General features: G+C 37.5%; 7 protein-coding genes across 18 annotated transcripts in view; 2 read left to right on the top strand and 5 right to left on the bottom strand.

Annotated features, from left to right (window-relative positions):
* Window positions 1–51,023: 51,023 nt before the first annotated feature.
* Window positions 51,024–60,566, bottom strand: slc23a4 (solute carrier family 23 member 4). Its single transcript, XM_046865354.1, is given in 13 exon segments — window positions 51,024–51,933; window positions 52,094–52,189; window positions 52,430–52,538; window positions 52,625–52,789; window positions 52,914–53,167; window positions 54,522–54,678; window positions 54,783–54,903; window positions 55,488–55,632; window positions 55,635–55,668; window positions 55,767–55,926; window positions 57,420–57,577; window positions 57,720–57,860; window positions 60,329–60,566. Coding segments are annotated over 13 exon segments (1,836 nt in total). The 5' UTR covers window positions 60,371–60,566; the 3' UTR covers window positions 51,024–51,679.
* A 4,157-nt stretch (window positions 60,567–64,723) lies between these two features.
* On the top strand, window positions 64,724–103,844 carry bicd1a (bicaudal D homolog 1a). 2 transcript variants are annotated; one of them, XM_046865256.1, is made up of 9 exons: window positions 64,724–65,029; window positions 86,763–86,975; window positions 90,552–90,704; window positions 91,465–91,938; window positions 96,210–97,319; window positions 97,947–98,098; window positions 98,189–98,396; window positions 101,049–101,124; window positions 101,669–103,844. In XM_046865256.1, the coding sequence occupies exons 1-8, from the start codon at window positions 64,814–64,816 to the stop codon at window positions 101,094–101,096; spliced, it is 2,574 nt and encodes an 857-aa protein (XP_046721212.1). In that variant the 5' UTR covers window positions 64,724–64,813; the 3' UTR covers window positions 101,097–101,124; window positions 101,669–103,844. The 2 variants fall into 2 exon arrangements, with proteins under 2 accessions (XP_046721212.1, XP_046721211.1); XM_046865255.1 differs by having other exon boundaries at window positions 101,039–101,124.
* A 1,029-nt stretch (window positions 103,845–104,873) lies between these two features.
* fgd4a (FYVE, RhoGEF and PH domain containing 4a) lies at window positions 104,874–179,984 on the top strand. 5 transcript variants are annotated; one of them, XM_046864331.1, is made up of 18 exons: window positions 104,874–105,156; window positions 141,819–141,905; window positions 158,642–158,779; window positions 160,189–160,342; window positions 164,514–164,892; window positions 168,775–168,861; window positions 169,493–169,638; window positions 170,790–170,946; window positions 171,102–171,240; window positions 173,343–173,401; window positions 173,606–173,752; window positions 174,589–174,761; window positions 175,298–175,328; window positions 175,416–175,496; window positions 175,590–175,715; window positions 175,826–175,972; window positions 177,165–177,305; window positions 178,881–179,984. In XM_046864331.1, the coding sequence occupies exons 1-18, from the start codon at window positions 105,054–105,056 to the stop codon at window positions 179,136–179,138; spliced, it is 2,553 nt and encodes an 850-aa protein (XP_046720287.1). In that variant the 5' UTR covers window positions 104,874–105,053; the 3' UTR covers window positions 179,139–179,984. The 5 variants fall into 5 exon arrangements, with proteins under 5 accessions (XP_046720287.1, XP_046720289.1, XP_046720288.1 ...); XM_046864333.1 differs by lacking the exon at window positions 104,874–105,156 and adding an exon at window positions 111,401–112,090; XM_046864332.1 differs by lacking the exon at window positions 104,874–105,156 and adding an exon at window positions 137,889–138,004.
* A 6,358-nt stretch (window positions 179,985–186,342) lies between these two features.
* On the bottom strand, window positions 186,343–205,617 carry nup205 (nucleoporin 205). Its single transcript, XM_046864724.1, has 42 exons — window positions 205,511–205,617; window positions 203,218–203,360; window positions 202,660–202,831; window positions 202,338–202,482; window positions 202,082–202,241; window positions 201,710–201,938; window positions 201,415–201,579; window positions 200,783–200,958; window positions 200,569–200,685; window positions 200,346–200,483; window positions 200,106–200,256; window positions 199,427–199,635; window positions 198,976–199,158; window positions 198,781–198,831; window positions 197,737–197,946; window positions 197,409–197,646; window positions 197,078–197,267; window positions 196,419–196,539; window positions 196,146–196,227; window positions 195,493–195,657; window positions 195,259–195,383; window positions 194,970–195,084; window positions 194,737–194,886; window positions 194,081–194,152; window positions 193,836–193,993; window positions 193,650–193,730; window positions 192,605–192,796; window positions 192,300–192,507; window positions 192,076–192,174; window positions 191,820–191,965; window positions 191,109–191,300; window positions 190,893–191,014; window positions 190,607–190,745; window positions 190,391–190,517; window positions 190,229–190,302; window positions 188,634–188,765; window positions 188,446–188,551; window positions 188,186–188,346; window positions 187,966–188,095; window positions 187,471–187,575; window positions 186,803–186,858; window positions 186,343–186,718 (listed from the first exon to the last, which is right to left on the bottom strand). The coding sequence occupies exons 1-42, from the start codon at window positions 205,536–205,538 to the stop codon at window positions 186,566–186,568; spliced, it is 5,916 nt and encodes a 1,971-aa protein (XP_046720680.1). The 5' UTR covers window positions 205,539–205,617; the 3' UTR covers window positions 186,343–186,565.
* A 2,707-nt stretch (window positions 205,618–208,324) lies between these two features.
* On the bottom strand, window positions 208,325–212,976 carry LOC124396014. Its single transcript, XM_046864945.1, has 7 exons — window positions 212,912–212,976; window positions 210,881–211,014; window positions 210,673–210,757; window positions 210,319–210,430; window positions 210,114–210,208; window positions 209,511–209,862; window positions 208,325–209,316 (listed from the first exon to the last, which is right to left on the bottom strand). The coding sequence occupies exons 2-7, from the start codon at window positions 211,000–211,002 to the stop codon at window positions 209,156–209,158; spliced, it is 927 nt and encodes a 308-aa protein (XP_046720901.1). The 5' UTR covers window positions 211,003–211,014; window positions 212,912–212,976; the 3' UTR covers window positions 208,325–209,155.
* A 5,951-nt stretch (window positions 212,977–218,927) lies between these two features.
* fam107b (family with sequence similarity 107 member B) lies at window positions 218,928–245,627 on the bottom strand. 2 transcript variants are annotated; one of them, XM_046864643.1, is made up of 4 exons: window positions 245,445–245,627; window positions 225,263–225,443; window positions 220,601–220,757; window positions 218,928–219,974 (listed from the first exon to the last, which is right to left on the bottom strand). In XM_046864643.1, the coding sequence occupies exons 2-4, from the start codon at window positions 225,388–225,390 to the stop codon at window positions 219,855–219,857; spliced, it is 405 nt and encodes a 134-aa protein (XP_046720599.1). In that variant the 5' UTR covers window positions 225,391–225,443; window positions 245,445–245,627; the 3' UTR covers window positions 218,928–219,854. The 2 variants fall into 2 exon arrangements, with proteins under 2 accessions (XP_046720599.1, XP_046720598.1); XM_046864642.1 differs by lacking the exon at window positions 245,445–245,627 and adding an exon at window positions 226,576–226,729.
* Window positions 245,628–262,993: 17,366 nt separating this feature from the next.
* Window positions 262,994–288,358, bottom strand: part of si:ch211-1e14.1 (UPF0606 protein KIAA1549) — a 53,824-nt gene continuing 28,459 nt past the window's right edge. For 3 of the 6 annotated variants that reach the window (XM_046864457.1, XM_046864459.1, XM_046864458.1), the window contains 16 exons: window positions 287,878–288,067; window positions 287,718–287,777; window positions 286,560–286,705; window positions 284,237–284,414; window positions 282,595–282,776; window positions 276,689–276,900; window positions 275,083–275,192; window positions 273,997–274,011; window positions 273,299–273,507; window positions 271,517–271,746; window positions 271,291–271,429; window positions 270,884–271,210; window positions 267,388–267,440; window positions 266,700–266,842; window positions 265,960–266,084; window positions 262,994–265,808 (listed from right to left, as the gene is read on the bottom strand). In XM_046864457.1, coding sequence (XP_046720413.1) covers window positions 265,569–265,808; window positions 265,960–266,084; window positions 266,700–266,842; window positions 267,388–267,440; window positions 270,884–271,210; window positions 271,291–271,429; window positions 271,517–271,746; window positions 273,299–273,507; window positions 273,997–274,011; window positions 275,083–275,192; window positions 276,689–276,900; window positions 282,595–282,776; window positions 284,237–284,414; window positions 286,560–286,705; window positions 287,718–287,777; window positions 287,878–288,067 — 2,559 coding nt within the window. In that variant the 3' untranslated portion in view covers window positions 262,994–265,568. The remainder of the gene's footprint in view (window positions 265,809–265,959; window positions 266,085–266,699; window positions 266,843–267,387; window positions 267,441–270,883; window positions 271,211–271,290; window positions 271,430–271,516; window positions 271,747–273,298; window positions 273,508–273,996; window positions 274,012–275,082; window positions 275,193–276,688; window positions 276,901–282,594; window positions 282,777–284,236; window positions 284,415–286,559; window positions 286,706–287,717; window positions 287,778–287,877; window positions 288,068–288,358) is intronic. The other 3 variants (XM_046864463.1, XM_046864462.1, XM_046864461.1) reach the window with 3 other exon arrangements.

Raw genomic sequence — 288,358 nt, 5'->3', positions numbered from 1 at the left:
ATTTTGTTAAAACTGTACAGTAACTTGCATAAGTATTTATCCCCCTTGACATTTTCCACATTTTGTAGTGTTGTAGGCTAGAATTGAGATTTATTTAATTGTGAATTTACAAAAAATGCATCAATGTTGAAGATCAATATACTTTGCAAAATTATTTACAAATAAAAATGTTTATATTCTGTGTCTATAAACCATTGAAAGCCACTAAAAGCCATCAGAAATGACTTAATTGGTTGAATATAATTCATGTGTGTGTAAGGTGTCATGTGACCTGTATAAATGTACCTGATAGAGAATGGTACAGAATGAAGTCCACATAAAGCATCTATCCAAGCAAGTCCAAGTTTAGCGGAAAAGTTTATTCAGGGCAAATAGTTTTTTATTTTATTTCACCTTATCTTACAACAGTCTCACTGCATTTCGTGAAATAGTCACTAACTTTATTATATTGATTTGTGTTCATGGACACGAATTTCCCTTTTTTTTTGAGTCACTCAGCACGACTGCGTCCATCTGGCTCTGTCTCCATAGCAACGGAGGCAGAGGATCATGGGTAATGCTGACAGAAATGCCAAAGGTAATCTTTTTCCTCATATTTATCAGAAAATAAAGCAGAAAATATAGGGTTAGGGTTATACTCTAATAAATGTGTGTGTCTTTAATTAACGCTGTTTCCTTAATTAAGCAGGTGAAAAGGAACTACTGTAGATGGTTTATAATAACGAGTAGCTTACCGAATATAAAGCAATAAAAGCAAGGATAAAATCTCTTTAAATGTTGAGTAATAGTGCTTGAAGATTAAAAAGCAGTATCAAAAAAGAAGAAAAAAAACAATACAGCATCTGTGGTATTCAGTGGCAGAAAGAAAACTTTAGAATATTTTCTATTGACATACATTACATAGAAAGTCGTCCTCAGTTACCCGAAAACAGAGGGAAATTTGTGTCCATAGATTCAATGCAATCAATAGATTACATTTCAAGATCACGTAATGCCGTGAGACTGGGCTGCTTCTTAACAGGATTAGTCAACTGGATTTGGATGCATGTAAGTCACGGTCAGAGTCAGGTTTTGTTGCAAAAAAAAATGTCCCAAGATTTGAACAGCTCACTGAGCACTATTTAATCTGATATTAAAACATTGCAGGAAAATTTGACATAAATTTCTGTAACTCCTAAAGCAGGCCATCAAAAAAGTGTTTACTGGGTAAAGCCCAAATGAGGAGGGGTTCCCCTTTTTGAGTCTGGTTCCTCTCAAGGTTTCTTCCTCATAACATCTTGCTCATCAGGGATAAATACACACCATTCACCTTGACTGTTGATTTCTGTAAAGCTGCTTTGAGACAATGTCTGTTGTGAAAAGCGCTATAGAAATAAACTTGACTTCTATAGAGAACTAACTTCTATAGAGAAGCAACCAGAAGCAGGCTGATCAAAACGATTTCATACATCACACGGATTAGCACACAATGTTTTTAATTTGAGCATGCGGATCATGATCCGCTGTGGCGACCCCTAATGGGAGAATCCGAAAGAAAGTTTTTTTACACTAAAAACAGGGATGGTAAGGTCAGTCATGTATCACTTTTACCTGATCTAATCTAAAGTCTTGCTGCAGCCTGTATTTTTAACAATTGTTGATGCATAACTGCCTGTAACCGTAAATTTATAATCAAATGAAACCACTTTACTGTGAATTAAACAAGAATGATCAGCAGACAGAACCACTCCAGAAAGTATCCTTTTGCAGACTTTGAAAACACTTTACTTAGCTCATAAAATTCTATCATGATGTTTTCTTGGGTTTTACTCAACCACTATCCATAATAAAATTACAGTGTATGTTTTTCAGCACTAAGCAATTAGCTCCCTGTTGTATGTCACCAAGTAATGTGCTATGCTTTTCTTATGGCTTTAGTGCTGTATTTTTAACACACTGCTCAGAGGAACACCACTTTGTGCTTATGAATACTGGCTGTATTGTCTTGATAATTTTTTTTTCATCCTATTTTGAACTCAGATCTTCATCCAAGTAGTGAAAGATCACACTTTTTTTTGCATATATGGCCACAAAAATCTGCTCACTGCAAATACTTGTAATTTATACTTTCCAACAATAAAGTCAAAAATAGCTCTCGCCAAATCACACTTGATCCGTGCACCAACCAGCCAAAAACTTTTAAAGCTAAGAAGTGAGAACTCAAAGGCACAGTATTAAACTCCCCACTATCATATGTTTTTTTGTTTTGTTTTTGTTTTATCTTTGGAATATTTTTTAAACTGCATAAAACATAAGTAAAATTTCAAATGTATAACTTGCAGCAAAGCCAAAACAACTCATACACATTTAACAAGTCGATCATCACACATTCACTGACAGTAGGCCCCGGTTTCGACATCAGAGCTCCAAGTCAATGTATACTCACCTGTCGGTCTTTCCTTCAAGGCTCATTATAGATATTATCTTTCTAAAAAATGCCAAATGTTTCACTAACACAGGGTGATGCTGAGCCCCTCGCAGAATCCCTGAGGTATGTCAAGGCAGCTCGTTATTCATCCACATAGCTTCAGTTGAACTCGACTGAGGTCCTGTGGGAACCATTAGAGCAGATGACCCATCCTAGCCAACTACCACATTCATCCATCATGCAAATCTGAAAATCTGCCAAGCAACCAGTGTTACAGCAAACTCCACCATGTGCAATACCATACCAGCATGTCGAAAAGGGTCATAGATTGTTGCTAATAGGTATGGACACTTCGAGGTGGGGAAAAAAGCAAATATGCTAGTCCTAGAAACACAACACCATTGTGTGGCTACACAAGTATGACATGATTTCTATCAAAAAGGATTGTCTTACCTGGTTTTGACACTGGCAGCTTGTCTCAGCAGACCTTGCCCTTAAGAGCCCTTGGTCTGTCAAGACACTGGTGTTATTCAACATCCTGCTGCTTAAAGAGGCCTAATCTGAAAATAGGTTTCAGTCAATCTGTGGCCAATGTACTTGTGAAGCATTTGGCAGTTTTGACATGAACTCTGATGGAATGCAGCTATAGTACCTCCAGTATTTTTCCTCCAGTCAGGTTCTTGCGTTGGTACTGAAGCTGGTGCCAGAGTTTGATCATCATTTGGAAACATGCTTGTTTCTTTAAAATGTACTCATCTAGAACAGAAAACTCGTACTGGCAGTGTGTGAATTTCATGACACCAAAAACAATGCAATGTTCATTTAAGCACAGTCTGGATCTTCTGGGGAATTTCTTACAGACCTTATTATTATTATTATTATTATTATTATTATTATTATTATTATTATTATTATTATTATTAAAAGCTTTAATAGGGTCATTTATTACATTTTTAAACAAATACACTGAAAGTTTTAATTGGGACTTTTGTTTAGGCTTTTTGTGTTTAGGTTTCTGTACATTTTTGAATGCAAATAGAAATCTCAAGTTAAAGTCTTTTGGAAAGTTAGTTTTACAAATTAAGTCTAAAAGTGACCTAAGTGTGTATTACTAGATTGATTGATTACATTGATATAACAGCTTTATACAGTATCAGTTTTCTGAAGAAGAAACGAAAGCTGTGTTGGTAAGTTTCTGGCAATGAACTGAATACAGTGATTGCATACTAACCCTAATGCTATTAACATCTATAAATATACTAAGTACAGACTATGGATGATATAGAGCTTAAATTTATTTTTAAAATGCTTTTTAACTCTTTTATGGAATATAAATCATCCGTTGGGTTTTTCACTTTACAAAAATGTAATAGATTTCTGTTGATGGAATAAAAAGAATATACGTTATAGCTGCATATAAACAACTGATTGTTATGTGGACGTCTTTAATCTTTCTAAATGATCTATTCTTGGGAAACCAATAGACTCTTAGAGTACACATTTCTACATTGTTTTGGTATAAGCAGGGAGTATAATTTCAGTTACAGCAGCAGCATTGTTTCATCAGTGTTCAGGCCAATAAATTCATCATAGGGTTGCCTGACTAGTGCTTAAGATGTGTAGAGCTGAGGAATGCCTGCTAGCTGGCACTGAATAAACAACAAGGTCAAATGAACACGAAGGATTTTTTATTATTTAAAAGTGTCCATCTCCTGTATGTAATCTATACTAATATTTTATATATAGACTTCTGTTTCTTTTTTTTGTTTAATAAACTATCATTTCCTGCTCAAATTCAACATGTCAAAAAAACATGTCAAAGATTAAAATATATATACATACTGTAAATAGCACAGTCTCTTTTAATAAATCCAATTTACAAACATTCCTTGCTCTTATATGCATTTTGATACATTGGATTTAAGGTCTTTATTTGTTTAAAATGATGGATCCAGTTCCATACCGTGATGATTGCTGTTTGCACCGTTATTCTGGGTGCAAAAATACCAAACCCTGTATATGTTGGCAAGTTAAACATTTGCAGATTGGCTGACTTGCACTCAGCATGGACATTTGCTCAGTGTGAAACACTTGTTCTTAAACTTGTTGAGTTTCGGTGGTTGTGGCTTTTTTTTTTTCTTACTTCTTTAGACAGCTGGATCAAAACAGACAGATGAAATTGGCTGTTTGATAACCGCAGAGAGCTGACGTGTTTTATGTTCACAGCTGCATTAAAGAACAAATAAAGTCTGCTTAGGTTCCAGATACTTTTGGGGTTTTGACTGTAGTCCTTGTTTAACCTGCACACCAAAATTCATTCGTATTCACTACACTGTCTCACAGTAAAAGCAGTACAGACACAGCACTGCGTTTTAATCAAGGCATGTGGTCCACTGAAAGATTTACAGATTCAATCTGTTGTTAAGTGTTAAGTTTCAAAACAAGATTTTATGTGTCTAATTTTAATAACTGTAGAGCAGCATGTGATGAATATATATTTATAGGCTTTATTACATAACTATTTCTGTTTACTGTTCCAAAATTTTTTATCTGTATTTAGAACTAGAAGAGCAAAATAAAGTAACCAAAACCAGATTTTTTTAAATGTTAAAGATAAATATTAAATATAAACATTATGACTATGTCTCTTGAAACAATAGTTAAGATATAGAATTGTCAGCACTGTAAGCATGGTCTTTAAATTCTGACTTTGACACTTCCACAAGCTCAGCTACATGTGCTGCACTTTATTTGTAATCCTGCCTGCACAGTTAAAATATTGGTGTGTAACTTCCTGTATTATTATTACTTATGTTACATTATTACTAACGTTTCCTTTAAGTGTATTTTGTTGTTTTATATATATTTATACAGTACAGACCAAAAGTTTATATATATTATATATACAGCACAGACCAAAAGTTTGGACACACCTTCTCATTCAAAGAGTTTTCTTTATTTTCATGACTATGAAAATTGTAGTCACACTGAAGGCATCAAAACTATGAATTAACACGTGTGGAATTATATACATAACAAAAAAGTGAACTGAAAATATGTCATATTGTAGGTTCTTCAAAGTAGCCACCTTTTGCTTAGATTACTGCTTTGCACACTCTTGGCATTCTCTTGATGCCTACTTTGAAGAACCTACAATATGACATATTTTCAGTTCACTTTTTTTTACAATTTTCATAGTCATAAAAATTAAGAGAACTCTTTGAATGAGAAGGTGTGTCCAAACTTTTGGTCTGTACTGTATATATATATATATATATATATATATATATATATATATATATATATATATATATATATATTCATGGAAATTAACACAGTCTTTGTTATGTCTCGGACCCCCCCATTCGTGTGGGGTTTTTTTTGTTCGCAATAGTGATCCATTTAAACATATTTGATCATTATTTTACATTAGGGAAAATGCTGTCGTACTGAATATATCCTTGATTCAGCTGTGATTCAACAGTAAGAAATTACAAATCATGGGCCAAATGTTGCAGTTATTCACAGTGTGCTGAGATTCAATGTAACAGCATGATTACTAATGTGAGGTGACATTGCTTTTATACAACAGCTCTATAAACCAGAAACGAATAATGAGTAACTGACATCTCGGACACAACTGACTTATTTTTACACTGTCAGACAAAAACAGCTCCAATTGAAAACACAGCTGGATCAAGCATTATGTGTTGTCGTGCCAACATACAGACTGACTGACAGCCAATAAGATGTCTAGTAACGGTTTCCGTGGCTGCATCTCATTCAGCTGCCTAGCTCAGTATAGTGTGTCAGGGACACTGGTAAGGACACTGGTTTACTACAATAATGACCCATTTTCCTGTAACACAACACACTTCTAATTTCCTCATCAGACAATGTGAAAACCCAAACATATATTTATGTTTTATATGTCATATAAATTTGTCAGCTCAACCACATGCAATTCTATCATGCCACTGTAGTCCATGCACTACAAGTTTATTATATTGATTTATTTATTGAAATTAAAAAATTGTAAAATTGTAGCTCAGTGGTTAAAGCTTTGGGTTGCTGATTGGAAGGTCTGGGGTTCATGCCCCAGTATCATTAAGCTGTCCCTCTTGGGCCCCTGAGCCTGGCCCCTAATCTATCTATCTATCTATCTATCTATCTATCTATCTATCTATCTATCTATCTATCTATCTATCTATCTATCTATCTATCAAGTGTTCCAATTTACTGTAGCTCCAATTGTTAATGCTCAACGAATCAGGACTGTTTTTGGCAGCAAACAGGGGGCCAACAAAATATTATGCAGGTGGTCATAATGTTGTGCCTAGTCAGTGTAATGTAAAAAAACTAAACAAAACAAACAAAAAAGTGGTAGTCATTTTAGACCCTCTACATTGAAACCAGCAGCTTATATTTGCCTTTTTTTCGAGCTTAGACGCTAAAGAAAAGATTCGCTTTTAATAGTAAAATTGTATTTGCTTTTCACAATGCATTGTGGGATTGTCTAGCACAACGTTGTACACTGTGCACCGGAGCAAACTTTCCTGTAATCTCCCTTACTGGAGAGATGATTAAGACTTATCCAATGTAGTAAACTATTAGTTTGAATTGTACATTTTATGTAAAGAAAAAAGAAAAGCAGAGTGACAAACACTTTTGTAGTAAACATTAACACTGTTTGAGTGTCGCATGTTTGAGAAAATCTGTGGACTGAAACTAATCGCATAATGTCTTGTCATTCCAAACCAATGTATTGCAATTACTTTAGTTCCTAAAAATGACAAAAAAGACATTGCACATTTAAATAGGTGCTCCTAATTTAGTGTAACATAAGGTACACATTAACACAATTAGAGTTTTTTTGGCCACAACTGCGACACCTGAAAGGAAGTATTAAACAAGCATGAAAGGCGAGTTTGATCTTTTTACATCAAAAGGCTCTGCTTTGTGTGAAGTCAAAAAAGGTCAAAGCGGGACAATTTCATCTTTTACTTAAAGAGCTCTTTTACCAGCATCAACAATACAAATGCTTTGTTGAGTAGCTTTAATGTCTAAATATTCTATTCAACTTGGTTTGAATAGGTATTTTATCTACAGACATTGATGCTAAATAGATGTACAGAAATCAGGAAGTGAATTTAGATCCCAGAGCTCACAGACACAAGGAATTACTCGAGGAAGAAACCTCAAGGAATAAGACTCAAAAGGGAACCTTTACTTCTTAAGGTTTCAGGGTCTAATGCTTATGTGTCAAAGGGGCAGTTATTTATTTACATCTATACAGATATCCAGAGTAAATAACAGTTATTTCATTTACATAATTGAGCAGTTGAGGATTAAGGGCCTTGTTCAGGGCCCAGCAGTGGCAGCGCTGGGATTTGAACTCACCCTTTCGATTAAAAGTCCTACATCTTAACCACTGAGTTATCACTTCCCACTATTTACGATTATTTACTATTTACGATCTCTTGCACTTGTGTTGTATAGAAAATCAGTCAATGAAGGATGGATCTTTTTTAAATAATTGACAAGCCAGAACATCCAGATACCCAAACAGCTTAGAACAGTGTTAATTATCTGTTGGGAGTTTCTGTATGTCAGTGTAGATGCAAAAAAAAAAATCCCCTCAATCCTGTACACTTTCATCACAACCTTTCAGAGTACTGACACCTCTGTAGTGGAATAAACATCCTCTGGCTGTCTCTGTCTGAAGATCTACCTCATAAATAAATATTAAAGCTTTAAAAAATAGTGGTTTGTTTTTCTTGTTCTACTACCTTTTTCTCAAATATGATTTTCGTACAATAGTATTCTTGCACCCTGGCCTATTTGTAGCAGCATGAGAAAATGATGCATTCTACAAAACTATGAATGAATGTGGTGAATATTTAAAATAGAAACATGGCCTTACAATAAATCATGGCTCGAATGTGAGTTAAAACATTTGCAATGAACCATGAGGAGGACATCTGCCCTTTCCCTATTAACCCACAAAGGCTGAGGCTTACATGTGTGAGACACCTTGCTTATTCAGCAGTGTAAACACACTCCAACATGTGTGTACCATTTGTCTCGAACAATAGCCAAACACACAGCGGCCAGAAGTCCTGTAATATGTATTCATCCATGTGCATGGTTTCCAAAAACACATTTTCATGGTCTCTGAAACAATACAGGTTTATTTAATGAGTCACCTTTTGCATGACTAATTATTTCTATATATATATATATATATATATATATATATATATATATATATATATATATATATATATATATATATATATATATATATATATAGGTTTTAGCATGAAACTCCAAATGATTAATTCACAGCTGGTGGTCAGAGGAAGTCATAAACCAACCAGCGGGATTCAACTGGAAACTGTGTGCTTTTAATTGAGGCACTGAGAATAGAGTTGTGCTGTTATTTGGATGCATGAAGAAATAGACATGATGTTTGCTGATGATGCTTGCTGTGTTCTGCAATTAAAAAATTATTGGAGCCATTTGTCAAGTCTTTTGTATGTGACATATGACCTTTAATTTTTTTTTCTTACTTAAATAGTTATTTATTTATTTCTCACAGAAGATTAAATGCAATGATTATTTGTTTATTAATCCTGCAAGATGTTTGCTAGTCATGATTGTACAAGTGGTTTGTATGTGATGGTTATTTGTTTATTTGCTGATTAAGATGTTTGTATGTTATTATTTATTTGTTCATCTGTAAGACATTTGGAAACAATATATTATTTAAATTTTTGGCATTGGTGAGCAATGATTTTTTTTTTGTTTATTTGTTTCCTGAAATGGTTTCATTCAATGTTTATTGGTTTATTTAATGTATAACGCATATGTAAGGATTTTTTTTTTTACAATTTTACAATATAAGATGCTTCCATGTGATGATTTTCAAACCTAATAGCTATTCAGGACTCTTATATGTAAACTTTATTTTCCATATTATGTCCTAATGTACTAACAGACTAACCAGACATTACTATAATAATGGCCTTGCTCTGTGGACTTCTTTAAGTGTGAGCGTGAGAAAATAAACCGAAGGCATGGCGCGTACACAATGTTGAGTCTTGTTCTCAGAAATCATCTCGTCACTACTTACTTCCTTCCATATCTGGACAGATCATTTCACGAGTCATAATTCCTTGGTTTATAAAGATGTGGGAAGACTGTGGATGCTTGCTGAAACAAAGGTTCTTTTAGCATAGTCTCAGCACAGCTGCAAGGATACAAAGCTCCCAAAACGAGTGTTTGAAAATGAATGCAGCTTATCTTTAAAAATCTCAAGTAGCAGAGGACTACTGTGGTTTTTATAACACTGAGTACGAAAAATTCTGTTGGCTGTGAAAGACATTTGTCAATAACCATTAGGAACAGCCATATCTAACAAGAACCACATGCTCATACACCATTTTTCCTATGTTAAAGATACTAGCAAATCAGTAAAAAAAAAAAAAAAAAAAATGTATTTGTATACTATTCATATAATACAGTTAACAAATACAATGTTAAAACTTTTGTGAGTAAATATGTTTAAGATCCATGTAAACTTTTAAAAGTAAATAAATGCAGTGCTTTTAGGAAAAAATCAACATGATGATGTAATCAATTCTTATATGCAGCAATTATATTTCTTTTACCACGGCATTCTATGACCACGAACACTTCAAAATTTATTAGAAAACATTTGTAACTATTTAATATGAATGTTGTGGAACATCAGCAATTCAAGCTAGTTATCATGCTTTCTTTATGCTGCAACAGCTTTAAACATTCGTTCTTTCACCACCATTATTTTACCGACCACATTTTGAAATGAATACAACAAAAAACTAGTTTTTTTACTAAGAAGTTTAAGTTAATGAAAATGTTAGCATTTACAATGTTTAATTTCTTACATAATTCCAATGCATTGCCTTTCTACAGCATGGTGGTAGTATTATAAGAGTAAACATAGCTTTAGAATGGATAAGAGATTTAATCATATACGACTAAGGTCCTTTGTGTTTAAATAAACCACTGAATTCAAGTATGAATAAATTGGGCCTCATTTATCTAACCAAACACGAAAGATGTATTTGTAAATATTTGTATGAATATTCTGGTATTTAAGAAAATCATGTCATTTTGGGGGAAAAAAGCTTTTATATCCTACTTGTGCTCAGAAGAGTGTGTGCATTTGCACATAAAAAAAAATAAAAAATGTGAAGTTCTGATTGGCATTAAAGGTTATCACATACATGGATTGCTGCACTTTTATATACGGCTGTCTTACAAATTTAAGATTCCGGATTTGATTCTAAACTCAGGTTATGCTAATGTTGTTATATTAGATAAGATTAGTCTTAATTTTATTGCAATTAAGCAAAGAACAAGAGCAAACCAAGCGAAATGCAATAGGCATCCAACCATGATTGCAAAACAGCGAGGCATTGCGTGTAAAATGGGCAGGATGGAAGTAATGTGCAAGTGACACATTTAAAATTGTTTCCGTTCTCCAGTTTCCTTCAATTGTCCAAAACCATGTAGGTAGGTGAATTGGCTACTGTTACAAACCAGCTGATGGTTAGGCTACACAGCATAACTAAAGCATGGGATTATGCATGTAGGACAGATTAAATGAGTATATAGTGCAGGAATGGGACATAAGAGTAGCTCAGTCTAAAATATTCATACTGGAAAGCAGATTGGTAAATGTTTGTAAGTCTGCATGGGTGGCTAAAGTCTAGGAAAATGTCAATGTCATATATTAAAGTGCATGTTGTCCAAAATAAGCTGAATCAAGACCTTTTTCGTGTGTTTAGCTTTCCAAAACTCTAAGCCTAACTAGCCCTGGTGGACTTTAGTAATGTGAAGTATTACAATGTTTAAAGCTATGCAGTTACTTGCTGTGGTTGATATTGTGCAGAAGGCATTACATGTCAAGTCTGGGTAAAGCTTTCATACAGTTTGACTGATTTAAAGCTTCTTTTCAGTTCTGAAATATTCTACTTGCAGCATGGTTGGGTTATTTTTCCTTAATGCTTTGCAAAACTTGGTGATTGAATGATGAGTTAAATTAGGAAAGTTTGAATCATCAAACTAGACCCTAGTTAGCCAGAATGCCAGTTGCTGGAAGTCTAATGTTTCTGTTACATTTTTATAACTTTTGGTTATAATTGTTATGCAGTCAGAAAGCCATAAAAAATGCTTATCTGCTAAATGGTGTATAGCAATACCATGGCAGGTTGTTCTTCAACCTCCAATTATTTCATAATGACTCTGTCTGGCATATTTCTCATAGTCCAAGACAATGTCTAAAAATGAAAATGTTCATATTCCGTATTAGTAATTCATTTTTAAGCATGACATATTTTCTTAATAAGATTTTATGTCAATATTATGCCAATCATTTTTAATGTAGCTGATCATCTTGGTGATGGATTTCAAGAGCTAGCATGACTGTAATAACTAGGATACATTAGGTACATTTTAAATTAAGTTATAAAAAGTTTTCTTTCTTGAAAGAAAAAAAGCATAACAGCAGGTTTCAGTCTGTGTCTTCTAAAATGATAGAGCATGACTGCTGGACCACAGGAATAGGGGTGTCTGTTCAAAGTGTACAATACAATACATACAAACTAAAGTACGTCATTTATCCTATCAGTTATTTTTCACAACTTATAAATAGTCTGTTTATCCATCAAAAAACATTTTGAAATATTGAAAATAATAATTTGAACCACTTCATCATATATATTGCATATTTCAGTGGACATTGTAGCATGTTGCAATACACCTCAGTCACTGCAAATCATTTTTCTTATCCAAAAAGTATAAACAAAAAAATAAATTGGTTAAATGTTGAGGGTTGAGAAGGTTGAGAAGAGCCTGGAGAGGTGGAGATATGCACTAGAGAGAAGGGAAATAAAAGTCAGTAGGAGTAAACAGAGTACATGTGTGTGAATGAGAGGGAGGGCAGTGGAGTGGTGCGGTTGCAGGAAGAAGAGGTGGAGAAGGTAGAGGAGTTTAGGTACCTGGGATCAACAGTGCATAGTAATGGAGAGTGTGTTAGTGAAGAAAAGTGAAGTGAAGAAAAGTGAAGAAAAGAGTGCAGGCAGGGTGGAGTGGGTGAAGAAGAGTGGCAGGAGTGATTTGTAATAGAAGCGTAATTGCGAGAGTGAAAGGGAAAGTTTATAGGACTGTCTTGAGACCTGAGATGTTGTATGGTTTAGAGACAGTGGCATTGATTAAAAGACAGGAGGTGGAGCTGGAGGTAGCAGAGCTGAAGATGTTAAGGTTTTCGTTGGGAGTGACGAGGATGGACAAGATTAGAAATGAGTTTATTAGAGGGACAGTGCATGTAGGACGTTTTGGAGACAAGGTGAGGAAGGCAAGATTGAGATGGTTTGGACATGTGCAGGGAAGGGACATGGGGTATATCGGTAGGAAAATGATGACGATGGAGCAGCCAGGAAGGAGAAAAAGAGGAAGACCAAAGAGGAGATTTATGGATGTGGTGGGGGAAGACATGCAGGTGGTTGGGGTGAAAGAAGCAGATGTACAGGACAGGGGGGCATGGAGAAGGATGGTCCACTGTGGCGACCCCAAATGGGAGCAGCCGAAAGAAAAAGAAGAAGAGAAATATTAGGAAAAGTAATTTACATTTACATTTACATTTACCTACCTAATTCTAGCATAAATGTTTTTTTTTTATTATATTTATGTCTGTGCAGTTATTTATTTCTAATAATTAAAATTATTTATAATAATTAAAATTTTTTATAAAATATATGCTAGGTTTTTACCTACTATTCTACATTATTTTTTAGGAAGGGACATTTTTATATTTTATTAGAATAATGCTGTAATAGTAAATTACAATATGAGTTTTAATATAAGTAAATCTTTACATTCTTTACAATTATTTTTTTAAAGTGTTTTCTAATAGAAATGATATGAAATGCACTTATTTCCTTGTGCTTGACTGGCACTGATACTGTATATTTATTTCCAGTTTCTTTTAATATTCTTTTATGTTGTGCATTGTAAAGCAAACAAAATATAAAATGCCATATACATTTTGCAATAAGCACTCAAATGTGCATTTGCACTTGTTAATGTGCTAAATGTATTATACCTTCTCAACAGTGTTACCTCAGGCTGGAATTTCCAGGATAATAGCGTGACTATTTTATTAGTTGTTAGAATTTGAATTGAATGTATAACAAACCCAACAAGACCTTGCTCTAAGTATGGCAGATTAAAGAAATTACATTATTGTTGTTGCTTTCGTGTCCTTGTTCCAGGTGCCAATTCCCAAGCTGTGACAAATAGATAAACGTGACATGAAGGACACTCCATTTTGGGTCCACAGTTTAGAAAGGGTTAGGAAAACAAAACAGATACCCTACAGGGCAAATGACAAAAATAGCACCAATGCACTGGAAAAAGCACTGTAACATCCTCTCAAATGCCTTTAAACACCATGACAATGAACGTTTGTGTTAGTGCTTTTTGCTTCTAGAGCCGCTTTACAAATAAAGTACAAATAAATCACAGTTAATGATATAATTTTGTGAATTCTGTCTCACTGTATCTCACTGTTTACCCTGGATGTCCTTTAGATAGTTCTGGGACAATGAGGAGTACAGGAGCATCAGCCTCGGACTCAATGCTGCCATGACATGACATGTATGTCACATCAGCTTCACCACTGCCAATCCAGGACCCCTGCCTCAACATTCTACTGTGTTCTATACTACTGTTCATACATTATATCATTACCTACCTACCTACCTACCTACCAACCTACCTACCTAACCACCAACCCACCCAGTGCCACCCACCCACCCACCTACCTACCTACCTACCTACCTACCTGCCTACCTACCTACGTAACCAGCCACCCACCCACCCACCTACCAACCAACCTGCCTGCCTGCCTACCTACCTGCCTGCCTACCTACCTACCTACATAACCAGCCAACGACCCACCCACCCACCTACCTACCTACCTACCTACCTACGTACGTAACCATCCACCCACCCACCTGCCTACCAACCTGCCTAAACAAAGCCCCACCTATCTATCTATCTATCTATCTATCTATCTATCTATCTATCTATCTATCTATCTATCTATCTATCTATCTATCTATCTATCTATCTATCTATCGAGAAGTGGTTGGAGCTTAGTGATTAAAGCTCTTATCAGAAGGTTGGCCGTTCAAGCTCCGGTTTTGTTTGGGGGGCCTGTAAGGAAGGCCCTTAACTTTATTTATTTTATGTGCTGCTTGCAGTCACTTTTTCCGAATCTTCATATCTGTGATTACACTTCAGACTTCTGGTTAAATAGTTGTCTTGATGAAAATTCTTCATCATTTAAATTGCTGCTACAGGTTCTTAATTTTTAAACCATCACGTTTCTGCTCACTGACAGATTCCATTTACCCTGGCCTTGCACAACATGAAGCACTTAAAAGTTTCATTCCCTGGTGATAAATCATTATTCACTGAACCATAATGATGTTTGTAAAAGTAGCTGCTTCAACAGTGGTCATACAGTCAAGCTGAGACAGATATACTGTATATGTTGTGATTGGCCTTACCAGCATGCAGAACGAATGGCTACTCAGTTCAACCTTGGACTAAATCCATTTTGTTCTAGATGTTGCTTTTGTTTTTTCACTTTCAGGCTGTAAACTATGCACATTAGCTCAGCACATTAAATGCCAATTATAACAAACCTCATATATGCTTGCAACATGATTCATAGATGCTCCATACCTGGTTGCCAAGTCCAGCAATGGGTCAAATCTTCCGTTCACTCTTTATCACTTTGCTAACTAGATCTGGGATTTTTTTTTTTTTTGTCTTTTTTTCTTTGGCCCAAGAATGTGTTGGTTTTGGATGCCCTTGGTTAACGTATCCTTTGATAAATTCACGGATGCTGGATGTTTGTTTAAGTCTCGTGGCACATTTAGTGTGGTCATTACAAAGAAATTCCAAATTGACCACTGTAAATGTTAAGAATCACTTATGTGAGTTTCAAAAGCCTTCTTAGCATGCTGGAAAGTTAGTATTTACCTCCAAGCCATTTTCCTGCTTAGCTTGCACATCTGGATGCAGTGCCAGTAGTCATGTTCTACTGGTTATAGTGCATGCTCTATTGGATATAACATAATGTAAAGCATGTTACGTGCTAGTACCCTTAACACACTGCCTTTTTAAATATTATTTAGCATTTAATGAATACAATTCTCTTGAGGTTTGGTTTATAATTAAAAATAGTACCTTAGTTATAAGTAATTTCAAAGAACCTAATTGTACCTACCCTATGGGTGATTAACAAGGACACAATTTTAATGACATCACTATTTTCTGAGAAAAAAAAAAGCTCTACTATGATAAATTAACGGTAAGGACAGTTGTCAGGGCAGTCAATAAACTCTTAAGTTAAACATTTAAACAAAGGTCACATACACAGTTAAATCATTTGTTTTCTTCCGAAACAAGTGGAGGCTGTGTTTTAGAGTGTTGGGATTCATAAAACATTCAAATAGTGCACCTTGTCAGCAGAAATTACTCCTGAATAGTGCAAATATTATACTTTATTGTAACTTCGAATCCCTTGAGTGTTAAAATACACCACCAGTATCAAAATGAAGGGTTGTGTGGTTATGTTAAAAGTAAGCATACAAATGCTGCCGATTGCACGTGGTTATGAGGAAATGTGTGAGGAAAACATGAATTTGTTAGAGTTCAAGAAAACTACATAAGAAAAACGTAACATTCTCTTGTATATGTATAAGCTTAAGATATGGGTTGAATGTATATGTTCAGACACAAACTAAATTGACAAAAAAAAAAATAGATACATCCTTCAATGTAAATTGTATCTTCATCACCAACTTTTCTAAATTCTTTAGTCATACCACAAGACAAAATGAGGTAACACATAGTATTGACTAAAAGTGTACTAATATTTATACAATATATATACAAAGATTTATGTTTTTTGATCAAACTGCATGTTTGTAATTGTTTGATACTTATTTGGTATTGTTTGAAATATTAAAAAAAAAAGGTCAACACGTTAAACAGTATAAAGCCATTTTTACAGCCTTGTTTGTTAATATTTATGAAGAGGGTCAATATCAGTGTAGGATACTGTAGAGTAGTGTAGATGTACGCAGTACTGTTTGAAAACCTGAAAACAGCAGACATGTTGCATATTGTTTTCTTCACAGTTCTGTGTTCTGCACTGTTGCTGGTGTGAAGTACAGTGTGCAGCATGTTTATTCATTAAACTCAGGACCCCATGACCAGCCCTATGAATTCATTTCCTTCCTCAGAACGCTTCAGTGCCTTCTCCTCCCAGACATTGTCGTGGTCAGTAGATAGGTCAGAGGTCAGGAGGCATGTCAGAGACCAGTACTCAATGTGCTAAATAATTCCTAGATTCAGTTAAAGAACTAGAGCATATTTTGTTCATATTTTAGTTCCTAACAATTACATGAACCTATCCGAAAGCATAATATACAAATGTCTTTTCATTTGAATGAAATAATATCTAATTATCTTTCATGTACTGTTTATACTTACTTTCCCAACTGTATTTTACCTACTGACAAAATCCTGACCAAAATTACTTTGGGTTTGCTATTTCAATGAGTCAGATTTAGATTTCTTTTATGGAAATAAACACAACTCACTTCCCATTTATACTGGAAGCAAAAATAAAGAAAAGTACTTGTAAGGCCAGTCAGCTTTCTTAGAGACTTATGGTTTTCCAGTTGCTGTATCCTTACTGTGTGGCCTTTCTTTAAGAATGCTGCAGATATACTGACATCATTTCAACAAAGAAATCATTGTGTTCACGCCATATTAATGCTACTCTATACTACCGATTCATTATTTAATGCTCAGAACGTTCTGACTTGACCTCTGATGTTTTAGACAGCCTTACATAGATCCTCAAAAGATCTGCAATTTTCCAAAATCAGTTCATGACTTGATCTTAGCCCTGATCTACCTGAATACTGAACCACTGTGGTGATTGTAAAAACTGTCCTTTGCTCATCTCAGCATTACTATTCAAATATATTGAACATCATTTCAACAAACTAAAATCGCTTTGACTCTTCTTATACTATATTCTTATACACCTTTGCTCTGTAATGTCTTATAATCCCACTAACCAGTGTCACTCAAAAGAGGATGTCATCTCTGGTTTGGTCTTTAGGAATCTAATTTACAGGTAATAATAAATCTAAGGAAAAAGCAAACAACAAACAAACGAATAAATACATGGTTGTACAAAAAGTGTTGGCTAAAAGTGATTTGGAGTTAATCCATTTGCAAGCATGTGACTTTTAATAACAAAACTAATTAAACTATTATGTACACTTTCTATGTTTCACTTTCCCCCTCGTTCTATGAATTTACTTTAGATTAACTCTTAGATTTATTTTGAGTTCTGACTTTTTGATTTCTGATCCATTCTTTTGTTACTATTACTCAAATGCCTGCAAATGAATCCATCGTTATCTTTATCTTTATACTTTTTGTCATGAGTGTGTATTTGTTGTTTGCACACTTATTACATGTTTGTTACTTTATTTTTGTTTGTTTATTTCACTTCTTTCCCTATTTCTTACTACCTGTAGCTGAGTCACCATGTTCAACTACAGGTAGTAAGATTTAAACTACCAGGATAAACCACCAAGATAAGCAATAGATTTAAACCACACGGTTTAACTAAATCTGTCTTACTGACTGAAAGATGTATGCTCATGCTCATTTTTACTTTTTATTCTGAACATACTCATATGCTTTAGGTTTTGGTAAGGTGATGCTGTGGGATTCATACTTTTCTCAATGTCAGCAGCACAGGTCCAGATGCCTCTGGTAAATCTAGTCTTTGCACTGTTCAGTCTCACAAAGTTCACAATACAGCTGCTTAGTTTTAAAATCTCTCAGTGTGGTTTCAGGGGTTTTTTGACAGTGAAGACAGGACTTTCAACAATCTTTTCATCATATTAAAAGCTATAAACCAAAGGCTCATCCAGCACCAACAACTGAGCTGATCAAAGATTTGCCCGAATATAGACGATGGAAGAGTCATGGAGCAAATGATGAATAGATGTCTGATAAAACACAGCAAGGGATATATGGAGTATCTGCGAATATAATAGACATTCTCCTACTCACATCTGTCAACAGGAATTTTAGAGGCATTCTCACCCCCCAGAAATCTGGAGAAATCTGCAGGTTCTACTTATACCTGGAGCAACACATGTCTGAGGCCTGTGTTTCCTCTATGAAAATCTTTTTCTTCTTGGCTGACTTATGATCTGAGCTCCTTCTGTTTGCCAACTCAAATTTATAACCTAATACTCTGGCTTAAATTCTCCCTTATAGGCTAGATCTCTATCCATCCGCTAAAGTAACACTAAGCATTTTTTCTTTAATAAAGTGTTTGTAAAGCATCTTACACTGGCAATTGATTAATGCTCATACAGTAGTAGCCCCTTTTATCTTCATTGTACAGGAGATCTGCTAGAAGACAGACAAAAGGTCTGCTTTGACAGAGCAGACACACAGAACTAAACAAAAAGTCATTTGTGTGATTCATATAAAATGTAACACTGGGTAGCTGTTATTCGGAAAAAAGGTGGAGGCATGCACTGATGACATCCGGTGACCGATTCTTTAAAAAGAAATCTGTTCCAGTAAAAACAAATGGATGTTTTTTTTGGAATCATGCTCTACTTTATAAACACAGATAAAAGAGCTTAGATGAGGTGGATAGAAGATAGAAGAGGTTTCACTCTTTTAAAGTCTACTAAAATATTACTATAGTTGTACATGACAAAATGTGTCATGCGGCTGTTAAGTGCAGAACAGGATCAAGACTTGTAAAATCATACCTTTTTTTGGTTTGTAGCCGAATGAAAGAGCTTTAAACTGTATGGTGCTTTTCCATAACGTCAAAAACAACGAATTATTTCATTTTTAAGCAGGAGAGCAGAAAAGATGAAAATGTTTACAAATCTAATTCAATAAAAAACAGTCTCTGCCTTGGCCAGTGCTCTATACAGAAAACTCTTTGTAATAAATAGTGAAAGACAGCAATTTCAGATGAATTTGTTGTAAAAAATTAAAATCTATGTACTGTATATTACATTTAGATAAAATCCACTGGCATGTCATCTAAACACAATAGAAAAGATTAGACAGCCCCAGAAATCCTGAATTTGCAGAATAAATATTCAACTTTACTCAATATTATAACTTTACTGATTAATAATTTAATTGAATAAATTATACATCAACAAAGTATATAATACAATATATATAACAAAGTGTCTGTAAATAGCTTTTTACCTAAAACATAAAATGGTCTCATATTTATACATTATATTGGTATAAATAAAACATAATAATAACAATAATAATAACAATAAGTATTGTTTTTATAATAATAATAAAAAATTATAAATATTATTATTATTATTATTATTATTATTATTATTATTATTATTATTATTATTGGACTTAAATACCTCATTTTATAAGATGTACACATATAACCCAATTCCTATGCGGCAAGAAAAAAAAACTCAGTAATTGTGGTTACACTACATTAGCCACAGTATTTCATGTCGCTTAAATAAAGCCACATGTTTAAACATTTTAAGTTATTTTATTTAACTTTTTTTTTATCCTGTAACATGAGCCAAATTTCCAGAATCTGACAGAGTTAGTAATCCTTATACACCTTAGCATTTATTTCAAGCTTCATAGACCTTTGAACTATTTTCATATAAAAGAATTTCAATAAATATTTGTAAGTGTGGGTTTATAATTTTGAATTTTTTATTTGAATACATTTTCATAACATTTAGAATTAGAGTAAGGGTCTATTTAAATAAAATAAACATTTGTTGACAAGAATTCTGTGTACTACATATAGTGAGTATTATATATAGCACACCTTTTTGGTTTCCATAATAATGTTGGTAGTTGCATCCACAGAAATCTGGGCAGTACAGTACAGTAGGCCCAGACAAACACAGAAGTTCAGTGAATTTTGACCATCTGGGGACCAAGGGGACCATAAGAAAGATTCAGCTACATGCTAGGAACTTATAGACACAAAGCCAAATGCTCAGAGTGTTAAACTCAATCTTGAAGCATTGCCACTTCAAGGTAGTCTGGCCAGCGTCAACTAAGCCCATAAATTGTCAATGATTTCTCCTAAAGCATATTATCCTGTAACAGCTATGAATTATTTAGTAACTGCAGTGAATTTAACAGGAAAGGTATGTAGTTACAAGAATGAAGAATGCAAGACTCAGAGGTCTGACAGTTTCTAGGAATTTATGGGTTAATTAAAGCCATTCACCCCACATATGTCATCAGCACTCAAAAAAAACTGAGTTTATTTAGTTAAAACTGTGCAGTTCTACAATTATAGTAGAGACGTAACCAAATGCAGATCTGTTATTCCTAAACAGACACGAATACAGAAATGAATAGTAAGTGCAAAATTTTGGGGTATTATTTTAGAAAGCTTGCCCAGAAAAAAATGCCGGACTGCAATATTCAGGGACAGAAGTATTAAAAGATTGTACCTTTTTGCAGGCATGAGACTATAAAAATCAGGTTTAAATTCATATACAGATATGAAGCACTAAATGGAGCACTAAACATACTGTATACAGATTTGGTGCTACTTTGTAGGACTCCTAAAACATGGCCAAATAAAACAGAAGGACTAAATTAAAGTGTTTTGCTGGAGTACTTTAATACACACGACTAGCTGTGTAAGTATATTTAAAAGACTGTGAAGTAGTGTAAAATAAAATTGTTTTTTTTCCTCCATCAATGGCAGCCAGTGCGAGGAACTAAAAAACAGAGACACTTTCCATCAAACCAGAATCTTCCTCAGTGTTCCAGCTGCCCTCACTGGGTGTTTGAAACGGATTACAACTTACTGTGCATAGCTAAATCCTTTGGAAAACATTAGCGTGTTGGTTAGGGCAGTAGCAGAGGTACCAGTGAATAAAGTAATGCAGCACTGGCAGGCTTCAGAGAAAGGAAATAGGAAACAGCTGTGGCAATAATCTGGAGGGAGGACATGTTTGCATGACTGGCACATGGGAGCCAATGCTACAGGTGATTTTAGTCATGAAATCATGATATGATTATGCTTCATAGCAACAAGACGCTTAAACCAAAGAACTGTTAACATGTTGTTTAATGGAAATGTATTTCTGTTATTTTTCAGTGAACAAGAATTTATATTACTGAGATGTAATGTGGTTTTAAAAGACTAGGAATGTAACCAAATACCAGTTTTTAGAATTGAACTGTTAATGTGTTCTAAACAGACAAATAGGAGGTGCAATATTTATTGCAAAGACCTGAGGGACAGGGATACCACAGATTCTTACTTTTATTTGTGGGCATTTAGTTATGATACTCAGGAGGATTAATAAAGACTGCATTTACAGGATTCATGCTTAGTAACTGTCTGTGTCTTGTAGTTTGAATTTATTTGGGGAAGTAAATTAAATATAACCTTCTGGTTTAATGCACAACTTTGGGTTTAAATATGAATACATATTTGGCAGAAACCCTTATCCAGAGTGACTTACAACTGAGCAGGGGAGGGTTTTAGGGTTTTTGCACAAGGGCCCAGCAGTGGTAGCTTGGTGGTGATGGGATTTGAACCTGTGATCTTCTGATCCAAAGCCCAATGCCTTAACCACTGAGCTACCACCTCCCAGGGAGCTGTTGAACCAAGATGTAAAAAAGTAAGTCCATTTATTTGCTGGCAGGTTTTTTTTGGACTGGTTGTATAATGGCCTGTAGTTGCCAATATTTCGTTTTAAAGCAAATAATCAAAAAACATTGGTTATGATAAACAAATGCTGAATTACAGTACGTGTGTTGTAAAAATATTTTGCAAAGATTAACAGAAATGTATAAAGTGAACAAAGGCCCGCAATGTGATTAAAATACCTTCAGATTGTGGAAAGAACCATAATAAACTTTTCACTTACGAAAGACTGGAAACATTTTTCTTACTGTTATTTGTGTGGCTAGATTTTGGTTGTTTTTCACAGTTTTTTGACATGCACCTGTTTTGAAAATTGTGCTGAGACCTGGCAACCCTGATACAGATATAAATATTAAGATCACTAAATAAATACAGATTCAGATGTCACTGTGTTACACGCCAATGCAGATAAATGGTGTTTTTGCTTCACACCTCTACTAAAATTTCTTTAGAATTACATGTACAGTAGAATGGTTTAATGTACACACATCAAAGCATTCAGCACATTTTCTATACATCAACAGATCCTCTGAGTATAGAAACGTGTGGGATTCAGGTCTGGACCACCATGGCTCAATGAAAGTAGGTGAAGCAAACTTTCTTGCTGTCATATTCGCCTCATTATTCATCCTAATGGTCTGAGCTGACATATCCCACTCATTTTACAATTGTGCGCTATTTCTGGAGCTCAACTCCCAGGATATCCTGTGCAAAGCTTCCCGTGAGAGTTAAAACCTCTTTCACAGGAAGAAGTGGCAGATATATACTCTACCACGCCACATGAATTTTAACTTGCATGAAAGTTTTAATGGCATTCTTTGATGTCTGGACAGCATAGAAGAAATGGGAAACAAGTTGTGAGAAGGGTTGTTTTTTTTGCCTTGTAAAACTGCTCCTTGGTGGGTTGCCCTAAAAGCAGTTGCAAGCCTACCATGCCAATGTACAGAGGACTGGTTCTCTTACTACTTTAGCATATTGAGGATGAAAGAACAGAAAGTGGCAGACAAGTGTGAGGAAAATAAATGTAAAACACAGGGCACTTCCTGCAGACAAAGAAAAGATTTTTTTATCCCACACAATCTATATTTATTTCAGAGTGGATACAACTAATAACAATTCAAACGATGAACAGACATTTTTCATACTTTTTCTCAACTTCTACCTTTCTTAGGGCTAATGTAAATTGTCCCATACTTCGAGCATAATTACACAGATCAATAACCCACCATTACCTGTTGTTTAGCCATTGCTTCCTTTTCATATCATGTGCTGAACTTTACATGGTTGAATCCCAATGAAAACAGTCCAGCAAAAAATAAAATCTGCGTTTCATAAAGATAATTTGATCCAGCCGTCTCAATTAAAGTGGAAAAGGAAAAGAGGAAGTTCCATCCACATTTATGGTCCCTCTCAAACCCCAGAACATGCCGGCTACATCATTGATCTCATATGGCCAGGGTGACCATAAAGCCGCTGAACACTGCACATGCAATCGTAACTGTTTAGTGCTGACATTGCACAGTGCACATCAGACTCAAATGATACCTCTAAACATAAAGCAGTCTAAAGCAATGTAAAATAATAAACCCTGAAGGTATTGTTCTGGTAGTGTTTAATAATTGTTGTCTACTGCATAAGTAAATCCATACAACAGCGTCAGCATTGTGCAAAATATTTAGTAACCAAGTGATTCCTGATTTTTGTCTTCATCCTTGTACTATTACAGTTTTGCTGATGCCTTGAATGCATCTTTCCTGCTATATCATTATAAGTTAGCCAGCTACATGTATTCATTAATTCATTCTTGTTCAGTAACCACGCTATCCTGATCAAGACCTGGTGTATTCAAAATTCACTTAAACAGTGGGCACAAGCCATTAATACACCCTGAAAAATATGTTAGAGCGCAGCACACACACACACACACACACACACACACACGGTCATACCTAAGGACAATTTAGAGTAGATAATCCACCAGAACTGTGGACATGAGGAGAAGCCAGCTGTGATTTGAGCAGAATATTTTCTGCAGTTCTGCAACATATAATTTCCATCAGTTTTCATCAATCAAATTTTATTATTCAGGCAGTATTTTAATGAGTGATTATGTGGGTGGCAACTGTCATAGATAATGTAGTAGTTCTCTTGCTAAGCTTATTAACAAGCTACAGTACTCCTGAACATGGACCTTTACTTCGACAATGAGCTAAACTATTCTATGCATCACAATGCAGAGGCATTTAAACATTACCTGAAGTCAAAATGGAAGTGAGAGCTCAGTGGATAAGATGTTTGGATCAAAAGGTTGTGAATTAGCACTGCTGGGTCCTTGAATCCTTTAATGCTCATTTGTATAAATATATCCACCTGGAACATTGACCCTGGTGAATTGGAGAAACCAAAGTTTGCATGTGATGACTCTAAATGAGTGCCACCCAGATGTGCTCTAACAAACAGAAACTTGAATATGATCAAGCCTACTCATTAAAGGAATGTGATCTTTAAGCTGAAAGTCAAGCCCAATACAAGATCTTTGCACCTGGTGGCTATGTGCTAACATGTCTAGCATTGGTAATGAAAACACCAGACAACTGGTTGCAGCATGAGAATGGAAGATACCAGCAGAACTGTTTCCCAGTTGACATTTCCTGACTGAAACCTCAGACAAGACCTTGTGCTGTAGAGCTTACATTGCACTAGGAAGATGCCATGGATGAGAACAATGAGTGCAAGAGGATTCCACAGATGCTGAACAATAATGAAGGCTCAAGATCCAATCACTAGGGTAGGCTGTAGAAGATCTGTAATTTTTGAAGGTTTCTAAAATAGTTCATTGCTCATTGGCAAGCCATTAAAGCCACTACCCCCTGCCCCCCAAAGTCTCCAAAGCCAGGGGCTCTGAACAAAAAGGAAGGACCCCCCCCCCCTGGGCCCAGGTATAAAAAAAAACACAAATTTGAGATTTAAGGTTTTACTAGTGAATGATTTGGAGATGTAGTGGGCTCATCAAGTGAAACACTAATAGTGGAGTGTGCCTAATTGATAAACAAGGCTTGTTAAGTTGTAAGTATACATGCTTATGGATTATTGGTCCACTCTATGTGATTATGTTTTATTAAAGCCAGATTTAATAAGTACTATATTGTAGAATCATAGCACTATTACTATTTCATCTCCTGCATTCTATTAGCTACTGCAAATATAGGGCATCCTTTATACCACAGTGCTTTCATGTTGCACAGCTCGACATGTTCTCAAAGACGCTTTTTTACTAACAGACTCTACCTTCATAGTAGGCATCGGTCTGAACCAATCAATCACATTCCTGCTAACTATATTATGTGTTCTTCATGAGCCATATGAGGAGTACATTCAAGGAGAAGGCCTACAAAGAACTAACATCAAGAATACTAAATTGGCTCCAGAATAGAGTCATATGGCTAAAGGCTATTCATTAATTTAGTGTTTCCAAATGTTTCAGCTACAAATACAACACAGACCTGAAGTGCTCAATGCAGCTCACAAGAAAATGTGCCAGTGTTGTATATTTATCAGAGTAGGTTATTCGCCGTTCTCTGTGCTTTTTTTTTTACATCACATGTTGTAAATCTGCAATCGAAACATATTAGAAGCAGATTTCAGGGCAACACAGTAGGCCATGTGGAAAAGACATGCCACGTTTCCACGTCTCCGATTTATCACGCCTAAGCTATCTGTCAGCTACCTTGTCATGAAAACAGTGCGTTTCAGACATGCCCGATTCCCACGCAAGGTTGATATTTGACAAATTTACATATGCTTTAATTCAGAAGAAGTGCTTTGAACTTCAAATTTAAAGCAGCATTTTGGTGCCAGCTATTTCTATTTCGTTGTAGAACTGCTCTCCTTAGCGGGAAGCTCAGCCATGCACAAGCTTCTCATCGTATGGCTACTCTGCACAAGATACAGACACCACATTAACCCAGAACATATGGGCTGGGTTTGCTTTTATTTTACATCAAACAGTGAGTTATACAGTTCTGGATAAATCAGTGTAATATACAAATATAGAAGAGAATAATTAAATATACACAAACATAATTACTACTACTACAAGTACTACTTCTACTACTACTACTACTACTACTACTACTAATAATAATAAGAAGAAGAAGAAGAAGAAAAGAAGAAGAAGAAGAAGAAGAAAAGAAATGATACAGTTTACAGTATAATAATCAATCCGTTTTATAATACTCAAGACCAAATGTCAGAGAAACCCGAGAAACAGAGAAACTTTAGGACTTTAGTACAAATAAAATTAATATAAACATATTCCACAGTCATAACATATTTCTGCTGTTTTTCTGTAGATTTGTATTATGATCTCTAAAAACCCAGAATCTGTAAACAATATACAGTAAATCCAGATGTTATTGGGTGGCTGGGGTTGTCATTTGGAAATCATTTTTTAATTGTAAAAACATCTTTTACAGAACCATGGAAATATTTGACTTTTATAGGGAAAGTTTGCACCTTCTATTGTCACTGTATACATAATTTTACTGAAACCATTTAGAAAAATGTTATGCATTACCAGAACTGACATAATGCAATAAATGTCCTGTCTTTCTACTGTCTTGGTCAGATTGAATTTTGCATTAACATGCTACTTCAGTATACGGTTGACATAATGTTGATAAATAAACATACTCTGTGATTTTTTTTGCATGTTGTATCAAGGCAACAACTGCACAGCCCACTAATAAATCTTGTTAGATATGGTACCTGTCACAACAAATGTTAATATGACACATTTAAGTTAGAATAGATAGGATGGTATAGATGTTGATCTGAAGGCCACTTTGATTATACATTAAGTTACATATAGTATTTTACATAAAAGTCAAAGGCAACATTTGAAGATTAAACTGGATGAATGTTTGCTCAAGTAAAAATGTCCAATTCAAGAAATTCAGCATTATTATAGTGGTAACCATTTTGCTGCATACATAGTGTGATGTGTGCCATATGGTATGAGCACTGACAAGTGGACCTTCTGCTTCTGCATCCTCTTCTGCATCCTCTAAACTTTAGAAAACAGACACGCGAGTGCTGCCAGCATTGCTTTAGAGTCTAAAGCAATGCTGGCAGCACACGCGTGTCTGTTTTTTGAAGCCAGCTTCAGCACCTGATGCACAGCATGAGGACTAAACTTTTTTGATCAACCCTTGTGAGGTCTTTTCAGAGCGGAAACTGTCTTGGAAAACCTCTGTATGACCCTGGCCACTAAACAGTTACTCAGATTCAGGGTGTTATTGATCTTCTAATAACCTAGGCCATCATTGTGGAGAGCAACAATTTAAATTTTCAGAAAATCCTCAGAAAGTTTTTTGCTATGAGGTGCCATGTTGAACATCCAGTGGTCAGAATGAGAGAATTGTACTCAAAGTACCGAGTTTGAACGGCTCTAATACAAGATGCACAAATTTGTATGGTCCTGTCAAGCAGACAAACACATGAACATGATGAATAGGACATGTGGCTTTGCATGGTTACATGACGTACAGCTGTTATCACTTATGGTTTACTCACTTTTGTTTTTTAGCTATTGTGACAATAATGACTGTATGTTGAGCCATTCTTAGAAGGCACTGTTAAAAATGCTGCACATTGACTACTCTAAAATATATCCAAATTTCATTTCTGTAGTATTGCCCCTTTAGAAGAAATACTAAAATGGTTGCTGACATTTGAAGTGTGTACTAACTTTTTTAAGATACTGTATATGCATGCATGTACATGACACAAGTTCCCTCTCATGCAGCATCACAAAGGGCATGTTTCTACCCCTTACAAAACAATACCCTGTCTCCTTGTGTTCAGGAGTGTGTGTTTACACCTAGAATAATAAAATTGAAGATATATAGAATATGTGAGCTCAAAATTTTTGTATATTTACATATTTTATGCTCAGTGGATTTTTTTAAAATACATGCAGTCAAATCTGACCAAATGGCCCTTGATACTATACATTATATGTCTAACTTTGTTCTGCTTTCAACCCAGCAAAAAGTGAAAAAGAAAGTGAGTTTATGGGTTTTCTCAATGCAATTATTTTCATTTATGTTTATGGCATTTGGCAGACGTCCAATTATATTATAGCAACTTAGCAGTTATTTCATTTTATTCAACTAAGCAGTTGAGGGTTAAGGATTTTGCTTAAGGGCCCAGCAATGGCATCTTTGTGGTACTGGGATTTCACGGCCCATGAATTTTCAATCAGAAGTCCAACATCTTAAACAATTGAGCTGCCATTCCCTCCCTTATGCAAAAAAAAAAAGTATTCTGGGGTAAAAAAATACAGGCAGTGGTTTAAAACTACATATTAGAAAATACATAGTTTATGAATATAGTATAGAAAATTTGATAACAGATTTATTAATATTACACCACAAGGCTGTTGAAGAGTCAAAGATTTAGATTTTTATAAGAACTGTTCTGACAGTCTTAGTGCAGCTGTTAGGTATATATTAATACCCTTTTTCTAATACATGATTATTTCTGCGGTAACTCCTTGCACAGGGGCATATCATGTATATTCCAATTAAAAGAAATGTGTATAAGGCTGATAAGTTAAAGGTTTCTGAGAAAAGGTGTGTTTAGCATACTAGCAGTGTGTTATTAACATCAGGGGGCTGGGGCTAAGACTGGTGAGAGAACTGTTATAATGGATAATCTTAAAAAAAAAGAATAGGTTTCAACAGAATTATTTTCAGCCCTGCTGATTATGATGTGTTATATTATATTATATACTACCATTCTGCTCTTAAAGTTTTAAACCTTGATTGTTTGAATCTTGCTCTTGTGGGGTGGGAAGTGTTCCACACTTACTATGTCAAGAAACAGTACCAGGATGACCATGTGATTAGAGTCATAAAAAGAGAAGCCAACATTTCCCACTTTTAGGCCTGTTGAATAAAAAAGTCATCTGTTACATTTATCGCATCAGCCTTGGCTTACCCTGGACAACTCACCCTAGACAACCCTGGGCATTACTGCACAGTGATTTAAATTACTGCAAAGGATTTAAAAGACAGAGCTCCTTAAGTTTGTGTGAAGCCTCAGAGACAGAAACATGCTCAGTAATGAAAATCTCAGCACTATTCAGTGACAAAATTATAATATCCAGCCACATGACAATTAAATTTAGCTAAGACAAACAAATACACACAGTACTCGATTGGATAATCTGAATGTGTAACCTGAGGATAGCAATTGTGAAGATTAAAGTGTTTTTTGTTATTTTATTGTGTCTTTTTGACTATTATTTTAACTGTGACTTGATTATCATCAATCACATTAAATTTTCTTGTGATGGTGCTTTTCGATATTATAGTGATGGTGCTTTTGATGGTGGTTTTTAGGGTTTTCTTTTCCTCATTCATTGATAATAATAAAACCAACTGAAAATATTTTTCTTTTTGTAATTTTATTTCGTATTGAATTTAGCTTTGCTAAGTTTTTTCAAATCACACTGTGCCCAGATGCTCACAAGCCTGTGTGAGTTTCTGTAGATAGACAAAAACACAGCAGGAAGATTTAATAGGACTATAACTAAAGTTGTTTGCAACACTATCACTGTAAATTTCTCATCTGGCGTAAACACCAACTTTTATTTATTCTCTTTAAACTCCCAGCAGCAATCAACATGCTGGTATAAAAATCTATGTATTTCTATGTATTGTCAGAAATCACAAAAAAAAGTAAAAAAACTTTAATGTAATGATGTAATTACATACATTAGTAACTATTAATAAGTAACTTCAACAAATATTTTTTCAATAAACCTGCCACTTTCACAAACCACAAACTTTGTTACATATATGTCCAAGCCCTTTATAGTGAAAGAACATCCCATAATTTTCTCTCTGGTTAATCCAATCCATGTTTAGACTACAAGGCTTTCATTAAAAAGTTATATATTTACAATGTTTACTCTCTTTTTGCTTGTCTTCTTGTGGTTTTTGGTGAAATTTCATGGCATTTTTTTCCACTTGTCCCTCTAAAGCTATAATTTTGCAAGCTTAACTCTGTCCTCGTACAACAGAATGAAGAATCCCCAATGGTAGGTTTGCTTGCACCAGATGTTCATCCCTTTCACGGCTGGATGCTCGCCTTCTCTCCCACAGAGAAACTTTGAGAAAACAACGACAAAATGTTGAGTGAAGACTAGGGTATAAATCAGAGATCTCGTTTAGCAGGTGTTTAAATAAAATATAATATGAAACTTGAGCAAGCGAAAAATGTTTTACTAAGATTTTATATTTCCCCAAGAGTCAACTCTTGTGAACTGAAGGAAAGGTTCAGTCTGTCCTAATTGTTAGCTGTATGGGACACCAGAAATGTGATGAAATCCCACATAAAACATAACACAGTTAAGCACATTTTCAATAATTTATTAATCTCATTAAAACAATTATGAAATTGCACTGAACTCTAGTCATATTCTAAGCTGAGTGAAGTGAAACAAGGTGAGAAATTCAAACAGATATCACAAAATGTTGAACTTAGAAAAAACTTTATGTAGATATTTATTAGACCTTATGTAGATTTAGTGCTTATTAGCTGTTCCTAACACAAATCTGTGCAAAAAATGATGATGTACCGGAGCAAACGCTATTTTATAGGCTGCAAAATGATGACAATGTTTAATGGGATGATATACATTGATTAAAGCGTTAATTACAACAATGTATTAAGCAAAATATACTATAAATACTACTGATTCCTGAAAGATTTATTTTAATGCTTGCCATCATGTTGTATATTTTATTTAATATGCACTTTTTCTTTGTTTCTTTTTATTTGTTGTATTGTATTACATTTTAAACCAAAGAGAAAACAGACTGTTTCTGTAGACTTTATTGTCTATTCCCATTTATGTCAAAGTAGGTACTTGTGTTTATAGAATATTTATAGGAAAACCTTTTCTTACCTCTTCTCAAAAAGAAAAAATGTTTTACCATATACACACCAAGCCACAAGAGTGTTTCTTCTCACATATTTCAGAAAATGTTCATATTTCACACTTGCACTATAACAAAAGTGTGTAAAATTAAAGTTTGTATTTAATTTTAAGTTATTTAAGACCAATTGCCTACAGTAAATTTGCATTCATTTTTATTTATCATTACTAAAAAAAATGCAAGACAATAAGGCTCTCCTATAGAGAGAAAATTAATTCAGATTTTTTATTTAGAAAAATGATATGCCTAATCAGTACTCATTATAGAAACTGATTTTTTTTTTTATCTGAAAGGCACTGCAGGCATGCAAATATTTGGATTGGTTTTGTGGATAGGTTGAGAGAAACATTGAGAGTGAGATAAAATCACAGCCAGCATGTGAGGACGTAAGGATTTTAGCAGATGGAGCGATGCTTCATTTCACATCTCACCTGCTGAGTTAATATCACTTAACTAAGTTTAAAGAACCCCCTACCTTGGAAATGTCAATTGAAGGACAAGAGCCATCCTCACATCTACACATTTTTCCAGTTTGCTGCGCGTTTGCAACCTGATGATGGATTTATTCGGAAAAACATCTCAGTGGAAGTGTGAATCATTTAAAGAAAGCCAGGATTAGGCATTTTTCAGCTTAAAGAAAATGTGCAGTAGTTCTTTATTCAAAACAGAACCCATGCTCAGCTGAAAGATCGGTGAAGCTTTGAAATACTTACAAGCTGTTTAATCGTTGACTTGTTCATATATATTTTAGTATTTTATGAAAAAATTATGTAAAAAAAGTGAAAAGATTAGTAAAAAGATTGTGGGTGTTACTGAATAATGTCTAAAATTGTTGTTGACTTTTTCAGAACACATTATAATAATTACTTTAATCTCCAACCTTTTAAGACTAAAATTAACATCTCTCTCTCACACACACACACATACAAAACAACACACAAAACACAACACCACAAAGTAACAGAGTAGCAAAAGTTAAATGGAATGACCTGTGCATGGTTGTAATGTCTAATGCTCTTGTAATTATTTTAATAATTATAATTTTCCCATCATGGCCATTATATTGCAATATAAAAATTTTAGCCAGTCTATGTTCCACTTTTTTCTTCATTTTACAGCATTAAAATTTCGGACCTTCCTCAGATGTCAGCAAATGATTGTTGTGGGTTAGTAATGAAACGTTCATGCCGGCTGACGGGATATTTATTACAAGGTTTAGTTCTCATCAATCCAGGGCATATGTATAAGCAAGAGAATAATGCTAAATGATTCATTTTTGAAGGGTAAATTTAGTCCGTTTGTTTTAAAAGAGAAAGAAAAACATCTTGTGCACTTAAAATCTTGGAACATTCTTTCTTCCTTTCTTTTTTTTTGCCTCGATGCAATTAGCCTGGGAAAACTCAGACCTGGGATCAGTCATCCATGTTTCCATTAAACTCTGTAGACCTTACAATAAACTTATGAAATGCTCTAGGGTCTAGATTTTACAGATGACGGAAGTCTGATTTAGCGAGCAACGGAGTGGCTATGGTTTTCAGGCAAATTAAGATGCCATCTTCCTATAGCTTATCTGAATTATTTCTTTTTTAAGAAAATGCATACTACAGTATGTATATGCTACAAAAACCCTAATTATTCTCATGTTCAGTTTTTTCCTATAGAGTCAATTGTATGCATCAATAACACTAATATGAAGCATCTGTTACGATGATTCCATCATTTCTAAGATACAGTGAGTCTGTGTGAGATCACTTTTCACCACCGAATAACATTTTAAAGAGGACCACTCTGGCTCTGTAATCTGCAATTATGAGCCTTTAATCCTCAAATATGTGTTGCTCACCACACTGTTGATATGCGAGGCCGCAGAGCTCAAGTCATCTCTGCTGTGGTGAATGCTTTTGTTTTTGCTCTAAGCAGAAGGCTTCCATTATATAATAATCTATAGTACTATCATCTCCCGACAGCTGTGCTGACAATGGAAAAAGCTATTTTGTTGGTTTTTGAGAATGTGTAAATGTCACCCCTATAAAGTAGTGGGATGGTCTGGCTTTAATAATGCAGCACTGTTACTGTAACTCTGAGTAGTGCTTTTTTCAAGGTTTATCTTTGGGTTTGGGTTTAGGTTGAAAACAGTAAAGGCACACTCGACATATGCACATGCAAAACCAAATCTATTTCATAACATTTCAGTGTTTTGTATATTTATCTCTATCTGTTTATAGTATAGGATGTGGAACATCGAAATGGAATGAGTTAGCTTCTGTAACAGTTCTGTTGTCTTTTGTCTTGACGTAATATGAAAAATAGCACAGCTTCTAATGTCAGGTCCTAATGTGAGGATTTTCTTCAGGGGTAAAAGTGATATCTGTCGCTCCTCTCAGAAGTACCATTGATGATGCATTTTTTTTTTATAAAAACCTGACATTTCCTGTTAAATATTATGTGTATTGTTACAATCCCCCATCGAATTTAATGTGAATTTGTTTTCACGGTGGAAATGATCAAAGTGTAGAGCGATTGTATTGATATCGTCCTGTGAAGTGCATCACTACCAGAGCTGCTATTAATTAACAAAACATTATTCAACACCCTTTTTTAAAAATCAGATATGAGAATTAAGCAGCTCATTGGCTGTAATCTGAAAATATTTAATAATAATTATTTGTCAGGTCCCTGAAAATACTTAGTAAACCTAAACCGGCATTGCAGCATTTACTATTTCACATAAACTTTCTTTTGGCTTCTACCGTTAGGGGTCACCACAGAGGATCCTCCGCATGTTTGATTTGGCACATGTTTTTTTAAGCTGGATGCCCTTCCTAACACAACCCTCCCCATTTACCCAGGCACTGAAAGTGGCTGGGGTCGGTTCCCTGACCGGGGATCAAACCCGGGCCGCATCGGTGAAAGCACCACATCCTAACCACTAGACCACCAGGGAACCCCGTACAGAAATCACAATGATTACTTTATCTTGCTTGTTGGGACAATTTTTTAAATTTTAAAATGTTTTATGCACTTTAATGTTGAAATTAATTATTAAAACACAACTAAATATTTTATAAATGAAAAATGGCCAAACTCCTTAAACTCATTGTTCAGCCAGATAATTATTCAGTTATATAATTTAAATAACTATTTTTCCTATTTCATAGTCTCACATACATTTTTAGTTATTTACTTAGGTGTTAGAATATACACCTGTTATATTGGAAGATGGGGGGTGTTCTTTTAAATAGTGTTGAATGCTTACAGATTTTCATAATGAATGACTGTGCCAAGTCTATTCACAGCCAAAGAAAGTGAAGGACTACCTAGACATTGTCTCTGAAATGCCTATTCACCCAAATATCTGTATAATTATCTAGTTTAGACCTCTCATGGAAGATTCAAAGTTTGCATTTACTTAGAGTTTTTTTTTATATTGCTTGTTTAATTTGACAAACAAAATCATGCACGTCTGATGAGAGCCACTGGGTTTGGAATTCAAAGGAATGAAGTCGAAATCCAAGCTTGTATCTTTTCATTCAGTTTGAGTTACAGGACTTGTTAGGAACTGTAAGACCTTGTTGGCATGACGACAGGACAGTTTTTCACATGTAATATTCCTCAAATGACATTACAGTTCCCATTCACAAGCTCCACTGAAACGTTCAGTGTTGCAATGAAGTATATGGGGCAAAGAAAAGATGAATGCACATTTTCAAGCTAAGATCAATCAGCCAAGCTGCAGCTCGTTCCAAGTTTCCCATCCAACCCTTCGCTTTTTTTTCTCTTTGAGGTACGAATCATTTGGCAGTGAAGGTTTCTGGCAGGAGCATGTCTGGCTACAATCCCAGCGCTGGTGTTCTGCTCTCTGCCACAGTCCCCGCTGGGTGGGCAACACTGCAAGATGTGGCTTACATGATTTATTTCCCTTCTTTCCTACTGAGTCAGCAGGTCAGACCACAGTGTGACCTATATCAGCCATAAACCTAAATCAATCCTAAACTGTTGATAGAAATATAAGCAGGCCCAGAGTGAATGAGTCCACTCATCTTGACTCACAACACAAATTATTTTTGTTTTTTGTCAGTAACTCTTGAGACAGTGCTGTGCCTTGCACTATAAATAAACAGAAATATAATCATCGAATCACATATTACACATCCAATGTGCTTATGCAATCAAAATATTAAGTTTCCATAGCAAGAATTCTTTGGTGATGCTGTTCCTTTCCATACCACCCATTCTTTTTTGACTGTTTTGCCACAAAGTCAAAATTTTAATTCACATAACCACAAAATGTAGGACATTTCTAAAAAGGATAAAAATAGTAAAAAAAAAAAAAAAAAATGCCGTGTCCATGCTCTTACCATAGCCATAATCGCTCTCGTTAAGGTCATAATCCTGAACATGGCATGGTTGTTTTGTGCTTTTTACAAAGTCAAGGTTTGGCCAGCTTTACTAAGTCCAGCTTAAAGACTGTGGTCTACAATAAGACACCCACTTCCCTTAGAGGAAAAGCAGTGACTCAACTAGTGAGCAAGATTTTCCAAACTAATCACCCACCACTTTCATTCTCAGTACAGTGCCTGCATTATCTCCTCATCACACCTGCCCAGACTGCTCTCCAAATCATTTTGCTCTTCAGAATCATTCATAAATTATGTAGTCCCTTGGTGCTTTGTGCTCCTCTTCTTGTTACATGATTAAAATGAATTGTCATTTTAAATGCAGTATGATTGTGAACATGGGTCTGTATCTCATAACAGTAATTGCTTAGCTTTTTTGTGTGAAATTTGAGTAGTCTTCCAGTGCTGATTACAGCCTCATTTAATTATGCGCACTCAAGTGTTTTTCTCTCTAATCTAACATTAAGGAAACAATCTATGCATCAATCATCATTAGCAGCAAAAGCAAAAGTTTCTTTTAAATGGTAATTGTACAGAAACACAAAAAAAACACAATCATGATCAAGTGTTACTACAGATTTATAGATTTATACCTTTATAGATTTATATATTTTTTTGATCCTCATGACAGTGTAGTTCTATTTTTGGAGAAGTTTACCTGCAGGTTCTCTGGTTACTTCCTATTTCCCAAAATTATACCAGTAAATGGATTCCCTACTCTAACTTGCCCCATAGAAGCGAATTATTGTATGAGTGTGTGTGGCCATGATGTCCTGCATCCCATCCAGGACACCTGGGTCACAAACACTCACACAGTAATTCACTTCTATGGCTTCTCTTGGGCAATTTAAAGTAGGCAAACCATTTACTGGTATATTTTCTGGGAGAAAACCAGTGCTCCTAGGCTTTGGATTTACCACAACAAAGATACATGGTTACCAAACATAAAGCTACTCAGTTTGCTGAATGCACAGAATTAAAATAATAAATAAAAATAGTTTACCATTTTCTTCATGCAACTTTTCTGAATTGAGATTCTAGCATTTTCCCTCTTTCGTTTTTCCGCAAAATTTTACCTTAAATTGGTCACCTGCAAATTCCCTCCCACCAGCCAGCTCTCTCCTGTCACCTAATGGGAAGGGGCTCCTCTAAAACACATGAAGCCTGCTAACCATATTTAATGCACTGCTGCTTATGTTGCATTAGATGAGAGCACAACACACTAAAAAGATTAGCTGTTGACCCTTTTCTAAATACATGAGCTTACACGTGCCAATGATTGGCTAATGTAGCTGTCACCCAGAGCACATGGTAAATTGTGTTCCTTTGGCTCCTATTTTACAGCATTTTTATTGTGGATACTGAAAGTCTTTTCAGTATAGTACACTTCCTTTTCATCTACCTGTACTGCTCAATTCAAGCAACTGCAAATTCATCAAACTATTCTAATAATATTCTAAATGTTCTGATTTTGGTTCAAAACTGCATTGGTTCAAATTCCAGCATAACCAAGCTGCCACTGCTGGGGACTTAAACAAAGCCCTTAGCCCTTACCTGCTCAGTTGTAGGTCACTCCAGGGAATGTTGCCAAAAAGTTGTCTGCCAAATGGCATAAATGTAAATGTAAATTCTATATTCATTATCTATTGTATTACTTTAACATATTTTGTGTTCTGCTAATAAAATTTGAGAAAAGTATCTGATAGTCTATGTATTTAGTTATTTTCCAAGTAGCTTACAAGGCTTGGGGAGTCAGTGATTGTACTGCTGTAATTTGAAGTAGTTAGCTAATTTTTAATACATAATATTCATTATATAAGTCAATCAAGAGGACACATTGTTGGTCACTTCAGCCTCATCTGTCTGTTTAATATGAATTTCTAGCGGTTTGCTTTCTTTTTTAGATATCACAGTTCTAAATAGCTTTATTGTCCGCTTATACTCATCATCCTCTGACATCTTTTCTGAAAAACACTAAGGAGAAGGACACAACAATTATAAACATTTCTTTCTATTTTGTGTAGCAACAAGCAGCATGTTATACTTTGAACTGTGCAGTTACACTGCGCTATTACAAACGAACACCTCTAAACATATGGTCTTGTTCACTCATTTTATATCATTAGTGACTAATTACTGTTTTAGTATCTTACAACTGGAACAGTACTGAAGTCATTTTCTACACTAATCCTCCGTTTCTACATGAAATTGAAAATAGTTAGCAATAATCAAAATGTTGCTATTTGTTCCTGCTCATTGAATTTTATTTTACAAACTATTTGCAAGAATAGTAGTTAATTATCTCATATCATAATGGCAAAATACTACTATTAAATAAATAGTAGTATTATTAACATTATTTATGTTATTACATTAAAATTAAATCACAACCTTAATTACAGACATGGTACTACATACAGGCAAATACTTTATTTTCTTAATCTCTCTAGAAAACATATTTCATTTTAAATATTTTGCCTCGTTCAGCTTACATCAGAAGCAGTCTGGGATACATCAAGATGCATTTCCAAACACACTACAAATGACGTGATTGTAGTATGTAGTTTGAGTGATCCGGTCACTATGCATTTTCAAGGCTCATTTGTCTCGTGTTCACACCTACAGTATATTTAGCACTGATCACTTAATTTGATCACATAGCATGTAAACTAAAGCCAGGTGTGAACAGGACCTATGTTTTTTGAATGCTATACCATTCATGTTCAAATATCTGGGAAAAAACACATGAATGTAGTGGTCAGAGTCTGTACACAAAATGCTTTGGACGTATAGTACATTTTGGCCATATAGCACACTAACAGTGTTCTGCAATTAACTAATAAATAAGAGAACAGCATAGTCAGTTAGTTATTAATAAATGTTTTCTGTTGTCACATTATATTGTCACTTCGTTCCTTTTTTTTAAAACTTTTTTCACTAAAAAGTATAGATATTTCAGAAAATAAGTATTTTTGGACCACTAGGTGTTCGAATATTTATGTGTTGCAGCTGTGTATCTAGAGTTGAACCAGATAACAAATGAAGCTGATAAGCCTCCGTGAGTGGCGTTAACAAAGCAAAGATAGAGCCACTGAGAAATCTTTTTTCCACAATATACTCTGAAAAGGAAGCAATACTTTTTGAACCATTATTATTATTAATTCATCATTTCAATTAATCTACATGCTTTGTCTTGGTCACAAACGTTTGACCAAAAACAAATGTTTGTGGGAGGTGGGTAGAAAACAAAGAAATTTGAGTTGACTCCGTTAACCCAAGATCAGGATTCAATCATTTACTGTATAGCTATGAGGCTTCTGCATTTCCCTGGTGCACCACTACGAACTATGTAGCCCTTGAAATGATGCATCATCATGATCATAGAACATTATTAAAGCAGCATAAATAAACTCTTTGCTTATATTACTTCTTTCATTTCTTTCAAAAATTTTAGATAGACTGTGACTTTCTTGAAATTGCAGCCAATGATCTGAGCTGTTGATATAAAGCAAAACAATAAATGAATAACCTCAGAAACAAAAATAAGAGCCAAATTCAGAGATAACAATGCTCTAGATAAGAAAACCAGGTTATATGTCACATGGAATATTCCAAAATCTTTGATCTGTACATGTACACATGGTGCATATAAAGGTTCTGTAACTCTTCACTCTTATCTCATGTTGTCCACGCTACTTTTCTTCTTTAGAGTGGTCTAGGATATATTCTCGGAAATGTTCAAGCTATGATAGATTGTACAAACTCCCTCGCATCATTGCACATGTTCCTCTGTTCATTAATTCTGTGAACATGTGAGCATTTGTTTAAGTTCAGGAATTTTGATCTTTGCTGTATAATCTTCATGCAAAAGTCATCTATACTATATTACAAACTATAAATACAGCAGCAATAATATTAATATAGGTTTCAGTACTTTAAATATATGTGTTGGAGCTACTTGAAGAAAAAAAAACATGAACACTGAAGACCTCTCCGGAAGAAGCTATTAGGTCAATTAATACAAATTATTACATATATGTATATACATATTTTTTGTGCCTGATTTGTTGAGTGTGTCTGTGTTATTATGCTAATGTTAAATATGGATTTTTCTTTTAGGTCTGTGCAGCTGCAAAACATGTAATTGAAACATAAGTAATAGTTTTGAAAGAAATTAAGCCACAGTGACTTCAGTGGTCACTTTAAAGTGAAGGCCAAAGTTTCACAACCGCAAAAAAAACGTCTCAGTATTGGGGCTTTAAATGTTGTACTATTAGAGAAGAATAGAATGAAGCCAGAGAAATGGCTAATGGAGCTCGATGCGAATGTAAAAATTGAGAAAAGGTATAATGTGGATACATGATAATGATTTTATCATTGTACTACTCATAAATGTTACCATTACCATGTTCTTAACCTTGTAGGTTTCATGACAACCCTTTATTTTCATTGGAGGGGAGAGCCAGCACAATTGTTTTATTCATTTTCTTTTACAACAGCTTTTAAAACTTTTGTCCACTCTGGCTGGAGATATTTGTGAAAAATCGATTTTGTCCTAGTTAATAAAAAAAAAGTTTTTATTATTGTTTCTTACTAGCTCAACTGTGTAGTTGTGTACACCAATCAGATTTTGTGGATGCTACTTCAAATTGATGTAGCACATCTCATCTCTCACTTTTTATAACAGAATAATGGTTAAACTACTTAAATAGTATTTATATAGGCCGTACCGTAGTAATCACATTTACTATGATATGAACAAACACAAAAAAAAAAGTCGTACAAAGGACTTCAAATAATGTGGCTTTCAAATATGGACCATACCTACATAGTGCAGAGTTGGAATGTGTCTTAAATGTGGAAATGTGGATTGTTTAAATTTTACTGTTAGTAAAATAGTAGCACAAAAACATCTGTCTCAAAAACCAAATATTTCTTATATTACTTTTTTTTAATAAAGTACACTGAGATTTTTCTTCAAAAGAAAAAGATCAAACAGGGATGTGAGTCCTGCTCAAAGACATAACACACACTGTAAGATTTTTAAAGATTAATATTTCCTGAGGTACATATCAAGGTTACGAGACTTTCAAGTATTGTTGCATGCAAGGTTCTCTCTGATGAGCAAACATATACAGTTTCTATCAATGGGAGTGGGACGTATATAATCTGCTATATAAATTATTTATTAAGTCATTTAGCTCAAATGGAACATATCACTCCTTTTACTATACTATGAATCACTCCCCCTTACTTGTGTATAATCACTCAGATGTACAACCGGAAACTACTTCATTCCTTTTGTGCCATTGACCTCTTCCTCTGTGTGGACAGATCCCTAAGCAGTGGACAAAAACAGTTATATAGAGATAAGAGGATTATAAGCCAACATCACTGTCTCGTCCATTAGAAGCATCCTGCAGCTGGCTCATCGAACACTCTGGAAAGAGGCGTTAGACACTGGAACAAGAAGACCAGGATGTGTAACAGATCTTATTCGAGACATTGTCTCCAGAGCATTCGGAAAGCAGAAGAGAAGAAAGTACTGTATGTATACGCTGGATTTGCCATGGCCTTTTCTGTGAAATGTCATATTTGTTTCCATGGAGTGGAAAGTGAAGAGGAAACTATATAATGTAGTTACTGCATGAACGTTTGATGACGTGAACTGGTTATACTCATGGTTTGAACATCAGATGGTTTGGCTTCATCCCCATCAGTCTGTGCAGCATCAGTAATTTAGCTGTCTTAAGGATGACAGATGGATGATAGCAGGAGGCTGGTGATGACAAACTAAAATCTTTACTCTAGCATGTTCTCTTTAGCCTTCCATGTACTGAACTTTGATTGATAGATAATCAATAAAGAAATACATGCATACATACATACATACATACATGCATACATACATACATACATACATACAAAAAAGTGTTTTACAGTTCTGTCAAAAAGAACATGTGTTTGTAATTTACATGTACCTTTAACCTAGCAATTGTAGTTTGTACACAACAAATAAAAAAAAAATTTGTATCAGAAGCATCATCATCATCACCACCCTCTTCATCTTACATGAACTAATCATCATTTTCTAAATTTAAAATCTGCACACATAATTCATTGTGAGATTTATGCCACTTAAACACTATTTTAAGTTTTTTAAGTTGAACTTCACTCCATAGTATCTTTGTTAGTATCTTCATAGTATCTTCGTTTTTATTTCATCAGTTTTTATTTTACTACATTTCAGAAGAACATGCCATTCCTGGCTACTTTGAAGTAAATACATACATTGTGTTAAATGAAACCCTGTCGTGAGACCACAAGCATAACCCCACTCTTCTGGTAAGAGTTTAATGTGGAGTACGTGTGCTCTCAGTGTGTCTAATAAAACATTTACTTAAAAAGTTTTGATGCCAAGGAGAATGTAAAGTATTGTATTAAATAAACAATGAAAGAATTAAATTATGAAAGTTTTTTTTTTTAATCAATCAGTAGTTGTATTTTTTTAATACTTAAGAATATTCACGGGCAAGAAAGTTTGCACTTTTGTTCAAGTCGAAATGTAAAAGTGAAACTTTTACATTTTTAAAAAGGGGTTTTGTTTTTCTACTCAGATACAGGAATTGTGTACTAGTATCAACTGCTAATATCTATCTAAAATACATAAAATACCTCTATCATTCATTTTCATTTAGCTGATATAATACCAAGATGGACTTCATATATAGAGTATCTACATTATTTCCTGTTGGTCCATTGACAACACACACACACACACACACACACACACACACACACACACACGCTATATATATATATATATATATATATATATATATATATATATATATATATATATATATATATATATATATCATATTTTCATATAGTTCTAGTTCATATAGTTGTTGTTTTTTCCTTTTAGATTTAGTATAGAAAACAGGTCATGTTTCAAAATATTTGTTGACGGTGTAGTATACAAACTTTCCTATAGCTGGACACAAAAATTCACAGTGTATTTTCTTCACGATTTTCCTTTCCTGGTTTGATGTGAGTGATTACAGTGATCAGTTACTGTATGAAAAACAGATGGATGATAGTTTTGTAGTTATCTGGCAACACGTAATGGCCTATAGGGGGAAAAAGAGCTCTCCAGTAAGATTCAACGAATCTTGTCAAGTGATTTAAGTATAGGGGGAATTCAGAATGAGGTTTGACGAAAGAGAGATACTGTAACTGTGGATGGCCTCCAAGATTGCTGTCTTCTGCGGAAACTGATATGCGGATGCCAAAGGTTGTGCACTAATCAGAAGGAGGTATAATGGAAAAAAGCAGCATTTAGGTCAGATCGTCTGTTTAGAATTTGTTCCCCATATTTCCTATGTAAAACTCAATAGCGGTAATGCTGGAATTTATGTGAAATCATGTATCAAAATCTATCTATCTATCTATCTATCTATCTATCTATCTATCTATCTATCTATCTATCTATCTATCTATCTATCTATCTATCTATCTATCTATCTATCTATCTATCTATCTATCTATCTATCTCAGTAAAGGGCCATGCATTTCACACTTCCGCTTTCAGTGATGTCTGGCCTAAATCAATCCACATCATAATGCTCTCATTATGACACCATGGCTATAGAACTCATCAATATTATACGCATTATAACAGAGCTGCATCACAGAGAGGTATCACATGCATGCACCACTGTCATCACTGAAGGCCTAGGTATATTTACTGACACTGAATAAAACATCATGACATTATAACAGTTTGACAGGTAAAGTGCATAACAATGATTATCTCTTCTTCATAGCTGTTAGTGTGTGGGATATATTAGGCAGTGCGTAAACAGTTTGTCCTCAAAACTGTTGTGTTAGCAGCAGGACAACTGGGCAAGCAATAAATAAAATAAAATTAAATTAAATTAAATTAAATTAAATTAAATTAAATTAAATTAAATTAAATTAAATTAAATTAAATTAAATTAAATTAAATTAAATAAAAATTTAATATTTTATTTTTATTTTTTTCCCCCATATTCTGCATGGCAAAATCAAAAGGTCACTGTGAATAAAATTCGGCCCTTGGACCATAGTTTGGCCCTAGATATGAATATGGTGTTTTAAAAATGCTGTAAATTTGCAAAAACTTTTATACTTTCCTCATGCTCTTGATTGTGTATGTCTACAATGTAAATGCTTTTGCATAAGTACACTCCATATTTTCCTTTTAGTTTTAGATGTATATAAATATAAAATGGATTAAAAATTATTTCATGATGTTTTTAAATTATTTAAGGAAAAAAAACATTTTTGATGTCTATGAGTATATTGTAAGAAATATTTTTTCCCCTTTTCTTCAGGGAGAATGCGGGATGCTGAAATTAAGATTTTACACTGAAAAGATTTGTGTTAAATGTGAATAATAAATCATGGTATTTAAAATCCCCGCTATGTCTGCTGGCTGCTGAGTGTAATACGGCATACACAGCATCTGATCTTTGTAATGTATTATACGGAGAGCACTTAGCTTCTGCATATCAGAAATAATGACTGAAAACATCTTTAATGTTTCCAAATGTTATTGGATAACACTTAAAAGCAATCAATTCTAAGATGTGAGAAATGAGGTGAGAGATGTCAGGAAAATTGTTATTTATGATTCCTTTACTTACTAATAAACCAATTTGCACAAATGACATTCATACAATTTTTCATCTTTTTAACATTGTAAATTATTATTAAACATCTTATGAGGATTAAAATTAATTTCATGTAAATGAACTTAAAAGCAGAAACAATGCAATTAAATTCTTCATTATAATAAAAGTACCATTTGTTAAGTCCAGTATTTCTTACTATAAATATTCTCACTAGAATTCTTTTACTATAAAGTGTGAGGATTAGTAAGGAATACATTTCTGTATTTATATGTAATGTACATATTAACTGTGCATATTTATATTCTAAAATAACAGTAGTGTGTGCAATATTGTTTAGATATTTCTTTCTGTAGAACATCTGGAATACCACAAAATTCTTTATTTTTTACCATTTATGGATGCATTGCTATATGTCCTGTATAATGTCATCTATTCGTTTACTAGGCAAATTGGGAATTTTCATGCACTTGAATATAAATCAAGGATGTAATATGTTAAGCACACTGAGGAGACCTACCACAGTTTTTCCCCTTTTTCGGCTCTTTTTTTTCTTCCAGCTGTACACACTCCTCTATACATGTTTCATAGTCTATTTTTACTTCCACGTGGGATGAACACTTCTACAAGGAATGCCCACAGGAACGCACAATAGCCTCTGATGAAATAACCGGTCAAGTTCGAACCAATTTATCTATCCAGCTGGTGTTATAAGCCTTTCCATCAACTTTGCACCTTAGAGACATTCCAGGACAATAATGTTTATCAGAAATGTAACAGGTGCACTGTGATGTGTTCGCCTCTAAGTGTTCTGGCTTTCTGCAGGTGTTTTAGGGACTTAGAGACCATGCTCTTTCTCCTTTTTTTTTCAGTCACAAAATTTTACTCTCAAAGATGTTCTGAATATTACTAGGTTTCAAGACCAAATGCAATTTTCCCTGAACTCCGGATTTTCTGTAGTTAACTAGAGACACCTAGTGGTACAATTGCAAACATGTTAAGCCTAAATTTACCTCACAGACACAAGTCTCTTTACACCTTGCTCACTCTCGAACCAGTGGTGACCAAAGCTGGATATAAATAGTATCACTAAGTTGCCACACTTGAGCCCTTGATCAAGGCCCTCAACCTCTGTGCTCCAGGGGCGCTGTATCATGGCTGACCCTGCACCCTGACCCCAGCTTCTTAACATCTCTGAGTTATGTAAAGAAAGAAATTCACTGTACATGTGACAAGTAAAAAGCACTTTTACCTTTACCAAACCTTTTTTCTATGAAGGGCCAAAATTCGACCAGATGACATACCGGTAAAAGCATGAAGATGTTTAGGTGAGATGGCAGTGGAGTTTTAACCAGATTGTTTAACAAAATTCTGGAAGGTGAGAAGATACCTGAGGAATGGAGAAGGAGTGTGCTGGTACTGATCTTTAAGAATAAGGGAGATGTGCAGACCTGCAGTAACTACAGGGGAATAAAGTTGATCAGTCACACCATGAAGTTATGGGAAAGAGTAGTGGAAGCCAGGCTGAGAGAAGAGGTGACCATCTGTGAGCAACAGTATGGTTTCATGATGAAAAAGAGCACCACAGATGCAATATTTGCTTTGAGAATGTTGAAAGAAGTATAGAGAAGGTCAGAAGGAGCTGCATTGTGTGTTTGTGGATTTAGAGAAAGTGTACGACAGGGTGCTGAGAGAGGTGTTGTGGTACTGTATGAGGAAGTCAGGTGTGTCAGAGAAGTATTTGAGGGTGGTGCATTAAAGTTTGGTTGGTTTAGAGTGGCAGGAGTGATTTGTGATTGAAGAGTATCTGTAAGAGTGAAAGGGAAAGTTTACAGGACTGTGGTGAGACCTGCGATGTTGTATGGATTAAAGGCAGTGGCATTGAGTAAAAGACAGAAAGTGGAGCTGGAGGTAGCAGAGCTGAAATTCTAATTGGGAGTGACGACGATGGACAGGAGTTTATTAGAGGGAAAGCGCATGTAGGACGTTTTTGGGGACAAAGGATGAGAGCTGATAGATTGAGAATTATGCTGAACTTTCACCTATGGTTTCTTTTCCTAAAGTACAATTAAAGAACAGTAAAAATATCTATTCCGGTGCCTCCAAAATGTAATGGGTACAGTTGATCAGTACATTCTCAATAAATCCCGAAAAACATTTATCCTGGATTATCAACAAAAAAGATATTTATAATTCTGAGCCAATCTGCAGTAAAACTAAATAATCACAGTAAATTAAAGAAATGTTCAATTGTACTTCTGAACTTTGAACCCAAAAAAAATAAAAAACAATAATTCCCCTATGAATATCTCCTTATGTCTATTGTAAACCACAATTTCTCTGTCTGTATCCCTCCCTGCTGTAGGGTCATCCCTGAAGAAAAACCGGGAAGAGTTGTGGGCGATCGCAACTCCATTGGCACACAAGAGTCAACCAGTTAACACCTGGCTGAAGGGAAACAAATTGAGACGGTATACGTTATCCCCGTGCTGACTGAATTTAATCCGAATGTCTCCAGATATTACTAGTTCCTAGCACCCCCATTTATTTCCCTGCGCTTCCTCTCCCTTTTTTTTCCCGCGTTCCCCCAATTAAGTCCACCTCCGAAACCTGATTGGACAAACAGTATGTCCCTCATACAGGGAGAAAATCCTCATTGGCTATTTTTTGATTCCAAATCAAGATACAATATATTCTTACAGTATAACAATAAAACCATTTTTCATTAAATGGGTTGAAAAATAAAATGCACACAATGAAATATCATATACATTATCCTAAATCCCTAGTATGTTCCATATATAAGATATTAACTATTTCAAATGTGGAAAGTAAGCAGTTTAAAACTAAGAATTGGACATTATAATGATTACTACTATAGACTAAGAAATAGTTCAATATGGTTTCATGTATAGATCCCCAAAATGGTTAGAACCTCAAGAAACCTTAGAATCAGAATCAAAAATAGCTTTATTACCAAGTATGTTTACACACACAAGGAATGTGACTTGGCGACAGCAGGAAGAAGAATTGCTGAGCTCAGAGCCGTGGCTGCCATTCGCGGCGCCATCATTATGAATCTCTGTTCATTACGAACCTCTTTTTATTTTAGATATACTATAAATTCTGGACTTCGCCATTGTTTTATTTTTGCTCAGTGTGATAAGTATAGATTTAAAAGTTCACAATTTAATGTAATGGGACTAAAATCTAGGCTTCAATTCTGGTGCTGACATGTTTTCTAATCTAGTTGTTACTGTGGTCTGTTTTGTGGTTTTTATATTAGAAAGAAAGAAAGAAAGAAAGAAAGAAAGAAAGAAAGAAAGAAAGAAAGAAAGAAAGAAAGAAAGAAAGAAAGAAAGAAAGAAAGAGAAAAGAAAGGAAAAAAAAGAAGGAATACATTTAATCTGAAAATCATTACAAATCTTTGTAGTTAATAACATTTTAAGCTTAATCATTGCTGATGACAGCTTCAAATTGACAGAAACACAGAGCAGCACAGGAAAACTAATTATTTTACATTTACAATCGTACCATGGAAAAACAACCCACTTGCAAACACACACACACACACACACACACACACACACACACACACACACACACACACACACACACACACAGGAAGAGAAAGAGAGGATCAGAGCAAGCAGTCTGTCTTGAAAAGTCATCATTTACTCTCTGTTTTATTCCTTGTGCGCAGCTCATCACAGGCATAAAGGTAATTAATATCACTTTAAGATCAGATTACTTTGTTGTATTCTAAATATTGCTTCGTGTGTACTCTTTAAAAACATTTACATGAAAGGAATAGAGAGTATAATCCCTGAAATAGCATTGATGTGTCGTCGCCAAAACTACAAATCCTGACAAATCAGACTGCAGTACAATGCTAGATCAAATCCTCATAATATAACAAACAAATCAACAGCTTCATAGCCGCCATTACTATAGTAATATAATATTTGAATAATAATTCTGACTTATATAGCTTAAGCAAGCATAAGTGCTAAAACATTTTTTGTAAAGCCTCAGTAGACAGATAGTGTTTACAGTGTTTGGCTGCATGAATTTGGACTCAGTCAGGAAGCATTAAACTGTCTACAGCTGTTAATATTGAAAGAGAAAGTAAGCCAGTACAATTGCAGGACTGAGTATCTATCAAGGATGAAAAGGATATATTTATTTAGAATAGGATTTAGGATCAAGGATAATGAAGGTATTTTGGTTTAATAAATAAGCAAGAATGAAACAAATACATTCCTGAGACACTCCTGTTTCACCGTTTTCTTAATGTTGCTGCAGTGAACTGATTGGGGAAAAGCGAACAACAAGAGAATTCTTTTATAAATGGTTTTTGTATACAAGGCTTGACTACTTACAGAAATAAACAGGAAAAAAAGCTAAGCCATACTAAGATGTTTCATCTATTTTTTATTAATTCTTGCTAATGTACTGACCAATGAGTTGCTAACTATTTAAAAGTTTTCATTTTATTTTGCATTTTAGGCTTGGTTCATTTTGTTATGCCCAGGAATGTATTTAGACACCTATTCACACCTCTTGTTAATTGAATGTAATCTGCCTACCTGCATTTTTTTTGGACTGTGCAAGAAAAAGAGTGAAATTTAGGTCTACCAGGGAAGCAGGAGCTGTAAGGAGGCAACGCTACCCACTCCACCATTGTGCCAGGTGAATGACTTTACTGTCACACTGGTTCTTATCATAAAATCACGAGGCATGTCTGGTAACACATTTAACAATGCTGAGGCACACCAATAAGAGACAATTCACCCCATCACCACCAGAGGGCCTCTCTGTCAAATTCTAATTGTTTTTGACATTATTTGTATATTGGATTGCAGACCCTTATTCAGACCCTTACATTTTCTCATGTCCTGTCATTACATTAGTTACAGTCGTCTGACCTGCTTCATTCTCTCTGAAGTTATATACAGCGTATTTACTTTAATTTTCCATGTTCATATCTAACAGGATATGTTGGATATGTACCGGAGGCGGTCGCTTAGTGGTTAAGGCATTGGACTTTGGCCATTTGAACAAGGTCATGTAAAGTAGACAAAGTAGATTTAGTGATTCATTACAGGTGTGTTTATAATAATTTGTGCATTGTGGAGCCAATGAAGAGACTGCCACTAACCTGCAAAGAGCTGTCAGAAAGTATTCATTGAATGGGAAGAATAGCCAAAAAGTGCTTCTTCAATAATAAGATAATGAAAACTTAAGGAGGATTGAGCAGCTTTAGATAGCTCAACATGTTGCTATTACATAGCAAAATTTTGCAATGTGATCGCTGTATCTCGAATATAAGATACGATCATAAGAGATTAACGAATGTAATTCTGGACCTTTTCATCTCCACGGGTTTATCCAGTTACACTTTGGATGCCCTCCAGAGGATACTATAATATGTGACTCACATTGTAATTTATTTTATATAGACCAGACAGCACCTGTAGTGCACCAGGCCTGCATGTGTTTCAGTACTTTAAAATGCCGCAAATCTTTTCCTTTAAAAGATTAGGATCAGTCAGTGGGTCAAAATGTAGGGTTACACATCCTAAAGGATAGAGACACAAGGCGTTCAGTAGACAAGACATATCTTTGAATGGCATGTATGGTATCAAAGACCTAATGTGACAATGCTTTTAATCTTTGGTTTAAAAAACTGCTTAATGCAAGTTTGTGGAATTTCATCCTCTGTGATAGAAAAATGTTAGTATAAGATATTTATGGAAGGTTGTACTCTGCCTTATCCACACTTATTATTCGCTGTGGTTCAGATCTAGATAAATAACATATAACAATTTGTATGTACTTATGTAATGTCTACTATACTGGTCTTTTTGCAAGTCTTTACCCTTCTTCATTCAGGGTGAAGGGGGGCGTGGCACCATTGGTGAATCCTGTATTTCAAAAGTCTGTAAATGATGTCAATTTGCCGTTTGAGGTGAGGAGAAAGCATACAATGTGTTACTATTGTACACGTTTGTTTATGTTTCTGCAAAAAGATGCAGCAATTGGGATTAAAGTAACTAAAAGATTATCAAAAACGCCATTATAAATTGATTGTAAAAGCAGTAAGCTGACTTCTCATTCCGACTTGTTAGATTCTGCTGGACGGACTGGAGTTTGATAATTAAGAAGGCCAGTTTTCAGTACATGACAAAGAATTAGCAACACTTCGTAAGATGCAAAAGCTAGAAGTCATCTGTGAGGACATATTCCCAAATCGGTGCCAGAAGTTTGCCCATGACCCAAGACGTGGGTGTTCTTAGGAGGGAAGACTTTGAGCGCACAGTGCTGAGTTTGGTGTACACAACCAAGAAAATAGCTCAGGCCAGTGAGCAACATCAACAAACTGAGTGTTTATCAGCTTCTACAAAGCCATAAAACATGACTTAACCATCAACTAGATTATCAATCATTTCTCACATGTAAGCTCGGCATTTTTTTTCAATGACAAGCAATCCATTTTGTGCTGAAAATAGGCATGGGTAGGGATTTGAAGGGTTTATATGTTGATATTTCTAAAAGCATTATACATTTTAATGAAATCACACAAGCAAACACACAAGCACACATACATACAACACTCATATATACCGTATGTAAAACTTGTATAGCATTAGAACCATTTAATTCTAAATCTTAATTTAATTCAGGTTTTATGGTTAGTTTTGAAATTTCATTCTTAATTATGAACAAATACATTTAGAAAAATGCAAAATGCCTCATTTTGAACAGAAAAAAGGGTTTCTGTGTTCAGTTGCTTAATGTGAATCAACCGATAGATTGAATGCTTCATAATTTTCTACATAATTAATATACTTAATACTTTTTAATTTACATTCAGATTTTAGAAATACTATTTCAGTTCAAAATTCAGATTCATGTCATACAATTTTTAAATAATAACATTCAAATTAAAATCTTTGCAAATAATTACAATTTAACATCACATAATTCTAAGACTGTAGTTTACAAGAAAAGGTCTGTACTATTTTGGTTTATTGAAGCACAAACTAATGCAAAACCACAGTTCTTCAGAGCAATGCTACATTCAAAATATCATAAAATATAATATGGTTACAATATAACATTCAAGATCATCTGGAAAATTGGTTCAGATATAAAATAAATACATCCAAATCATAAACAGCTGCCTCAGCTCACCTAAGTTCTGAACATATAACATTTTACAGTGACTTTAACTTTCACAGTTTAAATCCACACTGGGATATTAAAACATTATTTAACAAAAAATGTGGTGGTCCTTCTAAACAATTTTTCATTAAGAGTCGCTATTACAGTGCAACTGCTACTATGATATGCGAGTCATCATTGCACTTTTTTGAGAGAACAGAGCTATTGGATGAGTCATTACGTGGTCTGGCTTTATGTGAGGGGCAAAAAGGTATATATCTAACCCAGGAGTAGGAGGCAAAGTAAGAACTGATGTTACAGGGAAGGTTGTAGACCTCCTCACTTTCTGCAGTGTTCTCAGACTCTTCTTCATTCACCTTGTTCCACACAGTCATGCCTCGCTCATGTTTTGTTCCTACAGGAGCAATAAAAAAAATGCTCGGACAAGATCACTATAGTTTAGTCAATTAATTACGTTTATTTTAGGCTTATTACTGAAACTATTAATTCTGAGGTTTAGTGTAAATGAATTTCAGCCAGGCTTAAGGAAATGCTGTGTGCTGTATGCAACTCACCTGGGATTGTGTTATCTAGAATAAATCCAAAAAATCCTCCAACAAACATGCTGGTTGTTAAAAGAACCTGGAAAACTTGATCCAGTTCCACAATTCCTGAAGCATAGACATTAGCATATAAATACATTAGTCTGAGACTGTGAAATTTGTGACATTTGTATATATATATATATATATATATATATATATATATATATATATATATATATATATATATATATATATATGTGTGAAAAATATATATCCTTTATCTGCTTTTATCATCAGCAAATGTGAAATAATGTGATGTCGTCTTTTATCATTTTTATTGTGCAGTTGCAACACCAATAAACACACCTGTGTTTAAGGCATCAGGATTTTTTATTATCCAGTTTGGAATGACAAGCCCCGTAAACATCGAGAAGCCGAAGATAAAGATGTTACGAGAAGAGTTCATATCTGCATACTATAAAGAGATTAGCACAGAGTTTAATTTTGGTTATTTGGTTATTACAATACGTCATCATTCTCAACTGAAAATAATCATCCCACCTGTAGATTTTGCACCCCGACTGCAGTTATGATGCCAAACATAACTAAAAGCATCCCTCCAATGACTGGTGTCGGGATCGTACTAAACATGGCTCCGATTTTTCCAAACAACCCCATAATGATCATGATGACACCACTGGCAACAATCACAATGCGGCTACCAACCTGCACAGGAAAAGTAAAAAATAACATTTTACAAAGTTTTCATCTATTTTATAACATTACTCAAATCCTGTGGTGGTGTATCTTAAATTATGGAGTGGTCTGAAAGAACTTAACAGCCTCTCACCTTAGTGATGCCCAGTGCACCTACATTCTCACTATAGGAAGTGGTACCATTTCCCGTCCCCCATGCTCCAGCCAACAGGCAGCCAAGGCCTTCAATCCCAATCCCCCTGTTGATTGCATGTCTGGGTGGAGGTGGAGCACCACTTAACTTGGCACAAGCATAATAGTCACCTATTGACTCAATCATAGAGGATATAACTCCTGCCAGGATTCCTAACACCCCTGCCAGGCTCACAGTGGGCAAACCCCACTGACCTACAATTTCAAAGGCAACGAATTCAGAAAAAAAACTGCCAGCTAAAACCATTTCAGTGAACAATTTACATAATATGCACAGTATACTGTAGATTAATTCAGTTTGACTCCATTTAATAACTTATATCTGCTTCAGGAATGTGCATTATATGTATATAGACATTATATGCTCTCTTTTTTATATGTTCTCTTTAAAAAAAATTCACTTTGTTTAGTAAATGTGAGCAGCATTGAATTTATTGTGATGTCAGTAGTGGTTAGTGGCTCAAATTTAGGTAGATTTGCTTTAAGAATAAGTAGATTTTATCTAACCTACTATCTTTAAATTTGATATTAATGTGTATAAAGTGTTTGCATGTATTCAGTGCTTTTCCATCAAAAAAGCATTGTGGTACTGTTGGTTTTATTTCTATATTTCTTAGTATTATTTCTTAGTATTTAATTTTATTCATTGTGGCGAAGTGTGCCCTTTCACTTTGCCCTGCTTACCAGCCAAACACAGAGTCACAAAACTCTAGACACAGAAACACACAGTGTAATAGCCTATAATAGATATGCAACAATAAAACCTTTACTATTTAATTTTCTAACCAATGTATTGTACGATATTGTTAAAAGCCTTTACTAACTTATTTTAACCTAATTAGATTCTTCCTGTTAACATCACTATCTTTTATCAATTATGTTTTTTATTTGAAACCTTGTGCAACACTGTTATTCATGTATAATAAAAATTCCATGCTGTTATGAATATAACATGATCTGGTCTCTTCTACATACAGGACCTGAGCTTACAGAAACCTATGACTAGCTAATGTTACTGTATCTTTATGGCTAAAGAAACTGTGCTATACCTTACTTTCTTTAAGCATTGCCAAGATTCCTATTGATAATTTTGGGATTTAAAATTAAAGAAAAAAAATCTAATCTTGCCAAGATATAAGAGTAATTTTTATGACATTAAGTGGTTATTACTTTGTCACTTCCTGCCATGTGATAGTCAGCAGTTGAATAACTAATTTTAATTTTTTTAATGAATTTTTATCTCTTAAAAATGTGGAAGTGACGGAATACACATAAACATCAGATCTTATTTTTTCTGATTATTTTTTCTGGCACACTTTGTAACACCGACACACCATGTATGTGCTTTAGCAGTGTTAGTAGTTTTTAGCATCAACACAAGTTTATTGCCCCAGTGAAATTCCAGGTAACTCATTATCATACATGGCACAAAATAGAGCAGCAAAATAGAGTTTTGTTGTTTTTGTTGCTTTTGTAATAGAATTCAATTGTAGTTCGAGAGATACATGACTTATAAGTAAATACTGATTTAAATACAGATTTTAAATACCTGGATATGGGAACCTGAACCAAGGTGCATTTACCATTACATCTTTTTTAATGTCTGTGCGAGCAAGATACCCATAACGCTTCGGATCAGATGGGAGGACATTATAGAGAGTCAGAAGGTAACAGATCAACCATGAAACAGTAATGCCCAGGAGGACCTGTGGAGAAACAAGTTCAAAGAGGAATGCACAAGATTTCATTTAAACACCCCACGATGTTCAGGTTAAAAGCATTTTCTTTTTTTTCTTTTTTTTTTGCTTACCGGAAGAATCTGAAAGATGTTTATCTTGCGGATGTGAAACTTTTTGGTCTTGCTGTATGCAGGGAAAGGAATGGCAATGTGATGGAGATACTGGGAAAACATCACAATTAAACATGTTGTCCTGTGGAAAGAAAGTTAATGTTATGTCGCTTTGATATTTTACTTTTTACACCTTTTATACCTGTCCATTACACCCATATTTGCTTCTTCTCCCAGCTGGTGCCACAAACATACAAGTACACAACTGTGTGTCCTAAAGGGAACGATGGGGTTCAGACCTGTTCCAGCCTGTAACAGCCTGTTGTGTCATGTAAGGACCAGTTAAAGAACCAAAGTGGCATGCACAGAGCCTTGACCTCACCCCACTAAACTACTGTGAGATGAATTTGAATGCTGACTCCACCACACGTCTGTTCACCCAACATCAATGCCTATTCTCACTTATTATGCTCAATGAATACAAATCCATACTGTCACTTTTAAAAAACTGAACAGTGGAAGGTCAGCAAAGGGAGACTTTATCTAGAATGAGATGTTCAAAAAGCAGACATGGGTATGATAGTCAGGTTCACAAAACTGTCACAAAACTTTAATCATTTACTGTATAATTCACAATCATGTGTCTATATAATGATACGACTAAAATTGACATTGTACTTATGCCACTCTCAGTAAAAGTGAATAGTTGCACTTATTTGCACCCACATGGCTGAGATTCCCCAGTGGTTTCCTGCATTCATTCCAGTAGAATCAAACAAAGAAAGGCCTATAAGTGAGATGGTGGGTGCAATTGTCAGGGGACCAATGAATCGCATAAACAGACCAATTAGACCAGAGAATCCCACCAGACCTGGAACAGGGAGCCCACCATGATGGATCCCTGAATCTGTTAAAACAATATAAAAAAAAAATAGCAGTTGTTCCAAATACTTTAGCACAGTTTCCAATTTTAACTAAGCTCTTAAGTTCAACTGTAACACTCACCACCTGTATGCGACTTTGCCAGACCTGGATGAACTCAGGGGAGGATGTGTTGACCAGGGTGGCATTCTGGGTCCAGGCAGGACATACCCAATCTGGCATGGACAGCAAGGATGTTGTGGGTGCTAGAAGAGTAAACGTCCCACCTTGAAGAATAGGCAACCTATCATTAAGACGAGAGTTCAACAAAACATTTTACATTTAAGGTCATAAGAATGAGACATACCACATCTACATTTATTGCATTTGGCAGACACCCTCATTCAGAGCACTTACAACTAAGCAGGGGAGTTTTGGTGGGATTTGAACTTGTGACCTTCTGATCCAAAGTCCAATGCCTTAACCACTGTGCTACCAACTCCCATCTAAAGTAAACTTGATACTGTATGATTGAAAACTCATGATTCATTCTAGAATAGTTACCATCAGAAGTAAAAAAAGACATTTAAGTGGTGCTTGAAAGATTCTCAAAAGCCTTTTCTTCTCCGACTCGTTCTACAGTATACACAACAGAGCACTTATTTTGTCGATCTCTTTACGGTCATGGCATCCCATAAAAAATTCCAGTTAAGTCCTCAAGACTCTGATCCCCATTCCTCTGATATAGAGTTCCAGCATAAACAAACCAGTGGAATGTGGATTTAAAGTGTGTTGAACTCAGACATACAATTCTAAATTCTTATGTAAACCTATTAAAGTCTTCAGTTCCTGAGCTAATCAGTGTTCCACCACACACATATATATTTAGTGTTCAGATTTACTGTGCAATTTAAGAGAACTGTCTAATGGTCTAAACCTTAATTCAGAATAAAGAGAATAAAGCAATGTCACATATTTCTAGATTAAAAATGCTTAATCATAAAGGTTTTTTCATTATTTTAATAAACAGTTTTCCACATTGCTTCAGTACATTTTAAATGAGCTTTGGCCCAGAGAGGATGACAGCATTTTTAATCATGTTCACGTATGCCTTCTTCGTTGCATGATAGAGATTTAACCAGTGCTTGTGGATGAAATGGCAAACTGTGTAAACGGACAATGATTTCTGAAGTGTTATTGAACTCATGCTGTGATTTCCATTAAAGAATCATGACTGTTTTAAATGTAGTACCTGAAGTTCATAGGCTCATTGTGCACAGAGATTTCTCCAGATTCTTTTGAACTTTGAATGATAATTTTTACTGTAAATAATATTGAAGTGTTTTGCAATTTTATGTTGAGGAACATTATTCAGAAATTGTTCCACAATTTGTAGAAACAGTCTTTCACAGATTGATGAAGCTCTGGCCATCTTTACTTCTGGGAGACATGAGCAAACACTAAGATACTATATTAATACCCAATCAACTTACTGACCTGTCAATTAAACAAATTACTTGCAAAAAGTTTCTCCAGCTCTATCATTTTAATAACACAAGTTTTATAGACTTTTGTCACTCCGTCCCTATTCTTTTGAGACATGGTGCAATGTTTGATTAGTTTTCCTTTAAAATGGTACATTTTCTCAGTTTAAGCATTTGATATGTTTTCTAAGTTTTATTGTGAATAAAATATGGGTTTATTAGATTTGCAATTAAATGACTTCATGCCCATGATTTTCCCAGATGTCAAAAATTCCCACATTCCTCAAAGAGTGCTTTTAAAGACGATGACTACCTGATACCCAAGGTGACCTGCAATAAGGTGCATATTCCTGAAACAAAGAACATGGTGCTAATCAGGTGGCTCTGAGTGAGTCCATCATGTTGCAGACACAGACTCTGAGACAGGATAAGCGGGATGGCGAGGATTCCTCCAAACGCAGTAAGAAAGTGCTGAGAATAACAAAATGAAATGATTTATTGATTTTGTTTAAAGTTTAATATGTTTCATCAGTTACTCTAAAGGCTTTGTTTATTTTTAGGGTGAAGGAAATTAAATGGCAGAAAATTGCTTGAGAACAGGACATGAACTGACCTGAATTCCCAGGATGATGCACAGGTACCATGGTGGTACATCAGTTACACTGTAAGCTAGTTTGTTTCTATTGTCGTCTTCTGACAAGTCTGCATTCTGCCCCTCTGTCAAGCCACAGAAATTATTTATAATGCCATCAGCCTGGAAAGCAAAGATCAGCAGAATTATCCAGAGAGAGAGAGAGAGAGAGAGAGAGAGAGAGAGAGAGAGAGAGAGAGAGAGAAATATTATAAATGGGGAGTTCAAATATTTTTAAGTGCAGGATGCGTTTTATAAATGCATAATACATCATTTTTGGTAGACTATTGCAGCAGTAACGTAGCTTGATGTTTACAAAGACTGGTCCAGTTTATGCATTTCTTTATTTTGGATCCTACTGTATGTTAACTCCTAATGTGTTACGATGCATGAAGTTAAGCATAATGACAAAAAAGGTACACATACAGTACAGCAATGAAAAGGAAAGAGAACAAAACACAAAATACAAAAATAAACAAGAAAACTAGTAATTTTTTATTCAATTTTTTAAGTGAAATGATCTAGCAGCATGTGTCTGGGTAATGAGATCAGGCTGGGAAAGTTGAACACTGATTTTAAAACCAATTAGCTTTTTTTTTATTATATATGTTTATCCAAAATATAATTCAGTGTTCTAAAATACTTTCTATTTTATTCAAGGCAAATATTTGAATGCTTGACAAGTGTTTGTTTAATTATGACGTACTTTTTAAGGTTTTCAATTGGTTTACCCTCATGGACACAATCCTGTCACGTGAATGCTACTAATTTTGGCAAAATTCATTACTAGGTACTATACTTACGAATAAGTTTTATAACCATATCTGACCAAACAAAGACTTAAACAAAGTGTATTTTTCTATTAGGACCGTCTGGTATCAAAAGTAAATGTAAACAAACGTATACATAAGTATAATTAATCTGTACTTGATGTATACATAGAGTGTTTTTTACTTGCAGGTATGCTAGACATTAATTGCACCTCTCTAAGACCTTTTTAGACAAAGCATATCAAAGTGAAACTGCAAATATTACTGACACTTTCATTCTTTGTCTATAGCTTCAAAAATCTAAAGAAACTTGTAAATAATGTATACTGGACACCAGGAATACTTCCTTCAAAAGCATATTTAAAATTAGCTGGCAATATGCTAGCAGCAGGCTTCAACTAAATCAACCTTCTGGCTCTCCTTTTTAGTTGTGCTGTCATATCTATTATTGCTAAAGTCCTTACTTATACTCTGATCATCCTGCACAGTGTCCAAACCCATATGTAACAATAAGTATACAGTACCTATTTATGCATGTTCTCTCTCTCTCTCTCTCTCTCTCTCTCTCTCTATCTATCTATCTATCTATTAATGTTTTCTCTCCCTGTTTACCACCCCTCACCCCTTTGAGTTAAACATGATCCATAGATACCAGTCCAGTCCCTTTCTTTGTTCCGGACCTGCCTGATTCATCCTGATGCATTACCTCTCGATAGAATGTTTTTTAATTGGAGACTACTCACAGCTGAAGATGGTTGCACTTGATCAGTCTAAAGATCCTTTAAGCTACTGAGCAGGGCTTAATTTAAGAACCATGATATTGGATGTGGACTGTGACTAATATAAACAGCCTGCTACAATATCTTAGGACTAAAGTTGATACAAACTGTTTTCATCAGAGTACACTTCCTCATACCATTGCAAGAAGGTTTTCCTTGTCACTGCGGACAGTGGCTTGTTCATTATGGATAAACTTTTAAGGGATACACTTAGAAATGTAATTTATACAATTAAAGGTTATATTCTTAATACATTTAATTATATAAAAAAGGGGACAAGGTCTATTGTTAAAAGCTCTAAAAAGTGAATTATTACCAAATGTTAAATATAGGTATACTCCAGCACATTAGTATAAAAATATTTAAAAGTTAAACTTGTTATTATATTATTACTTGTTACATTATTATTATCATTATTATTAGTTATTATTTTATTATTGCATGTCCAAAACCCCTTCAGTTGTTGTTTTTAACACCTGTAGTAGATTCTATGACAGATTCTGTTCTCATTAACTAACTTAAGCATGAGCAACACAACAACGCTTAACAGGATTCCTAACATAGGAATGACTTGCACCAATAACACTGTTTATACTGAATAAGCAATAGGCCATAAATTCTAAGCAATAATAAATATATAAAAAAAATCTGATCTCTATCTGATAGCAACTAGTTCTGACCCAACCCTAGTATTTCAAAATTTGATAAAGAGAAATAAGCCACAATAGCTGATATCCAATAGATTTGAAAGAATGGAATTGAAATACATTTGCTACTGGTTGGGAGCAATGATGTTAATAAAAGCTTTTCAAATTTATTAGCACTAAATTACAGTTATAATCAAGTTTCTGCAAAGACAAATGGCTTGATAAAATCATAACCATAAACAGTATACTTGTATAGTGTAGTGAAGTGAAGTGTAGCGTATACTTGTGTAGTGTAGTGAAGTGTATTACAAAACACTTCAGGTACATTCTTTTGGTATACACCATACAGCAATTACTTTTGTTCTCAATAACCAGAATATATGAAGTATACTTACATCAAATGAATGGTTGCCCCTGCTTTCCTTTTTTGGAGCCATTGGTCTAGAATCCCAAAAGGTTTTCGAAATTTGTAAAAAGAAAAAAAAAAAAAAAAGGCGATCAAAAATTATTGAAGAGTAAAAGCAAAAATGGGGAGCAGGAAGAAACTGCTCAGACTGATTAAAATGAGAACTATCAGCTAATCATGTGAGCTTGATTGACCAGGGCTAAAAAAGCAGCTGACTAGAAAACTCATGCCAAAAATGTAGAAGGCTGTCCCTCCCTCTCTCGCTCTCTCTCTCTCTCTCTCTCACACACACACACACACACACACAAATGTGTGTGCAAATCAAACCAAATAATAAAATACAGATCACACAATAAACATTAAGATCCTAAAGTATATGATATCCTGAATTCAAGAGACCGAAAGCAACCAGGTGTGTACTGTTACTAGATAACTACAAGGATAAGCTAGTTTATTGCTATAAGCTTTGGGGTTGCTCAAATAGATAGTTAGTAAAGGATTGATATATCTGATTGATCAAATCAGACCAGTATAGATTTTTGTAAATCTCTATACTAAGCTCAATAATGTTATTGTAGCATGTAGCATTCAGATTAAAAGCTCTGAGTGAAGTACATATACTCATCAAAACAAGCTAGCAAGCTTTTTTTTTCCCAGGCATCTAGTATTCAGTAACTGTAACAGTCATGCTGATATACTCTCGCAATAAAGTTTTCTATTTCAGCAACACTGATAATACTGAGGAGATGATGATAATTTTTATCAGATAATTTCATCCTTTGATAATTTTTAAATTTTCTAATCTGCACAAAGAACGCATGGTGCCATTACTATTGAGTATGTAGAGAAGGTTCTGGAAAACTGCCTTGACTTCTTTAAAATGTGTATTGATTTTCTGGTCCATTTGATTTATCACCACAGCACCAACCATGTTACCAAAATGTTCAATTAGTGCATTTGGCAGATGCCTTTATCTACAGTGACATACAGTTATCTCAGTTATAAAAGCATAAATTGAGCCTAAGGCCCTTGCTCAAGGGCTCAGCAGTGGCAGCTTAGTGGTGCTGGGAATAAAATCCATGAACTTCCGATTGGAATTCTTACATCTTATCCACTGAGCTACTTCCTCCCAACCCAAAATTATATATTCAAACACAAGTATCTTCAAGAAATATACAATACTGATCTCATCTCCAAGTCTTTAAATCATTTCAAAGCTTTCAATAATTAAAATAATATTTCAATGATCTATGTCTGCTTTTATTTAAGGGATTAAAGCAAATTAATTCCTAACATCATTGAGTAGAGGTTTTCCAGGAGGATTTATAAGAAGATATACTGTAACATGAAATGCCGCTGCTTTTTATTCATGCATCTGAATGAAGAATCTCTTGGCTTGCTCTGAGTTAATTATACTGTAAGTTCACTGGAAAGCGGACCTCAGCACCACATGATTGCCATCCAGCAACCCAAACTTAAATCTAATCATCCAGTTGTGTGCTACTTTTAGATTGTGTACATTCTGCTCTCCATCTCTATCTGTCCACATTAGCCACACAGATCATGTGCCTAAGAAGGAATTCATGTTGATTTAACATAAATATGTTTTTTTTGTTATTTTGCTCTGTTTTGTTTTTTTACGCTCCGTGCTCTTTTACGAATGGAAAGGTGTAGGATAAGAGTGTCACAAGTGTGTGTTTATTAAAATTAGTTGTGTATTTAGTAACTGCCTGGCCAGGGTTGATTTAAATCAGACCGCTAGTCTAAAAATAGAGCAAAGATATATATACACAAAAAATAAATAAATAAATAAATAATAATAATAATAATAAAACAATAACAAGAAGAAGAAAAATGGATGAGAGTCTTCTTTTATTTTGAGGACTTTTCAAAGCTAAAATTCACGTGTGTGACAAACCTGTGTTTGTTTGTTTTTTCTTAATCCTGCATGTGCAACTGCAAAATACTGCAGTACTTGCAACAAGGGGCAGTTGGGGGTGGGAGGTGCGAATGTGGAGAGGTCAGATCAGAAGAAGGTTGTATTTTATGTGTATTATGTAAAATGTTACTTGTGGATTTTTGGAAGGTCACATGGTAAAGTTTGGATGTACGTACTGTAATGTTTGTGTATGTACCAAACCATATCTGATTGTTTGGTGTTTCCTGTGTTATACTAGGGAGGCTAATATTTAATTTAAAGCACTGTCTACTTCAGGATATATTCTGAATACATTTAAGGATATTTCGAGCTGTAAACAGATGCATATAATTGTGTAGTTTCCCCTTTGACTCTTTGTCACATCAACTTCAGATTTGTCCACCTAAAACTTCAATTCCCATTAGCTTCATGATTTATAACAGATCACATGACCTTGTCTCATGCGCTCTTGATGAATCTCAGTTATTTTGGGTTTCCACTTGATCAGTGACCCTATCTAATTTCTGAAGTTTCTTTGTTTGGTAGCAAAGCTTCAGTTGGCTGTAGCCCGTTGTGTGCTTAATGCCATATCTTCCTAACACTGGTTTCTCTTTACTTTTTCTTTACTTGATTCTTCGTTTGACTTTATATTGTTTGTCTTAAATTTAATTAAAAAAAAGCTTGCAAGTACACCTTTTCTTGACACTTTTTTAATGAACCTTCACTTATTGGCCACGTATTTGTTTATTCATTCATTTTGCAGAATTCCTATTATTCAGTAATGTCAGTGGAACTTTGGGGTATAATATAGTTATTAGAGAGAGGAAACTGAGTTTGGGAATTCTAATGCAAATTGTTCCTGCTTGAATCAGACCCCCAAACACAGCGTAGTAGTTGATTTACTGACACATTCTAATTCAAATAGGTATAACAAGTAGCACAGCAGTTTTTAATGAGTCATTTGGAGTAATATGTGCTATATAATTTACAATTTGGATTTATTCTAATAATTGGGGTAAATTTGTCTGTAGATATACTCTGAGGGGGAAAAGGGGTTACACAAGACCACAATTTTACACTTGGAAAGGTAGGAGATATATAGGAGATAATATAGGAGATTTTCTTTTTTAAAATAATTAAGGTACTGGTTTTGATTTCCTTTCAATTAAAACTTACAATATAGATTATATGCACTTTCCTGGTGCAAAGTTGTGCACGTGAGGGTACCGTCCACGTGACAAGGAAAGTTACAGTAAAGCATCCTGTTTAATGAAAGTGCATTATTCCCAGGACCACCACTAGATGGACACCAACACCAGCTTTAACATCTCATTTATTAATAATAGGTGTAGAAGCTGACTTCGAAGAACAGATGCTTGAGTGCTGTCAGGATTGCCGCATCCCAGCAACAACCTGTGCAGCTCTGGTGAATTTCATGCCCAGAAAGATTAAGGCAGTGCTAGATAACAATGGTGCTCACACAAAATGAAGACACTCTGGACACAATTTAGACATGTTTACTTAGGGTGTACTTTCTTTTGTTGGCAGTCATTTAGACAATAATAGCTGTATGTTTAGTTATTTTAGAGGACAATAAGTCTATACTTCTGTACGAACCACATTGACTACTTTAAAGTATATCAAATTTCCATTTCTTTTGTACTGTCCTTTGAGAAATATAATAAAATGGTTGCTGAATTGGGAGGGGTCTTCTAACTATTGTCAGATACTGTATATATTTAGAGAGAGAGAGAGAGAGAGAGAGAGAGAGAGAGAGAGAGAGAGAGAGAAGAGAAAAAGATTAGTGACAGACAGACAGACAGACAGACAGACAGAGACAGACAGATAGATAGATAGATAGATAGATAGATAGATAGATAGATAGATAGATAGATAGATAGATAGATAGAAATAATATTTTTCGAGTTCTTTGATTGTTTTTCTAATTGATTGATTGATTGATTGATTTGTGGATTAATTGATTGATTGACTTATTAATTGATTGGTTGATTGATTGGTTGATTGATTGGTTGATTGCTTGATTGATTGATTGATTGATTGATTTGTTGATTGATTGATTGATTGATTGATTGATTGATTGATTGATTGATTGATTGATTGATTGATTGATTTTCAAAGCCCGTTCATTGCACCTATAAAGAGACGCGGTGCTCATGGTGACGTCACGAGACGGGGATGAAACTCGTCTTTGCTCACTTATGCACAGTGTGGATCCCTGCTCAGATCATTGTGGACTACAAGCCAAGAGAAAAGGGATTATGTTTAATATAATTAAAAACTCAACGTCAAGGACAGCACGAGCCCAACGTTAACGGTTTTAGATTAAACCTTTGAGAACGGGGGGAGTAGAGGCGCGTGCGCGGCGCGAGCCGCAGTGGCGCTCTCCTCCCGGTGTGGCTCGTGGCGCACTGAGAGGAGGAAGAGGAGGAGGAGGAAGAGTTGGAGGAGGCGGAGGAGCAGTAGGAGGAGGAGGAGCCGCTTCACAGCTGAACTGTCCGCCTGGATTTTGCACAACAAGGAGTCTGAGAGAGTGCGATGGCGGCAGGAGGAGGATGCGCGGACAGTGTGGATGAGTACCGGGCCGAGGTGGAGAGGCTGAACCGCGAGCTCGCTGAAGCGAACCGGGAGAAGATCCGCGCAGCGGAGTGCGGCCTGGTGGTGCTCGAGGAGAACCAGAGTCTGAAACAGCATTGCGCTGAGCTGGAGGCTGAGCAGGAGGCGCTCAGGAAAGAGCTGGAGCAGCTGCAGGAGGTACAGTAATGCACCATCACAACAAACCACATGAAAACCACATGAAAGAGGGACATCATGCAGATATCATCATCATCATCATCATCATTATCCCACTCTTTTCTTCCTCCCTGGTTTAAATGTATATACAATAATGTTATTAAAGTTACTGAAGTATGATTCATAAACAGCATAGTGTGAACATAGTGCATCATAAAGCTTATGCAGTTTCCACTTTGGCTCCATGTGCATTGATTAAGCTGTCAAGGTAGGCTTTTTTTTTTTTTCAGGAGTCTTAGGCTTGTTTGGATGCAGTCCAGCACTGAGTTACTGCTCCATCTGTCTGGAAATAAATCTTTTCTTAATGTGTCTGTGTAAGAAACTGTCGATTGGATATGGTCTAAAAATTATTATTGTCTCATTCTTATATTTCTACTGCAGATCATTGAAACACATTTAAACTTTATCTTTAAGTATTTGGTGATGCGGTTTGAGTTATATTTCTTAAGTCTTTTTTTTGACACCTTATCGTACAAGAACTCTCTTGGGAAAATAGTCTTATTGATCCCAAAGTGTAAATAAAACTTTTTTAGAAATTATATGAAGTTAATTTCTGACAACATCTATAGCAGAGATGTTTTACACACTGAATTGATCTCCATTGTTCTACAATTCTCCACAACAGAGGTCCTAGTACTCTGAGATCTAATGTACATATTTCTATTCAGATACAAGCCTTTGTTTTTCAAGTTCAAGTTCTTTGTACTGCACAGATCTAGTGATAGAATCATACCATTGTGGTCTATGTTAATAAATAATGTACTGACCTCTTCTTCTTTGCTCTGTTTTATTTACAAAAGCAATTGAATACAAAATACAATCAGCAATCTGAACAAAAAAGGTCAACATTTTAATTACTTTAATTTACTGAATAAAAAAAAGAAAACAGAAGAAACCCACACAGAGTTTGTAATAGTTTTAATGGTAAAAATGGGAAATGTGTTTGTTTTAATGAAAGCTTTAATGATAACCCTGGGAGCCATTAATGATAATTTGCTGTCTAGTGGAAACCATTAAGGACCAAATTTAACACATTAGGCAACTTGTAGATCGCATTCAGGCATTAACTGCACACCAACTGTGATCAATGTGGCATTTATCCAGATTTTATTAACTTTAAGGAAGTGTGAAGGCTTCTTCGGCTTGATGATGATGATGATGAATTTTTAATGTACAAAAACACACTACGTGTAACGTGTAACTGTAATTGAATTAATTTGCACTGGTGTTAATGGTTTATGGCTTGTAATTGTATCCATAGTGAAAACATTAGAATTTCTGTGACGGTTTCTATCTTTTTTTTTTTTTTTACCATCTAGAACATATTTATGATTCATTTAATTAGTCTTTTTTTTTATTTATTTATAGTTATTACATATACCCTCCAGAGGTGGAGATATGCGCTGGAGAGAAGGGGAATGAAACTCAGTAGGAGTAAGACAGAATACATGTGTGTGAATGAGAGGGAGGGCAGTGGAGTGGTGCGGTTGCAGGGAGAAGAGCTTCAGAAGGTGGAGGAATTCAGGTACCTGGGGTCAACAGAGCAAAGTGATGGAGAGTGTGTTAGAGAAGTGAAGAAAAGAGTGCAGGCAGGGTGGAGTGGGTGGAGAAGAGTGACAGGAGTGATTTGTGATAGTAGGGTATCTGCAAAATGAAAGGAAAGTTTATAGGACTGTGGTGAGACCTGCGATGTTGTATGGATTAGAGACAGTGGCATTGAGTAAAAGACAGGAGGCGTAGCTGGAGGTAGCAGAGCTGAAGATGTTAAGGTTTTCGTTGGGAGTGACGAGGATGGATAAGATTAGAAATGAGTTTATTAGAGGGACAGCGCATGTAGGATGTTTTGGTGACAAGGTGAGGGAGGCGAGATTGAGATGGTTTGGACATGTGCAGAGGAGGGACATAAATTATATTGGTAGAAGAATGCTGAGGATGGAGCCACCAGGTAGGAGGAAAAGAGGGAGGCCAAGAAGGAGGTTCATGGATGTGGTGAGGGAAGACATGCAGGTAGTTGGTGTAAAAGAGGCAGATGTAGAGGACAGGGTGGTATGGAGACGGATGATCCGCTGTGGCGACCCCTAATGGGAGCAGCCGAAAGAAGAAGAAGAAGAAGAAGATTACATATACCCTCCACCTGCCTTTAATAGACCACAGATTTAAGGTCTTGTTAAGATATGAGAATGACCAAACAATAAGTTTCACAAAGAATTAGTTTTCTTTTCGCTAGTTATTTGTCATTATTACGTGTGGCCTGTGTCTCTCATCAGAATTAAACTATAATAAACCCTATAAAATGGTTGAAAAGCTTTTGACTGGGAGTGGACATGCAGAATTGTAATGGTGTGAAGATTTTTAAATAAGTCTTCAGGTTGTGGGTCTTTGTGTCAGTAATTGCTTTTATTCCCTACAATGGTTCTAGGTACTAGATCAGGAGAATCAGCCCCAAAGGCTTGAGTAGCTTTAATTAACTGCTGACTTCAGACACAGGCTGTGTTCAGCAACCATGCTAACTACAAAAAGCTCCTCTATAGCACTGTAATGGGTTTTGCTTTCACTGAATGTCAGGCGGTTTAATTATATCATGAGGTGTTTCATGTGAATGTGAGGTTTGCTTATCTGCAGCTGGCTTAAAATTGTGTGTGTGTGTGTGTGTGTGTGTGTGTGTGTGTGTGTGTGTGTGTGTGTGTAACTGAACTTGTCCTGAGGTAATATTTTTCATCTGTCTCTCCATCTTTCATTTAATGAATACTATGTAGTATGATACAAATAAAAATCTTTTTTTTTTTTAATTAAGATATACTATTGGGCAAAACTTTGGCCAAGCCCAAATTGCAAATATGAATCTTTTAAAGATTTTAACAGAAAATAGAGACTTCCAGTTGCACCAGTTTGCTTATGTAAAATAAGTATTTACTGTTGCTGCAGTAAAATTATTGTAAAACAAACAAACACAATAATGTAATTATTAACTGTTAATAATTAAAACTTTAAAACTTTAGTTCCTCAATGTAGAGTGAAGGATATAGAACCCACAAGACTTATATAAAACGGGTTTGCAGACTAGTATGTGTTCTAGAGGGTTCTATATCCTTCACTTTTCATTGAGGAACTAAAGTTTTAAAGTTTTAATCTCTCTAGGATGGGGTTGTGTAAATCATGGTCATGCCCTTACACTCACCCTTTTTAGATGAATGGCATTCCTTTTTTGCCATGTTTGGCATGTTTTTGCTATTGGCTCCATTGTTAGCTATATTGTTACTGTATTTATTCAATAACCATCTGCTATGTGTTAACTTAGAAATAGCTAAAATTTAGCTTACCTTCTTTATATATATATATATATATATATATATATATATAATTTGGCAATTATTCCTTGTGTTTGCTATGTAAAGAAAATATAGTGAATAATATTGTATATGAAAATTTAAGTGCGTCCTTTAGTAACATTGCTCTGTTTTATTAAAGAATGGCCTCTTTGTTCATCTTTGTACACAGGGACAACTTTGGGCCTTTGTAACATCTTAAAAATGCTTTTCTATTTTTGCTGCAGCAAAGGAAAAAATTGGGACGTAGAAAGGGAGCCTCGCTGTCGCTCCCACAGGCATGTGTATTGATTTCTGACCTACTTGAACTGTAAAGACTGCAATCTCCAAGGCAGCAGTGTGTGCTCCGTCAGTGCTTGCTTTGTAACTGAGTACCCATGAATTTAGTTACCTTTCTTTACAGGATAACAAGAGCATGTTAGAAAATGTAAATGAAAAATAGTGCATGCCGAAATTCTATGCTTCAACAAAAAAAATCTGTAAAGTTCAATGAACAGGGTTTTATATATATATATATATATATATATATATATATATATATATATATATATATATATATATATATATATATGCAGTCAAATGTAATTTTTACAAATTTGGAAATGTATTTTTATTTATTTTTTGATTAATTTTATTTATTTATTTTTTGATTAATTTTATTTATTTATTTTTTTACATTGTTGCTCATTTTGATGTTCATGTTTTGTCCATTTGCTAAATAATTTACCCAGTGGGTTTTTCATTAACTCTTTTCCATAAATAGTAAATAATACTTCATATTCATTGTCTGTAGACAAAAAAGTATACAGATCCGTAGGGATATGACCTCTCTAGCTAGAAATTTTTTCTACTAGACCCTATTTTAAAGTCATTTACAATAAGGATATAATGACCCCCTTAAATACAAGAAGAAGTTTGTTTTTTCATTTGCCTGCTTAAAATACCTTGATATGAAACCAAATGCTGAGCAAAAGATAAATCCTTTTTTTCTATATAGACAGAATCAGAATTGCATGGATAACTTCCAGTAAACTCCTCTTACTTTCACCCATGCCAATTTATAAGGGGAATCCGAGAGATACCTTCAGCTGTGGTACAGGATTGGATTAATAGTTCTATATTTGGATAAATAACTGAACCAAACCTAATAAGCACTCTAAGAGTATGTTAAGGTGGTAAAACGCCCAGCATTTAAAAAATGCAGAATGGTCTTTATAAATGTATCCCTGAAGATTTCTTTTGTTTTGTTCCATTTTAGTATCATAAATACTTTAAAAATGCACAAAAATGAATTGTGCTAATGTTGATAGATATGAAAATGTCTAAATCTTTAAATTGGGATGATGTAAATTTTGTGTTTAATCAAAAACTCATCACCTGTACCTAATTTCACTAATGTACTTAATAATATTTGAGCAGGCAAGTGAAAGTGTGTGTGTGTGTAGTCAGTGATGTGGCTATTATGTCTGTTCCCAGGCTGGTTTAATGATCTTTGAGGGTGGTTGGACCTTTAAAAGAAAAGAATAAATAAGACAATTGTAGTTGTTATGTAGGAACTTGGACCACACACACACACACACACACACACACACACACACACACACACACACACACACACACACACACATTCAAATTTCTGTAGATGTAACAATGTATTACTTAAACCCCCTGCTCCCTAAACTGGGGGTAATATACACACTCACACAGGACAAAGCAATAAAAGTGTGTCGAGAGGCTGAAAGCACTCTCATGTACCCACACTGTACACGCTCGTCTGTCTAAGTCTCTTTTGTATAAGCATGAATGAGCCATTTGCAGCCTTACTAAGTGTCTTTATGTGGGTGGCCTACTAACAGCCATCACCAACCCAGTTTTTTTCTATTATATTGCTATAAAACACACACATAGATACACTCAAGCACATTGTATGTAGTGATAAATTGTTGTAATGTGTGATAAATTCTCACATGATATAATTACATATGATATAAATAAAATAATATATCTTTTTTTCCACAGCAATGTTGCAAACAAAACTCCATATAATTGCAGACAAACTAACTAGTACTAGTCCAGTAAAGAAAGAGACGCTCCCTCATTTCCTGCATTCTTATTTACCCCCTAACAATAGCTAGCAACAACACACTAATTCGTTTTTTCAGTGTCTTTATTGCCTTACAAGTTTTTTCACATTTTTAACCACTTTAACCACTAATAAAATATTATAATGTATTGCATAACTGAAAGCAAAGTGTGTATTTTAACCTCCATTTTATCAAGTAAGTGATATGCATATAAATATTAAATAGCAAACAAGAAAGTTTCGCTTCTATTGACTTATTCAGCTAAAAGAATTGAGGCTTTTATTACAGTGTAGTGGAAACATATGTGGAAATCCAATATAAAGGTGTAATAATAAGGTGCCCAAATACTCTTATAGGTTATAATAATGAGAATATGGGTATATGCCGTAAATGTAAATGTTTTGTTTCCACACAACCAAAGGTAATTCATTGTTCCACTGGCAACATTTCAACGAATTTGATATGGTTCATATATTGTTTGTATATTGCTAATCCTTGAAAAGTAATCCTGTATGTTAGATGGTGTGTGTGCTTATTAAAGAAAGCTCTGGATATGCAATCATGTTACACAATACGGCCTATAGTTTTTTTTTGCGTTATCCAGGTGTCATGCGCCCCTTTGGATAAAAAGCTGTTGCGAGATGCTTTATATAGAATCATTTTCATTACCAGTTGCACCAATGTGCCATCTTGTTATTATTAGTACACAATATAATCATGACTATATTACAGAATGATGATTTATTATAGAAAGCTATCAATTTTTTCCCAACACCCAAGTATCTAAATATCCTGTGTTGAAATATATTGCCTGTTGTTTTGTTATACTGCGGTTTTTTACAGTTACATTGCTTACCGTCTCTTTCTACAGAGCAAGCATTTTACTCGGACCGCACCCTGAACTAGCAGGCCTCCTGAGAGTTTGAATAAGCAGAACCCCTTTTAGTCAATTCCACACATTACAGTACACAAGTTGTTTCCAGGAACATGTGAAATAACAGTAGCAGGAAATCTATTAACGTATGTCCCTAAAAGTTCATTTAGTCTGATTTGTCCTAAAGAGTCAAAATGCAGTATGTAATAGAAGCGATATAGCTACAGTATGTAGAAGAGTCTTATGATAATGTGGTGGGTTGATATTCTGTATATGTTCAGGTTTATAATTTTTTTAATTAATAATTCATTTTATTGGTCTAAATTCCTGCTGTTCCTAGTATATTAAAAGTGGAAAGTGGAAGATATACTTGCTTTAGAATCATGAAAATTAAATTAATTAAACATGACCGTGAGCATGAATAAGAATACCGATAGTTATTGAAATATTAAACCAAATAAGTCAATGCTTATACTATCAATTAGTAAACTTAATCTCAAAGCCTACAGTACCAACCAACCAAAAGCCAAGTAGTGCCAAGACTAGGTGTTTTATACTTTGGTTGGTTCTCTACAGTTACAACTCCTTTTAAATTTTTACACATCAGTATTAATTTAAACTATAAAACATTTTATAGTTTTTTTATTGTATTATATAATAATTATAGAATATAAAATCTGATTGCTTTTTGCTGGGTCTAAACACTAATAATGCGAATGTGAACACTGTATGCCATGAGCATATATCATTATATTATCGTATTCTTTGGCTTATTCATAATAAGCTGAAACAGGCAATTCATTCATATATACTTCTCGTTCTGTGTAGAAAAAACGCATGTCTCTGAGGATGGAATCCACTATTTGTTATGCTCCACTAAGCAATGTCTCTGTCCCATAGTGCTTTGTGTCCTGTGGAGTTTTATTCAATTACAGTAATTACTTTGTTTGTTTGCTGTGTGTTTCTGCTTCTCCATCCATTCTTGATTTTATGTCTGTGTGGGTTTCTTTTACCTTTTTTTTAAGAGAACAGCAGGCCTCAGCATGAAACATGTCAGTAATTTGCACATGATGCTTCTGTGAAAGACGTCCTGAATGAAACAGGGAATTCTTGAACCCTATCCAAAACACCCTGGTTCTTTTTCTAAAAGAAGTGGTTTATGGGGTGAATGTGAATAGCTATAACTTTAACAAGAAGTAATAAACAGGAACATATTTCCAAGTGGCACTTGTGAATTAGATCGAGCCAGACACTAGCACAGTATGCATGAGTGCACAGGATATGGACTTTCTGCAGTGGGAGGTGTTATATAAACACTGCATCACTCCCTCTCTTTCTTTCTTTCTCTCTCTCTCTCTCTCTCTCTCTCTCTCTCTCTCTCGCTCTCTCTCTCTCTCTCTCTCTCTCTCTTTTTCTTTCCTCTCTATCGAGCTGTCGTAAGGGTTTGTTTATTTATTTATTTGTTTTTTCCTTATGCACCTTGCTATTAAATCAGCAGTAAAGAGATTGATATGATAAAAGTCATATCTGGATTGATTATTTGAAACAGAAATACAGGAATGTGGCATGGACTAGTGTTGTCTGAAGCCAGTGAGCAGAAAATTAATGTGTGCACCTCTCTCTCTCTCTCTCTCTCTCTCTCTCTCTCTCTCTGTCTCTCTCTCTCTCTTTCTCTCAATCAATCTTTTTCTCTCTTTTGCAGTTTTTGTCTGTCGAGCTTCATCCCCCGCTTATTGTCTAAATTTATCCAAGTCTTTCTATATATGTACATCTCTCTACCTCTTTGTCTCTACTTGTTTTCTCTCTCTCTCTGTCTCTCTGTCTGTCTCTCTCTCTCTCTCTCTCTCTCTCTCTCTCTCTCTCTCTCTCTCTCTCTCTCTCTCTCTCTTTCCCTTTTTAGTTTTATCTGTAACTCTTTTTCCACTTTCTATGTTTATTTCTTTCTTTATTTGTACCCTTTTATCTGTCTGTGTCTCAATCTCTCTGTCGGTGTCTCTTTTTACTTTCTGTGTCTATCTTCCTATCTATGTGTATTCATTTACTTTTTCCTTCTTTGTCCTCCATTTATTTATTAATTAATTAATTAATTTATTTATTTCTCTCTCTCTCTCTCTCTCTCTCTCTCTCTCTCTCTCTCTCTCTCTCTCTCTCTTGCTCTCTCTCTCTCTCCTTTTCAGTTTTATCTGTAACTCTTTTTCCACTTTCTATGTTTTTGTACCCTTTTATCTGTCTGTGTTTCAATCTCTCTGTGTCTCTTTTTTACTTTGTGTCTATCATCCTATCTATGTGTATTCATTTACTTTTTTCCTTCTTTGTCCTCCATGTATTTATTTATTTATTTATTTATTTATTTGTTTATTTATTTATTTCTCTCTCTCTCTCTCTCTCTCTCTCTCTCTCTCTCTCTCTTGCTCTCTCTTTCTCTCTTTCTCTCTCTTGCAGCTCATTTTTTCAGATTTTCAAAGAAATATGCCCTGGTGGCAAAGGTGGTTACATAATATCTGTATCTCTGCAAGTCTCCAATGTAATTTTATTTTAGGTTTATATTTAAATATATTTTCAATATTTCTATTTTGTATGTGTGTGTGTGTGTGTGTGTGTGTGTGTGTATTTGTCTGTGTTTATATTTAACATATATACATACTGTACACTCAGTAGATATATCAATAACGTATGGTTTTTACCAGTTATATGTGTCTTAAAATAGTAAATTGAATAAAAATGTTATTTATTTATTTATTTATTTTATCTTAATGACAGATACAGAAATACAAACTAAAATCAGTGTTTTCTCCAGTCTAACATTATGACTTTGTAGTGAACAGGGCTCACACATTTGTGACAGATTGAGGGGCTTGTATTAGTTTAGCTTGGCAGCTGCATCCTGCTTCACACACACACACACACACACACACACACACACACACACACACACACACATGTATACACGCACATGCACACCTGTCACCACTGTCTGGAACAAAATGCTACACACACCAATCTGCTGGTCTCCATCACCACCACACCCAACCCGCCTGTTTTTGGCTCTCGTGTCTTTTTTTCTCGATTTTTTTTCCTCTACATTTTCCTCTCTCTTTTACACATACAAAAAATGCACTGCACAGTATGAAATATTTATCATAATTATTATTGGGTCTTCCAAATGATTACAGAATGAGTTTTATATTGATTTGACCACTCACACACACACACACACGCTCGCACACACACACACACACACACACACACACACGCTCGCACACACACACACACACATGCTCACATACACAGACGCACTTCATTTGCACGATCCCCCAGATGTTGATGTAAGTTCTCAGTTTTCAGCCTCTCTCCGTGGTGCTGAAGTCTGCCATCTGTCTCATGCTATGTCTTCATGTTCTAGTATAATTCGATTATATTTATGTTATTTAAGCATTTTATACAATTAAGGTGACTGATATGTTGATAAAGAAGGATTGGTAAAAGCTTTAAAGCTGGTCTTGATGTGATTATGACTCTATATCTACAGAGAACGAGTGTTTACTTAAGTACGAATTGGGGTCCTTCAGAAAATTGTATTATATGGTTAGAATAATAAAGTTACAGTTTCCATTAGACATCATCTGTCGGAAATAATATTTCTGTTCAAAAACTCATGTGAACAGTTTCATTGTAGTGAATGTGTGTAAAAGATTTGGTCCTGGAATACCTGCTCCTAACAGTACCAGAGGAACATTTACATGTGAAGGAGTGGGAGTACCAAGTTTTCATACCTACACTATATATAAGTTTGTTGACACTTGACTACAAGATTGGTATGTGCTTTTTGAACATTCAGTCCCCATTTGTTGTTATTTTAACCTCCACTCTTCCGAGATGTTTCACTAGATTTTGAAATGTGTTTATAAAGATTTGTGCGCATTCAGCCACAAGGGCTTTAGTAAAGTCATCTACTGATAAAGGATGAGAAGGCCTGGCGTTCAGTCAGCATTTCACTTCATCACAAAGATAAACAGTAGGAACAGTAGGGTAAGCTTCATAGCAGGCCACTCAAGGCCTTTCACTCAAGCCTATATAAAGCTTGTTTTCTCCATTGGGCATTGCCATGCCAGTACAGGATTAGGTCTTCTAAATCAGAGAAGGTAAAATGTAATGCTACCACATCCAGAGACATCTTAAACAGTTGTGTGACTCTACATTTATGGAAACGGTTTGGGGGAAGAACCATGGCTGAAAAGTTAAATACTTTTGTTCAAAAGGTGTATGTGATAGATTAGTAGGTAATTAACTCACAGCACTGCTACCTTCTTATTTCCTACAAACATAAAGCATGTCATTATGCAAAACCATGAAGCCATGCTCACATCATTGTTTGAAGTCTTTGCTCATACTTCATTGACCTCACAACTGACAGCTTGTGTGCCTGAAGGAGAAATGCTAATGAACTTCTTTATGAATGGCACCATAGAATCAGTTTATATTAAGCCTGCATAAGCAATCCTATTAATACAGAGGCCACCATAAGCATTAAAAAACGTGAGTATACAAACTGGTAAAAATCAGATATTTTTTTGTTTGTTGTATAATCACATTATACTGACAGATATGAAGCTAATTATTATTCAATATGAAATAACCGTGTTCAAAACAAGTGGCTCAAAACAGGCATGAACTTGTTAACTAAATTTAACTAATCCGATTTTTGAATGGTTTCCATTCTTTTTATTGTGTGATGTGGCACTGTTATGCTACTATTTTCAGCCAATCCTATAACCTGGAGTGGAATCTTGTTAAAACGATATACAAAGAACGTGAATCTCTCAAATTAGAAGTCGTATGAATTAATTAACGTAAATTAGCATATTTATAGTTTGCTTAACGATACCAAAATGTTTCCAGCCAAATTTAGTTTAATAGTTATTACAAATAAGTGTAGGAACAAATATTCTATGCAGTGTGAAGTGCTGACCTGTTAGTATCACACCCGTCTTCAAATAGAAGGGTCCAGATGGAGAAAGTGCTTTGAGGAAACAATACGTTGGCAGAACCATCTGCCCCCTGCATTAGTCATCCAAAATTCAGTCTCTGTGGAACAGTACTGATCCCAACTGACTTTCTCCTCTCTCTCTCTCTCTCTCTCTCTCTCTCTCTCTCTCTCTTTCTCCTTATCTCTCTCTCTCTTACGATCTTTTTTTCTTTCTCTCTCCCTCTCTTTCCCTCTCTCTCTGAGCAGCAGTTACATTTGGAGCCCCAAGTCCATCTGGGAGGCAGAGGTGCCTCAACAAGTTACACACATTTTCCCTCACAATACCAGATTATTCATGCTGGAACTGAATTAATCTAAGCTTTTGTATCCACTTGCCTTTCACATCACTCTCTTATAATCAGCCCATCCCCACGGTACAGAAACCAAAGTGAAGCACTAATCTACCCCGCTATTGTTAATGTTGTTGCTGACCACCCTTCAGTTTGTATGAAGTACATTGTGTTGATTATAAACCATGTTACGGAAAAAATAATTTGTGAATAATTAACAACCAGACCATTGGTACTTACCTACTTTATCACTGTCATTTCTCTAATGTAAGTACACTTTAAAAAAAATCCCTATAGATGTAAAAAAAAAAGCACTTCACTGTGACTGCATGTTCAGCCCTTCTCCAGTCCTGTGTTATTATTCAGTGTTAGTTTATCCCTGCCTTCTCCAAAGTTACACCGTGACCAATTGTCACTCGCCATCTGCCAGCTGTCTTTGAACTAAGCTTCATAGCATTGCCATGCTCTCACAAGTGGATTTAATACAACATTTGCTATATATAATCAAAATAGTGTTAAGTGGAAAGAAATTCCTCTCATCTATAACGCATGAAGTGCTGCAGAGCAAAGTCAGGCATGAAAAATGATTGCTATCTGCCGAAAGATTACGGTGAATTCAGTGGTGCTTATTCTACACACTGCTTCCACATACACACAAATATTCAGTATCTATAAATAAAAATAACTGGGGTAGAAAGAGATGCTTCACAGGTTGTACTCATGCAGACTAAGGTCAAAATAACCTGAAGCAGTCAATTGGTGCTTATTGTTGGTTAGTCCATATTTAGTAAAAAATATTTTGCTTTAATTGTTTGATTCAATAAAATATTTTAATATTGTAATACAAGTGAAAATGGTATGTATGATAATGATTTTGTTGTGCAACCTTCAGAAGCAGTGACTGCAAACAAGCAATTTCTGAAGCTCTCAGTGAGACTTCTGCATCTGTCAACAGCTATCTGCCTCAGATTTGAATGGTGCAGTCTACAGACTCTTTCCATAAATGTTCAACTGGATCAGGTTTTAATAAAGGTCACTTGAGTATAGTCCAGTATTTTGTTTTGTTTTTTTAACTATTTTTGGGTGCTTTCAGCTGTAGGGGTCATTTTGGGTCATTTTGGGGTCATTATCCTGTTGGAGGACCCATTGTCTGCGATTGAGAGGGAGCTTTCTGATGACATGATTATACTTGGGGACTTCCTAGGAGTCACTGCAACCAAGTCACATAATTGCTGTACTTGATTCACATTCACAAATAATTAGTAAATGTATATAGCTGGACCTTGCACTGCACTGTTTGTCTTATGTTTGTTGTTCACGTCTGTTGCCTTCCTTGCTTCTTTGTTGTCTACATGCTTATTACGTGGCAGCAGTTAAGTGAATTGCTCCTAAGTGTATATCATTCATGGGGTAATCCGGCCTGGTGGCAAAGTTCTGACCAGGGAAAAGCAGTTACTGAAAATAAATGAATGACTGGAGGATCCACTGTGTTTCATTTTAACAAGTTAACTGTATAATTGTATTATATAAAGTACCTTTTTTGTGTGTGTGTAACTTAGAAGAATGAGCAGGTCTTTTTTAACTTCGAATACAATCAACACCCGATAATTCACAGTTTGGAATTTGTGGCTCGGAAAATTCACGGGTTCTCATTTGGAAACTAACTAACAGCAAGTTGCAGATTATCCTAAAATTCGCAGGAATCCGTAGCAGGGCCGAATGTTTAGAAACATTAGGAATAACATTTTAAACTATGTTTTCACTAACAAATTTAAAACACATTATTGTATTATTCATTTGAAGTGATAAATAATGTATTTATGTCCATTACTTCACATTTTCTGTTAACTGTGCATCAAAAAGGAACCAACTAACTGATGTTATGTACAGATGAATTTACTAAAGTACCATAGGGGCCGTGGGGGTTCATCCAAAATTTGCAGATTTTCTGAACTCACAGATTGTCTTAGAACGTAACCCCCACGAGATCCGGGGGACCACTGTACTAAGAGATTAAATATTTTTAAGATTTCTGCCCCACTTTGACAGAAGAGACCACATTAGATTGACACAACTCTTAAAACACTAACCAGCGTCTTGTACTTCTCTGTATGTTTTTGCATTACTTTTACAGTCACATTATATCATAAAATCGAAGTGATGTCTGAGCTGAGCCTGTATTTTGCTGATTTGCTATTTTTGCTTTAACTGAGCTGTGCCTTTATTAACAGTATGGACAATTAAGGAAAACATATGGCATTCTTGCTGAATCTGCTTCGAACTTTACTCTGGGCTGCTGCTGATCTTTCCTTTTAATGCTTTCTGGTGCTGAGGATTTGGAATTTTCTTGTTTTAAACCTGCACGATTTATGATTTTAGTCCAGTAAATAGATTTGTCACATCTCAGTGTTATGGTAGAAATCAGATGATGGCATCATGTGCAGTGTATGACTAATGTGGTTCTGTCAGCAACTTTTTAGTCACAGGGCTGCTCTTGATCTCTATTGATTTTTTTGCCCTTCACGACATATCGTTCCCTCCATTTTTCCCAGCAAACAATGAATTGATTTCCTTGTTGGATCTGAGCCTGCTGTAGGATATCCATTTATCTTCAGTACATAATAGCTCCAGAGAAAACATTTGGTTTGAATATTGTACCATAGTTGTTTTTATTGGTTTTAATACTATACATAGGGTTTTTTTGTAGGTTTTAATACTAGACCAAAACTTTTTTTGTTGTTGTTGGATTTGGTAGTGTAGCATAGTTTTCTAGGTTGTAATATTTTACCACAGATTTTTTTTTTAGGTTATGCTTCAGATTGAGAATCCAACAGCGCAGTGGTGTAAAAGATTACACCATGATCAGTCTGAATAATTGATTATTTCTGACTGAAAGGTGTGTCCTCATACCACTGTATCCACAGATAGTTCTGGTCAGTTTCACCCAAAGGTGGGAAGTAAGGAAGTACAAATACTTAATCACTGTACTTAAGTATATTTTTCTGGTATCACTACTTCACTATTTATTTTTCGGACAACTTTTCACTTTCACTCCAGGCTCGTTACTTTAGTTTTAATCTATTTGGTGAAATGTAAATTTTTCTTCTTCTCACTGCGTCCCGTTTTCAGTCCATTAATTAAGTTTCCTGTCATCGCTCAGCTTTTTCAATCTACCACACCACAGACGTAGACTAGATTACGAAGCAAACAATAAGAAGGGCAGAAGGCAACAAGAAGAACGGTATGGCTAACGTGGATGAGACAGAGGGAGTCTGTCACGCGAGGAAACTGGAGGCGAAAGCCGAAGTGAAGGCAAACGAAAGTTTATTTGAAACACAAGGCAAATCCAGATACACTCGCTGAAAAAAGGGTATAATATCCGGTGGGGCGCAGAAGCAGCGCGGTCCACGGTGCATGAGAACAAACACAGGGCAGTCGGTGTAATGAATCCCGGTGCGCTCGGGGAAGAAGCACGGTGCTGAACAGTCCAACGGAAAGCGTGTGACGGGCAGCAAAACCATGAAACAATAACTGACAGAGTGTGTGTGTAGGTGAGGGGCTTATATGGGTTAGGTGATGAATGAAATAAACGAGGTTCAGGTGTGTGTCCTTAGTATGCTGGGGATGAGCTACGAGTGGGCGCGGCCTGCACAGGAGAAGGAACAGGTAGCTCCTGACACCACCCTCCCCAGGGCGGCACCGGACGCCCGGACTCTGCGGCGAGGGCGACCCCTAGCCCGGGGCGCCGGGCGGCGCGGGTGAGCCGCGTGGAACTCCGCCAGCAACGCTGGGTCCAGCACGTCCCATCGGGCCACCCAAGACCGCTCCTCCGGGCCGTAACCCTCCCAATCCACGAGGTACTCGAGGTGACCCCTGCGCCGCCTGGAATCCAAGACTTCCCGCACAGCATACACGTCCGGCTGCGCCACGACCTCCGGCTGGACGGACGTCGCGGGGTCACCTGGAGGACGAGAGGAAGGCGAGACACACGGTTTCAGCAGGGACACATGGAAGGTGGGATGAATGCGGTACCCGGGTGGCAGCTCCAGCCGGTAGGATACGTCTCCGATCTGCCTGGAAACCCTGAAGGGCCCGATGTACCGGGGGCTCAGCTTACGGCACGGCAGCTTCAGCCTCAGGTCCCGTGTTGACAACCACACCAGATCCCGGGCGGAAGCGAGGAGCCTCAGGCGCCTGGCGTCAGCGTGCCTGCGAGTATTGCGAAGGGCCCGACGCAGCTGGGTGTGCGCTGACTCCCAGACCCGGTTACTCTCCCGGAACCAGGCGTCCACCGAGGGTACGTCGCTGGGCTCGTCCGACCACGGGAACAGGGGTGGCTGGAACCCCAGCACGCACTGGAAAGGGGTGAGACCTGTGGAATCCTGCCGGAGCGAGTTCTGGGCGTGTCGGCCCAGGGCAGGAAACGAGCCCAGTCCTCCTGGTCCTGGCTGCAGTAAGTCCTCAGGTACCTGCTCAGCTCCTGGATCTTCCGCTCCGCCTGGCCGTTCGACTGCGGGTGGTAACCAGACGTTAGGTTCACCGAAACCCCAGGAGCTGGAAGAAGGCCTTCCACACCGAGACGTGAACTGGGGCCCACGATCTGAGACTATCTCCTCCGGGAGACCAAAGTTCCTGAAAACGTGGGTGAACAGGGCCTCGGCTGTTTCGAGGCGGTGGGCAGGCCCTTGAGGGGAACAAACGGCAGGCTTTGGAGAAGCGGTCCACCGCTACCAGGACGCACGTGTGTCCCCCTGACCGTGGAAGGTCGGTCACGAAGTCGATCCCAGGTGGGACCAGGGCGCTGCGGGGCGGGAGTGGCACCAGCTTGCCTACGGGTAGGTGCCGTGGCACTTTTGACATGGCGCAGGTGGCACACCCCTGGACGAACCGGGTGATCTCCTCTGCCATCCCCGGCCACCAGTAACGCGTCTGGACGAGCTGAACTGTCCTCCTCTCCCTGGGTGACCCGTGCGGGCCCCTCGTGTACCGACTGCATGAGCCCTCGTCGGCAGGAGGTGGGGACAAAGACACGTCCCTCAGGACACCCCTCGGGGGCCGGTTCCTGGAGAGAAGCTGAGCGGATCTCACTGTCCACGTCCCAGACGATGGGCCCCACGACGAGTGTGGGAGGAAGGATGGGGTCCGGATCGCTGGGTTCCTCGGGCCCGAACACCCGGGAGAGGGCGTCGGCCTTACCATTAAGCGCCCCGGCTCGGTAGGTGACGTGGAACCGGAACCGAGTGAAGAAGAGGGCCCAGCGGGCCTGCCTGGGGTTGAGCCTCCGGGCCTCCCGTAGGTACTGGAGGTTCTTGTGGTCTGTGATAACAGTGAATGGGTGCTCGGCGCCCTCCAGCCAGTGCCTCCATTCGTCCAGAGCCATCTTTATTGCCAACAGCTCACGGTTGCCGATGTCGTAGTTCTGTTCAGCCGCTGAGAGCTTATGCGAGAAGTAAGCGCAGGGATGGAGCTGTGGCGGGTTGCCTGATAGCTGGGAGAGAGCCGCCCCTACGCCGGTGGAGGAGGCGTCGACTTCGACCACAAACGGTCTCCGGGATCTGGATGACGAACACAGGGCGAGGCAGAAACGCCGCGGAGCTCGTCAGCCTCCTGAGCCTCTGGGGTCCATCTCAGGGTCCGTGCTTTACCCCTGAGGAGGGTCGTGAGGGGTGCCGTGATCTGGCTGTAACCCTGGATGAACCGACGATAGAAGTTAGCAAAGCCCAGGAACCGTTGGAGCTCTTTGATTGACTCAGGAACGGGCCAGTTCCTTACAGCCTTCACCTTGCCTTCATCCATCTGTATTCCTCGTGCACTAATCACGTAGCCCAGGAACTGTATCTCGTCCAGGTGGAACTCGCACTTGGAGAGGTTCAGATAGAGCTGGTGGGAACGAAGTGCCCCTAGTACGTCAAGCACGTGATGATGGTGCTCCTCCAGGTTACGTGAGTAGATCAGGATGTCATCGATGTAGACCATGACACACTTCTGGAGGAAGGGCCGGAGCACCTCGTTCATGAACCCCTGGAACACTGCCGGAGCGATCGAGAGGCCGTACGGCATGACCCGGTACTCGTAGTGCCCTGAGGGTGTAATGAAGGCGGTCTTCCATTCGTCTCCTCTTCTGATGCGAACTAGGTTGTATGCGCTCCGGAGGTCGAGTTTGGAGAATACCCTAGCCTCCCTTAGGTCCTCCAGAGCTGACGGTACGAGAGGGAGGGGATAAGGGAGAGGAGCGATCTGGGCGTTTAGCTGCCGATAGTCGATGCATGGACGAAGACCCCCGTCCTTCTTCCCCACAAAGAAAAAGCTTGAGGCTGCCGGTGAGGTGGATTGGGTGATGAACCCCTGCTGGAGCGCCTGTTGGACGTACTCCTCCATAGCTCGATGTTCAGGAGCGGATAGGGGATAGACACGGCCCTTGGGCAGTTTAGCCCCAGGAAGCAGGTCGATGCAGCAATCCCCAGGCCGGTGAGGGGGAAGACGAGTGGCTGCTTTGGCACAAAACACATCCTTGAATGCCTGGTATTCCACAGGAATCGCCGCCTGGGTCTTTGTGGTGGCTTCTTCCACCCTGGTGGCACCGACCACGACCTTATGGACCCGTGTGGGTAGCTGGGAGAGGCAGTTTTCCCGGCAGTGTGCACTCCACTCTAGAATGTCGCACGGGTCCCAGGAACACCGTGGGCGTGTTGTTGTAACCAGGGCCGTCCCAAGATCACACTGACTGTAGAGTCGTCGAGTACCATGAACCGGATGTCCTCCCGATGGAACAGCCCCACCTGGAGGGTGACAACTGGCGCACAGTACTTCACCCAGCCCCTTCCCAGTGGGCGGCCCTGGATGGTCTGGACGGCTAAGTCCTGGGAGCCCCTCTCTCGGGGGAGCCGAAGGCGGTCGAGGCAGGCTTGGGAGATGAAGTTACCTGCTGATCCAGAGTCCACCAAAGCACATACGGAGACAGATAGGCTTGGGGTTAGAAGCATTACCGTGAGCTTAGACAAAGGAGATATGTCTGCAGGGAACTCAACAGTACTCACCGCCGTGCGAACGGACGCCTGGTGCATCTGGCGATGGAATGACCCGGTCACCGCAGTACAGGCACTTTCCGGTGGCCAATCGGCTGTTTCTCTCTCTCCTGGACAGCCTTTGTGAGCCCAGCTGCATCGGTTCGGTATCGGAAGCCGGGGTGGTTGCAGGATGGGTCCCTGAGGGATGGTGTATCGGTGGGCATGCCGCGAGCCGCTGTGAAAGGCCGATGGACTTTCCTATGAACTCCTCCAGCCCCATCCTGTCGTCATAGATCGCCATTGCCTGTTTAATTTCTGGTGAGAGCCCCACTCGATATATGCTCAGAAGCGCTGACTCGTTCCAACCACTAGATGCCGCCAGTGTGCGGAAGCGCAGGCTGTAAGCCGTGATGTCATCACTCCCCTGTCGCAAACTGAGCAGCTGGTCGGCGGTGGTTAGGACCCGAGGCGGCGCTGAAAACTTCCAGGAAGTGCGCGTAAACAAAGCGTAGGTGTTTAATACTGGGCTCTCCGAGTCCCACAGCGATTGTGCCCAAGCTAGCGCTCTCCCGGAAAGTAGAGAAATAAAGAACGCTACCTTGGACCGCTCGATGGGAACCGCTGCGGTTGCATCTCTATGTAGAGGTTCACCTGGAGCAGGAAGCCGCGGCACTCGACGCTTCTCCAAAACGCCCCGAGCGCCATGGGACTGCCGGTAACCGCAGGGGGTTGTTCGAGCGCGGCTGTTGGAAAGGCGGCTTGCAGCGGCGGCGAGATCCCGAACCGGGTCGGCGGAGCTGCTCCCGGAGGAGCCGCTGGGTCCGGTATCCATCTACAGGTAAGAGCCGGAAAACAGCTCCTTACTGTTCTTCGTAGGTCAGTTATTCTGTCACGAGGAAACTGGAGGCGAAAGTCAAGTGAAGGCAAACGAAAGTTTATTTGAAACACAAGGCAAATCCAGATACACTCGCTGAAAAAAGGGTATAATATCCGGTGGGGCGCAGAAGCAGCGCGGTCCACGGTGCATGAGAACAAACACAGGGCAGTCGGTGTAATGAATCCCGGTGCGCTCGGGGAAGAAGCACGGTGCTGAACAGTCCAACGGAAAGCGTGTGACGGGCAGCAAAACCATGAAACAATAACTGACAGAGTGTGTGTGTAGGTGAGGGGCTTATATGGGTTAGGTGATGAATGAAATAAACGAGGTTCAGGTGTGTGTCCTTAGTATGCTGGGGATGAGCTACGAGTGGGCGCGGCCTGCACAGGAGAAGGAACAGGTAGCTCCCTGACAGAGTCAAAGATGTAAACATGACTTAGAACAGAGACATTGCTGATCATCATCATCTTTTCTCTGCTTGTGTTCTATATGGTGGTTGTTCAGTCTGGATACATTCATTATGTAACAAAATTTGATATTAGTTTTGTATCAATATATTAATTAGGGCTGTCAAAATGAACGCGTTAACGCAAATTCATTTAAACGGCACTAATTTTAAGGCACTTATTTCTGTTTGACCATTTTTATTCAAAATATCAATAAATAAATATAAAAGAGGCGAAATAAAACCTTCAGCACAGTTTAAATACGTCTTTTCTTTAATCAGATATAACAAATTAATAAATAAACACCAAAAAATTATTTTTAATCACTAAACATTTTTTTTATTGATGAGCAAAGTCCTAAATCAATGCACACACCCATGAAATAACCATCTGGGGTCGACAAACATGCCGGCGCGTTTCGTGCCATTTTTTCCTTATGAGGGCGAAACGATCTAGCATTACTGTACAGATCAGAGAAATATATAATTCGAATCTTTAAAGCGTCCACTTGTACTTGTACATCCATAATAACAACAAAATACCGTGCTTTTGTCAAAAAAAAAGGGACAGGGGTACTCTCTGCAGTCTCTGTCATCTCTCTTCGCAGACATGAATAAAACAACCTGAAACTCGTTGCCTCACAGACATAATAAATACATAAATGAAGAGAAAGCTTGAAATGTTTACTTCTAAATAAACTAATTCACATCGGAAAAAAATATATATTCTCTGGTTATGTAATCCATATGGAAGTTAGAAGAGGTTTCTCCGGTATCACCCCATTAACCGTCCGTGTGGAAACAAAGCAAAAGTTCTGATTTACGTCATTTAAAACGCCATAATTACTTTAAAACATTTAGAAAACTATTTTGTCTTAATGCTCTATGTTGATTGTGTTTCATAAATAATAAACATACATTTGCCTAAAGCATCAATGTTTGTCTACTTAAGTGAAGGATATGTGTAATTTTGCCACCTCTGGTTTTATCATTTAAAGTGAATGTGCTGCCTTTTAAACAAGTGTAACCATTGTACCATACAGTCATTTTTTCCATACTGGGTAAAACAAATAGATGGTTTTTTTGTGTTATTTGATTTATATAATGAATATAATGAATCATTTTAATATATGGACTGAAGCACAAGATGAATTTGACAAACTGTAGAAGAAAATTGGCACAAGGTATTAACACCATCTTTTTTTTATTAATAAAGACTAGGCACAAATGCTTGGTGACTATGGTTTTAACATGTTTGCCATGGGTGGTTCTTTGCCTTTGTATTGTGCACTAAAAACCTTTATACAGCCGAAGGATCAAACTTTCTTTGCTCTATTTTATGGATCCCGATCCTAATCTACAAACCTCTAATGTATCTTGCAATTGTCTGTTTATAGTAGGTGTTGGTTTCCAATCAAGGCAGGATGCTTCAATCATGATGTGTTTGACCTTGCAGTGGAAAAAACCTATGTCAGGAAAATTGGAACACTGTTTTTATTGATTAAAACAAGGTCCTGAAATATGATCTCGTTTACCTTGAAGTGTACCTGCAGCAGTCAGGAATATGTAGGATGCATTTTTAACTGATGCCCAGCAAACAATTCATGTCTTGTCTATAAATATTCCTTGAATTTAATATTGAAATCTGGAACCACCCAACATCACAAAACCACCTTTAATTTCCAGAAATGCATTATACGTTCGCATAGTTTTGCTTCGAGATGCCATTCTTGGTAACTCGTATCCTTCTCTTTGGTTTCTGCAGGCTTTTGGTCAGGCGTACTCTAACCAGCGGAAAGTGGCCGAGGATGGTGAGACGAACGAGGAGACGCTTTTGCAGGAGTCCGCCTCTAAAGAGGCATACTACAAGAGTCGCCTGCTGGAATTGCAGACCGAGCTTGACCTGAGCCGCTCAGTAGCTTCCAACACACAGGCTGAAAGCGAACGTCTGAACATGCTGCTCCAGGATTTAAAAGAAGTCAGTTCACCTAAGCACAACTCTAAATGTAGATCATTCTTCAGGGTTTTTTTTTTAATTTAGCAAAGTTTATCATTTTTCTATGTGTACCCATCTACATCCAGTCTTGACAACTTTTATCCACAACAGCTTACCTTTACTCACAATCTTCTGATCATTTGTTTAAAGCCTTAATCACTGAGCACTGCTCATTACTCATTTGTTTTTTGTATTAGCTTTTAGGTCAAGGCATTTCTTCACTTGAACAGGCCTTGGACAGGGTCATCCAGAGTGTCTGCTTGTGTGTGTTATTGTGTTTGTGTCAGCAGTCGTCAAAGGCCAGGGGTGGTGTCAGGGTCAGACTCTGTCGCCATGGGCTATTGTAGAGGGCAAATCCTTTACTGAGCTGGGGAATAAGGGGAATGTCCTGAGGTCGGCATAAAGACACACTACACAAAAATATACACACAGAGCATCTCCAGTTCTATAAGAGTCCTATAAGATGAGTCACATACTAATACCTCATATCTTGTCATCTACCTATCAAAAAAATATGTATACAACTAACAAAATGCATATTGTATCTAAACCTGTTATATATATATATCTATTGATTTTACACTGATAATTTATAATTTGTAGATTTGATCAGACCAGATTTCTATAAACATGACATGATGTACATCTCTGTACTGAAAATTAACACATATGATAAACCACTGAATTAGTTTTCACGCTGGTTTTTATTATGATGCAGAGGTGTGTTGTTTCCCAGCATTCTGGTCTGTGCCACTTTCTGGGTCAAATCCAGTATCACACTGCTGCTCTGCTACTGACCCTAACGTGTTAGTGTCTGTCTCTCTCTCTCTCTCTCTCTGTGTGTGTGTGTGTGTGTGTGTGTGTGTGTGTGTGTGTGTGTAGCCCCTGATTAACAGTGTTACAATAGCATCCTACTGGGTGATAATTGTTCAGTAAGCCTCTGGACTTTTAGATCCAGCTCATTTGTAGTTGAGGACAGAGCAATGCCTCAGTGTGAATGTACACTGATTCAACACATCCTCTGTGAATGCTGAGTTGTACACACAAATCAATAGCACTGCACACCTTTCAAGGTCACCTTGAGGGGCCTAATATAACAGCACATTATATTTTTTAGTCCTGAAACTTCAACTAGCTTTAGTATACTGTAAAAAAGAGAAAAGTGTCATTGTACAGTTCATCTAGAAACAATTAATGCTCTATAGAGATAATGCATTATTCATTAAGGACATATTTGCTGTAGTATTTGGTATATGAGCAAAATCATACTGAGAAATTTTTATTAGTGTAGGATAAAATATTGTAAGAAACACCACAGGTTTTTTTGGTGATGAGCTGGTAGAGAAATAGGAGATAACGGTGATAATGGCATCTCCTGAGCTGAGCTCAAATGGATGCACAGGGTGTAAAATAGAGGAAGATTAAATTTACCGTGTCTCTGGCCAGACTCCAAACTCAGCTTCACACACACACACACACACACACACACACACACACACACACACATGCTAGTTTCTGAATCAGCACTTTTAGTGAGCATCTTCACACAGCACTGGGAATTATCCCTGCATGTTTGCACGGATCAGCAGTGTTTGGAAATGTGTGATTTTTTTTATCAGGAAGGATAGCTATGGTCTAAAGATTGGACTGATTTTACTCCCAGACTGATAGCTGATTTTTTTTTCCCAACAAAAAAAACCCAATTATCAGAAAGGTAAAGAAAGATTAAAACATATTTGTTCCAAGTCTCTTAGAAATATGCATATCCCCATATGTAACCCTTCATTTGTGTAAAACTGGACATGTACAGTATAAACACTGTAAATTGTTAATTCAACACTATCTTTATATTTCTCATAGAGAATTATGCATAGTACAACATAAAGGTCATTATCTACTGTTATAAAAACAGTAGCCATATGTTCTAACATTTACAACAAACAAACCATACACCATAAGCTATTCAATAAAGCAAATGTGTACTGTAGGAGTTGCTATAATGTCAGTTGTATAGAAATAATTTAAAAAGATTTTTAAGAATCTTAGGATTTAATTATATACTGTGTGGACAGAAAGGTTGCATGTTTGAATTTAAATAATCATATAATTAAGAGTCAATAAATTGGAGCACATTTGCAATGATCAATATGTTTTAGTTGGCAGCAATTCTTTCCGCCCACACTGATGCATTGCTTCTCATTTCTTCAACAACCACATTAGAAAACATAGTTGCCATGTAATACATGGATATGTGGAGCAATTGCAGACATTTTAATACATACAAAAACTCAAGACACCAAACAAAAACACTGACTAAGCACGGAAGGTCATGAGTTCATATCCCAGCACCAACAAGCTGAAAACTGCTGGTCCCTTGTGCAAGGCGCATAAACTAGCTGAGTTCTTGAATCAGGTTCAAACTGTAAACGAGTGGTGAATTATTTTCACCCAACGATTTGGCCACCTCAGTCCTGGCCTTAACCCTAATGAAAGTCTTTTGGCTGTACTGGTGAAGAAGAGTTTTGGAAACAAGATCTCAGCCAGTGTTTTAAAAATAAAGCCATGGTGAATTTGTTCCATCAAGGCCGTGCAACAAAATATTAGGGTGTGCAACTTTTTTCAGCCAGAATGCAGTGCATTTATTTTAGCATTGCTTTTATTATATTTTGCCATGTATTCATTATTTATTTTTCACTGTACTAATAGTCTAGATAATGCTAAGAAAAAAGTCTGAATCACTGTAAAAGGTAGATGTCTAAAGAAAAAGATTATCAGGTGGCTATTAAAAATGGGGTTTGATAAACAGAAACATTTTAATTTCGAAATCATGGAATCCTATTCCAAACAATGTAATCACAATCTGAAGGTTTACTCTTTTAGCACTGCAACAATTATGTTGTCTTTAGATTTAGCGTGTCAAATGAAGAGTTTTAAGAATACTGAACTCACCTACAAAGTGTACATTAAAGAAAAGAGTATTTCCTTAAACATTTCTACAGTAAAAAGGAAAGATATCATGGCGCTAGATTGTACGCAATCTCTTGATGTTAAACAACATTCCATTTGTGCAGAATACCAGAGTTATGATAATGACTTTACCCCAAGAGTGCCTTTAGCTCTATAGTAACCTGTCCTACTCAGCTGTTTCTGCCTCTGGAGGTTTCTTTGTTCTATTTTCCCTGTGTAGAGTGTACAGTGACTGAGGTAATGCAGACATCAGGGCTTCCTTATAAGCAGAACAATTTATTAGCCAGCATCCACATAAGCAGGAGCATGGACAGATTAAGAACACAACCAAACACAATAAAAAAAAGAGTAATGAACCATACAGTATATAAAGGTCTTAAAGGGGTTGTGTGATAATGATCACACGTGCATTGTTTCCTGTATGTGCACGCCGCATTGATTCATTCTTGAGGAGACCCTTTTTTCAACATTGTTATTTTATATTTAATGATCACATTTTCTTTGTAGCTGATTTTTTTGTGTAACAGAGATAGAAAGTTAAAGAATAACAGGATGTTGCGTCTCCTTTTGTCGTCTCACTGTTTGTTGCAGAATAACGAGATGCTGGAGCTGCACAAGGCCAGGATGAGCGAAGAGATTAAGGAGTATAAGTTTAGAGAAGCCAGACTACTGCAGGACTACACTGAGCTGGAGGAGGAGAACATCACATTACAGAAACTCGTGTCTACGCTCAAACAGAACCAGGTGAACACACACAGAGAAACAGCCTCTTACACAACCATATTAAACCTACTTTTGCAAGTCATTCAAGATTTACTAAATAGATTATAGATAGTTAAATACTAGATGGATAAATTAAGCTACCCAGAAGGGTTTTTAGACATAAACCAGCTTAAAATTTAGGGTTTTTTCTTCAACTTTGTCCGACCAAGAAATTCATGGTTGTAGCTTTTAATTTAAAAGCCTGAAGGCTTTTCTCTGCAATTCAAACACCCATCAGGGGTCTAGATTTTACTTTTAAACTGGATTAAAGGTTTGTCTCATACCTCTACTTTTGGGGTTATATGCCCTTCATGTCTCTTTGTGCATGGAGTTTTCATATTCTTTTTATGCTTTAGGAGCTTTCTCTGAGTATTCGGGTTTCCTCCCAAGTCTACAGACAGGCTGTTTGGCCAGATTTTTCTATATACTCTTTAAATGCAACTGTGGCCTGCAGTAGGTTTGAAACTTTTGTCCAGGGTATCCCCCACCTTGTACTCTGAGTTTCCTTGGATAAGCTTCAGGTGCCTGACTAATGCTTTGAAGGATGAACAGTTTGGAAAGTGAATGGATGCAGGGATGGATAAATAGAAAGATGGAAATGTAAAATATCCAATGTGGTATAGAATGCTGGAAGTTTCTGACCTCTTTGTCATAACACCATGCTGTCATCGATTATTTTTCTATGATCGCACTCACCATAATACTTTATTCCTTACATTAAAACAACTTAATTTATTGACAGGTGGAGTATGAAGGCTTAAAACATGAAATTAAGGTATTGGAAGAAGAAACAGTTCTGCTGAACAGCCAATTAGATGATGCGTTGCGTCTGAAGGACATCTCTGAAGGGCAGTTGGAAGAGGCGCTGGATGCTCTGAAGAGTGAAAGAGAACAGAAGAACTGCTTGAGGAAGGAGCTAGCAAACCACCTTAGCCTGACTGACAGTGTGTATGGAACCAGCACACAGATTCCCATCTCTGTTGTGGAGGGATTAAAGTTTGCAGAGGAGCCGACCACTAACGGCACCTTGGCCTCTGGCTCTAGTCCCAATAATGAGGACAGTAACAGGTGTAACGGCTGTAATGGCCATGGACCGAAGATGAACGGTGACTACCACTGGCCGTGTGGAAGAAAAGAAACACTGAACCCCGTGTCGGATCTGTTCAGCGAACTCAACCTGTCTGAAATACAGAAACTGAAACAGGAACTCTTACAGGTCAGTCACTGCGTAAAACCAACGGTAATGTTCAAACATAAAAAGAATTCATTCGGGCAGTACCCTACTTTTTAAATCTTGAAATTCTGATAAAAATCTTTATATAAATAATGACAGTCATAATTATGATTAAGATAATTATTATCATGGCTAAAAATTATGGCCCGAACATGTTTGTGCAAGTAATTAGATTTTTCTAATTATAATACATAACACACATAACTTGTGTATTATAAGTTTGTATGATTTTTTTGTTTATAAACTATATGTTTATTGCAGATAGTAAAAAATCAGATGTACTTAATGTCACCTAGATATAGGTGCACGGTGTGCAGGAAATGATCATTTAATATAACAGAAAATTAATGTGGGTAATTTAATTAAAAGATATTTTTCATTAAGGATAGAATAAAAAATAAAGCAGAAATAAGGATATTTTAGTTATGGTTACAGACAATCCGGATAATTCCCGGTTCGGAACTGGCGACTCGGAAAATTCACAGGTTCTCATTTGGAATCGAACTAACAGCAAGTTGCAGATTATCTTAAAGTTTACGGGAATCCGCAATGGGACCAGGAATGTTAGGAATAACATTTTAAACTATGTTTTCACTAACAAATTTCATAAAAATCTATAAAACACATTATTGTATTAAAGTGACAAAATGTCTAGATCAATTCACTAAAGTACCATAGGGGCTGCAGGGGTGCGTCCAAAATATTGCGGGGGGTCTTAGAACATAACCCCCAGGAGTTCTGGGGGACTAGTGTACATTCTTGTGCAGCTACAGGCTCATGAATACAGCACTTTATTTAAAATCCTAACCTGGTTTCCCGGACTATCCAAATTCGATCCAGTTACTGAATGATAAATCAATACAGTATTTAGAGTGAAAGCTGGTTCATTACACATTATCTATGTTAATAAGCAGTTATTGACTTCTGAAAAGAAGGCCACCTTCTAACAGGAACGCTGTTTAATGATGCGCATAGAATTGTCTGAAACATGAACTGGTAGGTCATTCAGTCATTAAACTTCTGATATACCATGTGGAAAATGCATTATTAAAAAAGAAAAAAAGAAAATTACAGGTTTTGGCCAAGACCGATGGCATGATTAGCGTCATGTAGTTATGCTGACACTGCAAAATCGATGTGTAGGTTGAATGTCTTGAAGCCTGACATCTTGACTCCTGAGCAAATTTAGTAGGTTTTTGATATATACAGTTTACTCTAAATAAACTCATACTTAGTACCTAATACTAATGTAATAGTAATGTTATTAGATTTAGTAGACTTTCAAGATATATCAGATATTATTATAATTCTTCAGATTTCAAGTAAGAAAGAGTACTCCTTTACAGGAACTGCTTTTATTACTAAAATATAATCCCAAAATCTGGATTGTTTATATGGAGAAACAATTTGAAAAAAGAAAATGTATGTATTTTGTATGATTTTTTAATTTATATACTATATGTTTATTGCAAATAGTAGGTAATCAGATGTATCTAATGTCATCTGGATTTAAAAAAAAAATAAAATAAAAAAAGTTAACATTAACTGTGCTATAGATGTGCAATAACCTACTAATAAGACAAACTATTTACTTTACTGTCATAAGGATATAGAAGGTAAATGACAGTGTAATATCATCAGATCCACAAAGTTCCATCTGTCGGTGCTTACAACACAGTATGTACAAACCTTAAGGTCATTTTACACAGATTTTTTTTTCTGTGTGTGTGTGTGTGTGTGTGTGTGTGTGTGTGTGTGAGAAAGCACCATTGGCATGTTCAGTGGGAAACGGTAGGGGACCGGAATAGCAAACAGTGATAACACGAACACTCTCTTTTGAATACTGAGCTACAAATTAGGACTGTAGCCATGACAAACCTGAAATATACTGTGTATAACTAAAAGAAAGGAGTATGGTTTCCAAATCTAAATCACAATAATGGTACTGTTATGGGTTGATTGATTCACAGCTACAGTTCCTATAAATGATATTCATAGAAAATCCACTCAAAAGCCATTATATCTGGGTTTATTTCAATCGAATTTCCTGACTACATTGCTTACAGTGAAATAATTTTGTATAGTGCTTATTATTAAATGCACAATAAGTGTAAATGCAGAATGAAACATAGGTGTGACCTTACAATACATACTGTCTTACCTCATAAGTGCATAACATTTTTGGCTAATGTTAAAAAAAAAGCTTTCTGTAACAATGGAGAACTTTGTAAGAAATTGATGATGACTCATTTTACACAGTTTATTCACTGTGTACCAGTCAAATTTGTTATATAATGTGAACATAGATAAGTTATATAACACATATAGTATGTAAATTTGTATTAGATTTTCCTATTTTATCACTCAAGTGTTGTTGGGGCAATGGACACGAGCAAAACACCTAAACACAATGGAAATTTAAATGAGTACCCAAACATGAGCATGGGCTTAAACACATGTTGCGCAATCAACAGTTATAAGTTAAAAAATGTGTGTGCATGAAAGAATTGACAAGAGTTCACAATAAGCATTCATTTGAGTTTTTGTTTATTTTTCCATATAATATCTCCTCTTAGACAGTATATTTATACTGATAAAACTCTTTGCCCCTAAACTAGTCTGAGGTTGTTATTTATTTATTGTATTGGTATCTACCAAATGCCAAAGTTGTGAAGTAATTCAGTGCTCAAGAAAGAGGCGCCTTTCTTGGCACAAAGGTGTAAAATACCAGATTACAACGCTCATGTTAGATATTTTAATACACACACAAACTAAATATTGCTGTTTATACACATAGACATTAGCTGAAAATCTCACAGCTGTCTGGTGTATTTCCACAAGTTACAAAATATGTCAACAAAGTGCTCAGGTTCACTGTATATATTTCTTACCTGTTTACCTGGATCTCCTCCAAAGAGGTATTGATATTCAATCGAATGTTGAAAATAGCTAACTACTCCAATACAGTGGCTGATCAGAAAGCTGTTCATCAGCACTTGTGTTTAATTACAGGGATCACGCATGATGACATATGCTAAATTGTCAATATGATTGAAGACTTGCGAAAATATCACTTTCCCAGACATATCAAGCTTCCTTTGTTATTGCATCTAGAATTTAGATAATCTTTTATATATTTTTATTGATTATTAAAAACAATATGGATATATTAGCATAAAATGAAACTTAATTTGAAAGAAATGTAAATGAAATTGTATACCATGTACTTCAGTCTCCTCTAATAGAGAGAATGTATCCTATGTAGATCAACAAGTAAAAATTAAAAACATTTACTTATTACTATATAGGTGTTTTGACCTTTCATTTGGTAGTTTAACCTTTAAGAGAACATGCTGAAAAAAGTAAATTAAAAAAACAATCTTTAAATAGAAATTTGTTGTACAATAATATGCTGTATAATTTTAACTACCAAAAAATTCTACCAGTTTGTCATTTGAAAAGTAAACATAGTTTTGCTGGTTGAAACTGAACTGTATTATTTCCATTATCTACAAAAAAAAAATGGACTGAGGGAGAGGTAGCTTAATGGTTAAGATTCTGGCTTACTACGTGAAAAATTTGTAGTTTAAGGCCCAGCATCGCCAAGCTGCCAGTGTTGGACCCTTAATCCTTTCTGCTCTATAGGCACTTTATCATGGGTGACCCTGCAAACTGGGGCCAGAGTCATGTATATGTGACAAGTAAAATCATCTCCTCTTTAAAATGAAGACCAATAGTTCAATCTCCTAAAATTCAGCAAACCACATTTTTACTTTTATTCATACTTTGGGAAATTAATTGAACCAGTTGTTTTTTTTTTTTACCATAGATTGATTTTTCTGCATTGATTTAGGGATGCCTTTGGAAGTGGGTAAGATTATATAGCATTTATAGAGAGAGCCCCCAGTATGAGTTTTGTTTTTGCAAATTTTCTGCTTAAGAAGACACTTCAGATATTGCGCTTTCCGGTTACTTCATGGCCTGGGTTTTCCTCTTATATGCAAAATGCAGGATGAGACTGAAAGGAATTGATGTAACAAATTACTCTCCTCAATAGTATGGTGCGGCCCTGGTTACTAAAACATATCTAAACTTATAAAGCTTTTTTTCAGTGTATATATATATATATATATATATATATATATATATATATATATATATATATATATATATATATATAAATTACTCTCAGCATTTCGACTATGCAGTGGTTCTTCTGTTAAATCAATATGTGTCCTCCCATCCTCTTGCAGGTGGAGCGAGAAAAGGCTACTCTACTGACTAACTTGCAGGAGTCTCAGACCCAGTTACAGCACACGCAGGGCGCTCTAACAGAACAACATAAGCGTGTAAATTGCCTTAACGCACGTGTCAATGCTATGAAACATCTGTGCAGTGACAAGGAGCTGGATGCTGAGGAGACCGAGAAAGGGGACACTCCTTTGAATGGTTGCCTTGAGTACAACATCGACATTAATGGCATCGAAATCCTGGAATGTAAGTACAAGGTGGCCGTTACAGAGGTAATTGATCTTAAAGCTGAGCTAAAAGTCTTAAAGGAAAAGTACAATCAGTCTGTAGACAGTCAATCAGAAGAGCGCGACCAAAGTGAGGGGAAACTGCAAGCACTTTATGATCATGTGGCGACATTGGAGAGAGAGTGTCGTGAGAACCGTGAGCGAATCACCAGCCAAGAGGTTGAGCTCCGAAGTATGTCGTCCATGAACAGTGAGAGTCAGGGTATGCTGAATGCTGCTCAGGATGAACTAGTTACCTTTAGTGAAGAACTTGCCCAGCTCTATCATCATGTCTGCTTGTGCAACAATGAAACGCCCAATCGAGTCATGCTGGACTACTACCGCCAGAGTCGTGTTACACGTAGCGGCAGTCTTAAAGGCACTGATGACCCGCGTGTTCTACTGTCACCACGCCTTGCCCATCGACTTGCTGCCATGAATTCATCAGATTCTTCTCGGAGCCCTCATGACTCACCCTTGAAGGAAGCATTAAGTGAAGTGAGTAAAGCAGAGACAATGAGCCCCAATAGGAGCCCATTCGGCTCTCCCGTCCACAGTGGCACATCTGCTTCACCCATACCAGAGGCAAACGGAGATCTTCGCAAAGAGCCATTAAATATTTACAACCTGAACGCCATTATTCGGGACCAGATCAAGCACCTGCAGAGAGCTGTGGACCGCTCATTGCAACTTTCCAGACAGAGGGCTGCTGCTCGGGAGCTGGCACCCATCTTTGACAAGGACAAGGAGGCCTGCATGGAGGAGATCTTGAAGCTGAAGTCCCTCTTGAGCACGAAGAGAGAGCAGATAGCCACTCTACGACTTGTACTTAAAGCCAACAAACAGGTATGAAGAGTCTATTTCTGTTCTTATAATGTAAATACGTATTTTGCCGATGAAAAGAAAGGTCCCAATGGGCATTGTGACAAAGTTATCAGTAGGATGTATTATTTCTATATCAAAGCATTTATAAATATTACATTAATCAAAAATTAATTTTTTTTAAGTGTATCAGGCTAATTTGAGATATGATGTCAAATATTTTATTCTGAGTTAATACGTGTCATATGGTCTGGGGTGCAGTCAGTGTTCCAATTTCATCCCTAAGTTCAGTAGGGTTAAGGCCAGAGCTCTATAGCAAACCACTCATGACCTTCCACTCAAACCCATATAGACCATATCTTAATGGAACTCGCTTTGTGCAAGCAGACAGGGAACATGTTTGGGTCTCCTAGTTCAAGTGAAGGGAAAATTGTATGCTGCCATATTCATAGACATCCTGTACAATTGTGTGCTTCCAGTTTTGTTGTAACAGTTTAGAGAAGAATTGCATATAGCTGGAAAAGGTTAGGTGTCCCAATACTTTTGCCAATGTATTGTATAAAATATAGTGTTTCCTACAATCTCTCCAGGTTGTAGTAGATTTCTATTAAGGACAAAAAAATTGACAGCCCTATCTGACATTTTTTTCAGACTGCAGAAGTAGCCTTGGCCAACCTGAAGAGCAAGTATGAAAATGAAAAGACTATTGTGACAGATACAATGATGAAGCTGAGGAATGAGCTAAAGGCTCTAAAAGAAGATGCAGCCACCTTTTCCTCTTTAAGGGCGATGTTTGCCACCAGGTACAGTCATTTTTGGAGTCAACAGTCAATTGTGCTGCTGGGTGCATTGACTCTCTCTCCCTCTCTTTCTCTTTCTCTTTCTCTCCCCAGGTGTGATGAGTATGTTACTCAGCTGGATGAGATGCAGAGGCAGCTGGCAGCAGCAGAGGATGAGAAAAAGACTCTGAACTCTCTGCTCCGTATGGCGATCCAGCAGAAACTGGCTCTTACACAGCGTTTAGAAGATCTGGAGTGTGATAATGAGTCACATCGTGGACGTGGAGGAAGGATATCCAAAATCAAAACCAGTCCTCAAAAAGTAAGTTGCAGAACAATGCGCACTACACTGGATCAGCCATAGTGTGGCATGTTTTTTCATCTTATAAAAATAATACAAAAATAATAATAATGTGGCCGTCATTGTTATGTGGAACTGTAGATAGAAATCTATAAAAAAAAATGGTTTGGGGGAACATAAAAATATTGACAAATTTTTTTTATTCGAATAATTTAATAGTTAACATTTGTTAGACCCTATTTGGGTATTACAGATGTGTATTGTGTGTGTGTGTGTGTGTGTGTGTGTGTGTGTGTGTGTGTGTGTGTGTTACATTTAATATTTAATTTCCTAAAGATTAACTACTTAACTATTCTACTTATTCTTTCCATCCTTTATTCATTCACTCCCTCGATATGCAAAAGTGAGTGGGCACAGTGACACTGCGCTAATTCTAGTTTCTTTTTAATAAACCCAGGCATTTGAGTGTATGTTTTCAAGTTTATTAAATCAAAAAAATTCACTTAAATGATGTTTCAAGACTTAACACAAACTGGGAAAATAAGTGCTAGTTTTAGTGTTTCAGGAAGGTTTTTACACATTGTTAAAAGATGTTCAGACATCTATGGGAAGTTCATTTGTCCACTTCCGTGCCAGAACAGAACCAGTTTTGATGCATACCAACCTCTTTCCATGAGAGAAGGTGTGACCATTCGAGCAGTGCTACTGTAGAACATAAATAGCACAAAATCAGTAAGCAAGGCCCGTAATCTTGCAGTAAGCAATGGCAGAGAGCAATGGCCATCTAGTGGTCATTTACTGTAAATGCAGAGATTGAGAGGCTCTAATTCTCTAATTTCTGCTCCAAGCTGGTCTTCCACCTTCCACTGCTCTTCAATTGACTCTTAATTTTGATTTCCAACAAAGCATAATGTCTAAGTTGCTACTTTGCCTAAAGCATAATTAAAATATAATTTTGATTATAAATAAACTCATGCCCACTGCATATAACGAACTATGCAGTCTGTATGTGCAGTGAGTCCCTCATTTGTTCTATTTCGAGATATGGCATAAGAGTTGTTCTCAGACTCAGGATATGCCACAAAGTCTGCTCTGTACTATCCATTAGTTTTTTTCTCTATATACTGTGGAGTAGAGTCTGTTGTAAAGGATACATCATTTATCATAATGCACAAGGGCTACGGGCCAAAACACATTAGATGTGAGTTCTGGTCAGTGATGCCTCTCAGGGATTCTACATTAGATAAGCATAATTCAGATCTCTGACAGATCGTCTGATAGACAGATTTGTCTGGGAGGTTTCACCTTGCTGATGATTTTGGACACGTTTGTGAACAATTTCATATACATTTCCGATTGCAGGATTTTTGTACAGGTAAATGAAATCATATGAGCAGAAGAGCATGTGCCTATTTTATCCAATTTTTTTCTTTAAATCTGAAGGTTGTTTTTAGCTTGGGTTACGTCTTAGTGCCGCAGGATCGCCCATTTTGCTTAAGGTGGAAACTTGTCTGTTGTTCTCCTGTGTGCCAACTTTATGGCCTATTGCACAGCACACAGAAAGGAGACTATTTCCATTAAAACGGAAATGTGCTCCTAGAACATTCTGAAAACATATCTGACTCATTTTTTGCTTTTAGCAATGTGTCTAATTGCTTTTAGACAAACTTGTTCAGACCCGCTCTAAGATTACCTGTACTGTAGTTTAATCCTGTTTCCTGAAGACAATTACAGTGCCACAGAATTGTGAAAATAATAAATCAGGTTATACATTTAGTTATACATGAAATTATAGAATTCGGTGTGTACTTTACATTAATATTAAAATTCTCAAAAGAAAATGATGGTCTTCAACATTTCTGTATACCTGTATACACCACAAATTACCACCAGTGTCACCAGTGTGTGAAGTGGACATGCTTAAAAATTTACATTCAACAGTGCTAAAAAAAATAAATAAATAAATAAATAAATAATTAAAATTTTATATAAAAAAACATGACACTAAGAAAAGAAAAAAATATATAAACCATCTCAAAAAAAAAATAATAATAATAATAAAAAAAAAATAAAATAAAATAAAAAATAAAATATATATATATATATATATATATATATATATATATATATATATATATACACACACACTATACAATATTTTAAAATGAGTAATTTATTATTATTATTATTATATTATCATTATTATTATTATTGCTATGATCATATCTATTTATTTGGATGTCTATATATTTATTTGTCATATTTTATTACATTTAAACCGCTAATCCTAACAGTAGGAGCTGTAATAACATCCTTATCACAAGCTCTTCATGTTTCCTTGTTTCATGCATTTTCTTTGTACCATTTTGTTTGTGTCCTAACTTCGAAACCTTTGATTTTTGAATAACATTTTACCGGCAATTGTTTTTTCATCCATAAACAATATTTTTAATTACTCACTAATCATTTTTTTTAATCATTTTAAAACCTGAAATATAATCCATTGTATAGTCCACACAATAATCGTGTGTCCGATTTGGCTCTATTGTTACGTTTCACTTATTTTTTCCAAGTCATTCCTGCTGTGTGTCTGTGTGTCCTCGTGTGCATGTGTATGTCACTAACCCTGACTGTCACTCCTGTATATCTGTCTAATTTATCAGTCTCTTGTAGATTGTCAGCAGCCTGCTGCATCAGTACCGCCACTCTCCCGACAAATGAGAAGTGGGAGAGTATTCCCGGCTCGCAGGTAACCTGCCCTACAGAGGAACTCTGTCCCTCTGTGTGGAGCTACAGAGTATATTTAGTACATTATTTGGGGGGAAATACAATTTTGCATGCTCATACTGTACATATTTCAGTGCTTCATGTTAGAGTTCAGAAGCCTGTTGTTTATATCCGCTTTGGCATGGGGTCGGTTGAACCAGATAATAAAACATTTAAACTTGACTATCCTTCTGCACACTATAGAGCCTAAAGTTAATATACAACAGGTCCAAAATGATAGTGCAGCATTATGACCACATATAAAAAAAAAAAAACACCCCTTCTATTGTGTAACACATTAATGTCTGAAAGCTGCTTGCCTTTGTCTTGCTGTCATGCCTGTTTTTAAGTGCAGTTATATACCCGTGTGCACTGTATGTCTTTTATAGGTCTTAAATGTTTTGTTCAGAGCATATTTTCAACTCTTTATATAATAGGTAGGTCATTTTAAGACTTTACGATTCTATTATATGAATTTAAAATAAATCATTGTTTCTTTCTTTCTTCCTTTTCTCCTTGTGTGATAGTACTAATATTGTGAAAACACTCCGAGACGATGAGCTACAAGAAGCCAACTCCAGACTCCCATGCGACCCTTTTAAATGTCTGTTACATCACTCTCATATACCTGGTCCTTAGCCATTGAATAGCCATGTCCACTATCCCAAGCCATTCCACCATACCCTGTGGCCTTGCCTACTTTCTAAAGAACTAACCAGGGGACATGCTTTTTAAACCATCCGGTCAGGTGCTCCTCTTTCTGTGTGACCTCAAACAGACTCACCCTGTTTTAACCCAAGAAGGTGAGCCAAGACTATGGTGAACCACTTTGCTTTCATCGGATACAAGTTAACACTTTTTTCAATGGAAAGCGAAAGAGTGAATGCTGATGCCTAGTATGGACTGTTTGTCATTTATTTATCTATTTATTTATGTTTCTTATGTTTTGTTTCTATTTATTTGCAATCCTGGGTGACTGGAATTCACTTTCATTTGAAACAGAAAGGTTTGCTGTGGGATTTTTTTTTTAATATCAGTAGCTGAATAATCAAAATAATGGTTTTTATTCAAAACCTAAAAAATATGTTTAAATGCTTCTAAGAGGTTTGGTACAGTATTGATGTTAAGCATTATTTTTAATATCTAAGATTTGGGATTAATGGCCATGGGATAAAAGTGTGTATATGAAAAAAAAACCCATTATTAAATAGTTGTAGATCTTTGGTTTTTAGTCAAACTAAGAAAGTGTTAATTGGATTTACTTGAGGTGTTCAATAGACCAGAACAAATTGAATCAAAGTAATAACAATCTGTAAATGTTCTTTTCCAACATGTGGTTAAGAGATATTTGGTTTTGGCTTGTGTGTCACCTTCCACTATGGTTCTATTATAATGACAATATGATTAAATTATGATTGTATGCATAGGGTGTATTTTACTCATTTATATTTATTTATCAAAGAATTATTACAAAGGTTATATTTTATACTTGATTTTTTTTGTATTGGTTACAGTTGATATGAGCAGTGTAGGGGTGATAGAATGTGAGTGATAGTGTTAAGTTAAAGAGCACATAGTGAATACTGTGGCCAGAGTTTGGTGATCCTGCTGTGATGAAACTTTCATTATTGTGAAACCCCAAACCTGTATACAGCAACTGAAATCTATTGCATCATATTTTCACTAAAAAGATAATCATGGATGAAGTCTCTATTCACTCACTCTTTCTCTTTCTCCCATTTATGACTTAAGCACAAACGCATTAATAATCTCAATAATTATTTGGTCGTATTATACTGTAAAACATACCAGCAGGACAATTTCTGATATATTTCCATTTTCAGATACTAATAAAACTGTAAATAAAAAAAGCAAAGTTGTATGAATGAAATCTGCACTCATTCTGAGAAAGTGGAACAAAGTAGAGTTTCTCTAATGACACATGCAAAAGAGGTCATTTAATGAATGGTGTTATTGAAATGCCTGTTTCAGTCTTCCCGGTACTTTTGGTACCATATCTCTTAGTTTACATGGAAGGACTTTTGATTGTTTTGTATAAGATGATTGTGTTCAGTTTGAAATATGCTTGATGTGCACAGTGGTCTGACAGGGAAATGAAATGAATGAAACGAAAATTGATGTACACTCAACTGGACAATCACCCTCCTTGTTACTGACTAAAGCATAGTTGTGGCAGCAGGACATAACGATACACTTGGTTTTTTTTTTTTGTGTGTATATGTATTCCCTTGTTAAATAAAATCTGAACTCATGATTCAGTTCTGCATGTAGTTAAAGGCGAATAAAAAAAATGTGATGGGTGAATGGCCCTCCTTGAGACACATAGCATTTTGTTTGAAAATTAAAAGACTAATGATTAATAATTATATTTTGTACCAGATTTAATCTGGTGAAAGTTGTGGTGAGTCAATCCTAGGAAGACAAATGGAAATACATCACAGATGGGACATCAGTTTCTCACAGGACAGAATGCAAACATTCACCAATGGGGCAATTTAGTTCAGCAAGAAGTTCAGAAAATTGTAATTATTCACCTCAGAAGGTTGCATATTGAGTTACATATTAAGTGAGTTACATATTATAGTACATAAAATCAATCAAACGGACTAATCTCACTTATTAAATGTCACTCATAAACATGCATATCCTAATTCTGTAATAAACATGGATGTTTTATATGTATGTGGATGTATTTATTACTCACAGGCAAATACAACATGACTTTCAAAGACTTATTTCTTTTATTAACGTGTGTTTATATCCTAAATTATACCACACAACACAGTATGTTTGTGTACAGTTTATAGATATGTAGATGGCTACAGTTTATAGACACCATCTTTACTGACTGGTAAGGCACATTCTAGTTTATTACCTGATTAACTGATTCAAGAAATGAAGCTTTCCTACAAATTGTGTGATTTTCTTTAAAACTGAATTGATTGAAACATTTTTTATGAACATTTGAGCTGGTAAAAATGAGAGGTGGTGAAGCAGCTTGTGTTTTGGGAGCTGGTCGCTGTGTAGGAAAGGCTGTAGGTTTTAATAGTAGTGTGAGTTTTATTACGAGCTAAACTAGAAATGTTTTCTCTGTACAGTATTTAATATTCACGTAATAAGTAGTGAACTGAGCTGCTGTGTGCTTTTCTTCTTCCTAAATCAGGCTAGACAATGATCTCTTTCAAAGAGTCTTTGGTGACTAGCATATATCTGAGGTTTTGTTGATTTCGTGTTTTGGACAAACACGAGAGCGGGGAAAGAAAGAGAAATAATTATAGAAATGTTTTCCACAGCTTTCGCTGGTAGTTATAAGGTATAAATGATGTAAAGTTATGCTTTGTTTTTTGTGTGAAATTATATTCAACTCCATGTTCTTGAATTTTAATATAATCCTTACAGTTGCTAGGCCTGCATGTACGATAAGGAGACTTGTGCACCTCTTTATTTTGAAGCAGGTGTATTTGGATAATTTTCCTGGATAAGTTTTTGCTTCTTTGCACTTAGAACCCTACACCAGGCAAACACTTCGAGAAATCTGTACCTAGTGTTTCCATTAGATAAGATTGCTTTTCATATATGAGCTTTGTAAAAAGAAAAAAAGGAAGCCGTTTCCTGTTGGTCCCTCTGAGCCAGAGAAAAAAACGTCTCGACCAATCGCTGCGTTAGGAACAGTTGTGTGGGCGGGGCTTCGGAGCGGTTCAGGTGATCGCCGCGGTAACCGGATGAACTCAAAGCGTTATACAGTGCGGAGTTCGGATTGGACCCGAGTGAAGGCGGACAGTGTCGCAGTTACTGCTGGGGGGAAACACGTGAACTAGAAAAACAGTCAACTCATGTTTCTTCCATTCCAGGAGCGATCTCAGGTTCTAGTAGCGAAGATAAAGCTTTTCAATGTTGGAGCGCTCTGAGCAAGCCATGGGAGACTTTAGGAGAACCGCCTTTAGGAGGAAACCAAAGAGTGGAGGATCAGATGAACAGCCTGAAGAAGAGACAGGTGAGTTGGTCTTCTAAAGGATTATTTAACAAGCTGCTGAGCTGGATAAGAGATAGAAGTGATTACAGTTAGGGATCACCTTGTGAGTAAGAATAGACCAGGGCCATGTTTTCTGCTTTGACCTCACACAAGACCTGGACACACATGTGATCATGTGTATGATCTGGCAACCATGGAATATCCTTAGAGATTTCTTTTATGGTTCTAGTAGCATATGCTGGAATTTGTTTTGTTTTGCTCAGCTTTGCAGGCAAGTCCATACTGGTTATGGGTTCCACTTCTGCACACTCCTGCTCTCCTGCGCTTGTGTATATACACAGTATATCAGATTGCACTTACACTTTGTTGTTGAAGACACACAGGAACCCTTGGTGTGACTTTGTGGATCACTCTGGATGCAGTGATTCATCACGTGGAGCAGCTGAAATCCACCAACAAACCTTTTAGTATAGACAAGAGTGAGGACACAAGGAAAGTTTCTGAAGGATTGACAGGGGGATCTGTGGTTGTTTTGCATTTTATTATGGATATTATAACTCCTTAATATGAGATATCGTTTTTATTAATAACCTCTTTTTTTCTAACATGAATAACTTGCTTGTATCGTCTTGTACGGAACAGGTTTAAGATCAGTAATAATCCTAATTAGGTATGGCTTAACATCATGCATCATTATTTCTGCAAGCGACATGTTTAAAACATAAATGCATTATGGCTGTAATAAATAGGCAAAATATCATTGTGCATATTTACTTGGATTGTGTTGTATAAAAAATCTTCATGAAGAAATAAATACTTTTCATTCTGTTTACGTGGTTCATGATTGCACAATTTCTCTGGTAGCACACTTAGAAACCTATGGCAACCTTTGTAACATCACATGGCATTATAACATTGGTAATATAGCATCATCATTTTTCATTGTGCTCCCTCGTTCAATTTATCCCTTCTGCAAGTATATCTGCAAAACCTAAATTTGAGGTCAGAATACAAGAACTCTGGCATGTAGATATATTATATCAGCCATTTAGGTTCATGCCATGTCAGCATTATATGACAACTTGTGTTCATGATTGTTGCACCTTAGGGAGAGGTTTGATACTTTTTCACCAACAGGTTTGTTTGCAAAAATGAGATGATGAAGTTTACTCTATATTAGTGTAGATTAATGTTGCTGTCTAGTGTATAAATATAATACTGGTCCACCACAAAGCTCCATAGTCTTAGTAACATGCTTGATTATCTGCATAGTCTGGGCAAGTTCAGGTTCTTTGGGTTTCTCTAAGTTCTCAGAGTTCTCAGTTGTTGAAATTAAAACTTAATTAGCTCTACATGGGAATGATGTCCTGATTTGTTACAATGAACTGGTGTTTCATACAAGTTAAAGTCCTTCATTATGCCCAGTGTTCCTAGTATAGGCTCCCAATCCTGGCCCAGATTACAGTGGATACTGTAGTTAGTTGAATACATTTTCATGCAAGTTACTGTTCAGTTTCAGACTGAAGAATTGGATGAGGAATTAGTACTTTCCATATCTGTGTCTGTCTGCTGGTTTCAATGAGTGCATTGTTTAAGCTTTTTAAACTTCTGGCACCATGTAGTGTTTAGGCTAAATATTTGATCATTAAGCACACGTCTTTTGCATGTAAACAGAAGATTTGAAGTCTGAAGATGGTATTTCTGAAGGGACAGCATGCACGTGTATTTGGTGCATTTCTGTTGCTCTTGTTTCAAATTTTGTACTGTGGGGTGTGTAGTGCCACATTGCTGATAGCTGAAGTTTAAAACTTTGTTGACAGGATTCTTCTCCTAAGCTTCAGACAATGGACTCAATTGTGTTACTCGACCCAAGAAGCAGCAAGGCTTCCTGGGATTGTTGACTAGCATGAATTAGGACTTCTTAGTGTTATGGCTTCGGCTGTACTGACCGGAAAACTCACACTTGTCCTCTGGGGACACACACACTTGCTGTTTGTAATGGACTCTAGTCTTCTAAGTGGATTTTTCTGTAAAAGTGGTTTGTGGAGTTGGATAAATTTGTAGGAACTTGCAGTGGTCAAATATTCAAGGTAAGAGAGCAGTGGCTGTTAAATGAAAGGAATACACTAATCAAGTCTAACTACAGTTAATGTTTTGTTTCCTGTTTGGTTTAATTTTTTTTCCTTCCGAAAGAGATTTTTGTAAAAATGTTGTATAATCCGTAATTAACAATCTAAATCTAAATGACTATGTATGGTCAAGAGCAATTTGGAAAATATGCTGCAATAGTAATCTGACTCTTAGATAAGTCTGGGAGGTAGTACTGGCTTGTGGCTGCACGCCCTGGCTTGTGCTAAATATGTAATCAGAGACTGTGCAGGCAAACCTTTTATTAAAAATCCTTTTAACACAACACAAAACATACACTGAAAAGATACAACAATCATTACCCAATCGTAGGAAATTCAATGTCTGTCTCTGTCATGTTTTTTTTTTTTTTTTGTTGTTGTTGTTGTTCTTTTATTATTTTAAAGCAGTTTACTTACAACAGTTACGTTTTTTTTTTTTAAATGGTCTTGATTTGGTTTTTATAATGATGCACAAATCCAGAAGATGGCGCTACATGTCTTGTCATTGTTTGGGTTTGTTTTTTGGTTCACTGGGAAAATGTCCTTTCTGCATGAAGAAAGTCGGTGCTTTGTCTTCCAACCAAACATATGTTCACTTCCTCAGCTCACTAGCTGTCCTGCATATTCTATCCTGTTATTTAAACATGTCCTATTTCGCAGTTGTGTTGAATTAGGCTAACAGACATTTATATATTTATAGTACATTTATGTTATTTATGTTACTAAGATATCCGCTGAACATACTCTGGGAGGGGAACTAGACAGTCTGACTAAAGATGTCCAAAGCTGTGCTCTATCAGGCCAGAAAACTATTTATTATTATTTCAAAAATAGTAAAACAGAAATATAATGAGATTTTTGCCAAATAAATTTACAGGTCTTGTATCAAACTATTGTCCTGTTTCAATAAAAAAAAAAAACAGAACTCTCTTTCCAAACCGTTTTAGCTTAATAAACAGTTTTAGGGTGGCTTGAGAATGGCTCTTCTCTTCCCAGTTACGATGCACGGTGAAAATGTGTTACAGTTACAAAGGTGCTTGAATTAAGGGACCCTGACCTGGACAATCTCTAAAGAAGTGTTTTATTACATGGCAAACAAGCAGTATAACTGTGTAACTGTGTAACAGTTTCTTCCCTCAAACCATCAGGCTTTTTAACACACACACAGACACACACACACACACACGCACACACATGCTCGCTCACTCACTGTGATACTGAACTGTTAAAAACTCGAACTCAAACACACATTTGAATACTTAATATAGTTCATACACATCTATGTCTACAGCAACATCCATATTATAACTGTTTACATGCTGTTTTGCACACATACTCGACTGCTGCTGTCGCTGTATTGCACAACATTTTGTGTATATATTTACAAGTGCACTCTTTGTTCACAGTTCTCTTTTTGCACATTGTACTGTAATTGAGAGTGTGTTAGAGAAGTGAAGAAAAGAGTGCAGGCAGGGTGGAGTGGGTGGAGAAGAGTGATAGCAGGAGTGATTTGTGATAGAAGAGTATCTGTGAGAGTGAAAGGGAAAGTTTATAGTACTGTGGTGAGACCTGAGATGTTGTATGGATTAAAGACAGTGGCATTGAGTAAAAGGCAGGTCGAGATTGAGATGGTTTGGACATGTGCAGAGGAGGGACGTGGGTTTTATCAGTAGGAGAATTCTGAGGATGAAGCCACCAGAAGGGGAGGAAAAGAGGAAGGCCAAGGAGGAGGGTCATGGATGTGGTGAGGGAAGACATGCAGGTAGTTGGGGTAAAAGAGGCAGCTGTAGAGGACAGTAGTATGGAGACGGATGATCTGCTGTGGCGCCCCCTAATAGAGGCAGCCAAATGAAAAAGAAGACTGTATAACAATATACAGAATGTATACCGGTTGGTGCGATTATTATATTGTGTATTTTGTGTATCTCTTCTGCACTGTTCTGTTTTGCGTTGTCTGTTTGCATGATTTTTCTTGCACTAGGTTGCAAACGATGTACTTTATGAGGCTATGAGAACTTTAGTCCTTAGCTCTGTGTTGTGTGATGTGGCTCTAGGGTCCTGGAGAAACTGTGTACTCCGTCAGCTATACAGCATATGGCTGAAATGACAATTATAGCTTCTTGACTTGACTATAATGTTTGTGCTTCCACACCCCTTGCTGTGTCCTTTACCCTTGGCTGGAGCTACCACAGAGAATAAACCTACAGAGGGTATTTATGGACTTAATCGGGATTATCCAATTGAGGGTCACATTTTTCACTGGACTTTATCACCTGTACAGTGATAAGTGTGCCTACATCTATTGCTACATCTACAGCTGCTTAAACAGTCTAGAAAAAAAGCAAACCATTTTCTTGTTCAACACAGTTCCTTATGCATTACAAATCTTGTTCTTTACTCTTTTCATGTATATACAGTACAGACCAAAAGTTTGGACACACCTTCTCATTCAAAGAGTTTTCTTTATTTTCATGACTATGAAAATTGTAGATTCACACTGAAGGCATCAAAACTATGAATTAACACGTGTGGAATTATATATAGAATTATATACATAACAAAAAAGTGTGACACAACTGAAAAATGTCATATTCTAGGTTCTTCAAAGTAGCCACCTTTTGCTTTGATTACTGCTTTGCACACTCTTGGCATTCTCTTGATGAGCTTCAAGAGGTAGTCACCTGAAATGGTCTTCCAACAGTCTTGAAGGAGTTCCCCGAGAGATGCTTGGCACTTGTTGGCCCTTTTGCCTTCACTCTGCGGTCCAGCTCACCCCTAAACCATCTCGATTGGGTTCAGGTCCGGTGACTGTGGAGGCCAGGTCATCTGGTGCAGCACCCCATCACTCTCCTTCTTGGTCAAATAGCCCTTGATGCCTCTAGTGTGACTCTACAATTTTCATAGTAATGAAAATAAAGAAAACTCTTTGAATGAGAAGGTGTGTCCAAACTTTTGGTCTGTACTGTACATGCTGGATAGGGTGCACCAATCACACATACTCAAACAACTGTTTACACACTACTGACAGAAATTAGCCAATCAGTTTACACAATGTCTTTAGAGAACCCAGAGATCTTTTTATTCATTTTGCTTTTGGCTTGATTCTTGACGGCGTTCTTAGTTTGTTTGTTTGCTGGGAAAAGCTAATGAAAAAAAGCCACTCAGCGATGATGCACTTCCTTACAGAGCGGCATGCAATTCCTTCTGACTTCCAGTGCTGGAACATATTCCTCTTGGGAAACTCCCGTGAGGAAATCATTTAGATATTGAGTGAGTCTTGGGTGAGAGACTGGAGATCACAAAATAAGCAAGAGGAGAACGGGAGTAAGGAAGTACGCAAAATATAGTCAAAGGTGTTGAAAGAGGACTGGTGGAAGAAATGGGAATAGATGTGTGACCAAAGTGCTCCTCACTAATGGTGGTTATATTCAGTGATATACAATTGAGCAAATAAAAAAGATCCACCGACTCTCTATGGGAAATGAAATAAATGTCCTTTCGTTTTACTCCGAAATGCGGAGCTATAAATGTGTAAGATTCTCTAAAACCCTGCTACCTACGTGTGTTTTCCTTCCACATTGAACATTATCAGGCTGCTTCTAATAAATTAAATACGAGTACAATAGGATCTCAAATTAAAGCTATACCAAATCTTTCATTTAATTATAACCTTGATTCTGCTTGAGAGACATTCAGAAGAAAGCTAACAATATTCCAGTTATTATAAAGTTTTATACAGTTATTAAAATTCGGCATAATGAGAAGGAAACACCATAGTTTTGTAGGTTGCCTCATGTACTTTTACAACGTAAACTCATTGTACTCCAAAGCTTTTGGGTATTTTGTCCATCTCAACTCCCTGCCCACTAGTTCATTTGTCTTCCTGATTCTAATCTTTTAGAAGGCTTGAACTTTCACCCTTCCATTTAAAAGTTCCCTCAGTCTGAGTCATTTGGCAGTACTTCCTCTGGCTTTTCCTCTGGAGGGGTTTGGCTCGGTTGCTGTTTTTCCAACACTACAATCAGCTGGTGTTTCCTGGCTTTTTTTTTTTTTTTGCACTATATGTGATTACAAAGTGGACATGTCAAAGCTAGACTAACACTTCTCCCAGTATCTAGATGGACTCATTTGGGCTTGGACGCCTCCTGGAAAAGAAAAAAATGAGCCTTTTTTTGAATGAGGGAAAAATCCAGCGTTACTTCCTGGGACAAAGAAAACATGTCATTCTGACCAAAGTGCTTGATAGAATTGCTTGGATTTAATGCGTGGATTTAATGCGTGGATTTAATGCGTGGTTTCTACTTGGTTTGGCCTTTCTTCACGTCCTTGTGATCACTCAGGATCATTGTTCGTGTCAATTAAAGGTAAACGAGCGAGAGATGGGAAAGGGCTGAGGAAGTGGAGCTATGCTGGATATTTTTGGTCCCTATTCATTGACAGGAAGACGAGCTTCAGAACTGCCCTTTAAGTTACTTTCTCTTCCAATGTTGTCCTTTTATCTACCTCGCAGCTTTGCGCTTTGCTCTGCTATTTATCTATGGTTCTGCTGATGGCCACTGATGGATTTTCTGGGTTCTAGTCTTGAGACGTCTCGACTCCCTCTGGTAGGTGATGATGGCTGAAACCATGACTATGATATTGCCTTTTACTGTGAACTTCAGGAGGAGCAGAACTTCGATCACCACTCACATGTTGGAATATTGATTCATCAGCATTCATCATTATAGCAACCTCGTTTGCTATTTCTGCTAGAAATAAGCACATAATGGGCAGTGGATTGAGAAAAATGAGACGACGTCAGAAGTATTGGTTTTGTCAAACTAAAGGTAAAGAGCTTCTTCTGTCACTGTTCAATTACAAACCAAAACAATTAGGACATTTATTTTCTCTCGCACAATTAAATATCCATTTCTGTACTCTGGTTTCAGTGAAAAAACGAGTGTTTATTTTGAGTGAGCCATTAATCCATTAATATACCACAGCACTGATTAATCTAAATGTGTTAATTACTTTTCAATAACAGCATGGCTTAGGGATTTCTTTTAGCTGTTGGAGTAATGATAATGCTTTTGTTCTAATATACTATATGGATGCTGAGATTTCCATTGGGAGTGACAAGGAGAAACGAGTTTATTAGAGGGATGCGCATGTAGGACATTTTGGGGACAAAGTGAGAGAGGACTGATTGAGGTGATTTGGACATGTGCAGAGTGGTGTATATCGGCATGGGGTATAACAGTAGGAGAATGCTGAGGGTGGAGCCACCAGGAAGAAGGAAAAGAGGAAGACCAAAGAGGTGGTTTATGGATGTGGTAAGGGAAGACATGCAGGTAGTTGGGTTGAAAGAGGCAGATGTAGAGGACAGAGTAGTATGGAGACGGATGATCCGCTGTGGCGCCCCCTAATGGGAGCAGCCGAAAGAAGAAGTTCTAATATACTACAGTATATGGCCATAAGTGAGTGACACTGTCATATCCATATGTTCGCCTTGCTGATTCCACAATACTGTAAACGCCCAGTTGTCTAGAATGTCTTTGTATGCTGCATATTTACAATTATCCTTCACTGGAACTAAAAAGCCCAAATTTTTTCCAGCACAGCAAGTTCTTGTTCAAAAAGTACATTTTGTGATGACATGGTTTGCTGAGGAAAACCTGGAAGAACTTTATTGGCCTGTACAGATCCCTGACCTCAATCCCACTGACTCAATCCCAGACCTTCTGCCCTGACATTGTTGCTTGATCTCAATAATACCTTGAGTGACTGAGCACAAATCTTCACAACCATGTTCCAAAATGTAGTGGAAAACTCTTTCCAGAAGAGTGGATTATAGTCATTAAAACGGCAAAGGAGGAATAATTCCATATTAAAGTCAAAGGTGTTGGAATGGCATATTTAAGATACACTATATTGCTAAAATTTGGAGACACTGAATTTCAGAGTATGGTGTATGCTTTTTTAACATTGCATTCCAAATTTATCAGCTACAAGGGTGTTAGTAAAGTCACATACTGATGTAGGGTGGAGAGGCCTGGGGTGCAATCAGTGTTCCAATTCATCCCAAAGGTGTTCAATAGGGTTGAGATCAGAGCTCTATAGCAGACCACTCAAGATCTTCCTCTCCAACCCTTGTAAACCATATCTTAATGGAGCTTTTTTGTGCACAGGAGCATTGCCATGCTGGAACAGGTTTTGGGTTTCCAAGTTCAAGTGGATGCAAAATTTTATTAAACCGCAACCAAAAACATCCTATACAATTGTGTGCCTCCAGCTTTGTGGTAACAGTTTGGAGAAGAACCACATATGGCAGGAAATGTCAGGAGTGCTAATACTTCTACCATATAGTGGACACAGGGCTGTTATGGTCAGGGGTCCACAATGTTTTGGCCATATACTGTACATTCTTTCTATAATAACATTCAAACACTTGTGTAGCGAAGGTTCAACATAAAAGTAATTTTTTTGTAATTGTTGATGTAGTGAAGTTTTTCTGTGAGGAGTGCTTTATAACATTTTGAGTTAAGGCTGTAATTTCGAGGGTTTTCTTCCAAGATGGAGTGTTTTGATCTGTTTTACTGATTTTCTACTATGTCGTGTTAATCAATCAAATGCTGTCATTGCTGTGATGTAGGAGGAATAAAACACTTTAGCACATGCTGCTATTGAAAGTATTATTCTGATTATTTTCCAAAGCAAAAAAAAACGTCATGATTTATTTGAATAGATTTATTTTAATAGCTTAGATCAGTGGTCCTCAAACTTTTTTCTGCCATTCCCCACTTTAAAGGGAGTGGATTTTGGATCACCTCAAAATAATGGTAATGAAATACTTTGTTTGAAAATGTTCAATTTATTAAAATTATAATTTCTTATATAAAGTTCCAAATCAAAAACTTTAGAAAATAAAAGTGTAGTTTGTTAGGTACCCTAACTGATAATGTTTTAATTCACTTTAATTATATTAATGACATAATTGTTTGTTTGTAGTTGCCTGTGAGTGTATGACATTTTATTTAGTATAGAAAATCATAAATTAATTTTAATAAATGAACAAAACAATTATATAAATCCTGCTGTTCTCTGTGCCCCAAATGTCATGTCTTTATTCCCCACTAGGGGAGTGCCAGTGCACTTAAAAGGATCATGGTAGAACAGGATGTTTAAACAGTAAATGAGATAAGACTGTATCGTAAATGAATTCTACAAAATAATCTGACCTATGGAGATCACATGGGGAACAACACGTTAAGAAAAGTCTATTATAGATTTATTTGCCTAATTTCCTGCGATGCAAATGCAATTTTTTGTACATTTTCTTTTTACTAAGTCAGAAAAGATAATTATAGGTAGCAGTATACATTCAATTTTTGAGGGAGCTCACATTAATATTTACTGTACAACAGTGCCTGAAATGATACCGAGCACTTTATTGTAGTCCAGGTCTTGAGAGAACGTTGAAAAACTTGTGCAGCAGCAGATCTTTTGAAGAAAACGATGTTACGTTTTCAATTTATTGTCTGACTTAAAGCTGTCGTGATTAGAAAACTTTATAGGTTGTGTGTGTATTGTTAGAACTCCAGAATCTGTCCACAGCCTTATAGTTAAACACTCCATTTCATTTCAGGAAGGAAAAGGCAGGTCCTTTTATATGAGCATACTCCCAATCCAAAAACTTCTATTATGTGGATATGTCCTCTGAAAATGTGGCATGTCTGTCTGTCTGTCTCTTTTAGTTTCTAAGCAATATTTGTGTGCGTTTACTAAATTACCAGTTTAGCCATAACATTAAAACCACTGATCGGTGCTGTGAGAAACATTGGTTATCTTCTAAACATGGCACCTGTAAGAGTTATATTAGGAATCAAAAGAACAATCCGTTCTTTAAATTGATATGTGTTGGATGAAGGGAAAATGGGCAAGAGTAAGGATCTGAGTGACTCTGGCAAGGACCAAACTGTGATGGCAAGACAGCTCAGTCAGAGCATCTCTAAAACAGCAGGTCTCTGGTATGGAGCAGTTAGTTCCTCCTAAAGAAGTCCCTCTGGTGAACCAGTGAACAGGGTGATTGGCTCTCAAGCTCCTTAAAGCATTCTGAGAGTAAAGGAAAGCCTGTATGGTCAGATTGAGATCACCAGGATGTAAGAAAAAGCATGCAGAGACAGTGTGACACTCTGGACAATATTCTTCTGGGAAACCTTGGTCTTGACATTCATGTTCATCTTACTTTTGATCTTATGGAAACTGTGGTGGTAGCTTAGTGGTTCTGGGTTACTGATCTGAAGGTTGGGGGTTTAAGCACCAGTATAGCCGAGCTGCCACTCTTGGGCCCCTTGAGCAAGACCCTTAACCCACAGTGCACATGGCTAGGTGTGCTGTATTATGGCTGCCCCTGCACTTTGACCTCAGCTTTCTACATCACTGGGATATGTGAAGAAGAAATTTCACTGTGCTGTAAAGTATACTTGACAAGTATAAAGCCTTTAATGGCAGGATCATGTGCACTGCAAAAAATGTTCAGGACTGGTACCTAGAGTCCTGAGAACCTAGAGAACTTAAACGCCTGTTAACGCCTTGCTGCATACTTTTATAGGTCTTATATTGTCCATACATGGAATAGATGTGGAGCAGCACATAGCAAATATCACTCGGCTTCATTGTTATTATTATTAGAGATGCACTAGTAGCACTACAGTTATTCCAACTGGTAATATTATGTTCTTCCATGTGCTTCTTAAACCTGATATTTTGTCAATTTCTTTTTTTTTTTATTGACTGTAGACATTGTTGTATATAAGAGCTTTTTAGTTCTATGAGCACTGAGACACACATGATTCAATTCAGTGCTTTGCTTATCATTTGGGGGGGTTTTGGATTGGATGTTCAGGGGTTCAGGCCCCAGTATTGCCAAGCTGCCACTCATGGGGCCCTTGAGTAAGACCCTTAACCCTCAGTACACCAGAGGTGCTGTATCATGACTGACCCTGGACTCCAGCTTCCTACATCACTAGGATATGTAAAGAAATAACAATTTCCTTGTGGGAGCAATAACATATTCTAAATAATAATAATAAAATCAAAAAATCAAAAGGAGCGATTTGCTCGTTGGGCTTGTTTTTATTTGAAGATACTGTTCCTACACTGTGTGATCTAAAACAAACCATGAGGAGTTTATTGCTAGCGGCTCACCGCAGCCACCAACATGAATGGAGCGAAATAAAATCCTCCAGGATGAACGCTGTTTGATTCTTATCTTAGTTATGCATTTCGAGTACAAAAAAGATGTGCTTAGCAGCACAAGCATACACACACTTCCTCGCTCTCTCTGCATTCCAGCACGTTCTGCTTTGAGATGTACAGTACTATTGGATGCACAGTAATTACCAGATGATTCAGTTGTTATTCACATGTACAGAAAAACAAAAAAAAAATGCAGGACTGACTGTTTTAGTCCTGTGTGGTTGAATGCGTCAGCATTTGTTACAGTTAAGTAATTAGGCTGAAGCTCTGACTCACAGGCTTTAGTCAGATATGTAGTTCATCATCTCCTGCAGGTCTCTCACATTCATCTCAGAGGAATGCGAGTCCAGCAGAGGTGGTCGGTGTCATCTGATTATAATTTAGCAGATATTTAAAAGGTTCGGCTCAGGCTGTTTTTGAGAATACAATGAAATATTTATAAGGGGCTTCTTTTGCATTGATTTCTACACACTGCTGCAAAAGTATTGGCACCCTTTAAGAGAACACACCAAAACGTTTGTATGAAAATACACTCATTTGTTTTAATTCACGACTCAAACGGAAAGAAAAACTACTCACCTTTTTTTTTCCCCTCAAAATTTATGGCAAAAGTATTGGCACCTCTAATTATTATCCCAAATAAATATGAACAGTTTGGAATCCTTTGAAGAAAATATATATAAGAAATTATAACCTTTGGCCATTTCCTGTTTTCTTAGGATCATTCTAATGATCTCATAAGGTACTGGTGAAACAATGATGCTTTAAGAATGTTTGCTACAAGATTTCCAGCAGCAATTCAGACAAACTGAAAGAAAACCTTTGTTCATCTGGCAGGAGGTTAAGACTCAGCCATAAAATAATGAACTATACAAATATAACTGCAAATTTAAGTATCACCAGTGATCATATAGAATAGAACTGATCGTGGGAGCACAACGTTAAATTTATGCAGTGGCCAGTACAGTCTCGGGAATTGATATCATTGAAAACTTCATTGTGTGACAAAATGATGACATTGCATGTCATCTCTGCCTATGTTTTTGTGTATCAGGAGGATTAAAAGTTATATTCACTAGGGGGCAGTCTAGAGTTAAACCATCACTTTACAATATATATTTTTTGCCAACTGATCCAGACATTGCATGTGCGCACTGAACACAGCAACAGCAGAAGGAGGCTTTTTCAAGAGCACAAGTGACTGCGGATTAGTGTCCCTTCAAAACTCGCCAATAATTATTTTTCAGTACTTTTACTGTAAAGTATATCTGTATATAAGAACATCTTATGCTTAAAATTTTACTTTAAAATAAAACTCTAAAACATCCCTATATACACAACACATATTTAAGCATATATGTATGAATAATTTTGCACGAGTGTGTGTGTGTGTGTGTGTGTGTGTGTGTGTGTGTGTGTGTGTGTGTACATCAAAGGCCTTGTGCTTTATTCATTACAGAGAAAGGTGAAGACTTGTATTATACTGCTGGCATCAGCTTTGTTCTTTCCACTTGCTTTGTGTATTGATTTTAAATTTGATCTGTTGGCTGTCCATGGGGAATCTTTTCTGCGTTTTGGTCCTTTGTCTTACACACACACACACACACACACACACACACACACACACTGTCTGACTGACTGTATATGTGTGTGTTGGCATAGCTGCTTTCTAAAATTTTAAATAGCTGAGGTTGATTCCAGGATGATACTTGACATAAAGAATCATGCTTATGTATATCTTGTGTGTGTGTGTGTTCCTGTTCCTGCAAAAGTAAACACACAGCTAAGTTTTATGTGGAACTGAAACACAAACAGTCAAATAATCGCTAAGAAGGCACTACCATACATTACATAAAAATAGTGTTAATTACAGGTTTACTCTTTTTCTGTGGTGGTGAATATAAATAACACTGACTGTCGTTTGGTCTTGTAAAGGGACTTGCTTACTTCTTTGAACTTGGTGAATAAGCTGAAAGTTTTAACCAATAACAGCACTAATGAAGCACATGTGAACAGCACAGCCAGAGCATCTTACACTTCATCATGCACCATGTATTCATCTTAACCTATGGAAGCCCGTTTCCACACACATAAAACTACAGTTTGAGTTATTCTGACTTTATTTCGCTACTATTAATAGAACGATCTGTAAAACAACAGATAAAATCATAGAGGACTATTTCAGGTGTAGACATTGTAGCCTTAGCTCCTGTCTGCTACATACACGTTTTGCATTAATGTAGCATTAATACATTAAAGCAGGAGCAGAAGTGATAGCTCAAGCTACCTCTTGGTTGTACCTCTTGAGGTTATTTTTTAGAGTATTTAAAAAATGAATGTTGGGGACGTTTTAGCCATTTGCCTCTTGTCTGCACTTCAAATTTCAAAATTTAGATAAAAATGTGAATTTTAATTGAATATGTGCTGTAAGCACTGGCACTGATTCGAGTCTGATACTGTCAAGGGTAAAAAAACACAGGTTATTATTCTTTCTAGATTTTTCTTTAAAAAAATAAAATGAAAATCAGTTCTAGTGTTTGGAATAATACAGTCACAGTCAGTAATATCAGGGATTGACCTGCAGAATCAGTGTGAGCTGAAGCTGAATCAACACATTGAAGCACATAACTAACAGGTTCATTTATTCACCCATTTATTATTATTATTATTATTATTCCATTTTCAATGATTGAATATTTTCAAGAAAAAAAGGATTTATTCCACTTTGAAAGAGTGTGCTACTGTCATATAATAACAATGTAGGCAGTTTAAAAAGTTTTTGCTGAAAAGCTTGCGAACAAAACTAAAACATAATCCAAATATCCAAGTCCAAGTCTGACAAAGAGTCAGGTGACCAGCAAATCTTGAGATAAACAAAACTAAAAGACCAAAATCAAGCAAACATAAAAATAAGGTATATAATTTCTTTCCAAACAGCACTGATACTTTACTGCACAGTCCTGCACATCCTTTTAAATAGTCAGTAAGAGAGGTGTGTGTGTGTGTGTGTTTGCGAATAGTTGGATCTCATTAGAAGCTAGGTGATTATGAGTAGAGGTCGGCGGTTCATCAGTTTTGCTGATTAATCGGCTTTTGCCAAAAATCCACCTTGTCTCCAAAACATCTTACATGAGCAGTCCCTCTAATTAGCTTGTTTCTAATCTTGTTCATCCTCGTCACTCCCAGTGAAAATCTCAGCATCTTCAGCTCAGAATGTGTCTGTGGTGCTCTTTCATCTCATAAAACCATACTGTTGCTCACGGATGGTCACTCCTTCTCTCAGCCTGGCTTCCACTACTCTTTCCCATAACTTCATGGTGTGACTGATCAACTTAATTCCCCTGTAGTTACTGCAGGTCTGCACATCTCCCTTATTCTTAAAGATCGGTACCAGCACACTCCTTCTCCATTCCTCAGGTATCTTCTCACCTTCAAAATTTTGTTAAACAATTTGGTTAAAAACTCCACTGCCATCTCACCTAAACATCTCCATGCTTCTACCGGTATGTCATCCTGTCAAACCGACTTTCCACTCTTCATCCTCTTATTAGCTGCTCTCACTTCCTCCTTACTAATCCTATCCACTTCCTGCTTCACCAACTCCACATCGTCCAACCTTCTCTTTCTAATTTTCCTCATCAGCTGCTCAAAATACTCCCTCCATCTTATCAACACACTCTTCTCACTAGTCAACACATTTCCATCTCTATCCTTTATTGCTTTAACTTGCAGCACATCCTTCCCAGCTCCGTGCCTCTGCCTGGCCAATCGGCACAAATCCTTTTCTCCTTCCTTAGTGTCCAACCTCTCATACAGCTCCTCATATGCCTTTTCCTTGGCTTTCGCCACATCCCTCCTTACCTGCTGCTGCATCTAATTGTACTCCTGCCTACTTTTCTGATCACTCTGTCGATCCCAATTCTTTTTCACCAACCTCTTTCTTCTTATGCTCTCTCCATCACTTCCTCATTCCACCACCACATCTCTTTGTCTTCCTACTATTTCCACATGTCACACCAAGTACCTTTCTAGCTGTCTCCCTTATCACTTCTGCAGTAGTTGCCCAATCATCCAGCACCTCTTCATCACCACTGAGCCCCTGTTTGACCGCTTCCCTGAACCTCACACTACAGTCTTCCTCCTTTAGTTTCCACCATCTTATTCTTTCACCCCTACACCATTTCTCTTTCCATCTACACCATGGAAAAACAGTTTAAACCCACCTCCAATGTTCCTGGTCTTACTCCCTTTCCACTTGGTCTCCTGAACACACAACATATCTACGTTTCTCCTCTCCATCATATCAGCTACTTCTCTCCCTTTACCAGTCATAGTACCAATATTTAAAGTGCCCACCCTAACCTCCACTGTCCTACACTTTTCCTTTTCCTGCTGTCTCTGTAGACGTCTTCCTCCTCTCTTTCTCCTCCTTTGGCCAATTTCCCAATTTCCACCGGTACCCTGTTGGCTAACGATACCTGTGTTGGTCGTTGGTAACTCGGGCCTCGACCGATCCGGTATGAATTTCTCTTTCGTGTTCCGCATATTTGATTTTGGCCATGTTTTACGCTGGATGCCCTTCCTAATGCAACCCTCCTTATTTATCCAGGCTTGGGACCAGCACTAAGAGAGAGCAGGCTTATGCAACCGTAATGGCTGGGTTAGGGTGCTGCACGAAGAGCGCTATATTATATTTATAAAATGAACTTTCTTTGTGACTATAACCTTGTATCAGGATTCCTGTATCTGTATCGGTCTTGAACAGCGTGCTGAATGTTTAAATAGTCGATGTAGTCACTTTCATGCAGTTTTTGAGTGACCCCCGGTTAAAAGCTTCCATTATTCTTTACCTTAGATATCCTTGTTCTCTCTGCCTTAGACTTATCTACGCTCAGCCATGTAATGTAAAAGCCGGCTTATCTGAATGGATAGATCAGTCCTGAGGTCTGATCTGATTTGTGGAGTGAAAATGACTGCAAATGCCAGGTGCTGACCTCTATGAGAAAACCACTAGATCTTTGTAAGAGGAAGCTTGTGATTATGGGTTTTGTCCAGCTGCTTCAACGCTGGCATGTGACAAGTGTGTCCAGCTGCAGTGGGGCCCAGGGGTTTTTTTGTGTTTGTGTGTGTGTAAAGAGTGACCATCACTATGAGAAGAACAGGTCAGTGATTCACAAAAACGATTAATCACAGTCTTTTAAAGCTGTTGTAAGCAATTTCATTACGATTACTTCGGCCAAATTGTGTTTCGTGTTAGCTTTTTCAGTTCCTGAGCAGTGTGTGTGTGTGTGTGTGTGTGTGTGTGTGTGTGTGTGTGTGTGTGTGTGTGGACATGATCAGAAATCTGCAGCATTATTTGTTTACATAAAAAATATTTGTACAAAAAAGGACATTTTTGAATTGTTACATAGCATTTTAATTTAAAGGAGAAAACTAGAACTACTAGAACACAATACTTATTTATTGGTATTTTATTTTTTATTTTTTTTACATGTACACCAGCAACCCATACGAAGCTCGAGTATTCAGTAAACGGTGAACTCTGTTCTCAAATGCTCACGGTTTACAAGCTTTGTTATTTTAAGGGAAATTATCTGATAACCCAGATGCTACCGTGTGACTAACGTTTGAGTTATACAATAACATCCCGGGTAGAACTGTGTGAGATTTTAACACATTACTCAGACCTTTTTAAATTGTGAATGTTTCCTGTATTTCGGGAATTTTTATTGACACCGTCCACTAAAAGAGTGGAGACAGGGGTTTTACTGTAAGTTACATTAACAACCTGTGACTGAGAATCTGCTACATATTCATGTTTAGAACATTTATTTCAGAATTGCTGATCTATGGCTTTTTTTTTAATATGCATATACTTGATATAAGGCTGGATCTGGACGGGGACTGTTGTCCATCAGTTGACCACGCTTGCTTTTAAATTGATGGCATTTGGTAGACTTTTATATCCAGAGCAAATTCTGAAAGTGCTTTGAAGTTAACACTGGTTCATTTAGACACAGACTAAGCATGAAGTCAGTCCAATTTTACAACCCTAATTTCAAGAAAATTTGCGACAATGTGTAAAATGTTCATAAAACCAGAATGCAGTGATTTGCAAATCTCATAAACCCTTATTTTGAATTTTATATTTACAATAAAAATATAGAAAACATATTATAAAGAGAATTTGAATGAAAAAATAAGGTAATTTATGTGATTATAATAATGAATTTGATGCCTGTAGTTGAAACGGGGACATGTTTATCACGTGTGTAGCATCACATCTTCTTGCGCTATACATCTGGGAACTGAGGAGACCAGTTGCTGAAGTTTTGAGAGAGGAATGTTGTCCCATATGTGTCTGATACAGGATTCTAGCTTCTTAACAGTTCTGGGTGTTCTTTATTGTATTTTTCTTTTGAAATGTGTATTTTTTGGGCCAATAATTTTTTTAATTGTGAAAGGTCTAGATTGCAAGCAGGCTAGATTAGTGCCTGGACTCTTCTACTCTGAAGTCATGCATGTAATAGATACAGAATGCAGTTTGCTCAAATATACAAATGAATTAATACATTTTTTCCTATTTTAAATAGTAGAACTGCTAATTTGAATACTTCCGAATTCTCTTAGAGCAGACATGAACACCCAAATATTGTTCATTGTTTTAGAGCAGACCTCAACAAGCTGTTAATTGTAAGGGTGCCAATAGTTCTGCAATAAAAAATAAATGTGTACCAAAAAATCCGTTTGAACTAAAAAATATATCTAGAAAGAAGAATATGGAAGGTGCTGTGTGATCAGAAGAACATGTTCAGCAAGTGTGTAAGTGATGATTATTTGTTTTCCTGGGCTAATAGGGTGTTACTGTAACTGGTAAGTAAGAGATGATTATACACTGCTCACATCTGGTGCAGGTCTTTAATCTGTGGCATCACAGAAACACAGTGTGGCTTTTTTTTTTTTTACCGATTTTTTTCGAAGGCTTCAGGGTTAAATAAGGAAAGCATGAGAATTGTGTAGGTGGCCAGTTTAGATTGCCTCTGGGTGCAACGTCATTTTCTATCCCTCCCCCAAAGCAAGTCCTTCATTCATCTGCATCCCCCATCCTCTCTGTCTCCCCCCTCCCCCCCTTTTCTGTCCCCACCCTGCCGGTGTGTATGTCACATGGCCAGGAAACAACACTCCAGTTGAATGAGACAGGCTGATTTGTATTCCGTATTCGATGATGGACACAGTGAACAGTTAGTACGTCTGCAGCCTGCTGAACGGTTCAGTCTCTATTCTCTCGTTCTTTCTATCGCTCTCTCTCTCTGTTTCTGCTTTCTTCCCCTGCTTTCCCCCCCCTTCTCTTGGCAGATGATATCCTTGGGTTTCCTCCCTGTTTGCTGGTCCTCCCTCGATCAGCATAATAGACCTGATTGTCCATGCGCCACTCACACACATTCACATTCACACACACACACATATGCCGGCTCCCAAAGAATGAGGGTTTGACGCAAGGACAGAGTGACAGAGAGCCGATTCCCTACCATATGCTTTCTCTCCACTGGAATGTGATTATATGTATGGGTTACAGAGAGAGTTCGAGAAGGGTCTGAAGCTGGAGAGGGGGAAAAAGAGAGAGGCTGGGAAAAGAGAGAGAGGGAGAGAGAGAGAGAGAGAGAGAGAAGGAGAAGGAAGCAAGGAGGATGCACTGAGTGAGGAAAGTGAGAACGAGAGGAACGGATCGCAGTGACGCTTTTCTTTCCAGCGTGACCAGCAACTCCCTGGTTTAGAAGACACCACAGCTCGTTCGCTCATACTCACAGCTGTCGAACGGATAAAAAAAAAAAAGGGACCTGTGCAAGGTTAGTGGAAATTTTTTCTCTGCTCCCTGTTCAGCAGTAGGGCTGTGGCTGGGGGGCAGGGACCACCAATGCACATCGACCAGGATTGCTCTAATTATCTTCAGGTCTTCTAATTAGCCCTGATTTGATCCAGACTGATATAAAAAAAACACTTGTCTGGTTTTGGGTGTTCTCATTATGGAAATCAAGCTATTAGGCTGATAAACCGGGAAAAGCTTTTTATGTATGTGTGTATGAGAGTGAGAGAAAGACACAATCACCTATGGGTTTTAACTAAATAATTTCAGGATCTGGAATGGTGAATTTTAGTGTGGGCTGATTTTGTCATCTGATTTTAAGTAATTAGAGTGTGTACCTGTGGGAGGGAGAGAGAGAGAGAGAGAGAGAGAGAGAAAGAGAGATTGGTTGGCACGTATAACCACTAGATTAAAGTTGGAGCAAAGATCAGCACAAGGGGAAATTGCTCATTAAAGTGCAGAACCACACACTGTGCTACAGGCTTGAAGTGTGTATAATGACATTGTGCCTCGCTTTGCTGTTAAGTGCCTGGAATGATTTTTCTGTCTGCACATTTTGCAGAGGCGTACGCTATATTTTTTTGTCTTTCTTATCTCTTTTAGTCATTTTTTTACAAGCTCCTGGCTCACGGTTATGTCCATCAGTGATGCGTTCACCGTGTCATGATGTCACGTCCGAGGGATTCATTTTAACTTTATATTTATATACTAACTTTTTATTGACTTATCCTTAGAATTTAATAAAAATGATTAAGTAATGCAGTCTGGACCTAATGGTTTGCAATGAAATGTAAGAAGAAGCACTAAAGTTCAGTTACAGTTACTTGTAGGGGTGTAAGAAAATATTGATATACATGAGTATTGCGATATTTTGTTGGGCAATACGGTATTGATTCTCAAAAACTCTATCGATAATTAAACAACAAAATGCATACATGATTCATGGCAGTTGTTTTGTTTTGAGTTTATATCCTGACAGCTAGAAAGATAGCAGTCAAGTCAAGTTTTTTTCTATAGCGCTTTTCACAACAGACATTGTCTCAAAGCAGCTTTACAGAATTTAACAGTTAAAGTGAACGATTTGTTTTTATCCCTAATGAGCAGCCATGGCGACTGTGGCAAGAAAAAACTCTCTTTAGATGTCATGAGGGAGAAACCTTGAGAGAAACCAGACTCAAAAGGGGAACCCATCCTCATTTGGGTGACATCAAGAGTGTGATTATAAATGTTTATACAATACAGAACACTGGAGAGAGAGAACTAACATGAGCACTGGAATGTAAGATTATGAGTAATGATCTTTCTACAGTCTTTTACAGTCATTTGTGGTTATAAAACTAGAAGCTACTAAACAACTCATAAAATAGCTCAACATTTGCGATCATCACAGATCCAACACCAGCTTCTCCATGTCAGAGCTTTTAAACATTCAAGGAGGTCCAGTGTCCAAACTCCACATGAAGTGGGATTCAATTGGCACTGGTACGTCTCTAGATGGTTCGGGATGTTTGCGGGGTCGGCATCTACTTCTTTAAAGGTCCACAATCTTCATGAGGTGGGATGTGACTGGGGGTGGAGCAACCTCAGGATGCCTCGGGATGGGAAGAGAAAGAGAAGCGGTGGAGAGGAATTAGCGTAGCTGCTGTTCATGATATTAACAGCACAAGTTGATAATGTGCATGTGATCAGATGTACAGCAGTCTAGTTAATTCTGAACTTAAACAGTGACAGAAAGTTCTTGTATAAGGGTGGATCACTAATGTTAGCGTTAATATTTACCTGTTTCCTGGGGGTGCTGCTGTAATGTTTATGTGCGGTTGGATTTTTAGGTGGGAATATGTTAAAATGGCATTAAAAACTCACGAACAACATGTGTGGTTGTGCTTATAACCAGACAAAGCTTAATTTGTGGCTTAAAGAACAAGAATGCCTCTCTTCCTTCCCTGACTGCATTCTCTACATTTTATAGAATAGTCTTTCTTCCTTTTTCTTCCTCTTTCTGTGTGTTCTTAATTAACAGCATTTCTAAAATTATATCCTATTCCTAAAATAAGGAATATCCCAATATATCGCTTTGCTTACTAAATAGCAACATATTGTATCGCCTCCCCTACATCGTGATACATATCGTATCACTAGATTCTTGGCAATACACAGTTTTAGTTACTTTTGTGTGAGGGGGAGTCTAGGGGAGGCTCAGAGGAATTATGTATACTTCTGGGCAAAGAAGAGGCCAAGCCAAAAATAGCAAAATTTCAAGCTTTAGTATCTAGATAAAGTATCTTCATATGAAATGGAGTTTCACTTTGATTTCTTTAAGTTTTGTGGGTAAATTTAGACAAAACGTATCTAAATATTAGTTTGAAAAATGTTGTGATTGAATTTTGTATGTCATGTTGAGTTGAAATTTCATGTTTTTTTGACTTTAGCTTTGCATATAAGAAGACTATAGAGTACATGTGTTTCCCAACCAGTTCATTATACCAAAGCAAACAAGCAACTGGTGATACAGGAGATCTCAGGAGTGCATTTGCTTTATTTTTGACCAAAGATTTTGTAAAGGCTATTCAAAGCTTGATATTTTGCCATTTGGATTTCGCCCATTTCTTTTGCCCTGGAGTGTACTTGTGACATTGAGCTAATATTAGAACTGTTCAAGAAAATATATTTAATCCCACTGATGCTGATCAGTGATAAATGATGAATTACCAATGGTCCCTGATTTAAGTTCACAGAAATCCAAAGATATGTTTTATGAGTGGCCTTCTGTAAACCTCTGACCTCAACCCTGTTGAACATTTCTGGAATGAATTGGAAATCTGAGTGCACCCTAGGCCTCCCCAGCCTACATCAGTATATGATTTTACTAACACCCTTGTAGCTGAACGAATACAAATCTCCATAGCCACACTCCATTATTCTCAGAAGAGTAGAGGTTATTATAACAGCAAATGGGGACTAATGTGGAATGGCATGTTCAAAAAGCTCATATAAATCTTATTGTTAGGTGTTTTTGTCCATATATTGTATCCACCTACCAGATTGAAAAGACAAACAAACATTTATAGCTAGGTATTTTGTAATGGCAACAGTGTAATGGTGTTGCACTATGAGGGCTGTGTGTACAGTGCATACTGTTATAACTCTTACAGATTCATACCAATGCATTTGTTTACAAATTCACATTTACATTTTGCTTCCTGGATTTATTTTCAAGGTGTTATTATTAGATTAGATCTGATCTAACGACACGTTCTCTGCTGTGAGCTTGTATGACGCGATGCTGATCTTCTTCAAGAAGTCCAGCACCTTCAATAACATTTTGTAGAGCAGCTATGCGACTCGTAGGTATTATGTGTACAAAAGTAAACAAAAAATTTAGATTTGTGTTTTGGAAACGGTATTGCATAGTTTTTGTATGTTTATTATGTATGTTATTGCCTTATCGCAATGTTGTTAAATTCTTAATTGGGATTAGTCAGACGATATCAGGGTTAAATATATGCTCTTAATTTACTGCACTATTGTTTTGTTATCGCATGTCGTTTTTAATGGGGTTAAACATTGTTAGAGAAGAGGTTCATTTAGTCTTTATGAAAAAAGTCATCATCAGTGCTTTCGAACAGTCACAGTTAAAGCTGTAGCTGTAAGTCTTCTGCACGGAGGGCTTTTTCAGTCACAATACAATCTGCACTTTTATTCGTTTTTAAATGTCCCACAACTTTCCATGTAGCTAGATTAGATAAAGAACACCTGTGCATCTGCTCATCTATGCAGCTATTCAGTAGACCAATCATGTGGCAACAGCACAACACTTACAATCGTGCAGATACACATCAAGGGCTTCAGGTAATGTTCACATTAAACATCAGAATCAAAAGAAAGTGTAATACCAGTGACTTTACCCAGAGCATGTTTTTTCTTTTATGTTTCCGTTACGCCTAATCTAGTGTTGAGAAAGAAAGTGCTGTGGTAAAGAGGGCTATAATTTCACCCCTTATAGTTGCAAAATCCTGATTTTATAACAGTTCAGTATATAAAATTTATATTTTTTGAGAGATCTGAAAAGAAGAAGTCAGTTTTCATGAGGAAAGTAAAACCCTTAAAAAGGAAGCACAATTAGAGAACAAAACCCCTTGTCTCTATACCCCACCTCCACCCGATTAAGTTATATACACAAGTGTTTGGTCACTCTAGGCCTGAACGACTTGCTCTCTGACAAACTGATGTTGATAGCGATTTAATTTGATTGTTGCTTGAATTATCTCGCTATATGTGTCAATTTGATACGATCATACATGAGTATTTTCCACACCATTATTTGAATAATATGCTTGTTAAAAGCACAAAGTGGCTTAAAAGGGATGTGTGAATGAATGTGTGGATGGATTTTACAATATAAAATCTTAAATAAAAGGGGCTGCATTATATACAAAGGATCTGTGTGAATAAGAGAGAGTTCGTTTTCTCTAGTGTGTGGTTTCTCTCTGAGCATCCTGACTAATCACAGAGATTCCACGTGTCATTGGGTAATCTGCTGAGCCACAGGTTTACATAATCTCACAAATGGTACGGATTGTGGGGTCAAATAATGTGCCAATGTCGCATCGAAGCGAAACGATTTTGATCTGTACTGCTCTCTGTTAGTCATATGTGCAATGATTTACATGCAAAACTTGACACTTATGGATGTGTTGGCTAACTTTGTCAAACCACTTCTTCTCTCTCACACTAAAACTCCATGCTGTGTATCAGCCTGGAGTTACACAAGAAGGTTTGCAGAGTGACTGTAGAGTAATTGTAGTAATACCTAAAATCTCAAATAGACTTGAAGAGTCAGGGTGGTGTTGTAGCTCAGCCTGGATCTCTGTTCGAATCTGTTCAAGAAGTGACTCAGGATGAAGAGCTAAATGAATGCTGTAAGACTAAAGGGATTGCACATAGGTAGTGTAGGCCAAAAATAGGGCAGGGTTCACATGAGAAATTGGCAGTGTAAAAGCTGGGATGTGGACCAGGATGCTGGCAAGCATGGTACCATGGTTAAGAGAACCTGTTTGAGGTGGTCTGGATCAGTTTAAATACACCAGTGTTCCCATCATCCAAGAATCTGAGGATTCTGAGTTTTTAATGACTACTTAGTAATGATAAATCAATGTGCTTTCCAGGGTGCTAACCTAGTATAATATAACATGTTACGAGCAAGATAAATGCATTAATGCACACAACTGAATGTGAGTGAGTCGAGTGTGACGTGTCATTGTGTAACAGTGGTCCTTAGCTTCTCCTGTTTATGTCTTATGTACTATAATGTGTTTAAACGTGAACAAAATGTAAATATGCGTTTGGCTGACAGTCTGACTTCAAGTATTTGAGATCTGGCCAAATTCACATCGAAAAATTAGAGAAATTATTCTGTAAGTTTTTTTAACATCTGTGTGTCTAATTCAAGGTGAGTGCTGATGTTTCAGCTCTACTGATGTGAATCAATCGCGCATTGACTGTATTTTTGCACAATTGTGTCAGTTTCCACAGTTTGTTAGAGTATGGGGTGCACAATTTCAAACCTGCTGTACCCTGTAATGGCTTATTTTTCTTTGAATGTGTGTAGTATAACCAGCTTGTGAAAAAAAATCATTAACCAAAAAGATTTATTGGAAATGAAGACATTATTTCAAGAAGACATTATCAAATAATTAGTTTTTAGTATTTTGTTTCATTTACATTTACAATATTTGGCATTCTTAACAAAAACTTTAAGGCACACAATGACATTTTTCCTACCCTTGAACAAGGAGACCCAAACATGTTCTAGCATGACAATGCCCCTGTGCACAAAGCCAGCTTTATGAAGATATGGTTTACATGGTTTGGAGTAAAAGATCTTGTGTGGCCTTCTTTACAGTTTTGAACTCAACCCCATTGAACAGTTTTGGGATTAATTGGAACTCTGACTGCACCCCAGGCCTCCTCACCCTACACCAGTACCTGACTTTTCTAAAGCCATTGTAGCTGAATGAGCACAAATCTTCAAGAACATACCAAAGTCTAGTAGAACATCGTCCCAGAAGAGTGGAGGTTATTATGTTATAACAGCAGAAAGGGGACTCTGGTGTCAGGTGTCCACAAACCTTTAAATATAAAGTGCAAAATTCCTATACTGGTACTTAAAAGACCAAAGTCTGAAAACTCTACTGAACAGAATAAAAAAAAAGCCAGTAGTAAAAGTCTGGTACTAAAATTAGATTAAATAAAGTTACTTAAGTATTATTTCAGTAATTGCAGATATAATAGTGTGATAGAATATCTGCAAGAGTGAAAGTGAACGTTTATAGGACTATGGTGAGACCTGGTTTAGACAGTGGTCTCACCATAGACAGTGGTGTTGAGTAAAAGACAGGAGGTGGAGCTGGAGGTAGCAGAGCTGAAGATGCTGAGGTTTTCGTTGGGAGTGATGAGGATGGACAAGTTTAGAAATGAGTTTATTAGAGGGACAGCGCATGTAGGACGTTTTTGGTCATAGTGAGAGAGGAACGATTGAGATGGTTTGGACATGTGCAGAGGAGGGACATGGGGTATATCGGTAGGAGAATGCTGAGGATGGAGCCACCAGGAAGGAGGAAAAGAGGAAGACCAAGGAGGCGGTTTATGGATGTGGTGAGGAAGATGCAAGTAGTTGGTTTAAAAGAGGCAGATGTAGAGGACAGAGAAGTATGGAGACGGATGATCTGCTGTGGTGACCCCTAATGGGAGCAGATGAAAGAAAAAGAAGAATAGTACAGGAAAACAATACATTTCAAACACAGTTGAAATAAGTGATTGCTAAATCTTAAAAGTTGCTGGCAAATAAAATATAGTTTAATGTAACTATGTTTGTTTAGTGAGCAACAAAACTAAAGCCTGCTATTATAATTATCCACAAATCATAGTTACCATAAGTTTTTTAACAGAATTTTAAGGTTCATTTAATGTGTATGAAAAGTACAGGACATGTGATGTTCTCTGTAGCAGCATGTCAGAAATTAAAATCTAAGTACTAGGAGAGCATAAATTGACTAGTGACATTTCTGTTTCGTTCTGCACTTCTCATACAGGACGGTACTTTCTTATTAAGATATTGCTGTACATATTTTAAAAAGTGCCATATTTTAGGCTTTTAGATTTTACCATGAGAATATACTAAAATCTCTGCTATTAGACTGAAAGGCACTTTATTTCCAGGAAATGGCAGATAGCGTGCAAATGAAATGACGTGAGACCTGTGGGCATCGGACAAAACTGCAAACCAAGGCGGGGCGTTTTGTTGGGTTTTTGTATGCAGAGGAGAAAAACTGAAAGAAAAGAATGCACACAAACACAGTGAGAGCAGTGACATGCTGCTGAGATAGAAGCTGGGTGGCCTGCATGTCTTTTTTTAAGCAAGGAAGGAAGTGTGGAAAAGGAAAAAAAAGGAAAGGGAAGGAAAGAAAAAGAGAGGAAGGAAGCAAAGAGGGAAGTGAAAGAAAGAAAGAAAGAAAGAAAGAAAGAAAGAAAGAAAGAAAGAAAGAAAGAACGAAAGAACGAAATGAGGGAAGGACAAAAGAAAGAAGAAAAGGAATGGGGCAGAAAGAAAGAAAGAAAAGAAAAGAAAGGAATGCAGTAAGGACAAAAGAAAAAGAATGGAAAGGAATGTGGGAAGGATGAAATAAAAGGAGTTAAAGGAATGAGGAAAGATAAACAAAAAGAAGGGAAGGGAATGATGGAGGATGAAAGAAAAGAAGGTAAAGGAATGAGGAGAGATGAAATAAAAAAGGTAAATGAATGAGGGAGAGATTAAAGAAATAGAAAAGAAAAGAAAGAGGAAGGATGAAGGAAGGAAAGGGATGAGGGAAGGATGAAGGAAGTAAAAGAAAGGAAAGGAATATATGGATAAAGGTAAAAAGGAAAGGAGGCTTGATAAAAGAAAAGGAATGAAGGGATGAAGTAAAGGAAAGAGGGAAGGATGTAAGGAAAAGAAGGAATGAAGGAAGAAAAGGAAAGAACAGATTAAGATTAAGGAAAAATAAAGGGATGAAGGAAAGGGAAGGGAAGGAACAATAATTTCCCCACTGTGGGACAAATAAAGGTTTATCTTATCTTATCTTATCTTATCTTATCTTATCTTATCTTATCTTATCTTATCTTATCTTATCTTATCTTAATAAGGAAAGGAAAAAGGAAAGAATAAAGGCACTGAGTAAAGATTAATGAATAAGTAAGCCAGTGCACATGAACCCCAGCGTTCACCACTGTCATTAACCACTACCAATTTATAACACAAAAAAATGCAATTTTATTTGTATTTAATTGAATAGTGCAATAAATAATACAATAAATACTATATTTTATAAATGTTTACTAAAGTGTTACATTGAGGTCGACCGATATGGGTTTCTATCTGGCTGATGCAGATATTTCGAAATCTATGATGCTGATTGTTGGGCTTTTTTCCCCCCTTCGTCTCAGTTAAGTAATAAGAAGTGAGACATAAAATTAATTAAATTAGACATTTATTGAACAACACAAGTCTCTCCAATCAGGGAACTTGGTTTTGGTGCCAGTAGACTAAACAACAGCTGCTTGAAGACTTGTTTAACAACTCTTAAATCAAAACAAATCTCTCTCCACATGAATATATAACCAATGAAATATATAAGGCTAGATTCAGAACGAAGGATAAGTACTTAAAGACCGGGACACACTAAGCCTATGGTCACAATGTCGGGTGTTTTTTAAACGCCGGCTTTATTTTTTTCTGCGTCAGCTGTTTTTCGACATCAGCGAATCGGCGTTGTCGCTTTTGTGAGAAAGAGAACTCATATTGGCTATTCATCTTAGCGAATGAGCACAAGAGAAAAACTGAACTTTGCGTTAAATATTCACGTGTTCCACAACAATGCTTAGCTGCTCGCAGATGCGCCTGCCTTTTAATTGACCTAATATAAAATATAAAAAAAAATGGCAAAAAATCACAACCCTAACCCTTACTCTTACTCTTACCCTAACTTCTTGTGTATAATATATTTGAAAATTTAGAAAGCATTCTAAAGAGTAAAACATGTGATTTAGTTAAATGCTAAATAAATGATTAGATCTGTAATACAGGGTTCATGTATAATACAATGTAAAATTATTTTGCTAAAAGAAAATATAATTTGTTATTGTGCAATAAAAGATAAACATTATTATACGTCATTTTTATTATTATACACTTATGTGAAATTATTCCATAGTTCATGTTCTTATTTGACATAAAGAGTGTTTAATAATAAAAATGAAGCATAATAAAGGTCAGGTCAATGTGACGAATAAAGGGTCTGTGTTGAATCCCAAAAATATTTTAAATAACTTGAACAAATTGTTTATAAAGTTGCACAAAGTGGACCCGTCTAAATTGGTCTTCGCCCAATACTCTGAATATTAAAGCATATACTCACATTAAAGCATATCAGGATATTAATTTTATTTTTCTGTTCTATTTTAAGTAACTTTCTCTGTAAATCAAATAGCATAAACTATTTATAATACTTCAGAATTATCTGGAGATAAAAATGTAAGGAATGCACAATTAAGTATTTCTTTATATATATATATATATATATATATATATATATATATATATATATATATAGTGAGGAAAATAAGTATTTGAACACCCTGCTATTTTGCAAGTTCTCCCACTTAGAAATCATGAAGGGGTCTGAAATTGTCATCGTAGGTGCATGTCCACTGTGAGAGACATAATCTAAAACAGAAATCCAAAAATCACAAAATATGATTTTTAAACTATTTATTTGTATGATACAGCTGCAAATAAGTATTTGAACATCTGTCTATCAGCTAGAATTCTGACCCTCAAAGGCCTGTTAGTCTGCCTTTAAAATGTCCACCTCCACTACATTTATTATCCTAAATTAGATGCACCTGTTTGAGGTCGTTAGCTGCATAAAGACACCTGTCCACCCCATACAATCAGTAAGAATCCAACTACTAACATGGCCAAGACCAAAGAGCTGTCCAAAGACACTAGAGACAAAATTGTACACCTCCACAAGGCTGGAAAGGGCTACGGGGAAATTGCCAAGCAGCTTGGTGAAAAATGGTCCACTGTTGGAGCAATCATTAGAAAATGGAAGAAGCTAAACATGACTGTCAATCTCTCTCAGACTCGGGCTCCATGCAAGATCTCACCTTCGTGGGGTCTCAATGATCATAAGGAAGGTGAGAAATCAGCCCAGAACTACACGGGAGGAGCTGGTCAATGACCTGAAAAGAGCTGGGACCACCGTTTCCAAGGTTACTGTTGGTAATACACTAAGACGTCATGGTTTGAAATCATGCATGGCACGGAAGGTTCCCCTGCTTAAACCAGCACATGTCCAGGCACGTCTTAAGTTTGCCAATGACCATTTGGATGATCCAGAGGAGTTATGGGAGAAAGTCATTTGGTCAGATGAGACCAAAATAGAACTTTTGGGTCATAATTCCACTAAACATTTTTGGAGGAAGAAGAATGATGAGTACCATCCCAAGAACACCATCCCTACTGTGAAGCATGGGGGTGGTAGCATCATGCTTTGGGGGTGTTTTTCTGCACATGGGACAGGGTGACTGCACTGTGTTAAGGAGAGGATGACCGGGCCATTTATTGCGAGATTTTGGGGAACAACCTCCTTCCCTCAGTTAGAGCATTGAAGATGGGTATATATATACAGTGCCCTCCACAAAATTCTCCTTTTTTTTTTTAAACAACATAGAACCCAAATGCAAAAAAAGAGAAAAATCCAACCTTTTATTTAAGTACATTACTTTGGTGGTAAAAAAAATCACACATTTAGAAAAGAAAAAAAAAACTTGAAATCATGTGTGCCACAATTACTGGCACCCCTAACAATTCCTCTGAAAAATTTAATTTTTTTTTTTTTTAAATATATTTTTCTGTAGTTGCTAAGGTTGGTCAGGGTATCTAAGGACTTTTAATTAGTAATTCATGATTTCCTGTTTCCCTGGGGTATAAATATGACGTGACACAGAGGCCTAATTCTCTTACCCATTTGTCAACATGGCAAAGACAAGAGAACACACCATTCAAGTAAGGCAGATGTGTGTCGACCTTCATAAGACAGGCAATGGCTACAAGAAAATAGCCACTCGCCTTAACTTGCCGGTATCTACAGTCAGAGGAATCATTAAGAAGTTTAAAACAACTGGAACAGTGACAAGCAAGGCTGGAAGAGGTCCCAAGTTTATCTTGCCACAACGCACAGTGAGGAGGATGGTAAGAGAAGTAAAAAAATTTCCCAAGCTCACCGTCACAGAATTGCATCAAAGAGTGGCATCTTGGGGTCACAGAGTCTCCAAAACAACGATCAGACGCTCTCTACATGCCAACAAGATGTTTGGGAGGCATGCAAGGAAAAAGCCTTTTCTCACTAACACTCACAAGCGTAAACGTCTGGAGTTTGCTAAGCGGTACTGGGACTTCAACTGGGATCGTGTGCTTTGGTCAGATGAGACTAAGATTGAGCTTTTGGCAACAAACACTCTAAGTGGGTCTGGCGAAACAAAAGATGAGTATGCCGAAAAGCACCTCATGCCCACCGTGAAGTATGGTGGAGGATCTGTGATGCTGTGGGCCTGTTTCTCTTCAAATGGCCCTGGGAACCTTGTTAGGGTGCATGGCATTATGAACGCTTTGAAGTACCAGGATATTTTAAATAAAAACCTGATGGCCTCTGCCAGAAAGCTGAAGATGGGTCGTCATTGGGTCTTTCAGCAGGATAATGATCCAAAACATGTGGCAAAATCTACACAAAAGTGGTTCAGCAGTCACAAACTCAAGGTCCTCACATGGCCATCTCAGTCCCCAGACCTCAACCCAATCGAAAACCGGTGGGGCGAGCTAAAGAGAAGAGTGCATAAGAGAGGACCCAGGACACTGGATGATCTAGAAAGATTGTGCAAAGAAGAATGGTCAAAATCCTCTCTCTGTGTTCTCCAATCTTGTGAAATGTTATAGGAGGAGATTAAGTGCTGTCTTGTTGGCAAAAGGAGGTTGTACAAAGTATTAACATCAGGGTGCCAATAATTGTGGCACACATGATTTCAAGTTTTTTTTTTTTCTAAATGTGTGATTTTTACCACCAAAGTAATGTACTTAAATAAAAGGTTGGATTTTTCCTCTTTTTTTGCATTTGGGTTCTATGTTGTTTTAAAAAAGGAGAATTTTTGAAGTCCACGACCACATCTTAAACAGGGGTGCCAATAATTGTGGAGGGCACTGTATGTATATATATATATATATATATATATATATATATATATATATATATATATATATATATATATATATATATATATTTACTTAAAGCCCAGGACACACTAAGCCTATGGTCACAATGTCGGGTGGTTTTTAAACGCCGGGTTTATTTTTTTCTGCATCAGCTGTGTTTAGCTGTGTGAGAAAGAAAACTTCCATATACATACATACATATACATGTGTGTGTGTATGTATGTGTGTATATATATACAGTGCAGACCAAAAGTTTGGACACACCTTCTCATTCAAAGAGTTTTCTTTATTTTTAATGAATATGAAAATTGTAGATTCAAAGTAGCCACCGTTTGCTTAGATTACTGCTTTGCACACTCTTGGCATTCTCTTGATGCCTACTTTGAAGAACCTACAATATGACATATTTTCAGTTGTTTCACACTTTTTTGTTATGTATATAATTCCACATGTGTTAATTCATAGTTTTGATGCCTTCAGTGTGAATCTACAATTTTCATAGTCATGAAAATAAAGAAAACTGTTTGAATGAGCAGGTGTGTCCAAACTTTTGGTCTGTACTGTATATACAATATATATAAATTTTTGGTCTGTACTGTGTATATATATATATATATATATATATATATATATATATATATATATATATATATATATATATATATATATATATATACTGTATATTCTCATACAGTATATATTCCTATCCAATACAGACAAAAGAAATACACAGTTCATAAGTGTTTATATATTCATATTCATGATATTTGTATTTAAAAGCTTAAAAGCAATTGGACATGTTAGTAAATATAATAATTAATTATTAATTAATAATTAATTATTGGATGCAAATCTTTTTGCCAATAAATACTGTACCTGAAGTTTAGACTCTAAAACTCTTATTATTATTATTGTTATTATTATTATTATTATTATAATCATCACTATTTGTAGCCTGTGAGCTGTGTAGAATGTTTAATAAATAATGATCAATTTCAGCACATTATTGTTGCAGAAGAATGCATAAAGTACTCCTTTGATCGACAGATAATATACACATATATATCTTGCTTCCCATGCAATAATCTTGCACCTGTGACATCAGCAATGGGAGGAGAAATGTAGAGAATGCATCTCGTTAGACACCCACAAGCTTCAACACTTTGTGAAAAACAAAGTAATTAGTGTGGTGCGAAATGTAAAAAGGCATGTGGTATATAGCTAGATACTTCACACGACTTCCTCATATCACTTGAGTGGTTACAATGCCTAAGCCTCTGAGACAGAACCTGAGAGAGGAAACCAAGCTAGAACGGACACAATACGGAGCAGGTAGTGTTGTATATTTGTTCATTCTACAATTAACTGGTTGTAGTTACACAGTAACTCGTAAGGAGAAGTTGGATTGTGTGCTGTTTTGCAGAAGTGGATCTTAAATTAGAGCTGTAATAAGTTGTTCAAATAAAGGATGAGGTTTTGATTTCTTGTTTAAATGTAGAATATACAGAAAACACATACACACACATATAAATAAATAACAAAAACCTAGCAGGTACAAGTGAATTTAGTTGATGTTTACATCAATTGTTCAGTTCTATTCAGTTTGATTTGCGTAGTGCTTACTAACAATGAACATTGTCAAAAAGTAACACATATTAAACCTTCGAATGAAGTAAAATTCTGATTCTAACCGTGTCATTGTCGTTTGAGCATTTTTGAAAAGCACAAATTTTACAAACTAGAGTTGATAACAAATTGTGCAATAAACAAAATAAATCCAGAGAGCAGCTGTAAAAGTTAATAAGCAAAGTCAGGGGATAATTCAGTGTTTTGGTTCAAGTCTGGTTAAGTCTGCAGAGACTCTGGTAAGCATTCTTTACCACTGTGCTGGGCAGAAAAGCATCTCAATTACTGTATGCACAGCACATTTACCCTGAAAGCAGATGGGTTACAACTACAGAAGACCACACTGAATTTTCACTCCGACGCTCACACAATGCTTTTTTGAAACTGAACACTTTCAGTTAACCTGTGCCTGAGATTAGAAGAACAGATAACAAACGCGTTTCTATTTTAGCAGCCAGATAATGTTTAATAAAGACAAAAATAAAGTGGGGTATTTTTGTCTCGTTTTCCTGTATAATGAGCTATCTGTGTAACTGCACACTCTGCTCCTCACACCCAAGGGTATGACATTATAAAGCTAAGCCGCATGTTACTAAGCGTCATTAAAACTATGATGTTCATGTCGGTGACATTTTCTCACATGCTGTTGTCATGCTGATAAAACCTGAGATATGACATCGTTTTCTCACTGATTTCCATCGCATACCTGTTCGGCCTCAGGCTGCCATGGAAACGCATATCCATGGTAACTGTGTCACTACCCCTTTGGTGTGTTTGTAATGCAGGGCAGTACGGATGATAGGTATGACACGATGGTATCAGAGTCTTGAGCTCAACACACATACATTCACACGTGCAGGCAAATTTAACGTGCTTTTTCACCAACCCAGCTTATTTAGGTTTGTGAGGTTATATATGTATTTATGTGGAAAATATTATTTTCGGTAATTTTTTTTTTTTTTATTCATATTTAAATTTTCGTGTGTGTGTGTGTGTTAAATGATCTTGAATGTCAGGAGAATTGTAGATTAGTCTCACTGACAAGAAACCACACACATACATATACATGAATACGAATACATTTGTTCTCTAAGCATCGACTTGATTTACAGGTGAATTTTTACACTTGTACGTTGTAGAGCAGTGTGTGTGTGTGTGTGTGTGTGTGTGTGTGTGTGTGTGTGTGTGTGTGTCAACCCTGACTGACCTTGTGTATCTGTATTCCAGCAATCCAGAAGGATTTACAGGAGTCCTCATGTAACTTCACTAGGTCATGGATTTAGAATCTCCTGGAGGCTAAAATTATTTTTAAGCATTTTAGTCATTTAAGTTTTATTAGCTACTAAATTAGCCACATAAATATTTATATAACTAGAATGTCTTGACACTGGTGTATGTGTGTTTATGAGTGATTTCTGTTTTTCTTGTTTCTAATCCTTTGTTCACACATTAAATTAAAACGAGAGCGGGGGAGCTCAGAAGTCAGACTGTCCCAGATATCACCGAGAATTTAATTAGTGATCGGAAATCTCTGGAGAGCTCTTACTTCCACAAGATTCGGAATTAGCTTTGCTGTACAGCTGACTTTATTATTCCTCAGGCTTACACATAATCTGTCCATCCAGCATTCTTTCTCTATCTCTCTCACTCTCTGTCCCTCCTTTGTCTTTAAACCCTCCCTATCCCCATAACAGTTCCATTACGTCATCTTAGGAAGCATTCTATATATTCGAAAGTATGCGGACACCTGGCCCGTATGTGAAAGCGGCGCTATTGTCTCACCACCATCCTGACCCAGTTTGTTTGTGAGTGTTTTTACATATAAATAGTGTGAATATTGCTAATTCATACTCTGAATTGCTATTTGGTGCATAGGATCAAGCTTTCTTCCATACAAGCTTTCTTCCATACTTGTCTATCTGGAAAGGTTTCACCACAGCCCTCAGCCTGGGGCTCATTCATTTCCTCCAAAACCTGTGGAGGCAGAGAGATCTCTGGAGAGGCAGAGAGACCTCAAACAATCAAAAAGTTTGGTATAAGTATCTGAAAGTATAAGTATCTGAAATTTCTTTGGATACCTTCTGCAGATATGGTAGCAACAGTCTGTATGACAATCTGCAGTATATTGTAAACAGCAACATCGCAAATCAGGCTGTATTTATTTAAATGTGGATTTTATATTTTTTTTTTTACATTTGTGCTATATGCTATTACGCATCGATCTTTTATCAGTCGCACTTCTTCATGTGACACTCATTCAGTCGACCAAACTTGAAATTGTGGAGCATAGCTGAATAGGGGTGTCTCCGGTTTAGGACTTACACGCCCATGTTTATTCTTTCCTGGGAGGACGAGGACACGCTAAGTACAGCGCAAAAACGATGCACTGAAAAACAATCAAAAATGAATTTACAGAATGAAATCGGAATAGAACATAATCTCCCAGACATTGTTAAATATTTTAATCTCTACCGCCCAGATGCTCCTGTGTGAAACTTGAATCTGTTACGGGGTGGTTGGATTTATTCACACACGTTAATAATATTTATAAAAAGCTTTTTTCTTTTCACATTTTTATTTACAACATAATTATAACAGGCTGTATAGTATCTTATTATGGAACAAACGGTAATTCTATGTGAAATCAGACATTGAGCATCCCCATATAACCAAAATGGCTCCTTCTATCGCAGCATCGAAGCTTTGACTATTCTATTTTGTTGCGCCGGGTTTGCGGTATCATGTCTCACGTACTTTAAATGGAAATCAATGAAACGAAAAGTGTCATGTGACCGCAGCTTAACTCAGGCTATTCCCTTGTCAGCAACTTGACATTTCTCATTCCCAAAGCTAGTTTCGAACGCATTTTGAAATGAGCTTTACTGGGTTTTATGGACTCCAGGGGTGTGTCCCTGTGCTTTATATTCAGTAAAAATGCTTTTTTTTATTTTTAAGAAAAATGAAAATAAATTATTTGCTGTAAATACATCCTCCACTCTTAGAGCACAGGTTTTGGCAAAACAAAATGGAAATAAAATATGTAATAATAATAATGTAATGCCATAAATTAACATTCACTCGTTCAAAAACTTGTACATCAATGGAGACAAGGGACAATGTAATGATTTTACTGCCATTTGCTCTGCCAGCACAATTATTTCATTCTTTATGGTTGGAAAAAAACAGTTTGTGTTTTAAGTTCCATTATAAAACATTACGATATGTACGACTGCATCAAGATTGATTTTGAAAATCAAATGTAATCACAATGTCTGTAGAGATTTCTAATCATTTTTCCTGTCTTTACTGCTCTATAAGCCAAAAAGTGGCAAAAGATTCTCCAATCTGCCATTTTTTTCATGTGTGTATGCTTTTGAATGTCTCAAGTTTACCCTTCTGCATCATGAAGTAGCCAACGAATTGTGATATTCTGAAGTTCCTTGTTTTATTTTAGGCCATGACATGTACAGATTCATCATTCTCAAGCACTAAACCTGATGAACATTTTGATTTGTTACAGAGAAAGCGGGCAATGCGAGCTGCTTCCCCTCCAAATCCCTCGATGAAGAGGAGGCTTGTGTGGGGGTGAAGATTGCTGAGGCACAAGGTAAAACTTTCGAATGCTTCTCTCCCTCTCTGTTCTTATTAATACCCTCTCTGTTTCTCTTGAGAGAATCTACATCTGTGAACAGACACTGCTATGAACTATCATTTAGAGCAAAGTGATGCTAAAGAGTCTTCTTTTCTCCCGCTAACAGCACAATGAGCGAGTAGAAGAAACAAATTTGGAATGACTGATAGTTGAGCAGATATCAACTCAATGGTATCCCTCGTCTCACAAAAGTAATGATTGTCAAGTGCTCCCGGTACAATTTTTTCAAATGAATGGTGTTTTTCTCTCTCTGTCTTAGCTGACAATAGCATATCTTTTTGATTTATCCCACCGAAAGCTTTGGGCTAAAAAATTGCCAGAAAAACACCTTCAAAAGTGAAAAATGTTTTCCAGTTCATTCGAATTATTAAAAAAAAATTAGTCTGCACAAGTATTCATTAGCATTAGGTTTTACAGTAATCATCAAGGGCTTGGGGGTACGTGTAGGAGGAGTTTTAGTTTGGTTACAGGATGTTGACACTTTGGTTTATGGTATACTTTTTATTAATTTAATAGTAATTTATTTATTATTCTCCATTGTAACTAACACAGAAGAGAGTCAGGTGGGTTACACTGGTGATATAATTTTTTTCTCTAATATATAAACATTTTCTACTTGAAAGATGTCCACAGTAGCAAAATTTCCTCATGAAGGACCAGTGATATTCTAATATTAAGCCAAGCGAAGATTGTATGTTCTGGAGTGAAAAACTTAAAGCAGTAAATATAAATTAGGAATGTATAGTATGTTTCAGGGTACATAAAGAGTATGTCAGTTTGTAATGCCCCCATGGCATCCTGATCGAAATGAACTTGAATCACAAGAGGATTTGAGATTTTTGACACTTTACCAACTTCATGCTAAATGCTTTTTTTGTTATAGTAGATAAAAGCTTATTTATGTAATTCATCTTTTTTATCTGTAAGCAAGCCCACATCATTTATTGAAACTAGGTGTTTGGTCTATTCTATATACTGTAGCTGTCATATGTTCACTGACTAGTTTGTTTCTGAATTCTGTTATATGACTTTATAATGCTTTATAATCTTGGACTGAATGTGAACTTCCTCTATCCAATGAGTTGATAATCTCCACATTAATAAATGTGGGATAAAAAAATCAGTCAGATAAAAAAAATGTTTTGTAGTTTATATAACACTGTTTATGCATGGGTTCCCTGGTGGTCTAGTGGTTCGATCCCCGGTCAGGGAACCAACCCCAGCCACTCTTAGTGCCGTTTCCAAACCAGGATAAATGGGGAGGGTTGCTTTAGGAAGGGCATCCAGCGTAAAAACGTGCCAAATCAAACATGCGGATTATCCCTGATGGGAAAAGCTGAAAGAAAGTTTAAAACACTGTTTATGCATATTTTTACTGCTAATAAGCCATGTTGCATATTCAGGTCAAATACTGAAGATTCTTTTCAAATTACATAGGCGTGTACGGTTCATTCCTTGGAGGTTTGTCTGATCATGTTATCAGATCTGTTAATCATCCAGTTTGCAGGACAGAAACAGCCGAATAAAGTTTCACCTGTGAATTCAGAAACTGCGATCTAAATTAAAATCAGTTTCACTATAATTAAATTGACAGATTTTGAAAGAAGTGTTTGGGGCATTAAACTGTAGATCATAACTTAGGGCCAACTCAAAATGTGCTCATTTCCAATAGATCACAAATTTACATTTGTAACCATGTTGCTTTACATGAGAACAGTTTTTCGGGGGTTTATTTCAATGGTGGTGAATATTTATGTAGTAACAACTTTTATTACTATTAGTATAATTCTTAGTATCATTCTAGTACTAAGAAGTAGTAGAAGTAGTAGTAAACAGTTTTGTAGCGTATATGTATTTTTACCTACATAATTTTTATATTATTGCCCAGCATGTGTAGATGCATATCATGACATATAATCCCAATAGATCCATTTCAGCTAAGGGTTGTAATACTACAAAACGTGGGAATGTCCAAAGGGCAATATTTTGTATATATACAGTTTGAAGCCTTAATTTGATATGCATTCAATCCATTTCTACATGCAGAATATCAAAAAAATGCCAATCAGTTGATGTTGTTAGTCACTAGACAGATTTTTTTGCTCCCACTTGACCTTGGACCAATACCTCATTTAAAAAAAAAAAAAAAGGCATAACTTTAACTACAAAAAAAAGAGAACATTTTCCTTGCCAATTCCTACCTGAAATCTCAAAATGGTCTCCTTGAAGGTGAGTTCAGCAGATTATGTCAAATAAATGGCTGCTCACATCATCATCAGTAAACAAAGTAACACGTTTAAACACTAAGTACAGGTACAGTGTATGCAGAAAGTATTAACATCCCTTCACTTTTTCCAAATTTTATGTTACAGTCTTATTCCAAAATAGATTAAATTCATTATTTTCCTCATAATTTTGTGAGTTTGAAATCTTTGCAAATGTATTAAAAATACATACACAAGGCATGTGAAAATTTGTATTTATTTATTTATTTTTTTTTTAAGTATTCACGGCCTGACATGACCCTTGAAACTGAGTTCAGGTGCATCCTGTTTTTATTGATCATCCCTGAAATGTCTCTACAACTTGATTGGAGTCCACCTGTGGTTAAATTCAGTTGATTGGACATAATTTGGAAAGGAACACACCTGTCTATACAGGTGTCTATATGAGGTCCCACATTTAACATTGCATGTCAGCGCACAAACCTAACCATGAAGTCCAAGGAATTGTCTGTAGACCATAGAGACAGTACTGTATCGAGGCACAGATCTGAGGAAGGGTACAGAAAAAACTATGCAGCATTGAAGGTTCCAGTGAGCACAGTGGGCCTCCATCATCCATAAATGGAAGAAGTTTGGAATCACCAGGATCTTCCTATTGCGGGCCGCCCGGCCAAACCGAGCAATCGAGGGAGATGGGTCTTAGTCAGGGAGGTGATGAAGAACCCAGTGGTCACTCTGTAGAAGCTCCAGCATTTCTCTTTGTAGAGAGGAGAAACTTCTAGAAGAATAACTATCTCTGCAGCACTCCGCCTTTACGTATGGCCAGACGGAAGCCACTCCTCAGTAAAAGACATATGACACTAAAAAGACACAAAGGCACCTAAAACGTGACTGTAAAAAGGACATTGCTCATCTTAAATTCCAGTTCTCCTGTTAGCTCTCACTCTTCAGTGTTCTGGATTGTTTAAAGACTATAATCATACTCTTGATGTCACCCAAATGAGGATGGGTTCCCCTTTTGAGTCTGGTTCCTCTCAAGGTTTCTACCTCATAACATCTAAGGGAGTTTTTCCTTGCCACAGTCGCCATGGCTGCTAATCAGGGATAAATACACATCGTTCACTTTAACTGTTCAATTCTGTAAAGCTGCTTAGAGACAATGTTTGTTGTGAAAAGCACTATAAAATATAAACTTGACTTGACTTTACTTGAAAGGCTCTCAGACCATGAGAAACAAAGCTTGAACTTTTCAGCCTGAATGCCAAGCATCATGTCTTAAGGAAACCAGGCACTGCTCATCACCTGGCCAATACCATTCCTTCAGTGAAGCATGGTGGTGGCAGCATCATGCTGTAGGGATGATTTTCAGCAGCAGGAAATGGGAGACTAGTCAGGATTGAGGAAAAGATGAATGCAGCAATGTACAGAGACTCATTGATGAAAACCTGATGAATGCAGCAATGTACAGAGACTCATTGATGAAAACCTGGGGTGACGCTTCATCTTCCAACAGGACAACAACTCTAAGCACACAGCCAAGATAACAATAGAGTGGCTACGGGATGACTCTTTGAATGTCCTTGCGTGGCTCAGCCAGAGCCCAGACTTGAACCCAATTGAACATTTCTGGAGAGATCTGAAAATGGCTGTGCATCAACGCTCCCCATTCAACCTGATGGAGCTTGAGAGGTTCTGCAAAGAAGAATGTGAGAAACTGCCCAAAAATAGGTGCCAAGCTTCTAGAATCATACTCAAAAAGACTTGAGGCTGTAATTGGTGCCAAAGTGCTTCAACAAAGTATTGACAAAGGCTGTAAATACTTACGTACTTGTGATTTATTTTTGTTGTTGTTTGTTTTTATTTATAAATTTGCAAAGATTTAAAACAAACTTCTTTTACGTTGTCATTATGGGGTATTGTTTGTAGAATTTGAGAAAAAAAATTAATTTAATATATTTTGGAATAAGGCTATGACATACAATGTGGAAAACTTCAAGCAAAGTGTCCACATGAAGTGAAAGTGTTACAGTTTGTTGCAGTATTGTTAATCATTAGGCAATCAGTTAGTCAAAGTGCATGTATTGGACTAAATAAAGACCTACTGCAAATGATAAACAGATTTGATATCAAAATAGAACTGGTGTGACCAGATTCACAAACTATATATAGAAAAAAGAGCATGTTTATGTGTATTATATAAAGGGATGGGTATGAAGCAAATATAGCATTCAGCAGTGAATTTATTCTATAATTTTTGTTGTTGTTGTAGTTGTAAGATAGCAGAATTAAGAGTAATGCATATTCTATGGGCTGCTTCCAAACCAGGTGTGACATGAAGGACATGAAAATAAACTCACTGGCTTTTTTAAGCAAAAAGTTTGAATTACATTTTTGTTTGAAATTATTTGCTTGTAATTGTTTTGTGTACAGTTGATCCATACTGTGTAAAAGATATCGATCAATGAGAATAAACACATGGCCTATTCCATTATTTGATTGACAGTTAATCCATTATGATAAGGACCATGAAACACAAAAATAATTTGTAAAATGAATGAAGATTAAAGACTATTTCAGGAAATAATAATAATAATAACCAGGCTAATGTCATAATGATATTTTAATTCATGCTATCATTTAGTTAATAATCTACTGTTTTATTTTCTGTTTTATTTTGTCAAATCGCCATTGTCCTGCAACTCTCACACTGGTGTCTTATACAGAACTGAAGTCTGTTTTTGTGTCATGACTAATGGGCCACTTCCTTGTTCTTAGTCATACTGAAAATGCAAGTGCATAACACAGAGAGACATGTATGCATGTTTATATTTTTTATCTTTAATTTTCAACTGGCAGATAGATTTTGTGGTATTTGTGGTTTAGTTCAGTTTTTTTTAGATAATACAGTATAGGAATAAGAGCATCATAAAGGAAATGAGTGAAGAGAAGTGCACAAAGTGTTTACCCACTGTTAAATATAGAACTATAGTTTTGTGAACAGTAGACAATAGGCCTTATCATCATCACTGATATACTGTTTTACTACATGCTGGTTTAAATGAAACTATGAGTTAACCATTTTTTTTTTTTGTAAGTTCTTGTTTTATATTCTATTGATAAAGTAAGTTTCTGGTGAAAATTTAATGGTTTTAAATGGTACTACTTTTTACATTATTTACGCTATTTACCAGATGCCCCGATCAGGACCAACTTAAAAATGATTTCATTTATAACTGCACTGAGCAGTTAAGGGTCTTCTCCAAGGGCCCAGCTTGGTGGTGCTTTGATTTGAACTCACGAGCTGATCAGAAGTCCTATGCCTAAACCACTGAGCTACCACTTCCCCTAAACTACATTCATGCACTAATAAATGGATTGGACCATCTGAACCATGCAGTTTGGTTATTAGTGTTTAAGTGATATGACCTGTTTGAGTTGTGCAGAGGTAGTGAAGTCCCACATCTTGTAACTAGATTAGATCAGAAGTTTGCGTTTTTACAAATACTTTAAAAAAAAAAAAACTAATCTGATGGACAGACAGACAGACAGACAGACAGACAGACAGACAGACAGACAGACAGACAGACAGACAGACAGACAGACAGATAGATAGATAGATAGAAACTGTAACTTGATGCTGCTCCACCTGATATCTGAAATCCACTTGAAATCCATGAGCAATTTCACACGCAAATTGAATGATGAAACATCTACATTGTATTTGGTATCGAAAATCAGTATAGGATTTATTTTCTATATTTATTTCTAAATCTGGTTATGCCACAACACATTTTATTAGACGAGCGTGTGACTTTATATCAAGTTCAGAACACTGCCTTTCGCATGGTTGAACTTGTGAAATGTTGTTCATTCTCTATGTTACTACCACAATGAAAATGAACTGGAAATACAGTATTACAATACACAATAGAAGTCAATGAGCATCAAGTCACTCAGTCGTTTTGTCCTTTTCATACAACTCTAGAATGAAATAGCATCTCTAGAACTATCAGCAAATCAATGGTCAAAGTAATATCACATTTTTTTCCATTCTGAAGTTTGATGTGAGCATCAGAATCTTTACCTAGCGATTTATCTGGGGAGATGTTTTTTTGGTGCTGCAGCATCATTGACTGATTAGACAATAGCACTATTTTTTGGTCCTAATATTGTGGCTGGTGTGGGTTTCATATGAAAAAATATCTTAATATTTCTCCATATCTTAATATTTTAGCTAGCCATTTTGATCTTCACTCAGACTAAACTTCACAACTGAAATATGAGGCAATCTAGATGCATATGTGAGCATGGAGCATTATATATAGATTGTATCAGATATAACTGTACTATAAAAACATTGTTTGCTGGACAATCAGCTTCATGAGCCATCACTCCAGTAATAAATGAAAAAAAAAGCTCCTCACAGAAGGAGGAGCTTTTTTTACATCTTAGGCCTAATTTTGCTCTCATACTTCAGTCTGACTGTGGTGTACACAAGGACAGGAAGGCTTGTGTGACTCTTTTGTTCTCAGTCTGTCTCTCTTTGGAGTGTATTATTGTCTGCTCGAAGGTGAGTGTAATCTGCTCTCTGTGTTGATTGCTTTTGCTTATTCATCTCAAGAAAATGTACTCGATGGTCATTAGAATGATTCTCAGATGAGTTGCATGTATATAGATTTCTTTCTTCTCTTTGAATATTGCACAATTGTAAATTAAGCTCATGAGTGCCTTCTTTCTAAGAACGCCTGCATTCAGCGCACTTGAGAGCCGACTGAGAGACGTTATCTAGTTATTAGTTTCTAATGTTTCCCTCGTCTTTTTTGACTAGCTTTAACTATCCTGGTCTTATCTGCATCTGTAGGTGTCCACCAGTTCCTCTGTGTATATCCACTAGAATTATAGATTCCAAAACGCCTTTTCTTTAAAGTCTTTGTTTCTTACTTGCAAGATTTTGTTGACTTCATCAGTCAGTTCTGCATTCTGTTCAAACTTGTGGTCATTTCCTTTTTTTCACGAAGTCAGAGGTGGTGTGATCTGTACTTATGCATGGTAGGGTGTTTGCTTGTTTTTCACTTGCTCGAGTTAAATCTTCCCAGTAACACAGCTGTCAATACTAAAAGCTTCCTCGTGTCAGATAACCAAAAAAACACAAAAACAAACAGGTAACTTGCTATTGTCCTGTTTATGTTCTGTTTGACTATCAGTTTTTTATTTCCTGATTAATGATGGTTAGTGTTTAATCCAGGAAAAAGTTCAACTGCAAATCTTTTTACTTGCTGGTGTAGGTGGATGTTTAAGTCCTCTATAATTCAAACACAAAGAGAAATGATCAGGTCATGATCGTGATTTTTACGATCATGAATGTGTTCCCCTTCAGACCAGCATGCAAAAGCTCGAGCGTGACAGCATGACAGCCAATCAGGAAAAGTGGTCTGGTGAGAGAAGTACAGTAAAAGGGAATAGCATCCAGTGCACAGAGAATGAAACTAAACTGTTAATTTCTTTCCTTTTTTTTTTTCCTTTCTCTGTTCCTTTCGAGCATGTTTCACCTGCATGTTCCCAGATTGAGGAAAGTCAGAGTGGGTTGCTATGGCAACACAGTGAGAAGCATGTCCATGCTTTGGAGTTTACTCTCATAAACACACACGCATGCAAATAATCACCACTGCTTTAACATCACTCTTTGTGAGTGTTACACTTTACACTATCTGACAGTGAGATGAATGAGGAAGTACGCATGAGGAAACACTTCTGGGTTGTCAGGATCAATTGTCTAAAAAGCCTTCGAAAGATTTTGTCTGCAGATGAAGGCGCACGGATGAGTGCTTTGCACCTTGTCTCTACTCAATCACGGGCTCCGAATTGCAGAAAAGAAGGCATTCATGGTGTGAGTGAATTCATGGCATTTATGGTACGTGTCATTGGCTATGTATCATTTGCTAATGATAAGAGGAAGTAGTTTTTTTATTTGTGTCTGTGTGCGTGTGTGAAAGTAGCACTTGAGTGCAGCATGTTTTTCAGACACGTTTCTCATAATGGCAAACACAATTAGCTCCTTGTGATAGTAATCGTGAGCTCGGTTTTGGCTTTTGCTTGTCATTTGACACAGAAATGATATGCTCCAGTTCTAAATGTCAGTCGTAATGATTCGGAATTGTTCAAAATGTGTTGATTTCTTGTAACAGCATGACTCGAACAGTGTCCACATGGTTTATGCCGCATAGTGCTGGATGTGTCACATGATTTGACCCAAACTATAAAGAGAGTATTGTTGTTTATCAAATAATAACCGTTCTATTAGTTTCTAATCGGTTTATTCATGAAGCTTACTGTAAGGAGGCTGGTATTTAACTGGTGTTGTGCAACAGTCAAAAAGATCTTCCTTTAGTTTTCCAGATGTTTGCACTTGATCATTCCACCTGCCTCCAGCCCCTCTTTCAGACCAATCATCCTCACGTTGTTGCGGCGATCAGTTCACAGTTTATTATTGATATAATGAGCAATTCAGGTTTTCCTGAGCAACTCAAGAACTTTGAGGAGGTATTAGGGCTGTATTACAGCAGTCTACTACAATGGTTCAGCAGCACAGGTTGCATGAAGTTTTGCATTAAAATGCCTCAACATGATGTCATTATAATGGAAAGATGGGATGGGTTCCCTCTTGAAGCTGGTTCCTCTTAAGGTTTCTTCCTCATACCATCCCAGGGAGGGTTTCCCTCAACAAGGTCGCCATTGGCTCATTTATTAGGAATAAACTTACAATTATAAGGAATAAACTTATTGGCACTAAAATTATACACTCTTTTCTACAACTTAATAAATGCTCTATCTCTGTAAAGCTGCTTTGAGACTATGCTTAATAGTTAAACGTGCTATACGCATAAAAATTTATTAAAATGAATTAAGCAATAACAATAACTACCTTGTGTAGCTGTTACATAAAATAGAGCTATAAATGGATTAAAAACAGTGCTGTTTTATTCAAATAAGCAAATGTGTTAGTGCTATATTGCACTTTTTCTGTGCCTCGTTACTTGCATATCGTAATGTTTTATCGATCGTCTATTAAGAAAAAATCCACCTTGAAGCTTAAGAATCAATCCGACATCAAAGTGTCAATCAGTGCCCTCTACCCAATTTCCTAATGTGTCCACAGCAGACTCAGCATCTGCATCCAGGACGTGGAAAATGTCCTGCTGGCATTAAGATGTGAAGAAAAAATAGTTCATTTTTAAACATCTCTACGGCAGAGACATGGGTTTACTCTGTATAGATTTTCCTAGCACATGCTAACCCGGATACAAACGTTATCACAGAGCAAACACAGAGATTACCCTCAATGCTAAATCACATATCACATATTTTTCCTTAGACCCAAAAACACAGAATCCTGTTTTAGCATGAAGCGTGGGACATCTGTATTTTTGTTTATTTATTTTTGTGTGTGTGTGTGAGAAAACTGCTTTGTGTTTGTCTATTTTCCACAAACTGTTCCGAGATTAGAAAGATACAAGTTATTTACATTCCTTATTTTCCTTGCTTCCCAACCCGTTCCTGAGAGCCTTAAGTTCGGTCCATATTTTTTTATCTTTTCTGGATCTGCAAGTGTATAGTTATACTGGACCTTTTTAAGTGCAAAAAATTGAAAACCAGTCACCACTCCTGAAGTATTGTGGGGAAAATTGCACACAGCCCTTTACCAAATACAGAGCCAATATTGTTTTTACAATTTATATTTAAATTATTATCCTGATTTTAACTTTGCATACAAGAAAAAGACTTTTCCTCTAAACAGTCCAATGCAGCAAAAGTATATGAGCCAGAGATGGTACAGGAGAGTTTTAGGGGTGCATTGTTTCATTCTTGCTCCTTTCCTGGCTTTATAATCTGCCCAGGAATGTAAGACAGCTTTTTTTTTTTCAAGACAGCTTTGTATTTGGTGTTTCCTTGTTCATACAGAAATTTACAATCAGCAGCACTTTCACATTTATGTCCATGGGAGTCTGGATTTATCAGAAGACACTCACTTGATTTTCAGAAAGGAACTCAGTAGGCAACACTATTCCTGCTCTAACTGAACCAGTTTCAGGGTCATTTTTCACATCATCTTGTCAGATACGAGAAGTCCTGTAAGTGTGATCCCAGTCACGATTTCAGTTTTGAGTCACAGCCAGTTTCATGGTCACTTTTTTTTCAGACGATCATGACACATATCACAAGTGTGCTTTCACACCAGAAATGCTTTGTGTCACAGGTACACACACATTAATTTTATTCTACACTGTATGACCTGATTGGTTTTCTATTAGTTTGCATGGGTTTTGTTCAGTTTAATGAAAAGGAAATCTATTTGAAAGAAAGGATTTAAACCTTAACCCCACCCATAACCACTCAAAAGTATCTTTATATATAAGTAGCTGTAATAAATTTGTTAGTAGGAAACTGAGTGAGGACACCAGAATGATTCTAAGACTGATCACAGTCACGAATCGGCACACAATCATTGAAGAATGATGTGGGACCTGTTTTTGGTGCATTTTGTTCTCGTTTATGTTTGTAGATTCAATTAGAATACAACTCACTTTCTGTCCTATGTCTCAAAGACATTAAACTACAATAAATAATCTGGCATTCACTATCAAATATGATGGATACTGTTGTAATGAAAGTCCCCAAAACCAACTAACTAAACTAATTTACGATATTCCTTGGAGGTGAGAGCTCAGGGTTTATGGTATTGGACTCTGGATTGAAAGGTCACAAGTTTAAATCCCAGCACCACCAAGCAGCTCTTGAGGAAGGCCCTAAAACCTCAACTGTATAGATAATTGTAAATCACTCTGTATAAGGGCGTCTGCCAAATGTGCTATGTGTTAACATTTATGACCTGCACGTAAATTTCTAAGACAGTAGAAGAATACAAAAATAATAATCTTATTTCGACTAATTTGTCTATCCACACATTTTGATTATAATACTCAATTAGGTAGGAGTGTTTATGTTTTCAAAAAAATATGCCATCATTGGTTTCCAAAAGTAAATGTTTTAGGTTGGTCGTCTTATTAACTATTAATTTTTTCATCTAGTTTCAGGAATATTTACATTTATGGTATTTGTCAGATGCCCTTATCCAGAGTGACTTACAATGATCTCATTTATACACTTGGTGGTGCTGGGATTTGAACTTCCATAGAACATAATCGAACACATAGAACATAAACTCAGTGTAAAATTTCTCTCCATATTGTGTATATCCTGGATTTATTTGTATTTTATTATTATTACGCAGTTAACCAAAAATCATCGAAACATAACATTTTACATGATTAAAAAGTAAACAATTATAGCCACTATACAAAAAACATATTTTGTAGACACTTAATCATGAGATCTGTATGTGCTTTCAGCATCCCATTACACATTTAGTGGGAAAATGTTCGGCTATATTTAAAAGAGCACATAGGGTTAAGGGCCTTTCTCAGGGGCCCCAAGAGTGGCAACCTGGCAATACCAGGTCTTGAACCCCCGACCTTCTGAGCAGTAACCCGTAACCAGTAAGCTTCCACTTAAGAGTGTGCTTATAGGGGTTTGTTCTCATTTATCCACAAGGGCCACAAGATGTTCAGTAGGGTTGAGGTCAGAGCTTTATAGCAGGCCACTCACGATCTTTCACTCCAAGCCTTGGAAATCATGCACAGGGACATAGCTATGCTGAAATAGGTTTGGATCTTTTAGTTTAAGTTAAGGGAAATATCTACTGTATCTAAAGACATTTTATACGATTCTGTTTTTGCAACAGATTGGGGAAGAACCATACAGTATATAGTTGGAAAAGTCAGCTGTCCCAATACTTTTATCCATGCAGTGTATGATGCTGGATCATTCTCATAGACCATGTTGGAGCACTGTGACGAATTCTACTAAGTATTCGTATGTTCATAGATTTGTCTGGAAAAGGGTCTTTGGACTTTAATCTTTAAACAAAGTCTGAACAAAGGTTTGAACAAAGACGTTTTGATTGCGTGGTTTGACCTTTTTTTGTTGTCTCTTGTTCTTATTATTTTTGTTGTTAAGTTCAGGGTAGGGGTTAGTTACTTTTCGTTAAGCAACAGGAATTTCGTTTTTGTTGTTGTGTTTGAAATATTCAACCCCTGTTTGCGCAACTTGAAAAAATGCACATCACTGTTTAACAGGTCACTCCCCTGTAGGGGGCAGGCCCTTACGTATTCGATTGCACATACGATTATGTGCAATTAATCTGTATTGTACATAGGTAGTCACATTAGGTTCATAACATGGAATATTAAGATGTGGAAACCCAATTAAAAGAAAAAAAGGTCCTGTTTTATCTCAAAAGCAAGATGTTGTTTTTGTGCCAGAAAGCCATTTAACAGATAACAAATCACTGAAATTTAAGGGTGGAACATGTATTTCACTCATCATTCACGAGCAAACAAAATGGGATAATGATTTTAACAAATAAGAGCCTTAACTTTGTAATGTTAACAGTAACTAAAGATGATGCTGGAAGAATTATATGCATAGAAACTCTCGTTAATGGAGTTAAAGTGATATTATGTGATATATATATATATATATATATATATATATATGCCCCAGTAAGGCAGATCCAGGTTTTATTAATAAGATAAACAAGATTCTTGGGGACAATGAGGGGCAAATAATTTTGGCAATTTTGGACTTAACCATAACCATAGCAACAATTTGTATACTTGAAAAGAAACTGTCTAGACGTTACTGTAATGATTTATATCAAGATATTTGCAAATACGAATTTCAGTTACATGATATAAACAATAAAATAGCTGAATATGCATTATTTAGAGTACGGACTGGATTTTTTTGGAGGAGGTGAAAAGGCAGGCAAACTCCTTTCCAGACAATTAAATCAACAAATTGCTGCTAACATTATTCCGGCTATTAAGAAAGGGAATTCTATGGTATCTCTGACAAAGGAAATAAACAAGGTTTTTCAGGATTTCTACAAACAATGGATACATCTTCAGAAAGAAAATAATTATCTCTAATATAAAGTTATCTAGAGTCTTAGAGTCTCTAGACCATTTCATTACACAGGAAGAGGTAAAAGCTGCAATAACGCTTATGAAGTCTGGCAAATCGATGGATTTCCAACAAAATACTACAAAAAGTATGTTGACATATTAGCCCCAATATTAACAGAAGTGTATTAACAGAGGCATTTAAAACTGATACTTTGCGAAGTACTTTTATGGAAGTATTAATAACAATGATACTTAAAAAGGATAGGGATTTATCTGACCCTGCTAATTTTAGACCTGTAAGCCTAGTCAATGTGGACTGTAAGGTGTTGGCAAAAATTTGGCTTTACGGTTGGAGAAGGTTCTATCAAGTATAATTCACAAGGACCAAGTGGGCTTCATCAGGGAAAGGTCAGCTGCTGATAATGTGAGAAGACTAATTCATTAGATGTGGCTAAACTCGTCAGAGAACACTCTAATTGCAGCTATAGCCTTCGCCGTTTTTGGTTATAATTTCAGGTCATGGGTTTGTTTATTATATAAAGATCCCAGAGCATCAGTAATTACAAATGGCATGACTTCCTTATTTTTTGTTTTATTTCAAGGGGCACTCGCCAGGGATGCCCACTGTCCCAAATATTATTCACAATAGTTTTTGAGCCTTTGGCTGTTACGATCAAGACAGACCCAAATATTATTGGAGTAAAGGGGTGAAGGAAGGGATAGAACACAAGTTAATGCTATATGCAGACGATATTTTGTTGTCATCTCATGACCCTCTTAAATCTTTATCTCCATTAATGAGAATGATTCACTTATAGTCTAATGTGTCAGGATACAAGATTAATTTTGAGAAATCTAAGGCTATGCCAATGGCTAAAACTTGTCATTTCTATATAGTGACTCACTTTAACTTTAAATGTAATGAAGTATTTTGGGGTTAAGCTAACTCAGAATTTAGATGACATAATGGTGTTGAATTATGACCCAGTGTTGTCAAAGATAAAAAAAAAAATAATGTGGACAAATGGGAACAACTGTGGCTACCTCTGTGGGGCAAGGCTACCACAGACCGTGGTTAAAATAGTTGTTGCTTCACAGTTCAATTATATATCCATGATGATATCTGTGAACATCCAAGACTATTATCTTCAAGAGATATGATAGAATTATCAAGGATTTTCTATGGGAAGGAAAAAGACCCCGAATTAAAATTATTAAGCTGATTTTCCCAAGGGACAAAGGTGGCCTTGGATTATTGGATGTACAGATGTATAATTTCTCTTTCGAAATGGCTAAACTGGATAAACAATGGGGGGAGACCGATGTTGAGTTGGACTGGATCAATATAGAACAGAAACTGGCTTTACCATTCCATCCCATTGGAATCTTTCGCAAAGCTCTGGAGCTAAATGGGTCCCAAATCCAGTGATAATGCACTGATGACATGTCTGGAGTAGAGTTTACACGCTCACAGCATTTTACTGCCATTAACAGTAGGGGCATAGAACATAGAGTATTTTTATATGCCGATGATATATTGTTGTACCTTCAGATCGTAAGTATTCTACAAGTAGTTAAGATACTGAATCAATTTGGAACATTTTCAGGTCATAAATTAAATTTTTCAAAAAGTATTTGTTTTCCCATAAACAATAAGGGCTTCCATATTTCGAAGAACGATATACCATTTCAGTTGTCTGTATCAGGTTTTAAATATTTAGGGATAAATATCACACAGGGTAAGTTAAGGCGATAAACTAGATTTTTAAGGTTGGACTTCCTGGAGTGTTTAAAGGCTCTGGCATGGAGAAGCTGATGCTGGATCTGTGGTGATCACAAATGCTGAGCTCATAAAACTCGGAGCTACTAACCATATAGACTGTATAAGACTGCAGAAAGAACATCACTTATAATCTTATAATCCAGTAATCATGTTAGTTCTCACTGTCCAGTGTTCTGTATTGTTGAAAGATTTATGATCAAACTCTTGATGTCACCCAAATGAGGATGGGTTCCCCTTTTGAGTCTGGTTCCTCTCAAGGTTTCTTCCTCATAACATCTAAGGGAGTTTTTCCTTGCCACAGTCGCCACGGCTTGCTCATCAGGGACAAATTCATTGTATTTTATTATATACACAATACACAGTCATAGCAAATACCCTTAAGATTTGGTTTTAATTCAGACAATGTTTTGGTTTTAAAAGACTTCGACTCAGTCTTTAGTCAGTGGCAACAGTTGGGTTATTGTCAAAATCAGTGATCTTTTTATTGATAATGTTTTTGCCTCATTCTCAACTCTCTCTTCAAAATACAATCTGCCAAGGTCACACTTGTATAGATATTTTTAAGTTTGTCATCTAATCCAAAACCATTGTCCCACATAACCCTCTGTTCCTCTTAGCACAGGAATAGATGCAGTTTTTAATACTCCTTTACATTTCAAGTGAATCATTTCTAATGTATATAACACTTTTATGTCAGTAAAAAATATGAATCTGAACAAAATTCATGCAGAATTGACAAAAGATTTGGGAGTGGACATATCAGAGTAAACCTGGAACAATACATTACTTAGAGTCAATGGAACAACCTCCTTTACTCGCTTAGCCTTAATTCAGTTCAAGGTCCTCCACAGACTTTATTACAGCAAGGTTAAACCGTTTAAGATATACATCAATGTAACTGACACATGTCGCTCTGCATGTTGCCACTCTACTAGAGCAGATTTGGCTCGTATGTTTTAGACTTGCCCCAGACTGTTTGATTACTGACTATATGTCTATGTCTGAGGCATATATATTAAGGATATTAAGGCTAGTTTTGAAATGGCAGTTTTTAGAGTACCTGAGCAAGGTTTTTGAAATATTAAAAAAGTAAATATTCTCCTAGAGGATCCACCAAAATGTTTTATTTAGTATGGACTCCAATGATCTCATATTTTAAAAAAGGAATAACTATTTCCCCAAACTAAGTTTAATAGTGAAATTAAAAAGCCTGTGCACATTGTAACAGGTAATGCAGTCAGACACAATGGACTAACATTGTTGTTAGGTATTTCCTTATTGTTTGTAGTGTCAAAACTTTTCAGGGTTTTTTATTGGGGGTGATGAAAAGCATTGTCAATTCATTTTGTATGTAATACTTCTCTCTGTTCTTTCTTCAAAAATATTATATATATATATATATATATATATATATATATATATATATATATATATATATATATATATATATATATATATCAATTTGTCTTTCCTCATTGTCATGAAGAGTGTCAGGTGGCTAGCGCTGACTCAGATTCATGTGAATATGAATGCTTTCTAATCACGTTTAAATTTAATAACTGTTTCCCACCACTTACATTATTGCTGTCCGATTAAGCTTTGTCTCATTAGCCTCCAGACAATAAAACATATATATACAAACATATATCTCACTCTTAGATCCTGGCAGTAGAACTGCAGATCGAACCAGTCGAAATGAGAAACGGCGTCAGGGAAGCAGGGCGAGTGAAAGAAGCTCCACAGGAGTAAATGGAAAAGGCTCAAGACGACAGCTTCCTCAGCATATCAAACCACCAGGTAAAAAAAAGAAAAAAAACACACAGTCACATATGTTATTAATTTAAACCACAGCTTGTACACGCCTCTATGCTGTATCACAGTATTCATTAGTTTCAGGTGTAGAAAGTTCAGACCTTCATCTAAGCCATGACAGACATGATCATGTAAAAAGTATTCATGTAAATAGTATGCACTGGAAATACTGACAATACAAGTCAGGCACTGGGAATGTAGAAATATTTTATTAATAAAATAAATTAAAAATTAAGCATCTGGTTTTTATTTTATTTATTTGTTATTTTGTATATTTGTAGCTCATTCATTTATGTATTTTGGGCTAATGGGATTTTTGCAGTGTTTTTTTTTTCTTTTTTTTTTATGATTGCATTTGATGATTGCATATATTCTTTTTTTAGTGTTTGGTTATAACTTATTCGTTTAACACTGCACTTCTGTTGTGCTTTAATGTAAATATCTCAGCATTTTCAGGGATACACAGGAATATGCAGCTGGCCACAATGCAGCAATGGTTTAAAAAAAATAATCCTAAATTGAAGGAATCATTTTTCAAAGACCTGTCCAGCTGTTTCCTACAGTGATTGTGGAGTTTGTGTATGGGTGTGGAGCATGAGGGTTTACTGGATTACAGTTCATGGCTCTACCAAGGAATCCTGGTTAGAGTTTACTCTAGATAGTGACCTGTCATTAAGAGTTTGATTTGCTGTGTAGAACTGGAGAACTTTTCATGGTTTGATGAAAGAAGGTTGGGTTTAAATTAGAAGCTTACAGAACCAGTAAGCAATTAGTGACAAAACAGTAATGCATAGAAGATTGTACCAACTTTGATAGAGTATTAAATATGTACGGTATGATTAAAGACGTTTTTTAATTGTGGTTGATGACAGCTAGATGGATTGTATGGTGATGCGTATAGTGATGTATTCTGTGTAGGATGGACTGCTAACTAAGGCTCATTACTAAGCACTAATTAAGGGCTTATTACTCTGCACTTGATTAGAGTGTATCATTAAAGTGTCTAATTAGCCTCATCATTGTGCCTCGATTGGTAAAAAGCTTTACAACTACCAAGCAGACTCTGGCAGAGTCCTTGAACTGGAGTCTGGAGTCTGGAGTTTTGCTAAAGTGTAAACAGAGATTGTGTTTGAACAGTGTTACCTAGTCAGAGATAAGATAGGAAGTGGTCACTCTCTGTTCATAGTTTTCAGACAAGTTTAAGTTGAGATTAAAACGCACAGGATGAGTACAGATAAGAGTTGAAGTGACTGCAGCTAAAGTTGTTTCTCACATTCATACAAGGCTTCTAAGGATATCAGAATATGACCATAGTCCTATCTTGGGATACTTTTAAGTTTTAGAGGAATGAATGAATTATACGATCTGTGTATTTCTCTGGTCCTGCACTATAGTGCCTCCTAAACCATCACACCTCCAGACTCCGGTGATCGAGCTGTGTAAACCACTGGGCAGGAGCTCACCCTTTAGCTCCAAGATGGAGGAGGGAGGAGGAGGAGGAGGAAAAGGCAGAGTGTCTAACCTCATCAGCCGCTTTGAGGAAAACAGGTACACGTGCGAGGGGCAGCTAATAGGAGTGCTGCAGGCTTTTCTGCTTTGTGGTTTTTTGCTGGTCTTTTTTGCTGCTTCTGCAAAGCTATACAAATGCTGTTAGATGCCTGTTAAGCAACATAAACAAGCACTTGAGTTTAAAGCTGAGCACTTTGCATTATTTCTTAGTTGTGTTGTCATGTCTTCTAGTGCAGTAGTTCTGAAAGACTTATTACCAAGCAGTGTGGGATTTTGTATATTTTTCCAATGGTGGAACTCACAACTCACTGTTATTGTGTGTACTGTATGTGTGCACATACAGCGATTTTTCACCAGTCACTGTTCTATGAAGTCACCTGTAGGTCAGAGTGATCTCTTGGGATCTTCTGTTATCACTCTTATTGGTAGTTGGATCACATCAATTTTACTGTCTTCACACCCATTGGTAATTGGATCACATGGGCTCTACTGTCTTCACTCTCATTGGTAGTTGGATCAATTAGGCTCTACTGTCTTCACTACTATTGGTAGCTAGATCATATGGGCTCTTCTGTCTTCACTCCTATTAGTAGGTGGATCACATGGGCTCTTCTGTCTTTACTCCCATTGCTAATTGGATCACGTGGGCTCTTCTGTCTTCATTCCCATTCCTAGTTGGATCATATGTGATCTACTGTCTTCACTTCCATTGGTAATTGGATCTCATGGAATATACTACCCTTATGCCCATTGGTAGTCGGATCACACATAATCTGTCTTCACTCCCTCTAACAGTTGGGTCACATGGGCTCTTCTGTCTTCACTTCCATTGCTAGTTGGATCTTATGGGCTCTTCTGTCTTCACTTCCATTGCTAGTTGGATCTTATGGGCTCTTCTGTCTTTACTTCCATATCTAGTTGGATCATATGTGATCTACGGTGTTCACTTCCACTGGTAATTGGATTACATTAGCTTTACTGTCTTTACGCCCATTGCTAGTTGGATCACATGGATACTTCTGTCTTCACTTCCACTAGTAGTTGAATTCCATGGGCTCTACCGGATTCAACAAATTTTGTAGGCGGATAATGAACGTTCTACTCACATTAATCCCATTGACAGTTTGATAACATGGGCTCTTCTTTCTTCATACTCATTGGTCGTTGGAGCACATTGGTTTCTCTGTCTTCACTACTATTGCTGGATACTGTGTCAGGTTACTCAATATTTGCATTAAGGTAAACTTTTCCCAACTTTGTCGTGTCACTGGCTATGCCTATATGTACTTGCTACCAGCTCTCTTGAGAGATCTTCAATTGCTGCTCACACTGTGAGTCTCCATATGTGTGAACAGAGCTTTATTATTTATCACTGTACCCAATTCACCAGTGTGTGTTTTTGGTTAATTTCCTATTGTTATTTTCTGGTTTATCTGGTCACATTAAGCTTATGAGAGTATTCTAACCTCATTAACTTCTTGTCTAACAAGTCGGTCTATAAATAATTAACAATTAATAGTTAATGTTCTCATGTTCTCTCAGAGTTAATGCCAGTGAATATCCTGACTATGATTGTGCATGTTTTATTTAAACATGCACAATAATAGTTCAAAATGTTGAAAATCTCTGTTTTTCGGACGGCAAGAAATAAATTCACAGCACAACACTGTCTGGGAAAGAAAAGCAAATACAATCTCGTGATATTTTATAGTTATCTCTCTGTGCCGATATTTGCGCCATGAGGATCAGAGGATATTTATGTCACCGCTGTATTCTGTTGTTATTCTGTTGATGACAGAACACAAACATTAAGTATGTCATTTGGTTACTGTTTGTTCTTTCCCAGCCTGGGTATTTTATTTATTTGACACAATTCTCAATTTAGTCTTACGATGCTTTTTATATTTAAGCACCAAGGCAACGTGCCCTCATCAGTGCCTGGGTGTCAGCATTTAGGAAAAAACACCTCATGTTGTATTGCATCTTTAATTGTGTAACGAGCACTGAGGTAGACAGTGAGAAATATTTACCACCTTTTGTAAGGTTGCAGAAAGAAAAGTGGAAGTTCAGTGACTTCCAGTCTCTAGAAATGGTTACTCAACCCGGGTTGTAAAGAAGAGAAGAAGCGAGATTTCGAATGACTAAGACCAGTGTTCAGGAGTTACTGAGATTAAATGTATAGTATGAAGTCCAAACATTGGTAAGTAAATGTTTTACTATTTATTTTCTATGCTGTTGTTTTACTCAGACAACGTTTAGTGACACTAGACTGCACCCTACTGGAGGAAGTTTATAATAGTTTATAGTGTGTTTATGCTCGATTTTTGTTTTCATCTATTTATACCAATTTCATTTGAGACTGTATGGAGCTCTCGGCTGTACTCAAAACATTTCAATGCCCATTCACATTCACAGAGGCAGATTGACTCATGGGTAAAATTAAATGTATCAGGCTGGTACAGAATGTTACACACGTGTGTGAGAATTAGACTAAGATTATGAAGTCTGTTTTGACAGTCTAAACATATGAAAAGTGCTCTAGGTTGCTACTAAATTATGATTTAATTATTTTTAGATGGTGTGTGTGTGTGTGGGAAGGGAGTGATATTTAATTTAGATTTACATGTCAGTGTATTTTAGAAGCTCTGGTTTAAAATTGCAAAGCTCTTTCCCTCTGACCTTCAGATGAATAAAAATCCTCAGAATTGGTTATAGTTTCACTACAGATGATTTTCTTAGAACTGGGCACTGGCTGTAGTAGCAGTTTCTTATGGAATTATCTGCCACCCACAACAAGCCTTAGATGCTGATAACTACTCTATAAATATGCCCACGTACATGTACATACATCCTGTTTGTGTTTCAGGTCCAATGACGTCTGCATCTTTTTTTCTTTTTTTTTTGTATTAGGTGTAGGAGTCGAGCTCTTCATTGTCTCACCGCACTCACGTTCTTGTTGAGGGCCCTGAGACAAACATTGTAAATGTGTGTTGTGTTGACATCATAGCTGATGGTTGCTGAAAGAAGCGTTTCAGAGTTTGCACCTCAGTGCTGTTGAGTTCTCTGTTGAAATCAGTTTGGTCAGAGGGTGTTAGTTTATTTTCAGCATGGGTTTGAAAGTAGTTTTATCTTTGGTTTATGTTAACTCATGTTGTTGATGAATATTTTAGCGTTTCTAGGGCTAATGTATCGCAACTTGTATGGTAAATGCTTCAAATAAACATCTACGTTTATTAATAAACCAATTAAAGAATTGTGTTGTTATGTAATGAATCATTAATCTTTGATGCAGTGAAGCTTTACAAAAAGGAGGCGTATATTTCAAAGGTTTTTCCACCATTAGAGAGTCTTGAATACTGAGGTCTTTACTTCCTGATTTCTCAGTAAGACGTGTTTTTGTCTAATTAGATAAAAGAGGCTGGTGAGAGAAAAACTGGCACGAACGTTCCACAATGTTCAACCTAATCTGATCGAAAGTATGACTTTTTTTAATAAATCAATATCAGCTCACCATTTCATATCCAGAAATTGATTTGTACTAAATAGCTGATTGTAGGAATTATAGAGTGTCTTGGTGTGGTTTGGTGTGGTGTACCACCCCGACCACACCGCCCTGAGGTTCTGCTGTCCACCCTGTACAGGAAAGGGCTGTCTGCAGGTGGGCCAACGTCTGGGAAGCAGCTGGAGGGCCTGCAGGATGTGTTTGTATGGGGTGTGTGTTTAAAAAGGATTCAGAGTTTTAGCTGTTCTGGCCCCGGTTTTGTGTACTCGTGTGTGTGTGTGTGTAGTCTTGGCTTGTGCTGAAGTAGGGCAGCAGGCTATCTCTCGGGATACGGCGCGGCCGTACCTCTGCAACCTATCCTCTCTTTTCCTTTGCCTGTTCCTCCCATCCTTCTCTTCCCCTTTTTTTATTTCCCCTGACCTGCATGCTCTCTCTCACATCCTCTGCTAACACTGAAACTCGCATGCGCAGTTGCACACACACACAAAAGCACACACAATGCACTGCCCTACATGATAGAGGAAGTTTATAGCAGCTAGACTGGAGTATTTTTAACTCAGACGCTTTACATTTTCGCACATGCTCCCTCTCGCTAGCTTTCTCACCAGCTCTTGAATTCTTCACCGCATTTACTGGAGAAGGTGCTTTTAACTGATTAGGCTGAAAGGAATTGACTTACCTGCTCTACTTTCTGTCTCTGACACCCAGCCACACAGACAGGAGGGACGGCTCTCCTCAGAAACACGCAGCCAAGCCTGCTAAGGGCAGTCCGGTGCACAGGAGCTGTCAGAAACCGACAGACACTAAAGAGCAGACTCAGGACGGCAGAACCGACCATGACCAGATGCCCTCTACCAATGGAGTGTTAGCTCAGATGGACAGAAACGACAATGACGGCGGAGCTGCGAGACCAGATGCTGAACCACTGCTGAATGGAGACATGGTGGAGCAAAGTTTGGACCGGGAAGGGGACGGGGACGCATCTCAGAATGTCATTGAGGCATCTGAGAAAGAGGATGAGAGCAGGGGAAGAGAGGCAGAGACGGAGAATGACGGCAGCACCGATGACGGCGGGATGGATCACAAGGTGCGTACTATACTTTCAATATAACTTGGTCATCTGTATTTGTCTCATTTTTAATAAAGTGTGTGTGAGTGAGTGAGAGAGAAAAAGAGGGAGGGAGGGAGCATGCCGTGGGTTGTTTTGCTTATATGCGTATTTTCAGTATCGCACCAGGGCAGAGAGTGACTCGTTGATTTGACACGTCCTGCCAACTGGTGCTGTGTGATCTCTCCAGAGATGCCAGTTTGCCACTAACTCTAGAGCTTCCAATAGAAAGAGCCAGGCAGCTCTTCCTCTAGATAAGCGTATTTATCTCATATGATGGTTCTGAGCAATTCAAAACTCAAAAGTAGAGAAAGGTACGCAGTATAAAGTCACTCTGATATCTTTTTTTTAATCTTCATACATTTATATGTTGTGAAATATCTACCACAACACTGAGATAACTGGCTCTCTCAATAGGTTTGTATAAAACTGATATGTTGCACATTAGCTCTGTTTATAAACTGGTTTCAGCCTGATATTTAGGTTATAACTGGCTTGGCTAACATAATTTATAGTTCATTTTTTACTAACTAATTTACTAACAGTTTGCTAATTAGCAAGCTTTTTTCCCTCTAGTTTGATATTCTGTATTAAAGAAATACATGATGCTGAAAAGATAACACATTCTGATGAAATTGGTGTAAAATTGATGGAGAGAGGAGCAGAGGAGTTATACAGTCTGAAAATAGGGCTTGGAGCTAAGATTAGGAATTCATCAATTTTACTAATCTAACCTAGTCTTTGAGATGGCAGGAGGATATGGGGGCATCGAGGGGACTGGTGTAGAAATGTTTCCTGGTCATTTTAGGAAATAAAAATCAACTATGATATTATAGAATATTGTACATACATGATTTTAATGTTTATTGTCATTCTTAACTAAATTTTAGTAATGTTTGCAAGTTTCCTAACTATGGAGTTCAGTGATTTGTGAAGGCTTGCTCGAAAATCTAGTCTTCCTACCTTTCTGTCCCTGTCTTTATATGCTTTATATTACCAATTATACATTTATAGCATTTGGCAGACACTCTTATCCAAAGTGACTTGCATTTATGTCAGTCATACAACTGAACAGCTATAGGGTTAAGGGCTTTGCCCAGGGGCCCAAGAGTGCCAGCTTGATGTGGCTGGAAATGTAACTCATGACCATCAGATCCAAAATACAATGCCTTAACCACTAAGCTACCACTTACCAAATAATTGTAAAAAAAAAAAGCTTGTTAACAAAAGTGTGATAACCGTAATGAATTACCAAAATTATGTGGACACACAATGCTACAATGTCTTTGTATACTATAGCAAGTATACTAAGTGGCCCAAACATGTTCCAGCATGGCAGTGTATCTGTGCAGATGGTTAGAATCCTGACCTCAACCCCACACAACACCTTTGGGATGAATTTTTGCATTTATGCATCAGTACCTGACTTCACTCATTCTCTTTTGTCTAAATGAAAATGAAATACCCACAGCAACACTCCAAATCTATTTCCCATAACTGCAAAATAGTGGACAAACGTATCTTAAATACCCTGGTGTGATGCTCAGGGTTCCTCATGTTTTCAGTCCTATACTGGCTTTCTTTATGTTTCTGTTAACACTACCCCCTCATTTACTGTATATACCCATTTCCTCTTTACCACACTCTCATTTCCTGCCTGTCTGGCTAGATCTCTTAATTCCACATTGTATCCCATATACCATCACATACGCTGTCAGTGAAACAAAGGGGTACTAAACTACACCATTTTCATTCGGTCACTATCCTCAAGCATACACCTGCTTTCCTTTTAGTATCCATCTTAAAACAGATGTTTCTGAATACAAGTACACTATTCAGACTTTATTACAGAAAGCAGGTTTTAGTTAGTTAAGACTGGTAGTGGTAGACCGAATGAATTCCTTTATACATTACATTATACATAAAAAAAAGGCTTGAACTTTCATGTGGGCAAGTTGTCAAATTTAAAACTTGTGGTTGAGAAGAGGTTTGATCTGAAGCTCAAGTCAGTGCTGCATGATGTTCGTTCATCCTTAGTACCTCTCTGGTCTGGATCTGCTCTGGTCTGGATGCTTTAAATGTGTTTGTATTTTTGGAAAAGAAAAACAGGTAAAAAGATTTCCTAGGAATACTTATCGTATGTAGACTCAACCAAAAAGAATAATATTTGTGTAAAAGTATTTGTGTTATTTGCTATTCTCTCTGCTTTTAGATGTGTTTCTGCTCTGTGTATGAATATTTCTGCACTGTGTGGCACCAACGATATAGCGATCATGTTTTATAGTTAATAGCTAGACTGCTAGTTTTGTCTAAATCCCTTAGACAATATTCTAAGCAGGCACCAACAAAAAAAATATGAATTTCCAGAGAACGATTTAAATAATCTCTAGCTAGAACCTCAAGTAATGTAGCTGAGGTTCAAAAACTGTCAGAGCCAGAATTCGCACATTATGCTGACACTTATGTGTCTTTTGCCAGTGTTCTCTATTGTCTCCAGGGACATAGCGGTTCATATTTTACCCCCACCCAAGTGCCAGCACTGTAATTTGTCTTTCTATACCAGGAAGTTCTCACTGCAGTCCTTAGCTAGCAACAATGCAACAATGGCTCTGTGTGTGGTATAGGAACCACTGGAATAAAGTCACAGGGTGTTTTGTGTGTGTGTGTGTGTGTGTGTGTGTGTGTGTGTGTGTGTGTGTGTGTGTAGGTAGAGAATGAACTTTGGCTTTGACCTTTGGATACCAGTTTCCCATTCAGCTGCGACATGCTTAGCACGCAGAATATTAACAGCCGTACATCTTGCTCACATATGTTTCTGAAGAATGTAATTCAGCTTGCAATGCACACCTTGGGGTTTTCTTGCATGCCTGGTTTCCTAATTAGTTAATTTAGGGTCTAACTGTGTAATGTAAAGGCGTTTCAAGATAGTAGTTGCGAATGAGAATGTAATACAAGCTCATACAGAAATGGTGGATTCTGATTCGTCTAGGTTTTTTGGACTGGTCCAAGCTACACTTTCTGGGAAAATCACAAATCTATTATCAGGCAACTAAACGCTCCAGTACGCAACGAAGAGATCAGGTTCCCGGGCAAACCGAAAGCAGTACTCAGTTCCATGTTTTTGTTGATCAGAAACCTGAATAAACTACTACATATTTAGTAGTTATAACATATTGAAGTGTGATGGTTAAGGTTGCCAAGTAAATGCATTGTTTTATACTAAAAACTAAGTATATACATTCAAATCTACAGTCAATATACTTTCTTAATCACATGTCATATTTAAACCCTTGACAGAAAGTCACTGGCTATAGTCTGTATGTTTTTAATCTTGTTACATCTAAGATGTTCTGTTTAGCACCTTCTCAGCATGCAGTGTTTGTGTGTACGAAGAAAAAGAGGTATATAACAATGCATGTTATGTTGTTCAGTCTCATCAGTGTACACATCAATCTCCATTTCCTGTTTCAGAGCAGATGATCAGTCATCCATTCACCCAGGCAAGTAGATTTAGTAAAAGACAGTGTGGGTGCTACAGACCCAATTTTGCATGCTATAGTCACGACATACAGAGGAGAAGCTGCTGTAAAGAAAAACAAACAAACAAAGAAACAAACAGTGGTGACCGCTAGCCTACTGAGCACAGACTGGCGAGTGCGGTTGTAAAGTTTCAACTGAAGCTATCACTTCCTATGATTACTGTAGAAGTCAACTAGAATGTGACTGAACCCTTCTATACGAATTCAAGGCTAATCAACCTATTCAAGGCTACACTGTACCATAATAATGCAACTTTACCATGCTAAGACAAAGGCTATTTTATAGGTCTAGATTTTGATCGATCTATATTTGCTCTTATAGGAGACTAACGAGCAGAAGCTGTACAAAATCGCAAATGAGCTTCTGCAGACAGAGAAGGCCTACGTTGCAAGACTAAATTTATTACAGGTAAGTGCAGCTTTGAGTGTAGCAGCATTTTGTGGGTCAAAATATATAATGTTTTGGCAAAAAAAATGTAATACAAATTATTTCCATGACGTGATTATATAGGCATTTCAGAAGGATTTTAGAATTTTTTATTTTTTTATTTTACTTAAACTAGGCCTTAAGAAAGGATTAACACACCTTATTGTCATTGACTATAGCTGATACACTAGGGGGAAAACCTGAGGCCTACTAATAGCTACTTTATATTACTTAATGATCACGTCAGCGGGCGGGGGCGAGGAGCATCTTGGGGGGCCTTTGGTTTAAATTTGTATACATATATGTTATAAAAGGGCCATTTTCGAATTGGCCACAATGTTACCAGAGAAGTTACTTCTCTGTGCATCCACATTCAGATTACCTAAACACAAGCTCCTTTTCTTTAAGAGTGAAGAAAAAACAACGTGCACAAAGAAAATGTGACCTTTAGAAGCAGATTTCTTTTTGTTTTGTATTTCTATATTATTCAGAAAACTTAATGAAGAATTTTATCATCATTTTCCAACATCTGCATGGAGGGCTATAAAATCTATGAAAGTCTTTATTATGTATATCATTTGTATACACACTCTTCCCTGGCCCTGTCATTCAGGTGTTTTGTGACAAGCTGATGGAGGAAGCAGGAAAAGGGACGCTCCCTTCAGAGGTGGTGAAGAACATCTTCTCCAATATCTCCTCGATCAATACCTTCCACAGCCAGTTTCTGCTGCCAGACCTGGAAAAACGCATGGGAGAATGGTGAGAGACACAAGAACTTTATCTTTGAACCCAGTGAACTGTAAACCGTATAGAATGAAGCACACTAATGCATAGCCGTAATCTTGATGGTACATTTTATTTTTATGACTGATGAAAAGATTTTGTGAGTAACTCGTAAATTGTTCTTTATTTGCAGTAACTTGCAAATAAAACCAAACGTTATCTTTATACCGATCAGTTCCTTTAAAGTGGTTAAGGGGGTCATCTGCCTGAAACTGTTTCAATTCCTTTGCATTTCTGCAATGTCTCACTTCAGGTCTCATCTGTTTGTTTGTGTGTGTGTGTGTGTGTGTGTGTGTGTGTGTGTGTGTGTGTGTGTTTACACATATAGAGTGCCATATATAGTGACTAGTTAATGTAATGGTATAAGGATTTCCTTTGTACCAAACCTATACATTAATGTACAGATTTTATTTTCATTGAAAAATCCTCCCTGAATCTTTACACACTCTCAGCATCCAGACAGTTTTTTTCCCCAAAACATTCAGCTGAAATCCTTTCCAAAGGTGTTTTTTTGCTGGGTGGATATTTCTTTCTGACCTTGCAATCCAGTTCATCCCAGGGTCCAATCCCAATAGGATTAAGGTGCGGTGACTGGGAAGGCCAATCCATGTGTAGATAACAATGAAGCCGACTGCTTGCTCTCTAAATAACGCTTACAGAGCTTGTACATATGTTCTAATTGTCTTGTTAAATGGTGAAGTTGGATCTAATTAGCTGCAGCTAGGATTGAATTGCATGGTGTTGAAGTATAGAAAGGAAGCCATGTTGGTTTAGTATTTCTTTCATTCAGTATACTGTAAGTCTCCAGCCTTCCCTGCTCCAGACAACCACAAACAATTAAGCTTCCTCCTCCATGTTTGACTGTGGGTGTGAGACAGTCTGCTAACATCTTCTATCCGGTTCTCTGTCTTACTTAAGATCTTCTGGTAGAGCCAAAAATTTACATTTGGACTCATCTGTCCACAGAAAACCATAAAAGATTAGATGTTTCCAACCTTTTTAGCTTTTTGTATGTATAAAAGGATGTCTCATTATAGATACATTCTGATGTGCGTTTAGTGTCTTATATAACTCTCTGCCATGGTTTGTCCTTTATGAGTATTGGCTCATGTTTAATGTCTTCACAGGGAGACGACACCTCGAATCGGGGACATTTTACAGAAACTAACACCTTTTCTGAAGATGTATGCCGAATACGTACGGAATTTTGATAAAGCCATGGAGCTGCTGAAACAGTGGACAGATCGTTCGCCTCAGTTCAAGGCAGTTATTCAGGACATCCAGGTCAGTTTTAAGTGCATTCACTTAAATATTCACGTAATATTGCTCATTTTATTTGTATGCATATAAAAGTTGAAGTGTATTACATTGCATTGACTTTTTACCAGTTGTTCATAGCTTCCTTTTTGTGTGTTTTTCTTTTTTTGTCCGGAGTACAGAAGCAGGAAGTGTGTGGGAGTCTGACGCTGCAGCATCACATGCTGGAACCAGTACAAAGGGTACCAAGATATGAGATGCTCCTTAAAGACTACCTGAAGAAGCTTCCTCAGGATCACGTGGACCGGCGGGATGCTGAGAGTGAGTCATCCTGTGAAGACACTTTCCTGTCATGAAAGTCAAGTCGAGTAGGAGCAATTCAATAACCTTTGCTGATCATGAAATCAGTCTGGTTATATTTCAAAGCGTCTTTCATAAAATAACCCACAGCTTCCAAGTGGTAGAACAGAAAAGAACTTGCTGTATCATTGTTAGATCACATGGTCAGGAGCAATGAGAGCAAAATTAGCTTTCGAAGGGTGAATGTAATGGCATACTCTTTCATCTCTGTCAGTCACTGTGACACTAGCTAATCACACATATATATATGTGTGTGTGTGTGTGTGTGTGTGTGTGTGTGTGTGTGTGTGTGTGTGTGTTGTGTGTGTACACCAATCAGGCATGACATCATAAAAGTTTGACCGGTGAAGTGAATAACACTGATTATCTCTTCATCATGACACCTGTTAATGGGTGGTGTATATTAGGCAGCAGTGAATATTTTGTCTTCAAAATTGATGTGTTAGAAACAGGAAAAATGGGCAAGCGTGAGGATTTGAGTGAGTTTGAGGGGCAAATTTTGATGGCTAGACGACTGGGTCAAAGCATCTCCAAAACTGCAGCTTATGTGGGATGTTCCTTATCTGCAGTGGTCAGTATCTATCAAAAGTGGTCCAAGGAAGAAACAGTGGTGAACCGGCGACAGGGTGGTGGGCGGGCAAGGATCATTGATGCCCGTGTGGTCCGATCCAACAGACAAGCTCATGTAGCTTAAATTGCTGAAGAAGTTAATGCTGTTAATGCTCTTGGACCAACACAATATTAGGCAGGTGGTCATAATGTTATGCCTGAGAGGTGTATATATGTATATATATATATATATATATATATATATATATATATATATATATATATATATATATATATACACTTAATACACAATTCCAATATTTGGAAACAGATCCCACTTTATATTTTGCTTGTTATACATACACTATATAAACAAAATTATTGGGACACCTGGAATTTCACATGCACATGCACAGGTTTATAATTATAAACATGTTCCAGCATGACAGTGCCCCTGTGCAAAACTATTAACTGGAATGCTGAATGCACACCAGGCCTCCTCACCTTACATCAGTACCTGACTTTACTAATGCCTGTGTGGTTCAATGAGCACAAATCTCCATAAGCACACTCCAAAATCTAGTGGAACATCTTCCCAGAAGAGAGGAGATCACTTTAACAGTAAATGGGGACTAAATGTGGAATGGGATGTTGAAAAAGCACATCCACATTTTACAGTCAGGTAAAGGACCTTTGTCTATATAGTGTAGTTGTTGAACCTGACTCACATCCTATTTCCCTGCCAAAATGCATTAGGTTAAAAACAGCATTCTTTTCCCAGTAGCATCAGTGTGGTGGATACGTGATTATGTTGTTTTGAATGCAGTAATTGTGGTTATTTAATATTATATCGACATTAGAGTCAGGAGCGACTGCATCTTCGCATCCATAGAACATAGAAAATAAGCCAATGGCTTACCTGTTATCTTGAATACAGTCAAAAATATCTGATACTTCATATTTTATTAAGTTATTTCTATCTAATTCTGTTCGTATAATTTAGAGACTTTATTACTTGTTATATTTCTCTAATTGTATTGGCTGATTTATATTCTTTTTACCAGAAATAAATGCTCAGAATAAATACAATTATCTACCAGTGGTAAAAAATTCGAATGAATAAATTATAATAGTACATTTAAAAAAATTTAGATTTTTTTTTTTAAGTTTTTTAAATGTAGAAATAGTTTTTATAATAGGAAATGGTAGATTAACGTAATTATATTCACAATATTTTCCACTTGCTAAGCTGGCAGGGTTTTTTTTTTTCTTTCTAGACAGTCATAACGATCCATTTTGGCCTATTTTTAGTAAAACTAACGCTTAGTTGAGAATTATCACAAGAATCTAATGTGAACATTTACATGTGAGTCAAATGACCTGATATTAGAGATGTTTAAAAAAAAAAAAAAAGGACCTATTTTACATGTATGTGTCAGAAGGGGGGAAAAAATGAAAAAGCATTAAAAATGTCAAATGATCTCTGGTGAATAAAACCCTTCATCTTATTTTAGAATCGCTGGAGATTATTGCCACAGCAGCCACACACTCGAACACTGCAATTCGCAAATCTGTAAGTGCCGTTATTTTTTTTTTTCTTTTTACTTTTTTTCTCCACTTCAGACTATTAAAATTAACACATTTCAACTCCAATAGCCACAAACCTGCATCGGTACATAATGACCTGTTTTTTATAACTTCCGTATCAACTGTGTTATGGTTTGATGCAAAGTATCATGATTGAGTCAGGTCTCATGCTGCATGATGTTCCTTATAGGAGAATCTAAAGAAACTGCTAGAGATTTATGAGATGCTGGGGGAGGAAGAAGACATTGTAAACGCCTCCAATGAGTTTATAAAGGAGGGACACATTCTCAAACTGGCAGCAAGGAACACTTCCTCTATGGACCGATACCTCTTTCTGGTAAGTACCATTTAGTTGCTAGGACCATTTACAATATAAGGAATATCTAAATTTCTATATATGTATCATCTAAATATCTATATTTTGTATTGTAGCAATTGTAGCATTAGTTGTATTTAGCTTTAAGATATGCATGTGTTATATGTTTTAAGTCAGGGGTCTATGTTCATTAAATCTGTGGGATGTAAGTTTTTGGATATTCGCCCCCTCTGGTATAAAAATATTACTGCAAACTGCTTGAGGGAGAAATGTTTTGTAATGTGGGTTGTTCTGTGGCATACTTGATGCCATGGATTAATCACAGGGCAGGGAGTGCACACAGTTACAGACCACATTGTGTAATAGACCTAAAAATTTGAGATACAAATGTGGTATTGGTAGAATATTTAGCACAGTTGGAACACGAATGCTGGCATTTAATTTTACTGTTTGCTGTGTTTATACAACATTCCTTCCTCCTCTATACAACATTTCTCTCCTCTGATTGCCTGAATGGCTTCTGTGTAGTCAAATTTTGTGTAATGTGTAGTGTATGGGTTGCTGGCAATTTTGCAAATTTGTCAGCAAATTTGCTGGTAATTCTGAAATAACATCCTGGACACTTTTTTCTTCCTCTGTCTTATGCTTTTTTTTGTTGCCGTCTTATTTTCATTTTTAACAAAATAATAAAGTAGTAGTGAGCTAAGTAAAATAGCAAGATGGTACCACTTGTGTTGCCTGTCGCAGCATTTATGCGTCTGGCAGGGGCAAGGTTTTTTTTTTTTTTTTCACTAAACTTAGCTTTTGTTGTTAAGTAGACCTTAAATTGACAAAAAAACGCTTCACCTTCTCTCCAGTTCAACAACATGATGCTCTACTGCGTCCCCAAGTTCAGCCTTGTTGGCCAGAAGTTTACGGTGCGCACTCGGATCGGCATCGACGGGATGAAGGTGATGGAGACGTATAACGAGGATTACCCTCATACGTTCCAGGTCTCTGGGAAAGAGCGTACCCTCGAGCTGCAGGCCAGGTAAATGTCAGTTTGTCTGTGTTTTAGTCACACAGACAGAAATGATAGTATTGGTAATTAATATTAGCATGTGATGCAACAATACAAAATGTAAATACTGCTTTCATTTATAGCGAGTTTGCAAAACTGGTTGTCAATGAAGTTTACATTATATGGTGGGCGATATATATATCAAACAAGCTGCATGTACAATTTTACTGCTTTTAGAATGATAAGTTAAAACAAATACAGTATGAATCAGAATACATTTGTGTTCCTGAATGACGAATACAAAAGAGCAAAACAGGGAGGAAGGTGTACTCTGTCTCCTATCAATTACCATGAAACTAGACAATCATGGACAAAAATTGACACTTTCCTCCGAGCATTTTACACCACGCCATGACATTCCATTAGCAGCAGTTAGCAAATATTCACTGGGCTGGTTTCACGTGTCTCAGAGGAAGCATGTGATAGATGGAATGTGGCCCTGATTAAGTTATGTGTCAAACATAAAAATGTTTGCTTATGAACTCGTGTTTCTTTTTTCACTCCAGCTCCGCACAAGATAAAGAGGACTGGATAAAGGTAAATATATATAACTTTAGATGGTTCTGTTCTCATTTTCTTAATCGAATGAAAGTTCCTATGAGAGTGGTGTTTTGTGAATTTCAGGCATTCCAAGCAACAATAGAGATCTTTCACCAAAAGAACGAGACGTTCAAAATGGCTGCCAAAGAAGTCGAGGAAGTGTCGGTGAGAATCCGAATCTGCCAGGATCGCTACAGTTAATATGTGAGCTCGGTCGATATCTCTAATTATTGATTTCTGACACATTTTGAATGTCAGATAACAGACCTGGGAAAACGAGCACCACGCTGGATTCGAGACAATGAGGTGACCATGTGTATGAAGTGCAGGGAACCCTTTAATGCGCTCACGCGCAGGAGGCACCACTGTCGAGCTTGTGGTTATGTAAGTAATACAATTCAAGGCTGTGTTTTTCCATATAACTTCGCAGACATTATTATAACTTGGGGCGTTTAGGAAGAAATGACGGGTTGTTTTTTTTTTTTTTTGCTCAGGTGGTATGCTGGAAGTGCTCAGACAATAAGGCTCCTCTGGAGTACGATGGCAATAAGATGAATAAAGTGTGTCGAGACTGTTACTCTATTTTAAAAGGCCACACAGACAGCGAGGAGAAGGAGGGCAAGAAGAAAGGCATTTTAGAGGTAAGAAGATAAATCGCATATAGCAATTATGCATTGTGTCACTTCGGTTGTTTAGGGATTGAGGTCTGTATTAAAAGCCTGGCCTTATATTATATGGCTGCTTTACTTTTAATTGCTGAGGAATATTGCATTAAAGCAGCAGTTTGTCTTTTTAAATTTTTTTTTTTTTTTTTTTGCGTCAAGCTGCACTGCACTTTTATTTTATTTCCACAGCAGTTTTAACCATAGTCATTGTCATAAAGAAGCTAGATATAGATATCCGTAGAGATCTAAAGGAAAATCTCCTTGAGGTGGTGAGGAAGTAACGTAGAGAAGAACAAGATTTAAAAGGAAACCATTGTCTCCATGGTGACAACCAATAGTAGGATTATAATTTCTCAGAAGCCAGGCAGTACTTTGTTGTAGTATATTCATTATAAGCATTATAGTGTTTAGGGTTACAGCAGCAGAACATCTGAGAACGTTCTAAGTTGTAAGTTTCTAAAGTTCTAAAGTTCTAAGAAGTTCTGACTTCTGAGATCTAGATGAAATTATCCACTGAAGCAAGAGTGGGATTTGGGAATAAACTGTGTCAGGGATAATTATGGGAAGAATTGCTGTGCAACCCTGTGAAAATTGTATGTTTTTGTAAGTAACTGTAAGTTAGAGCTTTGCTCCGGTTTAAAATTGAGTTTATTTCCAGGCCAAAAACGTGCATTCGAAGCAACATCTAGAGCCGACATTCCCAAAAGCGTGTCCACACAATCATCATGAAACGATGGCTCACAAGAACACTCTCATTCTGAAAATTGAAGAGTTACACTAAATAATAACAAATACATTTGATTATATGTCAAATATTTCCACTTGCATTGTACTCGTTAATAAAATCTGATCTTTATAATGTTTTTTGGAAAATTGAGCCTGATATTATTTCTATAGTACATTCATGACTTGCATGAAGATTTAAGACTTAAGTATAAGCTTAAAAAGAGTGAAGTACTGCTTTGTTCTATGAGAGGTATTTGTTTGTGCATGTGTGTGTACTCTTGCTGGAAACCACAACGGCTTTTACTGTTCTGCTTCCCCCCATTTCAGTTTCAGTTTAACGTCGCCCTGTTTTCTTACATGGGAAGTGTGTGACTTGTGTCTCTCCTAAGCTAATTGTGTTTAACCGCCATTCTCTCTGTTTTTCTCTCTGTTTCTGTGTCAGATCGAAGCAGCCCAGTTCTCAGGGAGCAGTATTATGTATGGCTTCCTGCAGTACTGTGAGAAGAACAAACCCTGGCAGAAAGTCTGGTGTGTTATCCCTCAAAAGGAGGCTTTAGTGCTCTATCTGTATGGAGCACCGCAGGTGAGTGGAGAATGGCTATGGCGTAATCGCACCCAGTTACCCGGTTACTTTACCAAACACGCTCAAACGTTGAATACTTCCCGACACAACAGAATGGTCACAAGTTTGGAGGGAAATCTCACTCGTGACTCAAGAAGCACTTCTGCTTTTGTTCAGACAGCGATAACAGTAAATCAGGATTGAGTACAAAAGTATTAAAAGTTTGGAAACACATGCTTTTATGGTTTTTTAAGACACATGCATGTTTATATGCAACAAAGTAGGTAATTTGGCAGTTTGAAGATTTACTTTAATCAAGCAAATATATAAATGTACAGATGTTAAAGTTTATTTTTTATTGATAAAACCTCCATTAGCATAAACAACAGTTTGCACACTCTTGCAAACTTGCCACGATCTTCTTCAGTGGTTGGATATTTCTTACTGATCTTGGAATCCAGTTCATCTCAGAGCAGTTCAATAGGATTAAGGTGCAGTGACTGGGCAGACCATTCTATGATAAATTACACTCCAGCTGACTTACAGAGTTGGAAAGTATGCTTCAGGTCTTTGTCCTGTATGTCTGTGTTGTATAGTGAAGTTAGTTCTAATTAGCTGCAGACTAGTCAGAATTGTATGGTTTCGAAGTACGGAATGAAAGGCATGTTGGTTCAGTATTCCTTTCCACCGGAATAAGTCTTCAATCTTCCATGCACCAAAACAACCCCAAACCATTAAGTGAGGGAGTCTGATCACATCTGTCCTGTTCTTACAGAAGTACTTCTGTTGTAGCCAAACATCAGTGGACAGGCCTCATCTGTTCATAGAACTGTCCAACTCAGTTTGTATGCCTTGTTGTATTTCTTCACCATTTTTATAATGAGTTAAAGCAAAGGATTCCACATTCAAAGATTTAGAAAATGTGTACCTGATAATGATTGTAAACCATTTATTCGGTTTGGGAAAAAAAAGTCTACAGGAGAGTTTTCAGTTTATCAGTAATGTTACAAAATTTGGGGCGTTGTAGTAAGAACTGTTTAGAGCTCTTATAGCAGAAAACCAGGAACTGACTTGCTCTACACCCGTTCCCCTCATTAAACGCTGCGGTGAAGGAGGTATAAACACTTCGGGTGTGCTGTTATCCAAAAATAAGCATCTTCCGGGTGGTAACAGTAGACTTAGATGCATCTTACATGCTACCACCCAGTTTTTCATTTCTTTAGACAGAAATGTAAGCTTTAATTTAACAGAGTGGCAAATAAACTAACCACACAATAAAAATGATACAAAGCTAACATTTGCTTTCACTCCAGAATGAAGGAAGGAAATGATACGTCTGTTTTGCAATTCACTGGCTAAAAAATATATATATAAACATACTATACGGCAATATAAATAGGAAATGGTTTAAAAAGAACCATTTTACGGAAGGAAAGAAACCTGTAACCTATGGCCCAGGTATAATTGATTGATATTTTTTTTATATATATATATATATTTAAGTCAAATTTGTTGGAAAAATATAAACGCATGCATTTATACAAATTATACATTATATTCTGTATATAAGAGTATTTTTCTCATGTCTCTGTGCAGGACGTTAAGGCTCAGTCCACCATCCCGCTGCTGGGATACTCTGTAGACGACGCGTCGCGACCCACTGATCCTCCGGCCAGTTTCCGTCTGTCCCAGTCGAAGTCCGTCCACAGCTTTGCTGCTGAGAGCGAGGATTTGAAGCAGCGCTGGCTCAAAGTGATCCGAGTATGCGTGAAGGGCGAAGTGCCCCCAAGCCCACCGCCTACAGACACACCTGCCACAGACAGCAGCCACGATTCGAGCACAGATAGCCTCTAATAGGAGAGTGAGAGCACTCTGATAGTGCCAAAGACCCAGACAGAGAGAGACAGAAAAGATCCCAGAGACTACACACAAACAATGCTGTCTGTCAATCACTCATATGCAGCATACATTTGAACGGGGGTAAGCGCTCTTACGGCCATGCTGGATTTAAAATTTAAGCAAAACAAACCCGTACACAAATAGGCTCCCCCTTTAACGCTGCTCCGAAACACAGCAGTCCAAGCAGATGGTGCACACAAATGCTTTAAAAACTGGTGCTTTAGGACGGTTGTGGTGAAATGATCAAACTTTACACATCATGCTATCAACTTTTTTTTAGTATAAGTTACTTTAGTGTGGTGTAATCATCTACACATCGTATTTATAAAGACGTGACGTGAATCCAGGCCTCGAGTACCCTTTGAAGAACCATTGTTGTTCTTTCTATGATCTTACTTTCCCCGTATACATCACATTTGGTTACCCCTCGCAATAAATACGGATCACGTCACTGCACCTGGAGAGAACGGTCCGCAGGAGTCGGGAGGCCACATTTTTACAAACCAGCATTCCATTCAAGCACATGAGTAGAAGAATCGCTTGGCCTGCAATTCTTCATACAGACTGCAGGATATGTGCAATGAGCTTCATGGACTCTCGCAAAGGACATGGCAATACCAATGTAAAGTGTTACATAAGCTGGGTAAATCCCTCCTTTATTATAGACTGGCTACTGAATGGTCTCAAACTATAGTTTTACCCAAGCTGGTGTATGGGTTTGCCTTTGGTTTTGAAGAGAACAAAAAAAACTAATCTGAATATCTATGACAATTAAAGGAATACTCCAGTGTTTTTCTAATATCTATGTAAAGCATCTGTAACATAAAAGTTATCGTAAATACGAATGTTCACACTTTAACCTGTATAGAGAAAAGAACAAAAAGATTACTCTTAGATCTAATTGAAGTTTAAGGGCAGTTGAACACTATTATGTCTACACAGCAAACTGACACACACACACTCTCACATGATTATGAAAGCTTTCCACTCAGAGTTGCTCAACTGTAACAGTATTGGGTACCAAGAGTGTTAACATCTCAAAATCCAAAGTCCAAACGTCCTCCTGTATATTCATTTACAGTCTTATCTGGCCAATTAGAACAGGGATGCTTGATTATACACACCTAAAAAGAATAACATTAAATGGACCCTTACATTTCTAATAGGAAATAATATTTGTTCATGACACCTAATATGCAGTAATCTGCTGTTTATTTGTTTATTGTTATTGCCCAGAATTGCTATGTCTTTACATCCAGTGTATGGTAGTTCTTTATACACTGTATAACGGCCACTGATTAGGCATAACACCTGACATGTATAATATTGTGTTGGTCCTACTTTTGCTGCCAAAACAGACCCATTTAGCATTGACAGCATTAACTTCTTCATCAATTTAAGCTACAGGAGCTCGTCTGTTGAATTGGACCACACGGACCAGTTTTCGCTCTCCATGTGCATCAATGAGCCTCGGTCACCACTGTTTCTTCCTTGGACCACTTTTGAAAGATATTGACCACTGCAGATCGGGAACATCCCACAAGAGCTGCAGTTTTGGAGATGCTCTGACCCAGTCGTCTAGACACTACAATTTGGCCCCTGTCAAACTCACAAAAATCCTTATGCTTGCCTATTTTTTCTGTTTCTAACACGTCAACTTTAAGGACAAAATGTTCACTTGCTATCTAATAAATCCCACCCACTAACAGGTGCCATGATGAAGAAATCTTCTTCATCTTTCGGCTGCTCCCATTAGGACTATTCTGTCCTCTACATCTGCCTCTTTCAAACCAACTACCTGCATGTCTTTCTTCACCACATCCATAAATCTCCTCCTTGGCCTTCCTCTTTTCATCTTTTCTGGTTGCTCCATCCTCAACATTCTCCTACCGATATACCTCATGTCCCTCCTCTGCACATGTCCAAACCATCTCAATCTGGCCTCTCTCACCTTGTCTCCAAAACGTCCTACATGCACTGTCCCTCTAATAAACTCGCTTCTAATCTTGTCCATCGTCATCACTCCCAACAAAAACCTCAACATCTTTAGCTCTGCTACCTCCAGCTCCACCTCCTGTCTTTTACTCAATGCCACTGTCTCTAAACCATACAACATCGCAGGTCTCACCACAGTCCTATAAACCTTCCCTTTCACTCTTGCAGATACTCTTCTCCACCCACTCCACCCTGCCTGCACACTTTTCTTCACTTCTCTTCATTTCTTTGCACTGTTGACCCTAGGTACCTGAACTCCTCCACCTTCTTCACCTCTTCTCCCTGCAACCGCACCACTCCACTGCCCTCCCTCTCATTCACACACACATACTCTGTCTTACTCCTACTGACCTTAATTCTGCAAACATCATAGTCCACAGAGACTCCTGTCTGACCTCGTCTGTCAGCCTGTCCACCACCACTGCAAACAGGAAAGGGCTTAGAGCCGATTCTTGATGCACCTCCCCACCTCCACCTTGAACCAGTCTACAGTTCCTACTGCACACTTCACTGCTGTCACACTGTCCTTGTACATGTTCTATGCCATGATAAAGAGATAACCAGTGTTATTCACTTAACAGGCCAAAATGTTATTATGTCATAATGTTATGCCTGATCGGTGTGCCTATAAAATAGAATTTAATTATCAGGCATCTGAAACATGAAATATTTCAGTCAGTGAAAGTGTTCCATACATCTTGAATTCCAATAAAACTTTTACCCTATAGCCCTAACAACTGCCCTTAGACTTTTCAACACATTTCTCAAGAGTGATAGGTCAAACCAAATCGGAAATCATGTTTCCAATATCTTAAAGAACACATATTTATGTAAAACTAATAGACCGAGAGATTCTAAAAAGTATTCATTATACACTGAAGTATTCCTTTGAACTCTTTTCTCATCCCCAAGCACAGCTCCCTCCTTTTACTTTTTCTATGTTGGCCGTGTTTGCACGTCTGCGCTGCCTTTAGACATGCACGTGCTAACCGTGTCGGCCAGTGGGATTGGTGTTTTAACGCTACTCTTATTACCGTGTCTTAAATATGACCTCCAGGACAATCAAGGACATATAATCAAGGAGACCTGGGAGAGGCATGTAAATGTTTTATGAAATACTGTAATTAATTTTATTATTTAAAAGAAAAAAGTAATTTATAACTGATGTGCATGATTTTGAAGAACAGTAGCACAGCGAATGGTTCCTTTCCTGTTTTTTTTCTCCTCTTCCTCATTTTTATTGTCCATTGTTACTTACCGAATGCTTGGTTTTGCAGAATCCCATTATAAACTCGGTCCTGTGTCTTTTTTTTATTTTTATCTTTCAGTCAGGTTTCGTAATTATTGACAGCTGTATGAGAAACGGTCAGTGCTTTATCTGAATTTCAGGACATTAATATTCTGCACTGAAGACATATCCTAAGGCAACACTGCAGGTCACATATGGTGTAGTATAGTATTTCAGGTGTTTTAAGGTCACGCAGGATGCACTATATATATATATATATATATATATATATATATATATATATATATATATATATATATATATATATATACGGTATACATTGTGTAATTCGAAGTCATCTTAAAAGGGACTTAATATGCGAGATGAAAATCTTTATGAACATTGAAAAAGTGCACATTGGATCAAACAAAGATTTTGTACAGAATATTAAGTTTACAATTTAACATTTAATTCGGATAGATGGTGAACGGATACGTTTTTCCCGGCATCAATTAGACCACTTTGACCATAAGATGAGCAAGTTATAAGTCACTCATACACAAATATATATATATATATATATATATATATATATATATATATATATATATATATATATATATATATATATATATATATATATATATATATATATGAATAAAGAAAGACAGATATACTACAGTTAGAAACAAGGCCAATCGTGCACCTGCTATTGCATTGTGAAAGTAGGTTTCTGGTTTATTCTTATTTTCCTGCCAGCATTAGTTACAACACACTGACCTTCTAGTTACGTGAACACCTCATTTTATACACCTGTATTTATTTCCTCCTTCAAATCTCAAATGCACTTTACCATCTTCTATAAAGTGTACATTGTAAAAGAAATGAAAATAAAATCAAGAGGATTATTAACTCTGTGTACTCTAAAGATTTTAACATTTGCATTAGATTTTGCTTGGGTTACACGTTTGCTCTTACAAGAAAACAACTAATCTTACTCTTACAGCATCAGCAATCCTGTGAGGAGAAAAAAACATGGTCCTCATGTAGGACAGACTACAGACAAACTCTGACTGTAAGGAAGAAGTGAAATGACAGAAAATCATAGTTCCTGAGATCTTTTGCTCGTTCTCTCTTCCAGCTCATAGGAAAATTAAATATGATATGCGCCATTTGACCTCGAAATCAGTCCAAAGTCTGTTAATCCGGGGAATTTCTGCTGAAATGGCTGTGGCAGATTCTTTTAAAAAAAAAAAAAATGATATTAATGGGAAATTGTTTTAGAGTTATGTGGTGTATATCAAATTAGTGTGTAATATGGGTTTGTGGGCAAAATAAACCAGAGGACAGAGCAGCTTTAAAAAGGCATCTTCACTGGCATCTCAGCAACAGTATTAACTTTCCAGGGGGAAAAAAGGGTTTGGTTTTAGTCCACTCTTTCATTCTACATTTTTTTATTAATCAATTCAGCTTGATTTCTTTGATTCCTATTTATTTATTAAAAATATATATTGTTAAACATATAGTTTTTGGAACATTCTATACATTTTATAACGTTATCTTGTTTCGGTAACATGGCGGAGTAAATGTTGAGTGGATAAATTCTTTTACAGTCTATTATAAATGACTCCCGAAAATGGATTCACACATTAATGCATAATAATAAATTGTAAGTATTTCAAGAGTTTTATACGATAAAATGTAGTGAATTGGAACACACAAGTATTTTTTTTTTGCCAGAGACAAATTAGCCTATATTACTTACCTATATTAATGAATTATATGATACATGCATATTTTTACAAACGTCATTCCAATTGCTGGACAACAAACAAGACATTCTGGCAGCTTGCCCCCAAAGTGACAACCAAAAATATTGGAATGGCAAGGCCAATTTTTTTTTTGTTGTTGTTGCTATATATATTTGTTTATTTAAAAGATTAATAGCAAAGAATAAATAAAATAATTGTGATCATTTAACCCTGATGGCATCTATACTGTAAGTATTTAATCTTCAACTGAACAATTAAGTAAATACTAATGTGAATTTGAAATCATTTTAAATTCACAAAATTCAGAATAATTGGAAAAATGCTTTAAAATATAGAACATGCAACATATATATATATATATATATATATATACACACACACACACACACACACACACACACACACACACAAACAGGTGCATCTCAATAAAATAGAATATCATTAAAAAGGTTATTTATTTTAGTAATTCAATACTAATTGTTTTAATTATATTTATAATAATTTAGATTTATCACACTCAGACTGATATATTTCAAGTGTTTCTTTTTTTTTTTTTTTTATCATTTTGGCTCACATTTAATAAAAACCCACCAACCCTCATACTTTCCGAGACCAATCCAAAAACATTTTAAGGGAATTGTTGGCTTTCTAAAATGTATGTACATGTACTGTACTGTACTGGTACTCAATGTTAAGTAGGGGCTCTTTTTTTAAATTTATTTATTCCTCAATTAAAATGAGGCTTTGATTACCGCCTCAATTCGGCGTGGCATGGAGGTGATCAGTCTGTGGCACTGCTGAGGTGGTGTGGAAGCCCGGGTTTCTTTGACAGTGGCCTTCAGCTCATTTACATTTTTTTGGTCTCTTGTTTCTAATTTTTCTCTTGAAAATACCACATAGATTCTCTGGTGGGTTTGCTGGCCAGTCAAGCACACCAACACCATGGTCATTTAACCAACTTTTGGTGCTTTTGGCAGTGTGTTCAGGTGCAAAATCCTGCTGGAAAATTAAATCAGCATCTCCATAAAGCTGGTCAACAGAGAGAAGCATGAAGTGCTCTAAAACCTCCTGGTAGATGGCTGTGCTGACCCTGGACTTGATAAAACACAGTGGAGCAACACCAGCAGATGACATGACTCCCCAAACCACCACTGACTGTACAAACTTTACACTGGACCTCAAACAACTTGGATTCTGTGTCTCTCTTCTCTTCTTCCAGACTCTGGGACCAAATGAAATGCAAAATGTTTTTTTCTTTCATCTAAAAAAAAAAATTGGCCCATTGAGCAACAGTCCAGTCCTTTTTGTCCTTTGCCCAGGTAAGAAACCTCTGACATTGTCTCTGGTTCAGGAGTGGCTTGACACAATCGTCAGTTGTAGCCCATGGATACGTGTGTGTGTGTGTGTGTGTGTGTGTGTGTGTGTGGCTCTTGAAACACTGACTCCAGCTGCAGTCCACTTTTTGTAAATCTCCACAAATTCTTAATTGAGATTCGTTTCACCTTTTTCTACCGTATTTTTTCCTTCCATTCAACTTTCCATTAATGTGCTTGAATACAGAACTCTTTGAACAGCAGCTTCTTTAGCGATGACCTTTTGTGTCTCACCCTCCATGTGCAGGGGGTCAATAATCATCTTCTGGACAACTGTCAAGTCAGCAGTCTTCCCCCATGATTGTGCAGCCTGAGACACCATTTAAAGGTTTAGGAAACCTTTGCAGGTTTTGAATTGAATTAACTGATGAGTGTGACACCACCACTCTCCAATATTGAACTTTTTCACAATATTCTAATTTTCTGAAATACTGAATTTTGGTTCGGAAATGAGCTGTAAGCCATAATTAAAAAAAAATAATAATAAAAATAAACACAATATATATCAGTCTGTGTGTGCTGAATCTATAGACTATACAAGTTTCACATTTTGTATTGAATTACTAAAAGAAATCAACATTTTAATTATATTCTAATTAATTGAGATTAACCTGTGTGTGTGTATATATATATATATATATATATATATAAAAAAATGTAAATATGTCCAAAATGGAATGTGTTAAAAGAATGTTAAACAACAGGCCTTGCCGTTCCAATTCTTATGGAAGAGACTGTATCAGCAATCAGGTCGATAAAACTTGTGCTGCACAATCACACAAAACAAAGGCTTAGTTATTTAGTCGTTTTATTCACTTTAGAAAACAGTAATAGCCAAAGACATAAAAAAAAACCAAGGAAAAATTCCATGACAGCATTTCATAAACAAAGCAGAAACATGGCATACGTCAAATTTAAATTACAGAAGTGTCATGTTTGTTTCACTCTTTCTCCGAGATCTGGTGTGTTTAGTACTTGCAGTAGTACAAGCAACACTGTTCACATAGGCTGTGTTTAGCTCTTGGCGTGGCGCACCAGGCCGCGGATTCTGCGTGTCAGAGCCTGGATGAAGGTGTGGCGGGAGCGGCTTTTGCTGTAGAGCCCTTCAACCTCCAGCAGCTTCCTCTGTAAGTGCTCAGTAAAGCTGCTCGCCACGTCGCTCTGTAACTGCACACATGATCGCACAACTATTAGTACAAGCTAAATTAACCTTTACAACCTGCACAGCATAAATAGTGAGGGGGCTTGTACCTGCTCCAGATCCTGCCGGCTGACCCTAGACAGGCCCAGACCTGTGACAGCACCATCTGCACCCAGAAAAAGAGCGAGAAGTATAATTAGTGACCTTTCCAACATTCTTTACAATAAATAAGCACTGGGGAATTGTGTAGCAATGTCCACACACTAATCCGTTTTTGCATAAAAACGCATATTTTTCCTCTCCGTTTTGGCCTTCCGTCTACACTGAGGCCGCGTTTTCAGTCAATGAAAACATAGCCTTTTATAAACGATGTTTTTGTGTCGAAGTGTGAACTGTGGAAAAGGCGGCTCTCAAAAACGGTGACACAGTTAGACGTTGCCACAACGTTTAAAGGGGCCAGAAAGTAAATAAACGGCAGGTGGAAATGACACAGTTCGAAGCGTCTTACATTGAGCTCAGGCGCACTACAGGGATGCAAGTATTTTTAGACGTTTCCGTGTGGATGAGCAAACAATTTGGGAAACGATTGGAAACAACAGTGTGAACGTGGAGCGTTTTTAGACGAAAATGCCGTTTTCAAAGATATCATGGCAGAAGTACAAGCACCTAAACTATGCAAATCTACACAAATCAGTAAAACAGTGTGTGATGCAAAATCTAGTCATGAAATCTTAATGTATTAAAATGCGTGTAGTGTATGCAAGACGTCAGGCTTCACCTCTGTATCCTGGCAGAAGGGAGTCTTTGGGGTCGCTCGGTGTGCAGTAGAGAAGGTAGTACTCCAGGTGGCGCCAGATCACAAATAGGCAAGTCTCAATGATGTCTTTAAAAACAAGGTCAAGAAAAACAGGAATACGGAAGCTCTCGACATAACAAATGTTACATTTTCTCAACTTTTTTCGTGACTGTATGTATTTGGCATAAGAGCATGTTCTAGAGGCAGCATCATGGATAATAAACATTTTTGGCAGTGGACGTGTGGACTATGATCCATGATGTTGCCTCTTGAACATTCTCTTATTCTGAATATACAAAAAATTTAAGTACTGATCACGAGGAAACAAATTTTGTCAAAATCAAGAGAAAATTAAATTGTGATCATGAGAAAGCAAGAAAGAAAAAAATTATAATGCATGGTCTCTTAGGACGTCCGTAGTGATACAATTCAAACTTAAGCAACACTTTATATTAGAAGGCTGGTGTGAAAGGATACATGAGCAGAGGGCCAGCAGCTTGGCACGGTTATTGACGAGCTGAACAAGACGCCGTTTGGCCAGCACGCTTCTCTGCACTGACGGGATCTTCTCCACTCCACCTGATCCTAACACCAGGCCCTGGCACAACTGCACAAAGAGACAAAATGCCATTATTAGGAATTCAAAATCTGTAGACAGAATTCAACACCTGATACAACATGTTTGCATCTAGTCTACCTCTTTGAGCTCTTCTGGAGCAAGTTGCTCGAGCCTCTCTAGCTTGCTCAGGCTCTGTCTGTGGCTGTCGTGGTATCTGAAGAAGTCTGTGGTGCTGTTCTTTAGCAGGAGCAGTACGAGACCCAGACTTGGGACCCGGGACACAGAAGGCACTGCGATGTCTGAGTCACAAAGAGGAACAAATAACAATGCACAGGACAGGTTTAGGGGAAGATCACAACTCTAGACGTGGGCAGTATGCACATGAGAAGATAACTGACCTGTTGGTTCGCTGGCTGAGGGGCTGAAGAGGCAGACAGTAAACTGAGCCTCGGCTGAGCTTTGTAGGAGCAGCGCCTGACAGTACTCCATTATGTTAGCACAGATCTGAGACACATTGAGACAGATAAGGAATGTATCTGGGAAGTTAGACGCTTTAATAGGTAGCTGCTTTACTATGTTCTCATACCTGCTGCATGGCAAGCTCCATCTCCTCTCTTTTGTCTGCTGAGTCTCCAGGAGCAACGCTCTCTTCCATCTGCTTCAGGTAGCGAGCACGATCAGTGCCAGCCAGACGCACAAGTAGAGACAAACACTGGCGCTGACAGAGATACAGAGATACATGTCAAATTTCTATCTACAACCCAAAATCTAAACAAAAAAAATTTGGGGACACTGGGTAAAATTGACATTTTACAATGCAAAGATTTGCAAATCACATAAACCCTTATTTTATTCACAATAGAACATAGAATACATATTACATGTTTAAAATGAGAATATATCCTATTTAAAAAAAAAAAAAAAAAAAAGTAATTTTGATGGCTGCAATGATTTCTGGAGATGTTAATAAACCCATGCAGTTATTTCCATTACAGAATCATGACTGTTTTTAATGTAGTGCCACCTGAGGGCCTGAAGATCATGGGCATCCAATATTGATTTTTGCCCTTGTCCCCATAGATTTCTCAAGATTTGTTGGAACTTTTGATGATATGTACTGTAAATAATGAGGTGTCAGTTTGTTTTGCAATTTTATGTCAAGGAACATTGTTTGGAAATGGTTTCACAATTTGTTAGCACATTTTTTACATTTTGGTGAAGCTCTGCCCACGTTTATTTGAGAGACTTTGCATCTCTAAGATACACCATACCCAATCATCTTACTGACCTGTTCATAAATAACCTAATTAGTTACGAAATGTTTCTCCAACTGCCAACACTTTTTTCAGACTTTTGTTATGACGTCCCAAATTTTGAGACTAGTTGCAGCCAACAAATTTAAAATGCTCCCTCCTTCTTAATAGTACATTTCCTCATATTTAAACATTTGTTGTCTTTTGTGATTAAAATATGGGTTTATTAGATTTGCAAATCATTGCATTCTGTTTTTATTTACATTTTACACAGTGTCCCAACTGGGGTTGCATCTGGTTCCACACAAATAAAGCATAAAGCTGTTATTCAATTGGATGAGTAAGTAAAAAAAAAACAACATTTTGCTTATGCTGAGTTTATCTCTAGAACCACTGCTTTGCATATTTCTCAGACACCTACTTAAATTGAAATTAACAGCACATGTGGTATTTTGGTGTTTCATTTTACTGTGAAAAAAGCCTACTTGACTTGATATTTTTCTAGTAGATCGACCCATCACCACCAAGTCTAATCCTTCCTGTTACTAATTTATTTACCCTAAAAATATACTACAAACAGGGAGAAAGGTTAATACCTACTTCAGCAAAATTACTCCAGACATTTGACTCTGTGACCTTGAATCTGTTTGGGTCAATTCGGAAATCTAACCATGTTCATTAAATGAGAAGGTTTTGGCTTCACAGCCTTTTAATTGTTCAGTGATTATCTTGCTGCTGCAGCATTTTTGTACTGTAAGTAACTGCATGATCATGAGTGAGTAAGTAACTGATAAAAGCATGCATTTAACTTCATTCGCTTTGGTTCTTTCTCTCAAAATTCACTCAAATTCTGAGACTAGTAACCACGCTCTAGCTGATCCACTCAAACACAGATGTTACACATAACAAGTGCTTCTTTAATGTGTACCTGGAATCGTCCGATGTGGCCCTGAAACTCCAACATGGCGGTACTGTTGACATCCTGCCCCAAATCCAGGGCCCCTAACATCAATACATCAGGTTATTTCACACTGGCAAATGTGGCTGTTAACATCTGCTTTAGCAATGCATGTCTGGGTGTGGTCAGTACCTGGAAGGGCAGTTTTACTGATAATGCCCATGAGCAGAGAGAGCTCCTGTAACGAACCCATGCTTACATCTTGATTATGCAGTATCGATTGAATGGTGTCCGAGTATACGATCAGCCACTGAAGCACCTGGACACACACACAAAAAAATATATATATTTATATATTACACCAGGGAGGGCTAACCAGATCTATAGCTGTGTGAGTGAAAACTGTACCTGTGCTGCCCCCTGCTGGTGGTGTGTTGTGGTAGAGGTGAGGATGACCTGCAGAAGTCTGAGAGCTGGAAGCAAGATCTGTCTGTATCGCTCCAGAGGACTGGGGATGAACCCTGATGGGTCTCTATGTCCATATACTCTACAAAGAGAAAGGGAGACTTTGTAAATATATCTCCAGGGGCTGACACCTTTCCATTAAACTTTTCTGTATAAAGCACAGTTTTGTGCATTTAAGCGGCGGCAGAACACGTACAGGGGATCTCCCGTTTTTGGCCCCTCATCTCACCTGAATGAGTCGTTCTCAGGCAGCATGTGAAAAACTTGGCACTCAACCAGCTGCGCCACCAAGCCACAGCACAACAGCTCCATAGCTCCCTGTGCTGTCTTAGCCACACGGGTCAACAGCGCCTGTATTTATACACAAATGAAAAAGCATCAGAAACCCAAATTTTCTATTTACACCCACCACATGACAGGAAATGCAGTAGTGGTGTTGTCTTACCATCTTGGACTCGTAAATGTATAGAGGTTTGAGAAGAGGTGGTTGAGGTATCAGCAGGGTTTGCAGTGCATCATCGTCCTGCCTCAGGCTCTCCACTAAGACGCGCAGGTAGCCACTGTTACAGAGGTAGACTAGCCACTGGCTCTGTCTGTCTATAGACAGCACCCTGTCCAGCACAGCCAGAGCCAACATCTGAGATGGATAAAAAGCATGCATAATTAATAAAATACAATTAATACAAAAATGGAGAACTGGGAATTTAGTATCTAATTGACAATGAAATCCCATTTCTCTTTTAAAACATTCAATGGCTGGTCACAAACTATTATCCATATATCACTAGTATACCACTGACTGGTGAAATCTCTTTTCTGACTGGTAAGAGTTCATTTTCTTACATATACAAGTTCATATTTGCTGATATGGTAGTTTTCTTCAAAGCAGTTTCTACATTTTGGAAGAAATATCCAGTGCCACAGATTTGTAAAAGATCTGATATAAGCTGTAATGTTACACAATAACATTACACTGTCCTGTCATTTATTGTTCACCTATAACAGCTTGGCCTCTTGTGCTTTTTTAATTGGTGATCGTCAAAGCCTACAATCTATTAGTTTCGGGAACATTCTGGTCTTTCAAAAATGAAAACATCCATTCTTAATTCTTTTAGCATTAGGACTAAAGACAGGAGTGCAAAGGTTTTGTCCATACTCTGCCTATTTCATGTCCATCACAGGCGTCTCTGCACACCACCTCCATTAGAGCAGTGCCATAGCTCTCTATGATTGCTAGGTTCTCTCTCTGCAACTTGGAGAAACCGTCTTCTGGCGCAGTTAGACGCTCCCACATAGACACTCCTGCAAATGACAGGAAATGATGTATTATACATTAAAAAATAAAAGGCTTTCTATTCCAAATTTGTGTCAGAGCAACAAGAGGTCACTAAAGTCATGGTCATGTGATCTACCTGTTTGCAATGTGTCTGGCTCCTCAGGTTTCTGAGCAATTTGCAGGTAATAGAGTAGCGAGCCATACAGATGAGCCCGTAGACGCTGGAATCCTCCACCTAGATCAGCATATATAAACTCCTTATTTTAACGTCAGCCCATCTGTCCATATGTTATGGTTTAGCAACTTAGAACTCAATAGCACAGTAGCCTTAATCGCCTGCTTTCAAAGATGTCTAAATACCTGTGCACAGGATAAAATCCAGCAGTTTCCTCAGAATAAGGTGAAGGGCTGAGTTAGCAATAGAGGCAAACCCTGATGAAGAACCACCCACCAGCCCAGCCCCTTGCTGCTGCTCAGACAGCACTGATTGGCTGAGGTGAGCCGTCAAGGTGAACACTGCCCCAGCAACGATGGGCATCAATTCAACTGCAGCATCCTCAGATAAAACCTGAAAGGCAGATGCAGTCCATATGTTCAATAAATATGCAAACCCATCACACGTTAAAATATGCCAACATAAGCGCTTGAAAGGCACTTTACAGTACTTTGTCGTGCAAGTCGAGGAGCAGGTCCCTGATGATAAGTTGTCTTTGATCAGCTGGGATTAGTTCAGCAGGGCATGCAGTGAGAATGGTCTCTACAAGACTCCTCCAGCTCTGCAGAGCATGGCGTTTGGCACTCAGGCTGCGTCTCACACGGTTCCTCTCCACCACCTGTTGCAGGATGGAGTTTACCTCCTGTTACAGAATAAGAAAGCATTGTATTTAAAATGGCACATAATAAACATTCCTTAATTAGTGCACCCCACTCCAAAAGCATTCAGTAGTCAGTGTCAACAACAAAAACACTTCAGTATGGAAAAGTCTCGATGATACATAACATACAAAAGCCAACCTGTATAGGGCAAATCTTTTATTCCTTCCTTCTTTCTCTCTCTCGTTTCCTCTCTCCCTGTCTAGTTAAACATGCTCCTGAGGTACAAGTGACTAGTAATCCTGTCCCGTACTTCTTTTCAGATCTACCTTATTCATCCCAACACCCTACCTCTAGATAAAGTTCTCTTTAATTGAAGACCACTTTGTGCAGCTCAGGATGGTTCCATATGAACAGCTTAGAGATCCATGAGGATACTGAGCAACTCAAGAACAATAATGATAAATGGACTGTGAATAATATAAAGTGTACCACAATGGCTTAGGATTGCAATTTGCATGAACAAGTTCTGCATCACTGAACAGCACACCTCAATAATGATAAAACTGTAATTAATGGACATTGGCTGGTACCCAGATAAGGTTGGGTTCCCTTTCAGTCTGGTTCCTTTCAGGTTTTCTCTCTCATACATTCTCAGGGAGTTTTTTTTCTTTGCAACTGTCACCAATGGCTTGGTCATTAAAGATCAACTTAAAGGGAATAAACTTGTGGGCAAAAAGAAATAAATTCAAATTTAATTTCTTCATCTCTGCAATTATGCTTTGGGTAAATGCCTATTGTTAAAAGCACTATAACATTTCTTATTGAATTATATCTAAAGACTGGGTTTTATTGGTGGAGAAATTTACAGCACAAATCACATAGGAAAACACTGACCTCTATCAGTAGAGGCCGTTGTCCGATAGCAGCCATCCCCTGCAGAGCGTTGATTTCTGCAATCAAGACCCTGTGCAGCAACTGACACAAAGTAAAGCAAAAGAAATTATACATGTTCAAGCAGTTTCTAGTGTAAGGACATGGGTACAGCACCCGGACTGAACACTGCATTGTAGTAACGCAAACCTTAACGTTGCAGACGGTGTGTCCTTGCTCGTTGACATGTTCACAGTTGGAGATGACCTGCTCTATCTGAGCGCGCTCAAAAAAGTCCAGCTGCAGCTGCTCAGGCACCTCCTGACTAAAGTTTATAGCGTCCAAAACACTCAGCAGCTTCCGACGCACTAAAATACAAAAAAAAAAAGTTTATTTTTCACTTTGACACTTAAATTGAGAAAAGCCTGTTTTTGTAGGCTGAGGATTTAACCCACCTTTAGAGACGGTGTCAAAATGCAGGAAGCCACTAACAGATCTGCTCTCATCCTCCATACCAATCTCTCCATCTGTAAATTAGCAAAAGAACAAAACATCAGGAAACTTTAAAGCAACATCTATAACCAAGAGTTGACAGGTTAGTTTGGAAAAAAAACTAATTTGTTAAATACTATTCATTTGTAGATTACAATACAGTAAAATGGATTTCTCCACTTTTGCATTTCCAAAGTGTTTAGAGAGTCACTCAAATCATTATGCTTGCCTATTTTTCCTGCTTCTAACATTAACTTTGAGGACAAAATATTCACTTGCTGCCTAGTAAATCCCACCCATTAATGTTATTCACTTCACTGGTCATTATGTTATGCCTGATCAGTGCATAATGAATATGCATTTGCCATGGGCATAAATCTTTCTGCTGCTGGACTTTATTAACATGGTTAGAAATAATATAGCGTACCAAAATCCTTTCTGCTTCAGCCCATCGGTCTCACTTATCCAATTGTAATAAGCTCACAGGTTTTTCCCTTCAAGTATCCATAATCCTCTGGCACTTAGTAGTGTTGAAAAAGCATCAATGCTACTGTATTCAAAACTGAATCGGGTTCAGCTGTATGAAAGCTGTTTTGGAGCGATCCATCTTGTTTAATACCTGAATGCTGCATGTGTGGCTGGTCATCTAAAAGAAGATTCAGCAGCCTTTGAGTGTGGGAGCGCTGGCGGTTCAGTGAGGTCACTCGGAGCTCTATAGCTGAAGTCTTCATAAGCCAGGACATCTGGTTAAGTCCAGCAATCTCATTCCCTGCAGTATTAGGAGAAAGGTTGAACAAAGGAACCACTTGATGAAGAAAGAAATGACAGTTACTAGTGAATGGAGGAACCAACCGGCTATGGCAAAGGGTACGTGCTTCAGGTGAGAGAACAGGAAGTCTTGACTGGTCCTCAGGTAGCGCATAGTTGGCCCAGAGGTGTCGGAGCATGCACACAGCTGGTAGATGACCTAGGGTCACGGAGAATATGTTTAATTTGGTAGAATAAGCAAAATAGACAATTAACAAAACTGTTTTTAATGCACACAACCTTTATTAATGATATATATGTTGTTGTAAAACAATGAGTACAAAAATGGTTATAACAAAACAAACAAAAAAGTAATTATTATAAAAGTTGGCACCTGATAACAGAGTTCAGCTAAGTGTGGAGCTTGCTGAGTAAGTACAGGTCCAGAACGTCGCTCACTGCCTCGCTGCAACAAACTTAGTATTGCATGCAGACAACTCCGCGGACAACCAAGAACCCCTTAAGTTAACCATTAAAAAAAAGTCAGACCTTCTATTCATCATAAATATTAACACATGCAAGACAACATCTAAAACAAACAATGGTCTTGTAAAATAAATAAACTGACCTGGGTCCTGTAAATTAGTTGACAAGACAGGTTTCTTGACCTCGTAGCCTAACAAATAGAGGCCCAAGTTTGGACTGTTCAGCTCCAGAGAAGTGATGAGTAAGTTAAGGATGTGGATCTGTGTCTCATGGCGGATTCTGGCAACACGCTTCTCAGGGTCCGACTCTGTTTTACACAAACAGATCAAGCAGAGCAGGATTCCCTCAGACTTGGATAAACACAGTCAAGAGCAGTGATTCATAATTACTAACGTGGTAAATGTGGCAGTGGGCGTGTGGCTCAGTTTAAACCGAGGGCTGAGCTGGAGAAAGTGAATGGTAAGGACCACACACACCTGTATGTGATTTAACTGATAAATGATCTCTATTGCATTGAGTGAGGAAAAGTAATAAAAAGGAGAGAGAATAGAGCCAAGACAGACACTGCGATGCCGAGCGGAGTGTGTGTATATGATTGGAATAACATAACACTGCATAACACTGGAAAGTGTTATGCAAATGCGGGACTGAAAAAGTAAAAAGTAAAGTGTATATATTAAACACTGAAAACACAAAAGCAGGACTGTGGCAGAAAAAAGCAGTGCAAAGAAAGAGTCAGTGAGCTCCCCACACATTACATACAGAAAATCTCAAAAAATCTAAAGTTTGACTCACCATCTGTCTTTTCCAGTCCTTCCTGAGCCTCATCATTGTCCAGGCACTCCACAAATCCAGCCATCAGCTTCTCACTTATTGCCTTTTTACAGCACACCAAAAAAATAAACAAATAAATAAAACATATAAAAAGAAAAAAAAACATTTTGCAGCACAACACTGATATGTATTTCCCATCAGTGACTCCACTTTCTAATCTACTGAACCACATGTTGCTATTCAATAGAAATATATACAAATACAGAGCCATGAGTAAAAAAGCAGGTCTCTTACCTGGTCGTGAGTAAAATCTCCGACTAGTCTGGACTGGATGTTGGGGTAGCGTGCAATATGTCTCAGAATTTTAGCACTCAGAAATGCAGCATCAGGGTTGGAACTGCTGTGGTACAGATACCTGTAGATGAAGTAAGAACCAGATTCAAATTATGTAAGCAATTTATATCGTAAATATTCATAGAATTAGATACTAGTTGAAATTTTGAATTTCAAGATGAAATGCTTGCACCATAATCTGTATATATTTGTATATATATGTGGCCCTGTATGTTCTGACCTGCTTATTGAAATATTTTAATTAATTGGCATCTGCTGATTGTGCTGCAAATTAGGTCTAGTATTAGGCAGGTGCATCTGACACACCAAACCAAACGAACGTTCTACGGAAGCGTGGGAGAACATAACGCCCCAATACCAGCGGAAAAGATTCAACAGTGAATATATGTGGCAAATGGCGTTTACACCATCCGCGATCACGTAGCCTTTTTCAATTATATCTGCTAAGTTGCTAAGACCAGAGCCGGAATCACAAACTCATCAGCTACCCTGATTTCTAAATATAGGCTTTGGCCAGAGAAAAACCCATTTCTGTTGACCTCTAATAACAGTGTTACTTGACATTATGTACGCGCGTGTAAGAGGGAAAAAATACACACCTGGCGATGTTAATGATGTGGTCGGCACGTCTGCTTTGTGCACTGACACCCTGCAATAATTGCTCTAGTGGAGAGGCCAGCATTGAGGCCTGGCTTTCTCTAAGCAGGTCCATGAACAGCACCTCCTTCTGCAGGGCCAGATCCAACAAACTCAAGCAGTGCATCACTGCTGACTCCAACTGCTTCTTACCTACACCATCACCAACATCATCATGAACAACACATTTTCCCATACATTCGGCTCAACATTTATAAAAACTTTTTATCAATTACTAACTATTTATCAATAAATGACTAGAGGTTGTTCTCTTATCATCGGTTATAAACTGACCAGGAAAGGGAGTATAGGTGTCAAGCTGACGAACTCCCTCTTCCAGGAGGCTCAGACAAAGGGATAGGGTGGGAGAGTCATTCAGCAGATGAAACATGAGATCGTGTCCTGGGGGCTTATGGGCCGGAACCTGCTCACCCTGCAGCTCTAATGTCTCCTGCAGGAAGTCAGAAGGCTGAGGCTCGTAGTCCTGCAGAAGTTTGTGAAACACCTCCAAAACTGCCTCTGCCACCTCCCACTGGAGACACATGGGAAAAAGAATTGCACTTATAAAAGGTAAAGTAAAACAAGATGGTGTGGTGTGAAGGTCATGCCCAGCGCACGGTACCTTCTCAGCTGGACGGCGGTAAGCTCGTGTTGGAAAGGGAAGAAAAACTGAGTCTCTCAGGAAAGTGAGGTAGGGCTGGAATCCTGGGGCACGCAGCCCCGCCCCGAGGTTAACAGGAAGCGCGCTCTCCACCAGAGTGCTGATCAAGTGACAGAAAGCACGTGTCAGAGGGTACTCCTCACAACTCGACTCGATCTCGTTCAGCTCCACCTGCAAACAAGGACACACAACTAATGTCATTCAAATCTCTAATTCAGGATAAGTTCATTATTATGTAGATGTCAAAATAAAAATATATATTTAAATGACAAAGTTAATGTTGTTACATTAAACCCATGGCAATATAATTTGTGCCATTTTATTATAACTGATATTCTTGGTATTAGAACAAGGGATCGGTATTATTTACATTTTAACTATACCGGTATAATTTGGTGCAAATATACATGATGTGAAAAATATGTAGAAAATTTCAAGTTTTTTTTCTTATACTGCAGTTACAGAAATTTTTTAAATGAAAAGCCTCCCTCAAAGAAAAAGAGAGAGAGAGAGATTTCCTCAGCATATCATAGCACAGCATATCTGTGGTGTCCCCAATGACTACTAGTACTAACTAAAGATTTATTTTATAATTAATGTTGCATTCACTTGAGGCTGAAATAATGAAACATTTACAAACAAAATGTGCCATCTTCCACAAGCAATATGGCACATTTTGTTTGTAAATGTTTCTTTATTTTACTATAATACAAGTAGTGTTTCCTCCTTTGTTCCCTATTAAACTACCGCATATATTGCATCTGACACTGGTATCGCTTCGTTCTAGAAAGTGAGCCCACACTTTTGAACGATTCAACCTTGCTGCTATAATTGATTGCACACAAATATACACCGCACATCGAGCAACTGTCGGCCACGTGATGACATCATTCAGGTATGGAATATGACAAACAGCTACTAATTCAATATTAACACCGAAGTAAACAGAGAAAGGAAGTAGTCTGCTTAGATAGTGCACACAATATAATCTCAGTGCCGGCTCACCTCTATGCCTGCAGCTTGTTTTTGTCCAGGGGCTTTTACTGTCTGCAGTATCTGACAAAAATAAGACATTTTGATGTATTATTAGTCACCAGGTTCATGGCCATACTAGACAAATTCATCAACCACGGTTCTTTGTATATTACTAGCAAAGTGGCCCAGAACATACGGCGTGTACATGCTCACAGGCACACTCACCTGTGCGTACTCCAGCGACTGCCAGAGGGAGGCAGCAATCTCAGGGGACTTGCTGAATGCAGCGAGGGCGTTCAGGAGCTCTGCTTTCAGTGACGGCTGCACGCTGCACTGAATTAAACCCAACATAACCACCACAGGAGTCCACTGAGGGTGCTCACACAGAGCTAGACGTGCGTTCTCACACTGACACACACACACACACAAGACTGTTAATTAGACTGTTTGATCACAGACATGTGGCTTTTACTTTCATGCATTTCAAATATATGCAAAAATAACTTCAGAGGATTGCTGCACTAGTATATTAAACTTATATTTAATAACTTAAATTATGGCAATAATTAGATACAGTAAAAATAGGTCAGTGGAAAGTACTTACTATATACTAGTCTGTCTGTGTGTGTGTGTGTGTGTGTGTGTGTGTGTGTGTGTGTGTGTGTGTGTGTATTACCCAGGTGATGATAGTGGTGAGCAGTTGAAGGAAAGCAGTCAGGCCCTCCAGCTCTCTCTGTGTGATGCCTCTGATTGGTGGATGCCGATACTGGGTGAAGTCTGCACTGGGAATATCCCGCCTCAGGTTCTCATGATACAGCATCAGGGAATGGAACAAGTGCTCCCATGACAATGGGCATCCTGATACACCACCCTGCAATTTCTCTCCTGAAAAACGCACACTTTCACTATTTATACATACACAGATCCAAACAAGAGGACACTTTTTTCTCATTAGCCTGCACTAGTTAAGCAAGCAGCTAAAATTACATCAACTGAGGGATAAATAACTGAAATTGAAATTGGATTTTCTCAATTATAAATAAATTAGCAAGGATGAGGTACAATTTAATTTTTTTATATGCTCCAGTGATCTGAAGTTATCTGTAAGGAGACTAATTAGCATTCTTGGAAAATGTAATAAACTGAGGTTTTCCACATTTTCAGAACAGAGTGACTTGGTTATATGACAAGTTTAACAGAAAAATATAGTGCTCAGGAAAATAAAACAATTTGGGTTGTTATTGAAGCTTGGCGAGATTAACAATTTCAAATGAAATATGGCCCAAAGAACAAGCTGTATATTTTGAGTACCAGCAATGTTTTCATGCACATCATGGATCTGCAGTAATGTTTACCGTGTGGAGCACCGTTGGACTTCAGTAGACTGAAGCAGTAGTGAGAACACTGTGGCCCATTGGCAAGCCCCTTCAGCATACGCAAGTACGGGATATACAATGTAGGAGGCAGCAGGTCCCCCATCTGACGCACAAACTTGGAGAGAACCACCTATACAACACACCACTGTTAGCTACATCGCTCACCATCAGTTAACAACAACTGCATACAAAGACTGCTTGATACACACACACACACACCTGTTTGTGAGGAGGCCTCTGTAAGGCCATGCCTAGGAATGATCCTGTAAGTGATGTGTGCTGCAAGGATTCTGATGGACACCAGAACTCCACACTCAGCTCCAGCCCAAACGAGTCCTTACTGTAAAACTCACCAATCTAGCAAATACACAAACACACATTTAGGCAACGCAACACAGTATTGAACAATCACTGCACATAATACAGACATAAAACATCATACCAGTATCATGAGGTGCTCCAGATCTTTCCGCAGAGAAGATGGAGGCTCGCTGCCCATCTGCATTGCCATGTGAATCATTCGAGCATCTTCATCAGCAAGGTTACGCAACTGCTTCACCTGAACACACGCGTTTAACACGTCTCTCAATACATGTTTTATGAGAGGAAAATTCACACACACACTAAAAGTAAAAAGCTTAGCTTCTTGTGCATACCTTCATTGGCATTAGGGTTAGGACGTCGGTGATAAGGGCGTGAAGTCGGCGAGTGTAGAACTCCTCCTGGCAGAAGCCCTCACTTGCCAGGATGCCCTCGGTCAGGAAGAGGAAGACTCCTCCCAAAATTGCCTCATCAGCCAGTGCTTCGTCTGCCTCAGTGAATTCTACAAGTGCTGAGTGTAGAAGAGTAGCAGGCTCTCAATTTGAAATGTGATAAAGCTTTCATTTTTTTACATTTGAAATGAAAATGAGTACGTAAATGTATTTATATTAAACACAAAAAATTATTTTAAACTAAAGTTTAAAGTTACAGGAGCGTTTTTTTTTTATGTTTATGACGTCATATTTTGTCTACTTGCCTGCAATAAAAACCTTGAGAATTTACCATTATATGGTATCTTTATAGCAGATGCGAATGTGCAAATATGAGTGCACATGTACCTTAAAGTAATATTATATTAAGCCACATTTCTGTAAATCAGTTTATAGGCAAGTATATGGGCAAATATATATGCTTCCTAATCAGTTATGCATATAGAGCTGACAAAAAAAATCTCCAATTATGACATCAGATAAAACATCTACTGTTGTTTGTGTGATGCAAATTTCTGAGAACTGTATTCACATACCTGCACCCTGAGGAAGCTGTGACAGTGCTCGGAGTGAGAGTGCCCACGCCAGCCTCACCAGCGCCTGCAACCCTGGCAGCTTCCACACCCCATTCTCCATCACCCGAGTGTTTACCCCAAGGATATACTGTTTATCGGTCACAAGGGGTAGGGCCTGGAGCAGGTCTAATACACAGATTTAATATGGGGCTTTTACACTTTTTGCCAATCGCATGCAAATTTCACACACTGTCAGACACAATGTCTGTAGCCAAGTGAAAGTTTTGCTTGTAAAAGACATGTAATGCACATTTACCATCTCGGTCTTCAGTGACTTGCTCCAGAAAACTGACATCAAAGCAGTAAAGCAATGCCATGACCAACGAAAGGTTTACACTATCCAACGAGCCATCAGCTTCTGTAGTAACTGTCTCAAGATACCCAATTAAAGCGAGTGTATCATCTTTGCTAAGGGGTGACTGACATGTCCATGCAAAGAGACACTCAGCCAGGGACTGCCGACACTCTTTGATGAGATCGGACACCTGCAGAGAATACAGATGCAATGGTTACACTCAAACTATCAACATATTCATCAAAATAGGACACAATCATTCAAAAAGTATTAAGTAATCAAAATGAGAAAAAATAAAAAATAAAAGAAAATTGTGAGGAAGAATATTATCACCTCTTTCCTGTGTTTCTCGTTGCCAAGGCCTCGCTCCTTCTGCAGCTTCTCAAACTCACGTGTCACACTGATTTCCGACACAAGGTTCAGAATTTGCTTGGACAAACCCTGGCTCATCAGCTCATCAGTGAAGCGTGTAGTGAGATTAACCAAATCCGTACTATGAAACAGAATGAGAAAGACCAGAGATATACAGTTTAAATATCGAAAACCATACAAAGACCAAAGAACACCACCAGGTTAAAACACACTGTACCTAAGATCAAGAGTGAAAGTCTTGCCATGACGTGACTGGATGAGCGAGCGCAGAGAGTTAGCCATGCAGCGTTTGCCATCCCAGTAGAGCAGAACAGCTACCAGACCCCTCGTCAGGCCCGGAAAATGAGGCTGCTGGTGCTCTCCTTTAAAAATAGAGGTGATGCTCAAACTTCTGTTCACACAAACTGTCACTCATGCATTAAACAAACCTTTTTATTCTGCACTGCTGCTTAGATTTTCTGTAAACAATGTTAAGTAGAAGCTGCGTACAGTTGTGTATGTTTGTTTGGAGCTTTAATTGCTTGTGAGTTTGTGTTTACCAGCAAGCAGCAGCTCTAGAGCAGCAAGCTCTCCCAGGTCAAACAGGTCACTCAGGATGAAGGCCTCTGTGAGGAGTTGCTCAGGTAGAAGTCGTGCACCTTGTTGGCCTTGAATAGAAATCCCCTCTGTGCTGGCTTTCCTCACCTTCTCTCTCTGCTCTGCACTCTTTGGCTTTTTAGAAAAACACACACAAAAGTGAAACAAACTTTCCCTTCATGAAAACAATTAACATTTCTAAACTTTACGTCTACACCAACTTTACACTCTAATAGAGGAAAGATAAATGGAATTTTTATAATAATACTAATTAAAGATCCAAAACTGATGAACTAATTGAAGTTATGTTTACTGTTGTAGAATGACCACAAGGCATCCTGCTATCACACGTTTACATCAGCTATAAACAGTCAAAGCTACTCTGTTCTCCCTCTTTGTGATTCTATTTCTATTTTTTTTTTTTTTACCTGTACTGTATATACAAATAAACATGACTCACAATTCAACCAGAAAACACTCGAATCATTGAAATGGTCAAGAATTTGCTCTGTACTACTCACCGGGTTTTTGAACAGAGACAGAAAAAGGGGCTTGTTCTTTTTTAACTGCATGTCCAGATGATGAACGCTTTCAGGCTGTTTCCTCCACACCGCCCCCTCAACAATTTCCCATAACTCTTTCAGAGGCCCCCACAGACTGGCTCCTGAAAATATATTGTACATTTAATAAAACAGCAGTATCACCTTTGGAAAACACAAACATCAAGAGACAAGCACACATCTATAACTGTGTGATGCTCTAAGGCTATTCGTCCCTGTGTTCAGATGCAGCATCATCCCAAACAAATCATTTTCAGATTACGTTTTAAAGGGGCTTCATTAATTTAGTTGGTCCAAGACATTAGATAACACATTTAGCAAAAACTGGATGCTTCCATTTTATTTTTTTGTTTGTTTTTTTTATTGTTTACAAATTTTTTGTTGATTGGTAGATTTTATTTAACACATGCAGGGTTGCAAATGTGTCGATCGTGTTTTAAGATTCAAATGTAACAAATGTGATCTACAACAAGGTTTGCATAGTAAATGTTTGTATATGGATTTGTATATGGACCTTGTGGGACCGTTATGGGAAGGTTCGCCAAAACATTGAAGGTGAGCACAAGGTTCTTTTGGGTTTTTTGGAACGTTCACTAAATCCAGGATACTGGGTCATGGGAATTTTATCTGAATGTTCTTGAATGCATTCCATTGTACCAAAAAGTTATTCATTCTGAAAAAAGTTAGAGGGATGTTCTCTGAATAATTCAAGGCTACCAAAGTTCAATTCTGGAGATGTTCCCCAAATCATTGTGGGTTACTAGAAGGATACTGGGTTATGGGAACATAATGGGAAGGTTCTCAAACATTTCAGGTTACCACAGGGTTCTTTCATTTTTTAGAATGTTCACCAAATCACTGTGGGTTACCAGAAGGATACTGGGTCATGGTAATGCTCTGGAATGCATTCCATCGTACCAAAAGGTTATTAATTCTGACAAAGATAGGGGGGTGTTTTCGGAATCCTTCCAGGCCACCAAGATTTATTACTGGGAACATTAACCAAATCATTGTGGGTTACTAGACGTATACTGGGTGATAGGAATATTATGGCAATGTATAAGAAGGTTCTCCAAAATCATTCCAGCTTACCACAGGGCTCTTTGATTTTTGGGAACAGTCAACAGATCACTGAGGGTTACCAGAAGGATATTGGGTTAGGGGAGTGTTATGGGACAATGATGTAAAGATTTTCCATAACATTCCAGGTTACCACAGGGTTATCTCATTTTTAGAAGCCTCACCACATCATTGAAGGGTACCGAAAGGTTATTAATTATGGCGATGCTACAGGGCTGTTCTCTGAATCATTCCAAGTAACAAAGGTCAAGTTCTGGGGACATTCACAAAACAATTGTGGGTTATGGAAACATTATGAGATGGTTATAGGAAGGTTCTCCAAAACATTCCAGGTTACCACAGGGTTCTTTCATTGTCAATGGTCAACAAATCACTGAGGGTTACCAGAAGTATACTGGATTAGGAGTGTTATGGGAACATGATGTGAAGATTCTCCACAATATTCCAGGTTCCCACAGGGTTATTTAGTTCAGGGAACTTTTATATAACAGAACTTTTTTTGTATATAAAATGTCTACTAAACATTTCTCTCGGGAAGTTTCGAGAAACAAAAACAAACGTTTCCAGAACATCCTGGGAGACAGTTATCTGCAGCATCTCACAGCAAAATTCACATCACTGTTGCCCTTCACTATACAATATGAGAACAAAAACTCATATTTGGACAAAATAATTATATGCGAGAATATAAAGAATTAAAGTACTGACATGTACAGAAACTGTAACATTATTACTTGGGAATGTGTCCCAAAAACGCACATTACATGAGCAGCAGCAAGTCAAAACTAAAGTTTACCAAACAGATTAGCATCGCCATTACTGTCACACTTTTACACCGAAACGCTTTCAGAGCACAAACTCCCGAGTGATATGAACCTACTTCTCTCAGAAACACCTCAAATATTTACCCCAACGCAAACAATTTACACAACGCAAACAACTAAACTAAAGAAACACGTGTAACTCGGATTTGGCCGCTGCTGCTAACATGCCAGCAAGTAGCTCCCTTATGCTAATGCTAATACACATCTGGTATACAAAACACATGAAACGGCTTCAGCATTAAGTAAATCCATTCCGCTACAGAAGAAGAAAAATAAATTTTATTTTAAGCACTTGCACCCTAATACAAAAGGAATAACTCAACAATATAACAAGGTTTAAAGCCGGTTACCTGAATTTACCGCCATCTGAGCAGCCATGTCTGATTTGTGATCACGCCATGCAGAGGTGCCCGAATTAATGCCGGAGTAAAACAATATATGGTAGCGTTAACTTTCGGTTTGATTTAATTAGCTAATTATACTATTATATATACACTGTAGATTAAATTATATACTTTTGCAGCTATACCATTTTCTCTTTTAATTAATACACTTGTGGATCAAATTGTTCATGTTGCTGTAAACATTTTCGTTCAGGCAATCAACATGCCTACCCAAATCCTCTGTGGATTGCTAGTCAAAGAGTATATCAGCAAAATTATAAAAATAAAAATAAATACATAAACGATAAATAAAACTCCAGTATACTAACTTTTATATCTTTTATGTCTAGTTTATATCCAAACCTAAAACAACTCAATAACAATTAATTTACAAGTAATCAGTGCTGCCTTGTGTGCAGCTTTAAATTGTAAAATTATTATATTTTCTTTAATATGGCATTGGATCCATCAAAAATAATGAAAGAGTTTTTTTTTTTTTTTTTTTAAAGCTGATTTATACGTTGAATCAATAGAAATTATACAAGTTTGGTCTATTCGTGTGATTGGTTGTGCGATCCAAGACTGCTTATAAAATCTTATATTTGCTTATAGCGAGCTTAGTTTTGACTTATAATATAAAAAAGATACAAAAAAAAAGAAGGGAAGCTAGCAGGGAAAGCAGGATGATTTCAGTATGACCTCGTTCTTGCTGTTGCAGCATTTCCTAATTATACCACAACATTGATTAACTTTATTGTCATTGCATAGTACAGGTACACAGCAACAAAATGCAGTTTAGCATCTACCAAAAGTGCAAATAGTAGTTTAGAAGTTTGGAACCACCAAGACACTTTCTAGAGTGGCCAAAAGGCCAAATTGAGCAATCGGGGAGAAGGGCCTTAGTCAGGGCCTTAGTCAGGGCCTGATGTAAATCAGGTGGCCAAGAACCCGATGGTCACTGTAAAAGAGCTCCAGCATTTCTCTGAAGAACAACATCTATCTCTGCACACTTCACCTATCAGGCCTGTATGGTAGAGTTGCCAGACAAAAGCCACTCGTCAGTAAAAGGCACATGACAGCCCATCTGGAATTTGGCAAAAGGCACCTTTAGGACTCCCAGACTATGAAATAGAAATATTGAACTCTTTGGCCTGAATGCCAAGCGACATGCCTGGATGAAACCAGGCACTGCTCATCACCTGACTAATACCATCCCTACATTGAAGTATGGTGGTGGCAGCATCATGCTGTAGAGATGTTTTTTAGCAGCAGTGACTGGGAGACTAATCAGGATTGAGGAAAATAAAATAAAGCAATGAACAGAGACATTCTTGATGAAACCTGCTCCAGAGCTCTCGGGACCTCAAACTGGGTCGATGGTTCATCTTCCAACATGACAATGATGCTAAACACACAGCCAAGAAAACAAAGGAGTGGCTACAGGACGACTCCGTGAATGTCCTTGAGTGGCCCAGCCAGAGCCCAGACTTGAACCCAATTTAACATCTCTGGAGAGATCTGAGAGCTCCCTTTCCAATATGAAGGAGCTTGAGAGGTTCTGCAAGGAAGAATGGGAAAACCTCCCAAAAATCGGTGTGCCGAGCTTATTCAAAAGCATCATACTCAAAAAAAGACTTGAGGCTATAATTGGTGCCGAAGGTGCTTCAACAAAGTATTGAGCAAAAGCTGTAAATACTTATGTACATGTGAATTTTTTTTTTGTTGTTGTTGTTTTATTTGTAATAAATTTGCAAAGTTTTCACGTCGTAATTATGTGGTATTGTTTGTAGAATTTTGAGAAAAATAATGAATTTAATCCATTTTGGAATAAGGCTGTAACATAACATGGAAAATGTGAAGTGTTGTGAATTACTTTCTGATGCAGTGTTTATCTCTGGGTTAGTGATTCGGAAATGGGATTGGAAGGTGGGAGGTTCAAACCCCATAACTGTCAAGCTGCTGCTTTTGAGTCCCTGAGCAAGACCAGTAACCCTCTCTTCCTAAAAAGCTAGGATATGCAAAAAAGGAATTTCACTGTGCTGTAGTGTATATGTGATAAATGAAAATCATATTTCTTTCTTTTCTATTGTTTTTTTTTTCTTGTCTAAGTTTTTGTTGGAGGGGAGTGCGGGTAATGAAATACAACTTTCTTTACCACTTCACCGCTAGTGCTTATCTGCAGTGTTAGAGCATTATTGTGAATTTCATGGTGCTGTTAAGTCCTATGCACAAATGTAAAGGCCAAATATTTTGTTTATTTTTGCTCCACAGAGTGAAATAGATCCCAAGCATGCCACACTCACTAGTAGCCCATTGTTTAGCTGGCTAATCATCTCACAATGATTTTTGGCTCCCCAAAGCATTTTAAGCATGGAATACTTGCATAGTTTTCAGTCTTTTAGAGTTATTAGAGAATATACAGTTATTAGAGAATTAAAAAAAAGTAATAGCTTTTGTGCGGTTGTTCTGAAGATGATGTTTGCCAAATGTGGTGGTAATTGATTTTATGGATTTTGTTAGAATGGTAAGGAACTTGGTAAACAGGTGAAGTGCAGATCAATCTCAGTTTTTTTTACTGTAATTCTGCAGTCATTTGTCACAGTCTACAGACTGAGATGGAGTGAAGGCCATATTCTTATTTCACACATTTTTTCCTCTATTATTTAAATGTATAATTTGCGTATTTTATAGTAAAGAAAGTTTATCATTCATTTTTATTCGTAATATATTTTATTCAAGTTTTTATTGTTATTATCTATGTTGATAATATTTTTTTGCTGGTGAAGATATTTAAAGCAGGATGTTTACGAAGTGATATCAAAAAGTTTAGAGACCTGGGCACCACAGACCTGGTCGCTTTCACCGAAAGTCCTCCCTCAGACATCTTAAAACCTGGCAGCAGAACTCGTTATTGACGGTCTGGCCCCTGGGGATGTATTCTCGAAACACAAAGCTCTGAATCTCGAAAAAGAGTATACACTTGGTCAAGCTGCTGTGGAGTTTATAGGCTCTTCCACTGTGAAGACTGTTGCTCTCAGGGTTGAACCAAGACACTCAAGTTTCATCACCAGCAATGATCCTCGACATGAAGGACGGTAATCCGTGGCACGCTGACGGAGAAGAACTAGATCCTGTAGATGCTGAGCTCCTTCTCCTCCCTGCCTGGGGACGAACTCGGAAGCATGGTGAGGATTGTCTAGACTGTTCTGTATGATGCACCGGAAATGGCCGTAAGGTTGTGAATTGTTCTCTGACGATCATCATGCACAAGTTGGCAAATGGTTTCTATATTTTCGGGGGTTTTTTTTTAAGTCCTCCTGATTTCGTCTTCCAGTGAGGTTCTTCCACTCTTGAACTGTGCCTGCCGCTCGAAACACCATGAACGACTCATTGCAGCATCGCCATAAACTTGACGAATCATGTTAAATGTCTTTGTGGTAGATTTGCCCAGTTTCATGCAGAATTTCACATTTTCTCTTTGCTCTTTGGAGTTTCTAATCTCCTAATAGTGGACACTAATAGTCATTTATTCACTGAACAACACAATATGGTACGGCTCTGGTAACAATCCATAACTAATCCTCAGTTTGTGGTTGCTTGAGAGCCACACCATTACATGCAGAATGCTGTTTGCTGACAAGCAGTAGGAGCAAGTTGTCTTATTCTTAAGACCTGCTCAAGATTTTCCTTTTGGTGCACCATGTATTCAAGGTTGGTTGCATATATATTGGGTACCAATCTGACTTTCACAGGACGTGTCCTCCTTCTGCAATCTACAATTTGGATACAAAAAAGTAAACAGTGTGGAAAGATTATGAATAGATGGTTGATTTATTGCTGTGGTTTTATACTTCAGAATAATATACACTTTAATTTAACACAGAGGGATAACAATATTTCTGACAATTGTTAAATGTTTATAAAGATGTAAACGGTTAGATATGTAGCATTAGAAGATTTTCTTTACCTGCCGTTTTGCTAAAATGGGTTGAAGGGACATAGCAAGCATGTTTTAAGATGTTCCGTGCTTGATCTCCTGCTTCCTGAAATCTTTTTGCTTCCTTTTGTGCACAAGTCTGTAAAACTATTTTTGCAGCTTTTCCTTCCAACTTCCCCAGAATGTACTGAGTGAGCTGTTTATTCAAATCTCCAAATGTTAGGCACTTCAGGCTATCATCTGTAATTTTCTCTTTTAGCTGATGCCCCTCATCAGTTGTCCTTGTTATGTGTGTATCTTCATCCACAATAAAAGCTTCCCCATCCTCATGTTTTTTTAAATGACGGCGTACTACAGGTTTCTTTTTTTTAGGCATCTTTTCCTAAAATAACAAAGCAATGAAATATCTTATAATTCACATGATCAGAGATTTTATTGTAAATGCATTAAATTATAGGAATGCCTTCTGCATATTTTCCACTGCTTCTAATTTAAACATAACTGATGTGTCGCTTAGATAGATAGATAGATAGATAGATAGATAGATAGATAGATAGATAGATAGATAGATAGATAGATAGATAGATAGATGGATAGATGGATCGATGGATGGAAGCTAAATGCTTTTCTTACCTCAAGACTGGTCGTTTCCTCCCTTAACAAGGGTTTAAATGGTGAAAATCCAATCGGATCCATTTTGCAACGTTTTGATTTCTTAGTGTTCTTTTCTTGTAATTACACATAACAAATGCAATTAGCTTCATATGCAATCTTCGAACATTATGATTGGTTTCTTAGTCATTTTGTTCTGATTCAAGGTAATATTTTAATCTCTTACCAGCAAATTCTCGATGAACCTCTTCAATGATTTTGTCAGCTAAGTATCTGTTTTTGCCTGATAAAATGGGTAGAGCTAAATAGTTGGAAATCATTGTATTCTTCGCATTTACCTAAAATCAAAATGACAAATATTACACCTGTAAGAAAACCTGAAAATAATTTTTAAAAAAAATAACACCAATATTTTGGTACTTTGATAAGATATTGCTAGATAACATTATGAAGAAACCCTACAAAACTTTTACCATATCTAGTCCATATAAGATCAAACAGTTTTAAAATCTAAATATATAAATAACAAAATAAATAACAAGGAGGCTTAACTAATAAAGTTCTTTACTAGTCTGCTTACAGTAAAAAAACCTTTGTTGACTTTGTATATTGAAGTCCGATCTTGGATTTCTGGAACGTTAAGTGGTGCAGATTTTAACAATGCTCTGTAAGAAACACATTTGTTCAAATTAAACACATCTGGATTTTCAGACACAGCAATTCTAGTAAAAATGAGATGGACTCATCATACAAAATGTCCTGTGTGTGAAATGGTGCAATGTCTTTACCTGTTCATTCTGGTAATTTTTTCTTCCACTGTCTGGAACATGCCAGCTTCTGTTATCTTAAGTTTTGGCATTTGAGACCAAGGTGTCTCTTGAATAATGTTGCTATGAGACGGTCTCCTCATTGTGAAGAACAACTAAATATGAAGGCAAAATAAACAAACAATTCAATCATTTTCCAAAGACATATAAGAAATAAAAATAAAAATAAACTCAAAAAAATGTAAGTCAGTCATACGAGTAAATGAGAATCGTTACTTAAACATTTTTACAGATTCAAGTTTATTTTGTACTGATACAAATCTCCTTACTGCTTCAGACCGATTACTTACACTTTGAGCATTAACTCAGGGAATGGAAAAGATAACCATGCTTACAGTGAGTGAAACAGATAATATTACAATGGAATAAAAGTAATCATCAGTGTGAGCCTTTTCTGTAAACTTACTTTTAAAAGGATTGAACTCTAGGGGTCCCCAACCACTGGGCCACAGACTGATACCAGGCAGTGAATCATTTGGTAAAAATGAAATAAAAACTGTCTAATATTTTTGGTTTTTACCATTTTTATTTACTTTGGCATATTTCTAAAAGATGACCACTTACACCTATGATAATTTCCCAGTTTGCAGTTTTTTTCCTATGCATCGAGAACTTAAACTTCCACTGATTCTCTGTTATGCTGAGTTGAGTGACTTTTTATTTTATTGACACCGAGCACCACCTGCCTAATATTGTGTTGATTCCCCTATTGCTGCTAAAACATTTCTGACCCGTCGAACAGCTACAGGAGCTCGTCTGTTTAATCGGACTACACGAGGCCAGCCTTTGCTCCCCATGTGCATTAATGTGTCTTGGCCATCCATGACCTTGTCGACGGTTCACCACCGTTCCTTCTTTGGACCCATTTTGATAGAATCTGACCACTGCAGACCAGGAACATCCCACAAGATCTGCAGTTTTGGAGTTGCCCTGACCCTGTTGTCTAGACATCACAGTTTGGCCCTTGTCAAACTCACTCAAGTTCTTACGCTTGCCCATTTTTCCTTCTAACACATCAACTTTGAGGACAAAATGTTCACTTGCTGCTTATATAGTCAGTGTTACTCACTTTAGTGTTAGTCAGTGTTATTCACTTCACCAGTTATAATGATATAATGTCATAATGTTATGCCTGGTCGGCACACACACACACACATTTTTTGTCTGTTATAAATGTACCTTAAATTGATACTTTTCCAATTTTTAATACTCTAATTTAAATAGCCACAAACAAATATGGAGCTTAATGCAAATGTATGTTCATTATTATTGAAACCATCCTTAACATAGAGCATGAAGACAAAATATTCTTGTAAATGTTTTAAAAGTAATTATGGTGTTTTAAATTTACGTAAATCATCAGGACACCAAGCAGAACTTTTGATGTTTCCACAAAGACGGGTAATGAGGCGATACCGGAGAATCTGTACATCTGTTTACATAATCAACAATATTTGTTGTGAATGTATTTATTGCAAGCTGTGTATACATATATTCATGTCTGTCTGAGATTCAGGTTTTGTTTAAGAGTCTTTGAAGAGAGATGATAGACAGAGACGGCAGAGAGCGCCCCCTATCGGTTTTCTTTATTTTACTAAAGAACAGCGTTTTGTTGTTATTATGATTGTATACAAATAAAAGACAACGTAATTTAAGTTCGTTTCGGCGTTATGATGAAAAAAATGCCACAAAACGCGCCGGTGTGCATCATGGCGCATGATGGTGTGCAAATTGGGATTTGGCGCAACAGTAAAACAAATGTTTAGTGATTGAAATGTATTTTTCGGTGCATTTAATTTTCTTTTTTTTTTATATCTGAGTACAGGAAGGACGTCGTAAATAAAAGTGTTGCGTTAAAGGTTTAAATTTCACCTCTTTTATATTTATTTATTTATGTTTTTATTAATAAAATTAGTGCCGTTTTACATTCTCGTTACTCGCTTTGTGAATTTGCTTTCCGCGCCTCATTGATGTAAAAATTTATTGACTTACAGAAATAATATGATGCTTAAAGAGCCGCAGACGCGCTCGATTCCTCGCGTCTGCTCTTGAGACTGACTGCAGCCTCCGCCGCCGAGAGCTATTTATTACCGCGCAGTGACGTCACACTGCAAATAAACGTCACCGGAGCTAAACAGCCAAACAAACAAACAAACAAACAAATTACAGTACCTGCTCTGAGTCGGAAATGCTAAGCAAACAAGCTTCATGCGATAAGACAGCGTAAGACCAAACTCGACCAAACTGCTTGTCAGTACAGAGTATACTTTATTATTTATGTTTGCAGATGATATTGTGATTTGTGGTGAGAGTAGAGAGCAGGTTGAGAAGAGCCTGGAGAAGTGGAGATACGTGCTGGAGAGAAGGGGAATGAAAGTCAGTAGGAGTAAGACAGAGTACGTGTGTGTGAATGAGAGGGAGGACAGTGGAGTGGTGTGGTTGCAGGGAGAAGAGGTGGAGAAGGTGGAGGAGTTCAGGTACCTGGGGTCAACAGTGCAAAGTAATGGAGAGTGTGTTAGAGAAGTGAAGAAAAGAGTGCAGGCAGGGTGGAGTGGGTGGAGAAGAGTGATAGCAGGAGTGATTTATGATAGAAGGGTAACTGCGAGAGTGAAAGGTAAGTTTATAGGACTGTGGTGAGACCTGAGATGTTGTATGGATTAGAGACAGTGGTAGAGAGTAAAAGACAGGAGGTGGAGCTGGAGGTAGCAGAGCTGAAGATGTTGAGGTTTTCGTTGGGAGTGATGAGGATGGACAGGATTAGAAATCAGTTTATTACAGGAACAGCGCATATAGGATGTTTTGGTGACAAGGTGAGGGAGGTGTGATTGAGATGGTTTGGACATGTGCAGAGGAGGAACATGGGGTATATCAGTAGGAGAATGCTGAGGATGGAGCCACCAGGAAGGAGGAGAAGAGGAAGTCCAAGGAGGAGGTTCATGGATGTGGTGAGGGAAGACATGCAGGTAGTTGGTTTGAAAGAGGCAGATATAGGCAGAATAGAGGACAGGGGGGTAAGAAGACGGGTGATCCACTGTGGCGACCCCTAATGGGAGCAGCCGAAAGAAGGTGATGGACAGATTATAGCCCAGAGATACAACACCTTGAGTACTGGCTGATTTGAATATTGATGGATCAGCTATAACATAAAAATGATCTGCCTATTATTGTGTAGGTTTCTCTTACATGTTCAAACATGGATTATACAAGACTATTCTGAAAGTCAGCTGTGTTATCAGGCACTCAGATGTTTTAGAGCAGTGGTTTATCAGCGCTTCATATCGCCGGGCCATTAATAACAATAATAATTTATCTTTATAAAATCATTTTGCGGGCCGGATTTGACACTGAGTTTGACACCCCTGATTTATGTGAAGACACTGATAATGTTAATGATTTCTCACAATAATTATCAACAATGATTTAACAAGGTAGGAAACAGCTACCTCGCGGGCACCACGTTGGTGACCCCTGCTCTATGATAACTGGGTAAAGGAGGCGAGAGAGAAAATGACACTACAGGCCTCAGTCTTTAAATTTATTCATGTATACGGGCAATGTCCACTTGGTACTGTAGGTATATAGACAATGACCCTGTGTTATAGTTAAGATGAGCCTCACACTGGTTCTCTAAGCACATTACTATGTGGTCTGTTCAGTGTCTATAGGATCTTTAGGATGTGAGGATGTAAAGACTATGTATAGCATATGTGTCAAACTCAAAGCCCGCGGGCTAAATGTGGCCCGCCACGTTATTTTATGTGGACCACGAGAGCTGAAAAGGTCTGATTATCTTATAATAAATAAGTCAAAAGGGTGCATAGACCATAAACTACATTTCCCATAATGCATGCCGATCATGTTACCCGTGAAGTGACGGCATCCCACCACTAGATTGCAGTGTTTCCACATCAGTGCCATTTTCCGAATTAAGAAATACAAACAATGATCCCAAAATGTCCAGGAAGATAAAAATTTATGCAGATGGGAAGACGAATATATGTTTGTCGGTATGTCTTTTGTGTTATGAGGCAGTGGCGGTTGTCAAAGTGTACAATCTACGTCGGCATTTTGACACCAAACACGGAGCTAAGTATGCTAAAGTGAGCCTTCAAGAAAAACAACAACAAATGGTGCAAGAATAAAAAGGAAAATTGCGTTTGTTTCTGCAGACAAATGTTCACTGTAATCAAACGATTCCTCATTAGTTGATTGTAACATCACTGCCTACATTAAAATAATGACAAACACCTGTGCTTTTCCAGACACCTTTTTTACTTCCATTACTTTCTCCGAACACAATTATTCTCCCCTCCTCCAGCACCCTCTAACGACGGACACTGGTAACAACCACAGCAATCCTAATACATGACATTGATGTATCCCCTTGCAAGGCTGTGTGCAGATATTTGTTTGTGTAAAAATGCTACACTTGTCACATGTTCCTGGCAGCTCACAATTGTTGGTTGGACTGACAACTTAACTCTGGAAAAAAAAGTGTCGAACAAAGTTAATGTCATAACTTGTTATTTATCCTTATTCACTTGGAAAGTTTGATCGTTGATTGATGGAGTAATGTGGGTTTAAAAAGCTGACAAATTCAAAGTATTTGTTATAACAGTGCAACAAGCAAACATTTCTTTTTACATTTATGCAAATATATATACGTAATATTTGTAAGTTGAATAATAAAAATCCAGAGTTATTTAACATTAAGGAGTAGTTGCATTTATTTTACATTACATTTATCTACATTTATACTGCCTCAAAGTTACATCTGGCCTTTTGAGGGCAACCATTTTGCTGATGTGGCCCTCTGTGAAAATGAGTTTGACCCCCCTGCTGTATCAGTTCTGTTTGTCTTGCCATGCAAGTTCACCAAACACCAGCAGCCTGTGAAAACAAGGATGTTTTGTCATGTCTCAGAGTGTGTTTATTTTTCTTTCAACCTCTTAGTTTGTTGCAGGTGTTCAGCATAAAGAGGTTAAGTTAATACTCAGCATAAATAGGTTAAGTCTAATCCTCTTTAGATTTTATTAGATCAAACAAGCTTTCCTTTCTGATCATTTTTAACTACAGCAATTTTTCAATTGGGCATTTTTCAAAAATGACTATAATTTGTAAGTTGGGTGTTAAATTATCTCACCACTAGATGGCAGTCGATCATCACAAATTGTTCGTATCTCCGCCTCCAATCTAGAGAAAAGAAATTGTAGAATACAGTAATACACTGAGATAGTGGTAGCATTTTAACCCCCTTTGGACCCATAAAATGCACAGTCATCATATAACAATTGTCATAACGTGACGAGTTCCTGTACATGTACAAATAATACACTATATGGCCAAATGTTTGTGGAGTCATGTCATAGTTGAGGCATCCAAGTCATCCGGGGTGTTAGATTTTTATCATGCCCAAACAAAAATTAATTCTTGGAGAGGTTTCCTATGCGATCTACTGATGCCCGTGGTGCCTTTTCTTATCAGGGAAGAATCACACAGCATGGTGCATATGTTCTTCTCCAGTTTAATGCAGATAACAGACTAGTATATATATATATATATATATATATATATATATATATATATATATATATATATATATATATATATACACACACACACACAGGAAAAAAACCTGACCTAAAACTGTTCCTGATTGGGTTAGAAGACATAGTAACCAGAGATGTGTGAGCCAAGACAAAGACAAAAGACCTTACATCCTCACATCATAAAGATAGTAATGTGCAGTAATGTGATAGACATAGTAATGTGTTTAGAGAACCAGTGTGAGGCTCATCTTAACTATAACACGGGGTCATTGTCTATATTCAGTATTAAATCTCTAACCTACAGTACCAGGTGGACATTGCCTGTATAAATGAATTAATTTAAAGACTGACGCCTGTAGTGTAATTTTCTCTCTTGCCTCCTTTACCCAGTTATCATAGAGATCTTAAACCTCACCACTTTCAGTACCTTTAGATCAGTGGTTCTCAAAGTGGCCCTCTAGTGGGGAATAAAGACATGACAGGTGAGGCGCAATAAACAGCAGGATTTCTCTCTTTTTTTGTGCTTCATTAATGTAAACTTTTTCTATATTAAAAACAAAGTTCAAGCACAAACAATTGTTAATATTGAAAGGAAATAGTAACAAAATCAGTTAAGGGTACCCAACACGCTATTCTTTTCTCTATTTTTGCACTTGATGTAATTGATTTATAATTGATATTTCAATAAAGTAGACATTTTTAAACTTTAAATATCATTCATTACCATTTTAGGGGGTGATAGAGGACAGGTGGGGTTTAAAAATCCACCCTCCTCTATAGTGGGGAACGGCAGAAAAAGTTTGAGAACCACTGCTCTAAAACATCCGAGTGCCTGATAACATAGCTCACTTTCAGAATAGTCTTGTATAATCCATGTTTGAACATGTTAGAGAAACCTACACAATAATAGGCAGATCATTTTAATGTTATAGCTGATCCATCAATATTCAAATCAGCCAGTACTCAAGGCGTTGCTGTCTTTTAGTCAACGCCACTGTATCCAAACCATACAACATCGCAGGTCTCACCACAGTCCTATAAACTTTCCCTTTCACTCTCACAGTTACCCTTCTATCACAAATCACTCCTGCTATCACTCTTCTCCACCCACTCCACCCTGCCTGCACTCTTTTCTTCACTTCTCTAACACACTCTCCATTACTTTGCACTGTTGACCCCAGGTACCTGAACTCCTCCACCTTCTCCACCTCTTTTCCTGCAACCACACCACTCCACTGCCCTCCCTCTCATTCACACACATTTACTCTGTCTTACTCCTACTGACTTTCATTCCCTTCTCCAGCACGTATCTCCACTTCTCCAGGCTCTCCTCAACCTGCTCCCTACACTTATCAGAAATAACTATCATCCGCAAACATCATAGTCAATGGACACTCCTGTCTGACCTCGTCCTTCAACGTGTCCATCACCACTGCAAAAAGGAAAGGGCTCAGAGCCAAGCCTTGATGCACCTCTTCACGTCCACCTTTAACAAGTTAGTCGTTCCTTCTGTACACTTCACTGCTGTCACACTGTCCTCAGACATGTACTATCTGTCCATCACCAGTGCTCACAATACTCAAAATATGTAAATTTGTGTGTATATATATATATATATATATATATATATATATATATATATATATATATATATATATATATATACACACACACACACACACAGTACAGACCAAAAGTTTGGACACACCTTCTCATTCAAAGAGTTTTCTTTATTTTCATGACTATGAAAATTGTAGAGTCACACTGAAGGCATCAAGGGCTATTTGACCAAGAAGGAGAGTGATGGGTGCTGCGCCAGATGACCTGGCCTCCACAGTCACCGGACCTGAACCCAATCGAGATGGTTTAGGGGTGAGCTGGACTGCAGAGTGAAGGCAAAAGGGCCAACAAGTGCCAAGCATCTCTCGGGGAACTCCTTCAAGACTGTTGGAAGACCATTTCAGGTGACTACCTCTTGAAGCTCATCAAGAGAATGCCAAGAGTGTGCAAAGCAGTAATCAAAGCAAAAGGTGGCTACTTTGAAGAACCTAGAATATGACATTTTTCAGTTGTTTCACACTTTTTTATTATGTATATAATTCCATATATAATTCCACGTGTTAATTCATAGTTTTGATGCCTTCAGTGTGAATCTACAATTTTCATAGTCAGTCATGAAAATAAAGAAAACTCTTTGAATGAGAAGGTGTGTCCAAACTTTTGGTCTGTACTGTATATTTTATATATATATATATATATATATATATATATATATATATATATATATATATATATATATATATATATATATATATATAAAACTCAAAACTAAGCTTAGCATCTTTCAACTTATCTTTTCATAATCACATATTTACATTTTTTAAATAAAAGTGTGAAAAATAATGAATCTTGTAATTGACCAGTACCTTGATAGTTTTAGGAAATAATAATGAGCAAAGTAACATGACAAAATAATATTTATTAAAAGAGGGTTTACAATTTTAAAGTCAGCATCACCGGTTCATTATTGGCTCAAATCTACATAAATCTAAGAGTTTTCAATACTGAACTAACAAACCAAGGCTTTGTTTCTAGAGCTTCTCGAACTCTACCAGCTACTCCCTTGTGGAACATCTCCAGAGTGCTTTAACACAGCACTCAATAACATACTGAACAATATTTTATGTAAAAATAAAAAAAAAAAAACCTGAAAACACATCAACCTAGATCTACTATTGCTTTAAAGAGATGAGTGCACAAATATGGGAAATGGAAAAAAATAAACCCGCACGCTCTGTACATCACACAACAAATCTTGAAACAATGTACTGACAATAATTCAAAATTGAAATGACATGATTTTTTTGTTTTGATTATGAAGTCAGAAAGTCCTCAGGAGACCCTCTCCATCCCAAGGCAAAGCAAAACAGAAAGAAAAAAGAAATCTCATTATTTTGGCTTACAAGAGTCCATCCAGTGTCCCATTTCAATGTGGGGATAAAAAAAATTAAAAAAATTCTTTAAGTGGTTTTAAGTTTTCCAAAAAAAGAAAAGAAAGAGAAACAAATGGAAAGACTCTGTATAGGTTCTTTTTGTCTTGCGATGCAAGTTCACCAAACACCCGCAGCCCGTGAAGACCAGGATGCTTTGTCATGTCTCAGAGTGTGTTTATTTTTCTTTCACCCTCTTAGTTTGTTGCAGGTGTTCAGCATAAAGAGGTTAAGTTAATACTGGTCATGTCTGCAAGCAGGCAAAAGGAACCAAACATGGTCACTTATTTTCACAGGAACACATGGAGCAAGAACACCAGGAAACCCCCATAAACTGCAGTCCAGTTGCCATGTCATCATGTGCCATGGACATTTTCCAAATCTACGGCAACGTGTCTAATTGGTTCGCTCCTGCTCCTCCACCTCCTGCTTGGTTCTTCTTAGATTGCTTTTCATTTTGACAAATTCTGGTGTGTTCTCCTGCTCCTCGTCCATCTTCTGTTGCTCCAGCTCCAACTAGAGTGAAAAGACAGGAAGACATTTCAGTCAATTTATATATGCAACACTAACGTAAACTTTTGCTACCTTGGGATGTGTGTGTGCACTGTTTCTGTTCAATGCACCAAAACATTCATATCTGTATTCACATTTAACTCCAAAGTATCCTAATTTTGAGTGTTCTTTATGTTCTTGTTCTATGTTCTTCCCAACACTCCCAGAATCACTGAGAACACTAGGAGGTGAAAATGGCAGCACTCTCAGCATGGCCTGTGAATTCTCTCCCTAGCAGTTTCTCAACCTCAGCTACATCACTGGAGCTCATCATTTAGTTTGTGGGACTTTTTAAAAAAAAATGTTACATACCCACAATTGATTTGTACTTGTTTGCATCATTTACATTAAATGACAGTTGGCATAATTTCCTAAAATGTAAACAAACTAGTAGCTTAATTTAAACCGTTTTACATTTAAAGAGCACTGCACATTCACATTAAATGTTGTTCATCTTGTGAGCTTGTGCCATTTATTCTGGTGACCCACATTGCATGAAATAGTTTTTTCCCCCCATTCATTTCAATGGGATCTGGTATTAACTAGATTCCTGTTCTGAAAAGCTACACAAAAAAATCTTTCATATATACCTGTTCAAGTTTCTGCTGTCTCTTCATGAGTTCGATCTCCAGGTCACTGTGCTTCTTATGAGCTTCTTGCTCTGCCAGTTGAGCTTTCACCACTTGATCTCTCTTCCTCTTCTCCATCACCTTTTGTAGCTCAGGCTTGTTCTGGGGAGCCAGACCCCTAGGACACAAAAACACGCACGATAAGAAAACACACGCCAATCGAAATGCAATGGCTGGCTGGCATCGAGCAATGGTGGCAGCAAATGTCATCCCGGAAAAACCTCTCTCCAGATCAGAGAACGTTACATAATGTGAGGTTACGATCTTATATAATGTCTGCCTGCTTCACATGTACACACCACACAATGGGGACTAAATGGCCATCTGTAGCCATGCATGATTAGCTCTGCTCTCTGGGTGAAACGGGCAGTCGTTGGCATCTGTGAGCGCTCATATAGAGAAAGGGGAATTCGGTATGTGTTCAGTTGCTTTATGACACTGCATGAGAACAGAGATGTTTCTCACGCAAAGATGAGCCGCAAATGTCTCAGAGGAACATGGATGGTGTGATAACCCTCACGCTTACACTTTCTGGTTGCACAACAGAAAGAACGTGGTAGTGTGCACACTGTGTGAAATAACCATTTAGGAAGGAACCAGGGATAAATCCTTACTACTGGCCTAAAAACAGGGTATGAAATTTGTTCGGGCATGGCAAGGCATCTAAAAGCCATTGTGCTGAAGAATGGTCTGACTAAAAGAAATCGACAACATCTGGAAAGAAAGAGAGAAAACCAGACAAAGCAACAAAGGCCAGAGAATGGTAAAGCATGACCGAAATGAGATGCGCTTGCATGACAGAACAAACCTGAATAGAACAAAACAGTCACATTCTGCCCTTTTCAACCAAAATTAAGTTTCGACTGAATACATGGTGAAGTGTATAAGTTTATCAAAATTTACCTGAACTAAAGTAGACTGTGACTATTATTAGTAACTACTATTAAAATTACTATAAACAAATAAACATTATGAAGTCAGGGAACATCAATATAGCAATAACCTACTGTGAAGCTGTAAAGTCTATCTTCCATTGTTACTGATTAAAAATTCTTGAAAACATCTCCAAATGACCTTTGATTCATCTGGTTAAATTTTATTGTTGTGTTAACACCCTTGCAATGTCTATTTCTGGTACATAACACATTCCCCACATTATTTCACCAGCATTAACAGTGATGGCTGGTAATGACAATCAACAAAATGGCCAAAAAAATATTAATGGCAGTAATGAATGGCTTTTAGTTACGACAATCTGACTTGGGGTTGACCATTACAGCATCCCAGGCAAACCAAATACAGTTACTCATCAATAGCACACATCTTGTGTTTCTTCTGAATATTAAGCTTGAGGTAATTTTTTTTTAAAAATTCCAATTGTTCCAACCTAAGAGAACAAAACAGTTATTTTGGCCTGGTCCAATGGACACATGAGTGAGCAGTCCATCAAGTTTATGTCATACAGTATCTCACAAAAGTTAGTACATCCCTCACAACTATTTATTCATACGTTCTGTAGCACAGATTTACTGTCCTCTAAAAATAGCTTAAGATACAGCCATTATTTTCTACATAACTGGAAACAAAAGTAAGTACACCGGAAGTGAACATGTCAAAACTGTGTTTAAAGTGTAAATTCAGTAAGCACCATTGTTATGTAGCACAGCCTTAATCCTCTTGTGCATAGAATTCACCAGAGCTGCACAGGTTGTAGCTGGGATCCTCTTCCACGCCTCCACGGAGCTGCTGGATGTTAAATACATGGCGCTTCTCCACCTTGCGATTGAGGATGCCCCACAGGTGCTCAATAGGTTTCAGAGCTCAAGACATACTTGGCCACTCAAATCACCTCCAGCTTCCTCAGCAAGGCAGTTGTCATCTTGGTAGTGTGTTTGTAATTCATAAAACTTATGTAAAGTAATTCATGCTCTTGGACAGACTGTCTTCAGCAAGCTGTTTGCGGGCTTTCTTGTGAGCCAGCTTCAGAAGAGCCTTCCTTCTGGGCCGTGGACCAGCACCGGGTCTGTGGGTCAATTGGTACCGGGCCGCACAGAAAGAATACATAACTTACATTATTTCCGTTTAATTTATTATCTGATTCTGAACAATGTTTTTTTTGGAAAATTACCGGATTCTCTTCGCCACATGTGTCTATGACTCACTCATGATGCAGGCCAAGATGCCTTCTTAAAGGGGCTGCTCTGGCCGGTAACACATAATACATTACCACTAAATTGAAACCCCCACGCTAGCAAAATGAACAAAACACAACACAGTGGATTTATGTTAATTATTATATTTAGAAAATACCAGTTTTTATCATTTCATTGTGTTGTATTTCTCCGCCACACCTTAAAGGCCGGTCCGTGAAAATATTGTCCGACATTAAACCGGTCTGTGGCGCAAAAAAGTTTGGGGACCACTGCTCTAAAGCAATGCTGCAGCACTCTGTTCTGACAAAAACATGAACATGATGAAAAGGACATGGCCAAGGATTTTGGAAAACAGAAAAGGTGTAAATCTACAATGAAACATTTTTTTAACATCTATGATCCTTGAAAGAGGTTGCTTAGCCATGCTATCCCGTTATTGCATAATATTATTATACTATATTATATAACGCATAAACAGGAATGGTTTGCATGACTCTCTGTATTCCCACTTTGCACCCAGTGAATTACCAGCATCCTGACCAAAACTAATACAGTCACTGAAGATGGTTTTCACTGTGCAAAGGCAATCACATATATTTTCTGTATAATAGCTTACTATAAATAGCAAATATTTGGCTGTTCACGTACATAGATCTCACACACAAAGACACTCCCATCTCCAGCACCCAAATATCACCTCTATGTTGTTACACTGTACTGTGTATAGCGACGGATTTGATTTTGAATTTATAAACTGCAGGACAGTATTCACTTAGTATAAAAAATAACAATGTGATGGTATAATGTTTTGAAGAATAGGTTTTTATAGAAAACCTGCTTGTGAGCTGACCACAAAAAAATAAAAAAAGCACACTGAATCCTGTTACGGACATCAATAATCCTTCATTAATCTTCAGGAGTCGGTAGCTACAAGTACGCCAATGCAACAAAAATATGAGAGAAGTTAAAGCACTCTCGGGATTTACTTGTCTGCCGATTCATTCGGTGCAGACTGAAAGACTGAAGCGATTCTCAGACAGAGAATCTCTCCAGTGCACTTTCCATGACCAAACTCCACCACAATAAAAGGCAGAGGGCAAACTCTTTATTACATAAACTCCCCCAGCTCACACAGACCCACTGTTATGTAATCCGTAAACGACATTGTAGTCTGCCTCGATCACGCACTGCTCTTCACATCCTGCTCTGCCTGCTGAAACAGTTCTGGGACCAGTTTATTCTTTAATATGCTTACCAACAGTTCGAAGTGATGAAGATAAGAGAGGCAGGGAGAAAGTGGGAGAGAAAGAGAGTGTGAGACGGAAGGGAAAGAGGGCATGAAACAAAGTGATGTTAGGGATGATGCTGTACTGCTGCTTATGTAACTGTTCATTGCTGCTCATCCCTATGATTGTCACGCATCACTGCTGGATCTGAGCCCATCCAGACAGCGTAAATCTGATACAATTTTAGTCAAAACACACACACACACGCACGCACACACGCACGCACACACGCACGCACACACGCACGCACACGCACGCACACGCACGCACACGCACACACACACGCACACACACACGCACACACACACGCACACACACACGCACACACACACGCACACACACCAAGTCAAACAAATACACTGAAGGTCTGCTAGTCTACCAATTCTGCCTACCAGCAGCAGCAATGATAGTTAACCACTTTAGAGCTGTAATAGACTAATGTATATAAGGAGGGGACATTTTATTATCCAAGCATCCGGGTAACTACTTTAGTGTTGTCATAAACCTTCCATGGCACTTCCTTAAAGCTGCTAAACAAATAATATGCACGTGGGAGTGTATGTTTATCAATCCAGAGCAAATAACTATTAAGCAACAGAAAAAGGGACAGACAGACATTACTGGCTGCTTCTTAGCTTTTAAGCATTCCTGTCTACTTAGAGACAGACAGCACGGTACAAAATGGCCTGCCAGGAAAATGTTTTACATCAGAAATTGGCAGTTCTAACAATTTAAAGTAGTTTTTTCCCCTCTATGGAGTGTACAGAGGCATTGAACCACATAAAAGCCAAAGCCTGGTATTTAAATACTGCTTGAATCTGAATGGTTAGAGAGTGTTGATTAATTACTAGAACAGCAGCCCAGTAGTGGTTTACAGGTATATATTAAATGTTCGTTCTAATATATTCTCATAATGGAGAAAATGTAATAAAAGCAAGCTATCTGTGACAGCTCAGGTCATTTGCTTTACAATACCATGCAGAAGCTTACAAGGATGATAAGCTACAATTGGTTGGTAGATAGCGGAAAGTAAATGTAAAAGACAAGTTTGAGACACAAAAAAAACTCAAATAACTGTAATATGTAAACATATTCTTCAAATGATCAGTCCTAATGCAAAGCAGAAAAAAGGAGCTGTAATGAGCTGTAAGAGAGAGAAGAAGAAAGACTACTTAAAGGGTTACCTCTTCTGATTCATAAGGAGTTCCCGGTGGAGATCTTGGTGGTTCCTGGAGGTCTTCACTGGATTGATGAGTTTCTTAGGCCTAATGAGCTCGTCACAGTCTCCATCTATGTAGTCAGGCTCTGCCATGATGGTCCGCACACGAGGCAACAATCTTGTTGGCAACTCGGACTGGTCCAGACCTAAACGAAAGACAGAGAGAGACAGAAATGAAGAAGTGAGTCAGTTTTTGGGTTCGCTGACCATAAAGTAAAGACCAAGCACAACACCCTTAAAAGAAAAAGAAAAAAGAATCGAGATAGAGACTTGTGATGACAGCATGTTCATTGAAGTCTCTTCTGTATCTTTACCTGAGTAAGAACATCACTGCATATAATTGGACCTTAGAGACTACATCTGAGCATATGTCTTTACCATTGAGAACAAAAGGTACCTGTAGAGTCACTTTTTTTTCCTTTTGGCAAAGGGAACTTAAACTGTCTATCATTTTTTTCAACTAGCATACACGCATGCAGAATCTAAAAAAAACAACCACAGACATACAAAATAACCTATATATCAGGAGAGTTAGTCAAGTTAGTGTACCTAACCAGAGATCACCAATGATTGATTTTTCTTTGATAGTCCATAATATTATCACCCCACAAGCTGCTGTAACTTGACAGACTGATCTTAATCTTAGGGTATTTTTGGGTGCATAATTATTATTTTAAAAAGCTGTAGTTGACAAAAACATAGCCTGCCTACACTAATCCCAGTAATGCAGAAAATAATAGTTCTTTAGCAAATCATGCATAAAAGGCATATATTAAAATCAGTACAGGCTACTGGTACTTCTTTCTGTCAATATCTTTTTGTTATAGGAGTGAACGGAGTTACACAATATTCCTCTATGAAAACATTGCCTTAATAACAACCTGAGGAGGAAACTAGATAAACTGCTGGGAATTGTTATAGCCTATTATTCCCTATAGCACAATAGCTTTATAAATAATACTGTTATTTTGGAACGTTCATTTGTTGTACCTTAAATTCGCCCTCGGAATAAACATTTAACACATCAGTGGTCATTATGTATATGTTAATGACGCACAATGTTCATGTTTTAAAGCATACATATTAACGATATACGCTAAAACAATCTCGAGGGCCATCTCTAAACCATCTACTATTAAAGTATAGTGCAGTATCTTTAGTTCTTTCCATATGTAAAATGAAGTTACAGCACAAAATGAGAATAAAATAGAAAAGCATTTACTTTCCCCTACTACAATAACTATAAATCACATATTGAAACCATATTGAAAATCTCACCTGGCAGGAGAGGGAACTCAGAGTACCTGAACACTGTGTCCATGTCAGATTAATTTAACACAGATGTTCTGAATAGAAAAAAAGGAGCCGACTGAGCAGAGTTTCGATACAAAGCAAAGGATTACACTGCGGCTTGCGCTTGATGTTGCACTGAAGTGAAGCATTACACTTATGAGTGTTTTATTACCAGCCCAACCCTGGCTGAGAATCCACGATCCTGTTGGATTCTGTGGGTTGCCAGATTCCACAGATTACAGTCCAGTCAGTATGCAATTTTAGACGTGGAAGAGTATCCCTTGTTATTTATTAAACTGAAGCCTACTACAGGTGGATGTTACATCAACAATAAGATGCTTATTTTGCAGGGAACATTTTTATTAATTTCCCCTAATTTAATAATATAAATATAATGTGTATTAGGATGCACAACCTGGCAACATATATGCAACCCAATATATGAAAGTCCGTTTATAGATCTGTGCAAAACAATAGTGGAATTATATTTGTTTCATTTGTCTACTTTATTACTTAATCACATCAGAAAACTAACAGCGTGACATAAAAATTACTTTTTCGGAATGAAGCAGAAGAAAGTGTCTGCTTAGCAACAGCAAGTCCAGCAAAAGGCGTTCATCTAAGTGGACCCTGAACATCTGGTACCTGTTAATTTTATAAACAGACTTATAATTACATTATAAGTCATATAATTATATTGTCTGTGGTGCATCTGCTAACTGAGATGTGGGCTGAACATTGTGTACAGTCCTGGAAAATCAAGATTACCCTAAACAGAAATGTTTCCTCGTTCCCCACACACCCAGATATCCCTTACTGATTAAACAAAAAAAATTCAGGAGGTGGAGTCAGACCGATGCTAAATAAATAATGAGCTGAGATCAGGGGTGCTGGGGTGATTGCAGGAAACAATGAAAGTGTTCAAATTGGAGCAGCTGGTATCATGACAAAAGGGAAGCTCTGATAAGAAATCTATTTCACTGTACCAGCACTACAAGAATGATGACTGGGCTGTGGTATTTAGTTTGATTTGGATGTTGATCTGAGGAACTTTAAACTGATCCCAGTTCTGTACCTTTTAGTGGTCCAGGTTCCCAGGCAGACAACAAATTTAACCAATGTGGGCTTGCACAAGCCAGTACAATGGTGTAGATCCATACCCAGATAAAATGAGAAGGTAAAAACTTTGTGGAAAGCTGAAGGAAAACAACAATGCACTATAACTATTGTTTGGTGAGGTAATGTAATGCCACTCTATAGCCACTAGATGACGCAACGTGAATGTGTGTGCCTATGCAGGAATGATCCCAAAATATTTTCAAGATACATTACTTTTAATACATTGACTGCAATTTCATAAACCTGGAATAGATAAAAAATTAAAAAAAAAAAATCAATATGGTATGTTTCTTGCATTTTTGATGCATCACATGATCCCAAATTCAAGTCTATGATTTATTCATAAAAAAAAAATAAAAAAAGCAAAACAAAACATGAAAACGCTATGCCTTGACACTAGACAACATCCTTAACTTGGATTGTTTAATTGAAATTGTTTTTTTTATATCCACAGAGAATTATTTTAGTCTTTTTAGTTTATATTCTCTGTGGTAAAGAAGAATTTGAAAATCAATTTTCAGAAAACGAAACTTGTATGAATCAACACATAATAATCATACAGCTTATCTCTTCCATTCAACCGTAAGGGTTTCAACCACACATTAACACATCTGACAGGAACTGCAATCGTGCATACAGGACAGAATCCTCGCTAAGTTGATGTTAGGTACAACCACCAAAACTACTACCACCACCATGACTACTATTACCACTACTAAAAATAATAATAATAATAAAGCTGCCCAACCAACAACCCCATCTGTTAGGCTGTAGAATCGGTTGTAGAGAACAACACCAGTGCTCTACAGAGCAGTGTGGCTTCCCCTCTGTGGAACCAGTAATTAAAGACATTTAGCTCTTTTAAGCTATGGGTGTGTGTATGAAGGGGTGTGACTATGTGTAAAGGAAATGCTCGTTAAATAGTCTGCATACTTATTAGGTAGGAGACATGAAGGTTTTGAGGAGGCATCTGTTTGTCAGGGCTTTGCCTACTTTCATGTTTCATGTAGGTACACACACACACACACACACACACACACACACACACACACACACACACACACACACACACACACACACACACACACACACACACACACACACTTCCCCACAATTCCTGTTGGTTCTGTGGGTTAGCTAATGTTGTGCATGTGACAATGCAAATCAAATAAATTTGTATTAAAACTGATTAAGCTCTGCTTCTGTCCATCTGTTGCAAAAAAAAATTAGATAAGCATGTTGGCCCTTTAAAAAGTGTTTAAGCAGAAGTCTTTAAAATATTTTGCAAAATTAACAATCATACATTACAAAATCTGACACAAGCATACCTTTCTGCCTCAGTCTAACAAGAGTGTGTGCGCGCACGTGTGTGTGTGTGTGTGTGTGTGTGTGTGTGTGTGTGTGTGTGTGTGTGTGTGTGTGTGTGCACATGAGGGTCCAATAGAACATCCTGAGATCACAGGAATTATTAAAATTGATGGTGTGGATTGGGAATGTGCAGAATATTCCAGGCACAGTCATCCCAAGCTTTAGAGGCAGAATGAATCGGACTGGTTGGGAACTCTCACATTTCACATTTCTCCAACATACTATTTAGACTACAAGAACGATCGATATCCAAAACATCTCTGAAGAACATAAACTATCCAGGTTCCATGAAAGCTACCAGCTTGATCAGCTTTTACTGTACGTTTTCTAACAAGATTTTAGATATCTTCAGGCACGTTTTTTTTTTTTTTACCACAGCATTTGTTGATATCTGACATTACCTTTATGGAATATAGAAGATGAGCGTTAAAGGCCTTGCTCAAAGCAGCTTGGAGTTGCTGGGATTGGAACTCACAACCATCAAATCAGAAGTCCAACAACCACAGAGCTCCCACTTTATACTTTTCCCGCCATTTGTAGCTCCTCCCTAAAATGTTACCACAAAGTTGGAGGCACACATTTTATAAGCTCTTCAAATGTAGTAGCATTTCATTTTCCTTCAGTACTTCAGAACTAGGTGCAGTGCTCAAATGAATTCAAGTCTTATGGGGGGGTCCCCAGTTGTTGCATTTATTTTTTACTGAAATAATTTTTTTCCCCAAAATTATTTTAGTAAAAAATATATGCAACAACTGGGGACCCCCATAAGATCAGGGGGTCCCAGACCCCCCTCAATTTAAGCACTGACTAGGAGACCCAAAACTGTTCCAGCATGACAATTCCCCTCTGCACAAAAGCCAGCTCCATGTATATATGGTTTACATAGACTGAAGTGGAAGATCTTCAGTGGACTCCCAAAGAGCGTTGACCTCAACCTTGTTGAACACCTTTGGAGTGAATTGGAACACCCCAGGAACCCTTGTGACTGAATGAGCACAAATCTCCAAAACCACACTCCAAAATCCAGTGGAACATCTTCCCAGAAGAGTGGAGTTTATAAAAGCAAATAGGGGTTAACTGTTGATTGGGAATTCTCAAAAAGCACATTTGAATAATAAGGTGTCAATAAACAAGTGTCCATACTGTGTATATTTCTGGAACATAGAAAAACAAGTGCTTTTTGGCATATGAAGAAAGTCAGCCCAAGTAATTGCAGTTTTTTCCAGACAAGTAAAGTTTTAACAGAATAATACAAATGAATAGGGGAGATTTACCGTAGGTCAAAACCTCTCCTTATAACTCCCATGTCTAACATGAATGATACATAACATCTGATTAGAAGTGTCCTAATTACACCTGGTTATCAGATATGCATTATGCCAGCAGTGTGCATGTTAGCTACAGTGTGATGCCAGTGAATTAAGTTTTATCATCACACATTTGGATTTTATGACAAGATCAACAGCCAAACCAGAGACGTCAAACAGAAGCCCATTCATCGGTTTGCAGCTTCCTCGATTACCATATACTATTGGTAATGAGCACACGAAAAACTGGTAGCTCCCCAAAACTGAACGCAGACGTACAAAATCCCCTGAAAGGGTCAAGAGTGGGAAAGCAGCCATGATCCGTTTCAGCAGCGAGGATTAAAAATGAAAGAGTCAGACATAGTGGAGACGGCAATGTCTTTGTCCAACTGCTCCGAGGTTCTCAGTGGGACAGAAAGAGACAGTGCAATGAGGGGAGGAAGGGAGCAGCTGGCAGTCTATTACACCATCTGACCCTCTGCCTTTCTTGTTGAGCATGCTTTAGACTCGGCAGGAGGCCAAATTTTCTCAGTCACTCTCCTTCAAAACCCCTTTAACTGACTGCATGCGGCAATCGCTCTGTTGTCATTCTAAAAGTGGCCACCGGGTTCTTCTTCATACTAAATTTTATTTTATCTATCAACAGACCGATAGTATTAATTCCAAACTCAAGCTTCACAACCAGAACCTTGCCCATCCCCCCCACCCCCTACAAATGCACCCTCTCCCCTCAGCCCCCCCACAGTCCTGCCCTGACTGTAATCCCTACTCCATATTATCCTTTTCTTTCAAACACTGCTCCACTTACGCTCGCTTTTTGAAGAATCATTCTTATAGGAGCCCAAATGCAAACAGTTCTCTGTAAAATATAAAAAAGTATATATTTACTTATTCTAATCATCAGTTTCATCTAATAAGCAAAAATGTCCTGCGTCTCCATTGGTGGTGACAATAAAACAGTAAGTAAGAAATTCGTGTACAAAAGGTGTATGAGAAAATGTGAGTGTGTGAGAGAGAGAACGAGAGAGAGAGAGAATGATGGCTCAAGCACTACAACATGGCACCACATTCAAATGCTAATTCAAAAATGCTAATTGGACCATGCGTTTGCCATCGTTATAACAGGTGTTAACTTTGTAACAAGTGTCCTGACCCATTTCATGGCCCCTGCTGTCAAATGCCTTCCTTCACGTGCCTGTAATGATGAAAATCTATAAAAGCAGGTAGACGTATGCAAAGCTTCCCCCCCCCCAACATGTACTTCCGTGATTCCATCTGCTGGTGCTTTGAACAGATGCTGCTTGTGTGAATGTCTTCGTGACACAACTTTTTATGTTCACAACGTTTCAGCATGAAAAAAAAGTCTAGCCTATGTGTTATGGACTACAACTTTCAACTGTCAATTAACTGCTCTCTAGTACCACAAACATCATCATCCAATGGGAAGGTCTAGTTTAGCACATGAAGCCAGCCTCAGCCTGCTAACTCCAGGGAAGTTTAGGAGGATCTGCCTCGTTCCACAAACATGAGCCCATAGGTGCTGACAAAGAGTGTTGCTGTGATTGACAGGGGACAGAATGTCATCCTTCCCATTCATACAGTATGGGCAATTTTGCGTTTTCCACAAAGGTCTGTGGCTTCTTTGGGATCTGACCACAGTATCTCCTGATGACAGGATGAAAACTTTTCTGTTGCACCACCCAGGATCTGTATATAACTGCATTTAACAGGCCTGTGCACAGTTTACTGTAATAAAAAAAGTTTTTTTTCTCTAAAAATACTAACACTGTGTGCAAATAGAGAGTTAAAAAGAAAAAAAAAAACTTTACTCATTTTTTTTTTTTTATATAAAGTCCTAACTGTCCAGAAAGACTTCCAAAAACATTCTACCAAATCAAGCATGCACTTAATTCATCTTCAGACAAAAGGGTTACAATGTTTCATAATTGTAAAAAAAAAAAAAAAAAAAAAAGAATGATTCTATATATATAAATAAGCATTTGAAGCAGGTAAGCTTGACACTGTGAAGTAAATTTCAAACACTACTTAAAATCAGTTGAACTTGACTGCCTGTTCTATCCTACCTGCACTCTTTGCACGTTGCAACTTTTTGCACTTCTGGTAGACATCAAACTGCATTTCGTTGCTGTGTAACTGTACAATGCAATGACAAAGTTCTGTCTGTCTGTCTGTCTGTCCGTCCCAGAACCAACATGCTGTCATAAAACAATGCAGTTTTAAATGCAGAAAAAAGCCATGTCTGCTCTGTTACTCTAAAACCACCATTCCGACATGTGAATTCATGAATGTGAATTGCCCACATTCACAAATTACCACTGTATGTGTTTTCTGTATTCCTTGGAGTCCACATTGATGTGCCTGCTGGTAAAATCCAAACCACCTGATCTCCTTAAAAAACAAGGTCAAATTCAAGGCTCATTGGTTTGTGTGCACCAGAACAACACGTGGCTGCTTTGTGTTTGCAAAAAATCTAAAAGGAGGTACTTATTTATTACCAAGTATGCGTATTGGCTTTAAATCCTAACCTGGCACCAGAATTTATTTATTATTTAATGCTGTGAATGTGCGCGTTTGAAAACGCAGATCTTGCATGGAACATGCACATCATACCATGTTTCACATACACTATCTAGGCATAATTTTAAGGTTAAACAACCATGATATTCATATGTGCTTGCTGAACATCCCATTTTACATTTAGTCCCTGTTCGCTGTTATAATAACCTCTTGTAAAGATTTGTGCTCCATCCGCCACGAGCTCATTAGTAAAGTCAGGCAATGATGTAGGTAAAGGAGGCCTGGGGTGCAGTCAGCATTCCAAATCATCCCAAAGGTATTCAGAAGGGTTCAGGGTGAAGCACTCCCACCCATGTAAACCAAATCTTTATAGATCTCACTAAGCATTGTCATGCTGGAACAGGTTTGGGTCTGTTAGTTTAGGTGAAGGGAAAATGTAATGTTAATGCAAGAACCACATATGGTTGGAAAAGTCAGGTGTCGAAATACTTTTGTCTATATAGCATAACTTTCAAATCAGTATTTGCTGATATCCAGCGCGAGAGATCAGTTACATGAGATAACATTATACATCCCATGTTCATCATTTTCTTTTTTTAAAGATTTGTTGATGTAGAAGTCAAGGGACATAATAATAATAATAATCTTGTTAGTGGAAGTAAGTGTGCTGCATTAGAGGAAGCAAATGTACAAAGCATTTAAGAAACTTGAGCCTATTGCAAAATAATGTGTTTGTTTCTGTTTAGCAAAGGCACCATGTCTGTGTGCATACTTCCTCAAAGCTATTGTAGCATCTTTATACATGCAATGATTTGCCTGGAAATTGTGCTTTTCATGCTGGAAACGGAACAAGCTTACTGTTCTGGGAAAAGAAAAACAGGTGACTTTTTATAAGATAATGATTTATGCTATTTGTCAAACACATGACAAACAGTACGCTGTGGTTTCCAAATACATATTCTGTCCTGTGTGCCAGAATCATATCAGTAAACCATCACATTTTAATAAATCCTTTCCAAAAATTGCTTGAACCTGGAGATTCTAACCTGTTCCAGCATGGCAATGCCCCAGTACACAAAGCCAGCTCCATGAATATTTGGTTTACATGGGTTGGAGCAGAAGATCTTAAGTGGCCTGCAATAGAGCTCTGACCTTAAGCCTAGTAAACACCTTTGGGACAAATTGAAACGCTGACTGCACCCCAGACCTCTTCACCCTACATCAGTGCCTGACTTTACAAACACCCTTGTTGCTGAATGAGCACAAATCTCAATAACACACTCCAGAGGGACATCTTCACCGGAGGGACGAATGTTATCATAACAGCAAGTGGGGATTAAATGTGGAATAGGATATTGAAAAGTTAAATCTTATGGTCAGGGGCTAAAAACCTTTGCCGCTATAGTGTATTGATGGTCAGACAGACATGAAAAAAAAAAAATGAGTAGCAATCGAAATTTGTGGTATATGCGGAATAAAATCCTTCAGTACATGCTGTTATGTCAAGTCTGGAGCAGTGACTTTGCATCTGGTTCGAATCTCAGTCTCCTTACCACTGATGATTTGAAACAGTGCATCCCAAGTGGTTGCTTGCTTCCTTGCTTTAAATAAAGTCTTAAAATGAAATACTGCCACCCTAATTCCCAACCCACACACTCGCATACACCGTAGCCTAAAAAATCATAAAACAAGCACAAACATGCCAATATCAATCCAGGTTTCAGAATAAAGGCTGATTTTGGTAGAGCACTCTGTTTATAAGCATGAGCCCCGTCAGACTGGTCGTGGGGGGGGTGTAGGAACCATTTATACTGCTTCTCTTAATGTTAGTCAGATGTTAGGATTCAGCTTTAAATCATTTGAAGTGCTCGTTCTTAAAGTTGTACTTTCGGACATACATAGTAAACTCGCTCTGGTCACCGTGTACAGACCCCCAGGACCCTACGCTGATTTTCTTCAAGAGTTTGCTTGTTTTCTATCAGATCTCTTGATCAATTTTGATAAAGTGCTGCTTGTAGGAGACTTTAATATTCATGTAGATGATGTAAACGATGCTCTAGGATTATCATTTGTTGACTTATTAAACTCTTTTGGGGTTAAACAAAACGTCACCAGACCAACTCATCGCTTTAACCACACACTAGACTTAATAATATCACACGGAGCAGACGTCACTGATATAGATATTTTACCTCAGAGTGATGACATCACAGACCATTACCTCATACTGTACACACTACCGGTAGAGCAGATTAGCCGTGTTGCACCACGTTATCGACCTGGTAGGACTATTGTTCCAACCACTAAGGACAGATTCGTAAATAACCTGCCTGATTTATCTCAATTTCTCACTAAACCCATAACTACTATTAATCTTGATGAGATAACTAAGAACATAGACCTTATCCTCACTAGCACATTAGACACCGTTGCCCCTATCCGATTAAAAAAGGTTAGAGACCAAGCACCTGCATCTTGGTATAATAGTCATACACATGCCCTCAAGAGAACAGCACGTAATCTGGAGAGAAAATGGAGGAAAACTAAATTGGAGGTATTTAGAATCACAGATAAAGACAGTATGCTCAGCTACAGACGGCGCTAAAAGCTGCTAGAGCTGAACACCTGAGCAAACTTATAGAAAACAACAAAACAATCCCAGGTTCCTTTTCAGTACAGTAGCTAAACTAACTACAAATCAGGGCTCTGAAAATTGTGTTCCATCACAGTTTAGTAGTGAGGACTTTATGATTTTCTTCACTGAAAAATAGATAACATTAGAAAAACAATTGTGGCAGTTCAACCTCTTACAGCATCTCCTGAGACAGTGTTACCTTCAACTCCACAACTCCACTGTTTTACATGTATAGGACAGGAAGAGCTGTATAATGTTATTGCCAAAGCTAAATCGACAACATGTCAGTTAGATCCAATTCCTACTAAATTACTGAAGGAAGTGTTATATACAACTGGTGAGCCTCTTCTAAATATTATTAACTCCTCACTATCTTTAGGTCACGTCCCTAAATCCCTCAAGTTAGCAGTTATTAAGCCCCTCATTAAAAACCTAATCTGGATCCAAACACGTTATCAAATTACAGACCAATTTCAAATCTCCCATTTATGTCTAAGATTTTAGAAAAGATTGTCGCTGCACAGTTATGTTCCTACCTGCAAGAGAACAATATCTTTGAAGAATTTCAGTCAGGTTTTAGGCCCCATCATAGCACAGAAACTGCTCTAGTTAAAATAACTAATGACCTGTTTTTAGCTTCAGACCAAGGCTTCATCTCGCTGTTGGTTTTACTAGATCTTAGTGCTGCATTCGACACTATAGACCATGATCTCCTCCTAGATCGCTTACAAAATTACATCGGCATTCAGGGACAGGCATTAAGCTGGTTTAAATCCTACCTGTCCGATCGTTACCATTTCGTAGATTTGAATGGAGAGCTATCCAGGCTAATGCAAGTAAATTATGGCGTGCCGCAAGGTTCAGTTCTAGGACCCCTGCTCTTCACAATATACATGCTTCCGTTAGGAAATATTATTAGAAGGCATGGAATTAGCTTCCATTGTTATGCTGATGATACTCAGCTATATATTTCATCTAAACCAGGCGATACAGCTCAATTAACCCGGATGACTGAGTGTGTTAAGGAACTAAGAGATTGGATGACCCATAACTTTCTACTTTTAAATTCTGATAAGACTGAGATTTTGCTCATCGGCCCAAAACTGGTATACAGACGCTCCAGCATCTCAACCTGCATTTAGACGGATGTTCTGTAACCACTAGTTCAACGGTAAAAGACCTGGGTGTTATTTTAGACAGCGACTTGTCTTTCAAAAATCACATCAATCAGGTTACAAAACAGCCTTCTTTCACCTTAGAAATATTTCTAAGCTAAGAAATATGTTGTCTATATCCGATGCAGAGAAGCTCGTCCATGCGTTTATGACCTCCAGAATAGACTACTGTAATGCGTTACTAGGTGGATGTCCTGCTTCATTAATAAACAAGCTTCAGTTAGTCCAGAATGCAGCAGCCAGAGTTCTTACAAGGTCAAAAAAATATGATCACATAACCCCGATCTTATCGTCCCTACATTGGCTTCCTGTTAAGTTTCGAATAGACTACAAACTATTACTTCTCACTTATAAAGCACTAAATGGTTTGGCTCCTGTATCTATCCAGTCTTTTAACACGCTACAATCCGCCACGCCCCTGAGATCTCAAAACTCTGGGCTTCTAGTAGTTCCTAGAATAGCAAAGTCCACTAAAGGTGGTAGAGCATTTTCACATTTAGCTCCTAAACTCTGGAATAGTCTTCCTGACGGTGTTCGGGGCTCAGACACACTCACCCAATTTAAGTGTAGATTAAAACGTATCTTTTAGCAAAGCCTACACATAACACACATCACATCATAACCTTGTGCTCCAGAACATCTGATCACATGCACATTATCAACTTGTGCTGTTAATATCATGAACAGCAGCTACGCTAATTCCTCTCCACTGCTTCTCTTTCTCTCCCCATCCCGAGGCATCCTGAGGTTGCTCCAGCTCCAGTCACCTCCCACCTCGTGATGATTACGGACCTTTAAAGAAGTAGATGCCGAACTCACAAACATCCTGAACCATCTAGAGACGTACCAGTGCCATTTGGATCCCGCTACATGTGTGGAGTTTTGACATTGGACCTCCTGGAGTGTTTAAAGGCTCTGGCATGGAGAAGCTGATGCTGGATCTGTGGTGATCACAAATGCTGAGCTTATAAAACTCGGAGCTACTAACCATATAGACTGTTTAAGACTGCAGAAAGAACATTACTTATAATCTTATACTCCAGTAATCATGTTAGTTCTCACTCTCCAGTGTTCTGTATTGTTGAAAGATTTATGATCAAACTCTTGATGTCACCCAGATGAGGATGGGTTCCCCTTTTGAGTCTGGTTCCTCTCAAGGTTTCTTCCTCATAACATCTAAGGGAGTTTTTCCTTGCCACAGTCGCCACGGCTTGCTCATCAGGGACAAATGCACACCATTCACCATCACTGTTGATTTGTGTAAAGCTGCTTTGAGACAATGTCTGTTGTGAAAAGCGCTATACAAATAAACTTGACTTGACTTGACTTGACTCTAAGTGCTGGTCCCAAGCCCAGATAAATGGGGAGGGTTGCATTAGGAAGGGCATCCAGCATAAAACGTGCCAAATCGAACATGCGGATACGGATGATCCGCTGTGGCGACCCCTAATGGGAGAAGCCGAAAGAAAGAAAGTTTTTTGGTAGAGGCAAATCTTTAACACTGAACTTTGCTTTAAAACAACATCAATAAAGCATTTCTTTACATCAATCAGTCAGTGCTCACTTCTTTTTGCTGTCCAAACCTTTCTCTAACTTTAAGCTTGTAACCAAAATAATGGAACTTTCCCCACAAAGAGCAAAGTACAGCACAGGCTCTTAAACATTAATACACCTCTGAGATATCACAGTCCACTTTGGGATCTCACAAGCATACTAGTTCACACTATTCTCCACTACATATTTATAATGATTACAAAATGGTCAGTCACTAAAATCAGTGCACTATAAAGTAAACAAGTTGTGATTTGACACATAGCACGAGTTGCTTCCATAGCATTGCGTCACTCCTTACACCAGAACATGCTAGGACCTGCAACTCTATGGAGACTTGGCATCCTAGTGAAACACATAAGAATCCTTAGTGAGGAAACAAAAATAAAAAGGAAATATCTCCAGTGCGTGTTTAAGCACAGAAGAAACAGCATTCCAGACATGTTTTTTTTTTTTTTTATAATTTATGATTAAAGGGGGGATAAAATTGCCAGCCAGGATAGAATAAGAAGCTACTACCTGTCCTGTCTTGCCCATAGACTAATCAGAGCATGTACGATTCAGGCATTTTTTTTGTCCCACAGACATTACGGGCTGTCTATAAATGGTCGCACTCACTTTCACAACCAGGCCTTTACTGGTGTGTTAAAAAAACTATTGCCATAACAAAAAAAAACTAAAGCAAGCCACTTCCTCCGCTTCAGTCACTTGCTTTACTGTAGTACTCAGCATATCTGGTCGTATTTCCAAAATAAGCAAAGGCCAGTGGAACAGAGATAACGATAAACAAGAGGTTTCCAATACATTATCTTGCTAGTATTTGCACTTCATGTAATTGTACATATAAAGACTTTGCCTATATATAAACTTCGTATATGTTGATTCTGGGGGTAGGGCTTTTCTTCTACCCTTTATGAGTACTGAACGAGTGACAAAACACCATGAAAATATAATGGATTACTTTACACATTCTACATCTTGGACAATACTGGACAATAAGTTCACAAAGCATTATACTTTGCTAATATTAAACCTTCTGAAAAATAAATAAATAAACAAATAACTTACCAACAACATTAGAGTAACATTTTCATTTGAAGACACTTATCTGCACTGGGGAAGTACAGTATGGTTACTGTGGCTTTCTTTAACTTCCCCAACCCCCAAGTTCATTTCACTATGATGCATCACTGACCCAGAAACAAGAAAGTCCAGAGACAATTAAACTCATTAGAATAAAACATCTATGACTGTGACATCTATGGCAGGTTGAGGTCTACTGCTCCATCATGTGTTTCTGTGTGTGTGTGTGCTCTGCCAATACAGCAATGCCTAAATAGATTGAATAGACTGATGACCACACAATTTACGTCACAGTGCTGGAATGTGATGAACCTGCAGAGGCTCTTTATTGTGCTGCTGCCTAACAGCAGCCTGAGACGTGCAATCAATGACAAACATACACACACACACACACCCCACTGCATCACTGCTTGGTAATGAGGGGGTTGTTATTAATTTTCAGAATTAATCCATTCAATTCAATTACAAACTGTGTGCATGTATATACACACAATATATCCATACATTGCAATGATGCAGATCACACACAGATCTGTTTACCTGACATTTAGCAACACATGGTTTGACGTCCTGGACCACTGTGTTCGGAGAACTATATCACTTTTAACCATAAGGTCAGAGGGTATGGCAACTGTTCAATAAGGGTCAGGTGTGTGCGAATGAGGGTGTGCATGTCCTCTGTAACAGCTGTGTACTGTAGAACAAAGGCTGCAGTATAGCAGACCTATAGAGTCTTTTCAGCTGTGCCAGGCACCTGTTACGTCACAAACGAGTTGTGCATACATCTGTGTGTGTGTGTATGTGTATGTGACAGAAATGGAAAAAGAGAAAGGAGGGGTAGAAGAAGATAAGAGAAAGTAGCTTTCAGGATTATATATGAGAGCATTTGAGTAAGTTTTATCCTATGCTCAGTGTTGATTAAATATCAAAGATTTTTGTAAAAGTGTTAAATACCATTCTGTGATTTGCCAATGAGATCGCAAGAGAAATGTAAAGTGTTCCTCTCCGTCTTTTCGTCAAGACAGAGAGGTGTCGTGAACTGTCGAGTGTGTGGGTGGGTAAACCCCGGCGTGTGTGGGTGAGCCCCGTCTCCGTTTCTTCCAGCACAGAACCAGCGAGTTTGCTACGCAGAGCTATAGCTGTGAGTGTATGTTTTCAGAGACGGGAAAGTCTTCAGTGTAGAAGGCTTTGAGGTTTGTTTATAACATGCTGCATGACTTAGGTCTTATCAAGAAAAAGAGATAAACAACAATGGAAAAAAAAGACTGAAGAGGTCTGTTTTTATAGGTTGTAATGACAGTAGAAACATGATTCACAGACACATACAGCATTAAAGGCAGGTATATGTGGATATAAAGTACAAATGCTTCATTCTTTAATCAATACCAAATGTTCTACAAGAGGAATAAGATGCCTCAAGACATCTTGTTTCAAGAAACCCATCAGCTTTGCATGGTGTGATGTTACACCACATCACACCACAAGGTCACTGATTATTTTATTATAACATCACACCCTGTCATATTTTATTCCTTTCTTGTTCTGGCCAAGACAGGATATCATCACCTCATAACTCAATTTTTGTGATGATGTCATCGTCATGGTCTTATAAGAAGAGAAAATCTGAGCTTTTTTTGTTGTGTCTGGGTGGACAGATAACAGTAATGGTTTCTCATTGGCTGCCTGAGAAGGATTAGCAGAGACCCTGAAAACACACGTGCATAAGTTCAAGTATGCGTGCGCACACACACACTCGCACTTTAAGCACAACTGTTCTCATTATCCAGACAGTGTGTGACTAAGCCATCAGACTGCTGAGCTGGCACTGTCCGTCAATACAGGCAGGTGGCACATCAGCTCTCTCTCTCTCTTTCTCTCCCACACACACACACACACACACACACACACACACACACACACACACACACACACACACACAATTTTAACTTCTTATTTTTATAAATATGCCACAAAATGTAATATTATTATTATAGAATGAAAAAACTGGCATACATTTTTAGCTTGAGCAGTTTTATGTCCACATCCTCTTCCAGCATGTGTTTATTTTTAGTCCTACACATTAAACTCAATCAGTACTTTCTCCATGAGCTTGGGAGGAAGTAAAAAAAAAAGAAAACAGCAGAGTAATATTTCTACTCATTTAAAAGCTATGGGCTGAATGAGGAAAAAAAAAAATCAATGTACACCACAAATCTCATGGCGGATCAATTGCTCTTTGGACATACCCCTCACCCCCCCATACACGCTCGCTCTCTCTCTCTCTCTCTCTCTCTCTCTCTCTCTCTCTGACACACACTTTACATTTGTGTATTTGTGTGCATCTTTGTGAATGCAGGTCAGATTAAGAAACGCGTGCATCATGCTGTATTAGTCCATATGAAACATCCGCCCCACCGTGATACAGGCGCATGAGCTCCTCCCCCTCCTCCATATTTCCCTCTGCCTCCAATCCCTCAAAGCTGTGGGATAGTGGGCACAGAGCGGTGCTTCTTTGTTTGTGGCAGAACAAAAACAACAAAGCGATGCTTCAGATGGAAATTATAATAGCGGCTCAATATTGTATCGAAAACATTTCCAGGGGTTATGAGAAGTTATAGAATTTAATATTGCAGTCATAAGTGTTTAATTTTGTTTTTATGAGCTTGTCTTCTAACATATGTTTGTGTAGTCATACCCCTTTAACTGTTAACAGTACCTTTTTTTTTCTTTTACTGTTTTTTTCTTTTTTAGTTTTTGCCATGTGAATGCTGAGCTAAACACCAGATTAATGTGTCTCAGGGTGTTAAAGATTTCCACATACAAGCAACCATCTGAATGCAAGCTTGTTAAACATTTATTCCACACTACAACCCGAAATGAGACGTGTTGTTATAGGAAAATAATTTACAACAAAGTGATGTAATAAGATTTAAAGTTCCTATAAACCTCATTGTTGTTGAAATGTTAATACATGATCTGATGAGTCTGAGGCTGTTATTTATAATGGCAATTCTTGACCCGACTAATGAGTCCCAGTGATTCGATTGTAGCCCTTCCTCTTTGGAGCAAGTCGCAATTATGTTCAGTTCAAGTTAAAGTCTATCAAATATGAAATAAATGTTTGTTACCATTTGCAGACAATTGTTCATTGTATCATTTGGCCAGGAATAACCAAACTTTCGAATACAACCGCATCAGAAAAAGCACATTTATAAGCATTAAGACTACTTAGACTATTGAACTACTGCCATCTTTTGTTTGCGCACCCCTAGTCAACAGGATCAATGTTCTGAAAAGAAGCGCTTAAAAACAAGCTCACTTTCGCAATCTGCTTTCTAGTGCAATCATCTAATTAGAGCGTAGGGCTGAACATGGAACAGAACAACTGTGCTACATGTCAAAATCTAGTCACTGGATGCTGAGGTCACTGTAGAAATCCATGGCAACTAGAAAACAAAGGAGGTAAACAAGCACCTCGTGCTTTCTAGTTTTACAAAAGGCAGAAGGATGCTGAGCTGCGACTGAATGCATAGGAAAAGTGTTACCCCCAGCAGAGAGATTTGATCTCAGTTAAGTTTCTTTCTTAGAAATGACAGAGAGAAGTGAGCAAGACTCGGCTGAGAGAATTAACACCTCGAACCACAAGAGGAAGCAGAAAAGTAGTGAAAAGCTTAGACTGACTACAGAGGAAAGCCCATGTGACATCAGTGCAGATCAAGACCAATGTAGTGAAAATTCATTAGGAAGTTTTTCGTTATTGTAATGTAGTACATCATACCATCTACAAGAAATGTATTGTGGACAGCAGTGGTCTTCAACTAATCTTTCGTGACACCTTCAGCAACCAGCGATGAAGCCTTTAGAGGCTATTAATCAACTTCTTCATTCTCCTCAAATGATCAAGCTCCATGCTTTTGTTAGATCTGCAAAACATGAGGACTGTCCTTCTCAACTCGCACCACACATTTTAAATAGAGTTTCATATTAGGAGCCTGATCAATAAACACTGATTGGTGTTCCAGCAATCAAGTGTGTTGCCTCGAATTAATGCTTGAGAACCTTAATTTGGCCAGTAGGATTCAAGTTTATAAAAAAAAGAAAAAAAGAGAAAAAAAAGAGAGAAAAAAAAAAGTTTCTATGCTACTATGTACAAACGGAGACATTGTGTTCTGTGAAGCTGCACACCTTCCAAATGTTGTATACTCTTTAGTAGATCAATCTAATAAGCAAATACATGCAGGTCCACACTTGAGACTTAAATGTGCAGTATGGACTACAGTCACTTGCTGACTCATGGGAATGTTTGTGTTGAGTGCTATTAGAGAATAAAGCAGTGATTCCAGCCATCAGAAGCATGGCTGCACAACTGTCCAAACAATTACACCAATGACTGCATCAGTAACCTTCTCACTGTTCTTTGGTGACTAACAGATATCGGGGTATGATTATAGGGTGGAATTTTGCTTAGTCATAGCAGGTTTCTGAGTAGTCATGACACTTGTTTCACAGCAAGTCATTTTATACAGCGGTTGAATCAAACAGGAAGGTCTGCTTGTTTTATATTTTGAATGAACAAGTACATATTCACTCAAACTTCTATGACAGTGTATCCTTATCAGGGCTGTGGTGGATTCAGTACATATACTGGGAACACTGTGTGTGAAGTATAATACAAACAGGATGAGGTAGCCTATCAAAGGACACTATACACACTTGTATACTACAAACACACATCCACACCTACTGTTTTACACAAACAGTATGGGGAAGCACCTGAAGTACTTTGAGGAAAGACAGGCTGGAATGAACATGAAAACCCCACCAGCTAGGGAACCATGATGATGTGAGAAGGCAACACTACAAAGCAGAAACTAATCCGTATGGGCAAAAGAGGTGTGCTGGGGTAGATCACTGTTTCACTCTTCAACTATCCACCTACTGTGCACGATGCCAAAGCAGCAACATGTCAAGTTGCATGAGACTGCACAGAGATGACTGTTGGGTCCTGACTTTACTTCACAGGCAAGAAAAGGTCCTGATTTCCCAATTCTCGCTCTTACTTTCTACCTTTTTTCCTCATTTCTGCAGACCGCACGGGGTTGTGTACAAAGACAGAAAGGAAAGCCTGGAAGAGCTAGAGGAAGAAAGGGAGCACTCCAGAAAGAGGGTCGAAGGGGGGTGGAGGGAAACTAGTTCAAAGATCGCAAAACAGATGTAAGGCATTTGACGAAATACTCTCCAAATAGCAAACACATGTGGTCAGGATCTACCCCTCCCAGCCGTCCGTGTCTACACTACACTGAGGAAGTCACTCTGTTGTACTGCACTGTCTGATCATAGCAAGTTTGTAACATTTGAGCAATCTGGGAGTAAGACGAGTTGAAAGCCCTTAACTTTTCACTCAGAGAAAAGCGAAAGAACCTTATTCTCTGATGTCTGTTTAACAGAGTAGTAGTAGAAAAGTGTTTTAAAAGACTGAAACTGTAAACTAATGGAAAATCTGACCTGGCCCTGTCAGATACTGCATAGTACATGACATGTTCTTTGATTTACTTGATCTACTGCTCCTTCTCTCACTGGTTCTTCTGAACTAAACCTAAAGCAGGCATGTCATTTAGTGCACATGTCTATACTATTCTCCATGTTGCCAATGAATATGCATATACCCAATACATTGGCAAAGCATTGCATGAACATATACAGAGTGTTGTCCAGAACCCTGACATGTCAAGGTATCAGTTTTATGAGGCAAATTTGACTAACACCACATGGTCCAGAACAGTGCAATCCTTACAGTTTACTAACAAAAGCATGCAATCTAATAGAACGACTCAAAGCAGAAACGCACGCGCAAGTACAGATTTGTATATAAATTTTGCTTTACTATCGTTCCGGCTACAACCTCACATTCTAGACTTTCATCCTCTTGACTTCTTGTTGTGAAAGTTGTTGAGATTTTTTTCTTTTCTTAAAATCCTTCCGTGAAGAAAACGAAGTGAAAGCGCACGCGCGCCACGCAAGAGCATAAAAGATGCGCGTGCTGTTAAAGGAAATAAAAAAAACCTTCAATGCACCTACCTTATATTAATTTATTTTTTTTTTACTTTAAAACACTTTGCGGTGGTCGAATGAGCTCAGCTGGGCGGCGGGAGAAGCCGTGGAGGACGCATGAAGGTTTTTGTTTCTTGCACGCACTTCTCTCGGTTTTAGGTGTGTCTTCCTCTGGGTCCTGAAACAGTGCTGTAGTAAAAAACCCTCATAGAGCATGTAAAGGCATATTTAGGGCGGGGAGGCGGAATCAATGTGAGCAATGTAATCCAAAGACTCCGCCCATTTCTTTCAGCGCAAAGGGAAAACCCGAGCGCGCTGGGCGTGGCATAGCAGCGGTGGGCGGAGTCTCGAGGGGGTCCCAAACACACGCACACACAAAAGGCTACATCTAAACCCGCACGTCTGACTACTACAGGATGTGCAAACATGGTACAGTGACTTTCCAGTAGCACCAAACTGGTTTTGTTACAATAATTATTATATTAGTATCATATCAAGTGTGTGTGAGAATAGTTTGTAGCTTTGTGACAGTCATTTTCTGCCTCTGTTTTGTTACTGACTGCTTAATCACATCTCCAGCGATTTCAGATCAGGCTCATAAATCCCTTCCCCCTCCACATCCACATCCCCATCCCTGCGCCTTCTTCTTCTCTTCTTCTTCTTCTGGTTCTTCTTCTTCTTCTTCTCTGTGACTTAGTCACTGTGTGTTGTGTGTAGCACGTGGTGAACGAGCTGAACAGGGAACAGGCTAGAGATGATGTGTCATGCACAAATTTCCTGTAAGCATCGTGAAGAGAGAGAGAGAGAGAGAGAGAGAGAGAGAGAGAGAGAGCATATGAGTGAGACAGTTTTGGAGGTTAAACATTTGAGATGGACAGAATGAAAGAGAGTGGGAGATGAACAAAAAGGCAGACAGAGTGAACAAAAGTAAGAAAAAGACAGAAACACAGACAGAGTGAAAGAGAGTAAGAGATGGGTATAAAGACAGTGGACGAGAGGAAGAAAAAGACAGATAGCGTGAAAGAGAGTGAGAGATGGACAAAAATACAGTGAAAGAGAATGAAAGATGGAGAGAAATACAAAGTAAAAGAGTGGGACTGACAGAAAGACAGAGTGAAAGAGAATGAGAGAGACAGAAAGACAGACAGTGAAAGAGAGTGAGAAATGGACAGAAAGACAGACAGAGTGAAAGAGAGAGAGCGAGGGACAGAAAGACAGAGTGAAAGAGAGGGATGGAAAGAAAGAAAGAGATCTCACTCTTATTGTACAGCTGAATTGTCGTTATTGCTTCTTTAACCAAAACTGAAAATCATGAAAAGAAACTCTGTAGTTTCTGTAGTTTCTATCATTTTCTAAAAATATATTGTATAAAAAAACAGATTGTGGGATATTTGTATCCTACAGTGTATTATATCATGATCATATTCAGCCTTACACTTTATCTGTGGTATGTGAGATGAGCAAATGCAGTAGAAGGCTTTTTTGGAGCATTTAATAATCATGTAACATTTTTTATCTTTCATAAAGATTTCAGTCAGACGCAGGGTGAGGTGTTATGGGAGATTAGACCTTTTAATAAAAAAACAATGAAAATGAAGGCAAAGGTTTGGCATTGGGAGTTGTGTGTGTGTGTGTGTGTGTGTGTGTGTGTGTGTGTGTGTGTGTGTGTGTGTGTGTGTGTGTGGTCTATAGGCCTGGTCATATAGTTGTGAGGGGATCCAGAGCCTCCAAGCACTCACATGTATAGTGTACAATGTTCACTGTATATTTGAGGAAACCAGGCACCCAGGAAGAAACCAATGCATACACACCTGGTGAACTACTGACACAAACAGGGACCTATAAGCTGTCAACACAACCCTTTGAACTATCAAACTGCTATTGCTACTATATATTACAAGAAACAATTTTCTTTCATTCTTGTTTTATCCTAAGCCCGGTTGTTAGATTGTAAACAGTCAGAATTTGCATTATATTGCAATTTACTGACACAATCCAGCAAAACCTTTAGACATCAAGTCTGTTTTCAGTAAAAAGGTTTCCTGTTTTTTTTTTTCAGCTCTTCATGTGTCAAAACCCTCGTCCTAAAACTCATTTGATGAAATCTTGATATTTTATATGCCAGCAGCAGCATTTTTACACAATTCATTTCCATTGCTAGCATCAGACAGAAATAATCTAAATATAATCTTTGGAATCTAAGTATTCATCCCAAACAATTTTTACGATTCTTACAAAAATTGTTTCTAGTACATAAAGTTTTATTTATTTCACTTTGGTTTTAATTTGGGTTCTTTTGATCCAAAAAGAGGACCGCCACCCTCCATAGTTTAAGAATGAGCTGGAATGTCATCCAGTAACGTCATGGAACAATAGGGAACATTATAAAATATTATTTAACTCTAGAGGGGTGACTCATAGCTATAACAGCCAGAGAGTTTCATCACAAACCAAGCCCCAACCCAGCAGGAAACAGATGTGGGCTGTTTTGGGGGGAAAGAAGGGCCATGTTGTGGGAGCTGACGAGAATAAGGGCACCCCCTGAGATTCTGATGGGAAACTCAAGGCAAAGTTCTCAGCCTTTTGGGGTATGAGAAGAGGAGGTCATGAACCTACAGATTAATACAGGCAGGCCGATAGCATTAATCACCTATTTCACTTTCCTCTCAACTCTCCATCAAAGGGAATTTCTCCCCTGTTGTGTCTGTGAGTTCCAGTAAGTTCTGCAGGTTTGTTGCCCGTAAGCAGGAAATGACAGTTATCCGTAACTATAGCAATGTAATTGACTTCCTGTTTTACACTTCTCTTAGATTTTTTTTAACAACCCAGAAATCATCATTAGTTCACACATTCTTTTAAACTTATATTGAAAGCCCTTTTATGTTTGTTATTTGTCATTATTCAACAGCAAATTTGTTTAATTTCCCTACCTCCGTCAACCACGGTGCAGAAATTCTTGCACTCTTATTAAATATCTAGCAATTAAATTCAATATTATAGTTAAACATATTAATAACTCTGATAATGTAACTGTCATTTAATGTAGTTTATTTTTTAGACTAATATATATTAAGAAATTAGTGCTGCGATATAATTTAATAAAAGTTTGTGGACACCTGGTCATATGTATGGTATGTGCTTTTTCAGCATCACATTCCACATTTAGTCTTAATTTGCTCCCAATAATTCCCTCCACTCTTCTGGGAAGATGTTCCACTAGATTTTGGAGTATGCGAGTGGAGATTTGTCCTCATTCAGACACATGGGAGTCTGAGAAGGCCTGGGGTGCAGTCAGTTTTCCAAATCATCACGAAGGTGTTCAATAGTGTTGAGGTCAGAGCTCTATAGCAGGAGATCTTCCACTCCAAATCATACAAAGCATATCTTCATGGGCATTGTCATGCTGGAACAGGATTGGGTCTTCAAGTTCAAGTGAAAGGAAACATCCTACACAATTGAGTGCCTTCAGCTTTGCAATAACAGTTCAGGAACGAACCACGTATTACTGAGAAAGTCAGTTGTCTCAATACTTTTGTCCATATAGTGTTCATAATAATTATTCTGCAGCAAAATTGCTCAATTTCCACATCTCTATCAAGCACGGTGCAGTAATTCTTGCACTCACATAAAATTAGAAATGGCAAAAGTACACAGATCCACTTAAGTAGAAGATACAGATACATATGTTTCAAAAGACTCTGGTAAAAGTTAAAGTATTGACTACATTTTTTCACTCAAGTTAAAGTAAATATGTTAGGGCTTTGACATTTTAGTAAAAATAAATAGCCTGCTTTAGTGTCACACTGGTAACTGGATCTCACATCATATTAATATAATAATACTAAAGAATTTCAATTTGTGTTATTTAATGAATGTATCCAGACTGAACAACCACCATATAGAACACAAGCAGAGAAAAGATGATGATGATCAGGAATGTCTCTGTTCTCATTCATGTTTACATCTCTGACTCCCTCTGTCTCATCCACATTAGCCATACTGTACTTCTTGTTGCTTTCTGCCCAGCTCATTGTTAGCTTCGAAAACTAGCCTACATCTGTGGTGTTTGATAATCAGGAAATGATACACCAGTGGTACATTAAAAAAGCTGCGCAATGACAAGAAGCAGGTTGATGGGTAGAAAAACGGCTCGCAGTGAGAAGAACAAATATTGATCATATCACCAAATAGATTAAAACTAAAGAAACGAGCTACTATATAATATAATATGGTTTTTAAATTAACATTTCTTTCACAAATATCTCTAAGGCTGATTTTTGGGTTCTTTGGAGATCTCTAACCAGCATTTGGTTACTGAAATGCTCTGCAGTGCAGGAAAAAAATAATGAGGTGCTTGTAATTCTGAAACCTTTGAAAAGCTCCAAACACTTGCAGATATACTTTTACACAATGCAGTTATGCATGAAGACAAGTTAGGTATTTAATTCTTTTTTTATTGCAAATTGTTGGAAAATTGATTGTATATGCCCAAAGGTTATGTGGAATGAGAAAAAATATGTAATTTTAGGTCTCATAGTAAATAATACCGGGAATTTTATGTAATGCAAATATTTTTTGTATTCTTTATTTATACATAGCAGTTGTAATCTGTTATTTTGTTTAGGAAATAAACAGATTTGAGTTTTACTGCTCTGCTGACCATGTGTATATGCTAACGCTATTTTGGAAACATTTGTATGCTTTATAAGAAGGGGGGAGGGTGAATGACACCAGCAAGTTTTTAGCTTTATATCAAAGAACACCAGCATGCAATAAACACCACGTAAAAAGTACCACACAATAAAATGACCAAACAAACACGTTAAAAATTTACATGTATTGAGCTAACGTGAAATCAAACCTGAGATTCGTATTGAAATTAAGATATCATCCAACTGGCTGACCAAAGAGCATTTGCTATGTCAAATAATCAATACTGAATCAATACTCATTTATTTTCCATCCAGAGTGTAGAGGTTCACTATTGACAACAGCCTTGGATGATATGTGTTTAACGCCGCTTTATTAGCAATGCTAAATGAGCTGGGGACTAGCTGAAAAAGACCTTTCAATCACAGCTAAAGCCAGAGTAAGAGCCCAAGCTTTCCATTTTACATTTTGACAATCCCTGCACCCCCAACCTTAGTGCTTCAATATGTACAACAGGGTCTGAAGAAAAGAAAGCTGAGAAAGAAGAAGAAAGGAAAAGAAAGAGGCCAGTGTGCCTTTACTGTAAAAGCCCATACTGAGTCAGCCTTGAGGAATGTCTTAAAGCATCAGCCCTGTCACAAAATGACTTCAGTGTGACCTCTTACTTATGTCACCACCCTTGTATTAATCACACGAACACTGAACTGGACTTGATGCAATGTATCAAGCATTTGTCTTACAATGAGCCTCCATGTGCAATGTTTATTCCACAAAACTGGACTATGCCCTAATATAGAAATGTATGTGCCCCAAGTTACTACCACGCAGCTGGCATTAAAACCAATCCAATTTTCGATAAACAAATACATAAATACTGAGTCATTGTCATAAGTCCCCTTTTATTAAGTGGATCCTGGTCCTATCCCAAAACACTGGCAGAGATACACACTGAATGGGCACCATGCACACAGACATATTCCAGCCCAGAATTTATCATCGCTAGCTCACATAATGGCTTGTATCTCGCAAGTGGGAGGAAACCCAGGAGCCAAGATGAAACCCATGAGCAAACTGCTCACCAAGAGTAATCGGAGCTAGGATCACACTAGGGACCCTGAAGCTGCAGAGGAAATGAAGCTCACAGTTTAACCATGAGATTAAATAATGAAGCTTTTCAATATGTTAATTGAATGTTAGTTAATTTATTGTTAATAAATGGCAGCATTTTTTGTTACAGAATGTTTGATTAAATTGTAATCTGCCTATTTAGATTATGGCTCAAGACTCAGAATATAATTTAAATGTTCTGAACTATAATTCTGTAGGTTTGTGTCCATACAGTCCAACATCGAGCATGTTGGAAGTTCAGTTCTTCATTTCCACTTCCACATCAAAAAAACAGATGTCTGAGCCAATTCCCTTACAGTGAAGTCTTCATTAGTAAAATGTTTAAACAAAGCTTGTTTCTTGTACATCGTGCAGTATAGCTTTCTTACTATTTAGACTTCCCCAGATTTCAATTACCGAGCTTGAAATTCATTCTGTTCATTCAATGCAAAACATTTAAAGGAAAGCAAATATTACGCACTGATAAAATTACTCTCTCTCTTTCCTTTTCTATTTCGCTCTCACACACTACAGAGATAAACATATGAATTGTCAAGTTTTGCTCTTCACCAAATTAACCAGACCTCCACAGAGGTGGACAGGAGCGAAGTAAATGTAATTTGTTACTATACTTAAAACTTTTTCACATATTTGTACTGAAGTATTTCCGTTTGGGGAGACCTTTACTTTAACTTCATTACAATCAAACCACAAGTCAAATATCTTTTTTTCTCAACTACATTTTGCAAAATCAGTCGTTTCTTTTTATTTTTGAGTGGAAAAAACTTAACTGGTCAAGCACGCAGCAAACCACCAATCAGGGTAGAGGGCACGCTCTGTTTTGAACTTGTTTTGATTTCCCCTTGTTGGTATCTACTAAGCACGAACATACAGTTCAGCGTCAGTTCAGCAGCAAGCAGAACATTTTGAGAGTAATAAATGATGGAAGAAAATCCTGACTCTAACTTGCCACAACACCTGTGGCCCTATTTGCACAATTTTTTGTTGTAATTCAAAAGAAGGTGATTTGATTAAGACAAAAATGATAATAGGAAATTATATTCATAATAAATCATAATACTTTGGATACTTAAGTGCATTTGAAGGTAAATACTTTTTTACTTTTCGCCAAGAGAAAGTTTAAAGGGAGCAACTTTACTTTTGGAGTAATATTTTACCTTGTGTATCTTAACTATAGTACATGGTTTGGTACTTCATTCACCACAGGTCCTTCAGGACCTGGAACGTGAGCTTTTAGAAAAAAGAGCTGAGCAGCCTTTGTTTCAGCCTGGAGTCATTTCTGGGCCAGAACATTTTTACCAGTTAACCTCAAATGAACAAACTGGCCACATCAATTACATTGTGATATGGTGACTCATCAAGATTCAAGACAATTACGCAGAGCTAAGTTGAAGCCGCTGTTTATATGGCAACACATGATGTAGTACATTGAAGGTAAATAAACAGCATTCAGTCTTAAATCAGTGTTGGGTCTAGGCTGTATCTGTCACGCACACTGCCTCTGTTGTGAAATACACTGACACAAAGCTTGCTACTCAGGACAAGCCGAGCACTTAGGCTAATGGAGCTAAGGGAAATGAATAGAGAAAGTGTTACAGAGACTCACTGCACACAAGGAGATGCGGAGGTGATGTAATAGTGCTGTGTTTTTCTTTTCTTTTCCAATGTACATAGCAATCACTTAGCCCTGATTATTGTTAAAGGATGCAGAGATGTTGAGGAAACATGAGGCGAGGGAGTCCAACAATAATACTCCAGAAACAAAAAAACAGGAAAAATACAGGAAATAATGGTAAAAGTGTCAAACTGACCACACATTCCTCGAGATGCCCTATTTCACTGATGTTACCAGGATGGCCGGTAAAAATACAATACGTGCATCATAGGTGACGCAGTAAAGGACAACTGATGTGCACAGAACAATGGAGAGCTGACCGACCCCACATGTGCACTGAGCTCTATTAATATGCTGAATCAGCCTGACCTTCAACACAAAACAGGATTTTAACACTCACATGCACAACATGCACTCAAATTCAGCACTGTAGCCTTAACACTAGAGGCAGCTAGTACAAACAAGCATGACGGGGCTATAACTGCATTGCTGGAGCTAGTTAACCAACATCATAATGTCTGAACCTGAATATTTTGAATTTTTTTGTAACCAACAGGGCCACCAATAGTTTTAATAAAAATATGTAGAATAGTATAAAGTAATAAAACATGCAATGCTCTACTAGCCATGTTTCCTACAATTACCGAACATGGTAAAGTAGAAACTTATAACCTTTACATTCAAAACATCAAAGCTCTTCTCTGTACTATGTGCAATCTGTACTTTGACACAGGTTCATTTCTTTCAAACCCACTGTAAAAAGCAATCAGACCCACTCAGTGAGCATTGTATCAGGTGATTAAACAAAAACAGGAGTTTTGAAGTGGCCTAGTCAAAGTCCAGCATTAAATCCAATTGAGATACTGTGGCGTGACCTTAAACAGGCCATTCATGGTCGAAAACTCTCCAATGTGGTTGAATTAAAACAATTCTGCAAATAAGAGTGTAACAAAATTCTTTCAAAGACTCTTTGCCACTTGTAACAAACACTTGATTGCAGATGTTGCCAATAAACATGGCACAAACAATTATTAGGTTTAGGGTCAATTACTTTTACACATGGGTCAAGGCAGGTTTGGACAGCTTTTTTCCCATAATAAATGAAATCATCATTTAAAAACTGCACTTTGTATTTCAAGTCAGAACAGCGTTCCCCCAAGACAAAGGTGCTACATCAGACAATGTAAATTAACAAAAAGAAACACGAAACGACGGAAAACTCGAAACTAACAACTAACAATATTAAGTGCACTTTTGCAACATTTAGTGCAAGGAAAAAGGAGCAACATAATACAAGGACCGACTAGTAAGGTTTGAGAAAAAGGAATGTCTGTATAAAAAATATATGCTGTTCATGTAAACATGAGATTTTATCAGCAGAAATGTGCTCAGGTTATCTTTGTTTTTACTTTGCATTAACTCGAGTTATTTTTGTGTAATATTAAAATGAGCTTGATGATCTGAATCATTTAAGTGTGACAAACATGCAAAAAAAATTATTAAAATGAACCGCACTGTACAATAATAATATATAATAGCAAACACTTTCCAATGAAAATAAAGTTATAGACAACAAACCTATAAGGTTTGTGCTTCTTGGTTTGAATCTAAAACATATAATTTTTCTTTTTGTGTATTTGGAGGAAACATGCCATGATGCTAGTAGAGCATTACACGCATGAAAGAAATATAAATCCCAAATATATTGCTCATAGCTTCATTGTCAGGCTATTAATCTAAATAAGACTTTAGCCATCACATCTAATATAAGGGCTGGCCATCGCTAAATTATACAAGGAGAACATCTGCATGTCTGCAGCAATAATTCTTTAAAGGTAATAGCTAAAAGCCCAGTTAATGCACGTAAATGAAGTGGCATTAGACCACAGAGCTGGACTCTGTAATTGGTTACAGAGCAGCGAGTCACAAGGCCCATGTTCCCTGTGTATCTGGGGAAGTGGCTTAGGACACTAATCAGATCAGCTGCTACTCTGGTCAATTCCACAACCTCTATGATTGCATGATTTTATTCAGCCTGATCGATTTAATGTCTTACTTTTAAAACAACAAATAAAAAAATGCGTTGACCTTTCACTTCAGGTAATATTTCATTCTAAATGCAGGCAGATTATGTTGTCCAGACCTTTTTTTGATGGATCCAACCTTCTCCAACATACTGTGTTTTTTTAAAATGCAGGCTAACTATATAAAATGACAGAAAGACATTGTCAAAGGCTATGATGAGATAGATAGATAGATAAATAGATAGATAGATAGATTGATCTTATTGTCAGCTCTCCATACATTTTCTTCCATATAGAGTAGCTAGATAAAAATATACAGCTTATTCAGAGAAAAATATAATCTAAATAATAGTATGCACATGTCTGCAACTTTTTCATATGATCTAAACAACACCCCTCACACTCTTTGTCAGTTCCTCTTGATGTGTCCGTCGTAACGCTGCCGGATGTCAAACATCATATCAAGAGATCAAGACAGTATAACCAAACTTCATTACAGTTGATTTTGCATTATGTTTTGTCTTGTTGCAGAATAGTTGCAATCAACATTTCATTAGGGGGAAATTGTTTCAAATTTTGTCGTGCAAAAAAATTGGGAGATACTTTTGCATACTTTTGCCCTACCTATACAGCATATTCTTACAGCATTAGCTAAAACAGTGTTCTTTTTTCAGTAAACATAAATAAGCCACATATTACAAATAAAAAGTATGGCAAATGACCATCACACACATTTGTCATACTTTTCCAAAGTACCACAAAGTCTTGAGCACATAATGGTTTAGAATGTCTAAATGTATATTGAGAAGTTTCAGACTTCCCTTCTTTGAAAAAAAAAAGACAAAATCGGTTTCAGCATGATAACACCGCTGTGCAGAAAGCAAGTTTCATGAAGACATGGTTTGACAGCATCAAAGAGGTCTGCACACTGCCCTGACCTAAACCCCACTACAGTATGTAAAACCCAACACGTTCTCACTCCCAACTCAAAACCTCACATTTAAGTGAATCAACAGACATACACATGTGCCTTGTAGGTGTTTTTAAATGTTTTTCAACTTAATCTTTATCTCCTTCATCTGTAGCATATGTGTGATTACCACACCTAGCATACACACGATTGGCACATGTAAGAATTTCACCATGTTTCCACGTACTGATGAAAGAACAGAAAACCTGTTTAATCAGAAGTCAGTTATAATGCAAGTGTATGAGCGTTTGTTGAATTACCTGAGAACATGTTTAAACATATTTAACTGTGTACCACTGTATAACAGGCAGAGGTGTAAAGAATACCTGAAAATTATACTTGAGTAAAAGTATAGATACCTTACTGCAAAACTTAAAAAGTAACTAATTCAAATATAACTTAGAGTACTTTTACTAATACAAATATTAATTTTTTATGAGTATTTTACTCATATTGAACTTAGGCTCAAAGATGCACTAGTCCTTAACACTGACACATGCTAATGAAAAGCCAAAAATGGTTGATTTGTGAGGTTATATTTCCTTGAATAAACATCTAATTGCACACTTAACACTGCATTAACCAAAACACAACACAACAGCCTCTTCAACATAACAGAATAAAATAATGATCAAAGAAGTTGGTGAAAAAAAAAAGACAAAGTAGTAAAGCAATCTTTCTTCAATTAACAAAGAAAATAACAGTATCATGTCACAAAGTGGAAAAACCATTAGTATTCAATAGACAAATAAAATGAAAGTAAATAATTTTAGACAAAGTAAAACCAAATATTCAAAACTGACTGTGATTTGATAAACCTCAACCTAAACCTTTTTGGAATTTATTTGAGCTCTGTTTGGACTGAAAATGAGGCCAAAAGTGTAAAAAAAAAAAAATGAAATCGTTTACAGGCAGGAGATGCAGGAAGAGGAATGTTAAGCTTTAATGACCTCTTCAACAGAGGTGCAAAATGTACTGAGATTGTAATGGTCATTGTCAATTAATTAATTAATAATAAATGTAGCTAAGTAGAGAGTATAAGTTACTGATATCTTTGATACTCTTACTAGTAAGTAGCTAAAAAATGCTTAAGTACAGTAACTAAGTACATTTACGGAGATATTTATAGGACTGTATAAAGGGTTAGTTCTAGTAGATAAATCATATGTGATGTATATAAGCTTCTTTGTGTCTGTGTGTATATGTGGGAATGTTTGTTTTTTGCATATCAGTGGGGACCAAAAGTCCAAACAAGATCAGAATATATAGTATGACATCTTTGACATTGTAGACTGTTACACAAAAGAGGAAATCTACCTTTAAAATAAAAACTAATAAAAACAGTTTGGGTCTAGGCATAGTATTAATAAGCTGCATTATCCACACAAGGCAAGTAGGACACGTGTGTATGTGTTTATACCCTAATCCTGCAGTTCATTCCAATGCAAAATCACAATAGCCAAGCTGGTTACAAAAAGTGCATCTGCATTATTGACTGATGTGCTGATTGATCGACAGTGTTGCAAAGCAGATTTGCTTTAACACACAGTCACATGCTCCATGCTTTACCTCTCAGGGCTTTTCACTGATCTGGAAAATGTTCCAAAACATGGCTCCTAATGAAAGTAATAAATGCCAGAGGTCCATCAGGGGCTAGAGAGATTACAAAAGTGCGAATGAGAGAGAGAGAGAGAGAGAGAGAGAGAGAGAGAGAAGTACACCATGTGCCAGAAATCCTATAATCCTAAAGTTTCCTCTTGTTTATCAGGGTAGAAAAAATAAAGAACATGAAAGACTATTAGATATGATCCATTCAGCATTATCATTGACATAAAACACTTTCTGACAGTATGAGCTTAAATTTTCCACTGACACTACACAAATTCCACTCTTTTTCCCAGTGTGTCTGTCTGTGGGTGTATGTGCACGTGTGTGCTTCTGTGAGTGTGTAACTGCATTTTCCACACCATAGAGGAAAAGGAAGAGAGGAAACCTATGTTTTTTTGTCTTGATAACTGTCCAGACTCTGGCCATAAAATTTTCCATGTGTGTGTGTGTGTGTGTGTGTGTGTGTGTGTGTGTGTGTGTGTGTGGTTGTGGTTGTGTGTGTGTGTGTGTGTATAGTTATGCATATCGTCTGTACCTGATAAAGGTCCATCCTCTGTCTCTCTATAATCTGTGCAGTCTGACTGCACTTCCTGGAGAGGACACTCCTGTTCCTGGCACAGAGTAAGGAAATAACACAATCTGTCAATCTGTCAGACACACACACACACACACACACACACCCCTCACCTTACCCAAGTAAATGAACTGGGCAACCTAAATATTTAAAAGATATCTGCAAACTTTGATATCAGAGCACCTAACAGTATAGTGATGCATTTAAACATATGTGACCTGATGCTAGAACTGACTTCCATTTCACTGCTGTAAAAATCATTGAGCCAAGTAATTGTTCCTTGGAGACAGAGCTGTTGGGGCTAAGTGGAGCAAGGGATAACATTTTTATCCTTCGTAAAAGGCAGCTGTACTCTGTTACCAGAATCACAAATAACATAATAATAACATGCATCTAAATGTGGAAGGGCATGGACCAAAGGGACCAGTAATGCATGGAAACTGAGATGGAAGGGATTCCCTTCCAAACCTAGGTTTTCTGTCTGATAAAAAAAGGATCACAAATAAAGGATAATAGCCTTTCAGATCTATAAAATGTAAGTAACATTATTTTAGCATGCATCATTCTTTTTCTATATTTATAGACTGGAATGATAGCTTTTTATTTTGAGCAGTGTTAAAAGAACAGTAATATTAGGTACAAGTAGCCTTCTTTCTAGCAGGGATTATACTCATTTACATCAGCATATATTTTAGTACACATTAAATACTACTACTGAGTTGTGTGGCTTCCATCCAAGTTCAGTAATATATATATCCATTACACTGGACCACAAAAGTGTTGTTGTATTATAATCTTTCCTGACCAGCTCTACACTAAAGCTGTTAAGGTGAGGCTGTAGTCAGGGCTTGATCTAAAGAGAGTATACGCGAATGGCATGAACTCCATGAAGCAGATGTCACAGACTAGAAACCAAACTCTTTTTCAATCCCCACTTTTAAGGGGTATGTAGTTCACATTATAATTCGGGTGAAGAACTATATTCATTATAATGACGGGTGAAGACCATGGCAGTACACAAGCAGCATACATTACTATACTTCACTCTTCCAAATGGTGCATTACAGTTATTTGGGTTATGAGCTGTTTTCCAAAGCGTTTCTGCTTGGAAACTTTTGAGAAAGGGAATTTTTCAAGGGTTCTTTTTAGAATAAAATATAAATGGAACATTCTTTTCCATTCACTTTACAGTATGATCTGTACAGAATGAACTCATACAGCATTATTTAAAAGTTATGGCAATATTTTTAACCAATAATCTTTGGTTACCCAGGACAATTTCTTTTGGATCTACACCAAATACTGTTTTTTAAATAGCAACCTATAAACACAAGAAAGTATCTTAAAGGCTGAAAATGATCAGGGATAGAAAATATCAACTGAAGAAGGAATATGACTGGTTCAGGGGGGCGGGTAAATCAGTGATTAAGGCTCTGGGATACTAATTGGAGGGTTGGGTGTTTAAGCCCCAGTATTAACAAACTGCCAATCGTGGGGCCCCTGAACTTTAACCACACACTTTGACCCCAGGTCTTAACATTGCTGGGGAATGTGAAGAAAGAATTTAACTGTACTCTAATGTACATGTGAAATATATAAAGCTTTTTCTTTCTTTATGAATATTTCTAATTGTAATAATTATTTTACACTTATGCCATTTGGCAGACACCCTTGTCCAGGGTTACTTGCATTTATCTCATTCATACACTTGAGCAGCTATGGGGTTAAGGGCCTTGCTCAGGGGCCCAGGAGTCCCAGCTTGGTGTGGCTGGGATTTGAACTCATAACTTTCAGTTCCAAAGTCCGATGCCTTAACCATTAATCTACCACTTGCCCCATCACAGTAATTACTGCACATTTAATTTAAGTTAAGACTAGGGCTTCAACTGTCATTATTCACCAGCTTAGAAAATAGCACTTTAACCAGTCCATCCTATTATTCTGTATTTTATTGTATAATATTATTATAATTTTTTTATTATTATATAATATAACATGTTCCATCATTTACTTATGTATACAAATGAATGAAAGTGTGAAATGCTAAATCGGTGCCAGGATAGGACTGGTGGGTTCAGGGGCATTGAACCAAACCATTTCTTTCAAATAACATTTTATTATAAGGTTAGCTGAATGACAAGTCTCTCTGGGTTAGTTAACAATAGCCTGGACTAAACGTGTTTAGTGAGTGTGTTCAGTAATGTAATTATGAGTAAAATAAAATGTGACAAAACAGTGTGGTGCTTTAAAACTCAGAGATCAGGACTACTGCATTATCATTTACTGCCACTTGAAAAATATCTTCAATCTTACCTGTGAAGATCTAATAATAGATGGTCGAGGTATATGTGGGTACTTTGTATTTTGTACTGGACTCTCCTTTTGAGGCATGTCTTCCTCTGAGAAACTCTCTGAACTGGGGGAGGAGTGTAGGATGTCCTGCTGAACCTGCTCAGGCTCTTTGGACCCAGTTCCATTGTTTTTGGTGTGTTGTGAGATACTGTTGACTGCAGGCTGGTGCTGGGGTTCTGTGAGATTGGCTGCCTGAGGCTGGGTGAGGATGACAGGGCTAGTGCTGGCATTTGGCCGAGTTCTGCAGGGTTCAGAGTCAAAATGGGGAGCAGGCTCAGGTGAAACATCTGCAGGAGCTCCAAAACAGTACTGGAGTGAGGAGCACGGGAGCCCGTGCATCACAGCGCCAACTTAGAGCTTTTCTGTTATGGAAAAAGCAGTAAAAATTAAATCCATCTAAAAAAAGTGTAATGAGGGCTGAAGAAAAGATCAAATCCAGAGATTTTCCAGACTATGATATGAATCCAGTTAATTCATTATGATCCAGGGGTAAATTTAGTAGAGTCCAATTATCTGTTGAGGAACCTATTTTTCCATTGAGTGCCGAGTCTTGATGCTGATATGGAGAATTCCACTGAGTTCCACTGGGTCCTATAATCCTTGTGCCTCATTGGTTTTCTTGAGAGGCATGTCCATATCCAACTCCATTATGACTCCTAATTTGTTTCACACCTTTCCTGGTCTGGTGAAGACCTGATCTGTGAAATTTTAAAGGTTTAAAATGCTCTCTCTGAAGCTCTGACTCTCCTGCTACTCTCCATCTCTACCATCTTCCTTTCACTGCTGCTGTCTAAGAGCTGGTTTGGGAGCAGCTAGAGAGTGATATGAGCATGGGAGCATCCAGTTACTTGAACAGGTAGTCCCCCTGCCAAGACCAACCTGCATTGTCCCTTGGTCTGTGTATCTCATTGACTGTTGGGTTGGTGAGGTGTCAGGTTTCTGTGCCACAGTAAGTGATAGCCCCCCGTGTAAAAAGTTTAGCCATGGAAGGCAGGAAGAAGGAAGAAAAGCCTTATCAGAATCATTGTGTGGCAAACTATAAATACAAAAGCAGCAAGCTGAAAAATAAAACAGGGTCAAGTGATCTTGAGTTACCAAGTTGAGTGAAATATTCATGTGTAGATAGTGAGAGTGTTAATAGTGTCCAGCTAATTTGGGACACTGCTGCTCCTGCTTACTTTATATGGTAAGAGATAATAGGCTAAGTCACCAGTTTAAGAGGGGATCTCTAGTTGTTTGAGGTAAATGAACCATGTCACCGGAAATAACTGGTTCATTTGAAATGTGCATTTCTGACCTGGAACTTCACAGATCAGTGAACTTTTTTTTCCACCAGTGTGTCACTGATGTAAATGTTAGTATTTATTCATCACTACACAATGTACAAATTAGACAGTAGAGAGCTAATGAAATTTTGATGAACTCTTTTGTCTGATGATGTAAACAGGACTTCGGTTTCCACTCTGGCACATGGACTCGCCATATGTGCACGGCAGAAACCTGAGCTCAGTGCTGTGAATGCACTCTACTGGATTGTGGATGTGAATAGCATGCTTGTGTGAAACATGTTTTGTGAACTGAAGCAAAAATTCATTAGCTTATTACTAGCATCCTTGGTGTTGTTTCCTTTAACTAAATGCTAATATGTTGCTCACTAAACACAAAATGTTTGCGACAGCAGGAGTCAAGATGATGACACTATACACTACTATGAAAAATATTTGTGAACCTGTTTTTATTTGTAAATCTCTCGTAGTAGGATATTATGTACAATACTGTACTTTATTAAACATTTTTTGAAAAGGGCTCAATGCGCTTGCTAGTTAACATTAATGTGTATATAACAGTAAATTATATACTCTATGGACAAAAGTATTGGGACATCTGACTTTTCCAGCTGTATGTAGCTCTTACTAAAAACTGTTAGCACAGTTGTACTGGATGTCTTTGAATTCATTAGTATTAATAAAAAATTTAATAAAAAAGATATGGTTTACATGGGTTGGCATGGAAGATCTTGATTGGCCTGCTACAGAGCGCTGACCTCAACCCTATTGAACACATTTGGGATGATTTGGAACACTGACTGCACTCCAGACCTCCTCACCTACATCAATACCTGACTTTATTAACACCCTTTTGAGTGTATTAGCACAAATCTCCATAACCACACTTCAAAATCTAGTGCAACATCTTCCCTGAAGAGTGGAGGTTATTATAACAGCAAGAGGGGGAATGAATATTGACTGGAATGTTTAAAAAGGAACATACAAAATTTTTGGTCAGGTGTACACAAACTTTTGTGCACACATTATACGTATTTCCCTATTAGGAGCATCTTAACAAAACATTTTTTGTATAATGGTCTATAATGGTCATTTCTATTTTGGTAATTCATTGCTATATCATAGTTTAACATTTAATGAGAACTATTGTACATACGGTAGTTTTTACATTAAACAATAATGTTATGTAAACAGGGACAGCGCTCATATGAACACTACTTAATGGATGTAGCATGCTATTGTAAGAGCTACAAAATTGTGTATGCCATGTTACACATTTGATGCTAATTATAAGCTAGCTACTCCCAAACACTGCACACATCAGTATTTTAAACACGATTCTGTCAAGCAACTCCAATTGCCACTCAAATCAAAGCAACAAACTGAAACATTTTATTTAAATAAGGAAACTTAATTACAGATAAAGGGAATTCCATTGAAACAAACAAATTCAACAAAAAATACAAGGCAGAAACCATAAATGAAACATAAATCAGAAACATAAACTGTTTTTTTTTCTCCATAAACTGACCAGTCAAAACAGTACTCTAGTTTCGCCACTTTAATACAGAATTTGTACAAGTTTTGAAAAAATCATGAACACATATCCGAGCACAAAACAGATCAACGTAAGAGGTGACGGTTAGTACCGGAGACTGAGCTTGTCTGAGACTCAACATTGCCAAATACAGTACTCAGCCATTCCATATATTCAAATACAATGAAGGGCAAAATGTACAGTCAGTTTATTAATGACAATTTAATGGTAATAGTATGCGAATAATAAATATACTGTGATGGAATATACTGCTAGTTTTGCAAAACAACACTGGAAGGATGTTCCAAACACTGCATCAGTCAGAAAAACAATCAATAACACTTAAATATGGCAAAACTTTGGCCCTCAACACAAATGACTTTTGCATTTTGTTCGATTTGGAAACAAAATCGTTTAAGAGCCACTTACAGGACGTTGCCTCATTTGATGAAATACCATTCATACCATTGTCATTTTCTGACAATGCACTAAGAAAACTGTGCACATGATTTATCTTAAGTTTTGTATCTTTCAGCACTAAGTAATAGTAGAAAAATCATGTAAAAAAACAGCAAAAACCCAAAACATTTTTAATGTATATTGCTGTGACAAGAATTGGAATCTCAGGTAACAAACAAATTCAACCTTTAAAATAAAGAAGCTCTTCAATCACACAAAAACTACAGTACTGTATCTGGATTCAGGTTTTTTTTCCATTACAGGTCCTTCAACAGCGCAGGTTCAAAGTTTTGGAGTCAAGGTAAGAGAGGTGAGATGGTTTGGTCATGTGCAGAGGAGGAACATGGGGTATATCGATAGAAGAATGCTGAGGATGAAGCTGCCAGGAAGGAGGAAAAGAGGAAGACCAAGGAGGTGGTTTATGGATGTGTTAAGGGAAGACATGCAGGTGGGTAATATGAAAGAGGCTGATGTAGAGGACAGAGTGGTATAGAGACGTATGATCTGCTTGGCGACCCCTAGCAGCCAGAGAAAAGAGAAAGCGAGAGGAAACCAAGCGAGAGGAAAATCTTTTAAAAGATCGCACAGCGTTAGTACTATCGTCCATTTCTAGAGTTTTATGGCTCAGTGGTTTGCCTGCAAATACACTATCGTGCTTACACAGACAAAGTTGTCCTGGCAAGCTAAAATCAACCTGACTGGAAAAAAAAACAAAACAGGTAAAACACGGTTGCCACAACCACTTTCTTCATCTTCATTGCAGGCTATACAAAAGTAATGATCAATGCCAGGCTTTGTGGTGATTTTGGATCAGATCCACTGCTGAAAGGTGGCACAGATCATGCAGGTAAACGCTGGGCACAAGTTGTCGCCATCATGCCTGTAATATTTTGTAAACTTGACAGGATATTAGTGTTACTCTCGTAGTGAAAATGGAAAAATGTTAGTTCAACATGCATTGTAGAAACACTATGTAATGTAAAAAAAAAAAAAGGTGGTCTGGTGTAGTAATACAAGCTGTACAGCAAAGCAAAGTGAGATCTTATGTTCTGCAAAGTCTAACTGTCTAAAAAATATTGTAGTTGTTGGGTATAAAGTTTGGTTCTTCTAACACTGTATATGCAATTTAAACCTTTAGAAGTCTATGCCTATATTCTGTGATTTGTATGGACAAACAGCTATTTTCCTTTACAGCTAAAGGTAATGTGTGGTATACAGACAGAAAATACTCTGGAAATGATGGATTAAGGAAAAAAAAGCAGAAGATTATTAGGAAAAAATACTACTGCTACTACAAATTTTGTAAAATAGTGCACAGTAAAGCAAGGGTTGCTGGTTAAAATCTAACACAGAGCAAACCTTACGATTTTCAGTGATGAAAGTCCACCCGAGAAAATACTTTTGTGAAAGATTGTGAAAGATTATATTAATTATATAATAAAAAAAACATACACAGTCACCACTTCTGACAGCGAACGTCTTAAGGAATGTGTGGTGGTGAGGTTTTGGCTGCCTTCTCCCCAGTCATTGCAAAAAGACAGTACAACAGTTAATTGCTACCACAAATGTCTGGGTTGCCATGACACCTCAGTTAAGGTAAACACTTTCAGTGTAAAAACAACCAAACAACTTAGAAAAGAAATCCAGTACTGAATCTAAGACAGTGTTGTTCATCGTTCACAATACAGTGCGTGTTTTTGTCCATCTGTGCTTAAAAAAAAAAAATGGGGTCAGGATGTGAATATTAAAGAGTCTAAATGATGGGCATTTCACTCAAATACAATGCTTAGCACTGACATCAGGTTAAGCTTTGGCTGCCAGTGAACTACTAATTTCAGAAAGTTTGACTTTTTCAAGCACACTTCTTCTTTGGGCTTCCTGCTCAAAAACCACTTCCATAGGAAGTACAGTGCAGTATTGCTGGCGGGGTGTCAGGAGGAAGCAGATCTCAGCTGTGGTAGCCCGCGGGGGCCGCTTGCTTCTGGGAAAGGCGCATCAGCTCTTCGCGGATGGCCTTGATGAGAGAGGCGGAGGAATGGCTGGGGGGGATGGAGTCCTCGGGGGGAGCAGACGGAGAGAAACCCAGGCCCATTGTGTCCAGGTGGGCAGGGGGGGCGGACGGCTCTCTCATTCCGCTCCTGGGGGTCTGGAACATAGAGACGAGGGGGTAGTCGAAAGAGTTGAGAACCTGGACAATGGATGCAATGAGATGGCAAGGAAGAGGAAAAAAGTCAGGAGGGGAAAGTCAGCTGCTTTCCGGAGAGAACAATAAAGCTAAAAGAAAAAAGGAGAGGAAAGAGAAAAGGAAAGTGAATATAGTATGGGGAGGCCACACTCACCGGATCTCTGTTCACAGGCCTGAAGTCCTCTTCATGATAATGTCCCCAGTTTAAGGCACCAAGTTGCCTGGCTTCATTTACACGACCTGACAAACCCATCTGTGTCATGTGGTGTAGCTGAGCACCTACATACACACACATACACTCAAAAGCTGAAGAATATAAACATGCAGAATGCCGTGACGTGTTTAAATATAAATGCTAACATAATTAAGTGTTTTCTTTTTCATTCTTTTTTCTTTGGATCATAACTTAGTCATTCAGCACATGAATACAATCACTCTGACGATTTGAAAGGCTTTAACTGACTCTGATTATTAGGTTTTTGGTTGGCATGTTGAATCGTGACACTGTTCAGGCTAAACGATTTCCAATAGCACGGCCTGACGTCAGAAATTCATTGTGACCTTTGAAGGTTCAGTGGATCTATCATCAAGTCACATGCATTTAGCCACAATAAATAACATTGTTGCAAACAGTTCAAAAATCGTAAAATAAAAAAAGTATAGGCCTGGCTTAAATGTCCAAACTTGCTATATCTATAATTTGGCAATGTTTAAGTTTTTCTAATCTGAAAGCCACAAGTAATAACGAAATGGTGATGAAATTATAAACTGTGATCAGGGATTAGCCATTTTTAATTTTATTACAGATGACGAAAAAACAGTCAATTCATTACCTTGTGTTTAATATACCATCCGCTCTACATACACGCCTTACTTTCTGTGTGTACCATGTACCTGTTGTGCCCCCTACTGGCCGAGGCCTGGCAGAAGAAGGCAGTTCATCAATATAGCCTCCTCTGCTGTTGTAGAGCCCCTCAGATTGCAGCTGCTCCCCACTGACTCCTTCTCCTTGATTGTATCCACCTCCCAAACCCTGCCTGCATCGATCATTCATAAACATGGGTGAGTACAGAATATCTGTATATGATTCATGTATAACACTGGATTCAAGCTGCAGATAGACGTCTTCATTCTGGCAAACAGAAATCAGCTCATTCATAAATGTCTTGCGGTGTGATGTTGAATCAGGAATGCAAGTATGTTACTATTAAACTCTGCAGTGCTGTGGTGCTTAAAGACTTATCAAACTCTGGTATAGAAAAACATATGACTAATATTTCTTAGGGGGAATTTTATACTGATTTGGGTGTGTCAGGTAAAATAGAGCAGTAAAAGCACATGCAAATAAAAATGTCCCAAGCGTTAATTATTAATAAAGAACCACGAGGTGTCCTGTGGATAAACAAAGACAGAGAGAGTAGTACTTCGAGGGACTTGACTGTGCATTGTGCTGATGATTTTTAACAACTCACAAAATAAAATAATAAATGGATTATTCATAGATCTCCAGAGCATTGGCGAAATATTTGCTTCAGTAATGAAAATGTTCAATATGCACACAGTGTTTAATATTTGAGCTCACCTGTGCGTTAAGCCTTGTACTGTTGAAGGTGACAGGCCTAAATCAGAATATCTCTGACAATGAAGACATACATACACAATTAGATATTTTAAAACACATTTCTTCTCTAGTTATAGCAAGAAGTGACATTTCCTAATTGCAAAATAACATTTAGCTGGTCAACAGGAAGTGATCTTGGCTGCTTCACCTCACATTTCTGCCATTTTCCCTACCCACTGCTAGACCAGCTCCACTCTTGGCGGGTTTGTGTTCTGGATGAGCTGCAATCTGTTATCTACTGAGATACTTTCTGTAAATCATCCCACATGTATGGAGTAAGCATTTACAATTATTATGTCTTTATGCGATACATGCTTCCTGACTGTGTGAAGGAACCTTTCTGATCACATGACCTCATTCCACTGCAGTTAATCAGCTTTAGTCATTTACACTTGGCTCGCACAGGGTTGTAATAAAAATCAAGCATTAACCTTATTCAAATAAAAGCACTCCTTTTACTTCAGTGGCTAATTTGTCTTGCATAGTTTCTGGTCCAAAATGAAACCCCCTTTTTGCAGTCAAAGGAATACTAATCACTAATGCTGCATCCTATGAGTAACAGCTACAGAATGTGCCACCTCAATATTACATTTCATCTCGACAATTTGCTCGAGGCCTTCAAGCTCCTTCCCTGTTTATAAAGCAACATCAGATCAACATGGTGTAAAGCACTCTCTAATTTTAAATTGGTTTAGAACAGATTGGCTTTAGATCAATTAATAAACAGTCACAGCACATGTTTACTCTCTAACAGAGACAACAATAGTGTTGGGACATTTTTTTATAAGCTTTATGTCCTCTAATATTACAAACAAAAGCCATGCTTTCATGGAGGCGTCCATGTTTTCGAAATTTTTTATAATGAATATGCTGAGCATGGAAACAAATTAACTGCAACCCAAATAATTTCTTAATTAGTTACTTACTAAAGGACAAATGTTTCCCGATTCTGGGAAATGTAACTGAAACTCGCTTCTAACAAACGTCCAAAAGCAGTTTTGGGGGGCATTTGCTAACATTTAAGATAAGATAAGGTAAGATATACCTTTATTCTTTCCACAGTGGGGAAATTTATGTTACAGCATGAATAGAAATGTGCAAGTACAGTAATCCCCTGCTTTACCGCGGGTCGAATCTCGCGTAGCGGTTTATCGCTGAATTGCGCTTGCCAGATAACTAATTAGTTTAGCTGATTTTTCCGGTCTCTCACGGATAGCACGAGAGACCAAGTAACTTATAGGGAATTGTTTTTATAGAGTTTTATGTTGAAATGATAAAATGTATTAATACAAATATAATTACTAATTAAAAAATAAAGTCAAATGTTAATACAGTACAGTACTGTATACATTAAATAGCATTTTTGGGGTTGGCATCCGTTTATCGCGGTTTTTCTTTTATTGCGGATGGTTTTGGAACGTAACTACCGAAAAAAACGGGGAATTAGTGTAAATAAAATAGAGACATAGTACAAATATATACATCACAGTGACAAGGACCAAATTGTGATGAAGGAGGAGAAGGAGAGGAGGAAGACGTCTACAAAGACAGCAGGAAAAGGAGAAGTGTAGAAGAGTGGAGGTTCGGGTTGGTACTTTAAATGTTGGTACTATGACTGGTAAAGGGAGAGAGGTAGCTGATATAATGGGGAGGAGAAAGGTAGATATGTTGGATGTTCAGGAGACCAAGTGGAAAGGGAGTAAGACCAGGAATATTGGAGGTGGGTTTAAACTGTTCTTTCGTTGCGTGGATGGAAAGAGAAATGGTGTAGAGGTGATCCTGAAGGAAGAGTACAGTAAGAGGTGAAGAGAGTTTCTGATAGGGTGATGAACGTGAAGCTGGAAGTTAAAGGGGTAATGATAAATGTCATCAGTGCTTATGCTCCACAATTGGGTTGTGAGATGGAGGAGAAGGAAAAATTCTGGATGAAGTGGTAGAAGGTGTACCTAGGATAGAAAGATTGGTGATTGGGCAGACTTTAATGGGCATGTTGGTGAAGGGAACAGAGGTGATGAGGAGGTGATGGGTAGGTATGTCTTTAAGAAAAGGAATGTAGAAGGGTAGATGGTGGTAGATTTTGCTAAAGGGATGGAAATGGCAGTGGTAAATATTTATTTTAAGAAGAAGGAGGATCATAGGGTGACGTATAAGAGTGGAGGAATGTGCACACAGGTGGACTATGTTCTATGTAGGAGATGCAACCTGAAGGAGATTGGAGACTGTAAGGTGTTGGCAGGGGACAGTGTAGCTAGACAGCATCAAATGGTGGTCTGCAGGATGGTTTTGAAGGTGAAGAAGAAGAGGAGGAGAGTGAGGACTAAAAGAAGAATAAGATGTTGGAAACTGAAGGAGGAAGACTGTAGTGTGAGATTCAGGGAAGAGGTCAGACAGGAGCTCGGTGGTGGTAATGAGCTGGTAAAGTGCTGGATGATTGGGCAACTACTGCAGAAGTGTTAAGGAAGATTGAGATGGTTTGGACATGTGCAGAGGAGGGACATGGGGTATATCGGTAGAAGAATGCTGAGGATGGAGCCACCAGGAAGGAGGAAAAGGGGAAGGCCAAAGAAAAGGTTCATGGATGTGGTGAAAGAAGACATGCAGGTAGTTGGGTTGAAAGAGGCAGATGTAGAGGACAGTGTAGTATGGAGACGGATGATCCACTGTGGCGACCCCTAATGGGAGCGACCGAAAGAAGAAGAAGTCAAACTCGATCAAATTCTTATGCTTGCTCATTTTTCCTGCTTCTAACACATCAACTTTGAGGATAAAATGTTTACGTGTTCACTTAATTATTGTTATTCACTTCACCAGTCATAATTTTATAATGTCAGAATTGTTAGGCCTGGTCAGTGTAAATCAATTTACAGTGCCCTCCACTAACATTGGCACACTTGATAAATACAAAATCCTTATAAATCCTGTGGGGAGGAATGAAGAACTGTTGACCAGCATGGACCTTGAAATTTCATCTGGAGAGATTCTGTATAAAGGAATGGTCCCAGAACCCTTGAAATGTATTCTTTAACATCATTAGGCATTTTAGGAATAGACTCAGAAAGGGATTAAGCACAAAATATTGACTTATAAAAAAATGCCAATAATTGTACACATATATTGAACCTTTTTTGTTAAATATATATAAAATTGGTTTGTGTTTACAATTGTTTGATATCAATAAGAGATTTTTTTTTATTTTTATTTCTGAACAAATGCTCAAAAAGTTAAACAATAAAGGAATCACAGCCTTCTTTGCTCACATTTTCCAAGGGTGCCAATATTAGTAGAGGGTACTGTAATTATTCTGAAAGATGCTAAACCCCTTTGTTAATTTACTACATTTATTTGCTGTAATTAAAGTCATGAAATAAAAAAAAAAGGAGCAGCACAATCTTGGCAAAAAAATAAATAAAAATTTTGTCACTCAAGTTAGTTTGCCATGGTTAAAAGTACTTCTTACCCCGGAAAAGGGACTGAGAGCAGGATATGAAGGCCCGCAGGGTCTGGGCCCACGTGACGGAGGGCTGGAAAGAGCTGTGGGTTCATTCCTGACCCCCAACCCAGGCAGCGTGATGCCCGCGTTGGCGGCCTGTGAAGTGGGAGACACCAGGGCAAAAGCATCATCAAGAAGCGAGTGCATTTGTTGCCGTGCCTCCTCAATAGAGGGCTGAGGGGGCAGGTAAGGTGGAGGGGGGGCAACAAGGCCAGCAGGGGGTGACATTGAGCTCAGAAAGACATCGTCGCTTGGTGATGGACTTTGCGCTTCAGGGCCCTGGTCAGGATCGGACTGAAAAGTAAAAACAACACCTCAGTATGTCCAGATTAAATGGTTTATATGACTGAGAGGATTGATACCAAAGCTCATACCACATATGCTACATTGTTTACTCCTGGGTATTTCTTGTACGTGCCGTCACTGTCATTAGTGAGAAGTCTGTCTCTGTCTGCGTCTGTCAGATCTCCATTTATCTGCTGCTTCTTTCTCTGCTTAGGAGAACGCTTTTCTCTGCCAATGACACACACAGTTACACTGAATGAGTCTGTGCATCTTGAATGGAGTAAACAAGTATAACACACCCTTCCTTTTCCTAACCTTTTCCTGGGCTCGGTGTAAAGGGGGGGTACGCGGCTATCCGGGTCCAAGATCTTATCAATCTGCATTTGAGCTTTCTGGTAGATGCGGTCCTGCTCTTTGGCGTCCCCAAGGCTGTCCATGAGGTTGTCCATGGCGGGGAAGTCATAGTGGCCCTTCCTTTTAGCCCTGAGACGAATCTTATTACGATGGTGCTCAATCTCAGACTTCTGTCTCAGTGCAACCTGGATCTGTGTACGGGAAAAGAGCCAGAGAGAAAAAGAGCTATAACTGTTTACAATGCTGGCAAAGTTTCCTGTTATGTAATATTACGAGTTTTACTGAGCAAATAATTTCTGCCATTCTCTCTTTACGAAAGTGGGGGAGTTAAAGGGGTAGTCTGGCAGAAGTAAAATCTAATTTACAAAATGTTTCCCACAGCACATAAACATGAGGCTCAATATTTATATATTGGCTCCAAAAATTGGTAATATATGTCATTTTGTTTTGTGAAAACTACATTATATAATCCCCATGTGGTCTTTCTTTAAATTGATCCAAGATGGCTAAATCCAGAATGTTAAGTGTTCAGCTACGCAGTCATAATGCATCATGAACTAACCAAAGAAAATCTGTGTGATGTTACTGAAGTGGAATTGGATGGAATAATGAATATACAGAGATGTATCAATTTTAACATTTTGGCTGAGATAGGAATCTTTTACATGCTTGCTCCAAAAAATACTGAAAAATCTCCAGGTAGTCCGAGAGTTACAATGGAGATGCGTTCCGATGACACCATCGTAACTTGAAAATATCTTAAATCGAGACATGGCCTACTCTAAACAAGAGTCCAAAAGAATGGTGATCAGTATGGGGTAGTAAATTGTATTTTGTTAATAATTAAAATATAATTCATAATGAATTTCGCAAAACAGAGCAATTTACAGTACCGCAAAATATAGACTATACAGTATATATCAGTGGTTCAATAACTATTTCTGTCATTCCACACTTCAGAGGGGGTGGATTTTCAACATCTGAAAAACATCTGAAAAAAGCTAATCTCACAGAGATAAGATGTGGCAAAAGGAATGAGATGGGCAAGATAGACTTCATTTTAGTTTCGTTTACGGTGGCTTTTTGGTTGATTGGTCCTAGTATCTACCTTGTTTTTGTGTGCTTGTGGTGAATTGCCTGTTTTTTTGTGGTTTATCTCACAATTGTATCCACTGATGTTGTTATGGCCACTACATACACTACATTATAGTGTGTTTATTGGATTCCACTGTTATTTTTGCACAACAGTTCAAATATTTCCTCACAGTACCCTAACTGATTTAGTTTTAATTTACTTGCATTAATGACCTAATTGTGTGTTTGTGGTTGCTTTGAGTATATGAACTTTATATAGAATAGAGAAAATCATTAATGAAGATTAATATACAACATAAAAATTTTTTATAAGTTCTGCAGGTCATTGTGCCTCATCTGTCATGTCATAGAGGAAATAACACTTTGCCCCACACTTTGAGAACCACGGGTATATACGTGGACTAGCGCCAGTGGGGGCACGTGGAAAAGCACAGGTTTGATTTTTGCAATTTTGTCTTTGTATTGCTTTTGTAGTCGCAAGATCGAGAAAATGTAAGACAAACCATCATAACTCTGGGACCATCTGTAAACATTTTGACTTATCTACTACAAATTGTGGTAAAGATTGAGTAAACTTGATTTTTACCCCCCAAAGTATTCCTTCAAGAATGATAAAATACATCAGTTGGGAGCGTTATATTAAGGTACCTCCTTGTTTATCTTGCTGTTGTCTGCAGCCTTGGTGTCGACTGCAGGGCAGGGTAACGGCAGAGCCGGCATGGGCTGCATGGCGATCAGCTGAATTTTGCTGGAGAAGCGCTTGTTGGCACCGTCTGCAGAACGGGACATCCGGTCCACATGTTCAAAAATGGATGCCGATGATACCTGTTCATCTGCAACATTCAGTGTAGGAGGACCTACAGAGAGTAAAGCATTATTCTAGTGCTGTTATATCAAAAGTGGATATAATCAAATAAAGTACAAATAAATCTACAATGTACAATCTGTTCCACTTCTCCCTTATGTTGGAGATTCAGAAATTCAGAACGCTCTCTCCTTGAGGTATATAGAGGACAATATAAAACCATTACGTTAATATGCTAACATCTTTTCTTTCCAGCAGGGGGCAGTGCTTGCCGTAACATAAAACATGCTGACTTTTATTCATAGCAAGACAGTTTGAAATTGGTGTTGAGGGAGTGGAGGTAATGATTCATAATGAGACAGTCAGTATGCACTGTGCATGATCTAAAATGACACTATAAGGTTTCTAGTTCTATAACTATAATTGCATGCCTACATATGATGGAAAAGATCGATCTTGTGAAAGAATAGACAATTGAAAAGATCACACAGGCCTACTACAACTCCACTAGGTCTACATAATAAATCAGAAAGGCGCTTACCAATTTTATTTCTCCCTGAGAGCCGTAACAAATTAAAGAGTGTGAAACAGTGAGATCCCGAGCATTGAGAGCTTTGTTATGCCTCTAATTTGTGCTTTATAAAAAAACAAAAGGAATGCATAAAGAGCCTGCTTTTACTACAGGAGTCACTCCTAATAGAGATTTTGGGAGGGTGAGACAGTGAGAACACTACAGAGAACTAAGAGTTACACGTGTTAAGGCTGATTCGGTTTGATTCCAGGCATTAGAAAAAGCAGGAGAGCTTGATCAGCTCATTCCTCAACACTGAGCCTGGATTAACTAGCACTGGCCTGTCTGGAAAAGGGGAAGGGAAGGGGAATGTGTGACATGAGATGGTTTAAGCAAGAATTCAGGAGAGATTAACATCTCCCCATTTAAGTATTCAAGACTGACCAAAAGAAAAGAACACAGAAAAAAAGCCATTTCCCACAGTGTCACTTCAGTCACATGTCTGATTATTGCTCTTTTTAGAGCAGGGGTCTCCAAAACTACAGGCTTTGGTACTACACAGAAAAATAAAAATGTTAAAATTTTTATTTTATTTCCATTTGTTTTATTTATTATGCAGACAGCAGAGTGTTTAATAAACAAAAGACTACTTTTGCCTCTGGATAATTTCCCACACTTGGTTTTTTTTTGTGCAGTTGAATGTTTTTTTTTTTTTTTTAATGCGATAAAGCACCCACTGATTCTACATTATGGTGGGATGATTACATTTTCATTATATATGGAATAATAAAATTGATATTGAAATCATATAATATGCATAATAGTAATATAATTTTGTTACTATTTACTATTACTAGTATGCTCACTATTGTGGTTAGCTATGCACGTGGCCCCACCCCCGGTCCATGTCAACATGGTCTTGCTTTAAACTGGTCTTTGATGCAATAAGGTTGGGGACTGTTATTTTAAAGCATCTCTTAAGAGCATCTTCCTTCTAATTTCTCCCTTTGTGTGTTCACAGATTTCATTTTGCAGCCTCTACGTAATCATGACTCTGTCAAACTACTGTATTAGCTAAAGTGACATGTAATATGAATCTATTAAGGGTCATCTTACGAGGTTGCTTGGGATCACTGGACAGTCCGGCTTGTCTCGGGTTCGCTTTCGGAGACTCCCTCTCGCTGAATGGCTCACTTCCCAACGAATCACCGTCGGAAGGAGAGATCCTTACACAACATAACCCACATCAAGAAATGTATTTACAGTAAAATCGTGGACAGAGTTTCAATATGTGAACTGAGAGTAATCTTAATTTATAGCGATCAGGCATAACTTTATGGCCACCGATCAGGCGTAACATTATGACCAACTGCCTAATATTGTGTTGGTTCCCCTTTTGCTGATTAAACAGTTCTGGCCTGTTGAACATTTCCAGCATTTACTTCTTTAGCAGTTTGAGCTAAAGGAGCTCGTCTGTTGAATCAGTGCATCAATGAGCATCGGCTGTCCACGACCCTGTCGCCGGTTCACCACTGTTCCTTCCTTGGACCACTTTTAATAGAAACTGACAACTGCAGACCGGCAACACCCCACAAGAGCTCCAGTTTTGTAGATGCTTTGACCCAGTTGTCTAGCCATCATAATTTGTCAAAATAACACAATCAACTTTGAGGACAAAATGTTCAACTGCTGCCTAATAAATCCCACTTACTTACAGGTGCCATGATGAAGAGATAATCAGTGTTATTCACTTCACCTGTCATAATGTTAAAATGTCAAAATGTTATGCCTGAGCAGTGTATATGGTCAAAGTTTAAAGCAGCTGCTTGGCCTGTCAAGATCACCGAATTCTGACTGATTTATCAGAAATCTGAATTTATTAGAAATGTGATTTATATTATTCTTTTTTTATATACCAAATGTAATATATAAGTATAACAATATTAAAAATAACTAAATGGTGCAGAAATGTGACGGTCAAAAACAACTGAGGATAAATATTCACAGATTTTATAGATTTCTAATTCTTAATTAATTTATTTAGTAATTGTGAAAGGCCAAGTGGCTGCATGTACACAAAGAAAATAACTACGCGAGATAATTCATCACAAAGAAATCTCCTTTTCCTGCATAATAAAACAACTACCTCAATCACTCCACTGATACTTCTTGATTCTTTAAATTAAAATGGCACATGGCACAATGCAGACCAACTGATTAAAAAGGAGATGTGTGGAAATATTGATACGTTTCTGCTTAAGAATGCTTCGTCGATTAGGATGTTACAGAGTGCCTATCAATTACATAGGTAAAGTATGTGGAAATATATTTCAAATAAAACATTTAGCAAAATACCAGGTATTATGGATTGATTAGGCCAAATTGTTTCAGATTGATTTCATTCAACTTTTGCTTCATAATCTAATTCTCTGCACAAGATAATAACCATGTTTGTCAGTTATCGATGATTTGCAATGCCAGATGATCTGTGCGGTAAGCAAACAGGCCTAGTCCCTTGCTTCATACCATTACTCTGATACATGAGCTATTGATCTGTGGCCTAGATAGAAAACACTTTTAAAAAGCCCTATATTGATTTACGAAAACCTCATCATTGATGGAAGCGCTTTCTTTAAATTGATAAACGTGTTATTTTAATACGAGCATGATTGTCTAATAGACCACTATTCCACTATCTGGTCACTCGAATGCAGCTGCTTACTGTGATTTTCTGTGCTGGCTGTTACAGGAAGCCTTGGTGGAGGAGCCTTTGGAATTTTTGGGTGTTGAGGCTCCGGTGTTCTCGTTGGCGTTCGGCTCTTTAGCTGGAGCCGGTGCCGGGAGAGGTTCCTGAATCACCCTGAGGTCATCCTTACTGTGCTGGCCCAGGTGCAGCTTGGCAAAGTCAAAACCCTTCACACTGGGAGTCTGCAGCTGGAGAGAGAGAGCAAGGGAGTAAAAGAGGGAGGGAGGAATTAATGTGCATGGATGGAAATAACAGATAAGCGCAGAGGCATAAGGGTGGAGAGAAAGAGACCGTGGGGCCTGAGCAGGCTGGGAGAGGAGGAAGAGCTTAAAACAAAATCTGGCCAGGCTCTGATCTAAGGGGCTGCCATGAGGTGTGTATGGATGAACAAGAATGGAAGAATTGCACATGAATAGACAGAAACTATGAATGTCAAATGAGCTGAGCTTGGAAAAATCGGGCAGAATGCTGAGGATTAGCTAGAGGCACAGAAGACAGACAGGCAGTAAAAAAAATAAAAAATAGAGTGAGCTGCTGGTCTGTCTGCTTGCCTATCTGTGGTTGGATAAAAGACCAGATGAGAACAAGAAGCAGAAGTCTCTTAACAATGCAGCTTAATGTCAACAGTATGTTATCTCCAGAGACAGAGAAAAAATGCAAAACCCATCCATAACAGGTGGGGAGCGTTACTGAAAAGAAAAGCTTTTGTTTGGTTATAACATGCATATCAACTATTATATTAGCTAGCGCTGGTTTCAGACAATGAAACTCACTCACTAGCTGTCTTGATAAAAATGTGCTGAACCTGTAAATCATTTGGGAATGTGTACAGTTCTCTATTTTTAAAGGTATGTGAGGCTGTTTATAAATAGGACTCAACCTGAATACAATTAAAAATGTCTCTTACGTAGGGCCTGAATCTAGGACAATGCTTCCATGCAGAATGCTCTAATGAATAAGGATGAACAATGAAGCATTTAGACACATCTGGTGTTCTGAGTCATTTTCCAATTTCTACTTATCAAATCTATTACAAGGGACTTGCCCGCTACAGGGAACACAGCTACCACTGACTGCAGTCATTCCTTTCTCACCTTTCTGTGTTCATTTACCTCTGCCTCTTCCTCCTTCTCCTCTTCTATACTCTCTTGTTTCTTACTGCTTGGGGCAGTAGAGATAGATTTCTGATTTGGCATTTGGAGAAAGAAAAATTACAAGGTATTTTTTTTCTACATGCTGACCCAGTTGACCACTACAACAGAGCAGAACTACAGGCTCAGAATGACTAACCGTCTCCTACAGGAAGACAAAAAACATCTACAGGGAACATTTTGCAAGACTCCTCAGCTACCATCTACCTCCTCCTCCTCCTCTTCTTCTTCTTCTTCATCCTCATGTTCCTCATTCTCCTCCTCTTCTTCCTCCTCCTCCTCCTCCTCCTCACTACTCTCTATTACCAAAAGCTTTTCACCCTTGACTGGGGTCATTAACCTTTGGCGTGAGGGTATAGATTTCTGTATTGAAGTAGTGGACTGGATAGGGAATGGAAAGTAAAAATAAGGTGAGATGAAATGGTGGTCAATGCCATTACAATATTAAATTTGAATTCTTTATAATGAATTTGAGGTGACGTAGCATTTTGACTTGGATTACAAACTAGAAGGTCAACAAGAAGTCGATCAGCTGTGTGATCAGATTGCACTACATTGTGTCTGTTTATATTCACTCCTGGGTATAGTTTTTACAGTTCTCCTCCGACAGTACTGTATAATTAAAGTATACAGTAGGTTTACTCGTCGGCGCTATATTGGGTTTTGTGTCTTGTCTTGTGTTGTCTGTCTGCACTATCTGTCTGTACTGTTTTTTGTCTGCACTGTTTGCACTAGGTTGCACTCATTGCACTTTATATAGCTTGTGTTGTGTTGTAGCTCTATGTTGTTGTTTAGTGTAGCACCAGGGTTCCGGAGGACCGTTGTCTCGTTTTTACTGTGTACTGTGTACCACTGTGTATAGTAGAAATGACAATAAAAGCCTCTTGACTTGACTGTTACCTCACGTTCACACTAACTAGTTCATGTATGACATGATAAAGCAACAAATGCAAATTATTGACTGGAATGTTTGCTTGGTTCCATTTATGGTTTGATGCACAAAAATGCAAGTTAAACATACAACCATGGTTTCCTTTTTCCTGTCATATTCAATGCTTATAAAAACATTAGGAAGAAATATAAATCTTGAAATAATTACAGAAGAAGGTGGCAACAGTAGACACAGTAGACGTGGCAATTATATAAAATGTCACAGAGATGCAGAACACCCTCGGAGGTAAAAAGCTATCTTTCGTTTTTCTCATACATAAGTTCACAGATGCCCACAATTGGCTAGTGTTACTCTTATCAACAGGGTAGAGAGAGTATGCCATCCTCACAGCCAGTGTTGCTCCCTTAGCTACTGGGATTGAATGGCTTTTGGACGATTAGGATTCCAACTCCTGACCGGGTAAACACATTTTTCTGTTGCACCACTCAAGAGCCTGGTTATTACCATTTCTTATTGTACCTGAACAGTTCATATTCACAAACAACAGCAGTAGCAACCACTATACACCCAGCAGATTCAAACTACATGTGACACAAGCACTCACTAATGTAAACATAGGGTTAAGAAATAACAAATATGTGTGTAAAAGGGGATTAAGTCACAGCTCTTTGAACATCATGGTAACACAGGATATGAACACTGCCACTGTGCAAATATTTATATGTTTGTGTCGAGAGCAAGTGGAATAGCGACGTACATCACAAGAATTTATTTGAAACGGTCTACCTGTTTAAGGACATGGAAAGCAAAAAAAATGTTTTGCATACTGATGAGTTTTGGACAGCTCTTTTAGAGGTAAATAGCTGAATATTTTAAATAATATCCATGAATCAGCGGATAACAGCCCATGCAAAGTCATTCAACTCATATTTGACCTCAGACACCCATGAATAAATAGGATTCGGGAATCAATATGCGTTCACATTGTCAAAATGAATCAAAGCGGAAGATAGATATATCACAACAACAGGAGTGCCAAGCAATCCCATATGTATACAATTAATCTTATTGATAGTGGATCTATATAAACTTCCAAAACAGAGCGAATATCGCACTGACTATGCTTAATTTACCTTTCCAGAATATTTTGCCATTTGGTTTGATAATTCTTCAGTAATTGTTTGCCCTATTGTGTTATAAGTATACACACACTATTTGTATAAAGGTTTATGGACACCTGCCCATAAGATTAAACATCCAATTCCACATTCACTCCCCATTTGCTGTTTTAATAACCTCCACTCTTCTGAAAAGGTGTTCCACAAGACCATTGTGCTTGTGGAGATTTGTACTCATTTAGTCACAAGGGTGTTAGTAAAGTCAGGTACTGATGTAGGGTGATGAGGCCTGGGGTGCAAGTCAGTTCCAATTCATCCCAAAGATGTTCAGTAGGGTTGAGATCTCTATAGCAGGCCACTCAAGGTCTTCCACTTCAAGCCATGTAAACCATAACCTCATGGAGATCGCTTTGTGCACATGGACATCGAACAGATTCGGATCTTCTACTTCAAGTGTAAGGAAAGTTTTATGCTACCATAAAAGGGCTAGTCAGCAAAGGGACAGACATTCCTGATGCTGCATCACCGTTTACTGTGTTGCAAAAGACAGACAATCAAGTTGTTTTGTTTGGAAGCAGTTGAGAAAGCAGATATGGAGATAGCAAATGCTGTGCCACCAGTTCCGTCCATTATGAGGGTCCATCAGGCGGTGACCCAAACAAATGGAGAATTGATATACGGAGATGTCAGACACTTGTGCACAGCAGCACAAAATCTGAACTGTGAGTGCTTTAGTGCAAAGCATTTTAAGGTCAGTAATCAACAGAAGGCTCCCACATCCACAAAAGTTCAGTGGCAAAGTCCTATAGTTGTTGGCAAATGGTGTGTGCTGAAGTACAATGGTGATATGTACCCTGGTGTCATCACAGATACAAGTGGATACAGTTCCATTGTGTGCAAAATATTGGAATCAACAGGTTTTTTTTGGCCAGCCCGTGAAGACATCCTTAGGTACTTGTTTTGAGGACATAGTGTGTGATTTACACCACCCCAAGGCTAGTCGCAGGTCGGCACATGGAAATGAAAAAAGAAGTCTGGGCCAAACTAGAGCAGGCTTTTTAGGAAAAGACAGACAAGTTTTTGGTCATGAATTTAATGTGAATTTAGTTAATACATTGTTAGATACAGATTTTGCAATTGAACTTTTTAGTGTTTTGTATACAAGGACTAGTATTTTCTAATTCATCTTAGATTGATTTTTGGTTGTGTCAGATTTGGAAAGCAAAAAGCATGAGGACTTCATATCTTAAAATTCTTGTCTTTGTCTTTTTTTGACCTTGTGCTATGCAGGAGCCAGAAACACCAACTCATGTCATGCTGCAGAGAAAGGATTAAGACACACCCAACACCCTCTCTCTCCCCTCCCCTACGACCACTTTGATTATATTCTTTCTTTTTTTCACCTTTTTCACTGTTAAGAACTACAAACACATCGCTGTAACATAAACTCTATCTCACACACACACACACACACACACACACACACACACACACACACACACACACACACAAAACATGCTTACTCACACAACAAGCAAAAAATCCTAATTGGTGAAATGGCCTATATAATTGCGTGCCTCTAACTTTCTGGCAACAGTTTGGGGAAGAACCACATATGGCTGGAATAGTCAGGTGTCTCAAAACCTTTCTCCACATAATGTAAGTAGGGCTGAAACGAAACTCTTAGACAATCTGTTGTCTCATGTTTTATTTATAAATTGTATATAAAATGTATCCACGCAAAGTTTGTGTGCGCTATCTGTGTCGCCAATTCACCTTCTCGCTTTCTGTGTTTCCACGTTGTGCCTACGCAGGGCTCAGAGTTTACTTACAAGTGTACACTTTCTTCCACCCATTAAAAAAAAAATTTCATCCCAACCATTGCGTGTAAAGTGGTGTACGCATGTTTTTAGCCTCGTTCTCTGCGTATGCCACATTTATAAATGAGACCCCTTGGCAGGTAAACAGAGAAGACGCTGCACTGTACTGTATTAACATTTTATTTCATTTTATAATAAATAATTATATTTGTATTAATAAGTTTTATTATTTTAACATAAAACTCAATTAAAACAATTCCCTATATGTTTTTTGGTCTATCGTGCAAACAATGTGGCAAATTATAAAAAAATTTAATAAAAAAAAAAGGGGTCACGAGATTGGAAAGTCTTAAAGTGGGGGAATTCTGTACTTCTTATATGATTAATCGATGGACTTACCGATAGAATACTCAATTACTAAAATAATCAATAGCTGCAGTCCTAAATGTAAGCATATGCTTAAGTTTTAAGTAAGCATATAATCACTTTTAAAACTTTGTTTTTTACTTTAGCTTCATTAAAGGATATTTAAATCAAGTCTATGGGTGCTGTTAAAGTATTTAATACAACATTATGAAACCTTTTCAGAAATATATTGTGAAATTGTGACTAGCCACAGCACACTGCGTCATGACAACACATTTGTCAGTCCTTTATACAAAAAATAGACTTAGGGATTTGGAGTGGTACTCAGTAGGCCAAATCAGTCCCATTAAGATGAGATAAGCAGCCATAGCAGAGACACTCAGGAGCCAACTAGCTGATTACTGCTATCTGTTCTTTAAGCAACTTGGGTTGATGCTACAGACAACAATGCTTACAACTGCTTTCCTGTCCGTGTGATTTTTCTTCTTGTGCCAAGCTACATCTGACATTTTTAGAGCCAACTTTTCTCTCTTACCTTCTGCCTCTGTTGGACAGTGCTCATGGTGTCTGGTTGAAACTCCAGTTTGTCCGTGCGGCACAGTTTCCAGTACAGTATGCTTATGATGATCATCACCACCAGCACGGGCACCACTACTCCTACAATAATCCATGTGTTGGTATTCTCTGTCTCAGATGGCAATGCCTGCTTCTCCACAGCTAGACACACAACAAACAAAGGTGCAGGCATGATTGCATTTCTATAAATATATATTACTCCTTATAGTACACACTGGATGCACCTGAATGCTACCTCCCAGTATCTTGCTCAATTGAGATATGTGTCACAGACAACAGTGAAATCTGAGATGAAGCACATATACACAACAAACAAACAAACATACATTGTACAGGCAAGCAGTGATAAGGGGCCAAGCACTTTCTGACCCACCCCTTAGTGAGAGATGAAGAGCAGAAGACACCGTATTCACTGTTCTGTAAGATATATAGACTATTACATTTAAAGGCGAAACATCAAGCTTTCAATGTAATATTGGTTTATTTCCTGTTTCCATTAGCTCTCCCAATTTGCAAATGAACTCTGAGCTTGTTTGTTAACATCAATTCATGTTGCTACACATATGAGCCAAGCTTGGTGTCAATATTTCAATGGCATGGCTGAGAAAAAGCCTCAGTTTCTGTATGGCTATAACTTCTCTATTGCTTTGATTGTGTGTTGTAAACAAACCATAAAGGATAGCCGTTATGAACAAACCATCAAACATACACCGGCATCAGGCATAACATTATGACATAAAATTATAGCACGTGATGTAAATAACACTGATTATCTCTTGATCAGTGGTCAGTCTCGATGAGTCAGGACTGTTTTGGTAGTAAAAGAGGGACCAATGCAATATTATGCAGGTTGCCATAATGTTATGCCTGATCAGTGTATCAAAAACTTGTAAAACTATTGTATTCTCTTGTGATTTTGTGATTGGAATTTTGTTGGGATTTTAAAAGTTTTCAGCAGTTGAACTTGTGACAAAACCTTTTAGTCCTTTAGGTACTTAGGTACTAGTCCTTTGCTCAGGTGTGACGTTTGGCCTGAATATGTCACACTGTCACCTCTAGCTTGCTTGTTAAGAATCTAAATATAAACCTCCATCTTATTTCTGTAAGGCTGCATTTTGATGATGTCCATTGTGCTAAAAGTGATACCAAAAAAACAAAAATAATTTTCTTGTGAAAGCTTGTGAACCCGTCCCTTAGCCGCATTGCAAGTTAAATAATGCTGATAGGCAGAGTGGACAGCCTCAGGCCTCCTGAAACTATGCTGTTATACAATAGTAAATGGCTTCATTATTTCTAATGATGGCAGATTTTTGTGCTTTAGGTCAAACAGCTATAAATCCACCAGCGCAAACTCTTCCAGATAAGGAGGCCAAGGTCTGGAAAAGACATGTTTGTTAAACCTTTCCCTTTGAAGTTTACAGTGTGGAAAATGTAATTATTTGGTTTTCAGATACCACAGCCAACTGGCAATGAGTAATGCGGGGTCAGTAAACTAGTTATGAGCATTTGATTAAAAACAACATTAAGTAAAAGACTCCATAAAAGACTGCCTGCAGAGAACACAGAGTAGCGTGTGGGGTTGTTTTGTTGATGATGCTTACGTTGCGCCAGAATTCCCTGGATGCGGTATCCCAGCAAGATGGCCGCGTGCTGCACATCCAGCCTGTTGAGCAGGTTTGCGGTGGTGACAGCAGGCAGCCTTTCACTGTTAACACCTTCCACAAAGTAGATCATCTCCAGAGGGTTATCCTGTTCTTCTAGGCGAGTGATCTGCACAATCTGAGTCACAAGTATAGTTCTATATTAGTTCAGATCTACAGTGCATCCAGCAAGTATTCACAGTGCTTCACTTTTCCCACATTTTGTTATGTTACAGCCTTATATCAAAATTGATTCAATTAAAATGTTTTATTCAAATAAAAGAATAAATTCTACAAACAATACCCCAAAATGACAACTTGAAAGAAGTTTGTTTGAAATCTTTGCAAATGTAATGTAAAATAAATCACATGTACATAAGTATTCACAGCCTTTGCTCAATACTTTGTTGAAGCACCTTTGACACCAATTACAGCCTCAAGTCTTCTTTGCAGAACCTCTCAAGCTCCATCAGGTTGGATGGGGAGCGTTGATGCACAGCTATTTTCAGATCTCTCCAGAAATGTTCCCGTAGCCGTGTCGTCCCGTAGCCACTCCATTGTTATCTTGGCTATGTGCTTAGGGTCTTTGTCTTGTTGGAAGATGAACCGTTACCCCAGCCTGAGGTCCAGAGATCTCTGGAGGAGGTTTTCATTAAGGATGTCTCTGTACATTGCTGAATTAGGTGGCCCACTTTTTAAAGAGTCCTGGTGGTTCCAAACTTCTTCCATTTACAGATGATGGAGGCCACTGTGCTCATTGGGACCTTCAATTCTGCAGAAATCTCTCTGTACCCTTCCCCAGATCTGTGCCTCAAAAACAATACTGTCTCGGAAGTCTACAGACAATTCCTTGGACTTCAAGACTTGGTTTCTCTGACATGCACTGTTAACTGTGAGACCTCATATAGACAGGTGTGTGCCTTTACAAATCATGTCTAATCAACTAAATTTACCATGTGTGGACTAAATCAAGTTGTAGAAACATCTCAAAAATGATCAATGGAAACAGGATGCGCCTGAGCTCAATATTGAATGCTGTTGATGTTCGTGTTTTTAAAATTATTTGTATACATTTGCAAAGATTTCAAACAAACTTCTTTCACGTTGTCACCTTCAAGGCAACATACGTTTATTTACAATGTCCTTTCTTTATTTAGATATAAAAAAATTAAAATAAACTGATGCGCCAAGTCTCAGATCAAGCACCAAAATCAGCCATGATGCACAAATCCAGCAATTAAAACCATCCGTGTGGAAACATAGCAAAAGTTCCATTTGGTGTTCTGATGATTTCCGTAATTTAAAACACCATAATTTATAACGTACAAAATTATTTCGTTTTTTGGCTCTATGTTGAGTTTGGTTTCATTAATAATAAACATACATTTGCATAAAGCATCCATATTTGTCCATTGCCATGTTGATAAGAGTATTGAAAACTTGAAAAAAGTACATTTAGAACAGATACAAATGTAAAATTAAGTTGCGATTAACTACGAGTTAACTCATGACAATCAAGTGATTAATTGCGATTAAATATTTAATTCGATTGACAGCCCTGATATTTATATACCTACAATTGTACTTTAAAATTTTGCTGAAAGCACATGTTAACAGTCCTGCAGTATGTATTATGAATATCAGTAGATGTCTGAGTGTGCAGTGGGGGTTGCTGTAAAACCAGGCCAGTCTTTAATCACCCTGCCAGCTCCATGCTGTGAAAGCGGACTGCCCTGCTCTTTATGTGTCCCATGAAATAAAGAAAATCTCTCAGCAGAACAGACACCTGATTCTAGAGGGACTCCGTCTGTGAAGAGTCTTCAATAATTGATCTGCTATCAGCTAACCGTCCTATGAGCGGGAGAATAGGGACCAGTGAGTAGCTCCTCAGTTTAGGGATGAATAGAAGCTGTTGCTATGGATACTGCTGGGCTAAAAAATGGTGATGATCCGAGGAGCGCAGGTGGTGACGGGAGCCATAGAGAGTGATCCATTAAAAAGCAAGAAAGGCTGAGGACATCCATGCAGGAAGAGTACAACAATGAGGCTGCCCATTTCAGAAAAAGCACACATTCAGTGCATATACATGTTTGTAGGTACACGCACACACACAAAATATAAACTAGTGCAAAATCTGGATACCACAGACTATAAAATAAATGTTTTAATTATTTAATTATTCTAATAACTGAATCTTTCCAAAAAAAAGAAAGAAAGAAAGAAAGAAAGACTGCATTAAAGCAAAATAAGAAGATGACTCTAGTGGCACTGTGAGATCCTTTACCTGTACACTGTTATTGCCCACACTGGTGGCTCTTTTAAGGCGTCGGCCAGCCGAAAGCCCCTCTCCAAGCAGCAGAGCTAATCTTCTCTCCATCTTTGCCTGGAAAATCCTGTCACTCACATCATGCTCCATCACCCCCAGCAAAACTACACAACAGCAAACACAAATCTATTCAGCATAACAGGGACACACACACATAGGCCATATTCAAATGTCAGATAGCTACAGACTAAAATGCTTTAAAGTTTATGTGAGACTTACACACACACTGTAAAGTTTGCCTGAGATATGACATATAGCATCTCAGGCACCCACAACATTTTTAGTTTAATTGATTTGATTTTTTTTTTTTTTTTCACGTTATCAGCAGTATTACATTTAGAGGTATATTTGCACCTAAATATGGAATGCCACTTCAGGGCATATTTTAATGGATAAAGTTCAATATGCAAAACAGAAGAATACTTTGCTTATTCTTCACACCATGGGCACAATTTCTTTACAGGAAAATGCAGTAATTTGACAGCTCAAAAAAGTCAATTAAAAAAGAGATAAAATCACATAAATCCGGCACACACATCACTTCATTTGATGACCCATTTAGTACCTTGTGGCTTCAGAAAATGGCAAAATAATATAAAGTGCTTTTTCATCAGCTGAGACAAAAACTGTTAAACCGAGGGAGAGAAATGTATGAATATAAGTGTGTTGCAAGGTGAGATTATTGACCCCAACCTGAATCAGGGCAGACCATCATGTGACAGTGAGTTCTGAGAAAGGTGATGAATATGTGACACCGGTAGCTGATGGGTACTGTAATACCTGTCCGTAATCCAAAGGCAAAGTGTTTGTGTTTAAATGCGGTGGTTTAAGATGCTGTTCAAAGCCATCTTGGAAGCTTTAACTCAAGAACAGCATGGATGTGTGATGGTAAATACATGCAGATAATGGTAACTGTGTTATCTGAATAGTACAGACTGAAAATTGACATAAGCAGGTGCAGACCCAGACAAATTTTACAATTTTTTTATTTAGGTCACCCACTATATGACCCTATAGCACTTTAAGAGCAGCAATCAAGTCTTGGCTAAACCTCAGGACTGGAAATTTTTTATTTTTTTTTTAATTATAAAAATAGACAAGCTTAACATACATTACCTGTCTTAACCCATGAAGAACGTAGCAACTGGGTGGTGTTTAGCTCAGGGTAGTGATATGCTGTTGACAGAATAAATGACCCCGTCATTCTCATACATTCCTCGCTACATTAAATGACTACAGTCATTGCCGATGAATGAGGCTTGAAAATCTGACTCACGTTCTGCGATCTGCTGAACAGGGTATCCCAGATAATAGCTAAACTCCACCACACTGAGATGCCTCAGGTGACTGCTGACCTCAGACCCTAGTATATACCCTCGAGCATCACGTACCACAAAGGTGATGTCCAAGGGCCCCCGCAGCTGTCTCTGTGCTGGTGCCACAGAGCTCATGGTGATGTTCAATATCTGAAATATTTAAGTTCTTGTTAATTCAATATATAATTAAGATTATAAATTAGAGCACATTTATAATGTTAATGTCTCAAGCTAAATCTAACAAACATGAACTAAATTCTAATTAATAAACTAAATATGGAATCAGACAGAGGGTTTGCCTCAGGATTTTTATAGTCAAGATTATTCCAAAACTATATTAAAATGGAGATGAGGTTTGTACGAGAACCCAAAGCCCAAGTGTGTTAACAGCCCCAGTTCCCCACACAGCAAATTTCACTCATTCATTTAGTTGCCTTGACA

This window comes from Silurus meridionalis, chromosome 13, assembly GCF_014805685.1.
Source record: "Silurus meridionalis isolate SWU-2019-XX chromosome 13, ASM1480568v1, whole genome shotgun sequence".
Lineage (NCBI taxonomy): Eukaryota > Metazoa > Chordata > Actinopteri > Siluriformes > Siluridae > Silurus > Silurus meridionalis.
Note: the sequence above shows the minus strand (reverse complement) of the source record. Positions and strands in the feature narration are given on the sequence as shown.

Excerpts from the sequence above, each read along its gene's own strand:
- bicd1a (XM_046865255.1), top strand. The coding sequence starts at position 64,814 with ATGGCGGCAGGAGGAGGATGCGCGGACAGTGTGGATGAGTACCGGGCC. Across the intron at positions 98,099-98,188 it reads AGGGCGATGTTTGCCACCAG|GTGTGATGAGTATGTTACTC; the intron begins GTACAGTCATTT and ends TTCTCTCCCCAG. Across the intron at positions 98,397-101,038 it reads TCAAAACCAGTCCTCAAAAA|TCTCTTGTAGATTGTCAGCA; the intron begins GTAAGTTGCAGA and ends CTAATTTATCAG.
- fgd4a (XM_046864331.1), top strand. The coding sequence starts at position 105,054 with ATGTTGGAGCGCTCTGAGCAAGCCATGGGAGACTTTAGGAGAACCGCC. Across the intron at positions 105,157-141,818 it reads ACAGCCTGAAGAAGAGACAG|AGAAAGCGGGCAATGCGAGC; the intron begins GTGAGTTGGTCT and ends GATTTGTTACAG. Across the intron at positions 174,762-175,297 it reads ACCCTCGAGCTGCAGGCCAG|CTCCGCACAAGATAAAGAGG; the intron begins GTAAATGTCAGT and ends TTTTCACTCCAG.
- nup205 (XM_046864724.1), bottom strand. The coding sequence starts at position 205,538 with ATGGCTGCTCAGATGGCGGTAAATTCAG. Across the intron at positions 200,484-200,568 it reads TGGAGCACCTCATGATACTG|ATTGGTGAGTTTTACAGTAA; the intron begins GTATGATGTTTT and ends TGTATTTGCTAG. Across the intron at positions 197,947-198,780 it reads AACAAGCTGCAGGCATAGAG|GTGGAGCTGAACGAGATCGA; the intron begins GTGAGCCGGCAC and ends CCTTGTTTGCAG.
- LOC124396014 (XM_046864945.1), bottom strand. The coding sequence starts at position 211,002 with ATGAGGAGACCGTCTCATAGCAACATTATTCAAGAGACACCTTGGTCT. Across the intron at positions 210,758-210,880 it reads AAAATTACCAGAATGAACAG|AGCATTGTTAAAATCTGCAC; the intron begins GTAAAGACATTG and ends TGTTTCTTACAG. Across the intron at positions 209,317-209,510 it reads CCATTTTAGCAAAACGGCAG|ATTGCAGAAGGAGGACACGT; the intron begins GTAAAGAAAATC and ends TCCAAATTGTAG.
- fam107b (XM_046864642.1), bottom strand. The coding sequence starts at position 226,618 with ATGGACACAGTGTTCAGGTACTCTGAGTTCCCTCTCCTGCCAG. Across the intron at positions 220,758-225,262 it reads CTCCTTATGAATCAGAAGAG|GGGTCTGGCTCCCCAGAACA; the intron begins GTAACCCTTTAA and ends TTTGTGTCCTAG. Across the intron at positions 219,975-220,600 it reads GACAGCAGAAACTTGAACAG|TTGGAGCTGGAGCAACAGAA; the intron begins GTATATATGAAA and ends TTTTCACTCTAG.